Raw genomic sequence first — 233,519 nt, 5'->3', positions numbered from 1 at the left:
ATCATGTTGAGTGAAATGAGTCAGAAAGAAAGAGACAGACATAGAAAGATTGCACTCTATGTGGAATATAATGTAACTGAGAAGTACAAGTTGGCAATGGTGCAACTTCTGGCAGATATCTCTCTGGACTTAGTTACTAAAATACTAAATTACAGAAACCCAAAACTGAGAGGCCGCTAAGTGTGGTCACTCGACCTCATACCTCTTCATCCTCAGCAATGGAAAACAAATTATCTAATGCTTCCTTTTCAGCAGGTCTGACTTTAGGGGAGAGACTCTCCAAACAATAATAGTGAGTTTTGTTGAAATATTGTATGCAATCAAAATGAAAGTAAAGTGAAATTTATTAGTTACACAGGCGGGGGGGGGCTTAGGGTGGGGGGGCTAGGGGCATGGGGGGGTTTGGGGTGTGAGGGGGCGGGGTGGAGCTATACTGGGATTCTTGGTGGTGGAATATGAGCACTGGTGAAGGGATGGGTATTCGAGCATTGTATAACTGAGATTTAAACCTGAAAACTTTGTAACTTTCCACATGGTGACTCAATAAAAAATTTTAAAAAATAAAGCAGAAATGAGAAAAAAGAAAATGGAAATGCAGAAATAGAAATAAGAAGAACAGAGGAGGAAAGAAACTAAGGGAGAGGGGGTGTGGCAGGAAGAGATGGGCGGTCAGTAACCTCAGGGGCAGGGGCCTTGGACACGTAGGTGGTCTACAGGGGTGGTATCTGTATATAGTAGCTCACAAAGCCGGCAGGACTGTTAGCATGAGACTCAACCTACAGCAACCAACCTTAAAAATGTTCCTGTCAAGGGGGCAACCTGGGGATTGAGAGGGAACATGGGGACATTGGTGGAGGGAAATAAATACTGGTGGTGGTAGTGGTGACTGAAGATTAGGTATGACTAAAACCCAACTATTACCCAACTTTGTAAATCATGGCGCCTTAATCTTAATATTTTTTAAAAAAGTAATGTCAAAATGTTATTTAAAAATTTAATTTTAAATTTACATTTTTGCAAGAAGCTCACCAGTGATTCTCAGCCAACTGTTTGGTAGTTTAATGCAAGGGCCCGAGCAGTATGCAAGGGCCCGAGGAGATGATACTTCTTGGGTCCAGTGATACTGGGGATACCCAGTCCGCTCCAGCAATGCTTAGGGGGACCTCCAGGGTCTTATCTGGTGATATCCAGGGACCAGTTTCGGGAATTCAATCTAGTTTGTGTGCATGCTAGCCATATGCCTTAGCCACTGGACTAAGACTTACCACTAGTTCGTTTTATAAAATTTATGTCTCCCTGCTTCCCTGACCATTTTCCTCCTCTATATACACTGCTGAGAATGTAATGGATCTTGGGGCTGGAGCGATAGCACAGCGGGTAGGGTGTTTGCCTTGCACGCGGCCGACCCGGGTTCAATTCCCAGCATCCCATATGGTCCCCTGAGCACCGCCAGGAGTAATTCCTGAGTGCATGAGCCAGGAGTAACCCCTCTGTGCATCTCTTGAGTGTGACCCAAAAAGCAAAAATAAAAAAAAATAAAAAAAGATTTGAGAATGCAATGGGTCTAGAGAGATGAGATGAGCGGTGACAGTGGGTGTCACCTCCTTTTCTGGGCCCCCAGCCAACAAGGCAAGGGACAACCTGTGCCAGACATTGTCATTCTAGAGTCAATCTGTGTCTCCACAAGAAACAAATCTGCCTGCGTTTATGCTCCTTTGAGTTATCTGAGTTTTATGCTCTAGGTTCCTTTTTGTTAGATGAGTCATGTGTGTGTCACATGTTCTACATGCTCTGTGTATGTGTGAATTCTATGAGGCTTTTTGCTATGTAAACTTTGTGAGATCACAAGCTGGTGGGGTTGCCTTGATGAAGGAAGAGCAGTGGGCTGGACCTTCCACTCCTCTGCGGTGGTGGGCGCCCATCCCTGGCCCCTTCCTGGTGGCCTCCGTGGCCTTCTGTGCAGCAGGGCCTATTTCGGGGCACACGGAAGGGCTCAGCTGGCCAGGCTGATGGAGAATCTGCTGGCTTCAGGAGGCTTGGCCGCCTCATTTCCCTCTCCGCAGATGAGAAGCAGGAAGCCTGGAGGGCAGTCCGGGGGGGTTTCCAGCAAGATGACCAACTGGCGAATCCTCTTGTCCCTGCAGCCACAGCTTTTTCCTATCTCTCTTCCTTGGCTTGCTTGCCTGGAGCAGAGCGCACACCTGCTAGAAGCCCCAAGGCCCCGTTTCTCAAGCCGACAAACCCACACCTCCAGGGCCCACCTGGCAAGCAGGCCCCCGGGCACGGAATCTGTGTAGCACATCAATCCATTGGGGGCCAGGGGTGCCCAAGAAATCACAATGATGCTGGTCTTGTCTTGACCCACGGCAAACTGGACAAGCTCAGTCCTCCTGCTCAGCTCTGCTCATACCCCATTCACTGCCTAGACCTGACACGAATGCCAGAGCCATGTCCACCAGTGTGCAGGGGTTAAATCTTCAACATACACCCTCCCATTTCATCCTCCCCACAGCCATGAGGGCTGGGGTTGAACCTGTTAGTTTTCAGATGAGAAAACTGCTACCGGGAGATGTGTCACCACTGGGACAAGATCACAAAGATCATGAGTGACACACATGACGGTCCAGGCTTCTGGGTGAGGCTCATCCCTACTGGTCACTGTCACCTGCCACCCTAGGGATGAATCAGGGATGAAGGTGGACTCCTGAGAGGGGGGTATGTCCTTGTACCTGTCCTGAATAGGTCAATGTAAATGTCACTTTCTCACTTCCCCACCTCCAAACACACACATTTTTTCCTTTTCTTCCTTTATGCACCCCCAGAAGTACATGGGGGTTGCTCCCAGTTGGCACTGGTGATTATGCAGTGCCAGGCTCCTGCATGCTGTGTATCTACTCTGCCCTTTGGGTATCATCCTAGTACCCTCCCACTTTCATTTCCCCAAAATATTCATCGTGACTTTATTTCCAGAGACTAGAGAGTACTCAGAGCCTCAAGACCCACTTCCCAATGACATTGACACGCAGAGAACTGAAATCTTTTCCCCAAGTGGCTAGTAGACACATGAATCTGGAAGGACAAGCCTAGAGCAGCACCTGATTTCCCCCAGATAGGAGGGAGCACGTCTTCCGTCTCAGTCCTGCTCCCTAACATATGATCCTTTTCACCAGTGATGCAGCCACGGCTGAGCTATCTTCATTTAATGTCGTTTTGACAGAATAGTTGGTCTGGAAATATTATTTTCAATTAAACTTGTTGAGCTGACTTGGTTTTGAAAAGATTCCATTAGGATGGCTAATTATATAGCAGTTGCTACAAGGAGATATTTGCACTCAATTTCATCTCTTAGGTAATTCAAGTCAAACACTTTTTTATTTCCCTCCCTGGAGCTGTGTGTGACCATCTTCCTCTCACATTTCAGGCTTCTTTGGAGTTATTTTTAGAAAGTGTAAGCCAAACAGCAATTTTGGCGGAGTCCATGTCTATCCTAGCAAACCATATGCACTGATAAAAGCATCCAAAGAGTCAATACCTTTGAAAAGCAAATAAACCATCTCCTGTTTGTGGACGTTACATTTTCGTGAACGGGCAGACTACCCTTTGTACTGTTATAGGCCTTTGTGAACTCTAAATGAAGTTAGAGACAATAGAAATTCCTTTCAGATTACCAAATATTTGTCTATTTGCAAACTGTCGTCACTGTCATTTTGTGTTAACGTGACAGCCTTGGGCAGATTTTCCTGGGGACTCTGTTTTGGCCTCTGGTTCTCCCATGAAATACGGGAGATTACTTTTATTTCTCCCATCAGCTATTTCCTTCTTTTACAAAATCATCTGTAGACTACCTCATCAAGTATATCCATCAGACAAACTCACCCTCCACTCTTGAAACATAAGCTCCTCACGGTCAGAAGCTGTTATCTTTTGACCATTGTGTGTTTTGTTTCTGTACCAAGTAGGTGCTCACATCATTGAATGAGCATATAAATGAATCAATGCAGGCTATTTTACTCTTGTTTTGATACTATGAATTATGTATCACATGAATATTTAACAAACCTCTTTACCTTTAAAAATGTTACCAGCTAAGGCTAGCAGTCCTTTCACTCATGCACCAAATTCATGTTTTCTTGCCCTCTCGACTTAGAAAGATTTGCCATTACCTTGGGAGCAGATCCTTATAGCTCTTCCTCATGCACTTATTCAAAGATATCCGGGGCTATTTTTGCAGGTCTGTGATAAACAGCTTGTTCTGTATCTTGTTTGTTTCATTCAGTAAGTGTTAGAGTCCCCTCCATGCTTACTGCCCTATTTTTGGTACCTGCGTCCAAATTTTATTATGTTGTGTGTATTCAGTGATTTTCCTTTGCACCAAGCAAATCTCTTTTTGGGGGGTGGGGTGTCTCTCAAAACAATGTTCAGGGGGCCTGAGGGCTATTTCTGAGTATATTTGTTTCAGTACTGCTCAGGTTCAGCAGTGCTGGGGGATATCTTGGCAATCTTTGGGATCGTGTAGTGCTTGGAATGGAATCCCAGGCAGGCATGTGTCATAGACCTTTGAGACCTATTTCTCGGTCCAATTCTTCCTCTACTCTTATGCCAGTTACAATTCATGATGCTTTCTGGTACATGTGGACCAGCAAAGCATGTTGGTAGCTCTTCCATTTCATCAGCCATTTCATCAGCCATTTCACCCATTTCATCAGCCTCAGCTTTGGAGACTGCACCCACCCAGGGATGAGAATCCTACGGCATGATAAGCACTGACCATGGCACATAAACCTTTCTTGTTTGCAGAAGCCATGGAGGCGTCCTGTGTTCTGTAGATCACATAGGTCTGGGTTGTGAGTGACTTCATATCTAGGTTCAATGCTGCCCACACTGGCTGGTGTTCTTGGGCAAGACATTTCCTCTTCTGTTCACACTTGATTTTCCCTATGGGATGGTTTATGAGTCTTTCAATAATTATTTAGTATTATTTGGAAGGGGGCTCCCAAACAGTGCTCAGAGGGAAGGGAGGCTCCCAAATAGAGCTCAGGAAAGTGGGGATATTCCTGTCAATATTTGACCAACTGGACTGTGCAATTCAGTGCAAGGGAACAAGTATACGGTGTTACTGGGACCTCGAGAGCTGGGGATAGTCAGAGCCACTCCTGGTCTGGGGACCTCGAGATTTCAGGGCTGAGCCCAGAGCCTGTGCATGCAAAGGAAATACCACAATCCTTCTGTTACCTTCCCAGTCCTTTTCAGCTTTTAGGCAGAGTAAAAGGGTTTATAAAATGTCACCAGGATTGCCATCGTGTGTGTGTGTGTGTGTGTATGTGTGTGTGTTAGCTCACCATTCACTGTTGTGTCCGGCTGGGGATGGGGAATTTAGAAACATGTTTCACCTTTAATCTTAGTCTAATATATTAGTGTTTTGGTTTGAGTAAATGATTTTTTAAAAATTAGATTTATCTTATGGTTCTCTATCCCTCCTCTTTTTTTTTGTGCTATTTGATTTTTATTAATATAATACTTTTTTTTCCCTTATTGAATCACCATGTGGAAAGTTACAAAGTTTTCAGGCTTAAGTCTCAGTTTCATAATGCTCGAACACCCATCCCTTCACCAGTGCACATATTCCACCACCAAGAACCACAGTAAACCTCCCCCCCCATTTCCCCAGCCTCGCACCCCGCCTGTGTAGCTGATAAATTTCACTTTACTTTTTCTTTACTTTGATTACATTCAAACAAAATACTCACTATTATTGTTTGGAGTTTCCCCCCCACCCCCCAGGTTGTGGCCACACAACCTCATATCTCTTCATTCTCAGCAATGGAAAACAAATTATCAAATGCTTCCTTTCCAGCAGGTCCGACTCCCTCCTCTTTTTGTTGTTGCATTTATTTTTGCTGGTAACAGGGGGGTCACAAAAACATACCCCTGTGGAGTTCATACATGTGATCGCTGGCGCTGGCACCCTTTACTTGGGGTGCTCAAGCACATTTTGGTTGCAATGCTAGACAGAGATCAGAGATCACACGCTTCGAGGTGGCACTGGGATAACAAACAGCTTAGCTGCTGAAATCATTCTTGGCACGTGGGGTGGTGCAGGGGATTGAACTCAGTCTCACTGACCTCAGGCTGATAAAGCAGGTACTTTGCTGCTGGGCTCTTCCTGCCATTCTGATATTTGGGTGGGGGGGGGAACACACACCTGGCAGTTCTTGAAATCTACTACCTGCTCTGTGCTTGGGGTTCCTCCTACGGGGGCTCAGCACCCATGGTATGGGGGAATGGTGCGGGCTCTCTCTCCATCTCGGGAACTGGATTGAGTTTTCAGCAGAGATTCAATCCAGAGCTCTGAGCTGATCCACTATCACCAGGAGCCATGATGACCCAGGAATGTACAGCCTTTGTTGGTTTATTATCCTGTTCATATGCATATTGTTTTCCTTTGCTTCAGGCAGTCTTTTTGTTCTAAGCAAGGCCGGGTGGTGCTGGTGGAGGGGAAGAGATGACCCCTGTGTTCTACGGTCAAGTTTGTTTGGCTGTGCGTTCTTAGGCAGGTCACAAATCTCTGAATTTCCAAGTCTTAACAGCATGGGCTCTCAGACAAGTTTTCACTTTAGGGGGGAAAAAAAAAAGTTAAGAAGCACACGTGATGGTGAGAGGCATTTCCTGTGGCCTCTCTGAGCTGCTCGCTGCTCTCCTGTAGGCTGCTCATCTCTCCTGCACCCGTGAGGTCTCTTGGGAGACCACCAAGGCCCATGACACCTTCACCTTTCACCGGGAAATAGTGTAGCTGCCCAGTGCCCAGCAACACCTGCCCGACCTTTCTGTGGGTGCTGAGTGAGGGGTGGGGGGGGGGTGGGAGAGAAGGCTCTGGGCTGGCATGATTCATCAGGAGAGTTTTCTCCGTGTCCCCTGAGCAAGCCGCCCCCTGCTCTGAGGCCCAGGTTAACCAGGCTCACAGGATGAGTCACACACCTGTGGGTTTCCCTGGGGGTCCTTATCAGCTTTTCCCATGAACACTGGCCCCTTCCTTGCTCACCAGTAGATCTGGGGGCATTGTGGTTCTTCAAGTGAAAGGTTGGGGTGAGAGGGTGTGAAAGCTGCGTGGGAGTGTGACCCTACGATATCTCGGGGGTTGGTTCTTGCCCCCCAACGCTGCTTCCTATTGCAGGTGAAGGGTTTCTGTGTGCCCCTGGGCTATGTATTTCCAGGCTGAGTTGGTCTCTGCAGGTAAAGAAGCCCACCAGTTCCTTACTCTTCCCTTTCTGGCTCCTAGGCCAGGTGGCCTGACCTCTCCCAGCCTCTACATCCATCCTGCAAGGTTGAGCTGACAACCCTATGTTACAGGTATTCTCCCCACCTGCCTTCTACCCACCCCCTAGCCTCTAAGTAAACACACGATTGGTTGAGTTCTGAGATTGCAACTGCATTTCCAAGAACCAACCAGACCTAATTTTTATGTTAACCAAACATGAAAAAGTAACACAATGAATAGAGAGAATATCCTTAGGACAGCACACATCTTCAATTAGTTTTTAAAAGGAAAGGAGTGTGGCAACAGCTTATTTTCCTTTGCAGCACATTTTTTGTTGGTGCACATTTTTTTTCTTTTTTTTTACTTCTGATGAAATTTTTAAAAAAAATTTTATTGAATCACTGTGAGATAGTTACAAGCTTTCATATTTGGGTTACAGTCACACAGTGATCAAACACCCATCCCTCCACCAGTGCACATTCCCCACCATCAATATCCCCTGCATACCCTCCCTTTCAGACCCTCCCTCCGCCTCCATGGCAGACAACATTCCCCATACTCTCTCTCTCTCTACTTTTGGGCATTATGGCTTGCAACAGAGACACTGAGAGGTCATCATGTTTGGTCCATTAGCTACTTTCAGCACTCATCTCCCAACCCGACTGATTCCTCCAGCCATCATCTTCTTAGTGATCCCTTCTCTATTCCATCTGCCTTCTCCCTCCGCTCATGAAGCAGGCTTCCAGCTATGGGGCAATCCTCCTGGCCCTTGTATCTACTGTCCTTGGGTGTCAACCTCATGTGATGTTATTGTCTACTCCACAAATGAGGTGCACATTTTTTCAGTTGCTGCCTTCAATGCATGCTTGCATGGATGCAGATAAATGCCAAGCTCTGTCTTGTTTTAGAATGGATCCTCCTTCAAAGGATCAATACTAAGGGAACACCAACCAAAGTGCAGTGGAGGATCCACTCAGAATAGGAGAGGCGGGTTGAAAGCAGACTATAGATTGAACATGATAGCTACCCAGTATCTCCGTTCAAACCATAACACTCAAAAGGAGAGAGAGAACATTAAGGAATTCCCTGTCACAAGGGGGGGGGCAGACAGCACGGGGTGGGGAGGAGGGAGGGACCCTGGGGCCATCAGTGGAGGAGAATGGGCACTGGTGGAGGGATGGGTACTCGAGTATTGTATGACTATAACACAGGCATGAAACTCTGTAACTGCACCCTCACGGTGACTCATTAATGAAAAAAAAATTTTTTAAAATTTTAAAAAAAGGATCAATACTGTTTTAATTCACAACCTGGGAACTTAAGGCAGTAACAACAGTAATAAAAGTCAAGTTCACCCATGATTCACAGATGCTTGACCTGAAATGCTTGCTGTGGTGGGGATGGGGTCACCAGGAGAGTCAGAGGTAAATTCCCTGACACTAAAACGAGACTGGGTGAAGGCCCATATGGGATGGCAAAGAGCCTGTGGATTGTGCTAAGGGTTCTGCCCACCTGGAGCTGGACTGCTGAGGGAGACCTAAAGGGACCCCATGGCCAAGATTGCCGTTGATATTCCAGGCTCCTAGACCCATGCATTTCCACTATCAGTAGCACAGCTGTTTGGAATGACTGGACATTCATAAAGGCCAGAGCTTCCTTTGTTCTGAAAGCACATTATCTGAGACTGGCCTTCAGGAAGTGGTGACTAAAAGCTGTTGGGTGGGTGAATGTGCTTTCCCATTTTGCTCGTGTCTGTGCATGTATGTGTGTGTGTATGTGTGTGTGTGTGTGTTTGTGTGTGTGTGCGTGCGTGTGTTTGTGTGTGTGTGTGCATGTATGCATGGGAATTTCCATGTTATTCTAGAAGGTTGTCAAAAACTATTTTTAAATTTTATGTTAAACAAAATAAATTATTTAGTTGTCTCAATAATTTGCTTTGGAGTCCCAAGTGTCCATCCTGGAGATTCTCAGCCAATCAGTCCTGTGGTTCGGTCCTGCTGGCCAGAAAGTATGGCACTCTTAAGGCCCTGTGATTCTGGGATTATAGGGGTTATCCTATAAGTTCAAGGGGGTCTCCAGGACTAGTTAGTGGTGTTTAGGGTCATTCAGGTGATGGTTGGGGCACCCTGATATCTATCTGGTTCTCTCAAATTTCTTTTTAAATTTTCTTCTATCCAGGTAGGTGGTGGTGATGAACTATATAGGTTATTTACTTTTTCCCTCTTCTTTAAATTTTTCTGACTAGTATGTCTTATATTTAATGAGATTCTAGAGATGGTGTCATGAAATGAAAAGATATGAACGTTGTTAAACTTGATATTTTAATTAATTGACTTTATTTATTTGGACTTTGGGTGCATCAGAGCAATCCTGGACCTCTCACCGGAGAAGCATGAACTCTACTACTGAGTTACATACCAGTACTTTTTAAAATAAATTTTAAGTTTATAAAGTTGAATAGACAGACCAGAAAGGGAGAACGCCTCCCCTGAACTCTCTATTTTATTAACATTGCATTAGTATTGTTATATTTGTCACTGTCACTGTCATCCCATTGCTCATCGATTTGTTTGAGCGGGCACCAGTAACATCTCCATCATGAGACTTCTTGTTACTGTTTTTGGCTTATCGAATACGCCACGGATAGCTTGCCAGGCTCTGCCTTGCGGGCGATATACTTTTCATAGCTTGCTGGGCTCTCTGAGAGGGGTGATGGAATATGAATCAGAACTGATAGGTTATGATTAACTAAAGTCTGTAGTTAACATTTAAAGTCATTTTGGGGAGAGGTGAGTATCCATTGATGCTGGGGACTTCTCCCTGCACAGTACTGGCCAGGGGACTGGCAGAGGGGACACTCTGAGTGGTGCACAGGGGACTGTGTAGTGCTAGGGATTGAACCGTGCTCTGATCCCACATGCAAAGCATGTGCTCCATGCTTTTGTGCCATCATGGTGCTTTTGTGACTGTTACTGCCATCCCATTGCTCATCAATTTGCTTGACTGGGCACCAGTAACGTCTCCATTGTGAGACTTGTTGTTACTGCTTTTGGCATATCGAATACGCCATGGGTAGCTTGCCAGGCTCTGCCGTGCGGGCGGGATACTCTCAGTAGCTTGCCAGACTCTCCAAGAGGGACGGAGGAATCAAACCTGGGTCAGCCACATGCAAGGCAAACGCCCTACCGCTGTGCTATCACTCCAGCCCATCTTGGGTCCTAGCATCATTTTTTGTGTTGTGAAATTCTGTGTATTTTGATAAAACAGGTGTCACCAAATATTATGTGTCCTCCAGGCAGTATCATACAGAGTAGTTTCATGACCCTAAGACTTCCTTCTTCAGTGAGACCTAATCACTGAACCTCTACTGCCTTCCCTTTCCTTTAAAAGTCATTTTTCAGAATGTCATATAGTTGTAATTATACAGCATGTGTAACCATGTCAGATTGACTTTTTAAAATTTAATAATACTCATTTAAGCTTCCTCTTTATCTTTCAATGACTCATTTAACCCATTTTTTCTAGAGTTGAGTAATATCCCATTGTCTGGATTACTTCTTATCCATTCACCTAATTAAAGAAACATAGCTCTGTTGCTTCCAAATTTGGACAATCATGAATAAAAGCATGTATAAACATCCATGTGCAAGTCTTTGTGTGAAGAGTGTATGGAACTAAGAACTATAAATTAATACCCCAGTGACATACATCTAAATTTCTATTAGAAAGGCAAAAACACTGACAACACCAAAACTTGTGTGGACAAGTGTTTAGTTACTCAGGTCAATTTTAAGAAGTGCAATTGCTGTATTGATGTATGATAAGAGCATATATGATTTGTAAGAAACTTCCAAACTATGTGACAATCCCATTTGATCCCCATCAGCAGGGAATGAGAGTGTCTGTTTGTCTATAGACTTGCTGGTGTTTGCTGTTGTTTGTCTTTAGGCTATTCTCACAGAACTGTATATGTATCTCATTGTATTTTGAGTTTTAGTTTTTGAAATATTTAGCGAATCTGTGTCTTATTTCCTAATTATGATAGTAGCTTTTTGTGAAGGGAGCAAATATTTTTCATTTTTATAACCCAAGAGATACTGCAAGGACCTGGAAGCCGTCCCTAGTGATTCTTAGCCAACTGGACTGGATGTTGGATGATAGGGCCCAACTAAGTGATGCTGCACCGATCTGTGGCTCCAGGGACATCCTGAGCTACCTGGGTAGTGCTCAGGTATCCAGAGTTACATCCAGTAATGTCAGGAACTGAAATGAGGCAAGTGCATGCAAGGTATGTGCCTTAACCCCTTTACTATCGCTCCTATTCAAATTTTAATTTTAATAAAATATAGCTGATACATTATTTCTTTCAATATCATTCCTTTAATGCCTTTCCTTCCTTCCTTCCTTCCTTCCTTCCTTCCTTCCTTCCTTCCTTCCTTCCTTCCTTCCTTCCTTCCTTCCTTCCTTCCCTCCTTCTTTCCTCCTCTCTCTTTTTCTTTTCTTTTTCTTTTTCAAATGTGACAGGTATTAAACCAAAACGAGTACTCTACCAATGAGCCATATCCACAGCCCTAGCACTACATATAAAAAGTCACCATGATAAGTCCTTGCTAACTCAGTTGGTACTAAGTCCTCACTAACTCAGTTGGTAGAGCAGGAGATTCTTAAAAGGTCACCATCATATTCAGTGTCTGTCATGCAGTATTTATCTTGTTGACCAGGAGCTTTAATTTGGAATTTTTGTTAAGTACTAGATACATTTTGAATTATTTTTTGCTGTGAGTGTAAAGTCTATATCTAGATTCATTATTTTGCATGTGTATGTCTAGTTCCAGCACCATTTGTTAAAAAAGATTGTCTTTGCTTCATTGTATTGCCGTTGTTCCTTTGATAAAAATCAGTTGACTGCATTTATGTGGTCTGTCTCTGGGATCTCTATTCTGCTCACTGATTTATTTGTCTCTTCTCTTTCCAGCACCACACTGTCTTGATTACTGTGGCTTTATGGTGAGTCTTGAAGTTGGGTAGCGTCAGTCTTCTGACCTTGTTTTTCTTCAATATTATGTCAGCTATTTTGGGACTTCTGCCTTTCCAAATATATTTTAGAATCCATTTGTTGATATCAAAAAACAACTTGCTGGGATTCTGATCTATGCTTTGTCTACCCATTGACCTACTGAAGGATACCTTAGCTGCTTCCAAACTTTGGCTCTATAAACAAAACTACTATAGATACATGTGGACTTCTGTGAACAACACTTTAAGTCATTTTGAGTAAACATCAAGGAACCTAATTGCTGGGATACATGTTAAAGCTGCATTTAATTTTGCCACAAACTGCTAAAAGTTACATACGTATATATAAAATACATTTTATATACATATTCAGACATTTTAGTCATAATACTTTCAACACAGCCAATCATCATATTAACCATTGGTTGGGAATTCTTAAACTTACCTTGTGGTCAGTATCTCCCCATCTTAGTGCTTAAAGGTATTTTTTTTTTTGCTTTTTGGGTCACACCTAGTGATGCACAGAGGTCACTCTGGCTCTGCACTCAGGAATTACCTCTGGTGGTGCTCAGGGGACCTTATGGGATGCTGGGAATCAACCCGGGTTGGCCACATGCAAGGCAAATGCCCTACCCACTGTGCTATCGCTCCAGCCCCTGAGATTCTTGTTAGGTGGATGGTGTTGAGTACTTAGGACCTATTTCTGGCTCTGTGCTCAAGAGTGGTCCCTCACAGAGTTCAGAGGACCATATCCAGAGCTGGGGATTGAACCAGGCCTGGATGGAAGTGGTCTCATCAAGGCAAGGTCTGACCTCTCCGAGTTTCTTGACAATATCCCCACACCATTATAGCTCCTACAGGGCCTCCATGGCACAGTGCTGATAGTGGGGCTCAATGTATAGCACACACTGATGTAATGAAAAGCGGGTGAGGAAAGAAGCATCTTACTCTACCTTACTCTACGGAAGAGAAGAGAGAGGCACAAAAGGAGACTCAAGTTGCTCTTGGACAAACTGTTTTACAAATGGCAGGACACAGACTGAAAGCTAACTCGTACGCTTTGTAGATTGCTAGACCTGTGTTTGGACTGATGCCTCACGGATACCTCATTACATTCAGAAAAGAAAAGCTTTAGAACTCTTGAATCCACACCTGTAGTCATAATGATCACTCTTTCCTGACTTCAAATTCCACCCACTCCTCAGTGCCATGACTACATCACCCAGAGAAACCTGAAGGGATATTTTTATACGAGGACATATTCATCATGGCAGTAACGCCTCATATCATAAGTATAACCTTGATGATAATGAAGATAGTAATAATGACACTAATCAAAATTATTAATTTTTTTCATTTATTTGGGGGCCATATCCAGTGTTCTCAAGGGCAACTTCCAGTTCTGAACTTAGAGGTCACTCATGGAGGTGCTCTGTGGATCTTGCCATGCTGGGGATTAAGTCTTTGCCTCCTGCATGTGAGATATGTGCTGTAACCACTGCGCTATCTCTCTCTGGTTTGGAATGATTGATGATTTATTACTGTTAGGCTATTTACATTTGTCATTCATTTCACCCTCGCAGACACTCTGATTATGTAGCATTATTAACCACAGACTAGATAGAAGCTTAATAAGATTGAGTAACTTTTCCAAGACTATTGCTGTTAGTGGTAAAGTCAATTGTCCATATATAATTTCCTGACTCTATACTAACCATCCACTATACAGTCAAGAATATTAGATTTGGGATCTGGAGTCAGATAGAACTAATTAGATGGGGCTAACATTTTGTTAGTCATGTGATCTTGACATTGTGATAACTAGCTGAAATGTGTCCATCTAAAAGATTAAAACAGAAATTCCCATCTATGCTTTCTATTGATTTCTCAATAGTCATTGTAACCCCACCTCAAAGAGTCTTGATTTTTTTCAGGTAGGAGGAGGAGGTCTTAGGGTCCATGGGAACACAGGTCCAGATCCTCACTTCATAAGATGAACAAGGAGCAGCTCAACCAAGTTTGGTTTATGGCAGATTTGTGAGGCTTATTAGGGAAAACCCATGGGAGGAATTTTCTTTTTCCATATAGACTAAGTTCCTCGTGAAGGATGCTCATTTTTAAAAAATTTATTTATTTTTAATTAGTGAATCACCGTGAGGGTACAATTACAGATTTATACATCTTTGTGCTCATGTTTCCCCCATACAAAGTTTGAGAACCCATCCCTTCACCAGTGCCCATTCTCCACCACCTGTAAACCCAGCATCCCTCCTACCCTCCCCAATCCCATCTCCCCCCACCCCACCCTGCCACTGTGGCAGGGCATTTCCTTTTGTTCTCTCTCTCTAATTAGGTGTTGTGGTTCACAATAGAGGTGTTGAGTGGTCATTGTGTTCAGTCTCTAGTCAACATTCAGCCCGCATCACCCTTCCCCCTGCATGGCCTCCGACCGCATTATACTTAGTGATCCCTTCTCTGAGTTGCCCTTTCCCCAGAATGTGAGGCCAGCTTCCAAGCAGTGGAGTCAACCTCCTGGTACTTATTTCTACTATTCTTCTATTCTTGGGTGTTAGTCTCCTACTCTTTTATTCTATATTCCACAGATGAGTGCAATCTTTCTATGTCTGTTTCTCTCTTTCTGACTCATTTCACTTAGCATGATACTTTCCATGCCGATCCACTTATATGCAAAATTCATGACCTCCTTTTTTCTAACAGCTGCATAGTATTCCATTGTATAGATGTACCAAAGTTTCTTCAACCAGTCAGAAGGATGCTCATTTTTTCTGGCCTTTTCTTCCTGCCTGAATTTTGGGCATAATAGCTGGAGGGAGAGTAGCTATCTTGCAAATATGAGGGGACAAGCCAATGTGTCTAAATAGTAGAGAAACCTAGATCTTGGATGGTATCATCCTGTCACACCAGTCCATGACAGAGGCTGTCTCCAGGCCGTTTGTCATTGAAACATTTCCTACTTGCGTCTCCTACTCTCTGCTCAGTCGTTTCCTGTTTCCAACTGGAAATATTTCTAAAATGTATATCGATTTCTACCAAAGGGCAGGGTTGGGCAGCTGAGTAAGGTGGTTAAAGGCCCAGACTTGAAATCTAGAATTTCTGGGTTCTAATCTTAACTCTGCCACTAACAAGTTGTAGGACTCAGACAAATCACCTAGTTTCTCTGTGACTCATTGTCCTCATCTGTAAAATGTGCAATAAATGTATATTAAAGGGAGGATAATAGCACTTACCTTATATGACTGCTATGAGCATTAAAAGCCCACATATTTTATAAAATGACTAGAACTTTGCCTGACACATACTAAGTAGCTCTGTATGAATTTGTGAAAAAAAAAAGGAGAAGAAAAGTAATCACTATTATAGGCTTGGGTTTGCACTTTGAAGTAATCATATGGCCACTTGTGGAATTTAAGCAGAACATTAACCATTTCACTACCGAGACTCATGGAGCATGAACACCTCACCCATCCCTCCAAATCAGCCATAGAGGAGGTTTCTTTTTGTTTGTTGTTTTTTTAGTTACACTCAATGCTGCTTAAGACCCCCGATTCTGCACTTATGCATCAGTCCTGGTAGCTCTTGGGGGACCATATGGGGTGCCCAGGATCAGACCCTGGGTCAGCTGCATACAAGACAAGTACCTTACTCACTCTGCTCTCTCTCCAAACCTCAATAGTGTTTTCTCTTCACACACACAACAACAACAACAAAATTACTGACATGTGAAGAAGGAGAGCAAGTGACCACTAATTTGTGCCATGGAGTGAATGACTGAAATACCCAAACTTGTCCGTGCAAATGGGTCTGGGTCTCTTAGAAGGTGCTAAAATTAAAAAAAAAAAAATTCTTGTTACAGGAGTTTTTCCTGTCAGTAACAGTAACTGCTTCTAATTCCTCACATCTTTCCTGCTAGGATTGTCAGGGAGTGCTGAAAGGTTGGTGGAAAGAGACTCATGTTCCTACCATAGCTCTTCTGTGAAGTGACAGACAAGAGCCCTGGCTGGTGAGTAAGGATCCATGTTTGACCTCAGTCCCCTCCCTTTCTAATAGCCACTCTGCTTTCTTGCAACCGCCAAGCATTGTTTAAAAACACGGGAATCCTGCTTGTGAGGATAAAGGATTCACTGATGGATGTGGAATCAGTCTCCAGATTAGACGCCCTCCCCACTCTTTTCCACCTGTTCAGACCACGCACTCACACCTTGTGCCTGAGTTTCCGTGGAGCCTTCCTCCATTAGGTCCTCTGCTTTACGTCGACACTTGCTTCTCCTCAACAACTGGAGTTCCTTCAAAGAATATAAGATGAATTATGAGATTTGCCTGCCCTAAGCCCTCCTATGGAGTCTCATGTCACTTAGGATAAAATTCAAGGTTGGGTTTGTATCCTGCAAGGCACTCCTGGAGTAGACCCCCCCAAGCCTCCTTTCCAACCACATACCTCCTTACTCACCCTGCTTTCCACACTGGCTTTCTTGCTGTAGGCCAGACATACCTGAGCACGGGCTGGCCTCAGGGCCTTTGCATGGAATGTTTCTCCTTCCTGGAATGCTCTTTCCCTTACAGGTCTGCCTGACTCAGTTCAGGTCTCTGCTCAGATGTCAAGTCCCAGAAAGAACATCTTTCACTTCCCCCACCCCCTTGACAGTCCTTGTGGCCCCACTCCTCTGGAGTCCTTTTCCCTGCTTAGCCCTTTCCAACATCATGGCTAATGAGGGGACTTTATATCCCATGTCACATTACAGGCCTGTGAGGAAAGAAACATTGTTTTGCTCACTGGGTTATTCACAGAATCTGGGACATTCTGCAATTCGTGGTTAGTCAATATTCAACTTGAAAAATCTTTCCAGGTTAAGCATAAGTACGTCTCACCAAGTTCTAAGCCTGATATCTGGACCCGAATCCACTTTCCTGTCTGAACAATAGGAACAAAGGTGGACCGGAGTTAATGTCCCATCCAAAGCAAATCTCTTAAAATAAACATTCAGGTGATTGATTCTTTCTGCATCAGTAAATAAAATAAAAAATATCTTTTATTGCAACTCTTTATTTCTCTCCCTTCCTGTTTTCTTGGATACCAGACATGGAGTCAAAATATGGATTTCATGTATACACACACACACACACACACACACACATACACACATGCATGCATATATATGCACCATCAGACCCTGATTCTCATTTGTGATGGTTTATAAACAAAATGGCTCTGTTCTTTGATATTCCTCCCATAGAATGATGGGACCCACGTCCTGTTCTGGAGTCTCATGGAGTCACAGAATAGCTTCTGTCTGGTTTTTCTTAAGTACCATTCTGGTGAAAGTCCCATGACTGCCCTGCTGAGGAAATCCCAGACATTATCTGAGCTTCAGCCATCATCTCGCATCACCGACAACAATATGAGCTGCCACTTGGGATGTTTAGACCATTGGCACTTTCAAATGACCACAAGCCAGCTGACAGCTGACTTCAAGGGCATGAGAAATCCCAAGTGAGAACCACCCTGCCAAGCCCTTTCCAAATCCCTGACCAAAAACTCATGAGTAACTTAAAATGATTGTTTTACAATGCCAGGCTTGCAGTAATTTGCATTCAGCAAGAGTAACCAGAACTCCACCCTCAATCTTCCTCCTACATACTTGTCAATTTGGGGCACAGTCTTCTTGAACATTCCTGGCACCTGACTTCTCATGTGTAAATTAGGGGAGAGAATCTATTTTACATAGTTTTTGTTTAGAGCTAAGGTAAGTTTTGTGTCAAACCTGACAAAGTTTCCAGCACATACTGTATTCTCTCACATCTAAAATACCAACAATTATAAAAATCACTGTTCATTTAGGTACCACTACCATTAAACCTATAACAATATTCTAGAGATATTAAAATTTGAAAAGGTGTGAATCTTAGGACCTTTGATTTAAAGAATACAACCATTCTTTAAATGGCTGATTTAGTTGAACACAGTTATGCAACAAAACCCCCAAAAATTGAGTCTATGAGGAATGAGAAAGGAACTCAAGGCAAAAGTGCTTTTGTATAAAGGTTTCCAAACTGTGGCCCTATTTTATAACTCAAAGGGCACTGCAGCTAATCTTGTGGTTTGGGCATTAAACAGTTGTCAAATAGTGAGAATTCAAGTGACATCAGATCATAGTTATTTGGCAGAAATGTGTTTCGCAAGAGAGTTGAAGTCAGATCCCCAAATCTGACTATGAGTTAACAAATTGATCTTTGCGGGAACTCATTCCTAGTAATAGTAATAGAACACATTCCACGTGGTCTTTGATTTTTGTCTTCGGTTTTTGAGCATTTTCTTTAATAGGACATTAACTCACAGTTCCTTGGGATCAGGAGGGGTCTAGGCAATAGACCAAAGGATTGCAGAGAAGACCCAGGCCACATCCAGTGCAGCCAAAACATAAAGAAGCTCTTAATTTTTACTGGTCTGAGGCAAAACCTTTTCACGAGTGAGCTAGCATAGCCACCAAGAGTGTTATACTGTTTCGGTCCCTATACGAATGGGGAGCTCACTTCAGGAACCGGGAGATGAAACCTATTGCTGAAAGCCACATCACTTTACTATGTTAACTTAATCCATGCGACACTGAACCTGTGTTAGTCAGAATGCCTGCAAAGACTGGAAATGAGTCCATAAAACTGCAACCAGCCTAGCACTCTCCACAAAGTCTTCTCAGCCTATCAGACACAGGGATTTCCCTGTCTTTGCCAAAATGATGTTCCTAGCAGTCACTTTCTATTACATATTTCTCTTCCTGGTGAAACTCAAAAAACATCTTTAAGGTCCAGTTAAGAAATGACAGGACTGGGGCTGGAGTGATAGCACAGCGGGTAGGGCGTTTGCCTTGCACACGGCCGACCTGGGTTCAAATCCCAGCATCCCATATGGTCCCCTGAGCACCACCAGGGGTGATTCCTGAGTGCATGAGCCAGGAGTGACCCCTGTGCATTGCTGGGTGTGACCCAAAAAGCAAAAAAAAAAAAAAAAGAAAAAAAAAAAGAAATGACAGGACTTTCTAACTTCCTGTCCCTGTAGGGTGACTTCAAGCCCCTCTAACTTGCCGTGAACTCTCCTTCGTGTGGTGTGGGTGACTTCCACTCCAGATTTCTACTAGTCACTTTTTTTAAAGATGAGATGGCACATTTTCTGAGACTCTGAAGGTAAACTGAGTCTGAATCATGCCTTTATAACATACCATGTGTGAGGTCAGGCAACTTCTTTAGCTTTCTTTGACTTAACTTTTCTTATCTACCACACTGGATTAACCTTACTGTTTTCTCCCCAAGATACAAACAATGCTAATCTTGCTTAGCCCTCTGGTTAGGGCTCTGTATCGCTGGTTATTATCAAAGAGGCCCTTGCTAAACCTCTTTATGCTCCATCTCACTATTTCTCCCAACCCCTCCTCAATGGTGGTTTTCTTTTTTTTTTTTTTTTTTAAATCTCTGCCTTCACTCAGATAAGGAAACTAAGCTGAAGTCATTGCACTGCTAATGTGGAACAAGTCAGAACTCTGTTTTTAGCCGTTAAACTCCTTTTTTCTGAATTCAGGCTTAGTAGAAACCTATGGACTGAGGTCTTAGGAGGTTTAGTCATGTACTACTTCTCCAGCAAGGCTGCAGTTACAGTCAGCTTTCCACTCATTCTGCTCTCGGTGGACCAGACTTATTTTTTTCCTGGAAAAATCCAGAATTTTGCTTTTAACCTAATTTGTAGGACAAAGATGCTATCAGCAGCTTCATCTCAGTTAATCTTTTTACATGGCAGAACTCTGTCAATAACAGATTCCTACACACCCTGGCTTTTTGGCGTGGCAGACGGTCAAGATCTCTATTGACCTTGATCTTCCCCCACTTATGAAGGGATCATAATATGATCAAATAATAGTAATAGTTTGAAATTATCACAAGCAAAACATGCATTTAATTTACCTAACGAGGTAACACATCATACACTTAACTTAGACCATTGTAAACGGGCTCAGAACCCTTATGTTAGCCTACAGTTATACAAAATCATCTTAACCAAGCCCAATTTTTCATGAAGCACTAATTGTCCCACATCATTTGTTGGGTACTGTACCGAGTGAAGATAGGATGTGGAAAGTTGGTGGTTTGCCCTCATGACCTTGTGACTGATTAAGGCATGAGCTTCCTGCCTTTGCCCAGAATATGAGCAAGGGAAGGTACCACGGCTCGCTAGTTTAGAATAGATCACATTCAAAGTGTAGCTTCTGTCAAATGTGTATTGCTTTCACAGCAATATAAAGTTGAAAACCCATAAGGTGGGAACTATGTAAAATGAGCCAAGAACATGGAAGGGATTAGCCTTAAAAATTTCAAACAGGTAGGGGCTGGAGCAATAGCACAGCGGGTAGGGTGTTTGCCTTGCATGCAGCCGACCCGGGCTCGATTCCCAGCATCCCATATGGTCCCCTGAGCACCACCAGTAATAATTCCTGAGCTCAGAGCCAGGAATAACCCCTGTGCATCGTCGGGAGTAACCCAAAAAGCAAAAAAAAAATTTTTTTTAAGCAGGTATACGTGGATTGACATGGAGAGTGAAATCAGTCAGATGGAGAGAGATAAACATAAATGATTATACTTATTTGTACAATCATTCTATGTTTATCATATGTATGCTCATCATAATACACACACACACACACACACACACACACACACACACACATATATATATATATATATATATATATATATATATAGCACTATAGCACTGTCATCCTGTTGTTCATCGATTTGCTCAAGCGGGCACCAGTAATGTCTCCCTTGTGAGACTTGTTTCTGTTTTTGGCATATCGAATATGCCACAGTAGCTTGCCAGGCTCTGTTGTGTGGGCAGGTACTCTCGGTAGCTTACTGGGCTCTCCGAGAGGGACAGAGGAATCGAACCCAGGTTGGCTGTGTGTGAGGCAAACGCCCTACCTGCTGTGCTAGTGCTCCAGCCCCGAGTGCAATCTTTCTAGGGATGTCAGTTAACACCCTTAAACAACCCATGGCAAGAATCAGATTCTGTTAGCCAGAGAGCATTTGAGGAAACAGAGTAAGCTCAACCTCCAAACTGAGCCTATCTAACCCCTGAGAAGGTGTGAGTGCCCAAGAGGAGAGTGAGCAGGTGCCTATTGAACAGAATGACAGAGGTCAGCCTCTGGATGTGTGGTTCTGGGGGAAGTTGAGGGGGCACACAGTGGTGCTAAATGTTCCTTAACTGCCCCAGCTCATGGAGGGCTCATTGTTCCAGCAAGTAATACATTTGGGACACTGCCCATATTTTGGGTTGGCAATTACCCCTGACTTTGAGCAGCAGCAAAGGAATCATAACTATCATAACTGTGGTTGAGAATAATGCTGTCTCAACCAGAGATGATGTCCAGAGATGATGATGGTGAATTGTCTTCTTCTTCTTCTTCTTCTTCTTCTTCTTCTTCTTCTTCTTCTTCTTCTTCTTCTTCTTCTTCTTCTTCTTCTTCTTCTTCTTCTTCTTCTTCTTCTTCTTCTTCTTCTTCTTCTTCTTCTTCTTCTTCTTCTTCTTCTTCTTCTTCTTCTTCTTCTTCTTCTTCTTCTTCTTCTTCTTCTTCTTCTTCTTCTTCTTCTTCTTCTTCTTCTTCTTCTTCTTCTTCTTCTTCTTCTTCTTCTTCTTCTTCTTCTTCTTCTTCTTCTTCTTCTTCTTCTTCTTCTTCTTCTTCTTCTTCTTCTTTCTTCTTCTTCTTCTTCTTCTCTTTCTCCTCCTTCTCCTTCTCCTCCTCTTCCTTCTTCTCCCTCTCCTTCTCCTTCTCCTTCTCCTTCTCCTTCTCCTTCTCCTTCTCCTTCTCCTTCTCCTCCTCCTTCTCCTACTGACCCCTTCCTCCTCCCCATCCTTCCCTTCTTCTTGTATGTGGGGATTTTCTGCAATCACTCTTGCTAACTTCAAATTTATTTTCATTATCTTCAGAGAAGATATTCAGCATGGTTTTGATCCTTTGAAATGTATTGAAACTGATCTGATGGTTCTTTGTTTAATGTGACTTTGGAAAGTCCCCTTGAATGAATGTGGACTCTGAAGATTTGGGGTAGAGTCCCAGCAATAACAACTGTGCCAGTCATAGAATTTTGCCCCATACAGACAGGGTTCACTCTACAGACCCCCTGGAGGAGAGAAAAGGAAGGATTCCTTGTGGATAAGAAGCCACAGCCAGCCCCTGGCCCCAGGAGGCAGACACAATGTGGGCTTATCCTCTCTTTAGGCAAAATAAGAAGAGGCCAAGAAGTAAATTGACTTCTGGGGCCCAGAGAAAGCATCTAGGGGTTTGCTCAGGGGCAGGGACATTTACCCATAGAAATGGGTAGAGGAGGAGAAGGAGGAGGAGGAGGAGGAGGAGGAGGAGAGAAGCTGTCTGTGGAACAGTTCTCTCTCTACCTACCTCTCTCCTCCTCATGAATCCAACAAACATTTATCAGAGTTCTGCTAATCCTAGTTGCTGCTTAGTGAATGGAATAGAAGGATTCAGCTTGGCCCCTACCATGGCAAACCTTGAGGGAGTCTAGATAATTAAACAGGCAATTATGCTTAGCAGGGTAGGAGGGCACAATGGGAACTGTGTGTTTATAGATCCCTGCTCCTTCCTCCTGTTTCAGTTACACCATTTCTGCAGATAAAACAGGAGGGTTTCCACAGGGATGATGAATGGGGAAAATAACAGGGTTTTATCCGCCAGCCTTTAGGAAATTGTTTCATGATGAGCAAGGAACTTATGTCTTGAGTGTTTCTGGGATTCAGCTAGAGCCTCTCTCTCTCCCTCTCCCCCCCCTCTCTTTCTCTCTCTCTTCCCCTCTCTCTCTCCCTCTCTCTCTCACCCTCATCTCTCTCTCTTTTTCTACCTCTCCCCTCTCCCCACCCCCTGTCTGTCTCTCTCTTTCTCTCTCTCCCACTCTGTGCATGTGTATTCTCATGTGTGTATGTGTGTGAGATAGTCCCTTTGTACAAACTGGAGAAGCTATGACTGCCTTTGCAGAATAATGCTTTTAAAATGCATATAATAAAATATGCAGGATTAGAAAGGAAGCCAATTAAGATGAGATGCAATTCTAGGCATGGATATTCCCTCCTCCTCCCTGGGAGAGGGGGGTTTATGGAGGTTTATGGAGTAGTGGAGAGGCAATTTTGCAGACGAGGGAGAAAATAATTCTTTCCTGTGGTTGGTAATTCTCTATTTATGGGGTTGGTTACCTCCAAGGAGAGTCTGATTGGATGTTTTACTTTCAAACAGGTTGAGGCACCTCCATTGCATTCACATGCCTTTGGTGAGCTCATGATCCTGTTCTTTTCTCACCAGACTAGTGCCCAAACATTTAGAAAATAGCCATATCCACTTGGCTGAATTTCCCACCTTTTAAATTTCCCTTGTGGTTTCCTGGGTGAATAATAATGAGCTGACAATGCTGGCGGTGGGGATAGAAGGTGGGGGAGGAGGAGCTTGAGGTAGGGGAGGACTAACTTCAATGGGGAGCAGAGGCCTGAGGCTAGGTGATCAAACTCCCTTCTGAGTCTCTGGGGTCACTTGCTCAGCTTCTCAGCTTCGCAACTCTCACTGGGAGTTCTGGGAACAGAAAGCACAGCCCAGGAGGGAGGAGTTACTTGATGGATGCTGGAGAGAAGACTGAGGTTCAGAGAGGCATCCGTGCTGTGCTTGGGGGTTGGTAGAAGCACTGAGCCTCATGCCAGATAGCAGTTCTGAAAAACAAGAACAAAAACAACCCGAAATCAGAACAAAAGACTGGAAGCCTCTTCCTTTATTTCCCCTGTCTTCAGGACCACCCTAGCCCCCGGGTGAGACAACAGACACACTCTTCACCCCAGGTCACACTCCCAGTCACACTCTACCTACTACATTTCACTGCACAATAGTGGCAGATGTTATGCAGTATCTATTCTGGGGGAAACTAAAGGTGGGGGGGGCAGTCCATAGCGGTAGTATGGGGTTTAAGGCACTTGCATTCAGCAGACGGATTCTAGTTTTATGCCTGGCACTGTATATGGTCCCCTGAGCCAGGATGATCCCCGAGCACAGAGCCAGGAGTAGGCTCAGAGCAGTGTGACCTAAACCACCACTCCCCCTGTGTCCCCTTCCCCCACCCCCCCCATCAAAACCAGTGAGGCATAGCCATGAGGGGAATTTTTTCAAGAAAGCTTTGCCAGTTGTTCCTTAAAAATAGGGTGTGACAAGTCTGCAGTGGCAACAATAAGGCGGGTGAAGTAAGGTGAACTGGAGCTTGGGGCTGGAACCCTGCTGCCGCCCTCCGCCCAGAAGCTGTGGGTGCAGCTCCTAGGAGTAGATCGTCCTCCGAGTCCATCCCAGTTCTCCTGAAGACCGCAATGACACCAGGAGAGTTGGATCCTCTGGGCCCACCTCTGTAAAACCGGAGGATTTTATCTTCTCCCTAGAGGACTGTCCTTGGCACATCATTGAGAGAGCCCGCAGCAAGCCTGGGTCCCTGGCACTTTACTGGGGTTATTATTAGCCAGGCAGGGCAAGGAGGAACGTTGTGGGGGTCCCTGGTGTGTGATCCCTCCTGTTTACTCCTCCAACTGTCCTGCCTGGCAGGCGTTTGCGAGCTTGTTTTTCTTGTCCGAAGGTTGCCCTGGTGCTCTGGAGTGACCCTGCGGGTTGGTATTATTATACAACCCAGCAAGCGGGGCCAAGTTCACTGCTAGCCTTGGACGCCTACTCACCCTGGGCTGTGGTGGTGTAGCAAGGCGCTCTCCTTCAGCCTGCTTTCAGGCCCTGGAAAAGCCTGACCTTTTCTTCAGATTTGGGGCTCAGTCCCTCATACCACCTAGAGCGCATATCCTCCCACGCCTGCCCCCCACCCCCACGCAACCTTTGCTTTCACTTTTCGGGTGATGGACTGTGATGGACGCCTCGGGGCTGATGGAGTTCTGTCTCTTCCTTCTGCCTGTGATCTCCTCGGTCCTGTCGGCATACAGAGGCGTTGAAGAACAAGGACCCAGCAGAGATTCATCCTGCCAGACCCAGTGGTTCACTTTCAGGACCCCTGTGGTCTAACAGGTGAGGTCCCGCAATCTAAAAGGTGTTAAGAGCTAATAACCTTGGCTGAGTTGTGAGGCTTCCCACGCTGGCCTACTGATTAGCAACAAGGTCCTGCAGACTGTGGTTCCTAGGAGGTTTTGTGACACCTGGGATGTCCCTGTTTTCCCATTGTCCATGGAGCGGGGTTGAGGATAGCTGTCCCAGTAGGTTGAGGATAGCTGATCCTGTGAGGATCAGGACAAACAGAGGGTTCTGGAAGCTTGTGGCCACAGTGGGTCAAGAATCGAATGGACGGGGCAACCTGGAGAGGGACAGGAGAGGTCCCCTCCCCACCCCTATGGAGCCAGCCCCGGCAGCCAAAAAACTTCAGAACTCAACCTCCACCATGCCCACAACCACTCTCCAAATGCTCAGATGAGTTTCACCCATGAGTGAATCCACAGAAAACCCAGGTATGTGTGACTTGTGACTAAAAATTTCCAGGCTCAGTGGAAACGGAATGATGACCTCCCCCTGTCTCCCCCTATTTCCGGCAGCTTGGCAGTCACCCCTCACCAGCCACCTCCAGTGCCATATAATCTCATTAATGGTCATAATCTAGAAACGCAACAATGAATTTCTCAGAAGAGAGCACAGAACAATACGCCATAGACATGCCTCCAGACCCTGCACCCGGCTGTTTGATTTGGGGCAAACCAGAGGGAGGTGGGGGAGGCTCCTCCCTGACTCAACGGAGCCAGCCCCAGCAGCCGAAAAGCTCCAGAACTCACAGTCACCACGCTCACGGCTGCTCTCCACATGCTCAGAGGAAACTCATCCATGAGTGAATGTACTCCTGGATATCTCATACTTTGCACCACTAATATACCAAGAGTATCATACCACATTTGATGGGGTTTAAAGTAGAAGGCAACCAATCCTAGGGGGAAATACATTTATTTATTTATTTTAAATTTTATTGATTCACCATGAGATATAGTTGCAAGCTTTCATGTCTGAGTTACAATCACACAATGATCAAATACCCGTCCCTCCACCAGTGCACATTCCCCACCACCAATATCCCTAGTATACCCACACCTTTCCCACCCTCCCCCTGCCTCCATGGCAGACAATATTCCCCATACTCTCTCTCTATTTTTGGGCATTGTGGTTTGCAATGCAGATACTGAGAGGTCATCATATTTGGTCCTTTATCTACTTGCGGCACACAACTCCCATCCTGACAGATTCCTCCAACCATCATTTTCTTATTGATCCCTTCTCTTTTCCAGCTTCCTTCTCCCTGCCCACTAATGAGGCAGGCTTCCAACTATGGAGCAATCTTCCTCACCCTTACATCTACAGTCCTTGGGTGATGGTCTCGTGTTATGTTATTTTATATTCCACAAATGAGCGCAGTCCTTCTATATCTGTCCCTCTCTTTGTGACTCATTTCACATAGCATGATACTCTTCATATTTATACACTTATAAACAAATTTCATGACTTCATCTCTCCTAATAGCTGCATAGTATTCCATTGTGTAGATGTACCAAAGTTTCTTTAACCAGTTGTCTATTTTCAGGCACTTGGGTTGTTTCCAGATTTTGGCTATTGTAAGCAGTGCTGCAATGAATATATAGGTACAGATGTCATTTCTACTGTGTTTTTTTTTTTTTTTTGCATCCTCGGGATATATTCCCAGAGGTGGTATTGCGGAGTCATATGGAAGCTCAATTTCTAGTTTTTGAAGGACTGTCTATATTGTTTTCCAAAAAAGCTGGACCAGTCGGCATTCCCACCAACAGTGAAAGAGTGTTCCTTTTTCACCACATCCATACCAGCACTGGTTTCTTTTGTTCTTTTGAATGTGTGTCAGTCATTGTGGTGTGAGGTTATATCTCATTGTTGTTTTGATTTGCATCTCCCTGATGACTAGTGATGTGGAGCATTTTTTCATGTGCCTTTTGGCCATTTGTATTTCTTTTTTGGGGAAACTTTTGTTTATTTCTTCTCCCCATTTTTAGATGGGGTTGTAGGTTTTTTTCTTACACAATTCTACTAGTGTCTTGTATATCCTTGATATTAATCCCTTATCAGATGGATATTAGGTAAATATTCTTTCCCATTCTGTGGGCTCTCTCTGTATTTTGATCACTGTTTCTTTTGAAGTGCAGAAGCTTCTTAGTTTGATAGTCCCATTTGTTTGTGTTTGTTTCTACTTGCTTTGTCAGTGGTTTCATCCTTACAGATTCTTTTAACTTCAATGTCAAGGAGGGTTCTGCCAACATTTTCCTCTATGTACATTATGGATACAGGTCTGATATGAGTCTTTTAATCCACTTTGATCTGACTTTTGTGCCTGGCACTAGACAGAGGTCAGAGTTCTTTTTTTTTTTTTTTTTAGATAGCTATTCAGTTTTCCCAGTACCACCTGTTGAAGAGGCTTTCCTTGTTCCACTTCACATTTCTTGCTCCTTTGTCAAAGATTAAGTGGTCATATATTTGGGAGTCTGTGACAGAATATTCAACTGTGTTCCATTGGTCTGCAGGTCTGTTTCTAGCCCAATGCTTTAATGATTACTGCTTTGTAGTACAGTTTGAAGTTGAGGTAGGTGATGCCACCCCATCTTCTTTGGGAAATACATTTATATAGATCTATATGTATATATGTATGTGTGTGTGTGTGTGTATTCACACTAGCCCCAACCTTTAACAACATGTTACTACTCTCTTATAGAAGGGCTTAATGACTCCTGGGTTAAATACAACAATCTTAACACACGTTACTCTAAAAGACCTTTTTTTGATCATTTCTTAGCGGATTTTTCATAACAACCAATATAAATTATTTCAGTTATGCTTTGGGGGTAAGGTTTGGGGTTTGGGATGGAAACATCTGGAATATGGCGGTGGGAAGTGTTATGTTGTTCGAATATTAAATGTAATCAAATATTGTGAACTACTTAAGAAAAAAAGAATGGAATGGAACTCTTCCTCCTTAGCTGGCCCCCTCTGGCCCCTGTCTCACAAGTTGGGGCTGGGGGGGTGCTCTGCTGACCATCCCTGCTCCCAAGGGGGGCTGTGAAGCTCAGGTTGAGATATTTTAGCTGGTGCTTCATTGTCCCTGTATTCCTGGCTGTGTCCATTGGCTTCCTTTCCTCCCTCTCCCATCTCTCTCTTTAGCACCTTCTGAAGCTCGCTAGCCTGATGTTCCCAAGGGAGGGTGCTGGCCTTTGCTTCATCGTCAGAGGGAGCAGGTGGTCTCCCCAGGGTCTGTGTCTCCCTTAACCTCATCCCTCCCAGGGCACGTGGGATGAGGTGAGCTTCCTCTGCTCAGCTTAGCCCTTTTCCTCAGGTCCTCGGTGACTCTGGCCCAGCTGGCAACATCCGTACTCATTCTCCCAGCCTTCATTCCTCTCTCCAGAACCTGCTTCCTTCTGCTTTGGGTGTCCAGGGCGCCCCATCTCTGATAGTTGAAATGGACCTGTCCCTCCCCACCCCACTCAGTGTCCCCTAAGTTCTTTCCATTGTTGCCCATCCGCCTGAACTCCAGCTGGAAAGTTTCTCCTTTACAAGAAGAGATTTTTCTGTGTGTGTGTGTGTGTGTGTGTGTGTGTATGTGTGTGTTTTCCAATAATCAGATCTGTTTGCTTTCTGGCTTATTATATAACATGCTCACCCACCACTGGGTGGGGTGGGGGGGGGGTTGAAGCAGGAGCAAAACAGTGTGCATGGATAGAATGGTTCTGAAAGAGGCTAGCACTAAGGGGAAACTCAAAAGGTCTCTTTTTCCCCTCTTTCTTAACTCCCTTCCACAGAGGCTCCTTTATTTCAGGGTCCAGGCCACCTAAAACCATAAAGAGAGGCTGGTGGGTGACTTTAGCGCAGGGCCCTGCTCAGCGCAGGCTTGCACACAGCTGGCTGTGTTGTCGGCTCCTCCCTCCTGCTCCCAGCTTTCTGCAGCCTGTGGTCTGTGGGGTACTGCTGGAGGCGCCAGCTGGGAACCCCATGTGTCCTCTGGGATACCTGAGCCCTAGCTATTGCTGAGAGCAGCTCCTCTTTGATTTTCCGAGGCTGGAGATTCACTGTCTCTTTTTTTATTTTAAGGCCTTAATACTTAGGCCAATGGGCTGCAGAGATAGGTAAAGTGGTGGAGCATAGTCATGTGGAAGCCCTGAGTTTAGAGCTTGATCCCTGACATGACATGCTGCACTCCCCACTATTCCCAGCACCCCTAGGTATAGCCAGCTTGCCCCCAAGCAGGCGATAAGAACAAGCAAACAAGGCACAGGCTAAGAGCCATTCGAAATATGCTTGTGGCCGTAGGTCAGCTCAGCTTTGATGACTACTTGCAGATTCATCCTGGCTGGAATTGAGGGTCTTGGCTCTAGGTTGAGGGATTTGGCGAAGTCATGAATAGAAATGAGTTTTGATATCTGTTCCAGAATCCTAGGTATTTTCCATCCCTCCCCTCTTTGTTTTGTCTGGACAGTGAGGGGCAATGGGGTCTCTCTGGGCAGGATCAGACAGGATTTTCCATGCCAGCAGGGTTGAGTTTCTCCTGCACCGATGTCTCTGCCTGGATCAGCGTCTGACTGGGGGTAAGCACAGAGGAACACCTGTTTCTAAAGAACATAAAATAAATGGACTGTCAGCCATGTAGTAGAGTTTCATGAAACAGTACAGTCTCATTAAATTATTCTGTTGCTGCATTTGTTCTAAACCAAGAATCTACACTCTATGTCCTATAAGCCTCTTCTCGCCCACTGTTTGATTTGTCAATAAAGTTTTATTAGAAGCCATCCCAGTCTGTTTATTTACATAATGTCTAGAGTTGCTTTCCAACTACAAAGGTGAAATCAAGTAGAGGTGAAATCAAGTAGATGGGAGAGAAACGTGTGGCTTGCAAAGTCTAAAATACATAAAATTGTCTAGGCCCTTCTTTCTACTGTCCTTGGGTATTAGTCATATATTATGGTTTTTTTCCCCCCTCTATATCCCACAAAAGAATTCAATCATTCCTTGTCTATCCCTTTCCTTTTGACTTATTTCACTCGGCATGATATTCTTGAAGTCCATCTATTTATAAGCGAATTTCATAACTTGGTTTTTCCTAACAATTACATAGTATTCCATTGTGTACATATGCCATGATTTCTTTTAAAGTCATCTTTTCTCAGATACTCAAGTTATTTCCAGATTCTGCCTACTGTGAATAGTGCTGCAATGAACATAGAAGCCTGCCTCAAGTACTAAGGGAGAAGGCAGTTGGGATAGCAGAAATGATCACTCCGGATAAGAAATGTGTGTTGAAACTAGGTAAAGGAACAAAAAAGATAACCCCTAAGTGTCTGTATTGCAAACCATAATACCCAAAAGGGGGGAGAGAGAGAGAGAGAGAGAGAGAGAGAGAGAAGGAAAATGCCTGCTGTAGAGACAGACAGGCTGGGGGAGGGGAGGAGGTGGGAAGGAAACTGGGGACATTGGTGGCAGGAAATGTACGGTGGCAGAGGGATGGGTATTGGAACACTCTATGACTGAAGACGACCATGGGCAGTTTTGTAACTCTGTATCTTACTGTGATTCAATTTTAAAAAGCCCATATAATTGGCTTTCTATAGCAAATCTTGGTTGATTTGTCTGTGGGTTCTGTCTGCTTATAACAGGCAGTGAAATTAATTTTCCTAGTTTGCAGGTTTTGGCAGTTACAAGTTGAAAGCCGGCATCTAGCTTGAGTATGTATTCTTCATACCTTCGTTGTGATATTTCATTTTACTTGTTTTTTTATGTTCTCACAATATTACGATTTGGTTTGAACAGAGAGCTGGTGCCCTCCCACTTTCAGATGTAAGGTAGTGTTACTTTCATTTCTGGGCAAAAAGAAACTTAAGGGTTTTGTCTGTTGTTGGCACATTCATTAGGGATGGACCACCTGCCCCGCAACAAGTCCAGGTTTCGGGAGGCACACAGGAGATGAAAAAAAAAAAAAAGGCCTTCCAGATACACTGTACTACCTGACCTCAGTGGATAGGAAGCGGATGGAGAGTAGGAGGGAGATAGCTGTGTGTGGGCATCGATTAGGTAGAATTATGATCACCCATCCATTGGTATCAATGGAATAATCTCAGATAACTTAGCTAGCCACAATTTTTCAATACCAATACAGCAACAATATTACCCAACTACTGGTAGGCTATTGTGATGATTAAAGAAGATAATGTACCACGAGTACATAGTACCACATGTTATAGTAACTACCTGACATATTTTAAAATATTTCATTGAAGTACTGTGCTTTCTAATACTTGTAATGATAGGGCCTCATGTTTGCAATGTTCTAACATCACACACTCCACCAGATTGTGTTTCCTTCTGCCATTTTCTCAGGATGCCCTCCCGACCACCGCCAGATCCTGCCAATGGTATTTTTCTACTAAAATAAATCCTTACTTTCTTGGTTTGGGAGGGAGAACTTCAGAGAAAGTCGGAGATATTTGCTGCACATCTCAAATACTTTTAGGAGCATCTTAGAACTCTGGCCTTGTGAGAGCAGTGATGGGGTGTCTTCCTTAAGTCAGTCGCATATACCAAATGCTGTGCTTTCATGTGAAGGGTCTCCTTTCCACTGGGTCCAACTGAACAGCAGAGTCTCAGCGATGGCTCTGTGGCCATTTCATTGTTCACAAATTCATCATTTTCTTCCTTCCATGCCAGGACAGAATCACAGTTCCTGATTCCTAGGCTCCCACAGGAGGAAAACTCTAGGAACTGCTGGAGGCTGAGTTCACGAGGCACATTTATTTTTGTGATAGGCCCTGAGTTCAGAGCTTGCAAAGTTTCCAGCTACCTCCTGAGATTTCCAAATGTAGATTTGCCTCTTTTGTCTGGATCAACACTTCAAACTTACTTGGAACAGGACCAGAAAGATAGGACAGTTGTTAAGATGCTTACCTTGCATGCAACTGACCTTGATTCAACCCTCCAAACCACATATGGTCCCCTGTCAGGAGGGATTGTTTTTTTTTTTGTGTGTGTGTGTGTTTAATTAAATTAAATTAAGTTATTTATTTATTGAGTCACCGTGAGAGACACAGTTACAAAGTTGTTCATGATTGGGTTTTAGTCATACAATATTCCAACCCGTTCCATCACGAGTGTATATTTACCACCACCAATGTCCCCAATTTCTCTGCCACCACCACCCTTCCCTCTCCCCCCCCCACACCCCCCGCCACCACCCCCTCCCTGCCAGCCTGCCTCTATGGCAGACACTCTTCTTTTTCTCCAGGAGTGATTCTTGTGTGCAGAGCACTGAGAACTGCTGGGTCGGGCCCTCACAATTCTCCACCCTCTAATGCTTAGGGTCAGCTGCTTCCCATCTTTGCCTGGATACTCAATGCCTTGGCATTCAGGATTCCTGCAGAGTCCCTGATACTGCTGGCTGTGGCCCACAAATAAAAATAAACAAAAGAAAAGAAAAGAAAACAAACAAACAAAGACAACCCAGAGAAAACAAAACGTGCCTGGAGCAGAGTTCATGCTTCCTGGATATTGGTTGGGAGATGTCGATGGGTTGGGAGGAGGGTCCCTGCTATGGTAGACATGCTGCCTGCCATCCTCTGAGCTTGATGCCAGCATGTAGGCTCCTGGCTTAGCGCAAGAATCTGGGGGGGGGGGGCAGCCCTGCCTTCTCCTCCCCAGACTTGCCATCGCTTGTCCTGGTTCTGCTTGCTGGGTCTTCTGTCTTCTTGTGTTCTTTTCCAACTCTTCCCCTCAAACAGCCTTTCAGGGTGATAGAGAGTCAGCACACCTCTGCCTCACCTTGGTCCCCCAGTTGCAAGTTCTCTTGATTTCCAGGTTCAACCTAAGCCTAGACTGGGGCTGGGTCAGATCTGACCAGGAGTCTGTTTATAAGAATGTTTATTATGGGGCGTTCCAGTAAGCCACGCAGGCGGGAGAATGCTCCGGACCCCAGATGGGGCCAGCAACACCGGGGAGTCAGACAGAGGAGGTACAGCCGGTACGTCTTCTCCAGATGGAGCCCCGGCAACACTGAGCAGCAACTAACATGGCCCCGGGATGCGGGACTGGGACAGCTCCAAACCGTTTTCATTTCTGAAAAATGAAAACATACAATCTATTGATGCCATTCAACATATCTGACTGTTGGAGGAAAACCTCCAAATAACGATAGTGAGATTCCTGTTGAAAATTGAACGTAATCAAAGTAAGGAAAGAGTAAAGTGAAAAATGTCTGTCACATAGGCAGAGGGAGAGTGGGAGGGGGGGTATGCGGGGGTTTGGTGGTGGATCAAATATGAAAACTTTGTAACTGTATCTCACAATGATTCAATAAAAAATAAAATTAAAAAAAAGAATGTTTATTATAAGAATGTTTAGCTAAGGATGCTTGTTATATTTCTAAAGTGTTGGAACATAAAAACACATCCGTGAGTCATATATCCCAGCAGCCATATGCCTAGTAAAGCCTCAAATATGGATTCTTTGGCACTGGAGAGATAACATAGGGTTTAAAGGTGGATGCCTTGTGGAAGCTAACCTTTGGGCATTGCCAGATGCAGTCCTGAAGTCCCCCTTGAGCACCCCTGGGGACGGCTCCGGAGAACCCCAGACATTGCAGACCTCCAGCAGCCCCTCGTGCCCATGTATTGAGCTACCAGTCGAGTTGACCGAGATTTGCTGGGGGTTCACCCCATATCCACTGAGTACTGCTTGGGAGCACTCCATTAATAAGCGAATCAACAGAATAAAATGCAGACTTCCTGGCTCCTGGCATAAAAGGTTTGCTGGTTCCTTGTGCACAGTCCTCCATTCCAATAGCCAGCGGAAGCACAGAGAGGTTCATCTGCTTATCTGGAAACCTAGTTAGTGGCCAAGTTAGGATTCAAACCTAGGCAGTCCTATCATAGAGCCGAACTTTGCTTTTTGGGTCACACCCAGGATGCTCAGGGGTTATTCCTGGCTCTGCATCTCAGGAATTACTCCTGGCAGTGCTCGGGGGAACATATGGGATGCTGGGAATCGAACCCAGGTCGGCCGCGTGCAAGGCAAATGCCCTACCCGCTGTGCTATTGCTCCAGCCCCTGCAGCCGAACTTTGAAGCATGTTTCCCTTCAGCTTGTCCAGGCTCAAGTTCTAGGGCGCATCCAGGGTTGGTGCCTTGTTCTCGGGATGAGCTGCCATGTGTTCTGGGCTGCTCATCTCTGCCCGGGCCGAGGCTAGCCCAGCTGGCCCAGCTCAGTCCCTGCCCTGTGCTGTGGAACCGGGTGCTCCCATCTGTTGGCTGGACACTTCTCCCTGAGTGGGACCTCAAGTTGTTACTTACTGTAGCCCTGGGGGTCTCCGTTCTGGGTTGTCTCAGACTTCTGCTCACCTAGCATCACAGGTGGTTCCACTCAGCTTGCAGCTTGGGCTTCTCTGAGGTGGGAGAGGCAGAAAGGAGAGGAGGGAGAGCTCTGAAGAGTCTTTGTGGAGTAAGGGCGGGTAGGTACAAGCCAGGCAGGAGCTATGTCTCAAGGTTCTGGTCAATACATTGCGTTTTTCTTCCTGATGATTGAGGAGGAGGGATATTCGATGAGGGGCTGGAGCTACTGCTCCATGATGGACCAATGATAGCAGGACCTGTCCCTCTCTCCTGAGTGCTCCTGCATAGGCCCTGCTTTCCTCCCTCCACAAGCCCCCTCAGTCAGTGGTGTGCCCCATAAACCAGGAGCTTCCGGTGGCCTCTTCCATCAAATGTTAATTTTTTTTTTGTCTCTTGTTCCAGAAGAAATTTATAGTTGTTACTGACAGTTTGAGTCAGCAAGGATAACTAAATACCTGTAATTACCCCACTGAAGAAGAGAGTCAGTACACAGGAAGCTTCTTGTGCATTAAAATTACATCATCTGGGTCTGGAGTGTTAGTATAGCAGGCAGGGCTGACCCAGGTTCGATCCCCAGCATCCCATATGGTTCCCTGAGCCTGCCAGGAATGATTCCTGCACATAGAGCCAGGAGTAGTCGCTGAACACAGCTGGGTGTGGTCAAAAAAACAACAAATAATGCCCCCCCAACAAATCTACTGGAACCAGAGCAATAGATAGTACAATGAGTAGCTGCTTGCCTTGCATGTGACAAATCTGGGTTCTATCCCCAGTATCCTGTATGGTACCCCAAGTACAGCCAGGAGTAATTTCTGAGTGCAGAGCAAGGAATAACCCTGAGTTTTGTTGGTGTGGCCCCCCCACCAAAATAAGATTAAAATTAAAATAAAGGAAAATAACTAATCTACTTATTCATTTACGAACACTTAGACACAGGCATTGCATTGCATATATGTGAAGATAAATGAGCTACATAGGGAAGGGGATGCTATTGCACGTGCTGTTTTATTACATGCTCTTTTAGTTAGAACTTTATTACAGACATCCTCTCTTTCACTAAAACTTTCTTCCACAACCAACTTGGCCTGTCATTTTTTTTTTAATTCCCACAGTAGTATTGTGTTATTTGTGTTTTGCTTCTTTAATTATATTGGCTGCCCCTCAAACATGCTTCGTTCCCAGCACACCGCCAGTCCCCAGGGCCATTTCATTCCTCTATGGCTCTATGAGGGAAGTTAGTGATGACGGAGGGTAGACAGCCCCCCCCCCCCATAGAAATGCTGAGTCTTCAAATTCCTCAACACCCCCCCCCCACCCCACGCTTCCTCCCTTCTTCCCTTTAAGAAATGTTTGGTCAAATAATTGAAATACTTATGCAAATATACATTTATTTAAACCTTGTGGGAGGGCGTCCTGTGAACTAGATGCTTAATTTGGCTCTGGAACTGTAGTCCTGTACATAGTTAGCCACAGGCCCCGGATTCCCTGGATTGTACACCCCTTTGGGCTATGCAGACCCCAATGGAATCAATGAGTTAAAAAAATAAACAGTCCCTGAAGCTGTAGAGATAGTGCAGCGGGTAAGGCACTTACCTACCATGCGCCCAACTCAGGTTTGGTTCCTGGCATCCCATATGGTCTCTTAGCACTGCCAGGAGTAATTCCTGAATGCAGAGCCAGAGAAATGACCCTTAAGTATCACCAGGTGTGACTCCCCGTACCCAATTCTTTTTTTCCTTGTGGCTAGAGAGATAGCACAGTGCTGAGGTACTTGCCTTGCAAGTGGCTGACACAAGTTTAATCCCTGACACCACAATATGGACTCCTGAGCACTTTCAGTAGTGATACATGAACACAGAACTAGAGCACATATATATGCTCTATATATATGCTCTAACACAGAACAGAGCATATATATATACATACATATATATATATATATATATATAGAGAGAGAGAGAGAGAGAGAGAGAGAGAAAGAAAGAAAGAAAGAAAAAGAGAGAGAGAGGAACCCAGGTGTGGGACCCGGGGCTGAGACTTCCAAGCCTGTTTGGATTGGGACTGGGCCTCTTCTGCCAAGATTCCCCACTTTCCAGGAGCTAGGCAGTCACACCCAGGGACTGTCCCCGGTACCATGTAATCCCACCAATGGCCAACACCCAGAGAACTATAAAACCAAGCTCCCAGAAGTGACACCTTATAGTCTAATTCTCCCTCTGGGAGAACCTGGCAAGCTACCGAGAGTTTCCTGCCCACATGGGAGAGTCTGGCAAGCTCCCCGTGGCATATTCATATGCTAAAACCAGTAACAATGATGGGTCTCATTCCTCTGACCTTGAAAGAGCTTCCAAACTGTTGGGAAGGAGAGTAAAGAGAGGCTTCTAAAATTTCAGGGCTAGGATGAATGGAGACGTTACTGAGACCGCTTGAGAAATTTGACAATCAATGGGATGATGGTGATGATGATGATGATGTATATGAGGGAGAATAAACGGAAACCACTTCAAATGAAGGACCACTAGGTCTCTTTCTGCAAGCTGATTGTCAAGCTGTGACCTAAAGAACAGCAGAGGGAAGACAGGGAAGACATTTGTACAAAGGCCCTGAACTGCTCAATGGTCCAAGTAGTGCCAAGCATCGAATCAAGTGCCAAGCATCGAATCAAAAAATGGCATGTGCCCTCATCCTGGTAAGATTTCCCCAGCTCCCAGGTCCTTGTTCCTTTAATTGTGGATCATGAACCCACACGAGATCACATGACTGAAAGGGGAAGGTTATTTCAAAATAAATTTCCTTATGACTTACTATCAATGTTTGATTTGCATATCTATTTTCTATACCTAAATACCCAGGATCCCAGGCTAGAGAGTCAGCTCTAAGTGCTGAAGTGTGTGCTTTTAATAGGAGAGGCCTGGGTTCGATCCCCCTTCTGCACAGTCCCCTGAGTACCACCAGACACAGCCCCTGTGCACCACATCAGGAGTCGTCTGGTGTATCCCCAAATAAACACAAAGGCATGCCACAGGGCAGAGATCATAAAAATGTGTCCGATGAAAAAGAGGTGGAGGGTGGAAAAAGTTTGAGTCCCTGTTCACTTAGGATTTCTTTCCTTTTTTTTTTTTTGCTTTTTTGGGTTACACCAATACACAGGGGTTACTCCTGATTCATGCACTCAGGAATCACTCCTAGCGGTGCTCAGGGGACCACATGGGATGCTGGGAATCTAACCTGGGTCAGCTGTGCTATCGCTCCAGTCCCCCATTTAGGATTTCTTTCTCTTCTTTTTCTTGTGGGGAGCCAGACCATAGCTGGCTATTCTCAGGCTTACTCTTGACTGGTAAAGGATCAGTCCCGATGGCATCCTCAGGCCCATGTGTGGTTCGGGGGATTGAGCCCTGGTCTGTCTGCATGCTTGACAAGAGCCTTAACCCTTGTCCTGCCTTTCTTGTCCTCACATCGCATTTCTCTCTATCCATCTCACTGTCCCCAACCTCCTTTAAAAGCATCCCCTGATAGAATTCAAGCTCTTTGCCATACCTAGGTTCATTGTGTGAACTTGACTTCAGGATGGCACTTGGACAGCCACTCTGCTGTGAGCAGGACATGTTGGGAGAGGCCCTGTGGTGTGGCAAGCAAGAACGCTGGACCAGGGAGAATCTTCTGGACTTATCTCTCTCCTCTATTTAAATCTATGTTCCAGGAGCCCGGGTTTGAAGGCTGCTGTAGGGGCTTCCCCTAGAGCTCCTCTAGGTACTATTATTCAGATTGCGTGGCTGAGCCTGGGGGACCCCCCTCCGTTGTAGTTGAGTAAAAGGGGTGCAAGGACCGCTTAGGACTTTCCAAACCAGGGCTTGTTCTTACTGTTGAAGTGAGTATGTTTCACTGCGAAGAACACAAACCAGAAATGGGTTTCACCAAAAGGTTAGCCAGATCTTAAATAGAAAAAAGAAACTTCCCAAATGTAGGTTCGCTCTTAAGTGTCTGCACTCTCTTTCTTTATCAATAGCCCCCAGCTCTAACCCCAGCCCCTAGCACCAGTCCCTCTCGCCCTTGTCTCTGGGGTCAGGTTGGTCCTCATTTGGTTAGGGGTGCTATCTCCCCTGGGACCCTCTGCCCAGGGGTCTTAAGTTTGGTGCTGATGGATCCTGAGCAACCTTGGTGAAGCACAGCTATTTTATTTATTTATTTATTTATTTATTTATTTATGCATCTGTACTAGATAAGAATCAGCCTTCCAGCTTCCTCTTCCATTTAGTTGGATCTCCACTCACCCAGAAAAGCTCCCACATGAGAGAGGCATTTCACCCATGAGAAAATGAAACTCAGAGCGTTAAGTCACTGGCTTCCCATCACGCGGTGAGTAAGCGACAGAGACCTTTCCAAAGCTAGGTCTCACTCTGCAAAGCTAGAGTTTCATGGGTTTTTTTTTCCTCTCTATGTTTTACCACCACCCCCAAAGAAAGCAACCTGAAATAGAAATGACCTAATTAGCAACAAAAGGGTCTGGTTTAATCAGGACCTGACATCAGGGACTGCTGAGTGAAGGGTTCTTTAGCAGCTTGTTGGGAGGGGGATGGGTGATTGATTTGCAAACCTGGGATTCTTGAGGTGGGTCAAGACACTTCAGCCATGTGGCAAGCAGTCTGGCCTGGGGTTATTCACAGTGGCACATTATATGGACCAGTTGGAGGGGAGTGATAGTGCAGAGATGAAAGAACTTGCCTTGAGTGTGTCTGACCTTAGTCAAATTTCCAGCATTATATATGATCTCTGGGGCACTGCCAGGAATGATTCTAAAGTCTAGAGCCCAGATTAAGCCCTGGGCACCACCAAGTATGACTCCAACAGCAAATGAAAGAGATGAGTTCCATCTTTCTTCCAAACTCAGTTTCACTGAACGTAACACTAAAACTCAAATTCAACGAGAACCATGATGCTGAAGCCTGGGACTGGGGGTCACTTCAGACCAGTCTCAAAGCTAAAGTCCCTGGCAGTGCCATAGTATACACCCAGCTTCAGAGGCCTATTAGCCCCTATTATCTCTGGGGCCAGAGATCTCTAATTGCTCTCTCTCTCTCTCTCTCTCTCTCTCTCTCTCTCTCTGTCCACTCTTCTTCTGGAGTCCCACTGGACTCCTAACCTTTCCACGAGGCTTTGTTTTCCTCTCTGAAGTGATCTTAAATAAATGTAAAAGCTGCCTCATTGGCTTCCAGTGACGATGATAGGAACAAAAGCACCAGCCTTGGTTCACTTCGCAGGACTCACGATTGTGCAAAGTTTGGCCCAGAAGCACAGGCTCTGGACTCCAGAGCTTGGAAGATGGTTCCTTCCAGCTCTGCCACTTACCTACATACCAGTTTTGTGGGTTTAGGCAATTTGCCGAAACTCTCTGAGCCTCAATTCAAAGAGATGTAGTAGCAACCTACTTGTGGGTTTGTGATGTGGGTTAGAAGCTTTTAGTTGGAAAGCACACAGGACTGTTGGGGGTATAGAGCAAGTGCTCAACTAGGCACATCCTCCTTGACTGTGGCCTGCAGATCTTCCTTCCTTCCTTCCTTTCTTCCTTCCTTCCTTCCTTCCTTCCTTTCTTTCTTTCTTTCTTTCTTTCTTTCTTTCTTTCTTTCTTTCTTTCTTTCTTTCTTTCTTTCTTTCTTTCTTTCTTTCTTTCTTCCTTCCTTCCTTCCTTCCTTCCTTCCTCTCTTCCTCTCTTCCTCCCTCCCTCCCTCCCTCCCTCCCTCCTTTCTTTCTTTCTTTCTTTCTTTCTTTCTTTCTTTCTTTCTTTCTTTCTTTCTTTCTTTCTTTCTTTCTTTCTTTCTTTCTTTCTTTCTTTCTTTCTTTCTTTCTTTCTTTCTTTCTTTCTTCCTTTCCTTCCTTCCTTTCTTTCTGAATCACAGTGAGATACAGTTACAGACTTACAAACTTTCGTGATTACGGTTCAGTCATACAATGATCAGGTGCCCATCCCTCCACCAGTGCCCATTCTCCACCACCAATATTCCCAGTATCCCTCCCACCACCCTCCCCCATACCCACCCCCTTCTGCCTCTGTGGCAAGCACATTCTGTTTTACTCTCTCTCTCCTTTGGGGTGTTATGGTTTGCAAGGTATGTTTCTTAAAGTGGTAGATTGGAGTGATAGCACAGCGGGTAGGGCATTTGCCTTGCATGCAGCCAACCTGGGTTCGATTCCTCCATCTCTCTCGGAGAGCCCGGCAAGCTACTGAGAGTATCCCGCCCGCAGGGCAGAGCCTGGCAAGCTACCCATGGCGTATTCGATATGCCAAAAACAGCAACGAGTCTCACAATGGAGACATTACTGATGCCCGCTTGAGCAAATCAATGAACAACGGGATGACAGTGCTACAGTTTCTTAAAGTGAAGTTTTTTGGTCACCAGGGGTCAAGCAAATCTATTAGTGTTTGTTTTGGGGCTATCCCCAGCAGTACTCAGGGTCAACTCCTAGCTCTGCACTCTGAGAAGTGCTGAAGAGACAAGGTAGAACTGGAAATCAAACCTCAGTCTTCTGTTTGCAAATCATGTGCTCTAGCCCTATCAAACTCCTTGACCCCTGGTGGCACATTTGATCAGAGAATGGACCATGCTTTCTTGGACATGATACCAGTGCACACTTATAGTAATTATGATTTTAATTACACTTGGTGTAATTATGATTTTAGTATGTGCTGGGAAATCAGAATGGGGGACACTGTCTCTGTGACCACATTGACTGGAACCCACTTACTGTGTCTCCGAGGTGTCCCTATCTAAGAGTTGGCAAATCCTTCCCAGGTGATCTTGTTCTCAGAACAGACTGATACAGCTGTTCCCATCCGGGTTGTGTAAAGTAGGCACAGTTACTGGTCACCTCGTTATTTGAAGTACCAAGTTCCTTGATTTCGTGCCAGGCCTGGAAGCCACATTCTCAGCTAAGTTCAGTGCAGCCTCTTCAGCTCCCCTGACTGCCAGAAATAACAGGGAACTATGCTTGGGGTTCAGTAGCCTTCCCTAGTCATCTTGCTATTCTTAAACCTTTTTAGTTTGAATTTGCATTCTCTCTTAATTCACCATCTCCTCCACGCCCCCTCATGCCTGCCGCCCCCCTCTCCCCTACCCAATCACAATACTCAGGGGCTATTTCTGATTCTGTGCTCAGGAGTGACCCCTGGTGGTCTGGGGAACCAAATGTGGTGCTGGGGATCTAAACAGAGTCTTATCTGTGTGCAAGGCAAACATCTTACATGCTCCTATTTCTCAGGCCCCCGAATTTGCACACTGTAAATGAAGTCCTGGTCCTGTTGCCTTCTCCTAGTCTAGATGAGTTTCCAAGCATCTCTTTCCTCTACCTGGCACACCACTCGCTCCCACCCTCATTATTTTCTGGTGGAGCTTTAGATATGACAGAGTGAGGGATGCGGGTCACGGGACAAAACTGAGGTCTGTGATAGCTGTGATTGTCATTCAGTTATCCTTACGCCCAGGGAACAAGCATTAGCAGCAAATAAACAGGACAACAGGAAGATGCCAACATAAGGTAAAAGCTTTTTCCTTTCCTCTTTGCATCAGGGGCCTCGTATTTTTCATTGGTACTGGGTGTGTGTTACTCATTCTTTAGCCAGTCCTGGAACAAGTCATTCCCTCCCCCTTTAAAGAAGCAACAACAGAACACAACCAAGTCAGAAAGCGTGTCCAGGTCCCATGATTCAGTGCAGTCTGTGGAGATTTTTAATTCACAGGTGGATGCCTGTGTAAGACCTGAAAGAGGTGACTTTCCCCAGTTCCTACAAAGACGCAGTCCCCAAAGCCGTCCTCAGGCCTGTGTATGATTTGCATCCCAAGTGTGGGCTCTGTCTCACACAACAGCCCTGCTTGGTAGAGGATGAAGGGGGATTTTAGTTTTCCTTCCCTGGCTATAATCCTTAGACGCAGAGCATTGGCTATAAAAGACACTGCGAGCAATTACTTTATGCAAATGTGAACATTTCTGCAGCTGGCAAGATTGGTTCGGAGGGGAGCCGCCTGGAGGGCTGCAAATGGGACTCCAGGGGCTGAGCAGGGAGTCACCAGGGAGGCCCTGCTGGTCAGTCTGACCTGGGTAACGCTCTGCTGCTCCCTCAGGGCCTCTGGGAAGAGGCGCAGGCAGTCGAAGTGGGAGGGAGTCACAACAGTGGGGGGAAATGCATAGCCAGGGGGTGTGATTGCTCCCCACCGAGTCTGTCTCCAGCCTAACAATCAGCTCTTGGGGGCAGAACGTCACCGTCACCACCGGGACATGGAGGAGGGCACTGGGCTTGGGAGCAGGGAGCAGTATTGCAAAAGAAATCCCGCTGGGGGAGGCAAGTAAAAGAAAAAATGGCCTGGGGGGGGTAAAGGGGGGTTGGGGACTGTTTAGTTCTTAGCCTTTCCCTTTACCCTTAAGAACTATTTTAGTGTCCAGGAGCCAGGGACTCAAACTGCCAAGCCAGCCTCTTCCGCAGCCGCCTTTGCCCCTATCCCCCTCCCTGAAGCAGCCTGGGACAGGGACTGCCCCTGCAAAGGCCTTGTCCGTGTATCTTATTTTATCTTATTTTCCTTTTTCACTTTTTTTTTTTTTTTTTTTGCTTTTTGGGTCGCACCTGGTGATGCACAGGGATTACTCCTGGCTGTGCACTCAGGAACCACCCCTGGCAGTGCTCAGGGAACCATATGGGATGCTGGGATTCAAACCCGGGTTGGCTGCGTGCAAGGCAAACGCCCTACCCACTGTGCTATCACTCCAGCCCCTCACATTTTTTTTCTGAATTTTATTTTATTTTTATAAAATTGTTCACAATAATTCATTGCATTTCATATTCAAACACCAATCCCACCCACCATTGCACCTTCCCACCACCATATTTCGAATGTTTCCACCCCAAATATCAAATTGTGTCCCCCACCCCTCCCCACCCCGTCTCTGCCTCTAAGCTTGGTATATCAGTGGTGTAGAGTACTAGAGGTTGCATGCTCCAGGGATTCTAAAATTTAGAATACGATTCACTCAGGGTGAGGCCTATGTCGCTCTTTTCCGGGGAGGTTTATTTCTGAGTCTCTAGATCATGGTCGTTAATGAGTTTGATAAGATTATATGGTACCAGGGGCAGTTTGTAGGTGTGACTGCCAAGCTACTGGTAAATTTGGGAGGTTGGGGGGAGGAGGCCCATTCCTGCTCAGGGCAAGTTTGGTGATTTCACACACGGGTTCCGCATACCTAAGTGTTTCTGTCTAGTCCCTTCTTCTGGGTGAGGCTTGTCCAAGCCTTTGGAGAGTGGCAGTGAGCATAGCGATGTTCTGGAGGTTTTTTGCTGCTGGGGCTCTCCACTGGGGCAGGGAAGGAAGCTCAACCTGCCCCACTGCGAGTTGTCCCCATGAGGACCATGTTTATCTTATTTATTTTGGTTTTAGAGTCATCCCTGAAGATGCTCTGGGCTTACTTCTGCCTGTGCTCAGGGATTACTCCAGGCATCGTTCAGGCCCCAGGAGTGATGCGGGGGACTGAACTGGGATCCGATGTGTGCCAAGCAAGCATCTTTACCCCTGTACTCTCTCTGTCCGTCCATGCGCCTCTATTATCACCACTCCCCAAATTTCTCCTTTCCCCTCGGCTGCACGGCTCCTGAGAAGCAGTATCCTGTAGCTAAGGCTACCTTGCCTGCTGCTGTTCTCCGGAGAAACAGGAAAAGTGGGAAGACAAGGCTGGGGATCCAGAGTGGGGCTCCTTTCTTAGGAGACTCTTGCCCCTTCTCTGGCCAGGGGTCTGACGGGTTACATTCAGAGTCCAGTTAGCACTTTGAATTCCCAATGCAGCTGAGCTTTTTTAGACCCCTTACTGGCATCTGACTATTTTCTGATGCTCTTACTGACTTGTGGGGCCTTCCGGACTTGACTCTTAGTTTGACCTCCTTATAGAGCACTCAGGACTCAGTCTTTTCTCAGATGTCAATTTAACGTGCAGCCGAATGCGAAGATCCTCAGTGTAGATTTGGGTGAGTTCCAGCAGATTTATATACCCGGGTACCCCCCCCCCCCACCCCGAAGCAGGCATAGAAGACGTTTTATCACTCCAGAAAGTGTCCTGGTGCCTCTTTCCATTCTCCCTCCTCCCCCAACTGTAATATGAAACCGCAGAGCTCTGATTCCAAGGACCCGGGTTTGCTGCCTGTTCTGAAACTCATCATTGGGAGTTTTGCTGTTTGGTGCACCTGACTTCTTTTGCTCAGGGTGGTACTGAAGGACTCTCACCCGATCCCCCCCCCCCCCCAACCTCGGCCCAGTAGCTGTGTCTTTTGCAATGATGTGCTTTTTACCTCCTACTCTGATGACTGGACAGAAGACACTCTGTTTATACTTTCACTTCCTGATGGCTCATTGGGGTTGTTTCCAATTTTCAGTGATTAGGAAGAAAGGCTTTCATGAGATCACAAGTAAGATGTTTTTACAGGCATGTGTCTTGGGGAAATACCTAGGCATGGAATTGTTTGGTCATCTGCCACTGGTATTTTTCACTTTATAAGCAGCTGCCAAACTGTTTTTCCCAGCAGCTGTTTGAATCTGTGACTCCCACCTCCAGTGTCTAAGAGTTCCCGGGTCTCTGTTTCCTCACCCATAATACTTGTTATTAACAGGCTTTCCTATTCGGGCTATTCTAGTGGGTGTGAAGTTGTATCTCTGTATGTACTTTGCATTTTCCCTATGACTAATGAAACTGAGCACCTTTTCTTGTGCTGACTGCTTAAGTCCTCTTTGGGACATCTTGTCTGCAAGAGTGAGAGGGAGGCTTATTTGTTTTCATATTGAACTGTGAATGCTCTGGATATATTAATCCTTTTTTCCTTTTGGATCTTTGGGTCACACTCGGCAGTGCTCAGGGGTTATTCCTGGCTGTGCACTCAGGAATTACTTCTGGCAGAACTTGGGGGGACCATGTGGGATGCCAGGGATAGAACCTTGGTAGGCCACATGCAAGACAAATGCCCTACCTCCTGGATTATTGCTCTGGCCCCCTGAATATAGTCTCTCTACAGAGACTTTCTCAGCTATATGTGCTGTAAATAGTTTCTTCCAGTCTGTTCCTACACTCTCCCTGTGCATCTTCCCTGGAGGCCTGGCAAGTGAACCCTGCCTGCTCTTTTAGAGTTAAAAGAAGTGTTCAAGGTGCACAGCTTCTAGGGAGCGTCATGGGGCTGATGTCTTCTCACCTGGGTTGCTCAGAGCGTCGACATGCAGAAAAATCCCAGGGAGATGCTTCACATCCAAAGACTTGCATCACCTCATCTCCACCCTGCATCCTGGAGTGTGCGACCCTCCAGTTGCAGCTGGGCTGGGTTATTTCAGTCTGCATTTCTTTCCTCTGCCTTGCACATACCAGACCATCCTGGGAAATAATCAGCTGGCAGAGCCCCACTGGGAGCCTCATCTCCTGTGGAGAATGCTGCGGGCCTTTGAGCTGCTCCCAGGAAAGACAGACTGTGGGTATTTTTACAGGCCTTAGAGGATGCTGGAAGGATTGCCTGCTGCTGGGAACAGCAATGAGGGGCCCAAGAGAGAGTTCCCTGTCAGCCATCCTTTGGAGGAGGTGAGCCTGGAGGTGGGAAGGAATGGGAACTGTGGAGGACAGGGCAGGGCAGAGAATCTTGGTCCACAGCTGTCTCAAAGAAGAACTTCAGGGCACTTGGGGGACTGTGAGCAGGCATGGGGACAGTCATAGCCAAAGAGGGCTGGGGTGTTGGTGGTGGGAGTGAGCATGGGAACCACAGCAAGCCAAAGCAGAAAGGAAGTGTCAGATGGAAGCGAGGACAGTTATTGAGCACTCCCGCTATGCTGGGGATTCTCCCTGCTCTTTGTCTCCTGACCAGGGGCCAGCTGCAGAGTGGGAGCTTTGCTCTAACTGGATTCATGTTCATCATGGCCCCACAGGAGGAAACAGGTTCAGACAGATTAAGTCATTTTCTAACATCAAATTCTTTGTAGGTGGTTGAGGTTTGAGTAGGGGTTCACTAATTCTAAAGCCCAGTGCTTGGATGTTCCACACTTGCTTTTTGGGTCACACCTGGCAACACAAAGGGGTTATTTCTGGCTCTGCACTCAGGAATTACCCCTGGCAGTGCTCAGGAGACCATATGGGATGCTGAGAATCGAACCCGGGTCGGCCGCATGCAAGGCAAACGCCCTACCCACTGTGCTATGCTCCAGCCCCTCCACACTTGCTTTTCTGCTCAGCAACCTGGCATTCAATTCCTCTCTGCATCAAAGGGATATGAGATTCCTAGGTCAGGGGAAGATCACGTCAAGATAGACATGTGCCTGTCTTGGGGCAGTGTTGTGGATTGAACGTGGGCTGAACGAAAAAGCTAAATCCCAGGGGGCTGGAGCGATAGCACAGTGGACTCGAGTTTGATTCTCAGCATCCCATATCGTCCCCCAAGCACTACCAGGAGTGCATGAGTGCATTGAGCTAGGAGTAACTCCTGTGCAACGCCGAGTGTGAACCAAAAAAGAAAAAAAAAAAAAAAAAAAAAAAAAAAAAAGCTAAATCTCAGTTCTAGAATTTGTGCTTGGGAGTTCCCTTGGATTGGAGACTTTCGCAGACGTAACTACTTTAAGGACAAAAGGATAATGGGATTTGAACATTCTGGATTGTCTGGCTCTAAACCCAAAGGTATACTTATAAAAATTTAATTTAATTTATTTATTGATTGGTTTTTAGGCCACACCGAGTGGTGCTCAGAACTAACTCCTGGCTCTGAATGCAGGGATCACTGCTAGAAAGCTTGGGAGACCATATGGGGTGCTGGGGATTGAACCTAGGTCAGCTGCATGCAAGGCAAGCGCTCTACTTACCAAGGACACTGGCTCCACGACATGAGTTTTTATATGAGACAGGAGAGAACACAGGGAGAAAAAGTGGAACCAGAGATGATGGAGACAGAACTGGAAGTGATATGGTCAAGATGGCCCAGGACTTCCGGAAGATGACACTCAACAACAGCCTGCTCGGGGCCAGAGGGATAGTACAGTAGGCAGGACATTTGCCTTGCATGTGGCTGACCTGGGTTCAATCCCTAGAGCCCCTTCTGGTTCCCTGAGCCCTCCAGGAGTGATCCCTGAGTGTAGAACCAGGAATAAGCCCTGGACACCACTGGGTGTGGCCCACAGACAAAAGCAAACATGGTTGCTCTGACGCATTGAAGGGAGCAAGTTTTGCATTTTCTCTTCACTAGAAATGAATCAGTAGGTCCTGCTAGAGAGGGTGACACAAGGTTTGACTGTGGGAGGCAGGGTCATGAAAGAGGTGGTGGTGGGGGGGGTGCCTCGAAGACCTGCATGGCAGAGGTCTCACCTTCTTTCTGGCTCTCCTGATCAATCTAGCTATGGCCTGAATGGCAGGGAGAGAACTAATATTTACTGTACAGTGCTCCTGTAGGGGCTGGTACATTAGATTCTTTTTATGCTGATGTCTAAATCAGCAATACACTAAGACATGTTAGGGCAACCAGGGCTACTTTTGAGGATGCTTGCACTTTTTGATGCCGTGGAACCACCGGGGCTATACCCAATAATGCATGGGGTTGGGGCATGCAGTGTAGAATTGGACTCAGGGCTTCACACATGCCGTTATGTGTTCTACCACTTGAGCAATTTCCCTGGTTCTGACCTGAGCTCTTTACACATGGCTTATCACTTTATAGCATGTAATCTCTACACAAACGCACAAAAGAGAAATATTCTTACTCCTGCTTAAAAGATGGATTAACCGAGGTTCAAAAGAGAAAGGGAACATTACAGCAAATTAGGGTCTCATACTTTAATTCTATCTAAATTACATAAAAATAATTCCTTCCTTCCTTCCTTTTTTCCTTTTTTCCTTCCTTTTTTCCTTCCTTTTTTCCTTCCTTTTTTCCTTCCTTTTTTCCTTTCTTTCTTTCTTTCTTTCTTTCTTTCTTTCTTTCTTTCTTTCTTTCTTTCTTTCTTTCTTTCTTTCTTTCTTTCTTTCTTTCTTTCTTTCTTTCTTTCTTTCTTTCTTTCTTTCTTTCTTTCTTTCTTTCTTTCTTTCTTTCTTTCTTTCTTTCTTTCTCTTTCTCTCTTGCTTGCACATGGTTGACCCAGATTTGCTCTTGGGCATCCTATTTGGTCCTCTGAGCCCTGCAGGTATGATCCCTGAGCACAGAGCCAGGAACAATTCTGAGTATCTATCACCTGGTATGGTCCCCTCAAACAAAGAATCAAACAAACAAAAAAACCTTAACAAGGAGAGGAAAGAGACATAATTCCACTAGTCCTTTCTCTGGCCAACAACCCATAGAGGCACAGGTGTTCAGGGTAACAGTGTTTAAACATTTTAAAACAATCTTCAGTACTTCGAAACAGTACAATTTGGTAGTTAAACAGCTACTAACTTGTATGCAGGGATTTCTGTGGAGTTTCACTTCCACAATCTTAAGCAATACAGAACCATTCTCAATTTACTGCGTCTTCAGAGTCCACAGCCAGGACTCAGCACCTCAGGCAAGCTCTGTGTGGAACACACAGTGTCCCTGACACTCCTCCCCCCAGTGATCCAGATTGCTCCAAGTGCAGCTGTCCTCAACATCTGCAATCTCTCGCCTTTTATGCCTGTGCATGCCTTTCATGCTTGTGACATCTGCAGGTATTCATCCTCGTTTCTCCAGGCTCAACTCAAATGACACCAGCTCAACACGGGCCAACATCGTTTAGCTGAAGGGATATCCAACTTGCTTTCGTAGGAGAAAAGCAAAGTCGTGCCTCGCCGTTTCAGTCTGAGCTCCAGTGTTCACCATGCACATTCACTCAATGCGGCCGTGCGTATCATACACTCTTTGTGACTAGAGAATATTCTTTTTTTTTTTAAATGTAGGAATACTGCTATTTATTCAGCCACTGGTTTACGCTGATTGAATTGGGCATGAATTCCATATTACTTTGTACTTTATTTTATTTTATTTTCATGAAACCACCATGAGATACAGTTACAAAGCTTTCATATTTGAGATTCAACCATAGCACTGTAGCACTGTCCTTCTGTTTTTCATCGATTTGCTCGAGTGGGCACCAGTAACGTCTCCATTGTGAGACTTGTTGTTACTGTTTTTGGCATATGGAATATGCCATGGATAGCTTTCCAGGCTCTGCTGTGTGGGTGGGATACTCTCGATAGCTTGCTGGGCTCTCCAAGAGGGACGGATGAATTGAACCCGGGTCGGCTGCATGCAAGGCAAATGCCCTATTTGCTGTGCTATCACTCCACCATATAATGATCAAACACCCATATCTCCACCAGTGCACACTTTCCACCACAAGTGTCCCCAGTATATTCTTACTCCCTGTCCCTGGCCCCAGACTGTCTCCATGGCAAGCAACTTTCCCAATACTCTCACTCTACTTTTGGGTATTATGTTGTGCTCAAATTTTCCCACCACCATTGAAGTCTGCCTGTCAGGGGCAGATACTAGATTGTCCATTGCTCATTTTGAATGTCTTGAGTGCTGCAACTGTGCACTTCTGGAATCCTAGATTGTAAATGGTTGGGTTCGAGAGACATTTCTGTAGGACACTAATCCATTTTGGAATTCAACTGGGCGTCTCTGGACCACGGCTGTTGGTCTGGTACCACTCTAAGGTGGTACATGGAGGCAAGTTGTAAGGGTGACATCCAGGCTGACAAGAGGGCGGGAAGCCTGGGAGGGACAGCCCAGCACCTCTGTCACCATGCAGCATGGAGATTTAGTCCTGGAACCTGCATACCTGGGCCTAGGGAAGCTCTTGGTGGCCAGGATTCCATCTGGAGTAGGCGGGGAGAGTGCACCTGCTCCATCTGGGGTGCCCCGGTGAAATTGGTTCCGTATGAGACCCGGAGAGAGGTCTGGTTCTGTGGTGTCTTTTGGGACTCGCTGCTGTGTCTCTGGCTTTTGATCTCTTGAGATTTATTTATGGGTTTCTGAAGTAAGGCCAGTAATAAAGTTTACAGGGTGGGGCTGGAGTTGGTTCGTGGGGGTGACTGCCAGTGCTTCCATGTGTATTGGGAAGTGGGGGGAGGTAGCCCACCCCAACTCTGTGAAAATCTGAAGATTTCAGTCACAAAACTCGCATACCTGAATTTTCAGCAGATTCTGTCTTGGTGAGGTCCGTCCTGAGATGGTAAAGTCAGACCGGGGGGGAATGACGGCGATTTTGGATTGTGGAAATAAACGGCTACCGGGGGCTCTGCATGGGCAGGCACAGGCCAACCTGTCCTTCCGATTTATCTCAGTCTGTTCAGCCATGCACAGGTCTGAGGTTAACCTTGGCTTTTGGTTTCTTTCTAGATTTATCTATGGGTCTCTGAGATAAGGCCAATAAATGAACTTGTAGAGCTGAGAGACTGGCAAGCTACTGAGAGTATCCCGCCCCCACATGGCAGAGCCTGTTAAGCTACCCATGGCATACTCGATATGCCCAAAACAGTAACAACGACAGTCCTCATTCACCTGACCCTGAAAGAGCCCCCAATACTCCATCGGGCTACACCAGCACGTGACAGGGATGAATGGAGACATTACTGGGGCCCGCTCCAGCAAATCGATGAACAACAGGATGAGAGTGATACAGTGATACAGTGATAGCTGAGCAAATAGGTGGTTTGTGGGCATGGCTCCCACATACCTCATTTTTGGTTGTTTTATATTCTTGGTAAACTTGGACCAAAGTTGTTGGAGTCTGCTCAAAGGCACAGTGGCAATTTTGGGGTTATCAGGAAGCCTGAGTGCACTGTAGCACTGTAGCACTGTCGTCCTGTTTGTTCATAATTTGCTTGAGCGGGCACCAGTAACGTATCCATTGTGAGACTTGTTGTTACTGTTTTTAGCATATCGAATATGCCATGGGTAGCTTGCCAGGCTCTGCCGTGTGGGTGGGATACTCTTCGTAGCTTGCCGGGATTGCCGAGAGGGACACAGGAATCAAACCCGTGTCTGCTGCGTGCAAGGCAAACGCCCTACCCACTGTGCTATTGCTCCAGTCCATCAGGAAGCCAGAGTGACTGGGGAATATTCCAGAGCAAAGACTGTGGCACCCTTGCCTTGCCTCTTTATTGCCTAAAAAACTGAGTTTGGAAGCCTTCTGGTGAAATGCAAGGCCCTCCCCTCGCTCCAGAGCTGCAATGCGGCAGTGGTGGCATTGGTGTGAATCCCAGCTCTGCCTCTTGCAGGTTATGTGACTTTGGTCGAACTCTTAGTTATGCCATGCCTTAGTTTCTGTTTTTGTATGGGGGGGATCATAAATAATGTTTTGTGTAATCACTTAATATCTTTTGAGCAGTATAAAATATGTGAAAAATGTTTAAGAAATGCAATCACTGTGCCATTATTATTCTTACTGTAGCTTTGCTGTTTTCCCACATGTTAAAGAGATCAAATTATCTGATGATAGTTTTGATACTCTTATATGTCCCTTTGCTTTTGCTTTTGATGGTTCTTCTGCTTTGAGATCCCTGCTCTGACCAGTTCATTCATCTATATACTCAAGGTTTTGCTAATCTCACATCTATTCATTCCATAAACTTGTCTCAGCCAGACTTTTCTGACAGTTTCCATTGGACTTACCACTTCCTTTTTTTGAGGTAGGTATTGAGTCACACTTAGTGGTACTCAGGGGCTTTTTTTGGCTCTATGCTCAGAACAGAAACTTGACAGTGCTCTTGGAACCAAAAGTAGTGCTGGATATTGAAACAGGGCCTATGGGATGCAGGGCAAACACCTTACCTCTCTGGACTATCTGTATGACCCTGGATTTTTTTCTACCTGTTAATTTTATTTTATTTAATTTTTATAAGGTAGCTCACAATATTTGATTGCATTTAATATTCAAACACCAATCCCACCACCATTATACCTTCCCATCACCATATTTTGGATGTTTTCATCCTGAACCCTAACCCCTGTGCCACAGCAGAACTGAAATAATTTATTTTGTATTGTTTGTTATGAACAAACTGCTGAAAATGCTCCAAAAACTTTCTTTATGGGAGATGTGTGAAGATTGTTATATTTCACCTAGGGACTATTAAGCCCTTCTATAAGAGATTACTGTATGTTGTTAGGTTTGAGTCTTATGTGCATAAATATATATACATACATTATATATATACACACATATATGTGTATATATATATGTAGCACTGTGGCACTATAGCACTGTTGTCCTGTTGTTCATTGACTTGCTCAAGCGGGCACCAGTAACATCTCCATTGTGAGACTTGTTACTGTTTTTGGCATATCGAATACACCATGGGTAGCTTGCCAGGCTTTGCCATGTGGGGGGATACTCTCAGTAGCTTGCTGGGCTCTCTGAGAGGGATGGAGGAATCGAACCCAGGTCGACCGTGTGCAAGGCAAACACCCTACCTGCTGTGCTATTGCTCCAGTCCTTATATATCTTTCTATAAAAATATATTATCCTCTAAGATTGGTTGTCTTTCTACTTTAAACCCATCAAATGTGGTGTACTACTCTTGGAGTATGAATGATGTGAGGTATGAGATATCCCACGTGGTCCAGGGATAGCACAAGACACTGATGGGTGAGGCTTGGCAAGAGGGTGTGGAGAGTGCCCTGAGCATGGTGGCGGGTGAGTTCTGGAGGTTTTCGGCTTCCAGGCCTGGATCCCTTGGGACAGTGTGGGGCCTCAACCAGCCCCCTTCAGGGTGCCCTGAATAAAACAGCCTGGCACAGGGTCCACCAGCATGGCTATGGCAAGTAGTTTTGTGCTCTTTCTGAGAGAAAAGGACAAAGAATCTCTGGATCATGGCTGTTGATCAGATTATCTGGTGCCAGAGTAGGTCACCCATTCCCAGTTCCATTGAACCTGGAGTTTTCAGTCACAAGTCCTGCATACCTGGGTTTTCTGCAGATTAACTCGTGAGTGAGTCTTGTCTCTGGCCCTGGATTTATTATGTCTGTTTTGGAGGTGTTTTCACTTTTCTCTGTTTTGGGGAATAACTTAAAAATAGAAAAAAATTGGACCTTTTCTCACCAATTTTGTAGGTCTAGAAGAATTGCAGAATATTATGGTAACATAGAGTAAGAGTTTAATAAGGATTTATTGAATACCAGAGTGTTGTTGATTCCCAAATCCATCTTCAGTGTCTTGTGCTTAATTGTGCTCACCTAGGACTCCTGCCTCTACAAATCTAAGTCTCTAATTTCTTTTCACTTGGAGGTCCTGGTTGGAAGAGGATACTTTTATACTAGCATAACTGAGATTTGTCTCCTTCACGATGAAAAGAATTTTCCTGGTCCTGCTCAGCTGAGTTTAGTATTGCCTAGTGAAATCTCCTCTGAGCAGAGCAAGAAGATGGTATTATCACTCATGTTCCTTGGATCGTCACCAGGGTTACTGAACTCCTCAATAGCCACCATGTTTCATCATTCACTGCATAGTGTTATCTTCCTTATCTCCTGAACTCCCAATGCCTGGATCAGTGGTTGGGAAAAAAATAGGAGAGGAGAGGAGGCCAAGGGGGAGGAGGGAAGATAAGGATGGAAAGAAGGAAAGAGGGAGGGAGGGTAAAAGAGGGAGAGGGCAGAAGAGGGAGGATGGAGTGGAGGAAGAAAGGGAAGGAGTAATGGAGGGAGAGTAGATAAAAGAAGGGCCTAAGTAAAGTGGGAGGGAGGGAGAAGGAAAGAAGGGAGGAAGGAAGGGAGGATAAAAAAACATGAAAGCTCTTCTCCCAAGGAAGGGCCAGCATTTGGATTTGAATTCAACACTTGCCCCTAAACAATCCCCAAACACTTGCTTTAATTTTTCAGCTGAAGTCTGAATGTGTGTTGTAAGGGAGCTCTGGTACTTAATCTGTCCCCCATTTTCTTACCATTAGGAGTTTCAGGTTGGTTTGCCTCTTGGGGTGACAGAGTAGGAAGTTGTATCTTCCCAGCGTGGGCCAGGAGAGGATTTTTTTGTGCTGGTGGTAAACTTGCTGCAGAAGAGGGTGCGGTCATTTATATTTGAGAGGACAAAGCCAGCTCAGTCCCCATGACCTCTGTAGGGGACACATGAGCAATGGCTACTATCTTTCTTGGAGAAATTGCATATGATATCAAAGGAAATTTTCTTTTGTTTCTAATACTATTTTTAGAAGCTTGGGATGATGTTCCAATTTTTACTTTCTATCAATGTTTATGCCAAAACTGCAGAATTTCTAAGTAGGCACACTTATTCTCCCCTGTGAAGCAAGAATAATATTAAGTGAGATTTTGATATGTGACAGAGATTGAGCTTGGTATTTTCACACTATTGTCTCATTTATTCTTCATGATTAAGCAACAAAGGGTTTTATTAGCTCTATGTTAGAGGAAAAGGAATTGTGACTCTTAGATTTGATTTCACTTTACTATGCGTGTCTTTTTATTACGTATATAATCTGTCCATGAGTTGAATTGTTCTGAAATATATTTACTTGCAGGTTCTATTTTCATGATATTTTAGGACTTGGTCCTTCTGCATTGTACATTATATCCTACACTGCTGTGCTTGTATTTCATGGTCTCTGTAATAAATGCTTCTGCATGTGGGCTCAAATGTTAATTTGTTTGTAGTTATTATTTCCTGAAAGATAAATAAATATTCACTTAGGTTTCTCTTCCTTTTTCTTTCCAGACCCTGCTGGACTGATTAGCTGTGGCTCTTTTGGAGGAGAAGCAGCCAAGAAATCAATATCACCATTAGATTACTCCCTGGCAACCATCATGTCACTGCATCTCTTTCCCCACGATGTTGACAAAGATGTCAGAACCAGGAGGAGGGGAGATACTTAAAAGAAGGGAGGGGGCCTCTGAAGTGGAAGGGGAGCATTAACACCCCATGGAGTCCCACTTAGCAGGCCAGAAATGGCAGGTGGCTGCCTCAATGCCAGGGCTTTGCATCAGGCCTAGCGGGGCATCTGTGATGTGGGGAGTGGGAGGGGGCTGTGGGATGATGAGATCAGCAGTGTTGTTGCTTCAGGCTCAGTCAGAATGGCTCCCCTTTAGGTACCAGGTGCCTTGCATTCCTTAGGGATGGGCTGGGGCAGATAACTGATTCTGTATAATTTCCTTCTTCCAGGAGATCTAGGCTGTTATGATGGTTCTTATTATTTCCTGACACAAGGAGAGAGGCCATCCAATACAAGCAGAATGTTCTGTTTAATAAAGCTTTCAGGGCATGAATGCTTACATGGTGATTGTCGATCCAGTCCACAGAGCACATTTTTATGGACAACTACTCATTGAGTACCTTCTAGGTATCAGGCAGTCCTTATTCTAGTTGGAAAAGAGGGGCGTAAGGTGGAAACACTGCAGCAAGCAGAATACTCAAGAGGCCTGCCTTTTGAGAACTTATGTTCTAGCAGAGACCAAGAATTTAGCTAAATTGGGGCTGGAGCAAAAGCACAGCGGGTAAGGAAAATGCCTAGCACGCAGCCGACCTGGGTTCAATTTTCAGCATCCCATATTGTCCCCTGAGCACCACCAGGAGTAATTCCTGAGTGCAAAGTCAGGAGGTAACCCCTGTGCATTGCTGGGTGTGAGCCCAAAAGCAAAAAAAAAAATGACTTTAGTTAAATTATTAGCTTGAATTTTCTCTGTTTAGCATATGTGACCAGCTATCTGTCCTCAGCCCTTGAATCTCTACGCCTTATCCTCTGTAGAGCACTGTTTCTCAATGACAGGGTGATTTAACTTCCTAGAAGGTGTCTGACAATGTTGATGGTGTGTATATGTATGAATGTGGGTTAGTCACATCCAGGGGGCAGATGCTGGAGGAGCCACCAACCAGACCAGCCCTCATCACAAAGACATACCAGCCTGCCATGCTGATGGCTGGGGCCTGAACAGATAGAGGAGCTACTTCTCGGCAGAGACAGCATGGCCCTGTGACTTGAAGTGAGGTGTGGCCAGTGATCTTTTCTCACTGTGATTTGGAGCAGAAATCTGTGGCTGCACCTGGAGCAGGGTCCTTAAGAAGTGACTGCGCTCTACTCACGGTGGCCAACATTTAGTGATAAACTAAGAGCTCAAGTACAGATAAGTAGATAAATAAAATGGTCACATACACAGAACTTTCAGCTTTAAGAAAAGATGAAATCAAGCAATTTACTGCAACGTGGATGGAACTAGAGAGTATCATGCTGACTGAAATTATTCAGAAGGAGAAAGACAAGGACTGAATGATTTTTCCCAAATATGAAATATAATGCAACACAGTAAGGGAATAAACGATGGCCAGTGGTAGCCGACCCTGTAAGTCGGCCTGTAGAACTGAATTTGCCGAGTTGTGTTTGGATTTTAAGGTATTTATAAAGGGGCACTGGTGTTCTGCTGGTGGTGTGATGCTGGATCACTCTGTGCTTGAAACTCTTATTGTTGGATAGAGGGTAATACCAGGCCGATGTTTAGGAGCTATTTCTGACTCTGATCAGCAGTGACCCCTGGCCGTGCTCATAGGCCATATAGGGTGCTGGGGATAGAACTGGGTTGCCCACATGCAAGGCAGTGACTTACCTCCTGTACATTGCTCTGAAATTTGAGGAGAGATATTTTGGAGCCACAGTCTATGGTGCTCAGGGCTTACTCCTGACTTTGTGCTCAGGATCACTCCCAGTGATGCTCAGAGGAAAATATGCAGTGCTGGATTTGAACCATGGTTGGCCATGTGCAGAGCAAGTGTTTTAACCCCCTTTGCTGTATTTACAATAGTATTGTAAACCATGGAGCCTAAATTAAAAAGTCAGAAGAAGAAGAAAATAAAGTCTCTCTCTCTCTCTCTCTCTCTCTCTCTCTCTCTCTCTCTCTCTCTCTCTCTCTCTTCTATTAGGCTAGATGGGAGAACCCTAAGGCAGGTAGAGAGAGTTTCCTGCCAATAGGAGACACAGAACCTGGACTGCCATGGAATAAGGAATTAACATTTCTTTCTCTCTGGTTATTTCCAGGATAAATTTTTGGATCACTCCATCATTACGATATGCCCTAACTACAATGGTTGTTAAGTCTAGCAATGATTCTTCAATGATAAGTTACAGCTAACATGTGTTGAGCACACACTAGGAGGCAAACACCAAGCTCTTTAAATATAAGCTCTCGTTTTATCCTCACACCAACTATTCCCAATAGGCATATTATTGTCCTTGTCAACTAAGAAACAACATCTTAGGGAGGCTAGAAAGGCAATTAAGTGCCATGTGAAAGTTTGATGCCAGGTTATAAACCACTTAGACCAAATTCTTTGCTTTATTTGTAATATCCCTTCATTTGGGTAGTACTTTTTCCCCTTGGGTCACGAGAAACATCTGCAATTTGGTCTCTGTCTCTGTTTTGGGCACTGCTAACAGAATGACTTTGGGAAAACCAAATTTGACCTTGTCCTCTGGTGATGTCAGAGCTAGCAGTGTAAGAACAATGCTTCTTCCTAGGGCAGGTTGGCCTCTATGACTTACCCGTGTCATTCTACAACCCTCATCATATCTCACTCCTTCCCCCTTTGGCCACTTCTCCCAGACTATGACCACACTGTAAGAAGAAAGGATTCTTCTTTCTCCAAAATTATTCTTGTTCTGCAGAGGGAATCACAGCTAAAGCAACAAGCTTCCCCTGTGTATTGTAAGAGTTCAAGCAAGGAATGTTTGACCATCTCCTGGGAACATCGTTAAAAGAATTCTTATATTGGGTGGGAGGTTCATTCCAACCAGACATTGCTATAGTTCTTCTAAACACAGCTAATTGCATAATGTAAGGTGAACCCAGTTTTTCAACTTTGCTCAGATCTCAAATTCTATTTGTTCTATTAAAGACCATATTGACTTTGGAGAGCAATTTGGCAGTATTACACTACAGCAATTTTACTCTTAATTATTCTCCCCAGAGAACTCTCTTGTGCAAAGGAGAAAGGTAGTATTTGTAACAGCAAAGAAAAAATAGTGCTAAAGTAAATGCACATCCACAGAATGAATAGATAAAACAAAGACTGTTATGAAGAGTGGAAATAAGTGAGTGAGAATAGATGGATCTCAAAAATAGAATGCTAAGCACAAGAGGCAGCCTGAAGGATCAGCATAGCATTATGCCATAAATATGGTTAGTGTGCTGGTCAGAGTCCCAGTGGGAAATAAAAAGTGTGCTCTAAATTCTGAGGGAATAAGGGGATGCTATAAGGGTGACAGGTAGTATCACGGCCCCCATTTCTTCCATCTCATTATGTATTTAACTTGTGTGGTTCTTTCTTTCCTGAGATGGAATATATTTTTTTCCATTTCTTTTCTTCTGGGCAGGCTTTGTGAGTAATGTATTTTGATGACTAGATTGTGACAAAAGTGATTTGAAGTGAGTTTCAGAAATCAGCTCTTCTAGAACCATTTATGGGTTGAGATGTAATTTAGTGGTAAGGAACTTGCCTTGCATGTGAAAGATCTTGGATTTAATCCCCAACACTGTGGAGAAAAATATGACTTGCAATGTCTTGACTCACATAGAGAATCCTGCAGGAACCAGATGGAGCTTTCTGGAGAGACTCAGAGCCAGTCAGGCCCATTACCCAATACCAGAGTGTAGCCACTCAGAAGTAATGACCTCCCAGAAGGCCACCAAGAGCCTATACATTCCTGTGTGATTTCAACCAACACTGCATAATGCAGAAGAACTTCCTTGCTTAGCATAAATCAAATGACCAACCCAGAGTGGTGATCAAAGTACTGGATAAAGTATTAGTCACTATACCGTAACACTTTGCTATGAGTATATGATCAATGGAGGACAGTTATGGAACCAAGAAGAGTTTTGGGGGCCTCAAGGAACTAGCACGATGAAAATTACCAGAGAAGGTGCATCTCTAAAAGAGGAAACTCATTTGGACTATTGTCTAAGATGGGGACTGTCAGGTAGGAATCCCAAATCACGAATGGGATGGAGTGGGGGAAGAAATCCCCAATTTTTCTCTCCAACCTCCATTCTACTATCAGGTTTTCTTGTCGACAGGGTCCAATCAGAAATCTAAAAGCAAGGGCATCTGGGAAATGGCAGTTATTGAGGTCACAGTTATCCTCTATGCACAAAGTTGGTCTGAGTGGGACTGAGGGAGCAAAAAATTATACTGTGTCTGAACAGCAGATTCACAGAGCTTTCAAGAGAAATATCAGCTGCAAATCATGATCGAAGGTTTTGCCAGGGAAGGAGTTTTTCTGTTTTATGTGGGTTGGGGGAAGCCCAAGCACAGTTTGTTTGTCTTGAATAAGTCACACAGATGGAAAATTAAGACACCATTGAGTCCTAACCTGTTGACCTTGGAAAAACCACTTTAACCTCCCATATCTTATCTCAATTTCTTTGCACAATGAAGGTGATGACTCTCTCCTCAGGGTACCCACAGAGATGGAAGGAAAGATGGTAAAAGTGTGAGCAAAGAGGGCTATCATCCAGGTAATTTTCAAGCAGTTGGCTCACACAATGAGAGAGAAATCACATACTAGGTGGCACAGGGTTGGGGTGGGGGAAGGAAGAAGGAATTTGGTGGTTAAAAAAATCTTAACTCCATGTAGAATAAGAGAAGTTTTATACCTTTTCGACTTGGCCTTCTCTGCCCAACCTTCTCTGCATTAGGCACACATGTGCATGCACACATATGTTCAAAGGCACGTACTCATTTGTACATGCACACATCTGCATAAGCACATGTACTCACAGCACATATGCATTTACATACTTGAACACACAGGCACACCTTCTTTCATGTATGCACTCACAGGCACACATCCGTACATGCACATATGGCCTTGCATCCATATATTCATATATATGTGGACAGACACATGCATTTATATAAATACATCTGTGTGCTCTCATATATGTACACATCATCTCACAGGGACACATTCATACATTCACATGCACATGTAAGCACTTGTGTATTCACAGGTACACAATACATATTCATAGGTATACATACATGCATACACACTCTTGGATATACAGTCAGAACTTGCATACTCACATATCTGGAGGGATTTCAGGAGATGCTCCTAGTTTTACATGGGGACTCAGAATGCAAAGGAAGGGTCAGGATGACTTTCTTCAGGACCAGGTATCCATGATCCATGGAGACATCTTGGAATTTTTTTATCAATCCTCAACTGACTCCTCCTACTTCTGAGTAGGGGCTGTGTTGCCCCTAAGTCCATGAACCACTCTGGGCCTGTGCTGCACTTTCACCAGGTAGGGACTCTACCACTGGGGTGCTGCTAAATAACCTGCTGCGAACACAAACAGTCTACTGAACTCAGATGCTTTCAAAGGATTTGGAGTGTGGGCCAGGGGTTTCTGGCCCTACTGTGGGCATTTTGAGTGTCATACTTGTTCATTTGAAGTAGGGGACCATAGCAGCCTCCTCCCTGATATTCCTCATATGGTTTCAGGAGCAATCAAAGGAATTGTAAGGGTTGTGAATATCCTAAGTGTTTTTGTCAATATAAGAGACGTTATCATAAAGTTTTAAAGGGCTCAATAGGAAAGTCATATTATGCCGGATATGTCTTTACTTGGGTGGGGGAGAAATAGTACAGGGGTTAAGTATTGGCCTTGAATGTGATTGACCCCAATTTGATACCAGCACTTCACATGACATTCTGAGCACAGGGCCAGGAGTAAGCCCCTGGCATAGCCCAGCCTTACAGTAATAGCCATTGCAGGCTGCAGAGCAGTACTATTGTATTTGAGTTAGGCAGGTAGAAGTAGGTGGGTAGGTGGGCAATGAATCCTGCTATAGTCGTCCACAGCTTTGCACAACCATTACTTGGAGTACCCTGTGGTGGTTGTTTAAAAATACAGCCCTACACTATTTAGGAATAATGTAGTCTCTTGGTGGAAACTAATGTCTTTTTTTTGTCCTTTTGGGTAACATCCAGCATGCTCAGGGGTTACTCCTGGCTCTCCACTCAGAAATTACTCCTGGCAGTGCTCAGGGGACCATATGGGATGCCAGGGATTGAACTCAGGTTGGCCACATGCAAGGAAAATACCCTACCCACTGTACTATCTCTCCAGCCCCTCTAAGCTAAAGTCTTTTAACAAATGGAAAAGGCAGAAATCAGGATATGAGCCTGTAAGGTAACGTTCTGGAAGACCTCAGGTACTCCTGCCTGCCCTCTCCAGCATGTCAGTAGGCAAAGGATGCCAGTGTCCATGCTCTGAGAACACTCGATTAGTGTCCTGAAGAGTCACCAAGAGTCAGCTTCCACTTTCCTAAGCCACAGAGATAGGGTGGGGGATACTGAACTGCTTTTTCTTTAAGCCACTAAACTGGGAGGTAATTCTTAGGACGCAAGAGCTTATAGTGCTCTAGAGGTGTGGAAGTTGTGGGGAGGTTTGGGACAGGCTCACAGGACTTTGACTCTGCCTTACTGTTTCACGGAGGCCTTTAGAAGTGACGTGTGTGCCAGCACCAGGGCCTGGAGCACGTGCCTCTCCTCTCCTTCCTGGAGAACGTCAGAGGCTCAGTTTTTCCAGGCTCTGTTGCTTGGCACAAGGGCTGCTGATTTGCAGGTTTATTATCATTATTTTGTTTGGGGGTCAACCCCCAATAGTGCTCAGGGCTTACTCCTGGCTCTATACTTGGGGATTGCTCTTAGAGGACACTGCGGTACCAGGGATGGAATCTGGGTACAAGGGAAGCATCCTACTGCTGTACCTTTGCTCCAAACCTGAGTTTCTTTTTTCTTTTTATTTTTTTTTTTTGCTTTAATTTTGGGTCACACCTGGTGATGCTCAAGGATTACTCCTGGCTTTGTATTCAGTTAAGTACTTTTGGCAGTGCTCAGGGGACCATATGGGATGCTGGGAATTGAACTCGGGTCGGCCGCATGCTATCGCTCCAGCCCCCCAACCCTAAATTTCTTATTTCATTTCTCTGCCTCAAACATTTTTTTTTGTCTGGATGAAAAAACCTTCCTGATGTCTTGGTAAGTGATGCTATTTTGCCTCAGATTCTCTGCTCTGTTTCTTTCCTTCTCTTCCTTTTGTTCTTTCCTTGGCGCATAGTCCCTCAGGATTACTTGTCTAAAAGGAATGCTTATGATAAAATAGGGCATCGGAGACCCGCTTCTTACAGAACTAGCCCCATAGCACCTGGCAGAGGTGGGCGCCAGCAGCTCTAGGGTGATTGATAGGAGTGTTTTTCAAATTTAGCTGTCAAAAGCCAGGGCAATCATCCCTGCCTCCTGGGTGGAAAGTGATTTACAATTTTCCTTTTTAGTGGCATTTTAAGACAAACAGGCACTTTTGTTTCCATGGAGAACCCACTCTTCGTCAAAGGTAGATTGCTCTCCCCTTGCCTGGTTTCTGGTATTCCTGCTCCTTACTCTCTTCCTTACATCCTGACTTCTCCCCTCCTCCTTCCTTTCTCACCATTTCTTTCCTTTCAGTTTCTCCTTCATCCCTCTTGTAGTTTTCTGCTCTTTTCTCCTTCCATGGAACATTCTTCCAACATCACAGCAAAGTATTTTCCTTAATTTTTTACCCAGGAAGAGGCAGTACCCGTACCGTTTCTCCTCCACCCTCCCTCACCCCCCCCCTTCCCACCTCACCCCACCTTCCCATCTCGCTCCTGCTTCCACCCGTCACTTCCCTGTCAAGAGGCTCTCAGCATCCTTTGGGGACTGGCTGTTTCCCCCTGAGATGGGGAGAGCAGTGTTTCGTAAGTGGGGGTAATGTGCCCCCAGGTGGGACCCCAGGATATTCCAAGGGTCACATTCATGTACTTGTGGGGCTGCCATGGCCTGAGGATAGTCTAGGACAAGGAGGCCATAGAGAGGAGACAAGATCAGAAGGGGCCACAATTGGAGAAAGGCTGGAAAGCGGTGTTTTATGCAGTCAATTCTGCGTATCATCGTGAGATACAGTTACAAAGCTTTCATGTTTGAGTTTCAGTCATACAGTGATCGAACAGCCATCCCTCTACCAGTGCACATTTTCCATCACCAATGTCCCCAGTATCTCTTCCTGCCCCAAATTCCTCTCTCTCTGCCTCCCCAGACAATTTCCCCCATACTCTCTCTCTACTTTGGGGCATTATGGTTTCTAATACAGATACTGAGAGGCTATCACGTTTGGTCCTTTATCTACTTTCAGCACACATCTCCCATCCAGACTGATTCCTCCAACCATCATTGACTTAGTGATCCCCTCTTGATTCCAGCTGCCTTCTCTCCCAGCTCAAGAGGCAGGCTGCCAACCATGGAGCAAAATCCCTGGCCCTGTTTCTACTATCCTTGGGTGTCAGTCTCATATTATATTATTTTATATTCCACAGGATGGGAGTGATAGCACAGCGGGTAGGGTGTTTGCCTTGCATGTGGCCGAACCTGGGTTCCATTCCTCCATCCCTCTTGGAGAGCCCGGCAAGCTACCAAGAGTATCCCACCTACACAGCAGAGCCAGCCTGGCAAGCTACCATGGCATATTCAATATGCCCAAAACAGTAACAACAAATCTCACAATGGAGACGTTACTCCATTGTGCCCACTCGAGCAAATTGATGAGCAATGGGATTACAGTGCTACAGTGCTATATTCCACAAATGATTGCAGTCATTTTATGTCTTTTGTTTTCTTCCTAACTCATTTCATTCAGTATGAAACTCTCCATGTCCACCCACTTATAAGCAAATTTCATGACTTCATCTTTCCTAACAGCTGTATAGTATTCCATTGTGTAGATGTAGATGTGCCAAAATTTCTTTAACTAGTTGTCTGTTCTCAGGGACTTGGGTTGTTTCCAGATTCTGGCTAGCATTTTTTTTTTTTTAATTTCTTAGTGAGGGGCTGGGTATGCATGTGCATCTGGTGTATGTATGTTTGTGTGTGTTGTGTGTGTATATACTTGTGAAGCATTGTAGGAAGGTGGGTCCCTGTGTACCCATGATTCTCTGTGTGCACATGTACACATATACTATGACCGTGGGTCTGTGTGTATACATGAACATGCCTACATGTGCATTGACATTGTGTGTGTGTTTGTGTGTGTGTGTAAAAGAGAAAGAGAGAGCAAGAGAGAGAGACAGAGAGAGGATTGAGGCAGATAGTTTGAACAACAACCTCCTATTTATTTTGCGTCAGGTCTGAGGCTTTTGTTACAGAATATAATTCCTCGACATATGGTCAGAATATTCAGATATTCGATGCTGAATGGATGAGGCTGCTCATGGGAGCCTAAACAGAAGCCCTTTTGTCCCCAGACAGCCCTCTAGGGACAGAGGTCTCTACTAGAGAGCAGATTGTATTCTTGTGACCTTGCATGGACATGGCATGCAAGGTCAGGGCCCTAAGTTCAGGTGTCCATGCATTTCTGGAACTTCAGTGTGATTTTCATCAGAGATTTGTTGTGGGAAACAGTAGTATATATGTATGTATGTATATGTGATGCATGTGTACCATGCATGTGTGCATGTGCAGTATTGTTAAGAGTATGTATGTACTAAATGGAGTGGTGTGTCTTTCTTTGCCCCCTCCCTCCTACACAGATCGAGCACCTTCCTTGCTGCATAGGGCTAAGAACACAAAGATGATTCAGAAATAGTTCCTGTCTGTGAGTCAAGTTCCCTGTGTGAAGAGAGGAAGATGGGCCAAGCTGTTCCAATAGAGTATAGCCACAGTGGGCCATAGGACATTCTGAGATGGCAGAGGAGAGTCTTTCATCTCCCAAGGGCCTCTGAAAAGCTTCCCGGGCATATACTAAATGTAACTCAAGGAATGCTCCCACTTGGTGAAGGGAGGGTAAGTATATAAGAGGTCTTGTAAGAATTGGGCCTGAGGGTGAGCAGAGCACTTTCCTTAAGTGTGGCAGACCTGGGTTTGATCCCCAGCACCATATATGCTCCCTGTGTCCCACCCACCCCCACCCCTGCCCAGACTTCCAGGAGTGATCTGAGCACAGAGCCAAGAGTAAACCCTGAACACCACCAGGTGTGGTCCCAAACAAAAAGGCTTTGTAAGAATAGCTGTTGCATTTCAGCAGGTCAGGATGGAGTCATAGGCTCATTTGGGGGAGGCCTCTATTTTTTAAAATTTATTATTATTTTTATTGAATCACCGTGAGACAGTTACAAGCTTTCATGTTTGGGTTACAATCACACAATAATCAAACACCCATCCCTCCACCAGTGCATATTCCCTACCACCAATATCCTCAGTGTACCCCCCTTCCCCACCCTTACCCTGCCTCCATGGCACACAATATTCCCCATACTCTCTCTCCTTTTGGGCATCATGGCTTGCAACACAGACACTGAGAGGTCACCATGTTTTGTCCATTATCTACTTTTGGCACACATCTCCCATCCCAACTGATTCCTCCAGCCATCATTTTCTTAGTGTTCCCTTCTCTATTCCATCTGCCTTCTCTGAGGGAGGCCTCTAAAAGGTCCTATGTTTTTTTGTGAGCAAATGAATGAGCTGCAGAATAGCCTTTAGCTACAACCATACATTAAATGGAACGCCAAGCCGAAGCACGGCAAGCCTTGAAAGGACTCCCCTCTACCCAGTATCTATTAATTTAATGTCCCCGAGGACCATGGAGAAAAAAATGAATGTTTATTGAGCAGCTGTGGTATGTTAAGTCACATCAAACCTCACCCGCAGCTCTGCACACACTAGATGGGTTAACCCCATTTAACAGCCGTGCAGACCCAACCTCAGGTGAACTATCTAACTGTGGCAAAGGGCAGGACTTAGAACCATGGCCTATCTGGCACAACTTTCAGTGAACCTCATTACTTACAAGAATCATGTATAGACAACAGCGTTATGACCAGTCACTTCTTGTCAAGGATCGTAAATTTGGAATTCAATATAAAGTCAGTATTATCCCAGAAAAATAAAGCACAGAACAACAGTGTGTGCCTGCCCCTTTTGCAAACATAGCATGCCTTAGTAAGACGGGCTATTAATATACATTGTCATGGCATCAGTATTGCAGGCTTGTTCTGCTGGAGAGCCAGGATGTGTCTGATTTGCATACTGCTTTGCATCTATTTGCATTCTATCTCCATATGCAAAATTAAATGCAGCTAATTAGTGCAACCTTGTTACATTGAGAAGCAGGCTCAGCCTTCTGTGCCAGGGCATATAAAGCTCAGAACAGGGACCCAAAACACCCAGAGCCTGTCTTGTCCTAGGTTAGAGCATTGAGAGGGAGATACACACCTGAATGAAAAGTAGGGCAGCCAAGTATCATGATTTTTCAAGTACTGTCCCTTTGAAGTAACTATTGCAGTGGGGGAGAATGAGAAAGAGATTGAAGAAGGGAACCAGATCTCTGTTTTAGGAAGGATTTCTGTGAACAAAGAGCACATAATTTGGAGTGCAAAGACCCAGGTGAAGCTCTTTGCTAAGTGACTGCCTTTGCTAAGCTCAGAGACCTTGCACTTCATGGACTGCAGGGTTGAATTCAAATGTCCTTTGTAAATGTTAGAGCACATTTCAGAGACAAAAGCTGTAGTTTGTGTGATGTCAGAATGCAGAGTGGTACCAGGTCCACTTGGTTCTGAGTCTGAAAGGCTCAGCCTTGCAGGGTCCAGAGCCTGGAGGTGATCATGAGTATCACTGTCACTGTCACTGTCATCCTGTTGCTCATCGATTTGTTCGAGCAGGCACCAGTAACGTCTCTCATTGTGAGACTTATTGTTACTGTTTTTGATCATGAGTATACACAAATCAATTGTCTTTATCTCTATCATCTACGTCCTTATCTATATTTATGTATGGCTATATAACTTAGTGGGCTGAACCCATAGCACAGTGGGTAGGGCATTTGCCTTGCACGTGGCTGACCCAGGTTTGATTCCTTCAACGCTCTTGGAGAGCCCAGCAAGCTGCCGCAAGTATCCCGCTCACATGACAGAGCCTGGCAAGCTCCTCGTGGTGTATTCGATATGCCAAAGACAATAGCAACAAGTCTCACAATGGAGACGTTACTGGTGCCTGCTGGAGCAAATTGATGAACAATGGGATGACAGCGCTATGGTGCTACGTGACTTAGCATTTAATGGACTAATATGGACGGGGCACTTTGATAAGCATGTTGCAGTCACTGTTTCATGACCACTATGAGAGGTATGTGCTATTATGGCCTCATCTAACAGATACCATTTGTTTTTGGTATCTTTGCCATTTACCAAGATGCCCTCATAAATCCTCTTTCAGACCACTTTCTCCTAAGCAGTAATGACCATTCATGTTTTTTTTTAATCTCTCCTTTTCCAGCCCCAGGCAGACTATGGTCTTTCACATTTGCCCAGTTGTGATCATTTTGACTTTTGTTTTGTCCTTGGTGAATTCTTTTTTCCCTAACTGATATTTTTTTGGACTCAATTTAATGACCTAGGACAGACTGTTGGGCAAAGAGCAGTTTCTATCTACCAAAGTCGATTGCATTATTGTTCCCAAATGGTCAGTCATGTCTCTCCTAGGGGCAGGTTAATTTTCCCAGTCCGCAGAGAGAGCTGGGTCAGGTGACTTTCTCCAACGAATAACATGGGAGCGGAAGTGCCAACTGTCAGAAAGCTTCATAGAGTTTGTCTTTGTCGTATCTTTTGTTTCCTCCCAATCTGATGACAGGTTGAGTCCAGACAGAGTCTGCTCCGTGGTTGAATCCTGTGATGGAGGATGGGCAAAACTGTCAGAGACAACTAGTTATGACCAAGTCACGTGGGTAAGAAATGTATCTTTGTTATTGGAAGCCTTCAAAACGTGGAGGAGAGGCAGCAGCTTCAAGGGGCGGGGCACATGCTGGACATCCCGGGGGTCCTGTGTTCTCTCCCTGGCACTAGATGATCCCCCGAGCACCTTCAGGAACAACCCCTGAGCAGTAAACTGGGGAGCACTGCCTGGAGTGGCCCTCAAACCAAAACCTGCCAACCAACCAGATTTCCCTACGGCTTCCCTTCGGGGAGAATTATTGGATACAGAAGCATAATTTAGAGCCTGCCTCGGGGAAACGCTCTCTGTTAACTATTAGCTTTATAGGATGGTTTTTCTCCCGAATTTGGGAGGCGCATTTTAGAGTCTTTATAAACTGACTATCGTTGTTACCATAGATGGCTGACGCTTATTCCAACACTAAGGTGATTGCTCTGTTTCGTACTTCCATTCTGGAAACTGCTTTATGAGGCTACTACGACTGATAACCATCACTGCTTCACAAGGATTATCTTATTTGATTTTGACAAGAGCCCTGTGTAGCAGGTACTTTAATTCTCATTTTCCAGATGAGAGAAACAGAAGTTCAGAAATAGTAATGCACTGAGGATGACACAGCAAAGAGGAGGGTTAAGATTTAAATCTGCATTCACCTCCAGCACTAACCCTCACGTCATTTATTTTCTACCCATATCCCCCCCCCACCAAAATGGTTATTAAGTAGCTGAGTCACACACCTTACTCATAAGAGATGGTTACAGATATTTTGGCTGTTTATGAAAATCCAAATAATTAGTAAGTAGTGAGAATAACATGGGACTTTATATGAGAAAGGATGGGATTAGTCTGCAGCTGTTTCTTATAAGTCACTTTCTTGTGTGACTTGGGATTGATTCCCCTGTTATTTCCTCTCTGTACTATGGCATTGTCATCTATAAAATGAAGCATATTTCCTCGGATCAGATGGTTCATGGATGTGGCCAACGAAATCCTTTCATAGCCTGAAAGTCTATGAAAAACAAGATCCCTCTTTGTCTTTCTCCCATCATTAATTCTTTATTTTTTTTGACAATGACATTTGTTTTTAACATATAACTTCTGGAGACACTTTGTAAACATTTCTAAACAACTTGTTAATAAACACTTATAAGGAACTATGATGAAGAGTCACAGGCCAAGGCTACCATCGAGGAATCCTTCAAATGCAAGATATAAGTAAATAAGAATTTGGGCTCTTCAAAAAAAAAAAAACAAAAGAAACCACACACACAACATTAAAACAACAACCCCCTCCCTCCCAAATAAAAGACAGTGTGTCTCTCTCATTTTTTTTTTCTAGACAGACAAGTCATTATGTTCTTCTGGTTCTGAAAGTGCTTCTCCTGAAGGATGATGTGTTCTAATTCTCCGAGTGAGTATGCTTGATGCCTTTGCCCAAAAGTGGGGGGAGCAGCGAGGAGCATTCCATCTGACTGAATCCTTATTGAGTTGTCTGAGTGTCAGACTTACCGAAGCATAACTGGAAGGCAAGCTGGATCATTTAATTAAAAATAATCATTAGAAAAATGTCTCTTCCCACATTCCTGTGGCTCCGGCTGCTTACTTTGCACAGAAGCTATTCTTTCGTCTCCCCAGCCAGGGCGTGTGTCATCAGTTGTGGCTATTGGTCATTTCCTGTCTCATACAGCCAAATAATCGTGTTATTTTGACTGGGATGAGAATAAGTTTAGAGCAGTGACCTTAGTCTCATAGTAACTGGCAGAAGCAGTTCCTTGAATGTGAAAGGCAAGGAACTCAGAGCCTAGGAAAGAACCTTCATCCAGTCTCCTTATGACCTCTTTGCTGACAATCCACTAATTTATTTCACTAGCTCTGCATGTCTGTTTCCAACCAACATTCATTGAGTGCCCATCAGGTACCCACTGTTCTAGGCGCAAGGAGTTTAAAACAGAGACTCTAGGCAACAATACAAAAGAAACAAAAAAGGAAAAGAAGAAGGTTCTGCATTCATTCCTATAATTTATGTTTTAGTGGGTGAGAGAATGCTTGCTACCAAAAGTGTAGAGTAAAATGTATGTATGCTTTGCATATGGTATTCTAGTACTGAATGGCATCATGTACTGCATGCGACCTCCATGATACAGACAAAAAGACTGGTTGATTCAAGATAGCAAATTACTCAGCCTGTGTCACAGAGGAGGTATAAAAGGATTGGCCTGAACTTAGGTATTTTCCACTGACATTTATGGCAGTAAAGGAACACTGAGAAATCAATTATGAAAGGATTTAGAAGCAAATTCAGTTGTGCCTGTTTCAAACGTACAAGCTTAATGAGTTCTAATAGAGATGTAAAGTCAGGGAACCATGACTACTTTAAGATAATGAACATTCTCACCTTCCTACTTTTCATCCATGCACCCGAAGTTTTCTTTTACCCCTTTTCTGTTCCTACCTTTTCCACCCTGTCTCTAGGGAACCCCAGTCTGGTGTTGGTCTCCAGATTCCTTTGCTTTTTCTAGAATAAAAAAACACAGTTGTGTACTTCATTGTATCTGGTTTCTATCACATGACATAATGATTTTGAGATTGATTTATCCATGGTGCATCAGTAGTTTATTCATTTTTTAAAAAGTGTTGAGATAGAAAAGGAATCACTATGGTAATGATAGTTGGAAATAATCATTCTGGATAAGAATAGCATGCTGAAATTAGGTAAAGGAACAAACACGATAACCTCTCAGTATCTGTAGGGCAAACCATAATGCCAAAAGGGGAGAGAGAGGAAGAGAGAGAGAAAGAGGAAGAGAGAGAGAGAGAGAGAGAGAGAGAGAGCAAGAGTGAGAGTGAGAGAGAGAGACAGAGACAGAGACAGAGACAGAGAGGAGACAGAGACAGACCCAGAGAAAGAAGAAAAGTGCATGAGGCAGGCTAGGGGGAGAGAAACTGGGGTCATTAATAGTGGGAAACTGACACTGATGGAGGAATGAGTGTTGGAACATTGTATGACTGAAACCGGAACACCAACAGCTTTGTTACTGTGTATCTCCTGGTGACTCAATCAGTGTATCACTGTATCACTGCCATCCCATTGTTCATCAATTTACTCAAGTGGGCGCCAGTAACGTCTCCATTTGTCCCATCTCTGAGATTTTAGCAGCCTCTCCTTATGCTGCTATCTTTCTCAAGATTGGAGGCTTTTTTCAGGGTCAGGGGAATGAGACCTGTTATTGTTACTGTATTTAGCATATCGAATACGCCACGGGGAGCTTGCCAGGCTCTTCCGTGCAGGCAGGAGGCTCTCCGAAAGGCATATATATATATATCATAAAGGGAAATATATATGTATAATGTATATCATATATGTATATATGTATATATGTATATATATGTATATCATAAAGGGAAATACATACATATTTCCCTTTATGATGATGTGTCCAGGAATATGTTCACTCATGCGTGAGGCTCAGCCCAAGCCTATGGAAAGCGGCCTGGAGTGTGGCTGCTGTTGTGTAATGGAGGTCGACTGCTGGTGCTGGGTCCCTTGGGGCGGGGAGGGCTCTCACCCACCCCCCTCTGGGGCGCCCTGAGTGAAAACAGCCTGGCACGGAGTCCGGTGGCATGGTTATGGATATAACATTGATTCATTATAACACAAGTCCTTTTCAGCCACCCAAATGGCCAAGTTCAAATGTTCACAGAGGAAGAGTCTCTCTCAACCTGGGTCCATGAATTGTGGTTCATTTATCCGTGTTCTGGGGCTTGCAACCAGCCACTTTCCCCAATTTTAGGTTCCTGTCCATTCTACGTGCCCATTTTCTTTGAGAAACTTATTCATGTTTTTTTTTCTCTTCCTCCCCTGCCTTCAAATTCTGTACTCTTCCTGCTGACCATAAAATTAACATTCAACTAAACCTGAAGTTTACATTAAAACGTCTTTTATAACACCAAGGCCAAATTCAAATAACTTTTAACTGCCCTTGGGTCATTCAAGGCAAAAATCAGTTGCCTATTGATAAACAAAAAAGATCTCTCTGATATTAATGAATAGATTATGTCATTAATAAAGGTGTGGCAAGACTATTTAAAAGGGGAATTCCACCAAAACTAAAGATACTTTATAAAACTTGGGGGCTGGAGCGATAGCACAGCGGGTAGGGCGTTTGCCTTGCACGCGGCTGACCCGTGTTTGATCCCCGACATCCCATATGGTCCCCCAAGCACCGCCAGGAGTAATTCCTGAGTGCAAAGCCAGGAGTAACCCCTGAGCATCGCTGGGTGTGACCCCCCCAAAAAAAACTCTTTAATGCCCTCCCTAGCCCAGGAGTGGCACCTGCATCTGCCAGACACCCCGGTGACTCAATAAAAAGAAAAATATAACAAATTTTAAAAAGTTATTTTATTAGTTAACCTTCTTTATTGATCTAGGTTCTGTGATATACAATAATGTCATGATTGTTTCCTATGTACATGATTCCAACATCACACCCATCACCACTGTACCCTCCTCCCTCTTCCAAGGGCATCAATGCCTCTTCCTTTCAACCCCCATCCCCAGATCTTAAGTTGTGTGGATCAGTTTCCCCATGTTGTTGCCTTTGGCCCTTTGTTTACTACCTTACTGTGTATCTTTAATTCCCATATATGACAGATATCATTCTATGTCTAGCCCTTTTCTTCTAATTGGCTTCACTCAACATAATATCCTCTAGTTCCATCCATATCACAAAGTTGTATATGTATCACTGTCATCTCATTGTTCATCGATTTACTCGAGCAGACATCAGTAATGTCTCCCTTCAACCCAGCCCTGAGATTTTAGCAGCCTCTCCTTACTCACTTTCCCTAACGATTGGAGGCTTTTTTCAGGGTCAGGGGAATGAGACCTGTACTTAGCATATCGAGTACACCATGGGGAGCTTGCCAGGCTCTTCTGTGTGGGCGAGATACTCTCAGGAACTTGCTGGGCTCTCTAAGAGGCATATTTGTTTTGATATATCTATATCTATATATATAGATATATATAACACAAAAGAGTTGTTTATATATAACTATATATTGTTATATATATGTATATATATCAAAACAAATAGTTTTTTTTACAATGCCTTTATGGTTACAGAAAAATGGGGAAAATACAGAATATCCCTGTGTCTCCTTTCCCCCAAGCCTGCACAACTCCCCATTATCAATACCCTATATTTATATCTTATAGGTAAATCTAAATTGATACTGTGCTATCACTCAGAATCCATAACATGTTAGAGTGGATTCTTGGCGGTGCATGTTCTATGGGTTGAACAAGTGTACAATGTCATATATCTATTGTTTTAATGCTCTGTAGGGTAGTTTCATTGCCCTCCACCCAACTTTGTTTTCTGCCTATACATCCTGTATATCCATTATCTGGGGCTACCACTGATCTTTTTACCATTTCCACATAATTTTGCCTTTTTATTGCAATGTTACAATCACATACAATCTTTTTCAACTGACTGCTTATTTATTAATATTTAAGACTCCTGCATGTTTCTCCATGAGCCTGATGGCTCAGTTTTTTTTAATTGCAGAATAGTCCAGTGCTTGTATGCATCTGGTTTATTTATTTATATATTGCAGGGCATTCTTGCTTGCTTCTAAATTTTGGAAATGATAAATAGTCATCCGTATTTTTTGTGTAGACATTAACTTCTTATATGTTTTTTTCATATTATTGATCTCTTGTTGTGTATTATCGTAACAGTGTTTTCAGCAATAATTTTATCTTGAAAACTAGTTTTTTCTGGTTCTAAAATAGACTTTAGATTTCTTTCTTTGCATTATATCGCCTTTGTTTTTACCTTTCAGCTATTTTCGTTTTAGTTTTAAAGTAACTTCTCATTTTAGATGGCTTCTAGTTCCTTTAGTTTTTCTTTTTTATAAATTCCAGTTTTTGTAATATCTTCTATGCTCTTCATTTCTGTGACCTTACTCTTTATTATATTTTACTCTGGAAAAAAATTAAAATTAAAAAGGGGGTAAAGAGTTCCTCTACTTCAGATACCCTTCTAGACTGAGCTCATACAGTGGACTTTGGTTTTATTTCATGCCCTTTGTAAGCCATAGAGTAGAAGCTCTGTCCTCGGATGAAATGTAAGATTTTGAGGTTAGAGCTGGAATAGACAAAGGGGCAATACTGATTGTAATTGTTGCCTGCAAGGAAAGGACTTTTTTTTTCTAGAGTGACAGGTGGAAAGACGTGAAGGAACTTTTAATAGTTACATGGTGAATGAAATGCTGCTGACTACTGAGTTCAGATCTCGCTTGTTTTGCAAAACATTGATTCAGAAATCTAAGATTGAATGTAGTGGAAACCACCTGGATGATTTCTTTTGAAAATCCAAGTTTATTCAACCTTGTCACTTTCCTCTTTTGAATCTATGGTTGGCATATAGGTTTTTTTTTTTCTGCCAGTAATTAGTCTCTTTTTTTGTCCAATGCCTCAAACTCTCCTTGAGGAATCGTCCCTGTCTCATCCATATGGGTGGTGATCAGGAAGGGTGGGCATGTATCCAGGTAGAGTATCCCCTTCTTCTGAGTCGTAAAGAAAGGATGTGATGGCACCCAAGATGATCCACTGATTCATAGATTCACACCGGAGGACTTTGAAATTTAGGTTAAAAATAAGTTCATTTGAAATTGATGAGAAAAGAGGATATAATTCTTATTGACAGATAAAAAAAACATCGTGGATCCTTTTGTTTTTTTATTGAATCACCATGAGATACAGTTACAAACTTTCATGATTAAGTTTCGGTCATACAATGATGGAGCACACATCTCTCCACCAGTGCACATTTTCCACCACCAATGCTCCCAGTACCCCTCCCACCACTCTCACCCCATCTTACCCCCTGCCTCTGTGGCAGATGCATTCCTTCTTAGTCTATCTCTACTTTTGGGCATTATGGTTTGCATAAGATAGTGAGAGGCCATCATGCTTGGTCCTTAGTCTACTGTCAGCATTCATCTCCAATACTGACTGATCCCTCCAACCATCATTTACTTAGTGGTCTCTTCTCCATCTCAATTGCCTTTTCCCCCAGCAAGTGACACTGGCTTTCAAACTGTGGAAGGATCCTACTGGCCTATATTTCTTTTGTTCTTCGGTGTTAGTCTCATTATGTTATTTTATATTTCACAAATGAGTTCAGTCATTCTCTGTCTCTTCCTCTCTTTCTGACTCATTTCACTTAGCAAGATACTCTCTGTGCCCATTCACTTGTAAACAAATTTTATGACTTCATCTTTTCTAACAGCTGCATAGTATTCCAGAGTGTAGATGTACAAGTTTCTTTAACCAGTCATCTGTTCTGGGCACTCGGATTTTTTCCAGATTCTGGCTATTGTAAACAGTGCTGCAATAAACATACAAATGCAATAAACATACAAGTGCATATGTCATTTATACTGTGGTTTTTTGTTTGTTTGTTTTTTTGCATCCCTGAAACATATTCCCAGAAGTGGTATTGCTGAATCATATGGGAGCTCAATTTCTAGTTTTTGGAGGAATGTCCATATTGTTTTCCAAAAAGACCAGAGCAGTTGGCATTCCCACCAACAATGAATGAGAGTCCCTTTCTCCCTGCATCTGAGCCAGCAGATAGTTATTCTTGTACTTTTTAATGTCTGCCAATCTCTGTGGTGTAAGATGATATCTCACTGTTATTTTGATTTGCATCTCCCTGATGATTAACGATGTAGAGAATTTTTTCACGTGCCTTTTGACCATTTGAATTTCTTTTTTGAAGAAGTTTCTGTTCATTTCTTCTCCCCATTTTTATGATGGGGTTGGAGGATTTTCCCTTGGACAGTTGTGCTAATGTCTTGTATATCCTTGTTATCTGCTAGGTATTGGGTAAATGATTTTCCTATTCTGAGGGCTCTTTCTGTATTTTGGTCACTGTTTCTTTAGAGGTGCAGAAGCTTTTCAGTTAGTAGCTTATAAACAAATGTAGTTTCATTTGTTTATATTTGTTTCCACTAAACATTGTGGATCTTGCCACTTGTCTTCTTAGTCTTGTTTCTGAAGCTGTGAAAGTTACTTTGATATTTCTTGGAAAGCATCTGCTTCAGGGAATTCAAGGAAAGGGATATTCAATTTGATAAAGCATAAATGTAGAAGGCTAAAAGCAGAAATAGGGTTTTTGTGGATATAATTAGCTGTGGATGGTGCTGAAATAAAATTGAATTAGAAGACCTAAGTCCAATGACTGGTGACCCTCTTGGGAGGACACAGCAAGACAGAAAGAAAGGGACATGAAGATGAAAGCCAAGACTGCAGTGATTCCTCTATAGACCAAGTTTGGAAGACCCAAGGAAGAATCTGCTGCTTTTCAAAGAAACATAGCCTTATGAACTTTTTAAATTTAGCTCTTTCCCATTTTTCTTGTAATAGACTACATTTCTGTTGTTTGAAGCCACCCAGTTTGTGGAAGTGTGATGACCCTTTCTAGAAAATCAATACACTGATCTAACTCTCACTTTCCTTTAGCCTCATTGTGTAGACAACAGAGAAGAGTGGATAACAGTGACGACCCAGTGATTTGACTTTTCAGATTCAAAGTTTGACTTTCACTTTAAGCTTTTTGAGTCTTTGTCATTGAACAAAGAAGAGAGTAATTACCACTTAAAGTTGCTGTGAGAGGAAAAGAATTTATAGTTTAAGACTGTCAAAACCAAATTTTGAAAAAAAAATTTGGCACAAATGAAGTCCTAATTAAAAATAGTTATTTATATTGCTCTTATTATCATGGTCAATATAATCAATAATGATATGATAGACATTATCTCTTGACAATCATCAGAAGTGCTGCCCAGCTCACTTACAGAAAATGGTTTTTAGCCTTCAAAGAAAATTCAGGTCAAGAGTTTGAGAGACCAGATTCTATTTGTCATATTTGAAATCTGAACACAGGTTTCTCCGAATCTGATTTATAGAATTCAGAATTCAGATTTTGGCCAAAATCTGAGGCCATCTTAGGCATTTCCAAAGAAAATTGTGGTACATGACAGAAAAGGACCATTCCCCATCTTCTTCTCTTCTTTATCATGAGCTATGGATACTGTTATGTCATCAGGCTCATTAGATAAGAATTCTTTCTTGGGAATGTTGTGTGCTTTGAAAAGGGTTGTGACTTTTCCTGAGACCAGCAGTGTTTTCTTTCTTGTGATAATTGGCCTTTCTTTTTGTCTCCCAAGTCATGAGATAGCTTGGTTGGGGGTGGAGGAAGAAGTTAAAAAACCCATTATTTCTATTTGTGAAACTTGCCATCAGAAAGAACTATTTATAAGCTCACAAAGAGACAGACTGGGAAGGAAGTCTCATAAACCTTAGAAATATATCAGATACTTCTGATAACAGGTATGCAGGAAACATGTTCTTATTTACCTCGATGTTCTGCAAACTTTGCTATCAAAACCTTGTGTTGATCTTCTCCTGGTCTCTGTCAACACAGTTACCCCATGAGTCAATACATTCTTATTATCTGTCTTAGGACAGTTTGGAATGAAAAAGTGCCCTGCTCACATTTTCTTCCCAAAAGTTTTCTTTGTATGTTTTAAGGAATCTTTTTTTAAAACTACAGAAACAGTGTTTTTTGCCGTAAAAACTCACAGACATAACACACAAGCACATATGCATATGTATATATATGTATATGTGTGTGTGTGTGTGCAAATACATCTACTGTTGGATAACAGCTGGGTTGTCCTTGCTCCTACCCCAGGGATCTTAAGGCTTATTGAGCCACTCCCACAACAGTGCAACTGAGGCACACCCAATTCCATTAATCACTAATAATTCTATATTGCTTTTTCTCTTTCCTTTATGTCATTTGCATTGTTTATTTAGCAATGTCCTTTTTGTATAGGCACAGGAAGACAGTCATGTTATGCTTTGTAACATGGGAGCTAATTGACTCCAAAATAATATTTACTCCTGGGAATCCATGTTTACTTGACTTAAACCTCAGTTGCCCTTAGCTCTAGCACTCTTAAGAGCAGGATACCAATGAGGGACTGAATGGACCCAGGGCAAGCTGTGAGCTACCCTGGGATCGAAATAGGCCAGGCCAAGTGCCATAATACTTAACTATAAGTTAAGAGTACGGTCATGGACAAACTCTGTGATGACCCAAAAAGAAGTAACTGAATAAGGACATTGCTGGTGTTAGGAAAGACTAACCTGGCCTGAGGACTGTGGTCTGGAATATATAGTGAGACATTCTCAGGAAGAGCTAACCTTTAAGCTTAATATATCTCTTACTGTGTTCATACAAAATGACATTGCTAGAAATATTATAAGAAATAAATTTACTATGACTTTAAATGGATTAGTACCTGAGGATAGGAGAAAGCAATACACCCTTACACCCTGGATGGAATCCTGCCCTTGAACGTATCTCCTAGTAATCTGGAGTAATCTCCTCAAGTGAGATTTTGTTCTTGAGTTAATCTCCTGAAGGAGTAACTTCCCATCTCTTTGTTGTAATGATAATGTTTAACCCACCTTTGTATCCTCATCCTTCATGATTTCAATATAACTATGCTGTAAAGGGTAAGAGAGAACAAGACACTGGGACTAGAAGCTAGGGATGAGATGCTGAGAAGGTGATATTGAAGACTAGATGTTGGGGAAGAGAAAGTTGTAACTAGATGTTGAAGATTAATGCTGAAGACTGGATGCTGAGGATGAAATGTTGAAGATGAGATGTTTACAATGTTGGGACTCGATGCTGAAGATTAGATGCTGAGGACTAGATGTTGAGGTTGAGAAGATTGATGACAAGACATTGAAGAGGAGGAGGAGGACTGAAACTTTGGCACTAGAAGGAAAACCAGATGACAACAATGACTGGAAGAGACTATGAGACTACATCAAGATGAAGAAGAGGATATAATGAAGGAGAGGACTTTGAGGTCTACGAGGAGACTAGGATGATGGAACTCTGGTAACTAGGACTATGATGAAAATGATGACTATAAGGGAAAGATAGGACTACGCTGGGGAGGAGAGAGAAATAAACCAGCTGCCAACCAGATTGAGGCCCAGTTTCAGTTTCTCCATTGCCCCCATTCTTCACCTGTCATCCACTGCCACCATGGACTGGCCTGGGGAGGCAGCTCTCGGCCACCAAATGCTAGAGTCCCCTGTGCGGGTCCACTGCACCCTTTCTTTATTTGGAAACTTACAATCTACTATTCCATAATTTATGCTACATAATATTATAGTAAGTAATTTAAATGTTACAGATATCCCATTGTTGTCGCCATGGCTCTATGTACATCTTCATTTAACCCATTTTCTCATCATTACTTATCTTGTATACTAGCTCTGTTTATCTCAAGATAAAACTGCAATTGAACACCGTTTAAGAGAAAGCAATTATTTTCTTCAAGCTTATGGCAGATTGCTAATCCTTTCAGCGTTCCTCCTCGATTGTAGTATAAATATCAAAAAACATTTTTCTTATTTTTCTCTCTTTATGCAGAATGAGCATCTTGCTACTTATGGTTTAATTCCGTAAGAGTCTAGAATAGAGTAGAGTAGAGTACTACAGAATAGAGACTAGAATACTCTAGTGTCTAGAATAGAGACTCTAGAATAGAGTCTAGAATAGGGGGCAGCAAACCTTTCCTATAAAGATCAGATAGTAATTGTGTAAGATCTTGACAGCAGTCTCTGCCACAAGTGCTTAACCCTGCCACCATGGTATAGAAGACAATGTATAAACAAATGATGTGTCTGAATTCCAATTAAATTTTATTTAAATAGCTAAATTTCCAAATTTTCAACTCATACTCTAGGACAGTCCTCATGGAAGACAAAATGCTTACTGGAATGCTTGTAATTTTCTTGCTTGTTCTCACCAATTTGTTGTGATTGGCCAAGTACACACAGGAAAAGAGGAGCTTGGATTTGAACTCTGACTGCCTGAGTCCAAGCTAATTTTTTCTACTTATCATATTTCTTTCCAGTGACACAATTATGACCTTCTAAGGCAAAGAGTGAAATCACTTCCCTTTCCAAACACTTCTAAAGGTTCCCCAGTGTTCACCTGATAACAAAGTCATTTCTGTAGCTTGATATTTTGTCCATCAAAGGATATCCTCTCCCTTAGGGTTTCTGTTCTGTTGGGTTTCCCCTGAAATTTCTGGTGGAAGCATCCTTTCCTCTAAACATATCAGATGCATTTTCATCCTACTCTTACATCACTAGGGCTCTATTACTTGTAATTATCTTTATTTTCTTACCTACTTAGCTATACTTCACTTCTTTCAACTTAAATTCAATTCTATTTGTAAACACTGGATGAAAGACTCTTTTATGTTATCTTGATATGGGATTATACTACTAAAAACTCTCAAATGCCTTTTTGTTGTGCTTTCTCTTTTGGATTTTTGGGTCAACGGCAATGCTCAGGAATTACTCTTGGCTCTTCACCCAGGAATTACTCCTGACAGTGCTTGGGAGACCATATGAGATGCTGAGGATTGAATCTGGGTTGGCCATGTGTAAGTAAACACTCTACCTGCTGTATTATTGACCCAGCCCCTTCTTTTGCTTTCTGATGGCTTGGAATCCCTCAGATTTCATCCACTGATGAATATAATTCCCACACCAGTCTCTTCCATACTTTCTCACTTACACATATTTCCTTGAATATTTTGTGTCCATAGAAAGCAATTCTCTTCTTTTTGTCCAGATGATTATATGACTTGATTTCTCCAATCACTTTTTGTTGACATAGACTTCCCTGCAAGCCCTTCCAAAGTATTCATCTAATATAACATACTCCAAATCTATCATAAGATCCTGTTTTCATATTTTTATAATAGCCTGCACTCAAAACCAAACAGTATGTTACTAACATTTGTTTCTTCTATCTCCAACTAAATGGAAAGCTCTTCAAAAAAAGGCCCTTAATGCTTTTACTTAACAAATTGGTCAAATAGTCAACGTTTGTTGACTCAATGAAATTATCAGAAGAATGTAACTTATTATGAGGAAACAAACAAGTGGCTAGATCAATTGCATTTATAATCCATTCTAAGTCTAACATTTGGTGGTTTGAGGTGATACCATCTCTATGAAAACTAGTTACCATAATTTTCTAAATTTCTGTTGAGAAGTTCACCTTTATTTTAACCACTTACCTATTTTTAAATCTCAGCCTTCTGTTAAAGTGTATTATATAGTTCTTTATCCATCCTTTGTTATGATTTACAATGTGTGTTGACTTCATGCATAATCAAGCTTTCTCTATGGGGTAAAGAAAGTCAATAGATATTTTCTAATCCATTTTCTTCAAGTTCTATTATGATCAAGTCTTATTAAGATAATTTGTAATAGAGCAAGAGTAAGTTTTTCCATGAAAGAAGAAATATTGTTCAGACGGGAGCAGCAAGAGCACATTACATATATGGCTATAAGTGTTCTCTCTCTTTTTTTGAGGTGGGGCATACCTGCTGGTACTCATAGCTTACTCCTGACTCTATACTCTGGAAGGGTTCGGGGGAACATACATGGTGCTGAGAATTGACCCCTGCTTGAGTGAGTGCAAATACCCTACCCACTCTCTTACTATCTATCTGGCCCACTGTAAATGTTCTTTTTTTTCATTTTGGGTCACACCCATCGATGCACAGGGGTTACTCCTGTCTTTGCACTCAGGAATTACTTCTGGCAGTGCTCAGGGGTCCATAATGGGATGCTGGGAATCAAAACCGGATCTGCTGTGTGCAAGGCAAACACCCTACCTGCTGTGCTACTGCTCCAGTCCCTGCAAATGTTCTTAAGATGCTCTTATATATTTCTTTGCTGAAAGAAACAAAAGGACCAATTCCTCAGCATGATGAGCAATGAGGCTTCAGTGTTGGGGGTTCAGGAGGTTCCCGGAAAAGTTGGTTGACTTACTGGCTATGCAAAGCCAAACGTATTCCACTCCTGAGATCTGCAGTAGATGTCTGGCAAACTTTTCCAAATACTGCCACCAAATTGCATCTTTTCGCTATTTGCTTCTGATGCTTTACCTTTCTCTAATGTCTCTACCCTCTTCCTTCAACCCATTTGAACTCAAGAGGAGCAAGAGCTTCACTCAAGATGAAATCTGAAATCTGAGATCTTTTTGGATGCCCTTGAATCTTAATCACCTCTAATTTATGCAGATCTTTAGATTCTGTGTACTTGTACTCTATCCTGTCAAGTAGCAGTTTGAGAACAAGGGTGTTCTTCCTCACCCCACCCCCATTTTTATTCAGGTACTATGATTCACAATATTGTTGCTAGTGATAGTTTTATGCACACATTTTTACAATAGCACAACCAATGCCTCTTCCCTCCCCCAATTCCTCAAAGACCTTTCTGCTTTATAGAATGCTTTTTTAAAAAACATAGGAGACACAAAATGCATTTGTTAGACTCCATATAAAGAGACTGAACTGAGCATACCATATTACCTTACTGCTATAATTTCTGACATTTTTTTGGTATTTGCATTTATAAACCTCTATTATTAATTACTTTTTAATACAAATTTGTCCAGTTACAGCATCACTAGTATTTGCAGTGGGGTTTTCACTATATTAGGCCCTTTATTGGATTCAAGAAATGACTCTTTGTTCTTACTCATTCCAGGCACTGTGTTAAATGCTGTAACTACAGCAGAGAGCATGGCAAGACTACTTTCTGGGTTTTACAGAACTTATAATCTGATCAGAGTGTTGACCCATGAAACAAAATAATGAATATCAGGGCACCTGGAGAATCATGTGCTGAGAGAGATGGAGAACTGACTAAGAATGTGGATAGGTTGAGGGAAGGGTTACTTTATACCTATTCTTAAAGTGACTTACTTAGCAAAGTCATGGGTAAAAACAGTCTTTTCCTTTCTAATTAGATCAAGTGTTCTCATCTTGAGCTTAAGCTAAACCTTCCTGGAGTCCTAAGCCCCATTCTTCTCTACTGGGTTTCCTCTCACTGCATCTAACACATCACATCGAAACTTCCATTTATAATTTTTCTTACACAGAGAAAGCAGAATGTTTCTTTACTCAATAGGTTTTGTTCTGCATGTCCAGCACCATGCTTGGCACATAATAATTATTCTTGAAATACTGCTTCAGGACAATAACAAGCTGACCAAGGTGGACTAGGACTGGACTGGGGAAGAGGAAAGGCTCATCTGAAGTGTGCTGTGATTGTGGCACCTTTATGGCCTTGACAAAGCACTCAAGTAGTTCTTGGGGGCTGGTTCCTTGTGACAGCAGGAGAGATGAAGGAGCTGGGGGCAGGGACAAAGGCTGATGTTTTGGTTGAAGTGAGATAGTCTTACAGTTTTAAACAGAGAATCACATAATCTTTTGTGCTAGACAGAGAAGGAGAGTCCTTGACTCACAACTGGGGGCTGAGAGATGCAGCTATTATCTTCCACAAAGAGGTTACTGGATAGCACTCCTCCCTCCCAATTTCTACGAGTCAGGGCCATGGCCTTGTCTGGGGCCCTGTCTTGTTTTGAAGAAGTCTGTGCTTGGGTACTTTTCTTTTTTTTTCTTTTTTTTCTTTTTGTTTTCTTTCCACAAAAACAAAAATAGATGAAGTCCTTGAGGAAAGTATACCCCCTGGAAATGTAGGGATGTTGGGTCAGGAGAGTTGCTGAAGTGGTGTCAGCAGAAGTTGAAAGTGACAGGGAAATAGTTGATGTCCTTGCGCACTGTCACGGACATCACACACAGGAGGTGGTTGAGAGGGGAGTCTGGTGATAGTGATCTGCACATCATCAGGACTTAGAATCATTGCCAATTACCACTGCCAATCATTAACATTTATTATAGCCTAACTATGTTCCAGGCATGGAGTTGAGCAATGGACACAGACTTTTTTGTTTCATAAAATAACCTCATACAATAGAGTTTACCAGTGTCCCCATTTTGCAAACAGGTAGTTGAGACATGGAGCAAGTAACTGAGTATTATTCTGGGCTAACTAAGGACTAATTGGCACATAGCATTTGTAATCCTTCCGAGCAGCTCCCTGAAGTCATTCCAGTACCAGTCCTGCTATACTACTTATCTATGAGATAAGTGATACCTTAAGAGGCAAATCCAATTGCTCAGGATCATGCAGTGAACAGACATCACTCCTTCTACTGGAGTTGGGACCATTACTCTTGCAATGGAAACCCACTGATGCACCCACTACTTTATAATAAAACGATGCCTTCTCTGCTAGATGTGTGTCTGCAGACCACAAGGTGCCTACATAGTGGTTGAAGGTACTTGGAGACCAGGACCCGTGAAGCTCAGAGACCCAAACTTTATTCATAAAAACAACAGCCCTTATTAACTTTGTGTTTTTTATGTTATGAACATCACCTAGGTAATATTCAGCTCTATTAGTTCCTCCAAGATTCGTCTCCTTATATTGCTATTAAATAGGGATCAGACCCAGCAGGGTTTAAACAAGGAGTGGGAGTACTACCTGCAATACGTTTTACTCTGCAATGTGGGCCTGATGTTTTAGTGCCCAGAGCACAAGATGCTGGGCTTGAGCTGCAACTCAGGGCCTTGCACATGCCTAACCTTACCTCTATTTCACAATGTAGGGAATTGAGACTTTGGAAAGTTAAGTCACTCTAATTCAGTGCTGTTTGGTGGTAAAGTAGAGCTTTGAGTTTGCTTCCACTCAGTGTCTAAATAAATATGGGGTCTTCTGAGAATTCACCTCAGTTTCCACTTCCACCTGATATGCCAAACCATAGGACAAAAGTCTTTAGGAAGAAAAAACTACCTTCAGAAAAATGATATTTCTTATGACAATCAAAATATTGGCCACATTAAGTGTAAATAAGTCAGGATTGCCTAAAGGATCATTCATAAAGAACTGACTCCGTGTGGACACACCAAGTTAAGAAAGTCACAGGTGGCAAACCATGTGCTCCTGAGTTTCTTTCAAGATAAGCATCATCTTGAAAATCTTAGATTTTGTATCTTTAAATTTGAGTTCTATAAATGAACTCTGATGGCGCGATAGGGCATCTAAACTATCAGAAGAGAGAGGAATAGTGGAGTATTTTTTTAATATTTTTAAAATTTTATTGAATCACCGTGAGATAGTTACAAGCTTTCATGTTTGGGTTACAATCTCACAATGATCAAACACCCATCCCTCCACCAGTGCACATTCCCCACCACCAATATCCCTAGTATACCCACACCTTTTCTACCCTCCCCCTGCCTCCATGGCAGACAATATTCCCCATACTCTCTCTCTCCTTTTGGGCATCATGGCTTGCAACACAGACACTGAGAGGTCACCATGTTTGGTCCATTATCTACTTTCGACATGCATCTCCCATCTCAACTGGTTCCTCCAGCCATCATTTTCTTAGTGGTCCCTTCTCTAAGGAATAGTAGAGTATTTTTTGTTGATGCTTGCTACCTCATTCACCTGTGCTGTTTGATAGGACTCACTAGGATAGAGTTCTGCTGAACTCATGATGCATGGGAGTTTGGCATGATTCAAAGTCAGTACCAGTTATCTTAGGAGGGAAACTACTACAGCCATCAACTGCTGGTGGAATGTGTGCATGTAGAGAAGGGAAATAAAAATAATGTTAGTTTCATTTAGTGCTTTCACTGTTCTGATAAGAATGTCCTAGGTTCAGGAAGTAGCGCTTACCAAAATGCCCACGTCTGAGCGGGCTGAGTGGCTGGACTCAAGGACACAAAGAAGCACTGAGCATGCCCATAGTGACATTTCTGCTCCAAGAGCCCCTTTTTCAAACCAGTTCAACCAGTAGTAGGGAGAAATTAAAATCAGAGACTTAGACTCTCTTCTTGCTTCTCTAATTTCTTTTCCTTATAGCACAATAGTAGACAAATTTTACTAAAGCAAGTTGAACAATAGTAATAAAAGCTAGCTGAAAAAACTGAGCAAAAGATTCTCCTTTACAGCTGTGGATTAAAAAACCTGCTCTATTCCTTCTCTCTGTGAGATCTTAGACTTGTGAAATACCTCTCAATTGGAATATTCTTCCAGTGGTTCATCGTTTAACCTGCCTAGACGCATCAGCTCAAATATGCCTTCTTTCTAAACATGTACTTGGTTCTCCTGAAAGAAGAAACTGGTATATAGAGAACTCAGGTGTGTTATTAAAGATTCCACACTTTAATCTTAGATTTACATCTATCTTTTGTACTATATTGTTTTAGATTCTCAAATATGCCATCCTTCCTGCCTCAGGATATTTATATATGCTTTTATAGAAACCAACCATTAAATATGCTCTCTCAAGACTATCTTTCACATACATTTTAGTCTTCAACTTCAATGCCAGCCCTGCTTGAAGAGAACATTTTTGCCTTCCCATTTTCAGGATCCTTTCTTGCTCTTTTCTCCCATACGTCCTCGCATGCTCAGTAGTGACCATCGCAACTCTTCCTTCTGTATTATGCCTTCACCAGTTCCTTAGCATCTTCCTCCCTCTACAAACTGCACCATGACAGAACCAATAATGTTTTAATAATGAGACCACCATTACCTGACCTGATGTCAGGTACATAAATGGTGCTCAATAAACCATTTTGGGGGGAGAGGGTCTTTAATTTACTTTAATTTAAATTGAATAGAATTGAATTGAATCACTGTGAAATATAGTTACAAGCTTTCATGGTTGAATTACAATCACACAATGATCAAACACCCAGGGGGGAGAGGTCCTAAGATTGGGCAAGTTAAAGAGAAGTTAGTGAGAGAGGACATGAGAGGCAGAGAAGGTGGAAATGCCTCTGTTTCTCATGGGTTCTATGGTGGGAGGCATGAGGGACTGACTTTAAGAGGTTATGACAGCAAGAGGTTGATCACCTCAGTGAGTCTATTGTGTACACAAATGCTTGGCCATCTCTGCACTCACATGATCCTAAGTGTGTGATGCAGGGGCTGAAAAAACTGGGTGTCTGGTGGGCTTGTCCCCCCTGCTGTGGCTCAGCTGCCGTAGAGTCTGAAGACCAGCTGGAACGTGTCTGAAAACCAGCCTGGCAGGTGGAGTAGCTGCAGCATTTTTCTTGCCTGCGCACTGGCAGCTCTTGAACTTCAAAGCTGGAACAAGCTGACCCAGGACACTATGACCTTTGGCACAGTTCTCTCCAGTTCCTCTCTGCTCGCCAAGCCAGGCGCGGAGGAGGGAACCCAGTTCCTTTCTTTGCACTGGCTCTCCCTTGTCTGCAGGGCATATCTTTCTCAGAGCTAGAGCCTGCAGAAAAGAGAGATGTGGGAGTCAGGGGGAGCTACTCCCGAGCATGAGGTTTTCTCTTCCCAAGCTCCAGCAGGACCCGCTGAGGGTACCTGACTAGGACTGACACCAACTCAATAGTGGCTCCAGCTCCTGCCTCACAGCCTCCTATCATTCCTCCGTCTTCTCAAGTGCCCTCTCGTTGGGGATGAGTTAAATTGAATCTAAATTAGCTGAAGGTATATTGAAGGCTAATGGAAGCTCCGTGTCTTTATCTTTGAAATTTAGAAAATTTCATAGAAACTTCATAGAAAATCGTAGAAACCTTTGGGGGCCATTTTATGGGTTGGGATTAATATGCATAAAGTTCCCACCACCATGTAGGGCAGGGAGCAGCAAGCCATCACTGAATAATAGCAGCCGTCATCCTCATTAATTATAGTAGTTTTCACTAGGGTGACTCGGTTTGTCATCACTTATCTTTATTGATCATTCCAGGAAATACACACCATTATTGATATCACCACTTCTCAGCTGAGAAACTGAGAAACTGAATGTTATCAAAGGACTGTCCCTCTGTCATGATGCTAACCAATGTTATTACGGTGTGAGGGGAAGGGAGGTTGTCTCGTCACCTCCCTCTGAATCACTATATCTTGGGGCTTGCTTTCTCTGCTTTGTTTTAGCTCTTTCAGTTATGGAAGTAAATGGTCATGGTTGACAGTTGAAGAAGCTTCATTTCCCCCTCTGTCATCATTATTATCAATAAAAAAAATCTGCGAACATTGGTGGCATACTTGTGAGCTTATGAGATATTTTCACCTGTGGTGTTTTTAAGTCTGCACGTTGATTTGTGGATGAAAACGTTTGAAATAATAATTTTATGGTGATTAATTTTTCTGAGTGAAAACCATGTGTCTAGAGAGTGATGAGCTAATTCCTGGGATATGTACTTACGTGACCTGCTTTAATCTCAACTCTGCTGTTTTTCAGTTTAGTAACCTTGCTCATTCTGTGTATGTTTTTGTCTAGAAAGTGGGATAACATTATAACAATGTAATACAGTATGTAAAAATTTCTCTCACACAGGGACTCATAAGAGCTTGATAAATACTTGATATTGTTATTTGACTGAGAAATAACCATGCTCTGTTCTTAACCTCCTTTTATATTTTGAGACTCTAGTTAAAATTTGACTTAGATATTAAATAAGATAGAACCTGTGAACAGTGGGGAAATTGGGCAAAGCCCCTGCTCCCAACCCTCAAATTCTAGTTGGTGGTCTTTAACTATCAGCTCACAGATCAGTGCCAGTTTGCCAGTATAGAAATATTGAAAACCACTGGTCTACCACCAGAAGAGTAACTGCTGGTCTGTAGACCAGTTTGCAGGACAGGTGCCAGTCTACAGGTGTAAACAGTTGAATAATGCACTCTGGGTAATTCTGGGTAACCAGAAATTAATTCTGGGTAACCAGAAAAAGCAGTGACTATGGGTGTGGTTTTGGTTCAGGACCAAGGATAGTTCTTGGGTAGCTCTTCTGACCCCAATACCTGTAGGGTCTGAGGAAGAGGTTGACCTCAGTGCTTTCCTGTTCTATACCTATTACCATCTTCCAATCTCTCTGCCCATGCCCGGTAATTCCATGTGAAAGACTCCTCCATCCTTTCTTGTCTATCATGATTTGCCTAAGCTAGCAAGAAGAACAGGGAGCAACAATCACCTCTGTGCCTAGTACTTCAGCACCTATTGACATCACTGTCACTGTCATCCCATTGCTCATCGATTTGTTCGAGCAGATATCAGTAAGGTCTCTTATTGAGAGACTTATTGTTACTGTTTTTGCATATCCAATACACATGGGTAGCTTGCCAGGTTCTGCCGCTCGGGCTCGGTACTCTTGGTAGCTTGCCGGGCTCTCCGAGAGGGCCGGAGGAATCAAACTAGGGTCGGCCCAGTGAAAGGTGCAAGAAAGCCCAACCACTGTGCTATCAATTACCTCAAATATATTGTTTTGTTTTTAAATGAAACTTGACATAAGTCATTGCAAAATCTCTTCTTTGATCTGCCCACCACATTCAGCCCTTTCTTGACCAAAGATGAGTACTGTTCTGGAGCACTGGATAGTCTTCCAAGAATGCTTCTTCTTTTATCAGTCAGCATGGGAGATGTGTGCCGAAAGTAGATAATGGACCAAACATGATGGCCTCTCAGTGTCTGTGTTGCAAGCCATGATGCCCAAAAGTATAGAGAGAGTATGGGGAATATTGTCTACTATGGAGGCAGGGGGAGGGTTGGAAAAGGAGGGTACACTGGGGATATTGGTGGTGGGGAATGTGCACTGCTGGAGGGATGGGTGTTTGATTATTGTGTGATTGTAACCCAAACATGAAAGCATATAACTATCTCACACGCTTTCAATAAAATTAAAAAAAAGGAAACTTAAAAAAAATTCACTCTTTTTATCATCACCAGTCCTTGTCCATTTATCTTGATCAAAGTTCTACTTCTCAAGCTCATGATAATCCTTTCTGAAGAGTTGTTCTTGCCCTCATTTATTTATGATATTCCAGAGTTTCTGATTTATTAGCTTAATCAAGGATCAAGTACGATATTGATAACTATGCTTTGAGACAGCACTATTCAATTTCACAATTGAAAATTGAATTTGACATGATTTTAATGTCTGAAAGATCATTGAACTGAACACGGCATATGGTTTAATATGATCTGTCAGTCTAAAGGAAAGATTTCTGGGAGAGGGATTCACCTTCAAAAATCATCCAGAACTTGCACATTGAAATTAGATTTTACATAAACTCAAAGAGTCTTAGACCAGAAACAGTATGATAGGAATTAAACAGAATATTTCTATGATGTGTTAGGATTTTTTTTGGGAGTCCCTAGGTATGTCATTTTATTTAATGTTCTGTAAACAAGTGAAGTAACTGTTACACTTTCCTTTAATAGAACCAAAGGCAAGGCTTGGAAAGCCACCAAACCAGGTCCCAAGTTCAGGTTATATTTAAATTAGGATTCTCTAATGGCCATGCCTATATTTATCTGGCTCTTTCATAAACAGCTCAAGACAGCTCAAATTTTAGCCTAATTTATCTCTGGTTCCCAGGCACAGCTTTGGCTCTCAGTAGACATTTGAGTTACAAAGGTTTATGCCATCATGCGTCTTTGGAGCACAAAGAAAACGACTCCTTAGGAACTTACCAACTAGCTGAGACAGCAGGATTCTGTCATGGAGGTGGGAAAGTATGTATAAATGACTTTCCTACAAAATTAGCATCATATTCTGAATGGCAAATGTATGAAAATAGAACTACATTCTATTTTATGGTCTTGCCTTTTAAACATATGAACTCTAGGGACGCAGCATTTCCCTTGGGACTCCTGCACTGCCACTGCCCCTGGATCCCTTTTCTTAAAGGCTCGCATTCCTAGATGTACTCTGGTGTCTCTCTCTGCCCTTCGCTCTGTCACTATGCAAACTTCAGGATCAACCCACTCTGTTTTCTCTGCTCTTTTATCCCCCTTTTGTGTCTCTCATTGTTTTCATAGAAATTGACCACCTCAACCTACGACACCCTATAAGCTGAACTTAAACACGTACCGTTTCTCGATATTCCTCTCTTCAGGGTCAGGAGGATGTGCTTTCAGTTATAACCCCCTAATGCTTCTTTCAGAGCATGTTTTCTTCAAAATAGCACCTAGGAAGGGGAGCTATTTAGCACTCTGGGTGACATGCACTACCTTGGCTAATTTATGAAATCTATCATTCTTTCTCAGAATCATGTTGTTAAATGTAATAGGGCCAGAGCAATAGTACAGTGGCTAGGGCACTTGCCTTGAATGCGTCTCATTCAGTGCTTGAGGGCTTCTATCCTGGACAGCATATATCATCCACTGAACACTTGTAGGAGTGATCCCTGAGCAGAGAAATAGGAATAAGCTCTGAGCATTACCAGGTGTGGTCCCCAAACCAAAAACATATAAATAAATGTGTAAATTAAAATGACTATCAATGGAAACCAGGGATATGAAGTTATTAACCATAGTATATGCAAAGTAGATATATGTACTATATTATTTATATATTATATAGGATGTATGTGTTCGTTTTATATACAACTAACACAATGGCATGATTGCTGAGCACCCAACAGCATATTAAAGCAGCAGACCTTGTTCTTTGATTCAGGAAGGGTCCTGAGTCATAGATAAGTAACAAACAGCATATTAAAACAGCAGACCCCTTTCTACTGTTTCTTCTCTTTCAGGAAGGGTCTGGGTGTAGTTTAGCTGGGACTTCCAGTTCAGGGGTTTTTATAGGCTTCAATCCAGGCATGGTCAGGCCAGCAGGACAGGACAGGCCTCCATCAGGGTTATGCCTACTTTCTAAGCTTCTTCACATGATTGTTGGAGGGGTTTTTATTTTTTCACTACGGGATACAGAGCTCAGGTCTTCAGCTCCTCATGAACTCTTGCTCAGAATTTCCCTTAGTTCCCCATGTAGTGAGAGGAAGTGTGACTGTGAGCAGAATCAGAGTCTTTTAAAAAAAGTACATTGAAACAACTTTGATTCAAAGTGTTACGCTGTAAGTCAATATCTGTATATATTACACTACATTCACTGTGTAGTATGCAATTGTCTCTTTCACCACACAATTGCTCCTTTTGACTCAACTAACCGTATTCTTCCTTCCCTACTGGTAACTACTAATTTGGCCTTGCAGTATGACGTTTAGTTTTTGTTTATTTTTGTTCACTCATTTGTTCTGTGTCTTAATATATCACATAGGAATAAGAGCATAAATTATTTGTGTTGCCTTATCTGACTTATTTAGCAAAATATCCTCTAGGTCCTTCTATGTTATTGACACTGACAGTAACCATATTTTTCAATACCCAAGTGGTATTCACATATATAATATATGCACACACACATACACACACACACACACACACACACACACACACATATATATATATATATATATATAGGCTGGAGCGATAGCACAGCAGGTAGGGTGTTCGCCTTGCACGTGGCCGACTTGGGTTCGATTCCTCTGCCCCTCTCGGAGAGCCTGGCAAGCTACTGAGAGTATTTCACCTCCATGGAAGAGCCTGGCAAGCTCCCCGTCCATATTCCATATGCCAAAAACAGTAACAACAAGTTTCACAATGGAGATGTTACTGGTGCCTGCTCGAGCAAATCTATGAGCCACGGGATGACAGTGACAGTAACACAGTGATATATATGTATGTATATATATATATATATATATATGATTCCTTTAGTCATCTGTCAATCTTCCACATCAAGTGGATATTTGTTTCTCACTCTTGGCTATTGTAAAAAAATGCCAAGATTAACATGAGGTGCAATAAATCTTCAAATTAGTTTATTCACTAATCAGGAAAATACCCAATGTGGAGCAACTCAATTATATGGAATCCATGTATTTGGGAGGTATAGGCATTGTGACCATACTTGGAGGTACTCAGGACTTACTTACACTTGGTTCTGTGCTCAGGGATCACTCCTGGCTGTCTTTGGGGGACCATGTGTGGTGCTAGCAATTAAATTGGGGTAATCTGGGGGCAAGGTAAGAGACAGCTATGTACTATAGTACTATCTTTAGTACTATCTTTAGTACTATCTTTAGTACTTTATCTTTAGTACTGTCTCTGGCTTCGTCCCTCCCGTGAGAAAGACTATGGCTTTTCTAAGGTGAGGTTGAGATTGTAGCTCCGGCTAGCACCACCATGCTAGTTATAATTTCTCTCTATATTTTTTTTCCTGAGTGACACATTATCTTATATCTTGTCTTTGCCTTAAGATGAGTGAACCTATTCGAGTACCCTCAACTTGAGTCAGGGCTGCAATGGGAAGGATGGAAGAAAAAGAGTTTTATATCTGCAACTGAGTGAGTCCATCAGAATAGGAAAGAGCCTTTTAAGAGAGATTTGTTTGAGCTCTGATGCTTGGCTTAATTGAAGAAAGATAGGAGGTTGCATATTTTCACTTAGTTTTTTTTCCCCCGATTAAAATGCTTGTGCTGTAATGGATTTTGTGTCAAAGTTGTATAAATAAATGCATAAGTATATACAAAACATTTCTTTCAATGTATATACCTTAATCACTTAATACATTCCAGGAGAACCAACCACCTCTTCTAAACCCGCACCAAAGAACTCAGAATAATTCTGAGATTTGAATATTCACCCTTTCAGAACAGGCCTTGATAACTTCCAGCCTTTAATCTTTAAACCGATCTTCCTTTACTTGTAGGTTCTACAGATACTTTCTCTAAGTTGATCTATTTTATCTTTTACACTTTTTCTTTCCCTTTATTTTGTTGTTGCTATTGCTGCAACACATGGGGGTCATACACTTGGTCACTGGTTGGTTGGTGGGTGCAGGGTTCCTAGTGACAATGCTAGTGGGTTTGTACGCAGAGACACAGGGTTGTTCCAGCTGCAAACACAGGGTGTCACACTTAGGAGGCAAGCACTCAGAGTTAGATCCTGGGCCCTCTTATCTAATTTCACTTAAGATAAATAAATATACCTTACACTTAAATAATACTTGTCTATGCCTCTATTTCTCAAGCAAAAATAATTTTTCCTCCAGATTTACTGATTTCTTTTCTTTCTTTCTTTTTTTTTTTTTTTTGCTTTTTGGGTCACACCCGGCAATGCACAGGGGTCATTCCTGGCTCATGCACTCAGGAATTACCCCTGGCGGTGCTCAGGGGACCATATGGGATGCTGGGATCCAAACCCGGGTGGACTGCGTGCAAGGCAAACGCCCTCCCCGCTGTGCTATCACTCCAGCCCCAGATTTACTGATTTCTATAAAGCTTAGATCATCCTTTTTGTTCCTAGTGAGTCCTGTAACATTGAAGATCTCTGAAATGTTAAGTGCACTCCTTATTATGTAAGGCTTAGACTGAAATTCTTTTACTCTGGCTGTGTGTCAGTTTCCACCCAATGAGCCAGCTGTGCCAGAAGTTCCTCCTCTCCCTTCTCTCTGCTGCTAGGTCAAGCCACACTCCATCCATCTGGCAGCTCCTCCTGTGTCCATCTCCTCAAGGTCTCCTTTGGCCTCTAGTGCTAATTAAAAAGCTTGGAAAGAGGGCCTGAGAAAGGGGCTTTCTGATAGGCAACAGTGAATCATGGCAGAATCACTGTGCAGACATGCTGATACAGGCCCTTCTCATTCCCTGATGAGTCAGGACTCTGTGCTGAGTTGATGGTTACCCAGACAGATTATATGTCAGTCGCTCTGCCCAGCCTGACCCTCACCATCAAATGAGCCTCTTAGCTCCCTCCATCTGGGATACCTGGAGCCATTCGACCAATTTTATGAGAAATTTCAAGAGGTATAGAAAATTGCTGTATTTTCAAGGTTGAGCTGAAATATAGTGGAGACCCAGGCCGGGTATGCCATCATAGACAGTGATCTCTGAAGTGATACTTTGCTGATACTTGTGTCAAATAAAGCAAATAGAAATGCTTTATTCCCCCACCTGTTGTTTTATCTCCTGGTTAAGAGTATTTGTTAGGGAGCAACAAAGGGCAGTTGAGGATTACTTACTATAAGGCAAAAAACAGCTTTAGTGTCCTAACCCCCTCTCTCAGATGCAAATGGAAGTCAGGATCTTATTTACTTATACATTCTGGTATAGGGAGGACTCACTTTGGGATGCAGACCAGCATTGCTCAGACAGGACTATTATAAGGATATTCTGTAGGGACCACAGTGAAAATAGTACAAATAGTGGGGCTACAGCATAAGACTAAGAGGGACAAGGAGCTGGACAAAAAACACAGGGTGAAAACAGAGTTAGAAATAGAGTCTAAGTTGGGAAAAGTTTGAGAAATGCTTTTATAGATCATAAAACTGAAACTTGGGGCATTTTAACAACCTCCCAGGTTCTCATGGGTGGGAAAGTGAATGATCAGATGTACCAGGGCACATTATAAGTGAAAGTGGGGGCTCAGAAAATTTTTCTAGGCAACGAATTTCAAGGTGGGATTTCCCAGTAAGCTAGAATATATGAATACCTGAGTTTTGAAAATTTATTTTTTAAAGATTTTATTTTAGTGATTGTGATTTACAATACTGTCAATGAGAAGGTTTCATGCAATCAACATTCCAATGCCACATCTCTTCCACCAAAGTGTCCATTTCCAGAACTCCACAATCTCAGGGTACCCCTACCACCACCACATGCTCCCTGCTCCCAACTTCCCATCTTGGGAACCTCAGTTTTATAGATTCTATTGTTTTGGGCCATTTACTATGCCTCTATATTCAATGTATAAGAGATATGATGCTATATCTGTTCCCCTACTTCTACCTGACTTCACTTAGCATGGTATCCTTTAGTTCCATCCATAGAGCAGCAAATTGCATGATTCCATATTTTCTTATAGGTGAATACTATAATGTATATATGTACCATAGTTTCTTTGTTCTTTGTCCAGAACATCATCTGTTCTTGGACACCTGGGTTGTTTCCAGATTTTGGCTTTAGTGAACAGCACTGCAATGAACATATAGGAGTGCAAAAGTCTTTTATTAATAGATTTGGGGGCCCTTAGAGAAGCTCAATTCTTAGTTTCTTTGAGAAGTGTCCGAATTGTTTTACAAAGGGTTGAACTAGGCAACATTACCACCAGCAGTTAATGAGGGCTCCTTTACCCAATATCCATGCATACACTGGTTGTTTTTGTTCTTTTGGCTGTATATCAGTCTCATTGGTGTTTGGTGATGTCTCATTGTTTTGATTCAAATTTTCTTGATGATCAGTGATGTGAGGCACTTTTTCATCTATCCATTGGCTATCAGTGTCTTCTTTAAGGAAGTTTCTTTTTCCCTCTCTGTCTCTCTCTTTCTCTCAGTTTTGGGGCAAAAACTGGTGGTTTCAGAGATTACTCTTGACTCTGTGTTCAGGGATCACTCCTAGTAATGTGTAGGGTACCATGTGGGGTGTCAGGGATCAAACCCACATTGTCCATGTGCAAGGCAAACACTTTACACATTGTACAATTGCTCCAACTTCTCCCCATTTTTTGATAGTGTTGTTTTTTTCTTGCAAAATTTTATAAGTGTTTTATATATCTTGGATATTAGCTCTTTGTCAGATATTTTTTCCCAGGTAAATGTTTCTCCCAGTCTGTGTGGTGTCATTTTATTTTGTTCAATTCTTCTGCGGTACAGAAGAGTCTTAAAAATTAGTTGAAACACCGTTTGTTTATCTTTGCTCCTGTTTGCTTGGTCGATGGCATTGAAATAGTCCTTTACTTCCAAAGCCCAGTTTCCCCTTAACTCATCCTATTCATTTCCAGGATGTTAATGAGAGAAACTTAAATTTGGTTTCCTTCTCCCTTTATGATGCTTTTTATTGTTGCTTGCATTTCCTCTCCTCTTGTACAAGAATATTCAATTAAATCCAAATCTCTATACTTTTAAGAAATCCATGGGTGAATCTAGTGAGCTGCCACATAGGAAGACCCCTGTCATGGGTGATATGGTCTTCTGGGGTCATGAAGGTCATACCTAGCAGTTCTGGGGTCATAGGGCAACCAAGAGGTGCTTAGGGGTCCTAATATGCAAGGGAATGAACTCAGGACCTCACACATGCTAGTCATGTTTCCTACCACTTCAGCTATCTATCTCCCAGGCCCTGGTGATATGATCTTTGAAATCATTTTTGCTCAGTGTTCTGCCTTAATCGTTGATACAGAGGCATGACGTAGGAATCAATGAGTCAAGGGATACACGTACTAGTGCATGAAATTAGGTACAAAGGTCAGCAAAGATGAAGATTACTCTGTGGGGAGTATAAATTAATTTGGGATGTCCAGCATAGAAAGAAAATATAAATCGTTGGGGAGCTGTTAGGTCAAACTTCAATTTCACTGTGAAAGCAGAGACAAGGTGTTGAGCTGAAAAGTGACCCCCTCCCATTTACATTTTGTAACCAACACTCTTACTGATGGGTTCCAGGCTAAGCCTGAAAGAAACTGGACACTGAAAGCATTTGAGACATGTTTTCTGAAGGGCTACCGAGTGCCTGGCATAATCTGACCTTTTATATATTTGAGGCATCTCCAGGTTGGTGCTAGCAACACCCTTCTTTGTGTCAGCCTTAACACAGTGATCAGTCACCTCTGTGGGCTTCTGAGAGTTGCCCTTTCAGGGCAATATTTCCATCCTGTTTATTCACTTGTTTCTCACCCAGCACAAGCAGTTCTTTGATGTGGGTATCTGAGTGAATGGAGGCACCCATTCGGATTCAAGAACATGGGGAGCAGTTTTCTGGGCCAGAGCAGATCCCTTTCCTGATGTGATTCTCACCCCCATTCCCCACCTCTCCCCACCACTCTTTGTGGTCTCCTTGCTCAGAAGGCTTCCAGCTAGGAACAGAGACCGTGAAGGGGCTTCAGACACTGCTGTTTGATTCTCTCAATACCCAACCCCAAGCAAGACTGCGCTTCTGCTTGCACCATGGGAGTAGCTCAGAGGGCTGTGTTGTTTGCAGCCCTTGGTCAGGGGGCTTCTTGCCAGACTTTGTCTTATCTAACTTGCATGTAATGAGGCAGTATGGGATGTGACACTGCTCAGTACTCAAAGGAATGTGCTCTTTGTAAACCAAGGAGATGTGGAGCCAATGCATATGTAGTTTATATCACTGTAGCACTGTCATCTCGTTGTTCATTGATTTGCTGGAGCGGGCACCAGTAACATCTCCAAGTGAGACTTGTTACTGTTTTTGGCATATCCAATACACCAAGGGTAGCTTGCCAAGCTCTGGCGTGTGGGTGAGATACTCTCGGTAGCTTGCTGGGCTCTCCGAGAGAGATGGAGGAATTGAACCCGGGTTGGCCGTGTCCAAGGCAAATGCCCAACCCACTGTGCTATCACTCCAGTCATGTATTTTATAAGCCAATGTAAATGAGCAACCCAGGAACAGACTATAATTGGCTTGAGTTCAGGGATAGGTTTCTTTTGGGATGAACCAGAAGCATCCTGGGGTGGCACAGCTCCCTGATGTCCTATCCTGTCCCCCACACCAAGCTTTCCCCACCTCCTTCATTCTTTGGCCAAATCTGGCTTCTTTTTACTCACCCTCACCTGTCTCCTTCCCAGTATTATCCTTTCTGTGGCAGCTTCCTTTTCCTACCATCCTGCTTCTCATCTTGACCTCGTGCTGAAATCTGATCCTTGTCAGACTACCTTTTTAACTTATTTGCACAAACACTGATGCCTGATTTGCTAAGCTATTCACAGGGATTTTATAATTGAATAGTCATGCTCTGTCAGCACACTCTGTTCAACTTCTGTTTGTATCTCTCTGGTCAGCATGAGTCTCTCTCTCTCTCTCTCTCTCTCTCTCACACACACACACACACACACACGCACGCACGCACACACATCCCTATTTGTAAGGCGATCTGGGTTGGAGAAGGAGCTGGGAAGAAAAATTTAGTCTGTCAATCATGTTTACCATCCTTCTCCCATTCCCGGTGGCTCCTAAATGTTCACCCCCATGTTGCATATTAGTAAACGAAGTCACGTAGAAGAGAAATAATTTGCTAACACTCAGCTGAAAGTGGTGGGCACTTGGTTAACAATAAGGTTGACAATTTTTGAGCCTGGAGAAAAACACAGGAACACAGTGAAAAAATATATCTATTTACCCCTAGTGCAGGGGATGTAACATGGAGGCTGAATACATGTGTATATGAAAAGTATGCATTCTACCACTGAACCACATCCCTAACCTGGATTTGTGATCTATTAAGAAGTAAAATAGTTAAAAAGGTGGTCAATTATTTCAGAGAGATAAGAGTTAAGAGCAACTTGAAGGCTCAATTTGGATTGGGACATAGTGAAACAATACTTGGAAGTCATAATACAGGCTTCCTTGCTCTCTGCTAGGCCATTTTTGGGATCTGTGAATGCTAAAAAGATTTCTACTGATGATAATAACATTCTCAGAACCCCCCTCCCCCCAAACAACTTGTTGAATTATTAATAAAAGGAATGTTCCATTTTGGGATAGTGGGTGAAACTGTAATAACATTTTCAATGACTTCCATTGTCCAATCTCTGAATAGTGGTTGTAACTCTGGTAATAAATTTGTATCATTATGTTCCTATAAAAATGAGAAAATCAAGACTTACAGAGGTTATAGGATTTGGCCTAAGTTCCAAGGAGAGTAGATACAGAAGTTGGTTGGGCATCCACTTGGTATCATGGCTTCAAAGCACAATGAGTGTCTTGCCATTTATTTGTACCATTGTAGCACTGTCATCCCATTGTTCATCGATTTGTTCGAGTGGGCACCAGTAACATATCCATTGTGAGACTATGATTGCATTATTTTATATATATTTCAAGTTAGTGAGTTTTTTCCCCCATATCCATAATGGTCTTCCTTCCTTCCTTCCTTCCTTCCTTCCTTCCTTCCTTCCTTCCTTCCTTCCTTCCTTCCTTCCTTCCTTCCTTCCTTTCTTTCTTTCTTTCTTTCTTTCTTTCTTTCTTTCTTTCTTTCTTTCTTTCTTTCTTTCTTTCTTTCTTTCTTCCTTTCTTTCTTCCTTTCTTTCTTTCTTCCTTTCTTTCTCTCATTTTTAAATACCCAGAAGTACCAGACTGGAGTGATAACAAGCTGGTAGAGCATTTTCATTGCACGCGGCCAATGTGGCCAACAAGGGTTTGATTCTTCCATCCTTCTCAGAGAGTCCCACAAGCTACTGAGAGTATCTCGCCCTCACAGCAGAGCCTGGCAAGCTACCCGTGGCATATTCAATATGCCAAAAACAGTAACAAGTCTCAATATTTGTGCCACTTTTTTTTTCTTTTTTGCTTTTTGGGTCACACTTGGCGATGCACAGGGGGTACTCCTGGCTCTGCACTCAGAAATTACTCCTAGCACTGCTCGGGGGACTATAGGGGATGCTGGTAATCAAACCCGGGTCGACCTTGTGGAAGGCAAACGCCCTAACCGCTGTGCTATTGCTCTAACTCCTGTACCACGGTCTTATGTGGAAAAAAAAAAGGAATGGGAGGCACTGGCCATCTCTTGTGAATTACTTGGTATTAGAATTTCAGTCTTGAGCCAGATTTGTAAACAAATACTTTGCAAGCCAAAGTACATACAGGCGGATGCAAAGAAGCAATCAGAGATGAAAAGTCTTGTGTGTCCTGGTGGTGGGGGTCTGCCTGGTGCATGTGTGTCCACCAACTCCTGCTGTCTCCATGGTGTCACTGAGCTGTCTGGGGCCTGGTGGTGTGTGGATGGTGCTGATGGCCACAAAGTAGCCATGAACTGTCCAGCTTCGGCCTGGATGATCCAGGGGAGGGGTATGAAGTGGGCAGGGCAACAAGCTGATAGCTTACTTTTGCTTCTTTTATGCTCACAGCCGAGTCCTTTTTTTTCTGTTTTGGGTCACACCTGGTGATGCACAGGGGTTATTCCTGGCTTTGCACTCAAATTACTCCTGGCGGTGCTCAGGGACCATATGGGATGTTGAGAATCGAACCCGGGTCGGCCACGTGCAAGGCAAATGCCCTACCCGCTGTGCTATCACTCCAGCCCCAACAGCTGAGTCCTTTTATAAAGGGGAGGGGAAAAGGAAATAAGAAAAGGTGTTAGTCATGGGAACTAGAACATCCCATTTTAATAACAGCTATCATTAACTCCTTTATTTAGACAACATCAAGTGAGCCTTTGCCGTGTGGCTAGCTCTGTCTGAAGTACTGGGGATTCAGTAAGGATTAAAGCAGAATCTCAACTTTTGGAGAGTTTTCACTTTAGTGGATGGAGGCAGAGAGTTCAGAAAGATGCACATAGCAGTCAAATTGGTGCCATGAAAGAGTGGCGTGGGATAAAGGGATAAGGAAGGTGCAGAGTAGTGGTGCTGTTTTAAACTGATTCCCAGGGAAGACTTCTGGGAGAGAGTGACATTTGAACAAAGCATAGGAGTAAATATCCAGAACTAGAAAATCCAGGACCAGGAAAATCCCTGGAGATGGGAACAGCTGATTCAAAAGTCCTAAGAAAGCAGTGGACTCTCGGTCCTCTTAGTGAATCACTATGGAGGTTCTTGGGTCATCACAGGAGCAGATGAAGAAATGAGGTGCTGAGGGCAGAAGTAAAAGATGCAGGAGGAAGCACAGCATTTGAACCCTCACATCAAGAGTTCTAATATGGAAGAAATATTTGTAAAGGCACTGTAGCACTGTCGACCTGTTGTTCATCGATTTGCTTGTGTGGGCACCAGTAATGTCTCCATCGTGAGACTTATTACTGTTTTTGGCATATCCAGTACGCCAGGGGTAGCTTGCCAGGCTCTGCTCTGTGGGTGGGATACTCTTGGTAGCTTGCTGGGCTCTCTGAGAGGGACGGAGGAATCAAACCCTGGTCCACCGCAAGCAAGGCAGACACCCTACCCGCTGTGCTATTGCTCCAGTCCATGGTCCCGAAATAAAAGGGAAAAATTAAAAGATGGACAATAACAACAAGAATTCATGTGACAGCTAGGAAGTCTCCTGGCCAAATAAACACACCCCAACCCTCTCTGGAAGGGCCGGAGCACGCGGCAGAGTCAGCCCTGGTGCAGAGCACAGAGCACAGCGACTCAGTCTGAGCAGCGGCTCTGGCAAAAGGAACGAAGGTCCTGGAAGCAGCCGAGCCCTCTGGTAACGGAATTTCACGCCAAGAATCTGCCCCGGGGGAAAGAAGAAACTTGGGGGCTGACGGCTGGGCCGAGAGTTCACAGGAGGGGACACGCGCCAGTGAAGAGAGGGGTCGGCCTGAAACGAAATGGCTCCAACCCCCAGACGGCAATCATCACCCTGAGGCCGGCGGGGGCAGCCTCTTGTTTTTTGCTACTGTGTCACTTCGGCAGCTCATATACTAGAAAAAAAATAGAAAAAGGATTTTTTTCCTTTTGGGGTGATACTAGGGAACAAAGGACCAGGTGGTAGAAATCACCGGAGGTTGATTTTCAAATCAACCTATCAAAATACTTCAAAAGGCTTTTTGAACCTTAATTTGAAAGTATATGCACACATCCATGTTCTTTGCATAACTTAGTATAGTAACCAAGATAAGGAAACAATCCAAACGTTGAGCTACAGATGAAGGGATGAAGAGGTAGATTCACACAATGAACTACGATGAAGCTGTAAGAAAGGATGAAATCATGTGGTTAGGCACTCCATACCTGGAGCTAAAGGGTATTGTGCTGTATGAAGCTGGTCAGAAGGTAGAGGAACACAGAATGATTTATCTAATACACAGGATATAAAGATACAAAGGAGGGGAGCAACACACAACCAAAGGCAATACAAGTGGAGAGTAGGTCTATAGAATTGAGTTTATAAAGGTTGAAGACTGACGGGGTGGGAGGGAGTTTGGGACTTTGGTGGAGGCAGTTGGGCACTCTGTGGGTGTGGTGCTAGAACAATGTATGCATGAATCTACAGTATTGTAAGTCACATACACATAATATAAATATAAAAATAAAGAAAAAAGAAAATGGTAGTTGAGAGGCCAGAGAGATAGTATGGGGGATAAGTTGCTTGCCTTGCATGTGATCATTTGTGGTTAGATTTCTGGCACTACACAGGTTCCCTGAGCACTTCCAGGAGAGAACTTTGATTAAAGAGTCAGGAGTTAAGCCCTGAGCACTGCCAGGTATGGTCTACACTCCCTGTAAAATAAATGTTTTGAAGAATCACCACCAACTCTGGAGAGAAAAGAAGTCATAAATGAAGTCACTTAGATTTTTATTGGAAACCTATCACGTGGTCAAGAAACAACAGTATACAACTTTGTTTTTCATTTTAGTCATTATTTAAATGAAAGTTCATACATTATAACTGGTTGATATGTCTTTCAGGTTTCTCTTAGTCATAGACTTGAGCTATAAAGTCTATAGTTATTCTACTAGAACAGTCCAAAAGATCCAAGACTGTTCCTCCCAGGACACATATTAAGACAATGAAGTCAGAATTCCTAAGGAAAGTTCTGGGAGTTTAGGGGAAAAGAGTTCACTTTATTTATTTATTTTCTCTATTTTTATCATTTAAAAAGATACTCTTGTGGAGGACACAATGACAGTGCTCAGGAGGCCACATCTGGTGGTGGGTTGGGAAGAGGCATATGTGGCCAGGGGTCAAACCCATGAACTCCCTCATGTAAGACACGTGCTCTACTACCCAAGTTACCAGTGCAGGAAAACATTTTCTAAGAGACTTCCAGGTACATAGTCAGTGTTGAAAAACTATGTTCTAGGGTAATTGGTTTCAAAATGTGACACATGGACCAAGTGGCAGGGGTACCTACCCAGGAAGTTATCAGAAACACATATTCATGGATCTCACTATAGCAGTACAAGTCAGACTATCTGTGTTTTGATCACCTCTCTAGATGATAGGTCAGCAAAATTTTCTTCAAAGATACACAGAAAGTAAATAAATATGTTAGGCTTCGGGGTCATAAAGTCTTTGTCATAACTACTCAGTGCTGCTATTATCTCATGAAAGCAGCTAGAGACAGTATATCAATAAGAGGGTGCTCCCAAGTTCCATAAAATTTTTTTCTCTACAAAGACAGGGATAGTCCTGAATCTCAGTCTGACAACCTCCATTCTAGGCGGATTGTGTATATGGCTTCTTGTGTAGCAATTACTTAAAGACTTCAAATCACAGCCACTTTTTCTTGTCTAGATATCTGAGTTTGATGAATAAGCTAGGCTTATCTAAGGAGTAATAAAGGAAAGTAGATCCTATCTCTAATGTGGACTATAAAAATCTCATAACAAGGGACATGAATAAGTAAAAAAAGAATAGAGATGATGTATTTGGACCAATGATTAAATTTATCAGAGAAATAAAAAGAAATGACTTGCATCAGACCTGGGAACATCTTGATCTTTGGTTGGGACCTTGAAAATACTGTCCATTGTTCTTACTATTATCACTAATAATAATTATTCTTTATATGATACAAATAGGGGCTGCAGTTTGGTTGCAGAGGCCTATTCTTTGGAAAAGCTGTCACTGACATCCTCGGCAATGAATGTCACTTACCCATCTTAGCTTTGTGACAACAGGTGGGGAGAATTGCCGGTGCTTGCAGCCGCTTGGTGACAGAACAATTTGTTCTTCGTGCTGTGAGGCTGTTTATTCAGAGGAGGCCCTGGTACTGGTTGTCTTTTCATGATCAGTAGCTGCTCAAAATCAAGCAAATTATTCCCAGTACTCCACATTCAGTGGGGGTGGAGAACTCGGATCCTGGTTTGAAAGAAATGAGCCGCTTGGTTGGAGCACAAATAACGGGACACTGCCAGTTAAAGAGAGCATTTGGGGGGGAGGGTGTATATTTTTTAAGGGAAATGGGTCAATGAAATGGAAACAAATTGATTTTAAAAATTGATTTTAGAAAGTAATGGTTAACTTGCAATTTGTGTCCTGGACTCAGCCCAGCTCACATCTGAGCTCTTTCATGAGTGGGTTCCACATGTTGTTTGCAGACCATTTGTCCCAGAAATGTTGGAGAATCAGGCACACGTACCCATTTCTGGGGTCTCAGTCTCAACAATTTTAATTTTTTTTGTGGGTGATGGGGTAGCCTATGGCTTTTAATGCTCTCTGGTGTATCTGGTGAGCAGTGATGAAGGTGGGCACTCCTCGTGGGCATTTTCATTTATTTCCATGATTGTACAGATGCACTAAGGGTCTCACCCACAGCCAATCAGAACCAGAGTGGTCCAGATTCTGAGATCTAAACAAAAAAGGCCTTGTTTTAATCATCTCTGCATGTCCAGCAAAGATGCCCTGAAGGAGAAGGATGTGGAGTCTAGCATGTACAGAACCATCACAGTACAGGATGGGAGATGGAGGCTAAGGAAGGCCTCATCCCTCTGGATCTGGTCCTTTCGAGCTTTTTCTTGGGGAGGGAGCTCCAAGCATTGAAACACTTGCAATGTATTTTTCCATCACCTGTGTGGTTTAAAATTATTTTGTTTTCTTCTTTAAGAAACCAAAGATGCTAAATTAACATGATTAACTTTTATTTTAAATGTGTTGAAAAATGTGCTGAAAGTCACACAGTTCACGAGTGGAGAAAGCAGGATTCAAATTCAAGTTCATCTAGTGGCAATAGGAAAGGAAAGGGAACAAGAGGATCCCAGGATCTTGCTGAGGCTGATGTCTAGGACTGGATGCAGGACACTTTGGTTGGGGGAGGACAGCGGTCTGTTGTGGGTGAGTCATCCCCAGGCACTTAGGATCCACGTACTGCTCTGTGCAACTCTTCAATGACAAGGTAGCAAGTCAATCTAAGAGTCCAAACACTGCTCTTTAGTCCCGCTTCCTTCCCAAATGAAGGCGTGGATCTTAATCAGCAAGAAGCAGGACAAGGCCACATGAAGACAGACCAGGTGCAGAGCCATAGAGGTAGTCTAAAGATTAAGGTGCTTGCTTGCCTTACACACCATGGACCCTGGTTTGATCCCTGGGACCGCATATGAATCCCTGAGCACTGTCAGGAGTGACCATTAAGCAGAGAACCAGGGTTCAACACAGCTAGATGTGGCCCCAAATCCACCCTACTTCCTTCACCCCCCTCAAAAAAACGAAAAATAAAAATTAGACCATAGACAAAGGACGCTTGAGTCATGAGCCATAGGAAACAAGTTTTTTCTTTCGTGACTAACGTTCTTTTGATTGATTGTTGATTTCGGTGCCAGTGATAGAACTCATGGCCTTGCACCTCCAGGCAAGTGTCCACAACTGAAAGACAGGCTCAACACGCCTTCCTTTATATAAGCCTCGTCTAGAGAGATCGGAGCACAAGCCATAACCACCACGCCTCCAGACCCCAGCCAAGTTGTTTCATTCACGGAGACCTGGAGGAGGGCGGGTGAGGCCCCTCCCCACCTCAAGGTACTGTGTTTTCTCTGACTGTTCAGATGTGTTTCTTGCAGGCAGCAGGATTTTGGGTTCAATTTTCTCATCTACTCTGTCCTTAATTGTTGTGTTTATTCCATTGACATTTAGAGAGATTAGTGTTATGGGGTTTTGTACATCTTTCTGCTGAAGTTTGGTGGTGTATTTGAGGGGCTTGTCTTGTCCTAAAATAGTTCATCTAGTTGTTCTTGTAACCATGGTTTTGAGCCTATGAAGTTCTTGAGTTGTTTGTCTGTGAAGCTGTGTGTTGTTCCTTCTGATATGAATGAGAGTCTGGCTGGGTAAAGTATTTTTGGTGAGGCATTCATTTCATTGATTTTTTCACTATATCCCACCACTGTCTTTGGGCCCTTAGGGTTCATCAGATAAGTCTGCTGTAAATCTTAAGGATGATCCTTTATAAGCAATTTACTTCTTTAATCTTGCTGCTCTCAAAATTTGATCTCTGTCTATAGTTTTTGTCATTCTGATAAGGATGTGTCTTGGAGTATTTTTATTTGGATTTCTTCTAGCTGCTACCCTTTAGGCTTCCTGAATATGCGTGTATGTGCTCTTCAGCTCTGGGAATGTCTCAGCAATTTTTGTCTTGGACAGTTTCTTTTTTCATCAGGACTCTCTTCCTGTCCCTCTGGGACTCCAGTGTTATTCCTCTTGGCATCATCTCGATTTTGTCTTGAGAACTGTTCATTTATTTTGAGGTTCTTTTCCACTTTCTGCTGTTGTCTGGAGATTCTCTGCACCTCATCTTGGAGCTCACTGATTTTTGTCCTCAGCAGCTGTTACTCTGCTGCCGAGGCCTTCCACTGAGTTTTTCATTTCACCTACCAGATTTTTCAGATCTGTCACTTTTGTTTGCAATTTTGCTTGCAGTTCCTCACTTTTGCTCTCAACTCCTCTTGTATTTTACTGGCAGTGCATCCTGTTGTTTCTTTCAGCTCCCTATGCACACTTAAGAGCTCCCTTTTAAACTCACAAATGAATCTCTGAACTGAGCAGCTCGATGCAGGGACGGCTCCGGACACCAATAATTTTAATTTTTATGGTCCCAGGAGTGTGAGGTGACTTTTGCGGTTGTGCGAATTTTCTTTTTTCTTTTTTTTGGTCCTTTTTTTGTTGAATCACTGAGATAGACCCTTACAGACATCTTATAGTATTCATAACAAGCAGTACAGAAACAGAATAAATTATTTAGCATCTGCCTCTGGGGCAGACTTGAGTGGTGGTGGGAAACTTTGAAATACTGGTGGTGGGAAGGTGCAATGGTGGTGGGATTGGTGTTGAAATATTGAATGTAATCAATTATTGTGAACAAATACATGAAATAAAATTTAAGAATTTTTTAAAAAGAGCTCCCTTTTAAACTTCTTGTCAGAGAGGTTATAGAGCTCACTATTACTGGTTGTGTCATCTGGCTAGCTTCTTCACTCACTAAACCTGGTGGATTTCTGCTTTGCTTTACCATTGTGACCTGTGCAGTTTGGACTTTCAAGCTCACCGTTACTATTTTGTTTTTGGTGTAATGTTTTGAGGTAGGGGTTAATGAATAATTGATGTAATGTGATTTTGGTGAAAGTTTCACATAAGAGGCTAATGTATGGTTCTTATGGGAAATGGAGAGGGATATTAACTAGTGGCTACATTGGTGGCCACAGCTCAGGACACCACACCCACTGGACCTCTGACCTGGATTAGGAGACATTGGGTCCCTGGATTCAGGTCCTAATGTTGGCGGTGCCCCACCTGGGCCACTTTCTCTCTCAGGTTTGTCCTATGCTGGCTGTTTTTGACCCAAACCCTGCTAAATGACCTAAGACTATACACTTTGATGTAAGTAAACAGTAGATGTTTAAATCACTACATTCAAGAAGAACATATCAATGACCACAAAAATTTTCTCCTTTATAATTCCTTCTCTCAGCCCTTCTCTGGGCACCCTCTGGTTTCTTTTCTTTTTTTGCCTTTTGGGTCACACCCACGATGCACAGGGTTACTCCTGGCTCATGCACTCAGGAATTACTCCTGACAGTGCCTAGGGGACCATATGGGATGCTGAGAATCAAACCTGGGTCGGCCGTGTGCAAGGCAAATGCTCTACCCACTGTGCTATCACTCCAGCCCTCACCCTCTCATTTCTGCCTAGCTCTGCTTCCTCTTGTTATGTACTTGTTTTCACCTTCTAAATTTTATATGAATGTATTTAATAAATTCTATTTTGTGTGTGTAACTTCTTTATTATATAATTATATTAAAACTATAATTTCTTATAATTTTGCAGTGTGTGGGATTGAATCCAGGACTCTACACTCAGGACTCCAAGACATGTACTTTGTTGCTGAGCCATCTCCCTGGCTCAATCAGAATAATTGTTTTTGAGATTCACCCACAGTTATTACGTATCAAACATTATTTTCTTTTTAAATTCTATGTGTTATTTCATTTTATGGATATATCATGGTTATGGACCCAGACCCATTTATTTACTACAGGACAAATGGGTTATTTCTTTTTTTAAATTAAAAAAATATTTTTATAAGGTTGCTCACATTAATTGATTACATTCAACATTTCAAAACCAATCCCACTACATTACACTTCCCTACCACCATTTAAAAAAAAATTTCCCACCACTGTCCAAGCCTGTTCACCAGGAGCAGATGCTAGATGATTTATTTTCTATACTTATTATGAATGTCATGAGAGCTTGCGTGGCCATGAAAGTGGCCATGCACTTCTGGAATTCTAAAATTGTAAATGCTTGGGGTCCAGAGACATCTCTGTAGAAAGGTAATCCATTTTGAGATTCATTTGGGAGTCTTTGGATCAAGGCCACTGATGCTCTGAGATGGCATCTGGAGGCAGATATGGGCATGACAGCCAGGACCCAAAGTGGGCTGGGAGAGGGAAGAGATGGCTCTTCTCCGCCACCGCCATATGGCCTGGAGTCTTAGTCTTTGAACCCATGTACCTGAGTTTTGCTTCTGGAAGCTCACAGCCATCAGGGTTTCATCTGGAGCGGAAGTGGGGGGGGGGAGAGGGCACTCCCGCTCGACCTGAGGTTCCAAATGGGTTATTTCTAATGTTTGGTTATTTGACAAGGTTGCTGTGAATGTTTGTTCACATCTTAATTAGATACATACTTTCATTTTTTTTTTTTTTGTCAAAATACCTGGGAGTGGCACAATTTTATGTCAGGTACTTTTTTTTTTTAGTTGTTGCCAATTTGCTTTCTAAATTTATGTTACAACTTTTTATTTTTATCACTACATCGGAGAATTTCAGCTTCTGCCCATGCTTGTCAACATTTGCTATGTTTAGTCTTTTAGTTTTAGGCGTTCCAATAGGTTGATAAAGCAGGCTACTAAATTTATCCCTGTAGCACTGTCCTGTTGGGCACTGGCCCTGTGTGATCCTGCCACATTAGTCTGCATTTCCAGCTTCACTCAATTCGCTCTGTCTGCTGGGTTCAGACTGAGTGCATCATCCTTGTACTAAGTCTTGGGCACTTTCTCAAGTAACAAGCACAGGCAAATTAAAGGGCTCATTGGAACCAGAACCAGATGTTTTGCTGCCCTGGTCAATACTTTGTATTTGCATGTCAATTCCCAGGTGTCTTCACTGCATGTTGTCTAGTGATTCATGCAATAGGGATAGAATATGCAAAAAGTGGGTGACATTGTTTTGTCACCCACTTTTTGCATATTCTATCCCTATTCTTCAAAATCCTATCACCACAACTTTGGAAGTAGAAATCTCCCCTACTTCCAGAGTTTTTAATTCCCTCTGATCTTCCAAAAAAGTAACTCCAGTATCTCTTTCACAGAGAGGCATTAAAAACTGTGTTAGCATTACTGCTTCAGAGTACTTTGTATGTAGTGAGAGTTCAAAATTATAGATCAAAGTGATGTTGTAAGGATAAAATTTGGACATCTGCCTGTGGGTATGTGCTAGTTATTATGTTCTTCAAGGAATTTGTCTTCAAGAGGCTATGACGTAAACAAACAGAATCAAGAAAAACTAAGCAAACCAAGAAGCAACTTACACATTTAACCATTTGAATGATGAATGGTACACATTTATTTGGTGCTACTTATTTGCCAAGTGCTATGTGAGGTGGTGAGGATCTAAACATGAATAATGGCTTTCTGTCTTCAATGAGTTCATATTCCCTGAGTGTATAATATAAAAATTTTATGAGGCTGGGGACATGGTTAAAAAGGGTAGAGTAAACAAAAGGAAAAGGAGAGAGAGAGACAGAGAGCAAGCAGGAAGCTGACTCCCATAGAGGGAGGCTGGGAGTAGAGGGGTGGGGTGTTGGGGGATGGTGGTAAGGAAACAGGGGACAGTGGTGGTGGGAAATGTACACTGGTGGAGGAATGGGTGCTGGACCATTGCATGACTGAAACCCATTTATGAACAGCTTTGTAATGGTCCATCTCACTTACAAGGAACACTTGTAAAGGCAATTAGAGGCCACCCCAAAAGCCTCCGTCCCTCTCACAGAGCCTCACAAGCTACTGAGAGTATCCCGCCCATACGGCAAAGCCTGGCAAGCTACCTGTGGTATACTCGATATGCCAAAAACAGTACCAATGATGGTCCTCAATCCCTCTGACCCTGAAAGAGCTCCCAATATGCCATCCGGCTACACTAGCACACAACAGGGACTAATGGGGATGTTATTGGCGCCCGCTCGAGCAAATAGATGAACAGGGGATGACAGTGATACAGTGATTATTCAATAAATTTTTTTAAAAAAAAGTAATGTAGAATTCATGCCCAATTCAATCATCTGAATCAACGGCTGAATAAATAGAAGTACTCCTACATATTAAAAAAAAAAGGGTGGAGTACATGCCTAACATATATGAGAGCCTGAGTTCAATCTCCAGCACAGCATGGTCCCTGAGCAGTACTGGGTACAGTCCAGTCCAGCCCCTCTCTGCCTTGAGTTAGACATTTACCACAAACTGAGTATAGCTGATTGTAGCCTCTCAGATCTCTGAGTATCTCTAGTATGGTCTATATACATACATATGGAGAAATGTCTGACTAACTAAACACATTGTAAAAAGAATAAAAAACTGAACAGATGCCAGAGTGGCCCCTCAGTTGTGATAGCTGGGAAATCTATAGTTCTAGAGGGATTATAATTGATGTTATCACCATCCCATTGCTCCCTGAAGGTGAAGAAAGTGGAGAGAAGTATCATCCTTTTAAGAAATACAGCATATAACACAGCATATAGTATTTCAGGGAATCCAGTTTTGGAAAATATCCCCTGCAGATAAGGGGAAACTACTGTACAAATAGGGGATTAGGCTTAGACATTCTGGGTGGGAGGTCTGCTTTAGCTAGGCTGTCATTAGGGCGATCAGAACTCAGGAAAGGGATATGTCAGCTATTATGCCAGTCTAACCCTTCATGCAGTTCAAGGACTTAGTAATATGATACAGATGTTAAGAAGCAATGTGTAGCTGAGACCTTGAATCCAGCTCCTAGCTCCTAGTGCCTGGCTCTTAATTTACCTCATTTCTCATGCAAAAAATGTTTAGCTCTGCAAGCTTTCATGACATATTCACAGCTCTGAAAAGTTAGGTACTTCATAACAGTGCAGCATCTCCTTAGCTCTGATGATTATTCTGTCTCCATATTAGCCCATATTTCTCCTTTTTTAGTAGGCAGGAGGACAGGCAGGGTGTTCTTTCCCTATATACCAATATATTTGTAGTGTCTGGGAACTTCAGATGGTTCACAAAGTTATCTGGATGAATAAATCAGTGATTCCATCAGTGATCAGGCCAGTTCATAGGAATGCCATGGAAGAAGAGCTTGGGATGAGTTTGGAATAGGGCTCAGAGCTTGAGACACAAGAGATGAGAGCAAGAACATTCCCAGTAGACTCCACTTTCAGAGCAAAGACCTGAAGCCTGATGGGAGTACTTATATTGCTGATGTTGGTGGCCTGAAAGAAAACATGGCATTTTAGGGAGCAGTTTGAAATAAGACTGAAGATGGAAGAAAAGAGCTGAGACCAAGTTCCTTCGGGTCTCAGACTTGGTGCTGTTCTGCTTTCCTTTGGGGCAGATGTTAATGAAGGCCTCCTCTTTGACCTGAAAGTTGCCATGCTGATTCATGCCTGAGTCATTGTCAGTGCAGTACTGTTCTAGAAACCCCCATATTCCTAAAGCAGATACTTCAGCTGTCATTGGATGCTTATTAAGGGCAGTGAGTCAGGGTGGTGGCTTAAGATACAATTTCCATCCTTAAGACACAATTTCCACATGCTCCTCTTCCTCTCTTCTGTCCGTCCTGCTATTTCAAGCACATAAACACATCAGGCTATGCAGGGACTGGGGAAAGGGATTCTGAGCTGCCAGAATTCTGAGCCACCTCCTAGTTTTGTGAATCTGTCTAGCAGTTCACTTTTCATGTAGACGTGAACAGACCCCCAATCTAGACTTCATGCTTCTCAACATAACGGTGGTTGTGGTGAGTACGCAGTGTGGTTATGCCCACAAGACTTTTCATAAAGAATTGGGGTAGAGTTGATCTACAGAAAATTCCAAGTGTGTCTTGGGTTTGTAGCCTATGAGTTCTGATTTCTCTCCACTTCAGGAGGTAGATGATGAGACGATTTTGACAGAGGTCTCCAACAGATTTCTGGGAAAAAGTTTCCTCCTCCTTTCCTAGTGGTCTTTGTGGATCATACTCTTAAAATTTTTTTCTCTGGTTCTTTGGGATTGGAGGGCCATAGTCAACTGTTCCAGAAACAGGGATCTTTTAGAGGCTTCTGCTCAGTGACCAGACCCCAGGGTTGATACAGTCACATGCACAGGGTTCAGCTAGGCAGGGTTCACCAAGCTGTCTAGACAGACTCAGGTCTTTTTTCATGCTGTGGTGACAAATGGGTAAGGGAGTAAAAATCCAATACCCAAAAACTCCTGCTTGGAATTGCCAGGATTATTGTTGGAATTTGCTTTTGTTTTCATACACCCACTTCCAGATTCTGCCGAAGTTCTTATCCATTCAGTGACTCTCAACTGAAACAACATCTGTACTCTTTCTTTAAATCCTTCCTATTTTACACCCCAATACAACCTCCTTGTGTGTGAATAAGCACTTGCATTTTCCTGGCCCTTTCCTCAATTCAGCAGGCCCCCAGCCTTGGCACATGCTGAGTGTATAGTCTTTTTGATTAGTTTTTGTTTCCTCTCTACTCAGGGATTCTCCTCTAGACTGGTCTTTCCTCTTGTTCGGAGTGAACAGGCACACATAGGTTATTCTTCTCTGTTGGTATTAAACAACCACTCTCACTCTCACAGGACACCTCTAAGAGAGAAAGCTGGTAATCATCTACTGAGAGTGATCACACTTGCATTCCTAGCCCTATTATTCATTGGTGGTGTAATACTGGGCAAATTACTTAACTTTTCTGAGCTGCAAGTGTTCATATTTGAAAAGGTGGGGCTAATGGTAATTCCCCTGGTCCCCTCCTTTTCTCTTCACTTACAGTGAGAATGGAATGAGAAAATGTCTGTACAGTCCTCTGTAAACCGGAAGCTGTTGTTATGCAGAAGTGACTAATTATTCTTAAGAATTGGTTCTCTCCTGTTTTTTCTAGATCCTTCTTCCTTTCCACCCCCTCCATTGACTTGAGGATGTGGCTCTGTAGAGTTGTATCTTTTGAACCAGATTAGAAAAATTAGAATGGATTAGGCAGATTGAAAAAATTCTGTCCTGCTTATCAAGGGAACTTGTTGAATTGCTATTACAAAAGGACAGAAACCCAAAAAGAGGGATAAAATATATGACTCTACAAAGCACCTGCCTTGCAGGCATGAAGCCTTGAGTGCTATCTCTGGTGGGGACCGTATATGTTGAGTGCAGTCCTCGGGACTCCCTGACTGGAACCTCAGTGCAGTCCCAGAGGACGAGCTTCAGTGCAAAGCTCAGTGTCCAAGCATAGCAACTAAAGATGTGTGGGCAATGCAGCTGGAAGGCTGAATTTTCATGACATCATAGTCCCAGTGAACACCAAAGGTGCAAGTATGGCAAGAGAAACAAAACAAAAGTGTGCACCTCGGGGCTGGAGCAATAGCACAGTGTGTAGGGAGTTTGTCTTGCATGTAGCTGACCTAGGTTCGATTTCCAGAATCCCATACAGTCTCTTGAGTACCGCCAGGAGTAATTCCTGAGTGCAAAGCCAGGAGTAAGCCCTGTGCATTGCCAGGTATGATCCAAAAAGAAAAAAAAAAGTGTGCCCCTCAGGCCTACTCAAACCAGGTACGCTACCCCCAGAGAGCATGTCACCCAAGCATGTGTGACTCTGTGTCATCTCAGTGGCAGCGACAACAACGAAAAAAAAGGGGAAAATTTAAAAAAACAGCAATGAAACATGGCTATCTTTTTTTTAAAATTTATTCTTTTATTGAATCACCATGTGGAAAGTTACAAAGCTTTCAGGTTTAAGTTCCAGTTATACAATGCTCAAACACCCATCCCTTCACCAGTGCACATATTCCACCACCAAGAATCACAGTATACCTCCCCCCAACGCCCCCCGCCTCCCCAGCCCCCCACCCCGCCTGTGTAACTGATAAATTTCACTTTTTTCACTTTACTTTGATTACATTCAATATTTCAACAAAAAAGCCTCACTATTATTATTTGGAGTTTCTCCCTGCTAAAGTCGGACCTGCTGAAAAGGAAGCATTTGATAATTTGTTTTCCATTGCTGAGAATAAAGAGATATGAGGTCAAGAGCCCACACTAGCAGCCTCATGGTTTTGGATTTCTGTATTTTAGTAATTAAGTCCAGAGAAATATGTGCCAGAAATTGCATCATTGCAAGCTTGTACCTCTCAGCTACTTTATATTCCACATATGAGTGCAATCTTTCTATGTCTGTCTCTTTCTGACTCATTTCACTCAACATGACACTCTCCATGTTGATCCAGTTATACGCAAATTTCATGACTTCATGTTTTCTGACAGCTACATAGTATTCCATTGTGTAGATACACCAGAGTTTCTTTAACCAGTCATCTGTTTTTGGGAAGTCTGTTTTTTTTTCCAGATTGTGGCTATTGTAAACAGTGCGGCAATGAACATAGAAATGCAGATGTCATCTCTACTATAGCTTTTTGCCTCTCTGGGATATATTCCCACGAGTGGTATTGCTGGGTCAAATGGGAGCTCAATTTCTAACTTTTTGAGAGTGGTCCATATTGTTTTCCAAAAGGGCTGAACCAGTCGGCATTCCCACCAGCAGTGTAGGAGGGTCCCTTTCTTTCCACATCCACGCCAACACCGGTCGCTTTTGTTTTTTGGGATGTGGGCCAGTCTCTGTGGTGTGAGATGATATCTCATTGTTGTTTTGATCTGCATCTCCCTGATGATTAGTGATGTTGAACATTTTCTCATGTGCCTCTCAGCCATTTGGATTTCTTCTTTGGGAAAGTTTCTATTCATTTCATCACCCCATTTTTTTTTATCGGGTTGGCATTTTTCTTCTTATGGAGTTCAACCAGTGCATTGTATATCCTTGATATCAACCCTTTATTGGATGGGTACTGCGTAAATTTCCTTTCCCATTCTGTAGATTGTCTTTTTATTTTGGCTATTGTCTCTTTTGAGGTGCAGAAGCTTCTTAGTTTGAGATAATCCCATTTATTTATCTCTGTTTTCACTTGCTTGGCCAGTGGCGTGTCATCTTTGAAGATACCTTTGGCTTCAATGTCATGGAGGGTTTTGCCAACCTTGTCTTTAATGTACCTTAGGGATTCTGGTCTGATGTTGCGGTCTTTAATCCATTTTGATCTGACTTTTGTACATGGTGATAGGTGGAGGTCTAAGCCCATTTTTTTTTGCATGTAGCTGTCCAGTTTTGCCAGCAGAGTTTGTTAAACATGAAGCATGGCTATCTTACAAGATTCCTCCTCAGTCTTTTTGTGGACTTGAGTAAAATGAGGAAGAGGCATAGGGACAGACATAGAATGACTGCACTTATTTGTCAAATTAAAAAAATACATTGGGATCTAGAGCACTGCAAATTGAGTAAGTTTTAAGTACACGAGCCAGGAGTAAGCCCTGTGCATCCCCAGGTGTGACCCAAAAAGAAAAAAAAACACATTGTATGTGACTAATACCCAAAGACGGTAGAAACAAGGACCAGGAGTATTGGTCCATGGTAGGAAGCCTGCCTCAAGTGGGGTGGGGTGTAATGAGGGTGGGGTGTAATGATATACATGAGAACCTTTCAGTACCTGTATGCAAACCACACTGCTAAAAGAAGAGACAGAGAGAGAGAGAAAGAGAGATGGGATGGGCGGGGAGAGAGGAAGAGAGAGAGGGAAAAAAGAAGTGGGAGAGAGAAGTGTTTGTCACGCCATTGAGGCAAACTGGGGACTTTTGGTAGTAGGAGATGCACAGTGGTGAAAGGTTGGATTTTGGGACATTGTATGACTGAAACCCAATCATGAACAGCATTATAACTGTATCTCATTGTGATTTAATGAAAAAGGGAATAAACAAGAAAACAAAAGTCAAAATAAAAGAAATCAAAAAATTTACATGCGCTTTTTCCTCCTGCTGAAGCTCTTGTCTTGGGGTCTAAGGATGCCACACCTGTGCGTGTGCTCTAGGAACAACTGTTACTGTAGGTATCTCTTCCCCTCACATTCTTGAGGCCAAAGACCAAGGAAGGTTATTGGATGGGTGTTTGCTTCTGCTTTAATATCACCAGAAGAACTAAAACAGATGTAAAGACATGACCAAGGAACTAGGAAGCAATTTCAAGGGTTATAAACTACTCAAGCTTTAGAGCCCTACTAATAAGTAGTTTTTAAATTCCCTTGTAATGACCTGATACACATCCTACAGAACTTTAAAAAATTTTTGTTTTGTTTTGTTTCATTGCTATACCTAGCAATGCTCAGGGTTCACTCCTAGCTCTGTCTGCACTCAGGAATTTCTCCTGGTGATGCTCCAGGGACCATATAGGATGCCCGGAACTGAACTTGGGTGAGCTGCTTACAAGGCAAATGCCCCACCCACTGTACTATCACTCCACCCCTTACCGAAATTTTAATTCATGTTTTACGTATACAAATAAAGTATTCTTCCATATTTGAAAGTCTGACACCAAAATATTGATTTGATGTGTATGTGGGGGGCAGGAGAGGGAGGGTCCTTCCAAGCTGTGTTCAGTGATCTCAGGGTCAACTCCCAGTGATACTTGGCCAACCAGGCTAAGTGGCTCAATATCCAACCCAGGTCATGCAGTGCTGTTTGGGCTTCGAGGTAATGGGTGTTACAAGGGTCACACCCAGCATTGCTTGGGGGATCCAGGACAGCAATTGGGAGGCATGTGGTATTGGGGATCCAGTTTGGGTCCATGTGCATGCAAGGCATGGAACCCTGACCTGAACTATCTTCTTGATCCCTTGGTTTGACTCTTCAGCCTCCCTGTGTTAGCTACATGTGAGCTCCAACAGAAACATGGAGAAAGCCCTTTTAACCCATTGGTGACTTGCATCCAGTACAGATGAGCATAGCAGATATAGTGCTTAAGAATCTTCCCAATCCACTTGCTTCTTGTGTCTATTGCCAATTTTTATTTGGAGCCATGACTAACTTCCAGAAGACTCTGGCTTATGATGTGCACGCCCCCCCCCCTTCAATCAATGTATGAATTCATGTGAACTCTCTGAATGTCATTCTCTTTCAATTACTTTTAGAAAACAGTGCTTCCTGGGGCTGGAGTGACAGTACAGTGGGCAAGGCCCTTTGCTTTGCATGTGACTGGTCCATAAGACCTTTGAGCACAACCAAGAATAATTTCTGAGTGCAGAGCCAAGAACAAACCCTGAGCACACAAAATTGTGATCCAAAATAAAAAAACAACAGCAAAAAATACCGAAACAACAACAACAAAAACCCTAAAACAGTATTTCCTAAAGTGGGTGATTCGTTACTCAGGAAACATTGCAATAATCAAGGGGAGTCAATAGCAGCTTAGGATGCAATTTGGGGAAATTTTACTTACTTAAAGAAGGTAAATTTCCAGAAGGGTGCTGAGTACTTTTTTTTCCTGAAAAGTGGGAAGTAGGACTGGAGTGATAGCACAGTGGGCAAGGTGTTTGCATTGCATGCAGCCAGCCTGGGTTCGATTCCTCCGTCCCTCTTGGAGAGCCCAGCAAGTTACTGAGAGTATCCCGCCAGCACGGCGGAGCCTGGCAAGCTACCCATGGCATATTCAATATGCCAAAAATAGTAACAACAAGTCCCACAATGGAGTCGTTACTGGTGCCTGCTCGAGCAAATCAATGAAATCAATGGAATGAGGCAAGTATATAGAACAAGTTTGGCAGCCTCTGGTTAAAACCACAGCATTATGGGTCTTCATGGTTCTCAAGGTAAAGTCAGTAGTCAACACAGGTCCTCCCACTGAGCTTGCTAGCCTCTTCATGACTTCTTTTTTGCTCATATTTAACTTTAAGTGATTCTACCCACCCAGAAATTTGTCCTCTGTTACTTCCATTTCTTATAGCAATTGACAGATACCATACCTTGACTAAGTGAAGAGCCCTGAAATGTGTTCCCACAGCATCTTGCTTTTCCTCTGTAGTACCTTCGTATCCTTGATTGTTACCACATGTTCAGTTCCGTCTTCTCCAAGAAATACCACTATGGAGAATAGCTGTCTTGTTTATCCACTTAAGGCAGCTTGTCCAGGGACCAGCAGCGAATGAAAGAATGGTGTGCAAGTCAGTGCTTCAGACAATGTTCTAGATGCTTGAAACAATAAAACAATCTTCATGGATGAACATACACTTATTTTAGAGAATAACTCACACACCACTGAGCAAGTATATGTACTTTTATAGTTTTCTTCTAGATGTTTCAGTAGATGCCAATGTTACCCATCATTTATTGACTATGGACTCTACCAGACACTGAGCTAAGCAGTTTGAATCAACTGCTTCAATCTTCAAAGACAAGCTCAGAGGTGAGAGCTATAATTGACTACTGTAACAGATGAGAACATAAATTAGAGAATTTGATTGCCCAGGGTCACTTGGCAAGTAACTTAAGATATTTTCTTGAGTGCTTGTTTGTTGTCTTCTAAAATTCATGCTTTTAGCCACTATGCATTTCTACATTGGTTTTGGTATCAGAAAGATCTAGGTTGATTGACATCAAGACTTCAGTTATATTAATCAAAGTAAGTTTATCTCCTTCACTCCAATTATTATTAAAATGTTCTGTCCACTCAAATGGTGATATTTGTGAAGTGTCTTTTTTTCATAGATTTTCAAATTTTATTGATAGCTTGTAAGAGCTACTTTACATTAAAGATTCAAACAATAGGGTGTTGGTGAGAAATCAAGAAACTTTGGTGGTGATGAGGCGTGTTAACTGTGCACATCAAAATCATTAACACTTGTGAACATGTGACCTAAACTAAGACTAAATTAAAAATTAAAATCTTTCAAACCATTTTAAGAATGAGGACTGACTGATCTCGTCACAAAATACTTGAAGAAGGGCAGGTCTGCGTATAAAGCTTCTTGCATGGAAAGGAATTACTTATTTTTTTGAGGCAGATTAATAAATATCTCCTTTGACAGCTAATTCTGTTGGGAAGTACTTTGGCTTACTCAACAGAAGCCTCCTGTTCTAGGATCCTACTTGTCAGGATTATTTGGAGAAAGTTTAGGCATCTGAAGGCAGCTCTCCTTCAAGACATCTTTACAAGACATCTAGAGTCTTCTCTAAATAAAAGGATCCCACTTAGCCCTGCCATACTTTTTTCAATGGAACAAGCCTTCACACATAGCAATAAAGATGCATGTGACAGCTGTGAATATATTTGTGAAGAACTGAATATAGTCACTTAAATAGTCAGTGAAAGGGAATTGACTGATTTATGCATATCTATAGTCTTAGATGAAACAAATACTGACTTGAAAAAAAAATCAGACTGGTTAGAAGAAAAGACAATAAATATATTGACAATAAATTTTTTATCCAGCAATGGAGGCTATGGTGTAGCGTCCATTGCAAATGTTGAAAATGTCAGCTACAGGTTGTGAAATAGAATATAATGTACACTTTCTCAATTTTGATCAATGATTTCAGGTGAGGAAAGAATAGGAAAGTATTTAAAAAGAGTAAAAGTATTTAATCTTTGGGTCAGGCAATAATGGGGGGGTTCTTTCTGTTCTAAATTTTCTATTGAGGAGGAAGTGGTTATGAAAATGGACTTCAGAATCAGGTAAACCTGACTTTATTCTGCTTTCTGCCATTTAAAATATTTGACACCTTAGTTTCAAAATTTGTAAAACAAGGCAAATAATAACAGCCCTGACTCATAGTATTGTTGAGAAAGTTTGAAGACTGGCTTTGTTTCTGAAATGATTACTCTATACCAGACTTTAACTTGCATGTTCTTCCGTTATATCCATTAACAAATTAGGAAATCAAGGCTTGGGAGATTAAGAAATTTGCTAAGTCCTACAAAAGGGGGGGTGATCACTTTTTTTCACTCTTGGCACATTGGTTCTTTATTATGAAGTTTGAATCTTTTCTCCTGCCATCCAAATGTCCCAGCTGACTCATTCTGGAACCACTTTGACTAAAATCCCCAGATATTTTCATACTGGTCATATCTCCTCAATCCCCAATTTGTGTTTTATACTCCCCCAACCCCCCTGAATTGAATGCACTTTTTATGGAGCAAACAGGTGGATGAGAAACCTGAGTATTCAAATCATACCATTGATTAAGAGGAAGTTCAATAATAAGTCACAATTTTGTAGTGATAATCTGCCAATCTCCTCTACTTCACACTATGGAAATATGTGAGTTTTGCATTTTTCTTTTCAACTCATCTGGAAAAAGCAACTTCTGCCGATGTGAAAATGGGTAAGCAGAGAGACTAAAACTGACCCAGTGAAGATGGCATTGGTCAGTGCTCCTAGTACAATTTGAAGGACAAGTCATTGCAATTGAATGTGAAGCATATGTGCAGGAACAGAAGCCTCCAGGTCTGGTCAAGCTGAGCCCTTACTCTTGCTTTGTTTCTCTCCTGCTATATTGTCTTGGGCATGTTAACAAACTTCTCTGAACTTTACTTTCCCAAGTCCAAATGTAACCAATATTACTTAAATTTTGAAGGTGTTAAAAGAACCAAAATGAGTTCATGCTAGGAAAATACTCTGGTCAGTACTTGAACCAGATTTTAAAAACTGAATACAGTTACAAAACTTTCATGATTGAGTTTCAGCCATATGCTGATTGGACACCCATCCCTCTACCAGTATAAATTCTCCAACACCAATGTTCCCAAGGGTCACTCCCTCCCCCCCCCCATCCCACCTCCTGCCTCTAAGCCAGGCACTTTCCTTCCTACTCTCTCTACCTCTACTTTTGGACATTATGGTTTGCAACAAATACTGAGAGGCCATCATGTTAGGTCCTTTGTCTACTTTCAGCACATATCTCCCAATAACGAGTGATTCTTCCAACCATCATTGACTTAGTGATTCCTTCTCCATCCCAACTGCCTTCTTCCCAGCACATGAGGCAGGTTTCTAACCGTAAAGCAATCCTCCTGGCAGGTTTCTAACCGTAAAGCAATCCTCCTGGCTCTTGTCTTTACTGTTTTTGGGTGTTAGTCTGAGACTATGTTATTTCATATTCCACAAATGAGTGCAGTTATCCTATGTCTGTCCCTCTCTTTCTGACTCATTTCACTTAGTGTGATGCTTTCCATGTCCATCCACTTATAAGCAAATTTCATGACTTAATTTTTTCCTAATAGTTGCATAGTATTCCATTGTATAGATGTACCATGGTTTCTATAACCAGTCATCTAGTACTTGAACCAGTTTCAGTAATATTTTCTCCTCTTTGTGAGTCCTTCATTTTCTCCTGAGTATTCTCACATTTACTGAAGGATAAGAAAATCTGTGTATCCAGAGACACCATAACTGGAGTGAGAAAACTCACATAGTACAGAGTCTCAGTGATGTTGGGATGAAATGGATTATTTAGATTAAATTGGCAAACCCCTTCTTTATTATTTTGAAAAATTAATTCATTAAAAAATTTCAAAATCGATTCATTGTGGTTAGAAAGTTAAGAGATACATTTAGAAAGAAATAGTAAAATGCCTCTTCATCATCTTCTAATCCCATCCAGATATCTCAAAGAGCACCACAGTGAAAAATCTTCAGTGTACCTTCTTAAACATCTTACCAGGGATTTAAAACATGCATATTCAAGCCTGTAGATATCATCAAAGCTATGAATGTTCAATAACTTGGATGCCAACAGAATTTTCAGGAGGAGAATAAAATGCTGAATAAACAGGAAGAAAGAATGTATTCCAGCTTCTTAGTAGTTTCTCCGTATCTTTTGCTGTCCAAATAGAAGTTAATAAATTTTGATGCCTACTGAATTTGGAAATTGGTTGGAAAATCTACTGTTATACTAACTTCTCCTCGTGACCATCACTTCCAACTCTAGTCGTTAAGATTCTGTTTTAAAGGACCTCATCGTAAACCGTTTCAATCTCCTGAAGCACTTGGTCCTCTTGGAATGAATGATCCTTCTCCATTCATGAGGAAATGGGTCCACCCCAGGAGGAAATGTGTCTGGATGACAAATTGCATGAGTCAAAGACACTTGTGAAAATGACCAAGGTTATTTTAAAACACTCTCCAGGAGAGGAAGCAGTTGCTTCTGCTTTCCTTTTTTCTTTTGAGAGTGGGTGGAAGTCTTTTGGAGGCAGTGTTAGACTCTGAACTTTAAGATGGTTAATATTTAAGGATGTGATATTGGTCTAATGCTCTTTCAGAAACTTGTTGTTCAGAGAATGTTATTAAGTAAGATGCATCCCAATTCTCTGAGAGTTGAGGCTCTTAGGGTTGTTCCAGTAGAGGCGACATCTCAGAGGAGTCTCAAGCTCTGGGTAAGGGTATTTTTACAGTATTCACTAACAAAGAAAATAAAGGAGGGAGAAAAGATTGTCAAGGCGAAGGAAACTCATAGACTAGACTGGCTGATGAGCTCAAGCTGTCTACCCTCCCTGTTTTTTTCCCCCCTAGAGAAAGCTTTCATTTCATTCTATCAAAATTGAGTTCCATTGAATAAGTCTCCTACTTAGCAAAGATTTAAGAGCCACTATGTTGTCTCACACTGTACAAGATTTTAGAAATATCATGCTGACAGTTTTCTTTTGGCCATTTTCCCGAAGGTTCAGTAAGCAATTTTAAAGTTTAACTTAATAGTGGTCACTGTTACCTTCACTATATGACAAAGCATTTTTTCTATTTAAGGGGCATAGACTGTGAGGATTGCATTATTCTTTTGGACCATGCAAGAGAGACTGATATGCTACCCATACTGTTGCAAAAAAACAATTCTAGATACCAGTATGATTTAATCCTTGTTTTATTTATGGAAAAATAATTCAGTATGATGTGATAGAAACTGTGTGATAGAACTCACCCATTGTGTGACAGGAATCACAGTTGTGGCTTTAACTATGGCTCTCAATGCTGTCACTAGGTTCAACCCTTTTGTCTCAAAAGGGAGAAATGGCTTGCATGAGACTACATGATAACTTTTGTGGAACTATACGGAAGAAATCAGGTGGCTAATGTCCAGACTGCTACGTTTGGTGTCCCTATCAGTAAAATGTCTGACACTGAGACCCTTGAAGTGAGTGTGATCCAATATACTCTCTTGAATCCTCACATTTCCATGTCCCCTGTCCTAGCTCTAGAGGTCAAAGGGCCACGAGCTCAGTTCTATTCATTATGCCTTTGTCTCATTTAGCTTGGCTTGTGATCTCTTGTTCACCTAACAGTTTGCCAAAATACATATTGGATCTTATTCTAGAATTTCCTTGAAGAGTCCTTTCCTTTATTTTCTACTCTGTCTTTTACAGTAGGCAAAAAGAAAACCCATATGGACTCTTAACAATTGAGGGCAAAAATGGTTTGGGATTATTTCAGCTAATTACTGTCTGAAGAGAAAGATTGCATCACTATAACAGCTGGCTTGAATAATCATCACACTTTTAGTAGCAAGTTTTTACCTCTGTGTTGTAGGAACTTGCAAGGCTATTTTTTAACTGTTGTATCCTACAAAATGGCACATTATGGGTACACATTGCCTGTTGTGAAAATCAAATAGGACAAAGTCATTAAGTCCTTATCATCATGTATTTAAAGGGAAAATTTGAATTAGTGGAGATTCAAATTTGCATGTTCTAGAGCATGTGCGTCCCTGACTTTCACACATACTGTTCTGCCTGACTATGTTACTCTCTGCTGTTGATGCCCGTCTCCTCTGCTGCCTTTTTCCTTTTATGCTGGATTAGAAGATGGGGAGGAGGGAGGTATAATGTGTATGTTAGTTCCCAGAATTCTCTGCCAATAATTGATTCATTGCTGGCTGGGGCACTGAGCTCTGGAACACAGTGCAAGATCTAAATGAGGTTTTTGGGTACACTGAGTTATAGGCTCATTTATGCTAGTATGAACAAACATTGCTACCTTGGCTATGTATCTAAGCCAAGGTGTAAGTGGGCCAAGATAGGGAACAGAACAGAGAGTTAGATCTATTTATTGCTTTGACAGTTCTTTTAAAATGAGGAGCTTTAGACAGGGTTCCTTTCTACCTCCTTCCTCTACCCCTGTTCCCTACCTTCTTCCACCAGATCAAACTGCCTAGTACAAACTTAGAGAAGGAGGAAGTGAGAAAGTTAGTTCACATTCTTGTTTTCTTCTAAAAGTTGAAAAAAAATATCCACCAGTTTGTTCCTAAAGGCTTATTTTCCACATCTGCTGGCCTCATCAGCGTGTACTGTGAATTATACAAAACATTTACAGGAGAGGGATGTGGTGGGGTGCTCACCTTTTGTGTCCCTGCCTTCCCTAATGTGAAATGTGCCACTGTCTCTCTCGCCCCAGTCCAGGTTCTGCTTCTGCTCTCCTGATGTGTGTTTATAGTGTACGCAGCACACTGGGCCACACAGGGAAGCTGCAGGGGGTGTCCAAGTTCACATGTCCTGCATTCCAGGCAAATGTTTTTGACATTGAGCAATGGAACGACTCTGCCAGGTTTAGGTCTGTTCAATTGGAATGCAACCGAAAAGGAAAGTCCCAGAATGATTCTTCAAATACTCACCTCCCCACAATCTCATCTTGTAATTTTAATCCCCTTTAATTTTCCAGTGTTACACTCAGCTCAGCTCTCTGACTGACCCCATGGCACTTGTTGGTGCTGATAAGTGCAGCTTCCCAAGAGATAGGAATGCAAATCAGAATATTTTGTTGAGTCATGTGTGCTCTGCAGTTCTTAGTTCTTTCCCAAACATTGCATCAGACCCATAATTGGCAGCTCCCAGGACTCTGCTGGATGACACTGAATGTCCAGGAAAAGCTCAAAACTATTTCTTGAAAAAAAAGAAAGTACTCTCACTCTCTCCATCTGCCTGGTTGTAATATCCTGTTCTTAAGAAAGGAGAACCCCTGGAGAGAGCAAACACACAACCAGTTTTTCAGATAAGTTTGAAAAATATGGCTATTGGCCCTTCCCACCCACTCTGGTCTCTTAGCAACAGGACAGCTGATGATATCCACCAGGAGGAAAAAAAAGCACAGAGCATGTGGGGGAGCTTGTCTGAATTCCTGCCTGCAGTCTGATTTATTTAAAACTGCCTGCATTCTTGGGTGTGGAGACCCAAGAGTCACGTCATGAGAGCATTCCCCTGACCTCCTGGTGATCTCTACAAATGAGCAGATTGAAGAAGATCTCAGAATGAAATAGAATGTCTTCCTCTACAAGAATCTGCCTTATCTGGGAGAGTCATAGCCTTTGATTTGGGGAGTAACCAATTTCAGTCTGGGACACATTAATCGAGAGAGACACATCAGAGGAGGGCACATTAAAGAGAACTGGTCTATCAGGTTTTATGCCTCTGATTATAAAGGTGACTGTTTCTCCTTTCCTATGCTACCCAAGGAAGAAAATCCTTGTGCTGTGCTATTTGCCCACTGTTGACTTTCTTAACTGAAAATGGAAGAGATTGAATTGGAGTCTAGTCTAAGGTACCTCTCAGTATTGAGTTTATGAAAAGTGTGTGTGTGTGTGTTTGTGCGTGTACACACATTCACATAGACATTATATTATGCATTCATTTGATTCTGTCCTGAAATTTAGAATTATTAAGTTGTAGGGAACTTGAGCCAGTTATGGCCAAGTCTTAAATCCCTGTTTTTCAATTCTCTGCCTCAATATTAGTATATATGTATATACTAATAAATAACAGTTGATGGCCCTGTTGTTTTATGTGATAATTGGTCTTTTTGTCTATATCTGTTAATCTGCATGAGTAGAATTGGGAAGTCACCGGGGACTTAAGATCTAATAGTCTGAGAGAGCTGAAATAATATTCCTGCGCTCTCTCCTAAGCATTCAATGAGCTCAGAATCCTCAACTGTGAAATGGGCGTGTAAAAGCTATCTGATCAAGTCTCTCTGAGAATAAAATGCAATCATTTGTATGAAATAACTAGTACAGAGTTCTTTTTACAAAATTAGCATTAAATAAGACAGAAAGCAAAAATTGAGATATTGCTTCATTATGATAGTTTCCTAGGTGAAAGGGGTTGGCTGTAAATATCAAGTACATTCAATACATTTCTTCGTACATGAAAGGCAATTGTGTTTGCTGACCCAAACAAATGCCAAACACACATACTCACAGACACACACACCCCCTGCACAAAACACACATCCAAGACTGAGAGGGGTGTTAATGACTTCATGTTTGTGTGTGGAACTTTTTGGTAGAGCTCTGTATTTTAGAGCACTAAATCATTACTAAGATAACCGATGTTCTGATGTGATTAGGCTATCACTGCCTATTTCTTAAACAAAGTGAATGTTTTTCAATCACTTTCAAAATACCTTTCAAAGTGTTTATTTTGGGGGGTGCAGATATTGTAAAGTTCTTTCTCTCTCTCTCTCTCTCTCATACACATACTCCTCTCCTCCCATCTCTTTCTTTCATTTTCCCTCCCACTCTTCCTGCAGTGCCAGATGTTTTATCTTCATGAGATCACCTAGTCTTCTGGTTTCTAACTACAGGAACTTTGGGCCATGTACTGTTCGGAGGGTTATATAGCAAATTCCAAAAGTTAAATCAACAGAATAGAGAATATAGAATACATTAAACTTAATGTGAAGTTTTGTTGAGAGATGATTGTTTCAGTTTGAGTGTGTGTGTGTGTGTGTGTGTTGGGGTGTTCTGTATTATTATGTGAAATGCATTTATTATTGAGAATTATGCAGGTAAAGTTTAGAAAATATTAGTTTTTTCTAACTTTGTCAGAAAATATTTTTAAACTTTTTTTCTGTGACTCCCAAGGAGACCTCAGATACTTTATAAGAGACTGGTAGAGATGAGTTGAGTCCTTCCAGAAAATACTCCTCTCCTCCCATCTCTTTCTTTCATTTTCCCTCCCACTCTTCCTGCAGTGCCAGATGTTTTATATTCATTATTTCAAATATTCCCGTGCAACTCTATCAATTAGAATTTTGTTACTCCTTTTATACAGTTGAAAATACTGGGACAGGGCTGGAGCAACAGCACAGCGGGTAGGGCATTTGCCTTGCATGTGGCCAACCCGGGTTCAATTCCCAGCATCCCATATGGTCCCCTGAGCACCGTAAGGGATGATTCCTGAGTGCAAAGTCAGGAGTAACCCCTGTGCATCACCGGGTGTGACCCAAAAAGCAAAAAAAAAAAAATGGATAAAAAAAGAAAATACTGGGACACAGAAAATTATGTCATTGAAGATCACCCTTTAGATCATGCTTTTAATGTAGAACAAACATTTTAACTCATAGCCCTTTATAGCTATTAGGCTGAGGAGAAGATATGAACTATTAATACATCTTTTGAATTGATTATTGAGCACATTATTTTAGAAAAATGTTGCTATTTACTCAGTTATTAATATTAGGGGCTCTGTGTATTTACTGTATTCCTTATTGTGATAAGACTATGATACATTGCTTTGTTGAATGGGTAGATATTATTAAACCTAAATATTAGAGGATGCAATTATTGAGGTTGCAGATATATTAAGTAATAAGACTCAGCTACCAAGCTGTAATTGGTGCAACTAGGATTTTAGTTAGTTTTGTCTAGCTCTAGGGTTAATTATTCCCATAAGTTTTAGTATCTTATTGGTATCTGTGAGGTTACATTATCTATTTTTTCTGAGGAATATCATTATAACTTCTCTAAATGTTTGTTCTTTTCGCTGTAAGGTGCTTCTTCCCTCTGAAAATGATCAGTGGAGTTTGAGGGTATAAAGTCATAGGTATAGAGTCAGAGGTCAACGAGTTTCAACATTCAAAGACCTCTTCACCTAGTCTTCTGGTTTCTAACTACAGGAACTTTGGGCCATGTACTGTTCGGAGGGTTATATAACAAATTCCAAAAGTTAAATCAACAGAATAGAAAATATAGAATACATTAAACTTAATGTGAAGTTTTGTTGAGAGGTGGTTGTTTCAGTTTGAGTGTGTGTGTGTGTGTGTGTGTGTTGGGGTATTCTGTATTATTATGTGAAATGCATTTATTATTGAGAATTATGCACGTAAAGTTTAGAAAATGTTAGTTTTTTTTAACTTTGTCAGAAAATATTTTTAAACTTTTTTTCTGTGACTCCCAAGGAGACCTCAGATACTTTATAAGAGACTGGTAGAGATGAGTTGAGTCCTTCCAGAAAATATTTTCCCATGCTTATCTGTTATTTATACTGGATTTTCATGAAACATTTTTATATTATAAAAGGCTCCACAATATTATGCAGCTGTTAGAAAAGATGAAGTCATGAACTTTGCATATAGGTGGATCCACATGGAAAGTATCATGTTAAGTAAAATGAGTCAGAAAGAGAGAGATAGATATGGAAAGATTGCACTCATTTGTGGAATATGAAGTAACAGAATGGGAGATTAACACCCAAGAACAGTAGAGATAAGTATCAGGAGGATTATTACACAGCTTAGAAGCCAGCCTTGCATTTTTGGGGAAAAGGCAGCTCAGATAGAGAAGGGACCACCAAGTAAAGGGTGCTAGGAGGGCCCGTTCAGGATGGAATATGCGGGCTGAAAGTAAACTATAGACAGAACATGATGGCCACTTCTACCTCTACAGCAAACCACAACACCCAAAAGGAGAGAGAGAGCGCAAAAGGGAATGCTCTGCCATAGCGGTGGGGTAGGGTTGGGGGAAGCCAGGATGGGGGTTGTTAGAGGAATGCTGGGACCATTTGGTGGTGGAAAATGGACACTAGTGGAGGTATGGGCACTCGACAAGTTTATGACTGAAATGCAAGCACGGAAGTTTGTAAGTCTGTAACCGTACCGCACGGTTACTCACTAATAAATTTATTTTTTTTTGAAAAAAGACTCCAGAAAAAATAATTGAAAAGTTATTGGTTTACCCAGTGAAAATTGTTTTGTTTTAAGCAATGGCTTATATTTGCATGTCTTCATGTGGTAACTACAGACCAAATGCATGTCCAATCCTGTGATGGCTGTTTTAGAATACAAAGCAAGATTAGATAATGTCATCATTCCTGCTCTTAAAATGTTGTTAGATGCAATATGATAAAAAAAATTCACTGCTTATACCAGATATGGTAAAGAAGGATAAAAATTGTTAAACCTTTGGCAAGCTCTTTAAAGTGATATAGAAAAAAATGACATGAGGAGGTATAAAGAAAGATCAAATCTGGCTAAAAACAATCAAGATAAAATTCAAACTATGATATTTTGGTTTATATCAAGAGTAGAAATACAAATGCAATAAAAATTTGTTTGATAGTTTATGAATAAAAGTATGATATTGTTAATTGAATTCTAAATTTGTAAATCAACAGTGTAAAGCAGGTCAAAACCCAAAGTGAACTTGACTAGATTAGATCCACTCATGGAAATATGGCATAGAATACAACTATAAGCAGAGATTGCAAAAATGACAAAGTATTTTTCAGGTTCCTCATATTAGAATCAATATTTTTTTTACTCCTCTATATTGAGCCTGTTCTATGATTTGTTTTGACCAATAGAATTTGTCAGAAATGGCATCATGCTATTTTAAGACTATTTCTCAAGCATGCAGCCTTGATTGTTGAATTCTTCGAACATGTGAATTAGTCCTGGGTAGCCTGCTGGAGGAAGGCAAACGCTGAGGAGAGAGACCTCAAATGTCTTTTTGTCAAGGTCATCTTAGACCCATCAACCTCTCTCTAGATTCTCTGCATGTCGGTTGAAGATAGTTCAGATAAGCCCAACTATGTTCAGCCCCAAATCTGAAGAATTGCTGAACTTGTCTATAGAATCGTGACATAGTTGATATTTAGGTATCAAATCCTAACAGCTGTACCCACTGTCCTGCAAGTCCCTTGATATTCTGGGAAGCAGAAGATATAGAATGCCTTTGGTGAACACTTTGATCATTCTGTCATCACATAGAAATAGCACTTTCCAGCTGGTGCACTGGTTCCAACTGGTTCCAGAGGAGGGTGAGAGCCATGGGGTACAGAGCCACCCATGGCATACTGTAGTATGGCACAAAGCCTTTCCAGCCAGCCCATTTATTCAACAATGAGAAGTTAACACTTATTGCACTTCATTTGAGGTTTCAGTATTGATTCACTTCTGTTGAATTTGTGCAGTTATCTTTTAAGAAAAAAATGTGCCTAAATGAATGAAAGGAGGTATCCCCTATTCATGGTGTATTTATCAGGAAGCTTTCTAATTAGTTGGGAAGGGTCTCCAACTTTGATTTTGGGATGACTTCCAAGATAAGCAATTTGGCAGATCCTAGCAGATTGATTCAATTGTGCATATGGGGAGGACAAGCATGCAGGGGTATAGGAGCCTGTGTAGAGGCACTGGGTAGGAAGAACAGACATTGTGGAAAGGTTTGGACACCCCACAGGGTGTTCTTACTGCATTCAAAGCTGTGCACATTTCTTGTTCAACCTGAAATTCCATCTGTTTACCTCCAGGTTTTACTCATTCTTGAAGCTCTTAGTGTAGTTCAATTTTCTCTATAGGAAATTTCTCTGCCATTTACAACTTACAAGAACCAACTCATTGCTGAACTTTTCATCTTGATTAGAACTCAGAAGTTTCCAAGTCTAGCTGGCCTACAGCTTCCTTTTCAGAAAAAATGATCACTTCAGTGAACCCCTAGGAAGGGAACAAAGTCCTGCCCCCGCAATTGTATTTAAAGCTACTACCAACCCACTGGATATTGAACTGATATCCCCTTACCTCCCACCCCAGGTTTCACCCACTTGGGGGGACACTTATATTATTCACATCCTACTTTAATATATTCTTTGACATTTTTTGTTTTTCAGACTGAAGTAGATGCTTTTTCAGGCTAATAAGTAGCATTCACTATAACTAAATATCTGCTTGTTCTATGATGTAATCTTATCTTTTTCTTTATATCTGGGAGATATTGAAGGTGAGAGGCATGGCTTAATTCTCTACCTCACACAGTGCTGACCTATTGTAGAACCTCAGTAAATATTTCTTAAATTAATGGATATGAATTTCATTGATATTTCTTTTCTTTTTTTGAAATTGAATCATCATGAGATGAGATATAGTTACAAGCTTTCATATTTGAGTTACAAATACACAATGATCAAACACCCATCCCTCCACCAGTGCACATTCCCCACCACCAATATCCTCCGTATACCCCCACTTTCCCACCCTCCTCCTGCCTGCATGGCAGACAATATTCCCCATGCTCTCTCTTAACTGTAAGTTCCTAAAAAATCATAAATGCTTACATTCTTAGAATACTCCAAGACATATACATTTATTTATTCAACAAAAAGTTGATGAATGGGTCTTACCCTGGCTTGCAAATCTCTGTTACGTGACTGCCACCCATTTCTTTGACATTGCCTTCTGAAATCACCTCTCCCTCCTCACTGATTTGCCTTAGCCATATGGCTTTAAAAAATTCTCTGAATGCTAATTTAATTCTTTTTTATTTTTAAAAAAATTTTTTGGGGGGAGGCAAAACCTGGCGATGCTCAGGGGTTATTCCTGGCTCTGCAGTCAGGAGTCACTCTTGGGAGTGCTCAGGGTACTATGTGAGATGCTAGGAATTGAACTAGGGTCAGCTGCATACAAGGCAAATGCCCTACCTATACTGAACCATTGCTCCAATGCCTCCCCTCCCCCTCCCAGCTAATTTAATTTTGTTAAAGCTAATTACACTACCCCCCTACTGCATCCCCCACCCCATACCCCTTGATAGCCTATGTTTTCCTCTGATTTGTGATTTGTATCTCAGTTTTTATGTCTCCTCCTTTGAGAAAATCCTACCACTTGAATTGGGATTAGAGATTTTGTGATTAAAAATTCTCTAACTGGGATTAGAGAAAGCCATATCCCAATTTATGTTACCATCTTGCCTTTCTTCATCAGTGTCTATTTTATATTCTCTGCATGGCATTTATAGCTTTTTGATAACTCCCTTCTCTTCCTCCACCGTCCTTCCTTTTTTCCATTAGTTACTCGATAGCACAGCTGGTAGGGTGTTTGCCTTGCACTCTGCTGACCCTAGTTTGATTCCTCCGTCCCTCTTGAGTCTGGCAAGCTACCGAGAGTATCTCGCCTGCATGGCAGAGCCTGGCAAGCTACCTGTGACATATTCGATATGCTAAATACAGTAACAACAAGTCTCACGATGGAGACGTTACTGGTGCCCGTTTGAGCAAATCGATGAACAAGGGGACGACAGTGCAGTGGTACAGTGCTACTTGCTTCTTTATTCACTACTTGCCTCTTTCTGATAAAATGTAAGCTTCATGATAACAGGTACATTTTAGGTTTTGTTCACTGCTATAGCCCTAGTATCTTGACAAATATGCATTGAACTGATTAAAAAAACGAATGAACAGGGATCCAAGACCAGTGTTGTAAATATTGTGAGAAGACAGATCAAAGTTCTTGTTCAGTTTCCTGAAACAATACTGTCTCTTTACAATCATGCTGAATAGATGATTGATGTATATGTGACATGACAGGTAATCCAAATTGAATCCAACAAATAACAACCACAACAAAAAGACCCCGTGGTTATCTGTACATGATCCATTTGTATACTTAAGGCCACGCTTCATCTTTGAAGTGATGATAACATATAGTTTGTAATTTTCTCTGAGGATTAAATGAGACAATGAATGGCCTGCACCCAATATCATATTTTCCAATGGTAGGTGCTCCATGAAGGCTCTGCTTTAATCTCTCTTCTCACCCTTGCCTTTCTCCCAGCCCATCCTCAACATATCCGGTGGCACACAAGGGAAAAAGGTTTTAAGTTCACGTTAATCTTCTCATCTGATCCACTCTAGATAACTAACCTTCAATTCCACTTTGGGCTCCTAGTTTTATACCCAATGATGAAAATGGTTCTGTCCCAGCTCCTCTCTTTGTTAATGGCGGAGGTGGAACTGATTGCAGTTCATTTGTGTGCCATGTACTTTGATTCTTTTTGAAGCCTTTGTGTGACCCAGGAGGTCTCATTAGTTGCTGTTCAGCACAATATGATGGGGAACTATGTGATAATTGGCTGCAAGCTACTGAGAAAGCATGAAGAGCCAGGAAATGCTCTAGACAGGCTTGGACTTCTGCAGAGGTGCAGCTGATGGCTTGCTGGTGTTGCCTGATGTACTCTCATTGTAGAGTTATTCCTTTAGGCTAAATCACTTCTGGAATAAAAAATGCACCCAACAACTTCAGGAGTCATTTGCATGGTACTAAGTTTGTTGGATAGTACCGTTGTTCTATTCTAGTTTCTTAACTAGATCTCATTCAAGCCTAACATTCACAACGATCTTGATTTTGAATGATTAAGACTGCCATCAGATAAAGTAAGATAAATTAAGTCAGTGTCTTGAGGTGGTAGTTTCTGGATATGGTGTTGAGGGGGGCTAGACTGGGAATGGGGGACACTGAGAGTCTTGTGAGCAAGGTCCCATGGAAATCCTGGAGAAGGGGCAAGTTTGTTCAGTGGAGGAACAAGGGCAAGGACAAGTACACAACAGACCTCCCCAAGCTAACTCATATCTGTTCCTAATCTGTTTTCCATTCTCCACTCCGCCTACACACATGTGCTGTTTAAATATTTATTTGCCCACTTTTGCAGTATGTGGCAGCCTTAGTCTCAAAAGTCAGCCTGAGCCCTTTGAAGGTGTTTACTAATTAGATCAGGCTGGGAAGTTAGGCAACTTCGGCTATATTTATCCTGTGTGAGGTAGTCTCTGGGCACAAGACCCTTAAACAGCTCAAGGGAGGTCAGCTGTAGCTTCCCTGCTTACTTTCATTATTGGAGGAAGTTCTAATGATTGCTCAATTAAGATGAATGACACTGCTTCTTTTTCTGCCATTAGCTCCTGACACAGTTCTAAGGCAGACATCAGAAAGGCTGGAGCCAGACGACTAAACGCTCTGAGCAAGCATGATTATGGATCAATTGAGCACTGAGCTCCATTTGACACAAGAAAATTTTACTTGGTGACATAGTATCCGTGCCAGAAGTATTAACTTCAATCTGATCTTGGTTTGAAAGGAAAATTGCTGGTGCAGTAATTCAATCGTCCTGCAGGTCATTGCCCTCAAATATTTTAAAATAATATTTACCTCAGGAAAAGCTGTGTATGGGCATGAGTGTGTCTGAGTGTACATGAGTGGGGTTGGGGTGTGTTTTATATGCTGGAAGAGCTTTGAGAAGAGGTGAAGCATGAAGTGAGGAGACAACTCTATGGTATTGGGGCTTCAAGTAGCCACAGTCCACAGTCCAATTTAAAATTTGATTCCCTCCGGTCACTTGTTTTTTATCACCGATCAGAAAGACAAAGAGAGAGAAATAGCAGTGATGAAAATTCCTGTGGTTTCAAAGGATTTCCTTAGAATTGCCTCAAATATCTTGCTATGGTCCTACTGTAATGTGACGTGTTTTCCATTTTCTCTCCTATCTATACATTGGCTTTTCTTTGGATTTGCTTTGGTTTTCCTTGGGCTTGCTTTGTCTACACCTCTGGCTGCCAAGCCTCTCCCAAGCCCTTCAGTGGTTTATTTTTGTTTTCATCTCTCTAGTAAAGTACCACATTTTTTTCTTTCTTTGTTTTTTTTTTCTATTTTTTTTTTGGGGGGGGGAAAGTCATACCTAGAACTACTCAGGGTTCATTCCTGACAGGGTTTGGGAGACCATATATACTACTGGGGTTTGAACCCAGGTTGACTTTGTACAAACAAGTATCATGCCTGCTATACTTCTGATCCAGTTCTCTCAGTGTTATTAGGGTTCAGAGGTGTCTTTAGGGTTTTCTCTCTTCCATCATCCACAGATAGTTTCCTTTCTCCTCCTTCAGTCTGGTCTCTCTCTTATTTCTGCCCATGAACATTATCTAATTTAGACCTCTGGTGTAAAACTAGCAGTGGTTGTCTGGGTTCTGATTTGGCAGAATGAGAAAGCTTTTCCTTCTCAGTCTTTCACGGAGAGGATAGGGAGCTGCAACACGGCCTCGGGAATGTAGAGAGTCTCCCTTTTTACGCTCACTGGGGCTTTCTTTTTGGGTGGGGTGGGGACTGCCACATTAGCTTGCTTGAGGTTACTACTTGTGCACTGAGGATTGTGTCTCCCCAGGGTTAAGAGTTTTTATAAATCAGGGGAGCTTAACGGCCATGATCCCAGAGACACACAAACAAATCTTGGAACTGAGCAGCACTTGGCAGAAATGCCTCTGGACTTTGCATTAGGCCACTTTGGCCAGGCCACTCCAGACGGGAGCAGGTGCCATCCCTCCACCTGTTCCCCAGGAATCCTGGTGGCCACTATCTTTCAGAACTCATTGGAAAACCCAGGTAGGGGGCAGTAGTAAAGACAACACCAGGTCTCACAGGATAGGGGAGGAGCTGGTTCTTCTCCACCCCACCCCAATGGGACACTGAGATGCCACCCACGAATGGCCATTGGCTACTTATTAAGCTCCTTAATGGTCATGATCTCAGAGATACACAAATGAATCTCAGAACCAAGCGACTCTTGGCAGAGATCTCTCCAGACCCTGTTGCACTGTTGCACTGTCATCCTGTTGTTTATCGATTTGCTCAAGCAGGTACCAGTAAGGTCTCCATTGGGAGACTGTTGTTACTGTTTTTGGCATATCAAATATGCCACAGGTAGCTTGCCAGGCTCTGCCTTGTGGGCGGGATACTCTCGGTAGCTTGCCAGGCTCTCCAAGAGGGATGGAGGAATCGAACTTGGCTCAGCCATGTGCAAGGCAAATGCCCTACCCACTGTGTTATCGCTCCAGCCCTAATTATTAAAATTTTAGACTTTCAAGATCGTATGGCTGGAAGAGTGGCCACAGAACATCATATGTTATTCATAACTAGCAATACAAAACAAATTGTCTAGCGTTGCCTTTTCAGGAGATCTGAGTGTTAGGGGAAAATTCCAAATAATAATTGTGGGACTGGTGTCAAAATATTGAATGTAATAAAAGTAGAGAGACAAAGTAATGTGGAAATTATTTGTCACACAGGCAGGGGTAGGGTTGGGATGGGGGTATATTGGGGGTTTTGGTGGTAGAAAATGTGCACTGGTGAAGGGATGGGTGTTTGATCGTTGTATGACTGAGACTCAAACATGAAAGCTTTGTAACTGTTCTCATGGTAATTCTATAAAGAAATATTTTTTAAAAATTTGGGTCTGGTGTGATAGTACAGCAGGGAGGGCTCTGTCTTGCACGTGGTCAACCCTGGTTCAATTCCTGGAATCCCATAGGGTCTCCCCAGCACCAGCAACAGGAATCCCTGATTTCAGAGCCAGGAGTAGGTGCTGGGTGTGACCCAAAACCAAAACAAAAAAAAAGAGCTTTTAAAATAATAACGGGTGATGTATCTTGCCAAATGTATTTATTCTTTGATATTGTTTATTTTTGGGTGCACAGTGTATAGATATATAGATATACATCTGCTTCTGAATCTGTAGTATGAAGCTCCCTGAGAGATCCTAAAGGTGTACTGGGAATGATGCCTGCTAGTCCCATGATGAAATTGCAATTATCAATGAAATTTTCTTGTCATGATCTTGCTCTCCAGCAGAATTAAGAACATGCTCCTGCCTGCTTTGACTAACCCCTGTTTACATGTCTGCCACGATTTAGTCTCTTCATCTGAGACACAGGATACCCCAGTCCTGTAACCTCAGTAACTTTGCTCTAAATGTGTGCCAGCCACACATCTCAAATGACCAAATAGATGCATTTACCCCAAGACATATAGGTTTTCTCTTGATGGTGCTAAAAAACACAACTCCTAGTAAAATAGAGAGCAGATTGCCCAAAGTTAGCACTGGACATAGAGTGTGGGTGGTGGCAGGTTGGGGAAGGACAGAGCCAGCTGTGTCTGAGTCCACCTGTCTCTGGGAGATTTAGCTTTCCACTTAGGGATAGTGGCTTCTCTTTTTATCCTCTGCCACCATGGGGCTGGCTTCCAGAGCTGTTCAGCTCCCCTGTCTAATACTTTGGGTCAAGTATGGACTTCCTACTTGTGTATCTGCCTTTAGAAGTGTCACTTCGTTGTTAGAGTTTCAAGGGACCAACTAATTACAGTTGATTTCCATTGCCACCATCAGTTCACTGTGTGACCTGCTCGTCTCTCTGTAGCTTCTCACCAGATTCCTCTGCAATAGCACGGAGGTGATGCTTTTATTTCTAAAGCCTGATGTGAGGATTTAATGGTAATCTCAGCAGAGTGTTTAAGGGCGTGTGTGCTTAGAATGAATGCTCTGGAATGTTAGTGTTGCCTTCCTGAAAAACAGAGGGATACCCCATCCATCTTATTCAGCTATGGGAAGGATGGGCCATAACAGATTCAAGACACTAGGCCCCCAAATGGCCAATTTTATTGTTCTTATTATCTATAGCACTGTAGCACTGTCATCCCATTGTTCATCGATTTGCTCTAGCGGGCACCAGTAATGTGTCCGTTGTGAGACTTGTTACTGTTTTTGGCTTATGGAATATGCCACAGGTAGCTTGCCAGGCTCTGCTGAACGAGAGGGATACTCTCGGTAGCTTGCCAGGCTCTCTGAGAGGGACGGAGGAATAGAACCCGGGTTGGCCAGGGAATAAATTAAATAGAAAAAATTTGTCAACTTTGTAAGGGATTGCATGTAAAAATATACAGAATTCATCTTTGAGAATACCTTGATGTCTCCTTCTCTGATTAGCTAGCTCCCAGTGGTTCACATTCTATAAACTTGGAAGAAAACTCCAGAGTTCAAAGGCCCGGAAGGGAAACAGCTCTTTTAATGTTTACTTTCCAGGGAAATAGCTCTTTTAGTGTTTACTTTCTAGGAGATGCATTTTCTCCCTTGGGGACTGACTGTGGGATCTCCCATTTGGGAAAACACCTTCTCCCTTTCGTTAGAGATTTAAATTTACCTAATTTCAGAAATACCAAAATTTTGGACAGTATCACCAGCTTACTAGAATGAAATACCAAGTTATCATAATATCATCATGCTACCGAACTTTTATCATGTTTCTATTATTTCACTTAGAGTGCATGACTATTTTAGTATACTTTATATTAACAAAAAGGCATCAGTATCCCAACTACTATTTTCTACTCTCTGTTTAATTGCATATCATAAACTTCAATAGGAGTAATGAAAACATGTCTCATAATATTTGAAATGACTATTGAATAATAAAGCATTTCTCAAATAGGGACCATGTGGTCATTTACAAGCACCCAGGATATTTCAAGGGGGCTACAGGTGAAAACTGCACAAACAAGAGGTCATATCATGAGATTAGAGGACTAACTAGTAGGATTTGGAGAGGCACAGGAAGTAAACAAGGTCAGCACGAGGCCTTGGCCAGAGGTGTCTGCAAAACATTGATAATAGATAATAGTATTCGGAACCAAACTCTTTATATGTAGATATGTACCTAGTATACTTAATAAAACATTTTCTACTAAATTACTATGTGCAATTAACTCTGATATTTCTCTTTTCTAATCTTGGAAGTTTAGATAGATGGGGTGTTTCTGGAGTTAAAAGGAAGTTTCCTTCTTTTCCTCCCCAACGCTCCCCTTCCCCACCCCCTTCCATCTCCTCCCCTCCTGACTCCTTTCAAAATCTCCTCTCCTATATGTTTTAATTATTTTAAATTAAGGAATTTTTATTACAAAAAATTTAAAATATCTTTAAAAGGTAGAGTCTCCTGCCCCCATGCCAGGCTGTCCTCACCAGGGCCCCTCGGAGGGGGATAGGTTGAGTTTCCCTCCCTTCCCCAAACAGAGCATTGGCAGCCAAAAACCTCTGGAACCCAGCCACAGCCATGCTCAGGGCCACTCTCCACAGGCTCAGAGGACCTTATGCATGAAGGAACCAGCAGAGGAATCTAGGTGTGCAGGACCCGGGGCTGAGATCTCCAAGCCGGCTCGAATCGGGACGGGCCTCCTCCATCCAGGTCCCCCATTTTCCAGTAGCTTGGCAGTCACACCCACAAACTTCCCCCGGCACCATGTAATCCCATCAATGGCCCAGATCTAGAGACTATAAAACAAAGCTCCCAGAAGCACCAGCCACGACCTATTGTAGTCTAGCGCACCGATATACATAAAGCAGTACACATGTGTTTGGTTTTAACATACTTGCTTGTATTCTCTTATTTACATTCTCTGGTCCCTCTCGGAGAGTCTGCCAAGCTACCAAGAGTATCCTGCTCACACGGCAGAACCTGGCAAGCTCCCTGTGGCGTATTCGATATGACAAATACAGTAACAATAACAGGTCTCATTCCCCTGACCCTGAAAAAGCCTCCAATCGTTGGGAAAGATGAGTAAGGAGAGGCTGCTAATTGTTCCTTAGTAAGGCATTACCAAATTTCCTCCAAAATGACTAGTGACAATACTTTCTAACTTCTTCACACATATAAGACAGGATTATACAGGCAAAATGTGAAAAAATAAACTGACAATTGAAGAATCTTCTGGGGCTTGACTCTTCTGAGAGCTTCAAGTACACAGAAGACAGAGGAATTAAGCGTTCTGCCCAACTTCCACCCTGCCATATGTACCAGCCTGCAGCTTCATTGTAATGGGCAGCTCTGGCTTATGAGTTTTCATACAGTCCAATACCATGGCAGCTGGCTTCATCACACAGTCATATTTTTCTTAAGGAACAGGACTCAATGATGATGTTGGGAAGAGATTGGTGAAAAGGTAGAATGACACAAGAAGTGAGGACCCTGTGAGCATTTAGTGGGATGTGGCTAGCTCTTGTGATCTCAGATATAAGCACATTTGTTTACGCCACAATGTTTAAGAAGCTGCTAGTTTGGGTGAAGATTAACACTGGATCATTCCCAGCTGGTCAGTCAAACTGCATGGTTTTGTTTGACTCCTACTGAGCTAGCATAGCTTGTTAAGGCTTCCCAAGACTGGTACAAGCAGAAAGAAATCTGGTTAACCTCTCAGTTGAGTCTTTATTAGAGAGTTGAAAGCAGCAGTTGGTCTTTACAAAGTCAATCATTTGCACGCCACTGTGTCTTGTAAAGTTTTTATGATATCTCTGTCAACCCCTTGGCAAATTCTGTTAGGAAGAAGTGTTCTTCCTCTTTGAATAAGCTCCATCCATGACTTCTCTCAGTTTTCTGATCCTCCCAAAGGAGGGAAACTCAGCCTTGTTTTTTTCTCTTGCCAAGAATCCAAATTGCTGAAGCTATGGGACTTGTCCCCAGTCGTAAGATCTTGTTTGATGAGAATTACTGTCATTTTATGCAATGCTGGGGTTTATTAGCTTGGGTGAGCTCTCTAGCATCTGTTGGGATTTGATGAGTGATTGAAGAAGGGAGGAGAAATGGAGAAAGTGGTTGTTTATTGACCTAGCACAACCTTGGTCAGGAATACTGACTGCATATAAGTAGTCTCTGCATTAAAATCTTTAAATAAATTAAAAGCTTACCAACTCCCAGAAAAGGAAATGGATTATGATTCATAGCACATTCTACTAGATAAGTGGAAGAATGTTCAAACCTTTGGCTAAAAGAAAAGTTGTGTGGCCTTTCTACCTAGGTTCTTGCCAGCGTACATCCTTACTCTGTCTTTTTGGAAGCATCAAACAATAAACCTTTCTAGGGTCGGATCTCCTTCTCTTTTTTGCCTCTGTTCTGCCATATGGTATTGTCTTTGTAAAAAACACGTAATTTATAGTTATTTTGTCTGTTACCCAGTTATCATGTGATACTGAGCATCTCTGCACCTCAATTATCTCATCTGTAAAATGGGAAGAATAGACTATGTCTTTTTTGTATGTGTTCGCCCACCACAGGTAAACTAAACGTCAATTATCCAGTTAAAAAAAGTAAAACTTTGACCAAAAAGTTGAACTGGGTTAGAATTCATATTCCTTATTTATTTTGAAATTGTGCTTCTTCTTTTTTTTCTTCTTTGCATTTCCTTTTCTACTTTTTTTTTTTTTTTTGCGTTTTGGGTCACACCTGGCGATGCACAGGGGTTATTCCTGGCTCTGCACTCAAGCACTCAGGAATTACTGCTGGCAGTGTTCAGGGACCATATGGGATGCTGGGAATCGAACAAGGCAAACGCCCTACCCGCTGTGCTGCTGTGCTATCACTCCAGCCCCACCTTTTCTACTCTTGACTCCAGATACAGATAAATACATTTTTTACTCCATTGGGTTACAGGTTCTCGCCTTTTTTTTGTTCTTTGTTCTTTATGTTCCAGGCATAAACTGGCACTAAGAAAGAAGGCTGGAATAATAGTCTTTGCTATGATGCCACTTGTATTGCCTCCCACTTTTCTCTTTCTATTGATACCATGCAGACTGCAGTATAAATAGGCTCCTAACCGGGGTCCTTCATTCTTGTTTTCATCTCAGCACATCCTTCACATAATATTTGTTTATCCCTCACTTAGCAAACATTTATCAAATCCCTACAATGTTTTGAGTGGGTACTGGATGTGTCCATCACTATTGCCTTAAATATAAATGTGAAATTTTAATTTTTTTATTTTTTCAAGTTTTATTTTATTTTTTAACTCTTTATTGAATCACTGTGAGATTGACCCTTGCAAAGCTGTTCACGATTGGATTTCAGTCATACAGTATTCCAATACCCATCCCTCCACCAGGGTACTTTCCCACCACCAGTGTTCCCAGGTTCCCTCCCATCACCCTCCAACCCCCATTCCCTGCCTGCCTCTATGGCAGGACCTTTTCTTCTCTCTGTCTGTCTGTCTGTCTGTCTGTCTCTCCTTCTCTCTCTCTCTCTCTGTCTTTGAGCACTGTAGTTTTTAATATTGATACTGATAGATTATCAAGAATATCCCTTTGTCCTTTTAACCCTCATATCTTGTCCAGTGTGATCATTCCCAGCTATTACTGTCATACTGGTCTCTTCTCTATCTTACCTGCCCTCAGCCCCTTCCCCCATACACACGCACTTGTGGTTAGTTCCAACCATTGGGTAGTCCTCCTAACCCCTGTTTTTCCCTGGGCATGGATATTAGTCTTCTACCTTATATTTTTTACATACCACAAATGAGTGCAGTCACTCTGTATCTGTTCCTTTCCTTCTGACTCGTTTCATTCAATGATACTCTCCATCTCCACCCATTTATAGGCAAATTTCATGACTTCATTTTTTCTGACAGCTGAATAGTATCCCATTGTGTAGATGTGCCATCGTTTCCTTACCTGTTGTTTCTTTAACTTTTCTTTAGTCTGTTCTTGGGCACTCAGGTTGTTTCCAGATTCTGGCTATTGTGAATAGTGCTGAACTCTTGACATAGGAGTGCAGATGGTGCTTCTGCTGTGAACACAGGAGCACAGATGGTGTTCTGCTATGTGTTTTTGGGTCCCCAGAGTATATTCTCAACATTGGTACTGCTGAGCCAAATGGGAGCTCAATTTCTAGTTCTTTTTTTTTTTTTTGAGAGACGTTCATATAGTTTTCCAAAAAGGCAGGATCAGTCAGCATTCCCACCAACAGTGAAGGAAGGTCCCCTTTTCCCCACATCCATGCCAACACTGGTTGCTTTTTCCTTTTGGATCTGGGTCAGTCTCTGTGGTGTGAGATAATATCTCATTATTGTTTTGATCTACATCTCCCTGATAATTAGTGATGGAGATCATTTTTTCATATGCCTTTTGCCCATTCGAATTTCTTCTTTTAGAAAGAGTGTGAAACTCTTTTATTCACTTTTGTTGTGGTTGTGATGGTGCTAGATATTGCACCAGGTAGTTGTGAAGATAGAACCAAGAATCTTACATATGCAAGCCACTTTTCCAGTTCCTAAACTTTAAATTGAGGATTACAAAGCCTTGCAAGTGTCTATTTCAATCTGATTTTACTTTTCTCCCTTCCTACACTAAAGTATCAGCTTTCAACTCTAGCTGAACTAATTTCATCAATGACCTCCCACCCACCACCCTGTTCCCTGTGCCTTTGCTTTACCATTTCCCTTCCAACTACAACCTTCAATTTTATTTGTTCAAACCTAATGTTCAGTGGAGATCTCAGATGTTCTTTAGTGAAACTGACCAAACTTTCCTTGGGAATTTTGTCATTCATACCCGAACCAATAAAATTAAAATTCTTAGCTACTTTTTCAGGCATATAGGAAGACAATGAGATTTCAAAGTGCTGGAGTGAAAACATCTTGGCCTCCACTCTCATTCTTCATAGGACTGAATACCATAGACCATATGATAAAAAACAAATGTTGGAAGTTATCCATGGTTGAGATTATACTAGTAGTTCATTGCTTCTTTCTCATTTTGTGAGGGATGTAGGGTGTTTGCCTTGCACACGGCCGACCCGGGTTCTATTTCTCCGTCCCTCTCGAGAGCCTGGCAAGCTACCCATGGCATTTTTGATATGCCAAAAACAGTAACAAGTCTCACAATGGAGACGGTACTGGTGCCCACTTGAGCAAATCAATGAGCAACAGGATGACAGTGACAGTGACAGTGACAGTTTGGCCCACACCCTTATCAACAATGTGTTTCCCAATCTGACTGACTTAGAATCTTTTCCTATATTCCAGAAAAATGCTTTTGCTCTGAAAATACATCTTGTCTAGTATGTCAGGAGAGCATGGAATAAGGTAAAGAGAACTGCAGGTTTGCACAGATAACTATATATGTATGAAAGTTCTACCTTCAAGCTGCATAATCCTGGAAAATATATCTCACTTCTCAGAGTCTCAGAGAAATACCTTTTTTGTGAAATACCATTCATAATCCCTTGGCTGGACTGTTTTGAAAATTAAATGTGACAATGATGGGTTTGCATATAATACTTCTTACCTTGATCAATTTATACTTATTGCTTATTTAATTATAGATAATCTTGATGTTATGAATTCTGGAGCATTCTTCACCTTATTCTTAGACTCTAAAAGAACCATTGGATTTAGAAAAGATATACCAGCCTCACATATAGTAAGTTGGCATAAAATTTTATTTCGGGCAATCTGTGCAGTATCAAATCCCCACCCCTTTTGGTGAATCATATTGTTTTTTTTTCCGTTAGTTTTATTGAACAACAATGACTTCCATAGGCATAGATGTCATATTGCTTAGACTCATCTCTCATCCCTTGTTGGCCAGAGTTTTGGTAAACAATACTGATGTGGTGATAATTGCCATACAGTGTTATGAATATTTTTCACAGTAGCAATAATAATTGAATCAATGGCGAGAATTTTAGGACAAATAGGATGGCTTTAGTAGGGTTGATTACTAATCATTAAGAAAAACTGTCCCTTAGCAGTGGCAGTGGGAGAGGGCCCAGGGTTCTGCGGTAAAGAGACTGTTTTTCATAATCAATTAGTGACCTCTTCTGGGGGAATAGAAGAGATTAGCACAGACTCAGTACTGGGGGAACCTAATAACAGCTGCACCTTAGTAAGCAATACGAGCACGAATGTCCCTAGGGACAGAAGATCTCAGAATGTATCTTTGCCTGGGCAGCCAAGTGGTAAACAAAAAAGAGAATAATCTGAAGCACAAAATCTTTCCCAGTAACTATCCTGAAGAAAACTCTTCTTAGAGAGAGCAGCAGTAAACCCTGTGGACTGTTCCAGGAATAATGTTAAGGTCCCTTGTATTGTAAGCTACCATGGACCAGGATCCAAGACTAGCATTTAGGGAAAATAATTTCAAAAGAGTCCCGATATAAAATGTCCTGATATAAATTTTGTGGGCTGGAGCCATAGCACAGCAGGTAGAGCGTTTGCCTTGCACGCAGCTGACCTGGGTTCAATTCCTCCGTCTCTCTCAGAGAGCCTGGCATGCTACCAAGAGTATCCCACCTGCACGGCAGAGCCTGGCAAGCTACCCATGGCATATTCGATATGCCAAAAACAGTAACAAGTTTCACAATGGAGATACTCGAGCAAATCAATGAGCAATGGTATGACAGTGATAAATTTTGTATAGTCCTAGATAGAAGAGAAAAGAAAAAAATATGTTATCTATTGCAAATCAAAGTGTATAAAGCTTTTATTCCATGATCTTTCATTATGGGGTGAGAATAGGGATTTGTATCTATTGCAGTCTAACCAATTTAACTAAGCAATGGAAAAACACAAAAGATGTTTGTTCATTTTCTCTACCCAATAGCTTCCTGTTCATGCGTTACTTCTGCATCTTGGGAGGAAGTAGAAAGAATATTAGAAAAGTTCATGTTACTCTTAGGAAAAGGAGGGGGCATTGATAGAGCCCCTTCTTTTTGCATACAAAATGGCTTAAGCAATGATCTAATTGCATATGTTCTAATATAACTCTACTGGGAAGTACTGTATGCATCTTCCACAGCCCATGGCATCTACTTAGATTCCTAGATGGCAAGCGGTAGGGTTGATAGAAACTATATTGTCATATTTATATGTATTGTTGTTCTTGTAATATAGAAATTCTGATAGAAGCAAGAATTCCCTCAAGGTAAGAAATAGAGGGAAGGGTTTGGAGCTTTGGGTCATGTCTTCCTTGGCCATCTCTTCCTTGCTGTGAGTGGTCATCTCTGTTCTGCCTTCTCCCACCCTCAACTCACACTAAATTATACATATTAATAATATGTAAAGATCATATTGATTACATGCTAGCTATGTTGTTAACAATTACTATGTACTGTTCTCTTCATCTTTTCAACAAATATTTATTGAGTAGCTACCATGTATTTATTAGTAAAATAACTGGAAAATAACAGAAAGAAAAAATCATAAGGTTATCCATTATTAATAATACTAAAATACAGAAATTGAGCTCCCATTTGACCCAGCAATACCACTCCTAGGAATATATTCCAGAGAAGCAAAAAGGTATAGTCGAAATGACATTTGCACCTGTATGTTCATTGCAGCACTGTTTACAATAGCCAAAATCGGGAAAAAAACCAGAGTGCCCAAAAACAGATGACTGGTTAAAGAAACTTTGGTACATCTACACAATGGAATACTATGCAGCTATTAGAAAAGATGAAGTAATGAAATTTGCATATAAGTGGATCAGCATAGAAAGTATCATGTTAAGTGAAATGAGTCAGAAAGAGAGAGACAGACAAAGGAAGATTGCACTCATCTGTGGAATATAAAGTAACAGAATGGGAGACTAACACCCAAGAATAGTAGAAATAAAGACCAAGAGGTCTGCTCCACAGCTTGGAAACTGACCTCACATGCTGGGGGAAAAGGCAGCTGAGATAGAGAAGGGAACACCAAGTAGAGGATGTTGGGAGGACCCATTCAGGTTGAAAGATGCGAGCCGAAAGTAGACTATAGACTGAACATGAAGGCCCCTTAATATCTCTATTGCAAACTAAAACACCCAAAAGGAGAGAGAACAAAAGGGAATGCCCTGCTTCAGAGGTAGGGTGGGGTGGTGGAGATGGGGTGGGGATGGTGGGAGGGATATTGGGAACATTGGTGAAGGAGAATGGGCACTGGTGGAGGGATGGGTAAATGATCACTGTATGACTGAAATGCAAACACAAAAGTTCATAAGTTTGTAACTGTACCCCATGGTGATTCACTAATAAAAAATTAAAAAAGAAAACCAAAACTGGGCCATTTCTGAAGACAAGGAATTTGATAGTAGGAGAGGCTGTGGTGATAGGGACCCTGAGTGATTGGTCACAGAAGGGGTTCAAAAAGGATATGGATATTTTATTTATATTTTCCTCAGGTCTAAATTTCTGAGTAACCATCTATCATTTGCTTATTCTACATACATTGTTTTAAAAATTGAGGCACATGATTTATAACAATGTCAATATTAATGTTTTTGGCATTAGATGTGCATTACAATGACCACTACAACACCAACATTTCTCCATAACTGTTTCTAGGTTCCTTTTCATCCTTCCTCCATGCCCCATAGCAGACTAAGTCTTGTTGGCAGAATCTCAAGTGTTTTACTTGTATATTATCTGTTCCGCTAATGATGTCAATATGAATGGCATTGTTCTCCATTTCTACTTGTGACTCACTTTGTTCAGCATGATGCTTTCTAGTTCCATCCACATTACAGTGAATCACAAGATTTTATTTTTACTTACAGTCAAGTACTATTCCGTTGTGGTATATACCACAATTTCTTTACTCATATGTTTTGGATTATTTAGGTTGTTTCTAGATCATGGTTACTGTGCATGAACTGCAATGAACATAGCTATGCAGATATCTTTTCAAATTAATGTTTCTGTATTTCTGGGGTAGATGTCAAAGAGTGTACACTTTGCACCTTAACCAGCAAGTATGCTTCGCTCTGGTATGTTCAGTCTCTCATCACCTTGTGAAGGTACTTTTCCACTTTGCTCAAACCCTCAGTATCTTTCCAGTATTGTTGGGACTTCGTTGCTTTTCTTTTATTCTTGCCTCCCTATAATAGAAAGTGTTGGAACAATTCTGGGTCAAAGTGTTTTTAATCTTGTACAATGGCACTTTTATGCGCTTTCTCATATGCTGACTGGCATGGTGGATTTCTATGAGGGATATAGAATTGAGCAGACCATTGCCATATTTTACCACAGGATTTATGTCTCATAATACATGTCACCAACTGCTATTCCACGGAAACCAATCTGGATAACTCAGAAAATGTTTAGGAGAATATTACTCCCTAAAGTATTAACATTACCTCACCTGATAACATTATGGGAAATTGAGTTGTTCATGACAGTTTTGATGACCTTCGATTCAGATTTACTGAGTTTTTGTCACAGATGCTTCTGTGCTCAAATCAATTTTTGAGCTTGGTTATCTCTCTGTAAAATGCAGGCAATGCTTTCTGTCCTGTCTGCTTTGCCAGACTATTAAGAAGATCAAATAAGATAATGGACATTGAAATAGGAATATCTACTCCCCACCCCCTGCCTATCCAAATCAAAACAAAACCTAATAACACTACTTCGCTACCGTGCATGCTTAGAAAAACATTAATATTTCTGGTTACACCATCGCTGCACTTAATATTAATCAATGAGCAACAAATTAACATTTGGTTTATTTATTTGAGTGACCGGGAGTAAGAACCCAGGGAGTTTCTGACTGTTGGCTATAAGTCAAGCTAAACAAAGAGTTAGTTGGAGCTAAAGCTGCAGAGAGAGCCAATCTGTGACATATATAGAAGCAGTCAAGACAAGCCAGTCGCCAGGACTGCAGAGCAGAAAGAAGAGACAAAAAAGTAGGGATTGTGAGAATGCGGCTAAGGAGATAAGAGATCCTGAAAATAAGGAGAAGGTTATAATGAGAAGGATATACAATTCTATATGAAGAAGGCTAAGCAAGTGTATTGATGCTGATAAAAAAACCCTCTAATTATTTAGCTAATGCTGGTGGCATGGTTCTCTACACAGACTCTTTAAATGACATTGGATGTGGTTACCTAGTGAGGCTCAGTGAGCAACAGTATGGAAAGGTCAAATTGGCAAAGTTCTGTGGGTCTCTGTAAAGTGTCTATTAAGAATACCTGGTTTATACCAGGTCACCAAATTATGCTGATGTCCTTTGCTTGACCCCGACACTCCAAGTTCTCTCTTTAGAGCTTTTTACTCTGTCTGACTAGGTGATCTTGGGCATAGAACTCTGATCTAGATTAAATTATATCTGACAAATCTTGATGTATTTGTTGGTCAAGACTCTGGTGACAATGAAATAATGATAGTGTTAATGGTGACAAAAATAAGTGGAAGCAACAGAATTAGTATGACAATGTACAAAGCCTCCTATACTGGAAAGCAACAAAATGTGACTTGAGGATAATGGTGATACCTCCACTGAATTGAAAGGAGAGATAAAAAAATCCAAGAACTTTCCAGGGATCAGGTGGTTAAAGGAAGCAAAACTGTACTGGGAACCAGATTCTGTCTTTGTTTATTAACTTTATATAATGTTACTTTTGCAGTCACCAACCCACAGTTGAAGTCTTACTAAACTTTCTCTCACATAGAACTCTTCCACTAAATAAAAAAATTACTTGTTTTGGGAATTTTTGTGGAGCAAGATGATCTAAACCCATAAGAGGGATGAGCTACCATCAAACCCTCATGTAAGTTATCATGATAGAGTTTTCTTGGAAAGGAACTTAGAGTCATCAAAAACTACCTTCATTATGCTTTGCAACCTAATACTTATGTAGCTCTTTATGTTCTTTCTAGAGTTGGGTTCATAAGATGACCTACCCTGTAAGGTCTTTGGGAATGTTCCATGAATCAATGCAAAGCACTAGGTACTGGCATATATTTTCAAACTTGGGCTTTATACTTGTAGTGCTCTGTTAGTCTTACTTTCCTAGAACTCAGGATTTTGAATTGTAATTATCTTTCTCTAGTAGGTAGGCTGAAGGATCTTGAAGAGCATGATGCAAGTCTTATTTACTCAGAATCACTTTTACCTGGTATGTTGAAAGTGCCTGCCCCTCCTTCAATTGCTAATCTGTGGAATGAACGAATACATAAGCAAACTATGTATTTTAAAAAAACTTAAAACAATTATGTCAAAACATTTTCCGTCATTGTTCCTTGATATATGAGAAATCATAATTTCTTCTGAAGCAGTGAAATCAAGTAAAAAACTATTTTTTTCTATTCTCATACAATGACCAACATGTCTTGAATAGTGTCAAAAGATAAAGCCAGTGCTCACAGGCCAAATAATATTAAGTCCATTATATGCGTCATCTATAATGTTTCCTGAGCAGGTATTGATCTATGAGAACAGAGAAAATGCTTTTTTCTTTAAAAAAATCCCTATATTTTCATATGTCTATCTTATCTTTTAATTTTTATTCTTTAATTTTAATTTTTCTTATTTAAAATTGAATCAGTGATATACATATTTACAAAGTTGTTTATGATTGAATTTCATTCCTATAATGTTCCAACACCTTTCTCTTCACCAGTATACTTTTCCCACCACCAATGGTCCCAGTTTCCCTCCTACCCCACCATACCACTTCCTCCCACTATGGCAGGCACTTTTCTCCTCCTCCTCCTCCTCCTCCTCCTCCTCCTCCTCCTCCTCCTCCTTCTTCTTCTTCTTCTTCTTCTTCTTCTTCTTCTTCTTCTTCTTCTTCTTCTTCTTCTTCTTCTTCTTCTTCTTCTTCTTCTTCTTTCTTCTCCTTCTCCTTCTTCTTCTTCTTCTTCTTCTTCTTCTTCTTCTTCTTCTTCTTCTTCTTCTTCTTCTTCTTCTTCTCCTTCTTCTTCTTCTTCTTCTTCTTCTTCTTCTTCTTCTCTTCTTCTTCTTCTTCTTCTTCTTCTTCTTCTTCTTCTTCTTCTTCTTCTTCTTCTTCTTCTTCTTCTTCTTCTTCTTCTTCTTCTTCTTCTTCTTCTCATCTTCTTCTCCTTCTCCTCCTCCTTCTCCTCCTCCTCCTCCTCCTCCTCCTCCTCCTCCTCCTCCTCCTTCTTCTTCTTCTTCTTCTTCTTCTTCTTCTTCTTCTTCTTCTTCTTCTTCTTCTTCTTCTTCTTCTTCTTCTTCTTCTTCTTCTTCTCCTCCTCCTACTGCTCCTCTTCCTCCTCCTCTTCCTCCTCCTCCTCCTTCCCCTCCTCCTCCCCCTCCTCCTCCTCCTCTCTGTCTCAGAGAAAATGCTTTGTTCTCTGTTACATCCCCAACACCCAGTTAGTAAGATCTTAGCCAACATTGTTTAGTAAATATCTAAAGATCCAGTGGATGTTCTCCCATTTTTTTATCCTAAACACTTCTTCACCTACTCCTAAACTTAAGACTGTGTTGTCAGTATTCCAGGCAAGAACTCAATAAAATTAAAAGGTTTCTGTTTGCACAAAACTATTTACCAGGATTGCTAAGCAAACAAAAGAAATGGAACAAAACGATAAAAACAATCTGTGGTGCTTTCCTGCGGGGTTTTCTGAGGTCCTTTAGGGCATGTCTAGTGATTGGTAAAATTGATTTTTCTGAAGGAAAGAGGAAGAGAACACACACTTGATCATGGACTTTGTCTCTTTCATTTTGTGGATCTTGCTGAGCATGGCTCTATCTGGCCATTGCTAAATACTACTCTTGAATTGACCTGCAATTGCATGCCTTGGCCAATGGCATTCCCTGGAAACGTAGGTAAGCTAAGGTCAGAGAATGTTGGTCCAGTGAAGTGACCTGGACTTTCTCAGAAATGAGGGTTCATTAGTAACAGAATCCAGATAGCAGCAGAATCAGGGGCCAGGGAATGCTTGCTGGGTTCAGGTTATCAGCAGTGCCACCTGAATTGCCTTGCAGTGTTAGGGACACAAATATTTAGGTAGCTGCTGAGTTTCTCACAACTAGAGAACCAGAGCTTACAAAACAAATTCACAACTCTTTTAGTTTGAGGTGAACTTTATTGTACTCATTGAACACATGAGGAAACAGAGCCTGAGATTATATGGATTTGCCTCAGGTTACCCAGACAGAATCTGGATCCAAATTCTGAGTTTGGGAGCCACTTTCAATGCTGAGAATAAAAGAAGCCTCAATTTTCCCTAGCAACAGTCAACTGAGGGACTGGAAAAACTTGGAGCATTGTTATATATTTACTCTGAAATTTACCTTTATGTTTGGCAGCTCCCGAGATATAGTATATTCAATAATGACAGCAGATGTTCTTTCTGGAGATTGAGGGGTGCAACCTAGAGAGATGGTACAGGTTAAATGACTTAGAGCAGCTGGAATGATAACAATTCACAAACACTGAGCCAAATGCCAAGTAAAGTAAATGTTAAGGATTTACATGCAGGAGTTTATCATTTTTATAATAATTTTGAGTTCATCTTGTCACTGTCATCTCTCTTCTACAGAAGAGAAAACTAAGATTTGTCCAGAGTTGCACTGCTAAGAAGTAGGATGAACGGAAATTATTGGAGATCAGCCCAAGAATTTAGACCCTGAAAGTACTTATTTTGCTATGATTTTTTAAATTGAATCACCGTGAGATACAGTTACAAAGGTTTCATGTTTGAGTTTCAGTCACAATGATCAAACACCCATCTCTCCACCAGTGCAAATTCTCCACCACCAATGTCCCCAGTATACCGCTGTGGTAGACAATTTCATCCATATTCTCTCTTTTGGGCATTATGGTTTTCCCTATATGTTCATTGCAGCACTGTTCACAATATCCAGAATCTGGAAACAACTGGAGTGCCCTAGAAGAGATGACTGGTTAAAGAAACTTTGGTACATCTACACAATGGAATACTATACAGCTGTTTGGAGAGATGAAGTCATGAAATTTCCTTATAATGGATAGAATAGAGATTATCATGCTAAGTGAAATGAGTCAGAAAGAGAGGGTAAGATATAGAATGACTGCATTCATTTGTGGAATATAAAATAATATAATATGAAACTGACACCCAAGGACAGTAGACACAAGGGCCAGGAATATTGCTCCATAGTTGGAAACCTGTCTCAGGAGCTGGGGGATAAGCCTACAAGTACTTATTAATACTTTTACAATGCTAGTGATTCTCAAAAATGGTCCATAGATTAGTAGCATTGACATTAACAAGCAATTTATTAGAGATGTAAATTATTAGCCCCACTCCAGAATTTACTGAATCAGTGGAGGCCAGCCGACTAGGCTATAGGTGCCTTGCCATCTATTCTGGTGTATAACTCAAGTTTGAGAAGCTCTAGAGTATACTAGTTTGCTGTGCTCTAAGGGAATAAAAAACTTACAGAATACTGTGGGCATCCAGTGAGCTGGTCTTGGGAAGATGCTTTCTCAGGCGGTGTTCTTCTTTAAGGCTTTTGTCCTACTCCTGAATGGACAGAGCAGAGGAAGAGTCACTTCAGAGAGAGGCATGAGGGGAGGAAAAGATGTCAAGAAGTCATTTGAGAGGCACTTTCCAAGAATATGATGTATTTCTGTTACTGAAATAAATGGTAAGTTCCACTGAGATCAACTTGCTTGGTCAAGGTTTGTATTTAGTGACAAATGATGGCCTCAGATCTGTGTGACCTGAGTGATACTACAGTGGATAAGGCACTTATCTTGCATGCAACTGACCCAAATTTGATCCTGAGCCCACCAGGAATGATCCCTTAAGACAGTCATAGCCAGTTGTGGTCCCCAAATGCCAAAACCAAACTAAATCAAACCACACCCCCTGCCCTTGATTAAAAAAAAAAACAACCCAAAACACACAGGCTCTTGAATCCTTATAGAGTATGTTATAGCTGCATATCCTCCTAGAACACAGTGAGTTATAGACATTTAAAGACACCCTCCGAATCACAAGAAATGTTCTGCAGTATTTATCACAACTTTCTCTTGACAATATTCCCTGGAATCAGGTGATGAGCTAAAAGGAAACTAAAATGTTGGTTCCAGGAGGGAGGAATTGATGAGAGAAGATGCAGAGGGACAGGGATGACTTCAAAGTATCGTGCAGAAACTAATGACTCTGTGCTCATCTTTAGTCAATGTTTAGTGACTATCCTCTATTGGACTGTCAGTGATCCAATATTTCACCAGTTGTACTGTGTTGCCCTAGAGTTTGTTCTCTGGCTTGCCAATAAGTCATATTAAACATTTACCTGGTTCCCCAAGTAAGATGTTTAATATAACTGAGTTTCATTCATAGCTACACAATGAGGATATTTATAGTTTGGGGGGAGGGGAAATCCAAACGATGTTCACAGATCTGGACCACCAATAATTTTTGGCTAGTCTGGCATAGTTTGTGCCCAACGGCCCATATAGGCATTGCAACTCAGATACTGCAGACCAGTAAGGGCTAGAGATATCCCTACCACTGGGGGACCATGTGGGGTAGGGTATATCCAACTCAGGTAGGGTGTATGTCTGCACCCTAACCACTGCACTGTCTTCTCGCTTTCCATCAGAATTTTGACTTCATGCAACTTGAGGGAAATTTTAAGAGATAATATTTGATAAATCCTTAGGTTGCTTAGCTCAGAGTAAATACTGAGTAGACATGAATTGTATTGCTGTTATCATCTTGTCCAAGGGCTGGCTCATAGAAGATAAGACAACCATGGAAAAAAGGAAAATCTTGATAGAGTGAATGGATGGTGACCCAACTATTTGCTGCTTTACAAGTTTGCTCATTGCTGTATCTTATCTTTACTCTATTTTCTTTTTTTTACTCTATTTTCATCTACCTTCATTTACCTCTGAATAGAGGTCCCTTTCTATCCCTTGTCCCTTAAATGTCAAAGGTACAACTCACCTACTTTAGTGTGTCATCATACATTGAGTCCTGAATCTTGGGCATTAGTGATACTTGTCACTTGGACACCAGATGATGGATGGTGGTTTTTGGATAGCAGAAAGCAAAGTGTTCAATGAATTTCATCTGAATAATTCCTCCTGGCTAGTTGTTTAGTAGATCTGTGGCCAAACAAAGTATACTGGGTAGGTTCTCTTACATCATCCATCTATTTAAAGGGCACTAATTTTTATTGATTAATTGCAATATGCCAACCATTATCTGGTACTTTTTAAAAAATGTTGTTTCATTCAAGTATTGTAATGGATATGTTGAATATTAATAATTATTTACATTTATAGTAGTGAAGCTATAGCACAGCAGGTAGGAAGTTTGCCTTGCATGTGGCCAACCCAGGTTCGATTCCTCTGTCCCTCTCAGAGAGCCCGGCAAGCTACTGAGAGTATCTCTCCCTTACAGCAGAGCCTGACAAGCTACCCATGGCATATTCGATATGACAAAAAGAGTAACAACAAGTCTCACAATGAGACACTACTGGTGCACGCTCGAGCAAATCAATGAGCAATGGGATGACAGTGCTCACTGTCAGAGATATTTACACTTATAAATGGGGAAAATTGTATATATGAAAATGGATTTTGAAATCAGTGTTACATCTAATCTCTGGCCCTAATTTCTCAAATATAATTCTATGTCCTTTTATGTCTTTAAAGAATGATTCATCTTGAAAAATGAGTATCTTTTTAAGAAAGCCATTTGATACAATAAGTGGAAGAAGGTTCTGGGGGGAGGGAAAGACAGGCCCAATTCTTTTCAATTAAAGCTATCTTTTGGCTCACTTGGTATATGAATCTTGCTCAGCTCCATTGTCTCAGCCAAATAGTTGAAATTATTCCCTTTTGCTCTGGCCCTGAAAATGTGCATTAACTCTAATTTTCTCAAATTGAGGGTTGGGCCAGTCAGGAAATTTCTTAGGACTGACTCTATAACAGGTACCAAGACATCACTGGAAATGTAGTGATATGGAAAACAGCATTTAATTTTTATAAAGTAGTTCACAAAATTTGATTACATTTAATATTCAAACACCAATCCTACCTCCATTACACCTCCTATCACCATATTTTGCATATTTTCATACGGAACTCCAGCCCCTGCCCCAAAGAAGAACTGAAATAATTTATTTTGTATGGTTTTTTATGGATATACCAATAAAAAAATTCAAAAAACTTTCCTTAGAGGAAAGTGTGCGAAGATTGTTGCATTTCAACTGGAGGCACTGAGCCCTTCTATAAGAGATTACAAATATGTTGTTAAGGGTTGACCCTTGTCTGCATATATATGTATATATATATTTGTAAAAATATATTTCCCTCTAAGATTGGTTGCCTTCTTCATTAAATCCCAACAAATGTGGCGCGCTACTCTTGAATATTACTGGTGTGAGGTATGAGATATTGTGGCTGTGTGGCCCAGGAATATATTCACTGGTGGGTGAGGCTAAATGAGCAATGGGATGACAGAGAAGCAGAGATATTGACACTTATAAGTGGGGAAAATTGTATATATGAAAATGGATTTAGAAATCAGTGTTACATCTAATTTCTGGCCCTAATTTCTCAAATATAGTTCTCTATCATTTTATGTCTTAAAAGAATGATTCATCATAAAAAATGAGTATCTTTATAAGAATGTGGAAGCATATGGAGAGCAGCCATGAGCATGGCGGCAGTTGAGTTCTAGAGGATTTCGGCAGCCAGGGCTGGGTCTTTGGGGCAGGGAGGGTAACTCACCCTCTTCCCTTTGGGTTGCCCCAAATGAAACAGGCTGATGCAGAGTCCAGCAGCATGGCTATGGCATCCAGGGACTCTTTTTTTTTTTTAATTGAATCACTGTGAGATAGCTACAAGCTTTCATGTTTGGGTTACAATCACACAATGATCAAACACCCATCCCTCCACCAGTGCACATTCCCCACCACCAATATCCCCAATGTACCTCCCACCTTTCCCACTCTCCCCTGGCTTCCATGGCAGATAATATTCCCCATACTCTCCTACTTTTGGGGGTTACGGATTGCAATACAGATACTGAGAGGTCATCATGTTTGGTCCATTATCTACTTTCAGCACACATCTCCCATCTCGACCAATTCTTTCAACCAGCATTTTCTTAGTGATCCCTTCACTATTCCATCTGCCTTCTCCCCTCTGCTCATGAGGCAGGCTTCCAAATATGGAGCAATCTTCCTGATCCTTGTATCTACTGTCCTAGGGTGTCAGTCTCATGTTATGTTACTTTATGCTCCACAAATGAGTGCAGTCCTTCTATATCTCTGTCCCTCTCCTTCTGACTCATTTCACTTAGCATGATATTCTCCATGTCTATACACTTATAAGAAAATTTCATGATTTCATTTCTCCTAACAGATGCATAGTATTACATTTTGTAGATGTACCAAAGTTTCTTTAACTAGTCATCTGTTCTAGGGCAGCTGTGTTATTTCCAGATTTTGGCTATTGTGAACAGTACTGCTATGAACATATAGGTACAGACGTCATTTCTACTGTGCTTTTTTGCACCCTTGGGATATATTCCCAGAAGTGGTATTGTGGGGTCATATGGAAGCTTAATTTCTAGTTTTTGAAGGACTGTCCATATTGTTTTCCAGAAAGGCTGGACCAGTCGGCATTCCCACCAACAGTGAAGGAGCATAGGAACCACTATTGACAGTGTTCAGGGTACTATATGTGTAATACTGTGGAACAAACTTGGGTTGGTGACAAGCTAGTGAAGCTCCTTAACATTTATAGTTATTTCCCTATTGCTCCCAGACTAGCTTAAGTCTATGACAAGGTGACTTAAGATGTAGCCTCTATGTGCTGTTCTGACAGTAGATAGGAGTGAAAGTGACCCGCTCTGTTACACGGTCACTTTAAACTTTGGTAGGGAAGTTGTGCCAGATCTACTGGCCAGAATAATTCACTTGTGACAACTGAATAGAGAAACGGAATTGACGCAGCCTACAGAGCAGCGTGGCAAGAGTGTGAATGCATAATTGTTTTACAGAGGACAATAATCACAGGGGATTTTCTAACCAGGCTAATTCCAGGACCTTTCACCAAGTGCTCATTCAAAGACACTTTGAATGAACTGGGGAAGCAGCAGCAGGAGTAGTGGCAGTAATAATAATACAGATAATGCTGTGCATAATTGTTTGCCTATTATGAGCCAAACTCTAAGTGCTTATAGATATCTGATGTTACTTAATCCTCACAGCCATCCTATGAAGTAGGAAAAATTATTACCTTCACTTTGTAGGTGAGGAAAGAGCAGTTCAGACAGACTCTGAAATACAGCTAGTAAGTGGTGTCTTGCTCCTGAATAACACCTCTCCCATTCATTCATTACTTTTCAGGTTTCCATGGAAATACTATTTCTTCAGAGAGCATCCCAGACCTTGACCCCAAGCTCTGTGGGTCTCCTCAGTTTTCTAGACCTCATTTAACCTTCTGTGATGTGATGACTTGCTCGCTAGAGATCCCAACCTCCCACCTCTCACTTGCAATCCTAACACCTCAACAATTCATTTCAGCTTTCCTCAAGAAAGACAGGAGGTGGGGAAGAAACAGGACAAAAAATTTCTCCCTTCGTGCTCTCTGCTTTCCTGCCCCTCAACCCACAAAACCCTTGCTTCAGTTTCCAAGTCATGACTGACCCACATGGTCCATCCATCTAAGTCATTTATTTGACTGTACTCTTTTGTAAGTTTTGTGCCTATTTGGTAAAATACCACCTTGTACTTGCTTCCACCATCCCTTGCCTTGCTGCCAACTTTCTCTTTTGTCTTGCTATCTTGCAATCAAACATTAGCTTGTTAGCTTTATAACAGGCTCAATTGCCTTGGGAACACAGCCTCACATCCCTTCTATCAGATTCCTTCTCTCTTAAGATTGGAGCTCCTTTTGAATTTTCTCTCTCTCTCTCTCTCTCTCACTCTCTCTATCTCTCTCTTTCACTCTCCCTCTTCACCTTCCTTCCTCCCTCGTTTCCTCCCTTTTTCCCTCTTTCTCTTTCTCTCTTTATTTCCCTCTCTGTTTTACCTTCTGCTTCTTCTTCACAGCTTTTTACATACCTGGTAATAATATATAACATATATAATTTGTGTGATGCTTCCATCCACTGTAAACTCTCTGAGACAAAGATTGTAGAGGGTTTTGTTTATCTCCAACTTCTTGCCACTTAGCAAGTACCTAGTACATAGTATGCCCTCTGAAAATAGTTCATTGAGTGAGCACACACATTAAGCCTTGAGTCTTTGCTTTTTCCATGTTTCCTTTGGCAAGATGATTAGAAATTTTGACCTTTATTTATTTTGTTTGGAAAGATGCAGAGCCTACTTCAGAGGCTCTGCAAGCTCAACGTGGTGATAAATGTAAATATTCAAAAACCATGATCATATATGATTATAATAATCATAAAATTTATTATAATATGTAATTATCAAATGTTGATATTATTGTGCTAGTATATAAAGTAAATAAAGTAAATATTTTAGACTTTGGGGGACAAATGATTCTTGTCAGTTTCTCTATTTGCCTCCAGTTGGTGGGTAGAAAACTTGGGGAAACTGGAACTTTGCTTGTATAGAAAGTAGAATTTGGGGGTATGGTGCTGCCACCAGGTCAACCTGTACCTGTGGGGCGAGTACATCTGCATCCTGATGGTGCCGTTAGACTTCCAGATACCCCAAAATTGCTACTGTGTCTTTGGCCAGACCCCAACAACTTGGGGCCAAGTTTACCAAGAAATTAAATGGCCAAAAGTTAGGTATGTGGGAGCCACACCCACAAACCACCTCAGCTCAGCTATATAAGCTCATTTATTGGCCTCTTTTCAGAGAGTCATAAATCTATTTTTTTATTTTTTATTAGAGAATCACTGTGATGTACAGTTACAAACTTATGAACTTTTGTGTTTGAATTTCACTCATACAGTGATTGTTTACTCATCCCTCCACCAGTGCCCATTCACCCCCACCAATGATCCCAGTATCCCTCTCACCACCCCCACCCCATCCCCCACCACCCTACTCTGCCTCTGCGGCAGGGCATTCCCTTTTGTTCTCTCTCCTTTTGGGTGTTGTAGTTTGCAATAGAGGTATTGAGTGGCCTTCCCGTTTGGTCTATGATCTACTTTTGGCACGCATCTTCCAACCCAAATGGGTCCTCCCAACATCCTCTACTTGGTGTTGGGATACTTCTCTATCTGAGCTGCCTTTTTCCCCAGTATGTGAGGCCAATTTCCAGCTGTGGGGCAGACCTCCTGGTTCTTATCAGAGAGTCATAAATCTTAAAAGAGATCAAAAGATGCAGTTAGGGCCCATGGCACAGAGGTAAGTGAGGACCTGTGACTGAGATCTCCAAGCCCGCTTGGATTGGGACTGGGTATCCTCCCCCCAGGTCCCCAGTTTTCCAGTGGCTTGACAGTCACACCCAGAAACTGCCCCTGGCTCTGTGTGATCTCATAAATGGCCAAGATCCAGAGACTATAAACTAAAGCTCCAGGAAGAGAATGACACAGAATTTCCTAGACATTATATTCTATCCTTAACAAGCAATGCAAAACAAATCATCTAGCTTTGCTTTTTTGGCAGGTTTGAGTGGTGGTGGTAGGACTGCTGTTGAAATATCGAGTGTAACCAAAGTAGAGAGAGAGTAGGGGGGAAATTGTCTGCCACACAGGACACAGGCAGGGGAAGGGTTGGAATTGGGGGGTTGGGGGTGGGAATATTAGAATGCTGGGGATTTTCGTGGTGGAAATGTGCATGGGTGAAGGGATGGGTGCTTGATGATTGATCGTATGACTGAAGCTCAAACATGAAAGCTATGTAACTATATCTCACAGTGAATCAATAAAAAGGGGAGGGAAATAATAGTAATAAAATAATAAAGTAAACATTCTGAATAAAAAAAGTAATGTGGAGTTCATGCCCAATTCAATCAGCTTAATCAATGGCTGAATAAATAGCAGTACTCCTAAATAAATAAAAAAATAAAAAGAAAGAAAGTAGAATTTTACTTAGATGGTAAATCTACCTAGAGTAACTTATTCTGGAGAAGACACTAAATATATGATCTAATTTTATTTAGTTTTTCAGTTTGGTGAAGTTTTGGAATGAGAGTTTTGGAAAATGTATACTGGGATTAAGAAAGGAAGCAAATATGCTTTGGAGAGAATATAATGGTACTTTAGTTCTCTCTTATCTGAAGGAACTACATATATCTTTATCTCTATCTATTTATCTATCTATCTATCTATCTATCTATCTATCTATCTATCTATCTATGGACAGCTCAGCAAGCTACCAAGAGCATCTTGCCCACATGGCAGAGCCTGGCAAGCTACACGTGGCATATTCAATATTCCAAAAACAGTAACAACAAGTCTCACAATGGAGACATTATTGGTATCCGCTTGAGCAAATCAATGAGCAACGGGATGACAGTGAGAGTGAAAGAATGAAAGAGCCTCTAATGTGGCACCATTGGGAAGGACCAGTAAGGAGAGGCTGCTAAAATCTCAGGGCTAGGATGAATGGAGACGTTACTGGGCCTGCTCGAGCAAATCGACCAGCAATGGGATGATAGTAATGGGATGATGGGATGTCACTGTCATCCCATTGCTCATCGATTTGCTCAAGTGGGCACCAGTGATGTCTCCATTTTGAGACTTGTTACTGTTTCTGGCATATTGAATATGCCACAGTTAGCTTGCCAAGCTCTGCTATGTGGGCGAGATACTCTCGGTATCTTGCGGTGCTCTCCCATAGGGGCAGAGGAATCAAACCTAGGTAGAACACGTGCAAGGCAAATGCATTACCACTGTGCTATCACTTCAGCCCATATATATGCAGTGGTGTTCAGAGCTTACACTCAAGGATCAATCTTGGTGGTACTCAAGGAATCATATGGGGTGCCAGGAATCAAACTCTGTCAGCTATATGAAGCTGTATGAAGCAAACTCCTTACCTTCTATACAATCACTTTAGCCTCTTAAAATAAACATTTAAATACTCACCCATATCATCTAGATGGTTATTATTCTGTAAATGATGAAATGGATTTGTGGTGGAAAGCATTTTCATTATATTGATTGTGGATTTGGGGCCAGACATAGGAATGCTCAGAGCCTATTTCCGTCTTTGCACTCAGTGATCATTCACGGAAGAGGTTAAGGGATCATATGGGGTGTCACAGACTGAACCCAGGTTGGCTGTATGCAAGACAAGTGCCCTATTCAGCGTATAATCTTTTAGGCCTCTGCTACTAGTTAGTAGATTATAATCTAAGAGGAGATTTTTTCCCTGATGTTGGAAATTTCTTGAATTAAGAAACAGTAGAATGATTATTCTGCTATAATTAACTCATTTTAATTCCTTATATAACATTAAAATTAAATGTAAGAAGAGATTTAAAAAATAATTTCAGGATGCCAAACCATGAAAATTCCAGGTACACAGGTTTTTCAGACTGAAAAACTCTGGAGTCTTTTCAGAGTGGAGGCTGGTTGCCTCCCTTCCTACCACCTTACTTCTGGAACCCTAGAAGCCACACCCTCATCCCATAGCCACTACCATGTAAAATCATCTGCCCATTTCTACAGATCCTGGTGTTTCTAGAGTAATACCTCCAAATTCCATAATACTGACATCCCAATAGGAGCAGACAAAATTAGATGGAAAAATAATATAGAAGTCAACTAAACTCAATTAAAAAAAACTATAACGCAGAAGACTCAACCACCTAGCAAATTCTCAGACAAGGACCTAAGAATACCGTGTTGAGACACAACAATTTTCACAAATTTTTTTACTGAAATATTTTTGATACGGCAGAGCCTGGCAAGCTACCCATTGGCATATTCGATATGCCAAAAACAGTAACAACAAGTCTCACAATGGAGATGTTACTGGTGCCCGCTCGAGCAAATCGATGAACAACAGGACAACAGTGCTACAGTGCTACAGAAATATTTTTGATAATTCCATCAGTCAGTTAGTTGTAATAAGCAATATAAAATAAATTATTTTGTGCCTGCTAAAGTGGCAGGCTTAGGAGGTACATGGGAAACTGGGAAAGTGGTGGAGTGAAGGTCACACAGGTCGTGGAATTGGTGTTGGAAAATTGAATACTTTTAACAGCTATATTATGAGCAATTTCGTAAACCATGTTTAATTAATGTGAAATAATATTATTACTTGATCACTTGGATGTCTGAACAGTCTAGCAGTGAAAGTTGGGTTCTTTGAGATATACAAAGGTTATGACAAGATTTAATGGTCAAGAAATTGATTGAAGGAAACACATATAAAGAAAAAAAGAGAGGGTCAGAGAAATAGTCCAGAGAGTAGGTTAGTGCCTTTCATGCAGTTGACCCAGGTTCATTCTCTGGCCTCCTATATGGTCCTCCAAGCCCCACCAGGCATGATCCCTGAGTGCAGAAGCAGTGCTAAGTCCTGAATACTGTTGTGTGTGACCCAAAACCAAAAACCCCAAAGGAAAAAAAAAACAGGAGGCAGGGATAACCTTCAGACTTGGATAGAAGACTTCTGAAAGTAAGTTACGGGAAAGAGGGTTGGGTAAAAAGAGTCTCAGGATATAGTGCATTTCCCAAACCTAGTAGTTTGCTAGTTCAGTGGGTATCTTAGAACCACAATTGCCCACTACAGAAATTTCAACCCTACAAAAATGGGTTTAAAAGGAATACAGTTGTCTAATACACTTGGCTAATACACTTGTCATGCTTAGTCACTGGCAGGGAGCAGCTCGTGGGAGGTGTGGCCCTGGTTTGAAGATAGTAGTAGCTACAGCTGCTGCACATTCAGTCAACAGTCAACACGTTTCCCACAGCCAATCTGAGCAGTAGGTTTTCATAACCACCCACCAGATTGTCAGGGGTTTTCTGTTTGAAACTCAGACCTCAATGAATTTGAAAAACAAACTAGTGTAGTATATATTGTACCCCATGTCAATGTTACATTCCCTTCTTTGACTTTCACTTCCCTCTCCCTTTCAGCTAGACCAATCATGTTGAAAACCCCACCCAGGTTTGTTGAGTTCCTCATTTGGCCATTTAAAAAAATCTGCATGTGAATAGCCACATGAACTTCCTTTGTCCCAGATTCTCAATGACTTAACACTTTCTTGTGTCACAGGTGTTTACCTCTCTCTAAACCATCCTCACTGATTTTGGGTGGAAAAGGCCTATGGTGTTGATTTGCTGGGCAGAATGCATCCAGTTTTAGAAAGGATTTGGGCAAGAAGAAGAACATCCGGAAAGTTATATGATAAAATGGGAAAAGTCTTAGGAAGTAATTCACAACTCAGAAGCCAAAGATGATAAGAAATGTCTGTAGATTGGTCCACACACAAAATCCTTTAAAGCTCCCTGTATTTTTTTCTCACATGAGGCTTACCCAGATTTGAATCATTGGCTCTGCATGTGGTTCCCTGAGCACTGCTAAGAGTGATTGATAAGTGACTGCTAAGAGTGAAGAGTAAGCCTGAGCAACATTGGTTGTGGCCTAAAAACAAACAAAAGACTCAAATTAAAAAAAAACACCTTTTTATTATTATGAGATAATGCTTTGGTATGCAAACTTGAATCAGGATTTGGCATTCTAAAGCCACAGAAAGTGAATGTATATAAAATGTATGAATAAACAAATGGTGGTATTCTTATATTCTGAGGGGTCTCCCAAGCTATGGGCAGAAGACCGGGGCTCCCCTTCTGGCAACTATGCCCACAGGGGCTGAGAGTATGGTGGTCCTTGGGCTCTGCGGTGCTTAAGATTACCAATGCCACCCGGTGGTCTCAAAGAGCCTTCAACATGGCACTGAGTGAAATGCTGATAACCACGTGGTGCTGAGGCTTGAACCGGGATTAGTCACATGGTACATTATCTCTCTAAAACCTAAAATATAATAACAAAGCACACCATGGTGTGAGTTTGCTGAATTATGCTAATCTGTTATTTCTACAGGGTCTTTATAACAATATTCACTTACACTCACAATCAGGTTGCTTCTTCCCATTGGACAACCTGGAGGCACATGGTAGATTTTTAGCTCTCCAACTTCACTCCATCTCATGAAGCGACATTAGCTTCATTTCTATTTTGAGCTGTTCTATAAGCATGCCTCATGGCCTTTTCACGAGCTCTGCACCCTTATAGTTCAGTTTTATAGTTCAGTTTCCCCACCAAAGGGGGGACCTTCCATATACTCTCAGTTATATCACTCTGTTTTGCCATAGAACTTGTCAAAGTCCATACTTTTTCCTTTACTTGTCTGTTTTCTATCTCTCATTCACATTTATTTTTATCATAGTTTACAATAACATGAAGGCTAACTTTTTGGACTTACAATGCTACTGTGCCACACCTGCTATCAAAGTACATCTTGCATTCAATGAAATGGCAGGAACTCTGTTGTTCTTCATAAAGTATAAGTACTTTATAGGATACATGGATGAACTATATTGATAAATAAATTACAAAAGTCAAATCCCTTCCACGTTTGTGAGCCCATTAGTGTCTACATATTTATTATAGGCTGATTTCCTACTTTAATAGGCCAATTTGTTTTGTTCTGTGATAAGGCACAAACTAGCTGTGATTTTTGGACATACTACATTCCCTCTGCAGGCTTCCTCTTTTGTCTGATAGTAACAGGATACATCACAATGCAGTATTGAGCACAATAGAGTGAAAAAAACTGCAATATTCTCAGCACAGTGTCCGACACACCCACATTTAAGGTGCTTAATGAGTGCTTAGGAATGTGTCAACAAATTTTTGACAGGTGACACAAAAACCTCTGCTCCTTTCCCTGTCTTCTTGTGGAGACCATATGCTTACCTGGTTACAAAGGATGCAAACAAAGCAGGAGAATAGAATGAACTGTAGCAATGATTGAATATTGGGCAGTTACTATATATACGTACTGGGGCAAGCATTATAAATCAAGGAGAGATATTCAGTCATATTTCTATATTTCTTGCCATACAGAGGTAACATTAGGCATTTGAATGGGTGGCAGACAACATGGTCAGAGTCATGGAGAAAGATCATGGTTTAATAATGTTGGAGTCTTAGGGCTGGAGCAATAACACAGTGAGTAGGGCATTTACCTTGCAGGCGGCCAACCCAGGTTCACTTGCAGCATCCCATATGGTCCCCTGTGCATCGCCGGGTGTGACCAAAAAAAAAAAAAAACAAAACAAAAAGCAACAACAACAGAAAGAATGTTGGAGTCTCATATGTAGAATAGCAGAGAAGACATAGTAGAAAAGTTGCCTCAGGCTCAAACACATGAGGTTTCTGTATGCCACACTGAGAAAATTGGATTTGATTCTGAACATAACGACAAGTCAATAAAAGCAATTCAGGAACGAAGTGAAATGACCCAGTCAGCAATAGGAAGGATGAACTGATAAAGGACACTTTGAAGTGGCATATTTTTAAACCCCAAAGCAGGCAGTTTCTCTCAGCGCTTTGGGGCACACACCTTTGTCAATCAATGAAAACAACGATGTCTTTATTTTTAGTGTTAAGCAATGCAATAAAATGATTGACTTTTTGGAGTTAGCTTTGTTCGTTTTCCTTTGGGGAGCTACAAAGAGAATGGAGGTTTAATCCCTATCATAAGTGAATTTACTACAGAACGTCTTGACTCTGTGTCAGCCTGTCTTCACTGGGGCAACTCAGAGAGGGAGGGTTGAGTTTCTCTCCCTTCTCCAGCAGAATCCAGGCAGCTGAAAACCTCCAGAACCCAACCAAACAGCCATGCTTAAGGCCACTCTCTACAGGCTTGGAGAAGCCTCACTTATGAGGGAACCTGCAGAAAAATCCAGGTATGCAGGACCCGTCACTGAGATCCCCAAACTGGTTCAAAATGATAGTGGGCCTCCTCCTTCCAGTTCCCCAGTTTTCCAGTAGCTTGGCAGTCACACCCACAAACTTCCCCCAGTGCCATATAATCTTATAAATGGCCAAGATCCAGAGACTATGAAATAAAGCTCCTGGAAGAGATCAATACAGAATGTCCTGGAGTGCGTGTCTGCCTCTTATACTTTAGCCCATTGATGTACCAAAAGTAGCACACATTTGTTTGGGTTTAACATACATGCTTGTAATCTCTTATACAAGGTCTTAAATGGCTTCAGGATGAAATACAACAATATTCATACACTTTCCTCTTATGGTGGTAGAAAGGTGCACGATGGTGGGGTTGGTGTTTGAATATTATCTGTAATGAACTATTGCAATCAACTTTATAGAAATAAAATAAAATTAAAAAAATATGTGAACTTACTTCAGTAGAGAGTAATCATGCTTATCCATTCAGTTACTTTTGTTCAATCAACTCAATATTTTCTTAGCTGCTACCAAGAGTCAGGCATTATGCTAATGTCTGGGTTGTAAGAATAAAGGCATGCCATCTGTGCTCAACAGGCATTGCTTGTTCTATTAGGAGAGGAACACAAGTAAATAAGTGATTTAGTATGGCATGACTTAGAGTCAACAAGAAAAGAACTGACAGTTATATGAAAATAAGATGAGAGAGAATAATGCAGGTTGGAAGAGCAGAGTATGACTCAGTAGTTATGGAATTTCATCTGGGTTTTCAATGATGTCTTTGAGGAAAAATATGGACCATTAGAAAGAAAATATGTAGCAGAGGGCACAGGTACACTTTTTGGAATGTACAAGTGGAGTGTAAAAGTGCAAAGGTTCACTTTTTTCCTGATGGGTATAGATCCTATATGTACTTCCTAGCTGTCTGATTGCTAAATGAAGCAAGTTCTTCTTTTTTTTTAAATATATTTATTGAATTACCGTGAGAGAAGTTACAAAGCTTTTGGGTTTAAGTCTCAGTCATACAATAATAAAACACCCGTCCCTTCACCAGTGCACATTTTCCCACCACCAAAAAACCCGGAATACCCCCCCCCAACCCTCCTCCGACCTGTGTGGCAGATGATTTCCACATTGTTCTCTCTCTACTTTGATTGCATTCAATATTTTGACACAAGACCCACCATTATTATTTGGTATTTTTCTCCAACACTCAGCTCTGTCGAAAAGGCAACATTAGCAATTTGTTTTCTATTGCTGATTATGAATAGCATATGATGTTGTGCAGCCACTACTGCACCTGCACGATTTTGGAATTCTGAAGTTTTAATAATTAAACCTGGAGGGATTTCTGTCAACAGCTGCTGGGTTCCGAGATTTGTTTCTGAGTCCCTGGGATCATGGCCGTCAAGCAGCTTGCTTGGTCGCCAGAGGGCTCGTTCATGATCTCGTTGGGGTGGGGGAGGAAAGGGCTGGCTCCACCCCGATCCCATGAAGCCCCGCCTGTCTCATCACTGCAGGCCCTTATCTGGCTGTCCATAGGCCTCTGGAAGATGATGGCGACCGGTCACAAGGGGGAACAGGCCAAGACACGAAACCTATTCCCACCTGGGGTGGCCCAGCGCCGGAAACCTAATGCGAAATCTGGACGCATTTCTGCCCAAAGCTGCTGGGTTCCGATATTTGTTTCTGAGTCTCTGGGATCATGGCTGTTAAGCAGCTTGCTCATTGCCAGAGAAGTTATTCTTTATAGCCCAGCCTTTTTACTCAAAACAAGGAAGAACAGAGGAGGACTCTCTCCTAGGATTATTAAAAGCATACAACCAGGGTAGGCAAATATTTTTATAAGGGTTCATGAAGATAGATAAAATTATAGTCATTGTAGGCTCTATGATTTCTGAAGCAGCTACCCTCTCATTACAATGGTTTATGCACTTTATGTTTGTGCCTTTCCAAAATTCATAAGCCGAAATTTGAACTCCCAATGTTAAATGTTATCTGAAGGTTGGACCTAGAGAAGATAATTAGATTTAAAAAGAGTCTAGAAGGTAGAGTCCCCATGTCAGGATTAGAAAAGAATAAAATTTTATTTTTGTTCTTCACCATGCGAGGACATAGGAAGAAAAAGCTACCTATTAGCAACAGAACTGTTGGTCATTGGCCATTAGATCTACCAACGTTTTAATATTGAACTCTCCTAGATCCCAAATTCTGAGAAATTTCTGTTGTTTATGTCACATGGTCCATAGTATTTTATTGGTAGCTGCTTGAATAAGGAGTTGTAGACAATAGGCAAAGAAATGACAGCTGTATCCCACAAAAGTTATTTATGGACATCATAGTTTGATTTTGTATCATTTCAGCACATTGTGAGACATTTTCATTGTTTTGTTTTTTTAACTCCTAAATCATTAAAAATGTGGAAACAATTCTCAGCTATCTGACTATAGAATAGTAAGTACTATGCTGGTGAAAGTCCCCAAACTTTCTCATTGTTGACCTCTGACAGAACAGGAAGTAATTTGCTTCCAAGACTCAGTGTTATTGTTAAACTCACTTATCATATAGGAAAATGGAGTTCAAAGATTTCATATCAGACTCAAAAGTTTCTATCATGTGAACCTTCCTCATATGTTCTGCCTAATCAGAGGGAAGAATTATAACAATTCAAGGTATTCCATTTGAATATTCAATTCATCTTTAATTTCTCTCCTGCTTAGCTCTCTTTATATGATTATTTTCAGAATTCTTAAAATGGTAGTCACAGGAAAGCAGACCATTCATAACAGAAGAAAAAAGAAATAAGATCAAAGAAGAGAGTTTCATCCTGTGAACACTAGTTATTTACTTTGAGTTTGCTTATAATCCTATGATGAAAATTGATGAAAAATTATTCAAGACCTCTGAATACAAAGAATTAAAAGAGAGACATGCACTTGAGTTTTTACTTTAATATTCCCTTTTGAGATTAATGATCTGTGATTTGTCCCTGATCTCAGCAAGCTTCTGTAAAACCTTCTTTTCTCCTCAGTTTCTGGGGAACAATAGATGTTTCAAATAAAAAGAGGTGTTAATCACTGTGAATAAAATGAATAAATATGATGTGTCTAGAAACACTACTTAATTTGAAGTTACATTGTTCCCTTTGCCTGAGGAAAGAATGTATCTTAACATTTGTGTGTTTCTTGACTTTTGAAGGCTTATGGGTACAGTTAGCTCATTTGTTTCTTACAATTTTTAATTTTAAAAAAGGTGTTTGCATGATATGCAAACTTAGCACTTTCCCCTTTTCTATCCCAGAGTAAGTCAAAGAAATTGTGTAGCAATGAATGACTGTAAAAATTCTCTGATCTGATTGCCCTTCTCCCTCTGGTCTCTCACTCATAGAAAGGGTTATTTTATTTTTATTTTTTTCAGAGAAACACATGCTGAACATCCTTGAGTGGTTCTTCTCAATGACTGGAGGGTAATGTTCCCTGTTGAATGTAATTATATCTAACATCTGAAGCTCTCTGTACCTCTCCAGTTACATGTATTCTCCTTCTAGGGATTTTGCATTAAGTTCACTCTATAGTTTACAAAAGAGTCAATGATTGCTCACCTGTCCACATCTTTGCTTGCACTATTCCCTTAGAATGGAACATTTTCTACCAAATAAACAGCCCTCTTTGGGCAAAGACCAGAGAGAACAAAGTATGGATTTGAGAAAGCTCTATAACAACAGGAGCTTCAAATGTACCTATACACCCTTAAAGCACTAGGTTAATCAGTTTTGAAAAATGAGAAATCTAAGAGAGGGCCTACCACTCAAGGTTATGATTTCAAACACGCAAGAATTCTCCAACACTGCGTGCTAGGAATAAAATAATCAATCATTCTTCTTTCAGCTTACAGCTAGTATGAAAAAATAAGGCCAGTATATGAAATTCCAGAACCCAGAGCAGGAAAAAAGTGAGGAAATACTTTATAAATAGCGGGCTCCATGTAAATCTCAAAGGAAGAAGAACATATTTAGTTCAACAAATTCTAAATTACATTTTAAAGTATTTGCTATGTGACTTGGATCTTGAATATGAAAAAGATATGAATGTGCAAAAAGGGTTTGGGAAATAGGAGAGTATCAGTGCCAGACTTTCTTAATTCTGTATAGATATAGAAGAAAACTGCGTTTTAGAGAGAACAAAGTGACTCAGCTTCATAAGAGAAAGTGGGACTGAAGATGGATCATATATAGTTAATGGAGAAAGCAAGGATATAGCTAATAACCAACAGATAGGACCGCACATATGCAGTCTGAATTGAAAACACAGAGAGCTTTCCTTGTTTTAGGTTTGAAAATAAGTTTGTCTCATGATGATACCTTAGAACTTGATTTGATGATACCTTTGTGATACTTTGGTGAACACTTGATGAAGCATTAAAACTTATTCTTATCTATTTTCAGATGATCAATAAGATGATGCTAGTGACTCAGTTTTTCTTAGGGTTTTATTAATTTTGTCCTTCTATGAGTCTTTTAAAAAAAATAACATAAATTGAAAACAGAGTTAAGAACCACTTGCCAGATAAAGGGATATAGCTGATAACCTTTCAGTATCTGTATTGCAAATCAAAAGGCCCAAAATGAAAGGGAGAGAGAGAAAGCGTGTTTGAAAGAGAGTGGGGGGGAGGAGGAAGAAGGAGAGAGAGGGGGAAGAGGAGAGAGTGTATGTGTGAGAGAGAGTGAAAGAGGGGGGAAGAGAGGAGAAGGAGTGAGGTGGGAGAGGGGAAGACAGAGAGAGAGAGGGAGAGAGAAGGAAAGTGCTTGCTATAGAGACATGCTGGTGAGAGGAGTGCTTGTGGGAGGGAATCTAAGAACATTGATGGTGGTAATGTACACTGGTGGAAGGGATGGGTGTTGGAACATTATATGACTGAACCCTAATCATGAACAACTGCATAATTGTGTATTTCATTGTAATTCAATATAAAAAATTTAAAATGGAACTGCTTGCTGACAAGACCTCAATATTGATTAATATTGAAAAAAAGAAGCCAGATAATTGTAAAGGTATTCTGCAAGCATATGCATATATGTTCACCTTCTTAAAAGAAAGGTCAGAAGCTCTCACCAGTATCATCTTTCTAAACTGCAATGTTCTCAGCTGATTTCTTTTTTTTTTCTTTTTGGGTCACACCGATGATGCACAGGGGTCACTCCTGGCTCTGCACTCAGGAATTACCCCGGGCGGTGCTCAGGGGACCATATGGGATGCTGGGAATCGAACCCGGGTAGGCTGCGTGCAAGGCAAACGCCCTACCCGCTGTGTTATTGCTCCAGCCCCTCAGCTGATTTCTTAAATCATGAAATCACAGTAGTATGTTAGTAGAAAAAAATATTTGGGAATGAAGGGAACAAAAGAATTATTCTAAGTGATGCAGTGAAAATTTTCTATGTAAGTTTGTACTTAGTTGGCCAGAGTTGGTTCTAAATTCCTGGGGTGATTGAACTTTGTATTCTAAGTGCCAGAACCTTTCATTACTCCTCTCTCAAATTGCAAGTGAATTGCTTCTTATTTTTATTCAATAAAGATTTTCTGGTTCCCAAGAAGGCAGTAGAACCGTGCTATGTGATAAAATGGGGTAATAGGTAGAGGCATAAAAGGAAATAAAAATGCTCCATTAGAACACCACAGATATGTAGGGTAGACACAGTCATTTTCAGTATGCTGTGCTCAGGAATCAAGTGACGGGCAGCAAGAATCCAAAGGAAGAACACCTCAGCCAGGGCTTAGGATGCTGGGAAGGACAGGGAAGGTTAGAAGTGACACCAGTGAAATTAGGATCTTCACCCTGTCAGTTATCTTTAAAATCACAGCTTCAAACTGGCTATCTGTGTGGTCACAGGACCTATGAAATGTAATTGTCATCACTTTCTTAATTATCTGATGGGCTGTCAACATCAAAGGACAGAGGTGGCTTCTATTTTTCTTATAATGTGAACCAGTCATTTAACAGTGCCCTAAACCTAATAGGTACTTTGTAAATATAGGTGGAGTGTTAAGAAAGTATTAGTGCATGCATTTCACCTTCTCCCTTAAAGTGCTAAGAGGAATCCTGTTGTAATATTTAATGATGACCTACTGCATTCCTAACTTAGACTCAAGTTCAGAAGGAAAAAACAAAAACAAGAAAAAAACATACTTGACTGTTTAGACCCAAAGGAACCATGGTTGCCATTGATTTGGTATGTTATTTCATGTCTACAGGTAGAAAATCACATTTTAGAGAGTTGGCAATGAAACTCTAGTTCAGGGTCACTCAGTTAATTCCTAGCAGAACAAGTCTAAAAGCAGGTATTCTGATTTCCAGTCCTCACTTACCGTGGGTCAGCGGTATTCTTGTATCAGTCACAGACAGGTAGAGAAAGCACTAGGAGTTCTGAAAAGAGCTCATTTATTTATTTTTTTCTAAAATACAGAACACTTCAGAATTCTAAGTGTGCCTCATTTTGTGAAAAACAGCTTTGCTGAACAGGATATTTTACGTGATAGGATTATGTTGTACAAAGACCAAAAGAAGTTAAAGGATGCTTTCTTTGGTGCTCGTATTTGCTTTCTGCTGTGGTGCCTTCCACTTTATAAAAAGACCCTTTCCCTGCTTTCATCTGATAACTCAGAGATGGACCACAGGGAAATGTTTGGAACAAGTGTTCAGACTATAATTCTCCCTTGATGAGTGAAGCTTGAAATCTTTAGGGATCCGAGTATTCTTTGTCAAAATTGATTTTGACACTGTAGAACTACATACTCACCAAATTCATGCCAAAATAAATTGTGACTAGTGATTGGGAATTTGAAACTGTATTTTAAAAATAAATTTTCATATCAAAAGCAAAAGAGATGGTTTATTATTCTGTGACTTGAGAATTACCTTTTTAGAGCATCTTCCAAAATGGTTATGAAAAGAAATTGGGAGGTATAACACTCTGTCCTCACCTCACAGTAAATATTAATTAAATATTTTAAAGCCCAATATGGAAAAACAAAGGGTAAACTGTTAATTGTACTCATAATTTCTAAGTATGTAACACTTGTCATGTTCTAGGCGCTGCTATAAGCCCTTATAAGAATCAATGCAATTAAGTGTAATAAAAGTGCCATCATTAAGGTACAATCAATATTCTCATATTTAAAATAAAAAAATGAAGCACAGAACATATTTTATTTTATTTTATTTATTTATTTATTTTATTTATTTTTAATTAGAGAATCACCGTGAGGGTACAGTTACAGATTTATACACTTTTGTGCTTATACTTCCCTCATACAAAGTTTGGGAACCCATCCCTTCACCAGTGCCCATTCTCCACCACCCGTAAACCCAGTGTCCCTCCCACCCTCCCCAATCCCATCTCCCCCCCACCCCACCCTGCCACTGTGGCAAGGCATTCCCTTCTGTTTTCTCTCTCTAATTAGCTGTTGTGGTTTGCAATAAAGGTGTTGAGTGGCCGCTGTGCTCAGTCTCTAGCCCTCATTCAGCCCGCAACTCCCTTCCCCCACATGGCCTTCGACTACAATGTAGTTGGTGATCGCTTCTCTGAGTTGACCTTTCCCCGGAACGTGAGGCCAGCCTCGAAGCCATGGAGTCAACCTCCTGGTACTTATTTCTACAGTTCTTGGGTGTTAGTCTCCCACTCTGTTATTCTATATACCATAGATGAGTGCAATCTTTCTATGTCTGTCTCTCTCTTTCTGACTCATTTCACTCAGCATGAAACTTTTCATGCCCATCCACTTAACTACAAAATTCTTGACCTCCTTTTTTCTAACAGCTGCATAGTATTCCATTGAATAGATGTACCAAAGTTTCCTCAACCAGTCATCCGTTCTGGGGCATTCGGGTTTTTTCCAGATTCTGGCTATTGTAAACAGTGCTGCGATGAACATACATGTGCAGATGTTGTTTCGATTGTACTTTTTTGCCTCTCTGGGATATATTCCCAGCAGTGGTATTGCTGGGTCAAATGGGAATTCAATATCTAATTTTTTGAGAGTCGTCCAAATTGTTTTCCAGAAGGGCTGAACCAGTCGGCATTCCCACCAGCAGTGAAGAAGGGTCCCTTTCTCCCCACATCCTCTCCAACAGCGGTTGCTTTTGACAGAACATATTTTAAAATAAAGAAATGCAATATGTGATACCCTTGAAATTGGAGGAGTTCATATTCAAACAGCATATCTAATTTCCATGTTCATGCTTTGTTTTTTAACATAAATAAACATATACACAGATATTCATCAAACCTTTATTTCCAGTAATTGACACTGAAAACAATCCAAATGCTTAATAATAATAATTTATTTATTTATTTTAAATTTTATTGAATCACTGTGAGATAGTTACACACTTTCATATTTGGGTTACAATCACACAATGATCAAACACCCATCCCTCCACCAGTACATATTCCCTACCACCAATATCCCCGGTATACTCCCCCTTTCCCACCCTCCCCCTGCCTCCGTGGCAGACAATAAAAATGATTTGCTCACATTTTGTTAAGGATCTTTGTTTCCATGTTCATCAGGAATATTGGTCACAACTATTTTTGGGGGGTTATAGCGCTGAGCTTTTGGTATCAGGGCAATGTTGCCCTTATAAAAAGTTTAGAAGAATTTCTTTTCACTTTTAGCATGAAAGTGGTCTTCCTGTAAGATTTGGCAAAACTCAGTAGCAAGACTATCTGGACCTGGTCTTTTCTTTTGGGGAAGACTTTGGATTTCTCTTTCACTGTGCTTGCTTGTACTTAGTCTGTTCAGGCTGTTTCTTCCTTATTCACCTTGAGCGCTGTAGCACTGTAGCACTGTCCTCCTGTCGTTCATTGATTTGCTCCAGCAGGTACCAGTAACGTTTCCATTGTGAGATTTGTTGTTACAGTTTTTAGCATATTGAATACACCACAGGTAGTTTGGAGGCTCTGCAGTGTGGGTGGGGTACTCTTGGTAGCTTGCTGGACTCTCCAAGAGGGATGGAGGAATCGAACCTGGGTCATCCACAAGCAAGGCAAATGCCCTACCTGCTGTGTTATCACTCCAACCCATTCACCTTGAGAGGTTGCATAATTCTAAAACTTTTCCTTAGTTTCTCTAACAGTGGTGCAGTGCTGTATTTATAGTATTCATCTATGATTCTTTTTCATTCTGAGGAATCCATTGTAAGCCCCCTCACCTTTTACTTATTAAGGTTAAAACATATCTTCACTCTCTCTCTCTCTTTCAGGTTTGTCAATCTTGTTTATTCTTTATTTTTTCTTTTTCGGTCACATCTGGAGATGCACTGGGGTTACCCCTGGCTCATGCACTCAGGAATTACTCCTGTTACTCCTGATGGTGCTCGGGGGACCATACGGGGTGCTGGGAATTGAATCCAGGTCAGCGCGTGCAAGGCAAATGCCCTACCCGCTGTGCTATCTCTCCAGCCCAATCTTGTTTATTCTTGTGAAAAATCAGTTCTTTCAAATTTCATGCTATCTTTTTGGCTTATAATTTGTTTATTATGCCCCAAGTTGTATTTTTCCCCTTCTTTCTACTGATTTTCGGTTTCTTTTCTTTTTACTATCTTGTTAAGCTATGAGGTTAGATTGTGAAAATTTTCTTATTTCCTGGTATAAGTCTGAATTGCTTTGAACTTCCCTCTTAGTACTACTTTTGATGTATCTCATGTGTTATGGTAGGGTGTTCATTATCATTAATTTTCAAAAATTTTTTGCCCTCTTTGATTTCTTTTCCACTTTCCTTTTGCATACTTTATGTAATGTTAGGTGTTGTGCTGCTTCCAAGGGGAATTCTTTTTGTCTCATAGAAGTTTCTTAAGTGTTGCTTATAAGACCACTTTAGTGGTTATAAAATTCTTTAATTTTAATTTGCCTGAAATTTTTTTCTTATCACCCCTTAAAATTTTAATAATTACTGAATTGGATAGATTATTCTTTGTTGGAGATAATTTCTATTCAAATATTTGATTATTTTGTTATCCTGTATTTGCCAGCACCACCCCTACACTTTAGAACACTGAGACATGGAAATATTAAACAAATTGCTCAAGTTCACACAGCTACAAAATGTCAGAATTAAAGTCTGTGAGCAATTTGTTGAGCTCCATAATTCATAGAGAATTTACCATAATTTATTTATTTATCTAGTTAGTTTTGAGTTATACCTGGCAGTGCTCAAGAATTATTCCTGGCTCTACACTCAGGGATCACTCCTGGTGGGTTAGGGACCATACGAGGTATCAAAGATTCAAACCAGAGTTGAAAGTATGTAAGGTAAATGCCCTACCTCCTCTGTACTATTGTTCCAGTCCTCTTAACTACCAGTTATTAGCACTAAACATATGAAGATTGACTGAAATCTAAAGATAAAATATAAATTCATTAGTTAGAAGAATTAGTCTTAAATGTCAAAGGCTTTGTTTTGGAGTTAGTGAGTACATGTACAAAGTTCTATTTGGGAAGATGCATAGTCCTTCCCCTTTGGTTGTCTAGTGAACTTCTGTTTATCCCATAACACTTAAATGACCCTTCTTTGGGGGTAATACTGCTACATCTTACTTTGGCACTTCTAAGTATCTTCACCTTCGTTCTTAGGATTTCTTGTTCACATTTTTCTATTACACTTGACGTTATGAAGTCATAAATTTTGGAGAATGTACTTTTTTATGTAGGATTACTGCTATTTATTTGATCATTGATGAAGCTGATTGAATTGGGCATGAACTCAACGTTACTTTTTATTTTATTTTATTTTATTTTATTAAACCACTGTGAGATATAGCTACAAAGCTTTCATGTTTGAGATTCAGCCATACAATGATCAAACACTCATCCCTCCACAAGTGCACACTTCCCACCACCAGTGTCCCCAGAATATCCTTCCCAACCGCATCCCAGTCCTCACCCTCCCTCCATGGCAGGCAATTTCCCCTATATTCTCTCTCTACTTTGGGGTATTATGTTTTGCTTGAATTTTCCCACCACCATTCAAGCCTGCCTGCCAAGGGCAGATGCTAGATCATTTATTGTCCACTGCTCATTTTGAATATCCTGGGTGCCACAGCCACACACTTCTAGAATCCTAGATTGTAGATGGTTGGGTTCAGAGACATTTCTGTAGGGCACTAATCCATTTGGGGATTCAATTGGGCATCTCTGGACCAGGGCTGTTGATGTGCTAAGATGGCACCTGGAGGCACCATGTGGGGATGACAGTCAGGCTGACGAGTGGGCGGGGAACCGGGGAGAGATAGCCTGGCACCTCTGCTGCTATGCAGCACAGAGATCCAGTCCTGGAATCCGCATGCCCAGTCCTTGCTTGTGGAAGCTCTTGGTCGCTGGGATTCCATCTGGAGCCGGCAGGGAGACTGCATCTGCTCCACCTGAAGTGTTCTGGTGAAATTGGCTGGGTATGGGGCCCAGAGAGATCTCCAGCTCTGTGGTATCTTCCGGGACTCACTGCTATGTCTCTGGCTTTTGATCTTTTTTCAAGATTTATTTATGGGCCTCTGAAGCAAGGCCAGTGATAGAGTTTATAGGGTGGCATTGGAGTTGGTTTGCGGGGGTGATTGCCAGTGCTTCCATGTGTGTTGGAAAGTGGGGGGAGGTGGCCCACCCCAATTCTGTGAATGACGAGATTTCAGTCACAAATCCCACATACACATTCTCAGCAGATTATATCTTGGTGAGGAGGCGGATATAATCCGCCTGAGATGGCGGAGTCAGGCCGGGGGTATGGTGGAGATTTGGATTGTGGAAGCAAGCAGCTGCTGGGAGCTCTGCCTGGGCAGGCACAGGCCAACCTGTCCCCCTCCAATTTACCCCCGTCTGTTCAGCCATGTGTGGGTGCGAGATTAACTGTGGCTTTTGATCTCCTTTGAGATTTATCTATGAGTCTCTGAAGTAAGGCCAATAACTGAGCTTGTGTAGCTGAGCTGGAGGTGGTTTGTGGGCATGGCTCCCACATAACTAACTTTTGGCCATTTAATTTCTTGGTAAACTTGGTCCCAAGTTGTTGGGGTCTGGCCAAAGGCACAGCGACTATTTTGGGGTATCAGGAATCAGGAAGCCTGAAGATGCCATCAGGCTGCTGGTGCACTTGTTCCACAGGTACAGGTTGACTGTTAGTGGGACCATACCCCCAGATGCACTTCTTTATGATGGAAAATGCTCACTGTTTTTGTTTCTGTGCCCATCTGAAACAATGACCAGTCAAATGCATTTCTGTTTTACTTCAATGAGACCTATTACCCATTTATCAGAAACATTCTTTAGAAATTCACTAAGTCCCCAAATATGGAGTCACCATTTACTGCTGCTAAATAAATATGTAACAGAATGACTATAATTACCAAACTATAATTGTGGAAGGATCTCTTTCTTATAAGTATGGGAGCCACTTTGATATGTCACATTTGTGTTATGCTTTAGTGTCACAATTCCTCTGTGTCATATTTTGTCCTAATGTTTCTTAAGATCTTTACCAAGTTCTCCTCTGTCTCCTAGAATTACTCTAAAGTGAAACAAAATGCTTTATTTGACATATTTGTTCAGGAGACATAGGGTTAATTTTGTTGCCTCTGCAGAGAAAAGATTCCCAGTTTGATCTTTGTGATTCAGATTAGGACCCATTTCCCAGATCCCTATCTTCTCTTCTTTGTTTTCTTTTGTCCTCTTCCTGTGTTGAAAATGTCTTTCACCACCACACCCCATCTAATAAGTTGTTTCCATTATCTAACCTAAAGATCGCATTTAGATTTGCTTGTGGTCCAATGTAGCATTCCAGTCCTGAGACTAGGAGATCACCTGGAAAAGAGCTGCATGCTGAAAGTAGAAAAAGGACCAGACATGATAACCTGTATTGCAAGCCATATGCCCAAAAGGAGAGAGAGGGAGAAAAAGAAGAAAAGTGCCTGCCATAGAGGCAATCGGGATGGGGGTCATGGGTGGGGTAGAGGTGATGGAAGGGATACTGGGGACATTGGTGGTAGGAAATGTACACTGGTGGATGGATGATGGTACATTGTATGACTAAAACTGAATCACAAATAGCTTTGTAACTGTATCTCACAGTGATTCAATTAAAAATATATCCTATGAAATAATTTAATGTATGGACAAGTTAGTCTCAAATCTCTTACTATAAGATTTCTAGGAAAGAAAACCTGGGATTGCTGCTACACCTGGTCCAACGAAAAGTTTAATTTGAATAAAGTCAAATTTCTTAATTCTACTCCCTTTAAAATTTTTTTTTTTAATTTTTAAATGAATCACTGTGAGGTACAGTTACAAACTTACAAACATTCGTGCTTACATTTCAGTCATACAATGCTTGAGTACCCATCCCTCCACTAGTGCCCATTCTCCATCACAAATGATCCCAGTATCCTTCTCCCCCACCCAACCCCACTGTCCCGCCTCTGTGGCAGGGCATTCCCTTTTGCTCTCTCTATCCTTTGGGTATTGTGGTTTGCAATATAAGTATTGAGTGGCCATCATGTTCGCTCTATAGTCTACTTTCAGCTCACATCTCCCATCCCGAGTGGGCCCTCCAAGTACCTTTACTTGATGGTCCCTTCTCTATCTGAGTTGCCTTTTCACCCAGCATGTGAGGATTGCTCCAAGCCATGGAGCAATCTTCTTGGTCCTTATCTCTACTATTCTTGGGTGTAAGTCTCGCATTCTGTTACTTTATATTCCAAAAATGAGTGCAATCTTTCGATATCTGTCCCTCTGTTTCTGACACATTTCACTTAACATGATATTCTCCATGTTGATCCATGCAAATTTCATGACTTCATCCTTTCTAACAGCTGCATAGTATTCCATTCTGTAGATGTACCAAAGTTTCTCTAATCAGTCATCTGTTCTTGGGCACTCAGGTTTATTCTAGACTCTGGCTATTGTAAACAGTGCTGTAATGAACATACAAGTGCAGATGTAATTTCGACTATAATTTTTTGCATCTCTGGGATAGATCTACTCCCTTTCACTACTCTTTCTCAGAGTTTTAGCTTCTTATATTCTATCATAGTTTACTGAGTAGGTTAGTATCTGATGTTGTTTCTTTGATTCTTACTTTTTTAACTATGCTAATATATACCCCATATTTCAGTTCTATGGAAAACATCCATTGTTGTTGCAGTTTCTCAGATTTATAACCCAAATGACCTCTCACCGCTTATGAAATAAAATTTAACTCTTTAGGGGTGGTATATAAATTCTTTTAAAATAAGATTTCTACCTAAAACTTCCTTCCCTTTGTTCACAGTCTCGATTTTTCCCCTCCAATTTGCTCTACCTGCTTTAAGAATTTTGTTGCTTATATTTTCTACTTCCCCTCTTTCCTGAGAGTTTCTACGGCTCTTTGTACCATCACATATGGAAAAGTAGCCAGAAAAAAGCTGAGACTATAGAAATGGTTCTTGAATGAATGGTAGATGAGAGATAGAAATATACTAACTCAGGGTCGTGGTTTTGACATTGACATTAATACTCTCTCATTTGAGCAAATTTTTCTGAACTTTACTACCTAAATTTACAAAAAATATTGTGAGAATTACAATAAAGATATTTGGCCTTCTCAGTGACATGTAAGCTCAGAAAAATGTTGTTTTATAAATTTTACTGAAATGAAATCAATATAATATAGCAACACAGACAGGACGAAAAGCCTTAGTTGACATATTGAATTAATAAAGTAAAACATGAAAATATTTAAAAATATTTTCTAAATGAATGTGAAATAGAATAAAAATTATATAAAATGTTGTTATTAATATATTATTGTAACAAAGTAGAAAATGCATACAACATCTGTCACTCAGTTTTTATTTATATGAAATGGAAATTGATTGATTTCCTAGGTATCTTCTAGTTTAGGTATTGATAGAATCAGAACAGATCATTATCCTGCTTTTATCTTTATTCACTATTATGTCACTGTAGTGTCGAGTGCTCTATCTCTTTGTCTAGCCCTAATTCTTCTTTCAGACATTGGCCTAGCTTATGGGATATAAAATATTTAGTAAGTAGTAACGGGCCAATATCTGAATTTTTTTAAAGAAAGAAAAAATAATTATTTCCTAGCAAATGCTACCATTTAAGATATAATGATGAATTAGACAATAATGAGCACCAAAAAAGAAAAGAGAAATGAGATGCCATTTGGAAACAAACCATAGCAAATTGAATGACTGTATTGTGGTTGGGAAGAGAATTAAGGAGGAACTCAATGAACCAAGTATTCCACTGGGAATGATTGTAGAGCTGACAGTGAGGACAAATAGGTTACAATTTTTAGAAAGGAGAAAAAGAAACATAATTATTTATCACTGAATTTGAGTGCCCAGTCTTGCTGCTTAGCACTCTCTTTTTATTGTGTAAATGAAGAAGTATAAAGAACATGAACATGATAACTTAAATGTGGACTCAAAAAATAGAATTTGTAATGTCATAATGATGACAATTAGTACTTTATGATAAACTATGTACAAACACTGAATGAAGTAGGACTTAATGGAACTGGGGATGATAAATTAAGGGGAATTAGTTGAGATTATTAACTAAAGGAGCTTAATCTAGAAGAAATAAATCACTGGTATACCTCTTTTCATCCACGGGGGTCAAGCAGGTTTTTATTTGCATATAAGATATATAATTATTGATAACTTGCTTAACTTTTTTGAGCTCAGATTATCTGTAAAGTGGGAAAAGTAACACTTGACAAAACTATGTGAAGATTAAATGAAATATTGTATACAGTGGTAATTTTTGAATTGCTATGCAAATGTGAAAACTCAAATATTAGCTATTTATATCACTCAACAGTTAGATAATATGTATGTACAATTCAGTCATAAATTGTCATTAGATAAGTGATCAGGAGAAGTGGTAAGAACTATCTGCTGAAGACTGAATGAATGAGACAAGGTAAGAGAAGCAATGAAGATAGGTCAGATTACATCAGGTCTTGTAGGCTACTGTACCCAAAGTTTTTGATTTTGATTTGAGTGAAATAAAGATGTAATTCAATGTTTTTAGAAGTGGGGTAGCATTAAAAATAATGTGAGCCATTTTGTTTTCTTTTAGGACCAATCTAGAGTCCTAAAAGTCTTATTCCTGACTCTGCTTGAGAGACCATATGAGGTATCAGAGATTGAACATGGCTTAGCTGAATGCAAGGTAAGTGCCTTACATGCTGCACTATCACTCAGACCCCAATAATGCATGTTTTATGGTGATTTATCTTGAAACTGCTTAGAATAGATTATAGTTAAATCCCTAAAATTAAAAAAAAGTAGCTAGAATGAGGAGAAAGGAAACTTATGATGCTACTAAATTAATTAAGAGAAGTTTAGTGCTAGTTTGGGCCAGAATATAGTGATGGATTGAATTCTGATATTTTCTGAGTATAAAGCCAAAGACTATTTCCTAACAAACTTAACATGTAATATGAGACAGAGATGTCATGGATGATTCACATTTTTAGATTTTAATCTGACCAATGTAAGGATAAGATTATTATCCACAGAGATGGGCGAGCTTCAATAAACTTAGGCAGGGAGTATGAAAATCAGGAGTTCAATTTAGGATGTGTTGAGTATGAGAAGTCAGTTAGATATCTAAGTGGGCATATCAAATAGAGAGTTGAATATACCTCTTTATAATTTGTGAGATGGGTATAAACCAGAGATATAAATTTAGCTATTCTTTCTTTCTCTCTCTCTATGTGTGTATACTTATTTATATGTATAATATTTAAGGAGATACAGTGCAATTGACAACTCCTTTTTCCCAAGACTGATTTCTCTTTACCATAGACTAGGTCTAAGAACTGGGGATTCTTCCTTTCTTTTTCTTCCCTCTGGTAGCAGTGATTCTTTGTTTCTGTGTAGGATAAGTCATACATCCAGTACACTGATATTTTATTCCTCTGCCATTTTCTCCAGACTGGAGCAATAGCACAGTGGGTAGGGTGTTTGCCTTGCATGTGGCCGACCCAGGTTAGATTCCTCCATCCCTCTCAGAGAGCCAGACAAGCTACAAGGTACCACACCCGCAGGGCAGAGCCTGGCAAGCTACCCATGACTTATTTGATATGCCAAAAACAGTAACAACAAGTCTCACAATGAAGACGCTACTGGTGCCTGCTCAAGCAAACCGATGAACAAGGGGATGACAGTGCTACTGTGCTACAGTAGCATTTTCTCTATTGAAATAAGTAAAGCTGAGTGATATGAAAATTAAACTCAAAATTCTAAATTTGGGAGTCTAGTGAACCATTGAGTAAAAAACCAGAGTCCGAGTTTTTGCACATGGATTCACAGAATTAGTTTCTTTACTGTTTTTAGGGATGGGAATGGGAAGTTGAGGATGGGTGGGTCCACACCCAGCAGTACTTAAGGCTTATTCCTGGCTCAGTGGGCAATTATGCAAGTGTTATGCAGTTTCAGGGATTAAACTGGAGTCAGCTAAAGGCAAGGCCTTAACACCTGTACCATCTTTTGGACCCAGAATTTATGTATTAATCTATACAGCAACCTTAAAAAATTTCTTCATCATCAGTTGCATCATTTACTTTGTTATTATGGGAGACAAGTGCCTGGTGTTTTACATTATAAAAGAATGTAAGAGAATTTATCTTTAAGTATGCGTTAGTGAAGAAAGTTCTTATGAGAAACCATACTATGTAATCAGGATTAAAGAATAAGGCAATGGAGAGGTTTCTCAGCATTTAATTACTCATATTTGATCACCTTGATTCCTCCGCCCCTCTCGGAGAGCCTGGCAAGCTACCGAGAGTATGGAGCTCGCACGGCAGAGCCTGGAAAGCTACCCGTGGTGTATTGGATGTGCCAAAAACAATAACAAATAAGTCTTACAATTGAGAGACGTTACTGGTGCCCACTCGAACACATCGATGAGCAATGGGATGGCAGTGATACAGTGATTTGATCACCATCACATTCCAGATTTGAAGTCTTGTTATCTAAAAAACTTTTATGAATTTTCCAGAATTGTCAATGGAATCAGTGAATAACAATTTTCACAAATTTGTTTTATTGATAAAACAGATTGAACTTCCTAATTAAAATGAGCACTGTAGCACTGCACTGTCATCCCATTATTCATTGATTTGCTTGAGCTGGCACCAGTAACGTCTCCATTGTGAGACTTGTTACTATTTTTTGGCATATTGAATATGCCATGGGTAGGTTGCCAGGCTCTGCTGTGTGGGTGGCATGTTCTCCGTAGTTTGCTGGGCTCTCCGAGAGGGGTGGAGGAATGGAATCTAGGTCGGCTGCATGCAAAGCAAAGTCCTACCTGCTGTGCTATCGCTCCAGCTGAGCAATTCCACATTCTCAGGTCCTCATATCGAAACTCCAGCCCTGTTTACAGTACCCAGGGCCCCTAGCAGAACTTATGGATAATGTCAACTAACCCAAGGCAAACATTGCTCTGAGTTTTGGTTTAACAAGGAATAAAATTTGAATATCAATAGTAACTTAGTTTTATTTTATTATATTATGCATTGGACTGGAGCGATAGAACAGCTGGTAGGGTGTTTGCCTTGCACGTGCCCTACCCGGGTTTGGTTCTTCCATCCCTCTCAAAGAGCCCGGCAAGCTACCAAGAGAATCTCGCCTGTACTGCAAGAGCCTGAGAAAATTACTCGTGGCGTATTCGATATGCCAAAAAACAGTAACAAGTCTCACAATGGAGATGTTACTGGTGCCCGCTCGAGCAAATTGATGAACAATGGGATGACAGTGCTACAGTGCTAATTAAAATTAGGCAACAAAAATTAAATAACCAAAAATGTTCATGATTAGAGATGAGGATGAAGTTGTTCTTATTCTCTATTTTTGTAAATATATAATGTTGTTATTTATTTATTTATTTAATTTTATTTTTAAATTAAATTAAATTTTTTAAATTTATTTTATTAACTCACCATGTGGAAAGTTACAAAGTTCTCAGGCTTATGTTTCAGTAATACAATGCTCAAACACCCGTCCCTTCACCAGTGCCCATATTCCACCACCAATAAAAACAAAAACAAAAACAGAACAAAAACAAAAAACCCAGTTTTTTGAGTCTGAGTTTCAACACAGACTCACTATTTTTGTTGGAATTTATCCCCCAAGAGTACAGCTCTATTGACAAGGAAATATTTGACAATAAGTTTTCCACTGTTGAGAATGAAGAGATACAAAGTTGCGCGGCCACAGTAGCGGTCGTGCGGTTTACAATTTCTGTCTTATAGGAATTAAGTCCAAGGAGATTTAAGTTGGAAATGGAATCATTTCCCTTCCTGGAGCAGCATGGAGCAAAAGCTTAGTTCACAGTCTGCATACGTGGTTGCAAGCACTCGCTGGAACCCCAAGTCATAAAGCTGTCTCTGGCTCCTGCTTGTTCCATATCAACGCGGCTGTGCAAAGGCATGGCCACCCGGGTCAAATCTCGGCCGGAGCCCGAGCTCTGGCCCCGGCCCGAGACTCTATAATGTTGTTTTTTAAACATGAAATGAAGCTGGTGCTGGAGAGTTAGTACAGGGACTAAGGCGCTTGCCTAGCATGTGGCCAGCCTAAGTTCAATTCCCACACTGCTTAATTCCCTCCACAGGAGTCACTCCTGATCACAGACCAACAATAAAAAATGAGATCATGACACGCTTTTTTTCACATTACTTAGCAATCAAACAGAACAATGTTCATGTCGCCAAGTATTTGTACACAATATTATTTGTATAACAGAATGACCAGATTCTGATTTTGGCAATGTGGTTGGTTTCATTTTATCCCTCTCCATTGATCACGTTAATAAAGAGCAACAGACAGTTCTTGTATTCACAAAAATATTTAAAAGCTCCAAGAATACTCAGACGTCATCTGCTTACTTTCCAGTCTTGAGGATAGAAAAGGGGGTTTTGTCTGTTTGTTTGTTTTTGTGGGGGCACACCAAGCAGTGCTGGATCTTACTCCTGGTTCTGCATTCAGGGATCACTTCTGGAGGTGCTTGGGGGACTGTATGTGGTGCTGGGGGTAGAACAGGGGTCAGTCGCATGCAAGGCAAGCCTCCTACCTGCGGTACTTTCTCCCCAACCCTGAGGATTGGAAAGTTGAGCCTCGAGATGTCAAATTAACTGGCAGATAAGAAGCCCAGAAAGCTGCAGACCCAGAATCAAAACTAAATGCTGTATTTCAAGCATGGTGTTCTTACAGAACTAGAATATGCGTCCACCCTACACATGTGAAGTAGAAATACAGTAGTGGAGGTGAGTATATTACTCATTGGTGGAGAACCTAGGGGGAGGGGGTGACAAGAGGATTTTATAGTTTATCTGGAACTTTTAGTTTAACTTAGAACTCTGAGAATCACTGGATTTCATAGGGAAGTGAAAGTGAGGTTGTAGCCAGAGGAGAGACAGATTGAAGAAACGAATTTATGAGCACAGGTTTGCAAAACCTATAGTTCATCTCTATCACCTTGAGTGGGGCAACAGGGGCTCCAAAGAGCATGATTGAGCATCTAGACTTCCATTACTTTGCCATAAGATACAGAAACAAATATTTCAACATTGCTGATGGTCACACTTTTAAGTCTTAAGTTTTAAGTCTTAAGTTTTGAATTTAGCAATCCAGAATGAGTTTTGGCTTCCTGGAATCACTTTTTATGCTTCTTTCTTGAGCTGCTCAGGTCTGCTCAGCAGCCTTTATTCCCAGGAAGACCACCCTTCACAGTGAGTAGAAAGCAAAGAGTCCTGGAAGTTCCAGTCTCCCGTAGAAAGGACACCTTCTTGCCAACTTCTCTCTCTAAATTTTCACTAGTGTAATTTACCTAAAGTGTTCTTAGCCCTTTTGGACCCGGCTGTGGAAGGAGCATGATGGAGGGGCCCGAGGGAGCGCCCTCGGACTCCAAGCAGCCCACTGAACTAATTCCGGCATGGGACCAGAGACCCCACGGCGTGCTGAAGCTGTGGGACCCGGGCATCCCCCAATTCTTTTAACCTGTCTCTCTCTCAACTCCTCCCTCCTGAGCACAGCGCAGGGGCCGCGGTTTTCCTGAGCGTAAAACGGAGACGCCGAGCCTCTCTCTAGGTTTCTCCATCTTATGAGCACCATAAAAGGGTAAAAGTTTGTAGTGATGTTATTTCTGGTTGTACTTTCCCTGGACTTTATACAGAAACCCAAAACCGCGCGGCCGCTGCCGCGGCCGCGCGACTTAATGTCATCTTAGTATGAGCAATATGTAATGGTTCCTTTCTAATGGGGCGAACTTTTGTGGGAGATCCTAATAGTAAGTCTGTTGCTGAAATATTGAAGGCAATAAAAGTGGTAGCCATCTCACTAGACTGAACTAAGCTATATCCCCACGCCGGCTGAGAAGAAATTTTCTTCTTTCTCGGGAAGAAACGCGGTGTGTCATCAACTACAGTGTGATGTCCATTAAGCAAACAGACCTGGTGGCGTGGGAATGGGATATAAGGGGAAAAATTATGTACAAGGAACAGCGGGACGCTGGTGGAATCTCGAGCCGGAGCCGATACCAGCGCAAGACCTTCGGTTCCAGAGACTGCTTGCAGATACTCTACAAGTCTATCAACTAAGCCAGAGCCCCACGCCTGCTGATGACGGGAAATAACCATCCTTTTCGGGTTTTTTTTTCCCTTGTCAGGCAGCGTGGAGATTACTAAAACAGGCGTGAACTCGGTGGCGCGGGGCAAGGGGGAAAAAGAAAAACTATGTAACAAACAGCGGGACTTAATATCTCTATATTCTTAGCAATGGAGAACTATCAAATGCCTCCTTGGCAATAGGACTGCTTTTCTTTTTTGGGGGAAACCCCAACAACGGTAGTGAGTTGTGTGTTGAAACATGGAATGTAATCGAAATAAGGCGTAAACGAAGTGAAACATATCATGTGCAAGGGTTGGGACTGGGGAGGTGGGAGGGGGCGGCAGGTATACTGGGGGGGTTGGTGATGGAAGATGGGCACTGGTGAAGTGAAGGGTGTTTGAGAACTGTATAACCGACATAATCCTGAGAACTATGTAACCCTCCACATGGTGATTCAATAAAATTAAAAAAAAAAAAGTGTTCTTAGCCACACCACTTTTCCCAAAATCTTCCCATGACCTCTGAATATAGCTCAGAACCCTCTGCATGGTAATCAAGACTTTCCACAACCTGGTCTTTACCCACCTCCATCCATCTCTGTCATTTAGTTTTGAGCAACACAGAACTTCTTGTGAGTTCCAAATTTCTGGAAATAAGTCCTTTGGTTTTATCATTGATTAATATCACTTAGTCGGATTTGTTACTACTTCTTTCTATTCATATATCATAAAATAATTCTAAATATTATAGAATAATTATAAATCTGTGATAGTCCCTAAGATGTTCTGCATGTTTTTCTATCACATGATTAAAATTTATCTTAAATCTTTTACATTCATCTAGGACCAGTATTGTTTTATCCAGTAGCACATTTCAAATTTGCTGCTAAGCATGCAGAATTAATGAGGCAGGGAGCATCAATTTACCAGATGTAGAATTTAGAAAAGACCCCATTGCTTATGTTTCCCAGCTGCAAATTATCTGGATGGCATAGATGGTTTTCTCTAGTATTGCACTTAGGATATTTGCTTAAATATTGGCAGTAATAAAAATGGCGGGTAAGAAATTGCACATTCATCAAAAGTAGGCAGCCTGAAAGAAGTGCATAAACATGGTACTCATCTCAAAATTAAATTACCATATGTACATGGTTTGGCTTGTCATTTATGTACTTGTATATTTATATACCCATCATCCTTAATCACCTACAAGAATGAGTGAGTGCATTTAAGAACAAATGTTTGCAACATAAGCTAATGGTTAATTGAAAATTTCTTCTTGGAGGGGAAAGCTGAAAGACAGGATAAGAGGAGACAAAAAACTTTTTTAGAACAGCAAGCTTCATTAATATTACAGTTAATTTTAATTCAACCTAAAGAAAATTCCTGCGAGAGCCTCAAAATTGTTTCTTTTAAAGCAGCTGCACCTGTACAGACAGACAGCTCAGCTTATAAAAATACTAAATTTAGCATTGGGAAATAAGTCCGATACCTAGAATAGCCATTTATGTGTGTATGTGTGTGTATGTGCTTGTGCATATGTGTGTTTGTGTACACATGTGTATATGTTTGATCATAAGAAGCCCATTTAATTTTCTGTTTCCGTTTCCTCAAAATTAACCTGGAAATAATTCTGCTATCTTAAAAACTACAGCATATTCTTTACCTGTGTTATTTTTGGCATTTTACATAAGTTAATTATTTAGGCCTCATAAATCTCTATAAGATAGCTATTATTATTTTCTCCATTTTATAGACAAGAAATTGGGGGTCTAGAGAAGTTAAGTAATTTACTTAAGATCATATCACTGTATCACTGCATCACTGTCATCCTATTGATGGTCGATTTGCTCGAGTGGGCACCAGTAACATCTCCATTCGTTCTAGCCCTGAGATTTTAGCAGCCTCTCTTTACTTGTTCTTCCTAGTGGTGTCGCATTGGAGGCTCTTTCAGAGTAAGGGGAATGAGACTCATCATTGTTACTGCATTTGGCATATCAAATACTACACGGAAAGCTTGCCAGGCTCTGCCATGTGGGCAGGATGATCTTGGTACCTTGCCAGGTTTTCTGAGAGGGAGAACTAGGCCATAAGAGGTCGCGTGGGCATGAATGAGGCCACACTTCTGGGAGCTTTGTTTTATAGTCTCTGGATCTTGGCTGCTGATGGGATTACATGCACCGGGGGCAGTTTGTGGGTGTGCTGCCAAGCTACTGGAAAATGGGGGGTTTGGGTGGAGGAGGCCCAGTCCCGATTCGAGCAGGCTTAGAGATCTCAGCCCTGGGTCCTGCACACCTGGGTCCCTCTGCTGGTCCCTTCATGCTTGAGGATCCTCAAATGTGTGGAGAGGAACCTTGAGCATGGCTCTGGCTGGGTTCTGGAGGTCTTCGGCTGCTGGGGCTCTGCTCAGAACAGAGAGGGAAACTCAACCCGCCCTGCTCCAAGGGGCCCCTGTGAAGACAGCCAGGCACGGGGGTAGGAGACTCTGCCAAAATTATATAGCTAATTAAAAAAAAGACCAGGATTGGGAATAATCCAGACTCGAATTCCAACCCTGTAGTTCAAGGATAAATAGTTATAATTTATTCTGTCTCCTACTTATAGTAAAATTAGTTTACAGTGAAATCGAACTTTATATTTTCAATGCTTTAATCTCATTTTATGCCTGTAATGGCACTATGAAATAAAGTTGTCACCCTTACTTTGCAGATGTAAACTTGGGGCAAAAAGATTAAGAGATTTCCCCAAAATCTCCCTGCTCCAAAAAAGAAAAAGAAGATGGCTGGTCCATGTTTATGGGGACTTATAATCTCTCCCATCCTTCTTCTGGCTGTATTCTGTATTCATAGGCACCTTCCACAATAAATTTACCTTTTAAAGGACCTTACTTGAGTTCTTATGAGGTTTCGTTTCATTTCTTTTAAGAGCTCTATGTTCTCTCTCATTTTATCCAATACTCTTTGACTAGGAAAATTAAGTCTTAATAATGCTATGTATTGTTTTCATGTTTTTTTAAATGTAGGAGTACTGCTATTTATTCCATCATTGATTAAGCTGATTGAATTGGGCATGAACTCCACATTACTTTTTAAAAACTTTTTAAAAGTTGAATATTCATGAGATAGACCATTACAAAGCTGTTCATAATTGGGTTTCAATCATACAATGATCTAGTGCCCATCCCTCCACCAGTGTACATTTCCCACTACCAATGTTCCCTGTTTTCTACCACCATCTCACACCCCCTCAACCCCCCATCCTCCCTCTAAGAAAGGCACTTTCCTTTTTGCTCTTTCTATCATATTTTTGGTGCATTATATGTTTGCAATACAGGTGCTAAGAAGTCATGGTGTTTGTTCAGGGCATTCTATATTTTTATCAGGATGGTAAGGCTGGAATAGCTTTTCAGTTGGGTGGCTTCTTTGGGATGTGGGTGTGACTGCCAAGACTTCTGAAAGTACAGGGAAGTGCAGGGGAGGTAGCCCATCCTGATCCGGAGAAAGCTTGGAGATTTCAGTCACATCACCTGGATACCCAAATTTTCAGCAGATTATATCTTGGTGAGGTCCATCCTGAGATGGTGGAGTCAGGCTGGGGTATGGTAACGATTTTTAATTGTGGAAACAAGTGGCTGCCAGGGCCTCTGCTTGGGCATGCCCCAGACTAACCTGCCCTGCTCTGGTTTACCTTAGTCTGTTCAGCCACACTTGGGTCTGAGATTAACTGTGGCTTTCGATCTCTTTCGAGATGTATGTATGGGTCTCTGAATTAATGCCAGTCAATGAGTTTGTATAGCTAAGCCAGAGATTGTTTGTGGGTGTGACTCCCACAAACTTTTGGCAGTTTAAATTCTTGGTAAACTTGACCCCAAGTTGTTAGGTGTTAAGTCTGGCCAAAAGCACAGTGGCAATTTGGGGGTATCAGGAAGCCTAAGGCACCATTAAACTGCATCCTGCACTCCTCCTGCAGGTACAGATTGACTGCTGGCAGCACCATACCTCTTATTGTTTTCATTTTTATTGCTGTATTGTGCTTGTGATTTACACTACTGTTAGTAATTGTTTCATGCACTTATTGTTCTAACAACACACTTTCCACCAGAGTCTTCTTCTTTTCATCAATGTCCCAGGGACTTCTACCATCATGTCCTTCTCCTCAGGCAAGGCGTATTTTATTTCGTTGGTGAATGACAATGGCAAAATTGGAATTCACAGTTTACGTTTTCAATCATTTCTATGACTATAACTAGGGCAATCTAAGAAAGAGAAACAATAAAAAATAATATAAGGCATACCCATAATTCCATCCCCTTATTTGGAAGCAATCACTACCAGCATTCTGGAATTTGGCTATTCAGCCTGGAGTAAGTAACATCTAGCAGTATTATTTCTGATGATATCTACTTTCTGTTCTCCATACCCTGACAGGTTTTCCTCATTTCAGTGAGGGCTGGCTTTACTAACCCACTTTTAATGAGCACAATAATTCAGAAGCAATTTAATGCAGCTTCTGAGATTAGGTTATAAAGGACTATGGTTTTCATATAGGTTCTTTCTTTCTGAGATCCCTTACTCTAGGAGAAGCAAATTGTCACGTTATAAGCAGGCCTATTAAAGAATTTATGTGGTTAAGTAACCAAGGACTCTGACCAATAAGTGAAGACCTGTGACTATCAATAGTTATATCATTAAGCTGGAAAGCAACTCTTCCCCAAGTGAGATGATTATGGCCGTCCTTTTCCTACATAGTGACTTTGTGAAAGTGAGTCAGAGACACACAGCTATATTGTGCCTGACACATTATTTATGATAAAATAAATTGTTATTGCTTTTAAGGTTCTAATTATGAGAATAATTTATTTTATATTACTAGATGTGTAATATGCAATCCTATGCATAATTTAAATACTATTAACTTTCAACCTTTCACTTTTTATGTCACATCAAAATTTATTTTGTGTAAAACAAAGTAATAAATCATGCTCGTGTTTATTTTAACACATTTTAAAATATTTTAAAATGTGAAAAAACAGTTGGTTCCAATATTAGAACATTTATTTTTAATGGAAATAAGTCTACATGGTGCGTGTTAAATTGGGAATTATATAATGATCAAAGAAAAGATAAAAAACATTAAATAGATGCTCATTTTTGAACACTTTATAGAGTCTAAATTAAATTAGTATTAAATATTACTTTATATTTTTCTACAATATCACTGTATCACTGTATCACTGTCATCCCACTGCTCACCGATTTGCTCGAGTGGGCACCAGTAACTTCTCCACTGTGAGACTTGTTGTTACTGTTTTTGGCATATCGAATAAGCCACGAGTATTTTTAGTCAAAACAAGTCATTAAGACAAAAATTAAGAACTATTTTTGTAAGAATTGGAAATATAGTTCAGAGATAAAGTGCATGAGTGGTCCCTTGAACAGCATGCTTAAATCACCTTTCCCAGGTCCACAGAGTGAACCTTTCATGCCCTTAGCACCACTGGCCTGAGCATCTCTGCATAATCAGGTCCAACTACTGAACCATTTGTGCTGATTGAATAGATTGAGCATCATAAGAATGGTCCCCAAGTTCCCCAAGCATCATAAAATCATTCATCATTTCATTAAAGCATGAGACAAATTGGGCTGCCAGTGCAAAAAAAATGATGTAGGAATAAACTGACTTCAAACTGTACTACAAAGCAGTAGTCATTAAAACAACATGATATTGGGCTGTAAACAGACTCACAGACCAATGGAACAGAGGGGAATATTCTGTCAAAGACTGTCAAATGTATGATTGCTTAATCTTTGACAAAGGAGCAAGAAATGTGAAGTGGAACAAGGAAAGCCTCTTCAACAAGTGGTGTTGGAAAAACTGGACAGCTACCATAAAAAAAATGAGCTCTGAAACTCTGTCTAATGCCAGGCACAAAAGTCAGATCAAATTGGATTAAAGACCTCAATATCAGACATGTATCTATAAGGTGCATGGAGGAAAATGTAGGAAGAACCTTCCATGACACTGAAGCTAAAAGCATTTTTATGAATGAAACACCATTGACCAAGCAAGAGGAAACAAACATAAACAAAAGGGACTACATTAAACTAAGAAGTTTCTGCGCCTCAAAAGAAACAGTGACCAAAATACAGAGAGAGCCTACAGAATGGGAAAGAATATTTACTCAATACCCATCAGATAAGGGATTAATATCTAGGATATACAAAATACTAGTAGAATTGTACAAGAAAAAACCTCCAACCCCATTAAAAAATTGGGAGAAGAAATGAACAGAAGCTTACTAAAAAAAAGAGATACAAATGGCCAAAAGGCACATGAGAAAATGCTCCACATCGTTGATCATCAGGGAGATGCAAACCAAAGCAACAGTGGGATATCATCTCACACCACAGAGACTGGCACATGTTCAAAAGAACAAAAGCAACCAGTGCTGGCGTGGATGTGGGGAGAAAGGCACGTTCTTTTGCTGTTGGTGGGAATGTCTACTGCTCCAGACTTTTGGGAAAACAATATGGGTATTTCTTCAAAAACTAGAAATTTGAGCTTCCACCTGACCCTCCAACACCACTTGGGCATATATCCCGAGGGTGCAAAAAGACACAGTAGAAATGACATCTGCACCTGTATGTTCATTACAGTACTGTTAACAATAGCCAGAATCTGGAAACAACCCGAGCACCCGAGAACAGACAACTGGTATATCTACACAATGGAATACCATGCAGCTGTTAGGAGACATGAAGTCACAAAGTTTTCTTATAAGTGGAAGGACATGGAGAGTATCATGCTAAGTGAAATAAGTCAGAAAAAGAGGGACAGACATAGAATGACTGGACACATTTGTAGGATATAAAATAATATAATATGAGACTAACACCCAAGGACATTAGACACAAGGTCCAGGAATATTGTCCCATAGTTTCAAGCCTGTCTCATGAGCCGGGGGAGAAGGCAGCTGGAATAGAGAAAGGATCACTAAGACAATGATGGTTGGAGGAATCCTTTGAGATGGGAAATGTGTGCTGAAAGTAGATAAAGGACCAAACATGATAACCTCTTAGTACCTGTATTGCAAACCATAGTGCCCTAAAGTAGAGAGAGAGTAAGGGGAAAATTTTCTGCCATAGAGGCAGGGGGAGGGTTGAAAAGTGGGTGGTATACTGGGGGACATTGGTGGTGGAGAATGCGCACTGGTGGAGGGATGGGTGACTGATCATTGTATGACTGAAATTCAAACATGAAAGCTTTGTAACTGTATGTCAGGATGATTCAATAAAAATCATAAAATTAAGAAAAAACTTAAAAAAAAGAAGTTGAGAGTTTGAGTGAAAACTAAACTTCCATTTGACAGGTTGTTTATCAGGAGTATATTTGATTGCAGAGGGAGAGGAATTATTTAATGCATCGATTTGTAGGGAAGAGTCAGCAATCAGTTTGGAATTTGTGAACGTAAATTGTGCATTGGCACGGAGAATTAGGCTATCACAACAATGTCCAGAGAAATATTATTTTCTTTGGCTTTGATTCTACTGGAAAGCCAATCTTTCCCTGTTGGAAGATGAGTAAAATAAACAGCACCATCATAAACAACAGCAAATTTTTAATAAATATTACTTCCCAAAGTGGGAAAAATAAGTAACATTAGTAGAGAATTTCTGAGAATGATTTATTTTATAGTCTAGATGATAATTCGAAAACCTTATTACACTCAGAAGATATATGAAGTTTCTCTGAAATAGAAGCAGAATGTTAAAAGGCAAGATCTGGTGTGGTGAACCTTGACAGAAGAAAGCTCAAAAATAGATGTGTAGGGGGCTGGAGCAATAGCCCAGTGGGTAGGCACGCGGCTGACCCGGGTTCTATTCCCAGCATCCCCATATGGTCCTCTGAGCACCACCAGGAGTAATTCCTGAGTGCATTAGCCAAAAGTAACCCCTGTGCAACTCCAGGTATGACCCAAAAAGAAAAAAAATAGATGTGGAATGGTTGGAACTTAAGCCCTGTTAGAAGCAACAGGAGCAGTATTGATACTGCATGGTAATTTATCAACAGTGTGGAGGACATATTTAAGAAAGTCTCCCAGAACTTTTGTAAAAGAACACAAAGAAATAAAAGGATAATACTAATAATGAAAGTTCCAGAAATATTTTCCAGAAAATGTGAATTATTAAGACACAAATAAGTATGGTCTCTGACAGCGGAGCTGGGGGGCAGGGGAAAGCTCTTTATTTCCAGAAAGAAGTGACCAGGATTCAGGAAAACCCAATCTAAAGAGTCTCATATCTATGTAGATTGGCAAAAAATATCAGTCTACTAAGATTATACAAAATAACACCTGAGTATGAAACAACAAACCTAGTTATAAAAATTAACCTATGTCCTACAGATTTTTATAGTTTTTTCTTCATTATTATGAATCAAGGTATATTCTTATCTATTAATTGATTTCCTCTTTAATGCAGCTATTTAGCAGTGTATTTTTCAGCATCTGGGTGTTAGAGTTTCTCTGCATCTCCTTTTTCTGGTTAATTCCTATCTCTGTGTCAGTGTGGTCTGATAGGATGCTTAGTATGATTCTTATGTTTATGAATTTATGTAAGTTAGACTTACATCCTAAAATGTGATCTATCCTGGAGAGTGTTACATGTGCACTAGAGAAAAATGTGTATTCAGCTTTTTGATGATGGAGGACCCTGCATAAATCCATTCATCCCAACTCTTGTAGTTGCTCATTTAGGGTTTTTCTGTCTAGGAATCCATTAGTGGCAGTGGCATGTTGAAGTCTTCCACAACTATGATATTTCCATCCAGGTGTCTCCTTAAGATTGTGAGCCAAGCCTTACAAACTTTGCTAACCCTACATTTGGTGTGTATATGTTGATTAGAGTTATCATTTCTTGATCTTTTGTTCCCTCCCTGTCTCTAATTATGTTCTTTGGATCCAATGCATTTTGGTCTGATAGAAGCGTGGCTCTCCCACCTGTTTTTGTTTGTTTGTTTCTCATTGGCTTGACTGATTAAAAACTTTATTTTTTCTTTTTGGGTCACACCCGGTGATGCACAGGGGTTACTCCTGGCTCTGCACTCAGGAATCACTCTCGGTGGTGCTCAGGGGACCATATGGGATACTGGGAATAGAACCCGGGTTGGCAGAATGCAAAGCAAATGCCCTACCCACTGTTCTATCACTCCAGCTCCTATAAACTATTTTTTAGTGATACAGGAGTGCAACAAATATTTTCTGATGAGCATGCACAGATACAGGTAATGGAATGAAGAAAGGAGACAAAATATATTATCTGCAAATCTTCCTTAATTTTTTTTTAAACTCAATAATGAAACCACAGTAGACATATTTTAAAACCAGGTAATGAAACACAGTGTATATCCCAGAACTAGGTGGTCACTGTATAGAGGGACCAGAGGTGTGTAGGGGTAGCAATTATAGAAGAAATAAACATATATATCACCATTATTGTTCTAAGACTGAATTAAATCTTGAAGTTTATTCAGGAAACAGTGTTTATAATACTGTAATACTGTAAACAACAGTCTCATATGGTAATTTGGATCCAAACACTTCAAAGCATTATTACAAAAACAGGGAAATCCATGTGATGGGAAAGTAGCAGAAATAGAAGTTGAATTCAGTTTTACACAGGACTTTGTTTTTGTTTTTGGTACATACCTGATTGTGGTTAGGTATCACTGGCTCTGTGCTTATGCACTCCTTGCAACCTTCATGTACGATATGTGATGTGAGGGATCGAACCAAGGTGGGCTGAATGTAAGGCAAACACCTCACCCTTTGTTTTCTTTGGTCCCGTACGAAGGACTTATTTTTATAATTTTTTTAGATTTTATTTTTCTAGTCATTAAAGACCGAAGTCATCTGAAGACCTACGAAGCCTAGCCACAGCCATGCTCAAGGCCCCACTCCACATGTTCGAATGAGCCTCATGCATGAAGGAACCGGCAGAGGAACCCAGGTGTGTGGGACCAGGGGCTGAGACCTCCAATCCTGCTCAGATCGGGACTGGGCCTCTTCCGCCCAGATTTCCCATTTTCCAGTAGCTAGGTGGTCACACCCAGGGACTGTCCCCAGTGCTGTGTAATCCCACTAACATCTAATAGCCTACTTCTCCCTCTGGAAGAACCTAGCAAGCTACTGAGAGTTTCCTGCCCACATGGGAGAGCCTCTCAAACTCCCATGGTGCATTCATATGCCAAAACCAATAACAATAAGGCTCTCATTCCCCTGACCCTGAAAGAGCCTCCATTGCGGCACCATTGGAAAGGACGAGTAAAGAGAGGCTTCTAAAATCTCAGGGCTAGGACGAATTGAGACGTTACTGAGACTGTTCAAGAAATTTGACGATCAATGGGATGATGATGATGATGATGATGATGATGATGATTTTTTAGATTTTATTTTTATACCTATTGTAATTGTGTTTTCTATAATTGTAACACAAATAAATATTTTCTTGACCAATGGAAAAAAGTGAAAGGTAAAGAAAATAACAACCAATAATAAAATCTACTGTGTAAATGACTTGAGTATTTGAGCATTTGCAATGGTCTCTAAAATGTCTTCTTTTCTTATATCACTGGGAAAATAACACAGAAAGGGACCAGGAAGAGGGTAGAACTCTATTGTGACTGTTTTTGCTGCCAATGGGGAGATCTGGAAGTTTCACAATTTCCTAGGCTAAAAGGGGGGTGAACGAAAGGAAAATCACAAGGGATGGACTCAAGTTTCTCTACAAAATCCTTAAGGAAGTGATAACTTTTATGTAATCCAGAAATAGCTGATGGAATCTGGGGTTTACTAGTACCAGGAGAGCTGGGGATCACTATTTTTTCTGGTGTTAAGAAGTACATGCAACTTCAAAAAAAATTACTTTTCTTAAGCTTTGCTTCCTTACACGGAAAGTGAAAGTTTGGGTTGATCTCAGAGGACTTTTAGAGTATTGTTTCTCAACCACCTCCACTTTTTTTTTTTTGGCAACACCCGCTGATGTTCAAGGGATACTCCTGGCTCTGTGCTCAAGAATTAATTCTAGAGCGGACCATATAGGATGCCAGTGGTTGAACTTGGGTTTAGTGGTCTTCAAGGAAGTGCCCTACCTACCCTACTATCTTTCCAGTCCTGTCTTTTCCTGTGTCCCTTTCCAACCTTGTTTTCTTCCCATGTCCTCCTGTCCTACCCCTTGGCCGCTTACACTTGTGCAATGGTTCCCCATGTTGGCAATTTTCATCTGTGGTCCCTTTCGAGTTTTCTGTAGGCACACAAGGAACTTCACGGTTCCTGGTTGAGAAATAGAAACATAAGTGGATTCAATGCACTGTGGGTATAAATCACTAATGTTGAAAGAAAAGCAGTGGGTACTTCTTGATGCTGCACTTTTATCTTCTTGGCACTGTAAGGGTTCTTCAACCCAAACATTGAGGGAAAGAAGAAAGATGGATGGAACATCTGGAGAGTTCCTTATGTGTCTCTGGAAATAAGAGACGGATGCTACAAAGGAAAAGAAAAATGATGCCAAAGTGGAGATGTGAAGGTTTCACTCTACATTGCCCTGACAACCACTGCAGTTGGCTGACTTCCCTTCTCTTAGTCTAACAATTCCAATCTGCCTGCAAAATGTGTTCTGAGAAAAAGTCTTCCCCACTTACAGTTTCAGTGAGGAGGACTATTGCTGTTTGTTTTTACTACGCTCTCCTCTGGAAAGGAGTTTCTTATAATTATGCCTTTTGAACAGAGAATGTTGAGAAATTTTAATTATTTTAGTTGTTTCTTAATTTGGATGCATAAAATGAACTGTTCCTGGGAAAGAAGCTCTTCTCTATTTCAGATTCTTGCAGCTTGGAAAGGGAAAAGCATCTGATGAGTCATCAACCCTGGGCATGGCTTGATTAACCTTGATCTTGAAAAATTCAGTCTCTTGCTTCAAATTACCCAGAAATTTGAATCTATTTGAAATCTATGAATCTCCCAAGTTTCATTATTCTGTAGTTCTTTCTATACTCTCCCCTGCATGGGAGAAGCTAGCCTGAGACCACACTTTCTGATTTTGTCATCAGAGTTAAGACTTTGATTCTGCTATGGAAAGACACTGGTCTGGTGCTTTGTTTAATTTGGTGGGAGGCCTGGGGGTCCTACCTGGAGATTCTTGGTGAACTGGACTGGCGGTTCAATACAAGATTCCAAGAATGGGTGTGTCCTGTGCCATGTGGTGGTGGTGAGGATCATCCCAATCACCTTAGTTGTGCTCTAGCCCTTTAGAGCCACATCCAGAAGTACTTATGGGTCTCCAGGGATGCTCTTGGACATGCTGGGGACTCACACTACCAGAGGCTAAATTGGGGTTGTATGAATGCAAAACATGTGCCTTAACCCTGTATTATCTCCTGATTCCTGGTCTGAATGTTTGAATGCCAAAGAGGAAGAGAAGTGCTTCTCAGCTACAGAGGAGTAGGGTTAAGTAGATGTGGGACACGGCCAGTGGTTTCCTTCCAGTCATCTCTTGAATTATCCAATGCAGTCCTTACTAGGCTCTAGAGGTAACAGCTTTCTGAATCCTAGTTCTCACAGATTTTCCTACCAATGTGATCCTAACCCATCCAACAATTAATTACCCCATTTAAATCCATTTCTGCTCGAAGTCTTCTGTTTTTATTTTCAAACTGGAAATACCCAGACCTAATGAAGTATTTGGTTCTTAAAAGTCTTTTAACACCCATCTTCTGTTAATGGCTCACAGGCTAAGTCTATAGACTAGGGAATAAAACATAAACTTTCATAGTTTCTTCTGAACTGAAAAGGAAAAAAACCCCACACCTGTTCACATAAAAGTGTAAAGACCTGAGAATACAAATCAAGTGCTTCTGCAGCTGACTTGGCATGCACTGGGAAATTCTCAGTGCTACTAGTAAAATTAATATAGCTAATGGGAAAACAAATAAAACCAATTGTAGTAAAGTCACAGACTATGATGAGTCATTTCAGGATCACACGGTTAACCACTCAGACTTTTGGGTTGGTGTCATTGGTCTTTCTTCTTCCTTTAGGATCTAAAAACTTTCTCTAACAGTGGAAAGCCAAAAATGTTTCCTTTGACACACTAGTATAAAAAAAGAGATTTGGCAAATCCAAACTGCAGACTGATTTAGAGCACAGCCCTTCTTCTTTCAGCTGCTTTTGTCATTGCACACCATGTTACCTTGGAGATCTGAAGGCCTCATGTTATGTGTGTCCATTGTCTTCTGATGGAGCAGGGGCCACCAATCATTTTCCATAAAGAGGAGGGTAGCAAATATTTTTGGTTTTTCGAGCCATAAATCTCTGTGGAACTGCTCTAATAAGCCATTGTAGAAAAATAACCACAGATGCTGTAAATAAAATGAACATTACTGTATTCTAATTAAACTTTATTGATAATGATCGAGGGTGGAACAGATTTAGCCCAGGAACTCTTGTTTATCAACCTTTGTTCCAAATGATCTCAACATAGCTAAATTACTTCCTTCTCAATCTAACAAATATTTAGCCCTTGTTTATCTTTGTTCCATGACCTTATGAAGTTGAGAAAAGGCAGAACTGGTGTACATGTTTAAAAATACTTGGGCCAACAGTATGTAGGGAAGAAAGCTAACATTTATTCAACCTCTCTGAGTAAGAGATATTCATGTATGATGATGCATAATTAATAAGATATAGTGATCCTCATAGAAGAGGAAATTAAGGCTAAATAATTGCTTTAAGTTATACGGTCAAAGTATTAGGTCTAGAATGTAGTCACAGCTCTGTGTAACTGTCAAGCTGTATTTCTTTATTTTTTTTCTTTTTGTGTCACACCTGGCGATGTTCAGGGGTTACTCCTGGCTCTGCACTCAGGAACTACTCCTGGCAGTGCTCAGGGGACCATATGGGATGCTGGGAATCAAATCCAGATTGGCCGCGTGCAAGGCAAACGCCCTACCCGCTGTGCTATCACTCCAACCCTGTCAAGCTGTATTTCTAATGGATCTTACAATTCCAAGTTTACAACAGTTAGACCGCCCCAAATGATGAGTCAGACAAGCAGAAATTGCTAAACACAAACTGGAAAACATTTAAATCCTTAATTATAAAAATATACTAAAGAGACAGGGTTCACATAGTAGATATAGTTCTCATAGCAGTCTGCCTGTGAGATTTTACTAATGGTGGGGTGTTCAGATTATGTTCAAGCTAACCGTTGTAAAGTGGCACAAAGAATGAGCAATAATGCAAACATAATGATGAGGAAGAGAAGTGAAAAATGCAACAAAGCATAAACTTTCAGCTAATATTTCTGGTAGGTTACATGAATCTGCCAATATCCTCAGTATAGGACATTGTAAGGGATAAAAAGATGAACAATAATTTCATTGGATCCTGGTATAGATTTGAAGATTAGAAGAATTAATTAGTACGTGCTAATATATATATTGATGGATAGATATATTAATGGATAATATAGGAATGTTCAAGGTAGCTGGATTGAAAACAAGTATTTTCCCTAAACACAGTTATGTCTCTCTAAGTGAACCATATTACGTGCACAGACTTAATTTCTTCCTTGGGATGAGCCAGTTAGGTTTAAGAATTTACAAGGTTATCTCAAGGTTCAAAACTTAAATTCAGTGTCTTAATTGGTGGTGGCCATAGATAGACTAGTTTCTATTGTCAAGTCTTTTTCACCTAGCTTGCCCCATTTTTAGATTAAAACGATGACAGATGGATTTAAGATTAACTTTTCAAAGTTCTCTCCCATTTTTTGGATTAAAATATGACAAATGGATTTAACATGAACTTTTCAAAGTTCTCTCAGGTAATATATATTTCTACATTGAATTACAGTTGTCAGTCTTTATTTCTACCAGCTATATTCTCTAATGGAGGAAGACTCTTTGATTCTGATTATTCAGGCTCTTGTAAGCTCTGCTTTCACAAAGCTTTCACATTGGCTCATCCAGTCATCTGAGCATATGTTACATTGGAGGACTGCATGGAGCCTTCCAAGATCCAATCTTCCTCTGTGTCCAGGGCTGATCACTTGGCTTGGATACTAGTTTTCAATCTCCTTCACTCCTTTCTTTTGTATTAAAATATTAAAATATATATATACATAATTGCAAATATGATGCATATTCCCCATAGGGAAAAATTAGATAAGCAGAAACTAAATGCATTTTTTTTTATTAAACTGTGATAGCAAAGCAGGTAGGGGGTTTGCCTTGCATGTGGCTGACCTGGGTTCGATTCTTTTGCCCCTCTCGGAGAGCCCGGCAAGCTACGAAGAGTATCTCACCCGCACGGCAGAGGTTGGAAAGCTACCCGTAGCATATTTGATATGCCAAAAGCAGTAACAACAAGTCTCACAATGGAGATGTTACTGGTGCCCGCTCAAGTGAATCAATGAGCAACAGGATGACAGTGACAGTGACCTAAAGCAAATCATTCTCAATTCATATGCACATATCCTTTGGACATGTCATGTATACAGTTCTCTGTTCCTTCCCTTTTGCTTATTTTTCTCTTATGCATTGCTTTACTTCTCTCCCACTTTAGTCATGTTTACTTTTTATTCATTTAATATTTGTTTTACTTTATTTAAACATAATGGTTTACAAAGTTGTGCATAGTACAGTTACGAGTTTTTTATTTTCCAGCATCAACCCCACTACCTGAGTTCCCTCCACCATTATCTCATTTTTTCCAACCACTCCCTAAGCATGTCCTTTTAGTGTTAGCCATGTTTAAGTAGTGTTAAGTACATCCACATTGTTTTGCAACTCTTTGTAAGAAATTTTAATCTTGCAAAACTGAAACTTCGAACATATTGTACAATAACCTCTTATTCTCCTTTTATCCTAGGTTACAGCAACCAGCACTCTCCTTCCTTTCTCTGTGAGTTAAACTACACTAGGAACTTCATGGAAGTGGAATCATACAGTAATTGTCTTTCTGTGATCCATTTGTTTCACTTAGTGCAATATCTTCCTAGTCATCTATGCTATGGAATATGTCACAATTTATTATTTTTTAAGACTGAGTATACTGTATATTTTTGCACCTCTGGGATATATTCCCAGAAGTGGTATTGCTGGGTCAAATGGGAGAGCAATTTCTAGTTTTTTGAGAAATGTCCATATTGTTTTCAAAAAAGACTGAACCAGGGCTGGAGTGATAGCACAGCGGGTAGGGCGTTTGCCTTGCACGCGGCTGACCCAGGTTCGAATCCCAGCATCCCATATGGTCCCCTAGCACCACCAGGGGTAATTCCTGAGTGCATGAGCCAGGAATGACCCTTGTGCATTGCCGGGTGTGACCCAAAAAGCAAAAAAAAAAAAAAAAAAAAAAGACGGAACCAGTCGCCATTCCCACCAGCACTGAAGGAGAGTCCCTTTCTCCTCACATCCACACCAACACTGGTTGCTTTTGTTCTTTTGGATGTGGGCCAATCTCTGTGGTGTGAGATGATATCTCTTTGTTGTTTTGATCTGCATCTCCCTGGTGATTAGTGATGAAAAGCATTTTTTTCATGTGCCTTTTGGTCATTTGAATTTCTTTTTTTGAGAAAGTTTCTGTTCATTTCATCTCCCCATTTTCTGATGGGGCTGGATGTTTTCTTCTGGTAGAGTTCAACCAGTGCCTCATATATCATTGATATTAATCCCTTATGGGAGTGCTCCTGGGTGAATATCCTTTCCCATAATGTAGACTGTCTTTGTATTCTGGTCACTGTATATATATATTTTTTTGGGTCACATCTGTCAATGCATAGGGGCTACTCTTTGCACTCAGGAATTACTCCTGGAAGTGCTCAGGGGACCATATGGGATGCTGGGAATACTATGCAGCTGTTAGAAAAGATGAAATCATGAAATTTGCATGTAAGTGGATCAACATGGAGAGCATTATACTAAGTGAAATGAGTCAGAGAGAGAGGGACAGACATAGAACAACTGTACTCATTTGTGGAATATAAAGTAACAGAATGGGAGAGGAACACCCAAGGGAGTAGAGATAAGGGTCAGGAGGATAGCTCCATGGCTTGGAAGCTGGCCTCATATTCTGGGAGGAAAAGGCAGCTGGGGTAGAGAAGGGACCACTTAGTGAATGATGCTCAGAGGGCTCATTTGGAATGGGAGATATATGCTGAAAGTAGGATATAGACCAAACACGATGGCCACTTACTACCTGTATTGCAAACCTTAAGACCCAAAAGGAGAGAGAGTAAAAGGGTACCTGCCACAGAGCCAGTGGGGATGGAAGGGTGCCAGGAGGGATACTAGCAACACTGGTGGTGGAGAATGGGCACTGGTGGATCATTGTATGATTAAAATGTAATCACAAAGTTTGTAAGTCTGTAACTGTATCTCATAGTGATTCATTAAAAAATATATAATTTTTTTATTTTTTTAATTTAAAAAATTTTTTAATTAGTGAGTTACTGTGAGGGTACAGTTACAGATTTACACATTTTTGTTCCTGTGTTCCCCTCATACAGTGTTCATGAGCCCATCCCTCCACCTGTGTCCATTCTCCACCACCAATGAACCCAGTATCTTTCCCACCCCCAATCCCATCCCCCCTCCACCCCACCCTGCCTCTGTGGCAGGGTATTCCATTTTGTTCTCTCTCTCCTTTTGGGTGTTGTGGTTTGCAATAAGGCTATTGAGTGGCCTTCGTGTTCAGTCTCGAGTATACTTTCAGTATGTATTGCCCTTCCTGTGCGAGCTCTCCAATCACATTTTAATTTACACTTGTCTATCTGGGTTGCCTTTCCCACAGCATGTGAGGCCAGCTTCCAAGCCATGGAGCCAACCTCCTGGTATTATATACTACTATTCTTGGGTGTTAGTCTCCTACTCTGTTATTTTATATTCCACAGATGACTGCAATCATTCTATGTCTGTCCCTCTCTTTTTGACTCATTTCACTTAGCATGATACTTTCCATGTTGATCCACTTATATGCAAAGTTTATGACTTCATCTTTTTCTAACAGCTGCATAGAATTCCATTGTGTAGATGTACCAAAGTTTCTTTAACCAGTCATCTGTTCTCGGGCACTCTGGTTTTTTCCAGATTCTGGCTATAGTAAACAGTGCTACGATGAACATATTAGTGCAGATGTCATTTCGACTCTACTTTTTTGCTTCTACAGGATATATTCCCAGAAGTGGTATTGCTGGATCAAATAGGAGCTCAATTTCTAATTTTTTGAGGAGCGTCCATATTGTTTTCCAAAGGTGCTGAACCAGTTGGCATTCCCACCAGCAGTGTAGAAGGCTCCCTTTCTCCCCACGTCCTCTCCAACAGAAGTTGTTTTTGTTATTTTGGATGTGTGCCATTCTCTGTGGTGTGAGGTGATATCTCATGGTTGTTTTGATCTTCATCTCCCTGATGATTAGTGATGCAGAGCATTTTTTCATGTGTCTTTTAGCCACTCGTATCTCTTCCTTGGAAAAGTTTCTGTTCACTTTTCGCCCCATTTTTTTTTGCTTTTTGGGTCACACCCAGCAATGCTCAGGGGTTTCTCCTGGCTTTTTACTCAGGAATTACTCCTGGCGGTGCTTGGGGGACCATATGGGATGCCGGGAATCGAACCCGGGTCGGCCGCGTGCAAGGCAAACGCCCTACCCACTGTGCTATCGCTCCGGCCCCTCGCCCCATTTTCTGATGGGGTTGGATGTTTTCTTCTTGTAGCGTTCAACCAATGCTTTATATACCCTTGATATAAATTTTTTTTAAAAGACTGAGTATACTCCACTGTATGTGTACACCATATTTTGTTGACTCAATTATCATTTGATGGATTGCTTCTTCTTTTAAGCCATTGTTAATAAGCTGCTATGTACAAATATCTCTGATATCGTGCTTTCAATTCTTCCAAATTTTTGGATCATTTGGTAATTCTACTTTTATATTTTAAGGAACCCCAGTACTGTTTTCCATAGCAGCGGCATTATTTTACCAACAGTTTTAATTTTTTTATTTCCTCATGCAAACTTTATGCTTCTTTTGTGTGTGTGTATTTATTTTAAACAAAACTCATTATTATGGATGTAAGGTGGTATTTTACTTCTTTTAATTAATATTTAAAAAATAATAATAAGGTTGGGGAGATATTACAAGGGTTAAGGAACTTGCCTTGTATATGGCTAACCAGAGTTCAATCTCTGACAACTCTAAAGGTACCATGAACACTGATCCCTGAACCATAGAGACAGAAGTAATTCCTAAGCACAGCTAGATAGAGCCCCCAAAGAAAAGAAAACAAAAACAGAATAACACAAATTGAAAATCTGCATCACACTTTTAATGCAACAAACACATTTTTAAGTCAATTAAATCATCATTTGCAATGCCATTTTATTCAAACTCTCTATGTTTAGTTTCTGTATTTGTAAAATGATGTACTAAACACCTTAAACATTTTAAAGATAATATGTGTGAGATGGATGAGGTGATCACTTGAAAGAACCAAAAATAGTAACTGAAGACATTTACCAATCAAAGATTGTTATTATTAATATTATCAATCTTTTAATACTATTGTTTTCCTACTGCATTGATGGATCTAAATAATATTTTACTGACCTTCATGTTGTTCCTGTAATAAGAGGGCATATATATTAGCTATCGAGTTGCAGTCCTTTCTTGTTTTAAAGCCATCATAAGTAGATATCCTTTCTTAGGGTTTAGCGAACAGAAGAAAACTCCAACCTAGCTGAGACTCAGGCCCTTCTCTTGGCTTCAAAACAGTTTTTGGTCTGGCAGAGTTTCTCCCCATCCTCACCTCAAGTGCACTTGTCTGGCTTTGGATTTTAAAGAGGCCCTCTCATAATTCATTGCCAGGGTATCTCACCTGCAGATCTGTAGACCTAAAGCTTTTCTGAGGGCTAAGTACAATGATGCATGGCCTGGAGAAAGGGTAGTCAAATATTTACATGGAGGAATGTGGCATTTCCTACCTTAGTGCTCTGATTATCATCAAAGCCTTATCTTTCCCCACAAAAGGAAGTGTGGATATATATTAACTTGTCAACGCTCGAAAAATATAAGGTCTAGAATAGAAAGCCTGAGAGACTTCCTGTGGTTCTATGTAAATCATCCCAGGGAAAGACATTTAGATTGGAAAGAGAGAGACCGGGGACTTTCTGAAGCTGAAGTTATGAGGTTAGGAATACCTGGGTGAATGGTGCATCCACTGTCTCATTAAATCCAGTTTTAAAAAAAAATTTCAATGCCTTGGAGATCCTCTGTGCATTGTACTTATTAAGAGAAGAAAACTGCTAATGGAGAGGACAAACCATTTTATCTCAAGCATCTCTGTGATAGAGAAACACATCAGAGGAGTCTCATTTTCTGAAATCAGTTGACCTGAGCCCTGGGGACCAAGCATAAAGCAGAGAGAAATGGAATCCTTCCTCTGATCTCATACAGATCAGAGCAGGTTGAAAAAACCTCGCCAAGCCCAGTAGGCTTATTCATAAGTGTGAGGGCAGCATGGCCTACCATATAGGTTTCAAGCTAAAATTAAGTTAGGTTATGGTTAAATTTCCAGATAAATGCATATAAACTGGATGGTTTTGAAAACTGGGCAGTATGAAACATGGAAAATGCTTCATTTTAATTAGCTTTAATTTTTTTTTAAGAGGCCAGAGATATAGTACAGGGGTCAGGGCCTTGCCTTGCATGTGGACCCTAGATTTGATCCTAGTCACCTAGATACCAATAACGAAGGTTGAATGCCTATAGTATATTTTATTCTTCTGTCCTGTTTTCCTCCACCTCTATATTCTTTATTCCTTCTCTTTCCTCCTATTCCTGGTTCTTCTTTTCCATTCCTTTCCTCCTTTCTCTTCTTTCACCTTTTTCCATTCGTTCTTTTATTTCCTTCACCTCAATCTCCTTCCTTCCTTCCATCCTCCCTTCCTATTCCTGGTTCTTCTTTTCCATTCCTTTCCTCCCTTCTCTTCTTTCACCTTTTTCCTTCATTCTTTTATTTTCTTCACCTCAATCTCCTTCCTTCCTCCCTCCCTCCCTCCCTCCCTCCCTCCCTCCCTCCCTCCCTCCCTCCCTCCCTCCCTCCCTCCCTTCCTCCCTTCCTTCCTTCCTTCCTTCCTTCCTTCCTTCCTTCCTTCCTTCCTTCCTTCCTTCCTTCCTTCCTTCCTTCCTTCCTTCCTTCCTTCCTTTCTTCCTTCCTTCCTAGATTTATTGAGAATTTTTATGCCTAATGTTGTATAAGTTTAAGATACTTAATATGAGAATTTCTTATACTGATATATATGCACTGTGCAAAATCACTACTCAGTAAGTTAATATATAGCTTCATCACCTTATACAGTTATTATTTTTTTTCTTGTAGTGGTGAGAACTTTTGAGATATACTCTTTAGCAGCTTTCAGTTCTACAGTATTTATATCTATAGTTTCTATGCTGTACATTATTTGGGGGTTGGTGTTTGGGACCACATCCTGGCTCTATACTCAGGGATTCATAGAACTGGAAGTTAGTATCTTTTGGCAACCAATAATTTCTTAGGAAACTCTTTGCATTTTCCTTTCCATAACTAAAAAGTAAAATAATCAAGAAGAAAAAGAAGGTACAAGAAAAGAATAAAGGTTAATTAATGGAATTTTTTATTTTTAAAATTTAACTTCTATAAACATCAGATATATGAACTTGTGTGTACATTGGTCTGAACACAATAACTGAAGTCATCACCATCAAGTACTTTTGAAAGCATCACAGTCCTCTGTTGCTCTAGTTCTCATGTCCTTCCACTTTGAGTCTACATGTTAGTGACCCTGATCTTTCAGTTCCTCAATAAGTCATGCTTCTCTTTGTCTTTGGATATCAAAAAGTGTTGTTACCTTCTCTTAGGGGGTCATCACCCTCATTCAATTGACTAATTTGTGCTTATCTTTCTTCTTTCTCCTTAAGCATCACTTTTTCAGGGAAGCCCTTTTTGACTCCGAGACTATTGTATGTCCACTTATAATCCTCCATTATATCCAGCCTTTACATATGTGAAATGAGAAGGCTAAATTCAGTCATCAGAATCTTGATGGCATAAACACTTATATACTTTAATATTCATGATCATTCTTTCCTAGTAAACCATCAGTTCCATAAACTCATAGATGGATTCTCGGATTCACTTTGATAGGTTTCTCTATTTGCCAGCACTGATCAGAGGGCCTGGTATGTAACATTTACTCCATAAACAATAAATGTGATAAGATTTTTTTTTAACTAAAACAATGTATAACACACGTAGAAAAAAGATGGTTAGGTTGTTATTCCAAATGGCTTTCTGGGAAACGCACATGTGAAATTCTGAAATGAATCAGCCTGCTTGGTAATTTGACACTGACTTAAATCTAAACCAAGAAATGTGCTGTCCCATTTCACAAGTGAAGAAGAGCCAGAGCATGAAGGCTGATGCAGACCCCCACAGTTGTGCATCAATGGCGGGGGTCATCTCCCACTCTATCCCCCTGTCCCTGCTCACTCCTGGGTATTTTCCCTGGGGCACTGACAAGGGAGTGGTGCTGGAGGCATGTGACAGTAAACATTTGTCCTAAAAATAAGGGGGAGTACTTTAGAATTGGACTCTTGACTGGTTTGCTGTTGGATGTGTGTGACCTGAGGCAACTGCAAACCTTGGTTTCCTTCCTCATTTGTAAAATGGAGAAAAATAGTACCATTGTGGGGCAGGGGGTGGAGGGAACACCATAGATTCAATACTGACACTTGGCAGGTGCTCAGACATGTGAACTAATCTCTAGTGCTTTATCAGTATCATTGGGGAATAGATCAGCTGCTTCAGATATGTTCATTTAAATAAATAAGTCAACAACTCCATTTATCAAAAATGGGAATCCTTTCTCTTTTGTGGATGGATTAAAAGGCTGAGTTATTTCTGTACTGAGAGGCTGATACCTCAAGGATTTTCTTACCAACATACAAACATGTACTTCACCAAGTGTGAGGTGTTTGAGCAAAGAAAAGTGTCCTGGTATGATCACACTGAATGAAGTCACCCTTTTAAAAAGCTTATGGCTATGTTTGTTTATTCTAGCAGATTAAGGAATTCATTGTTAAGGAATTATAGATCTAGGTTGAAACATTTTTTTAAAGCCCAAATTATGTTCCTGAAACCCTCTTGAGCAATTTTCACATGTTATTTTATTTATTCTTTACCCTCCCTTTCTAAACCTGCTATCCCTATTTTTACGGTTAGGAAATTCAGAATCAAAGGAAATAAGTAACTTTTCCAGTCATAAAGACTAGTAAAGGGTTGATATTTGAACCAAGTCTGAAGACAAATTTTATTTACTTCCATTTGCTATATATTGTATTTTCCCATAAAATACATTTCATGAAGAGTAAGGACCAAAAGTATAGCTAGGAAAATCTAATTTAGCTTTAAAACAATAATTATTGTTACTGCCTGACAACTTCAGAAACAACCAGTTTCCTTTGGAATGTAGAACTTTCCATTTCCTTTTATAGAAACACACTCTTTCTGACTTTCTTTCTCTATTTGATGGTGCATGAAACCCCCTGGATAGAGAAACTGTTTAGTGGAGTAGAAAACGCTTTGAACCAGGGACTATTTCTAACCTTGAGTCTTTCTCTGCATGCCTTTGGGTAATTCATTCAAGATTTCTGAGCCACATTCTTCTTATGTGTGAATGGGGGAAAATTATGTTGCTTACTTGCCTACATTTATGGATTTTTTGAGGATCTATCAAGATAATTGCTGTACAATGTTATGCAAAAGACTACATATTATTATTCTGAGCAGAGTTACAACTTGGCTCCCACTTTCTCTATGCCTACAGGTTCTCTTGGCATTTCATATTTGATGAGAATTTATGGTGAGTTGGATGTAATAGCAGAGGCTTTCTTCCCATGACTTATGTGCATCCTGAAGTGCTTCAATTTCTTCATTTTAAGAATGCTTTCTAATTGGAGAATACGTAATTTTATTTTGAGGATGTAGACTCAAGGTGCCACTAACTGAGATTTATTTATTTTCATTGACATAAAGCAAATCTTTCATTGGTGGACAGCTTTGCTGCACAAACTCAAGTGATTGCTTCAACTAATTGCTTCATCTTGTCATTCATATCACTGTCAGAATCAAAGCAAAAACATTGCAAGGACAGATGGTCTCATTGGGACGTCATTTCTTTGAGTCCTGGACTTTTAAAAAACCTTCTCAAGAGTGTAACTTACTACTCTCTCTCACTTTATTGTCTTGATTTCTCTTCAGTTTCTTTCACACTTTAGGAAGACTTTCACAATATCAAAACTTGTGTGTTCTTTCTCCCCCAGTCTTAAATGCCTACTCATTATGTTTTCAGTTTCTGGAGCTACTATGTTTAGAATCCAAGTTGAAGACAAAGGGAGCTATGTTTCAAAGTGGCCATTTATAAAATTAAATGCAACTTTGATATTAGCGGGCTGATTGTGTATTTCTATTATCTCCTAAAGTCACTCTATCCCAAAATACAAACGACAAATTGAAAAGGACTTGACTGAAAATCAAAGGGAAGTAAGCCTTACTTGGAAAGATTTTAATTTTGTTTACATAAATAAACCACTATGTATTTACTGAAAAGACATGAAGAACTTGCAATAAAACTAAGTCCAAGTATGTCCATCCATACTGACTAATAGTGGATGATGCTCCTAATGAGAAAGGGTAAGAGATGAAAGCTCAGGGTCAAAGCGATAGCACAGTGAATAGGGCACTTGCCTTGTACATGGCCAATCTAGATTTTATCCTGGCACCCCATATGGTCAGCTGAGTCTGCCAGGATGGATCCTTGAGTGCAGAGTCAGGATTAAGCCCTGAGCACCTCTGGGTGTGGCCCAAAACAAAGAAAAACAAAACAAAACAGAACAATAGATAAAAGCTTTATTTGGTTGAGTCTTTGGGCAGCAGTCAGAATGGCTGATGGTAGACTGATGGAGATGCTTCATCCTGAATAGGGACCTGAATATACAGCCACCTTACATATTTATCTTTATGATCACTTTATTACTAGATCAATGTATTAAAAGTCCATTTGGCCACACTAAAAAGTGAAACCCATTAATCTCATTTCCCTGTTACCCTATGTTATATCAATCCTTAGCATTTTATTATGAACTGGCATATTTTATATTCATCTGCCTGTTGTTTTCCTGGAAGAGTTCTAAACTTCACTCCAAGAACAGGGAGTATGTTCACCTTATAACTGTGTGCCCAGTTCCTAAAAGATGCTTGCTACAGAATGACTTCTAAATAAATGTTTGTTGAGTGGAACAAATGAATGAGTGAACAAATAGCACAGCGGCTGGGCTTTTGCCTTTCATGCGGCCGACCCCTGTTCAATTCCTCTGCCCCTCTCAGAGAGCCCGGCAAGCTACCGAGAGTATGAAGCCTGCCCGGCAGAGCCTGGCAAACTACCATGCATATTGGATATGCCAAAAAAACAGTAACAATAAGTACCTCAATGAGAGACGTTACTGGTGCCTGCTCGAACAGATCGATGAGCAATGGGATGACAGTGACTAAGAATTTACTCTATGCAAAGAACTAATGTTTTAGGAAATTGGCAATAATAAAATCCTCATAAGACTCAGTTTCACCTCAGGAAGGTCTTTGTATAAACCTCATTTTACAGATAAAGACACTGAGGCTCAAGAAGTTCAAAAAATTTTTTAAGGTCATGCAGTTCAGAAATAAATTCAGGATCAGAATCAGGCGATAGATTCATACCAAACCACTATTCCCTGCTCCTTCCCCATGAGTGACAAAGAGGGAGTTAGCTTTTCTCTTACTTCTTTTTTTTTTTTCTTTTTGGGTCACACCCAGCGATGCTCAGGGGTTACTCCTGGTTCTGCACTCAGGAATTACTCCTGGCAGTGCTCGGGGGACCATATGGGATGCCGGGGATCGAACCCGGGTCGGCCGCGTGCAAGGCAAATGCCCTACCCGCTGTGCTATCGCTCCGGCCCCTCTCTTACTTCTTTACCCCTTTTATTTCTTCTAAAATGCAATATGGAAAATGTACCATGTTTTTCTAGTTACCTTAGTTGATGTTTTACAGGATGAGATTAAAGGAGGAAAAAAGAAGTATTCAGTTGAGTTAAACTTTTCATTTTCATTTTTATCAACTCTAGCACCATAGAGATGGGTCAACTCATGTAACTTACTTTTGTTTTGGATATAATCATCAACAAACACAGACTAATTTAATTCATGGTGTTCTTTTGCATACATTATATAACCAAATAGCTCAATAGCCCAGGGAAGTGGCAAATAGAAAGAAGGGCATCACATTTTATGGATGAGAAAATAGAACAATTATTTGAAGTTATTTGGAAGCAAAATTTTTAGTTCAAAGACATGTTTGATTTCTTTGCTCTTTTATTTTCCTTTTTTAGGGACTGACAACTAGAAATTTAGCCTAGAACATTTCTAGTGACCAAATTTAGTGAGAGTCATGAGGAACACTGATGAACATTTCTCATTCACTTTTCTCTTTGACAAAAGATGAAATTGAGACACTAGGATGATACATGATTTTCCTGAGTTTTGTAGAGATATCAGATTATCTAGATTATTTTCAAAGTTTATGTGCTTTTTAGCTACCCCACTGTTTTTTTGGTTTTGTTTTGTTCCATTTAGGATTCTGGTGTCTGCGTCAGACTTCCAAACATCTTTCCTTGAGCTATGCAATGGGGGTCTTGTTTAAATTTTTTTAAAAAATAATGCTAATTAAAACAGAGTCCCAGTTTACTTTAAAGATTCTGAAGCTACTTTGCTTTCCTGGGAACATAATCACAGGGATGGTCTTGTCAGAATATACTGAGTATAAAAAGTTCCTTTCACCTGTTTACATGAATTGAATTTCATGGCATCTTTCAGAGGCTCTGGGTGAGAAGGAACCTTTATTATTTCCCTTGAATTTCATCTTAAAGACTGGGCATTAAACTGAGCGCTAAGTTACAGATTCCAATCTGGAGCAGGGTGACTTGAAAGCGTCTGTTTAATTCAGGTCAATGAAACACGTATTTTCTTGACATCTTAGCTCAAGTATGGGTGTGTGATTGGCTAACAAAAGTAACCATCCCTATCACGAAGATATACTTAAATCTGTACTTAGTTTTAGAGATAAATAATTAGGAGAGTTAGGATTTGTGTTATGTTCTTGAGTTATCCTGAGCACCACCAAAGTACCCCATGGTCCTGGTTGGAGACCAGCTAATTTGAGCAGTGTAGCTCTGCAGATGCTACATGCTGTCTGCATTTTCTTTACATGATTCATGAAGAGGTGGAGGTAGAGTTTAGCTGAGTTTCCTCTCAGCATTGGGATGGGGTGAGAATTTATTCTGCTTTGATAAATAAAATGTGGGAGAAATGAACTGATATAATTTCTGAGACTGGGTTAAAACCTGTCTTGTGTCATGTATTTCCTGGGACATGCACTTGTTTGACTGCCCTAAAGGCACCACACTCCAGAGACCAAATGGAGGGACCACTTAGAACAATACCTGAGAACCAGAACTGATATAAAACAGAGATGAGCTTTGTTTTGCTGAGTTTGGCTCAAATGATACTTTTATGAACTATGTGACCTGTTATTATTTTATTATGTTACATTGTAGTGTTTTATTACACAGCAGATACTCTTAATGTTAGTCTATCCCATCTATTATAGACTGGAATTCCAATGCACCCATAGTCCATAAAATCTACCAAACACGAATGCAGCAGCTTGCTTTTAAATTTATATACCCATATATGGACTGGAGCGATAGCACAGTGGGTAGGGTGTTTGTCTTGCATGCACTGACCCGGGTTCAATCCCCGCATCCCATATGGTTTCCCAAGCACTGCCAGGAGTAATTCCTGAGTACAGAGTCAAGAGTAACTCCTGAGCATCCCTGGGTGCGACCCAAAAAAACAAAAAGAAAAGGGGGGCGGGAAATGACCAATAATGTATGTCCAGGATGTTATGAGAGCTTAAAAGATGGTTTTAGAAGGAATTGAAAGTTATCTATTTAATATGAAGACTAGAAAGGAAGACAAAGAAGTTATCTGAAATCCTTGAAACAGATGAGAAGCTTCTTTTCTGTTATCTAGAAGTGAGATGAAAATAAAGAAGTCAACTCAATAAAGCTGCAGTTGCAAGTTTCTTAATAAATAGAGCCATCAAACTTCAGTATTAATTGTCTTGGTGGAGCAGAACCTTTCCTTCATCTGTTTAATGGACAGATTTTGTGACGTGCTTTGAGTGCCCGTGTTCATTTAGTCCTGCAGTTCTATTTTGAAGACATCTTAGCATCATCTCCATATTATTGATAGGCCACACAAGTATTAGAGTATTATATTTAATGCTTTCCTCAGGTCCATCATATAGGTGTTTATAGAGGTATGTATTTCATCCACATCTTTCAGACCTTCAAACACAAAATTTATTGGAAAGTTGAGCCATGGAACCTCAAATGTTTATCCTAATTAGAAGTTTGAGAAATATTTGGAAAATCAGGTGTTTTATGTTAGACTAAAAGATTTGGAGTTATCTGTGGAGTAATACCCTGACAAATACAAATACTGCTGATCATTTAGATTACTTGGAAAGATAATTTAAAACATCATTTGGAGCAAGAGAATGTCAAATAGACTGATAAAGAAAACATGTTACTGCCAGGACTAATTGCTGCACCTTTTCTGAGATTTTGGGAAAGGATCTGGGCCAAGACTGAAAAAGTTAACTACAATACAAAGTTTGTCACCTCCTTTGACTTCAACCTGTAGTTCATTGGTCAAAGAAAGTCATATGATTAACTCCACAGCATTCAAAGCATACATTCCAACCCTTGCTGAACTGGCAAGCCCTTTACTTGATGTTGTAGGTGAGGAGCATGTTTCCTGAGTATTAATGTCATCTCCAATGAGCACAAGCTCAAAGACTTACAGGCTGACCCAGCAATCTTTCTTCTCTTATTTTGCCGTCTCTCTGGGATTGCTATTTTTTAAGGAAAAAAACTATTGTTTATAATGGTAGCCTTCATTGTCAAACTATAATTTATTTCAAGAGCTAAAGAGAGATGCTGAATTTTAGCATTTCTGAACGGATGGGATTTGAGGATTCAGATACTATTTTGAATAACTTTTTATGATAGTGATAGAGTCAAGACAACATTTTCAGAGCAGGGTTGGATAGAGTACAGCTGATTAGGTGCTGGCCAAGCATATGGTTGAACAGGTTTGATTCTGGCACCACACGTGGACATCTGAGCATCACAAGAATTGATCCCTGAGCACAGAGCCAAGAGTAAGCCCTGAGAATCACAGCGGTTCAGTAAGGTGGGATAATTCATTCATTGTCAGCCATTGTATTATGTCTGTTTGAAATTTTGAAGATTCAAATATGTTGAATAACTCACTGCCACATTAGTAATATTTTATGATTTTGATGGAGTCAAGAAAAAAATAATCAGGGAGGGGCTGTGGGGATAGTAAACACCAATTTATGAATTGATGTGATTAGAGAGAAATATAGAGATGATATGAGAGCAAAATATATCACAGAACATATCCCATATATCCAAGAACAAATCCCCACTTGAAAATGTATGTGTGAGAGCATGCATGCGTGTGGTGTGTATGCGTATGTGTTTTCAGGAGGACACACTGAGTGGTGTTCAGAGATTAGTTACTCACTTCTGTGTACTCAGATTAGCTCCTAGTGGTACAATACCAGAGACCAAACCCGAAACTCCTGCATTCAAAGCATACATTCCAACCCTCATGCCATCTCCCTGGCCATCAAAATGTTTGTTGTTTGTTTATGCAATTTTGGTTTGCACTTGAAATGAAAATTAAAAACACGTCTTTTCATTAATCTGATCATACATGCAAATCAAAGTAGCTACATAAATTATATATGAGTGAATTATTTAGCCTTTATGAAAAAGTTATGTCCTTTTTTTAAAAACTCAGATTAGCTCCTAGTGGTACTCTGGATACCTTTTGACAAATATAAACAGTATCAAAAAACACCTTGTGGGGGAATGGGGAGTATTAGCAAAATCTTTATTTCCGTCTTCTAGCATCCTTTATAGTTTTGAAGATCTGCAGGCTCAGACTCGAGGCAGCAGGTCCTCGGGGATCATACTTGATACTGCATGTGGGGTCACAAATATGAGGAGCAATCATTATGGAGTCTTGCTTACAACAATCTGTGTCAAGAAGTGGTGGCTAGCTTGCCACTAAATGCCACCTGCATTGTTGCATAAAGATCCTATAGTAACTCAGCAGGTGCACAAGTTTCGTTTTTAAACCCGAATCTCACAAATTCAGGTTGAAGAAGGAAGTCCTTTTCTGGGTTAAAACCTTTAGAAAGAAGACGCAGATGACATGTCAGATTGCAGGGGAACAAGGGCTGATTTCCTTTTGTTTGGAGGAAGTAGGTGAACAAAGGTTTGAGAAGCAGATTGGCAGGAGTGATCTGGGCTCACCTTACACTTGGGCCTGCCTTTAAAAGCTGGGAGGGGGTGCGTCTCAGTGAGGGAGAAAAAAGGAAGCCCAGTTTCTAATTTTATCTTTTGTGGCATTTTACCAAAAAGCCCCTCAAGGTGGCCGGAAGTTGGAAGCCCTCAAGGTGTAAAGACCTGGAGCTGCATGCAAAGGTTCTGGGCAGGGGTGGAGGGTAGGGGGAGGTGACCTACCATGTCGACTTCTGTCTGCATCTCTGGCACTTAGTGGTTAGTACAGCTGCTTCTTTCCAGCTTCTCATTTGCATAAATGTAAGCCATGTCCATATGGTGTTATTTTGTGTACCTTCTCAAGGGCAATGGCTAGTTCAGAGATGAAAACAAAGGCCTTGACTTTCAGAAGCCCTTCTCTCTCTCCCCTGCCCTCCTGCCCCCCGTTTCCCCCACTCTCTCCAGTCTCTGCTTCTCTCCTTAGCTATTTGGACTTTTATAAACACAAACTGCTTAGGTACTAGAATGTGCATCTTCCAATAAAAGGAATTGCAAATGGGTGTTTACATTGTGGAGGAGCTTATTCCAGAAGTATATGCAGACAGGGTGAGTTTCTGCAAGTCTTTCATGATAGAGGAGTATTTGGACTTTAACGGAGGGTCTCAGTCCTGATTCTGTTCAGATAGATTAAAGATTTGAATTGAATTCTGCTCAGTTCCCTCCTTTCTCCAGGGATTTTTGGAGACACCCTCAATTATGCTGTTTTAGGAACTGAAGTATGCAATTCAGAGTACCCCTTTAACTCCTCCGAACAGTGTAGGTACTAGAAACTGCATCTTCCAATAAAAGTTTGCAAATTGTGTTGACTGTAAGAAAGCAAATGCTTCTAACTTCCCTTCTTCTTGAGATGATTTTAGGTGATTGACTATTTCACTGTGTCTTATTCTTGGCTTTCTAATCTATGGAGGTCTAACTGTTGAGAAATACTTAAAAGACAATCAACAAAATGAATGCATATAAAAGATTATTGGAGATAAAGCAAGCACAAGAAAGAATTACATGCTCTTAAAAATACCACAGGTTCTTATTTATTAAGAAGTGTTTATTTTAAGTGCATGACATGCATGGTGATGCCAAGATGCTCAGGACCCAGTGTTGAAGAAGACCTGATTTCTGCTTTGAGTTCATATAGTTTTCTAATTTCACAACCTAATGTCACAATCACACAAGAGGCACAGGAAAGGACACTGAAAATGACAGACTTTAGAAAATTTGTGAGCTCCAAGAACTCTCTGAAAGCCATATATAAGATTTTACTTGCATGTGCCTTTTTTATTTGAGAAGTGGATTCATATTTTTCACTGGATTCTTTAAATCCTGAAGACTGATTCAGTGTTTAGGACTGGAGGTGCTCAGGGACTGTGAAACTTTTACATTTCCTATTGCACTTAGCTTGTGCTTTGCAGCAAACTAGAGTGAAACTGTGTACATTAATTCTGTTTCAACCTTGTCACTCAGTTCTTTATGCTCCCCTTTGCCTATGAATGATTGCATACCATCTCTGGCCACTGTGGAATAGCCTGTCTCTCCTAAGGCAGGGTGAGAATAAAGAACATTCCTTAATTGGGGTGTGTGCACACACATGCTTACTCTGAGTGTTCTCTAACACTAACTAATGCTTTGTTCCTGAACTATCATGTGGAGAGAGGTGTTTGGACACTGTATTAATAATAGCTTTTAGTATGTATGTGGCACATTCCATTTTCAAAGGCATTTATAAACAATGAAAGATAAAAGCCTGAACCACCCTTCTTGGAAAAAGGGGAATGTTAATCACCACTGTGTCAGTCCCTGGAGAGGGTCACAGTATCTAAGGGTTGGAAGGAGTGTCAGAGGTCATTGAAACAACTTCTAGTTTCTAGAGTAATTCTCTTTCCTCTGGAGACCACCATAGTTGCAGATTTTCTTGAAAACTTTTTCTTTAGCTTAAGTAAACTTTACTATCCTGAAACTTTAAAAATCATCTTCCTCCTTCCCTCTGACCCTCTACTCTTCCCTCCCTCCCTCCCTCCCTCCCTCCCTCCCTCCCTTCCTTCCTTCCTTCCTTCCTTCCTTCCTTCCTTCCTTCCTTCCTTCCTTCCTTCCTTCCTTCCTTCCTTCCTTCCTTCCTTCCTTCCTTCCTTCCTTCCTCATTTCCTCCTTCCCTCCCTCACCTCCTCCCTCCCTTCCTTCCTTCCTTCCTTCCTTCCTTCCTTCCTTCCTTCCTTCCTTCCTTCCTTCCTTCCTTCCTTCCTTCCTTCCTTCCTTCCTTCCTTCCTTCCTTCCTTCCTTCCTTCCTTCCTTCCTTCCTTCCTTCCTTCCTTCCTTCCTTCCTTCCATGTCCAGAGAGAGTAGTGGTTGTCCAAAGTTGCACAACAATAGGACTAGGATTTGAACTCAGACTAGGACTGAATTTGAATCCTAGTTCAAGGCACTAGGACCAGGTTTATCTGAATCAAGATTCTCATGTAGTGATATGTATTCTGTAAGGCACAAGGGTGTGTAATAAACATGATGCATTGTTTCCACTGGTTTGTTTAAAGCATCCATTACATTATTTTCCCATCATGTAGAATTTCACTACAAAGTAACTATATTTTGAAATGGCTATTAATTTATTTTTTAGTTTCTTATTAATTAAAGCTACTAATATTTTAATAATAATAAAATGTTATCAATTAATATTTAGTACTAGCACCTATAAAGTGTTGCATATTATTTTTAAAACTTCTCAGTAACCTTAGGGAGTTGATCTTCTTGACCCCATTTGATAAATGAAGAAACAGAGTCCTCAAGGGCTGAGTTCCTATGGTAACACAAATAGTACGAATCTGTGCTCTATTTACTATGTATGATGGCAACAACCTTATTCCTTTGAGTGTCTTCTTCTTACTTCTGATGGTCATTAAATGATCAATGCTTCCGATATGACCTACTGTTGTTACAGATGGACGTCACACAAATGAATTTAACAAGTCTTTTCTACTCTACCATGGAAAAACTGGATTATTTCAATGTTCTCATTTTTGTAATTGTTGAAATTGTGTAGTTTGGTCTCAGATAATGTAAAGGAGGATGTAAATATCTAAGCAACGTATTTGCCAGATTTTGTACTCAGGTTTAAAGGTTTTTGTGTAAATAACATCACTGTATCACTGTAATCTCCTCAATCATTTGCTTGAGCGGGCGCCAGTAACGTCTCCACTTGTCCTAGCTCTGAGATTTTAGCAGCCTCTGTTTACTAGTTCTTCCCAGTGGTGCCACATTGGAGGCTCTTTCAGGGTAAGGTCATTGTTTCTGTAGTTGGTATATCAAATATGGCACAGAGAGCTTGCCAGGCTCTGCCATGCAGGGTGTAAATAGTATAGCTATATTATTATAGCAATAATGCAGAATTGTGTGATAAAAGTAACAGTAACTGCTATTTATGGAGAGCAACAGGGTAGAATGATACCACAGCGGGTAGGGCGTTTGCCTTGCACACGGCCATCCTGGGTTCGATTCTTCTGTCCCTCTCGAGAGCCAGGCAAGCTACCAAGAGTATCCCACCTGCACAGCGGAGCCTGGCAAACTACCCGTGGGATATTCAATATGCCAAAAACAGTAACAACAAGCCTCACAATGGAGACATTACTGGTGCCCGCTCGAACAAATCTATGAACAACGGGACAACAGTGCTACAGTGCTGCCACATGTCCAATGCTGTGCCAGTGCTTCCCGTGCATTTTCCTCATGTTATCCTCCAACCCAATATGTACTCTCAATTTTAAAAGAAGCCCAGATTTTGATATATTAAGTAGGTGCTCATGGACCTACAAATTTGGGTGAAGAACTATCTGGTCTCAAAGTTTGGGTACTTCATGAGTGCAATATATTTGAAAACATCATCTGTTCTAGAATAAAGATAAAACACTTTTGGGTATCACCTTTACTGAAAAAACTTCTACTTTGAGACAAATAAGGACTGTTAATATACATCGACCTTCTTGCTATTTTCCAAAGCAACCCAGTGTTAGTGGCATTGAGAAATGAAAGTGAGGGTCATTGGATTCCCCAAGTTCCCAAGCCCTAATGGGATTCATTCTAAGTGGTCCTGGATGAATTTTGATTCTCAGAAGCAGTTGTACTTGCTGGAGCTCTTCTTTGGCACTTAATCGGATATATCTGGAGGATAACCTTATTGATGATTGTCTATAGACTGTGGCACAGTACACAGTGTTTAATAGGAAATCAGTAAATATTTTTAGTTGTCATGATAGTATCTAAGGGAAGACCAGAGATGGAAATGAGAGCGAGAGGGGAGAGAGGGAGGATGGAGAGAGACAGACCATTACAAATTTTGCTGTCGTTAGTGGAGAGAATGTTCCGAATAAAACAGAGGAAAGAAGAGACAGGCTCTGTGCTCTGCCTTGCTCTGCCGGTGATTAGATGTGTCATTTGGGGGAGTCCATTTTTCCTCTCTGGGGTTCGCATTTCCACCGAGGTGAAATGCTGCAACTTTAATAGAAAAACTGTCAACAGCACAAGACAGAAGAGTCATAAAACACAAAGAATAATAGTAAAATTATATGTGTATATACATGCATGTTTATGTAATCACCGTGGCATCAGTCACCACAATCAAAAGGAAAGCTTTCTTGTACCACCCCATATATTGTCCTTATAACAACCCTGAGGGTCATTATCTTAAGTTTGCAGATGAAGAAACTTTGAGATAGTATCATGATTAATTATATAATTATCAAGCATATAAAAAAATTCTGAGATTTGCTCAGTTTTCTGGGAGGTGATAGGGTAAGAGAATTGGGGAGTTCGAGATGATGCTTTGTTGGCCCCCAAGCCCCTTCACTTCAGATTTTGTTGAAAACAACTGTGTAAAATTAGACTCAAAAAGGAAATTTGGTGCTGCCAGAGTAAGTCATAATTAATACCCAGATCAGTTGTGTGTTTAATGCATACAACTTGGTGAGCTTGGAGATAAGATATACCCATGAGACCCCAGCCCCACAATTTATAACATAAGCAAATTCATCAACTCAGATAGTTCCTTTTACCTAAGGGCTGGAGCGATAGCACAGCGGTTGGGCTTTCGCCTTTCACATGGCCGACCCGTGTTCAATTGGTCCGCCCCTCTCGGAGAGCCCGACAAGCTACTGAGAGTATGGAGCCCGCGCGGCAGAGCCTGACAAGCTACCCGTGTGTATTGGATATGCCAAGAACAGTAACAATAAGTCTCTCAATGAGAGACGTTACTGGTGCCTGCTCGAACAAATCAATGACAGTATCGTATCAGATTTTTGTAAGTGACTTTGAAAAGTGGATTTTTTTCTCTTCCAATTCAGTTATTTTTTTTTTGTTATCTATAGTCCAAGAAGATGCCCAGGACCTTTCTGAAAGTACCTACCTGGAATGCTTAGATTGAATGAAAGTAGGATATTCTGATGCCAGCTGGCCAGAGTTTGGGCAACTCCATGATCTCATCTTCCTTGGTGTGTTAAAGAAACAAAGATAATGACACTTTCCCAAGCTGGGGCTGGTAATTTGCAACTGTTTGGAAATGACTTTGAAGATGGTGAAGGTTATCTAAGTGCTAAATATTATTACTTATTGTGCTTGCTAGCTATTTCTCCTTCCCATTGTCAGGTTACTGAACAATTAGAGATAGGGTTAAAGAACTCCTGAAGTTTCCCAACATCAATAAATTAGGTAACTTTGTTCTGAGCTTTGTGATGGTTATTTACAAATCTACCATTACTTTTGTAGTATATTTTGTATGGTTCAGGGGTTGCTTAATTCTCACCTAAACAAGCCAGCAACGGGCCCTGGTGTACTTTTGGCACACACAGGTGATTCAAGTACTCTTTGGACATACCTGGGTTGCTGACATCATGCTTTGCTGTGTGCACTTTGAGATGCAAATTAGGTTCTGAAGGAGACCTTGCTCCTTTCATCTTTGACATTTAATAGAAGAGAATTAACATTCATTGAGCTCTCTGTGTGCCAGACAGTTTTATGAACATGATCTCATTTAGTCTCATAACAACCCAGTGAAATCTGGATGGCCCTATTTTACAGATGAAGAAACTGAGAATCATGGAAATAATAACTGGCCTCTGATCATATAACTAGTAAGAAGTCTAGGTAAAAATGAAAGCCAGGGCTGACTCCAAAGGCCATATTATTTTATTATACCAAACTGTTGAACAAGTGTTCTGTTTTATTCTTCACCCCAATATACCTGTCAACTTCCTCTGATGTCATCTCTTCAGTATCTTTCCATTTGCTTAAAATGGGATAAAATCCCCATTCTAGCAATATCCTGCATGATCTGGCTCTGGTTCCCTTTACTGTTTCATTCAGCTCCAACCTCCTTTATTTTATTTCCTTGAATATACCCAAAGCTTTGGTCTTTTGTGCAAACTTTTGATCATTTACTTCTTTTCTCCAGGTAACTGAATAATCCTTTGAAAAAAAAAAGATATTTTTTTTCTTTTTGGTGTAAGATGAAGGGTGAGATGCTTTCTTGGAATCCCCAAATATGCTGTCCTCTAGAGGTGGTGGTCCCCTGGCCAGCAAATATAGGTCTTAGTGAGAAATGCAAATTTTCATGATATACCCCAGAGCAACTGAATCAAAAAAATCTGAACCTGGAACCTTGCTCTCCAGGTGATTCTTTGCCAGATTAAATTAGAAAATAACTGGATTTCTCAACCTCCACACTGTTCGTAATTGTTCTCAGACCATACCAGCAAGGCATTTTTGTAGTGGTTGTTGGGGGGAGGAGCTATCCATGTGGGTAATATGTTGGGCAACAGAAAGTTGTTGCCTAAAAGTGAGGATTTTATTTGTTTAATGTAAGCCGTGTACCTATTCACATTCATGCTTTCCTATGAAGTAAAATTGAAGATATTAGAAATTGTCTAGTGTCCCCTGGGGGGCAAGTTTGCTCTGTTTGGAATTCACTGCCCTAAAGTCTTCGTTCTTATTAAAACAACACACAAACAAAGAAACAACAACAACAAAAACCTCTAACAGCACTCTGGGAACTTGGAGTTAATTAGGTAATAGTTTCACTGTCACTGTCATCCTGTTTGTCGATTTCCTTGAGCTGGCACCAGTAACATCTCTATTTGTCAAAGTCCTGAGATTTTGGCAGCCTCTCCTTATTCATATTTCCTAATGATTGGAGGCTCTTTTAGGTTCAGAGGAATGAGACCTATCATTCCTGTTTTCGGCATATCGAATATGCCATGGGTAGCTTGCCAGGCTCTGCCCGTGCAAGTGGGATACCCTCCGTAGCTTGCTGGGCTCTCTGAGAAGTGTATATGTATATATACATATATATACATATACATATATATGTATGTGTGTGTATTACTCTCTATGATTTGTTTCCTACTGTCTGAACTCCATCAAATATGGTATGGTAATTATGGAAAATAGGCAGGAAGTGTCTTATAACTGTCCGGAAAGTGGAAAGGTAGTAGTTTATTGTAAACATTTGTTTAAGGCACATTTTAAAAAATTTATTAAATCGCCATTAGATACAGCTACAAAGCTTTCATGATTAAGTTTCAGTCATATAATGATTGAACACCATTTTTCCACCGTGTATATTTTCTACTACCAAAGTCCCCAGTATCTCCCCACACCCATCTCACCCCTCCCCCTGCTTCTATGGCATACAATTTCCTTCTTACTCTCTTTCTCCTTTTGGTCATTATGGTTTGCAGTACAGGTATTGAGAAGCCAACCTGTTTGGTCCTTTATCTACTTTCAGCACACATCTCCCATCCTGAGCGATACTTCCACCATCATTTGGCTCCCTTCTCTATCCCTGTGGCCTTTTCCTCCAGCTCATAAGGCAGGATTCCAGCTGTCTATTAGTCTTCCTGGCCCTTGTCTCTATTGTTCTTGAGTGTTAGTCTCATATTCAAAACACATTTTTAATGCCATATTTCTAGAAGCTAATGAACTAATGAACTTGAAGCTAATATTTCTAGAAGCAGAGCTCCTGGCGGCCGAAGACCTCCAGAGGCTAGCCACAGCCATGCGCAAGGCCACTCTCCACATGGACGAGCCTCATACATGAAGGTACCAGCAGAGGAACCCAGGTGTGTGGGACTCGGGGCTGAGACCTCCAGGGCTCCTCCGCCCAGATTTCCCATTTCCCAGTAGCTAGGCGGTCACACCCAGGGACTGCCATCGGTGCCATGTAATCCCATCAATGGCCAACATCCAGAGACTTCAAAGCAAGCTCCCGGAAGAGAGTGATGCAGAGAATCTCTTGCCCGAGTGCCTGGCTGTTTTCCCTGGGGCCCCTCGATGATCAATGGGATAATGATGATGATGATGATGATGATGATGATGAATGAACTTTTAGGCATTTAGTAGATCACCAAGAATATCACTGTACAAAACAACCTTGCGCTGTTCCTCCTCAAACCCAGCCCTATATTGAATTTTCATGAGGAAATAGGAATTGGGGCTGGAGAGTGATCAAGTTTCACAAGAGTCTTCACAATCTTAGGTCAAATCTCCCTAAGCAGAACCCCAGGAGTAAAGGGGAATCTTCCATGCCCAACTAACAGTATCTAAGAACTTGTTCTTTGAAAACATAACAATAGAAAATGTAATTAAATACAGAAAAGGGGGAGAAAATGATGCAAAAACCTGATTCAAGATCGGCTCAGTAGCACTGTCCCTGAAAGAGAAGCAAAACTGTGTTCTGCCCTTCAGAGTAATTAAGAGATTATGAGCAACATGACTTGATTCAGCCTGTCCCATGGTGGCTGACCCCTAGGCATTGTTCTGTTGACAGTACATTTAACTTGAAGAGAAGAGACTTGGCACTTTTGGATTTCCAGTTTGAGAAATTCTAGAAACAAGGTCAAGGAGAACTGCTGCCCACGGAGGGAGAAAGGAATTCTCCTTGTATCCCTTTTCTAAGTTGATAATCAAAGTCACTCCCATAGCTCTATGAGAAATTGTGGATGCGAAACTCTTGCTAGGCCACAGGAATAGCTTTTCTTTCCAAGGCCGTATTTACTTTGGGAATGAGGCCTGCCTAGTTTTATAGGAAAGAATGCAGGCGCATGGCTAACAGCAGGCTTCATGTAATTTAAATGATCCTTTTGAGTTAGTACCTGCATATGAGGAGTATGAAGGTATAACATTAATTGGCTTTAAAAATATTGACAACTTTCAAAAAAATATTTTATTTTCTTTTATTAAAGACAAAAATATTGATGGGTTAGTTTAAATATTTATTTAAGGGGCTGGTAAGATATTACTGTGGGTAGGGCACTTGCCTTATATGTAGCAACCCAGGTTTGATCTCCAACACCCCATAAGGTCCCCAAATGCCTTCCAGAAGTTATCCCTGAGTGCAGCGTCCGGAATAAATCCTGAGCACATTAGGTGTGGCCCCCAAATCAATTTTTGTCAAATGTATTTACTTATTTAGGCTTTGGGGCCATACCCAGAGGTGCTGAGGGCTTACTCTTGGTTTTGTGCTGGGGGAATCAATCCTAACAGTGCTCAGGGGACCACCTGGTGTGCCAGAGATCAAACTGAGGTTCGCTGCATGTTAAAAGTTAAGTTTCTTTTGTCCAGTACCAACTCTGGCCCCAAAATTAAAACTACTTTTAAAGAAATTTTGAAAGGAGAAAAATGAAGAAAAATCTTTTTTATTTAAAAGTTTTTGTTATGTTTTATTTTTAGTTTCACTTAAGTTACTAGGTTGCAGCAATAATTTTATTCTTCTCACTTAACATTACCTTGAAGCATACTTCCAAGTTATAGTGGCTTTCAAAGTGATACCTCCATTAAATTTCAAATTAGTTCTCAAAGGTAAAGTCACTAAAATTCCCCAAACTTAGAAACTGAAATAAAATATTCTTGTATTTCAGAAAATACATGAAAATGTTTTCACTTAAATATTGAACTCAGTTTATTTGACACAAAGTTGAAGATTTTTAATAGTTATACATTATTGATGTATAATTTATAATAGTTTACATGTAAAATGACTTAAAGCATAATTTATATATCTCAAATTCTATAAGCTAAATTGATTTTACCAAATTTTACCAAATTTGCTATTTTTTTCTTAAGTATCTTAAGTGTGACCTGAGGAAAAAAAGTAATCATTTCTTTTAAAATAAGGTCAGAAATCCCATCATTGGAATATGGACATAAACATGAGCACAAAAAATACGAGAACATCAAAACTGATAAAATTTCCAAAGAAACTACTTTCTAAATTATAATATGCTCTTGTAAATATCAAGAAATATTTTTAAATAGATAATAGATAATGGAATAGTATATCTCAGTGTTTGTATTTCTTGGAAAATATTTCAGATAGAGGGGTCAGGGAAGCTTGTACATTTGGCTTGAGCTGACAACTTTTATTTTTTGGTAATTTTTTTTTAATTGAATCCCTGAGAGATACAGTTACACAGCTTCATGTTTGAGATTCAGTCATACAATGATCGAACACCCATCCCTCCAACAGTGCACATTTTTCACCACCAATGTCCTCAGTATCCCCCCCTTTACCCCTCCCCCTGCCTCTATGGCAGACAATTTTGCCCATACTCTTTTGTTACTTTTGGGCATTATGGTTTACAATATAGATACTGAGAGGCTATCATGTTTGGTCTTTTATCTACTTTCAGCACACATTCTGAATGATCCCTCCAACCATCATTGACTTAGTGATCCCTTCTCTATTCCAGTGGCCTTTTCCCTAAGTTCATGAGGCCGGCTTCTAAAGATGGAGCAATATTCCTGGCCCTCGTGTCTACTGTCCTTGGGTGTCAGTCTCATATTATCTTATTTTATATTCCACAAATGAGTGCCATCAATCTATGTCTGTTCGTCTTTTTCTGACTTCTTTCACTTAGCATGACCATCCACTTAAAAACAAATTTCATGGCTTCATCTCTTCTAACAGCTTCATAGTATTCCACTGTGTAGATATACCAAAATTTCTTTAACCAGTTGTCCTCAGGCACTCTAGTTGTTTCCAGATTCTGGCTGCTGTGAACAGTGCTGCAATAAACATACAGGTGCAGGTGTCATTTCTACTGTGCTCTTTTGCAACCTCAGGATACATTCCCAGAAGTGGTATTGCTGGGTCATATGGGATTTCAATTTCTAGTTTTTTAAGGCATACCCATATTGTTTTCCAAAAAGTCTTGTCCAATTGACATTCCCACCAGCAGTGGAAGAGCGTCCCTTTATCCTCACATCCATGCCACCACTGGTTGCTTTTGTTCTTTTGAACATGTGCCAGTCTCTGTGGTGTGAGATGATATCCCACTGTTGCTTTGGTTTACATCTTCCTAATGATTAGCGATGTGGAGCATTTTCTCATGTGCCTTTTGGCCATTTATATTTCTTTTTTGAGGGAGCTTCTGTTCATTTCTTCTTCCTATTTTTTAATGGGGCTGGGGATTTTTTCTTATACAGTTATACTAGTATTTTGTATATTCTGGATATTAATCCATTATCAGATGGATATTGAGTAAATATTCTTTCCCACTCTGTGAGCTCTCTCTGTATTTTGGTCACTGTTTCTTTTTTTTAATTTTTGGGTCACACCCAGCTATGCTCAGGGGTCACTCCTGGCTCTGCACTCAGGAATTACCCCTGGCCGTGCTCAGGGGACCATATGGGATGCTGGGAATCGAACCCAGGTCGGCCGCGTGCAAGGCAAACGCCCTACCCACTGTGCTATCACTCCAGCCCCCACTGTTTCTTTTGAGGTGCAGAAACTTCTTAGTTTAATGTAGTCCCATTTGTTTATATTTGTTTCCACTTGCTTGGTCAGTGGTGTTTCAGATGCTTTTAGCTTCAATGTCATGGAGGGTTCTTCCTACATTTTCCTCCATGCACCTTATGAATACAGGTTTGATATTGAGGTCTTTAATCCACTTTGATCTGACTTTTGTGCCTAGCATTAGACAGAGGTCAGAGTTCATTGTTTTGAAGGTAGCTCTCCGGTTTTCCCAACACCACTTGTTGAAGAGGCTTTCCTTTTTCCACTTCATATTTCTCGCTCCTTTGTCAAAGATTACATGACCATATAGCTGACAGTTTGTGACAGAATATTCCCCTCTGTTCCATTGGTCTGTAGGTCTGTTTCTAGCCCAATACCATTCTGTTTTAATGATTTTAATGCTTTGTAGTACAGTTTGAAGTTGGGGAAAGTGATGCCACCCATCTTCTTTTTCCCAAGGATTGCTTTAGTTCTTGGGTTTTTTTTGTTCCATATGAATTTCAGGAGTGTTTTGGCTATTTCTTTGAAAAATGACATGGGTATCCTGATAGGGACCACATTAAATCTGTATAGTGCTTTGGGGAGTATTGCCATTTTGATCATGTTAATCCTCCCTATCCATAAGGACGGGATGTGTACCCATTTGCTAGTGTCCCCTTTTACTTCTTGAAATAACATTTTGTAATTTTCTTTGCATAGTTCTTTTACCTCTTTAATTAAGATGATTCTGAGGTACTTGATTTTCTGCGGTACTATTGTGAATGGAATTGTTGGCTTTTTTTAATATCTCTTTCTTCTCTTTCATCATCTGTATGTGGGAAAGCCATGGCCTTTTGCATGTTGATTTTGTAGCCTGTCACTTTATTATACAAACCTATTGTTTCTAAGAGTTTTTTTGTACAGTCTTTAGGATTTTCTAAGTATAGTATCATATCATTCACTCATAGTGATAGCTTGACCTCCTCTTTTTCTATCTTTATGCCCTTTATATATTTTTTCTTGCCTAATTGCTATGCCCAGAACTTCCAGTACTATATTGAATAGAAGTGGCGATAGTGGGCAACCATGTCTTGTCTCTGATTTAAGAGGGAGGGCTGTTATTTTCTCCCCATTGAGGTAGATGGCTTTGACCATATTGAGGAAAGTTCTTCCAATACCCATTTTGTTGAGAGTTTTTATCATAAATGGGTGCTGAATCTTGTCAAATGCTTTCTCTGCATGTATTTATATGATCATATGATTTTTAATCTTTTCTTTTATTGATATAATCATTAAACCTGGTACAGACCCTCTGCAATAGGGTCCTGCTCTGCCAGCTGTTCAACAACCTCTGGGCGCACTCCATCAACCTCAAGGAGATCAACCTGAGGCTACAGATGTCCCAGATGCTGCCCAGTGATGCAGGCAGGTGCATGTTTGTCAGTGTTCAGATCATTACAACATGCCAGTCAACCAAAAGCTTACATTTGGTAGACTGGGAACACGTGTAAAGGTGATTAGAGGCTGCCCCCAAAGTCTGCATCCCTCTTGGAGAGCCCAGCAAGCTATAAGGAGTATTCCACTTGCTCAGCAGAATCTGGCAAGCTACCCATGGTGTACTTGATATGTCAGAAACAGTAATAATGACGGTCTTCATTCCCCTGACCCTGAAAGAGCCCCCAATACGCCATCTGGCTACACTAGCACGAGACAGGGATGAATGGAGACATTACTGGTGCCTGCTAAAGCAAACTGATGAACAACAGAATGGCAGTGATGACAGTGATACAGTGCTATAATAGATTATGTTGATTAACTTGCGAATGTTAAACCATCCTTGCATCCCCAGGATGAATCCTACTTGGCTATGGCTTATGGCTTTTTTGATGAGTGATTGGATTCTGTTCGCTAGGATTTTGTTGAGGATCTTTGCATCTGTGCTCATCAGGGACATTGGCCTGAATTCTCCTTCTTTTTGGTATATCTGTTTGCT

At 41.3% G+C, this 233,519-nt stretch overlaps 1 long non-coding RNA gene across 1 annotated transcript; it reads left to right on the top strand.

Annotated features, from left to right (window-relative positions):
* The first annotated feature begins 65,258 nt into the window (after positions 1-65,258).
* On the top strand, positions 65,259-183,728 carry LOC129402333 (uncharacterized). The gene is made up of 4 exons (XR_008628633.1): positions 65,259-65,521; positions 68,363-68,456; positions 69,783-69,854; positions 183,636-183,728. It is a non-coding gene; the product is annotated as an uncharacterized LOC129402333 (long non-coding RNA).
* The last annotated feature ends 49,791 nt before the right edge of the window (positions 183,729-233,519 follow it).

Source organism: Sorex araneus, chromosome 2 (genome assembly GCF_027595985.1).
Source record: "Sorex araneus isolate mSorAra2 chromosome 2, mSorAra2.pri, whole genome shotgun sequence".
In the NCBI taxonomy this organism is placed as follows: Eukaryota; Metazoa; Chordata; class Mammalia; order Eulipotyphla; family Soricidae; genus Sorex; species Sorex araneus.
The sequence above is the reverse complement of the archived record's forward strand: the minus strand, read 5'-3'. Positions and strand labels throughout refer to the sequence as shown.